General features: G+C 43.8%; 1 protein-coding gene and 1 non-coding gene across 8 annotated transcripts; both read left to right on the top strand.

Moving 5' to 3' along the window:
* The first annotated feature begins 60,376 nt into the window (after positions 1-60,376).
* Positions 60,377-60,479, top strand: LOC133762635 (U6 spliceosomal RNA). The gene has a single exon (XR_009866307.1). It is a non-coding gene; the product is annotated as a U6 spliceosomal RNA (small nuclear RNA).
* A 7,597-nt stretch (positions 60,480-68,076) lies between these two features.
* On the top strand, positions 68,077-246,104 carry KIF21A (kinesin family member 21A). 7 transcript variants are annotated; one of them, XM_062195065.1, is made up of 36 exons: positions 68,077-68,149; positions 166,561-166,783; positions 166,911-167,093; positions 169,419-169,568; positions 170,216-170,350; positions 170,873-171,040; positions 172,753-172,868; positions 177,811-178,006; positions 178,741-178,930; positions 179,286-179,349; positions 186,335-186,538; positions 197,023-197,113; positions 197,569-197,686; positions 198,453-198,641; positions 199,947-200,146; positions 201,905-202,012; positions 206,584-206,652; positions 206,765-206,979; positions 207,126-207,279; positions 207,468-207,662; positions 208,448-208,549; positions 209,992-210,157; positions 210,653-210,673; positions 215,563-215,623; positions 216,256-216,310; positions 218,800-219,014; positions 221,672-221,779; positions 223,128-223,256; positions 225,241-225,279; positions 229,582-229,718; positions 231,300-231,480; positions 236,012-236,176; positions 236,854-236,971; positions 239,112-239,282; positions 241,130-241,329; positions 244,825-246,104. In XM_062195065.1, exons 1-36 carry the CDS (start codon positions 68,106-68,108, stop codon positions 244,916-244,918), a joined length of 4,974 nt encoding a protein of 1,657 aa, XP_062051049.1. In that variant the 5' UTR covers positions 68,077-68,105; the 3' UTR covers positions 244,919-246,104. The 7 variants fall into 7 exon arrangements, with proteins under 7 accessions (XP_062051049.1, XP_062051050.1, XP_062051054.1 ...); XM_062195067.1 differs by lacking the exon at positions 68,077-68,149 and adding an exon at positions 150,241-150,266; XM_062195066.1 differs by lacking the exon at positions 210,653-210,673.
* The last annotated feature ends 42,254 nt before the right edge of the window (positions 246,105-288,358 follow it).

Here is a 288,358-nt window from a genome sequence, read left to right as displayed (position 1 = left end):
GAGCCTGGAACTCCATCCATGTCTCCCATATGGGAGGCAGGGGGCCTAGGGACTTGGGCCATCATCTGCTGCTTTTCCAGACACATTAGCAGGGAGTTGGATAGGCAGCGGAGCATCTGGGACTCAACTGGTTCTGCAGTATGGGATGCTGGAGTTTCACACAGCATCTTCATCCGCCGTGCCAGGATGCTGGCCATCAATTTTCAAAAACTCTTGGGCAAGAATGAACTCCTTAATGTGGCCTACAAGGTCCTTCCTAACGTGACTCCCTCGTGCCTGAGCATCTTCTCAATCCAGGCTTTCGCTGTCTCGGTCCTGACTCGGGAGCGCTCGCTGTTGGCCTCCAAGACTCGCTCAGAGTCTGCTCCACTCGCTCAGGTCCTGTCCTCTGCCCATGCCTGGCGTGGGCATTATTTCCTCAGCTCTGTGTTACATCCCACAGGGGAGTTTTCTTTAACCCTCTTCTCCAATTTAATTTTCTCAGTGTCACCTACTTCTCCTCATCGTTCATGTTGTAATTTTATTTTTCTTTGATTAACATTTATTTCCAATCTCCCATCCCACTCACACTAATCAGTTCAATGAGGACAGGAACAACGGATTTTGCTCCTCTTTGACTGATTTTAGATTTTTTTTTGACAGGCAGAGTTAGGGAGAGAGAGAGACAGAGAGAAAGGTCTTCCTTCCGTTGGTTCACCCCCCAAATGGCTGCTATGGCCAGCGCTGCGCTGATCCGGAGCCAGGAGCCAGGTGCTTCCTCCTGGTCTCCCATGCGGGTGCAGGGCACAAGGACCTGGGCCATCCTCCACTGCACTCCTGGGCCACAGCAGAGAGCTGCACTGGAAAAGAAGCAACCGGGACAGAATCCGGCACCCCAGCCGGGACTAGAACCCGGTGTGCCGGCACTGCAGGCGGAAGATTAGCCTAGTGAGCCGCAGCACTGGCCTGATTTTAGATTTTATCCAAGCCTTCTGCCTGGCTCCAGAAATACTTGTTTAATGATTGAATCAACTTATCATGCAATCATTCAAATTGCCAATCTTCACTAGGTGTAGGGACTATAAAAATTGAAATTAAGGATCAGAGAACTTAGGTTATAGTCATTAAAACTCTTTCTGAGAGGATCATTAAACAATAAAACTCGCCTTCCCATTTTTTCCAAGAGTTTGTTAACCGAGCTCACTCTAGCCTTAGTTGCAGTAAGAAATGGACTTGTAGAAATGCTATCTGAATTTTGCCCGTTGTCAATTGCATCTTGTGGCCAGATTTGTATCAGTCTTTTCTTAAGGCTGAACATAAGCATGAGATGCACCCAGCGCTCCCATGTTGGTGGCACGTTAGTGATGCGATTCCTGCTGGCTTGGTTGGCACTCTCCTCTCAAATCCAGGCACACACAGGCCTTCACGGCCACCAGAGCTTCTGTGGCAGGAAGCTCTGGAACCCGGACTGCCCTCTCCAAGGCGTCAGAGCAGTGTTCAGGATGAGAGAGCAACGTAAGGAACACATGACAGAGGGAGACGAAGCATGTTCCCTGGCACGAGCACTCTGGGTTTATGTGTGCACACAGTGCTCTTTCTGGAAGGGGGATTTCACATACATTTCTCTCAGCTACTTGTTTAACTGTTGACATTTTAACCTACACTTTTAATACCACAGGGAGCTCACCATGATACAGTCCCCGTTCATTTCCAGGTAGGTCTGAAACTTCTTTACACAGCTGACATATGCTTTTGAATGAATGAGTGTGAAATGGCTTGACAATCCAATTTCTGTTTGTTGAAAGATATACAAAAGAAGAATTGAGATCGACCTTAGGTATTTCAAATTTAGAAATAATATAGTTCAAATGAATAGGATTTATTTTATATTTTAAATTATTTGAGTTAAACATTCAACCAATTGACTGTTGTTAAAAGAGATTTATTTGCCCCCACATATGTGTTTTTTGTTGTTGTTGTGGTTCAGAAGGAAGACATTTTTCAAAAGCAAATACAATTTATGTTTGACTATAGATTTGTGGAGGGTGAGAGTGCTTCGCACAGCAGGACGATGACATGTTTGCATGTTTAAATCCCTAGGTCCCTCGTCTTCAAAACCTGCAGAGAGGCAGGCATTGGCTGCAGCCCTTGAGACGGCTCCCAAGACGCTGGCATCCCATACCACAGTCCCAGCTCCTCGCTTCCCGTCTAACTTTCTGCTAATGTACACCTTGGGAGGCAGCAGACGATGACCAAGTACTTGGGTCCCTGCAGCCAAACAGGAGACCAAGACTGAGTTCCACTCTCTTGGCTTTGGCCTAACCCTGTCTTGGCCATTATGGTCATTTGAAGAATGAACCACAATGGAAGATGGCTCTTGTCTCTGTTCTGTCACTCTGCCTTTCAAGTAAAATGAAAATAAATACAAATAAAATAAAATAAGGAGTAGAATCAGAAGGTTGCTAATGATTCTCCATCATTTTATAATTCCACCTTAATTTTTTTAAGGTTTATTTATTGGGGCTGGCATTGTGGTGTGGCAGGTGAAGCCACTGTCTGCAGTACCAACAGCCCATGTGGGTGCCAGTTCGACTCCCAGCTGCTCCACTTCTGATCCAGCTCTCTTCTGTGGCCTAGGATAGCAGTGGAAGATGGCCCAAGTCCTTGGGTCCCTGCACCCACGTGGGAGACTTGGAAGAAGCTCCTGGCTCCTGGCTTCAGAGTGGCTCTGCTCCAGCAGTTGTGGCCATCTGAGGAGTGAACCAGCAAATGGAAGATTTCTCTCTTTCTCTACCTCTGTATTTACCTCAAGTAAGTAAATAAATCTTTTAAGAAGCAGAGTTACAGACACAGAGATGGAGAGACAGAGAGAGAGAGGTCTTCCATCGACTGGTTCACTTCCCAAATGGACACAATGGTCGGAGCTGGGCGAATCTGAAGCCAGGCACTTCTGGGTTTCTCACGTGAGTGCAGGGGCCCAAGCACTTGGGTCATCTTCCACTGCCTCCCCAGACCATTTGCAGAGAGCTGGTTTGGAAGAGGAGCAGCCGGGACTTGAACTGGTGCCCATTTGGTATGCTGGCACTGCAGGCAGTGGCATCACCTGCTATGTCACAGTGCAAGCCCCCAACCTTGATCTTTTATTCCATCCTCTAATTTCCAAGCTTGGAAGGATGATGGAATTGTACCCTTTGATAGTCTTCTTGACTAACTCAAGTGTTCCAGGGGAAAAAAAGCCATTTAGAGAAACAAAAGTGCCAAGAAGGATGGGAAGTTAGTGACCCTGACAATGAGAGGAAAATTAAACAAGAAAGCAGGTCAGACCGTGTGAAGCAGGTGGATGAGAAGGAGTCAGTGTTTTCTGAAGAGGTTTTGTTCTGGAAATGCTGCATAGATTTTCCCACTTGAGCTTCGCAAAGCTCTAAGAAGGTGGTATGATCCCTATTTTTACAAGCAAAGAAATGGAGGAATGGAGAATAAAATAACATTTCAAATCACACCACTGGAGAGTATAGAGGCTGGGACTGATTCCAAAGTCAATGCCCCACAGTATCCTGTGACAAGAGAACTGGGAACAGTTCACATCTTGAGATGTGAAACAAGATGGAATGAAGTTGTTCTTTGTCCCTGATAGGCTTGTAACCTCCTGTTGGGTCAGCAGCTGGGCTAGCAGGGGCATGATGGATGGGACAGGGCCACCACCCTCCTGCACACCCCTCCACCTACTCACAGTTCCTGTGGAACTGGAAGTGAGGGGTGGAGTCCACTGCTGACTCCCGTGTGTAAAGCTCCTATCCTAGTCATTAGCACAAATGGGTGGAGGAAAAAAGAACAGAAGTACTGAGACAATTTGTATTAAAGGAGTGGTTTCTGTATTCCAATGATCCCCAAAGCACATCATTCAAATGCAGCAGTTTTTCTCCTGCTTGACTTAAGAAATATAGCAGCCTTAATCTCCCACACAGGTCTGTTGCTTTTGATTTTTCTTCATTGATTTGTCGGACATGTAATGGTGTATCTATCGCCAAAGCCTAGGGATGGGCTGGGTTTAATAAAACATTACACTGGTTCCAGGCAATATTTAGAGACACTATAAATAGTTTTAAGGATAATTCTCAGGCAATGAAACAAGACCTATGCCAACCAGTGCCTGTTAACTTCTAGAGTTCACCAATGTTTATGAGATGGAGGTTACCACTTTTTAAAAGTTATTTTTCGGGGCTGGTGCTGAGGCACAGAGGATAAAGCCACCACCTGCAGTGCCAGCATCCCATATGGACACCAGTTCGAGTCCCTGCTGCTCCACTTCCAATCCAGCTCTCTCCTATGGCCTGGGAAAGCAGTGGAAGATGACCCAAGTGCTTGGGGCCCTGCACCCATATGGGAGACCCAGAAGAAGCTTCTGGCTCCTGGCTTCAGATCAGCACAGCTCCAGTTGTTGTGGCCATCTGGGGAGTGAACCAGCAGATGGAAAATCTCTCTCTCTGCTTCTCCTTCTCTCTCTGCCTCTCCTCTCTCTGTGTAACTCTGACTTTAGAATAAATAAATAAATCTTTTAAGAAAAGTTATCTTTCAAAAATGTCTGAATGAATCCCTAACACATATAAAGAAGAAACTTTCCAGTGAGCTAGACCTCACAAGAGTAAAACCTATGCACAAACATTTGAACTAAAAATTCAGTCATTTTCTTTTTCTTAGAAATATAATTAGATAAGAGAAAACCTGCTGAGGCCCTTTGCTTAGACTAAGCCCTCAAAACATTATTTATTTTGCATCCCTTTTACGGCTCAACAATTGTCCGGCTTCTTGACTCTATTTGCATACTATTCCTATCCATTTATAAGATTGTGATTTCTTCTGCAGAAATGCACTGTTTTCTTATCATGACAGTTTTCTTTTTTTTTTCTTTTTTTTTTTTTTTGACAGGCAGAGTGGACAGTGAGAGAGAGAGACAGAGAGAAGGGTCTTCCTTTTGCCGTTGGTTCACCCTCCAATGGCCACCGCGGTAGCGCGCTGCGGCCGGCGCACCGCGCTGATCCGATGGCGGGAGCCAGGTGCTTCTCCTGGTCTCCCATGGGGTGCAGGGCCCAAGGACTTGGGCCATCCTCCACTGCACTCCCTGGCCACAGCAGAGAGCTGGCCTGGAAGAGGGGCAACCGGGACAGGATCGGTGCCCCGACCGGGACTAGAACCCGGTGTGCCGGCGCCGCAAGGCGGAGGATTAGCCTAGTGAGCCGCGGCGCGGGCCGACAGTTTTCTTCTTAATGGTAAAAGCAGTCATACCACAAAATCACTTGTAATTTCTCCTCTCTTCTATTCTATCCCACGTGGATACTCTTCCTTATTTATCTCCATTTTCCCACCAACATACACAGGATCTCTGATGCCGAACTTAGTGCGGACACCCGATCGGCGCGCCTGTAGTCCCAGCTACTCGGGAGGCTGAGGCCGGAGGATCGCTTGAGTCCAGGAGTTCTGGGCTGTTGTGCGCTACGCCGATCGGGTGTCCGCACTAAGTTCGGCATCAGATCTCCTTTTGTGTTTGCTCCACATCTAATCATGTAGCTTCAAAGAATATTTACTTCGTGCATTTTAGATATTTCCTCTTAAAGCATTTATTTTTAACTTGTTCCTTTTAGGAGGAAGACACCAGTCCATGCTGGGGGTGCACTTTCCCACTGTGACAATTTTCTTTATGATGAAAGAAAGGAATGGGGGAGTGCAAAAATTCATGGAGGCAGGACTAAAAACCCCTGCCTGAACCGTGTGAGGTTTACAACCACGGTTAGCAGCACCCAGCCATTGCGAAGCTTCCTCATGCTGGCCTTTCTGCTGTTGGCAAACTCTGACATCATCGGCCCTGCTGTCTGCCGCTGAGAAATTCTCCCTGAGCGTGAACACAGGAAACCCTTCACTTTGATTTTCCATAGAGTCGCTGAGACAGGTCACAATCTCTACAAGGAACGTCGTGAAATCTAGGATGAATTTTCAAGTGGCATACAATGCATAGATTTCAGATAACAATGTCACTATTCATTATGAATGTCCTCTTCGATGTCACACTCTGCCTGAAGAATGTAGTGTTAAGAAAATGTCTTTCCTTCTCCTTGGAAAAGGAGTAGGAGGGTTCACAGTTCTGTGGACAGTCACGGCAAATAAAGCATGTTAAGGAGGTTCTTAATCCTCATAAATAATGTATCTCCACCAGAAAAAAAGTACAGAAAAAAAGACCATAGAGAACTTCTGTATTTTTTTCTTCCTCCTAGTGTTGGGTAGAGCTCTCTTCCTTTCCACCTGTTACAGAAATGTAAAGTGCTTTCAATGCTAGCATAGTTCAGGTTCCATCTACCAAGACTGCAACCTTTTATCTGTGCATACGCCTTTACTCCCCCTGCTACATAGGAGACCACCCCTCACTTCCTGAAACTGAACTGTGATTTCACCTTCTGTGCCCTTAATCAGGTTGGTTTTGCCCCACTGTTCTATCAGCTAGCAAAAGGATTCATCATTCAAAATCCAACTCAACCATTACTTTACCCATAATGCTTTTCCTGAATAACTTCAATCAGAACTATTTAGCAAGTATTCATTTCTGTATTACTTTTCTTTTTTCTGTTTTTATTTGATTCTGTGTTTGCCTAATGGATTTATTATGTTATTGAAGTTTGCCTAATGCCTTTCTACCAGACAGCAAACTCCTAGGGAATAGGCGATGTCTTCCTCATCTTTGGCTCTGTGTCCCCTGGGCACAACACCACAGCTCGACTGCCTCTCTAACACATCGTCCCTTTATTTCTTCTGGAATCCCCTCGTCCTCTCCCCTGCAGGGGCTATCACACGCTGCGACGATTTTCCTTGCCTGCACCTGAGTCCTTCAACAGAATGCAAATCCCTGGAACACAGGTCTACCCTTGTTGTCACTGTGTCTCCCTCTGAAACATGGGCCGATTAGTAACTGCTTATTTTCACGTAAAGTCAGCCAACAGATTACCAACTCCTTGCCATTGTGGTTAGTGCACATTCATCTTTGTATTATTCTCTATAGTCTCAGAAAGTGCTCATTTGAAATACTATACACATTCTGTTAAAAATGTATAGACTTAATCAAAGGAAAAAGAGACAAAACCAAAATTAGGTCTTAGAACGGAAATGAAGAGATGCAGTTTCTTTTTCTCTCTTTGACTTAAAAAATTATGCTCAAATACACATAGCATAAAACTGACCACTTGGCTGTGTTTCAGTGCCCAGATGTGTGTACTAAACATATTCATAACACTGTACGGCCATCACTAGACCCAGCTCCACAGCTCCAACGTCCTGTAAAAGTGAACCTTCGGCCGGCACTGCAGCTCAACAGGCTAATCCTCCGCCTGCGGCGCCGGCACACCGGGTTCTAGTCCTGGTCAGGGCACTGGATTCTGTCCCGTTGCCCCTCTTCCAGGCCAGCTCTCTGCTGTGGCCCGGGAGTGCAGTGGAGGATGGCCCAAGTGCTTGGGCCCTGCACCCTCATGGGAGACCAGGAGGAAGCATCTGGCTCCTGACTTCAGATCGGCGCAGTGCACTGGCCACAGCAGGCCAGCTGCAGCGGCCATTGGAGGGTGAACTAACGGTAAAGGAAGATCTTTCTCTCTATCCTCTCTCTCTTTCACTGTCCACTCTGCCTGTCAAAAAAAAAAAAAAAAAAAAGAAGTGAACCTTCACACCAGTAAATGCTTTGACTCATCGTACTCCCTCTCCCCAGCCCTGACAACCACTATTCTCTGAGTCTGACAACTCTTAGTACCGAAAGTAAGTTAGTCACAAAGTATTGGTCTTTTTGTGAGTGGCTGATTTCACTTATGTTCTTAATTTTTATATGCATTGTAGCATTTGTCAGAATGTCCTTTTTAAAAACTTGATTAGCTGCTATGGTTTGGATGTGGTTTAAGGATATTCCCTGAAGATTCATGTGTTAGAAACTTGGTATCCAGAGTGGTGATGTTAGAGGTGGTGGATCCTTTAAGAGGTGGGGTCCATACCATACAACCCAGCCATCCCACTCCTTGGAATTTACCCAAAGGAAATTAATTTGGCAAATAAAAAAGCCATCTGCACATTAATGTTTATTGCAGCTCAATTCACAATAGCTAAGACGGAACCAACCCAAATGCCCATCAACAGTAAACTGGATAAAGAAATTATGGGACATGTACTCCATAGAATACTATACAGCAGTAAGAAACAAGGAAACCCGGACATTTGCAACAAGATGGAGGGATCTGGAAAGCATCATGCTAAGTGAATTAAGCCAGTCCCAAAGAGACAAATATCATTTGTTTTCCCTGAGCAGTGACAACTGAGCACCAAAGGGGAAACCTGTTAAGTGAAATGGACACTATAAGAAATAATGACCTGATCAGCTCTTGTCCTGACTCTAGATGTACAATGTAATACTTTATCCTTTTTAGTATTTGTTGTTGTTGTTTTTCTAGTACTAGTGGTTGAACTCTGTAATTAACACACAATTATTCTTAGGTGTTTAAATTTTAACTGAAAAGTGATCCCTGTTAAATTTAAGAGTGGAAAAAGAGAGGGAGGAGATGTACAATTTGGGACATGCTCAATCGGACTTGCCGCAAATGGTGGAGTTAGAAATGTGCCAGGGGATTCCAACACAATCCCATCAAGGTGGCATGTACCAATGCCATCTCACTAGTCCAAGTGATCAATTTCGGCCCACAATTGATGGCTCTGATAGGTCTAAGAGTCAAAGGGATCACACAAACAAGACAAGTGTCTGCTAATACTAACTGATAGAATCAAAAAGGGAGAGAAGGATCCAACATGGGAAGCAGGATACACAGCAGACTAATAGAATGGCAGATGTCCTAAACAACACTCTGGCCTCAGAATCAGCCCTTAAGGCATTCGGATCTGGCTGAAGAGCCCGTGAGAGTATTGTAGGCATGGAAAGCCAAGATATCATGGAAAAAAAAAATGACCTAAATGAAAGATCTCTGTGAGTGAGATCCCAATGGAAAGAACGGGGCCATCAAAGAAGGAGGTACCTTTCTCCGAAGGGAGGAGAGAACTTCCACTTTGACTATGACCCTATCAGAATAAGATCAAAGTCAGCGAACTCTAAAGGCTTCCATAGCCCTGGCAACTCATGACTAGAGCCTAGGGAGATTACTGACGCCATGAACAGGAGTGTCAAATTATTAAGTCAGCAACAGGAGTCACTGTGTACTTACACCCCATGTGGGATCTGTCCTTAATGTGTTGTCTAATGTGAAGTGATGCTATAACTAGTACTGTATTTTTATACTTTGTGTTTCTGTGTGGGTACAAACTGATGAGGTCTTTACTAATTATATACTGAATTGATCTTATGTATATAAAGAGAATTGGAAATGAAAAAAAACAACCTGGTGTTAAATTGGAAATGGCATAGAAAATTAATTAATTTTAAAAAAATATTATGTAGGATCTCTGTCTTTAATGTGCTGTACACTGTTATTTAATGCTATAACTAGTACTCCAATGGTAGTTTTTTCACTTTGTGCTGCTATATGGGGCAAACTGTTGAAATCTTTACCTAATATATACTAAACTGATCTTCTGTATATAAAGAGAATTGAAAATGAATCTTTATGTGAATGGAAGGGGAGAGGGAGCGGGAAAGGGGAGGGTTGCGGGCGGGAGGGAAGTTATGGGAGGCGGGAAGCCATTGTAACCCATAATTTATAATATAATTTTATAATATAAATTTCCATATTTTGGAAATTTATATTCATTAAATAAAAGTTTAATTAAAAAAAAAAGAGGTGGGGTCCAGTGGGTGGTGGTGGGGTCACTGTGGGTGTGTCCTCAGGAGGGATTAACAGTTCTCCTGAAACCTCCACCTCTCTCTGGCTCCTGATCTCCCCCTTCACACACCCTACTCCCATGATGCCACCTGCCATGATGTAATGTAACCATGGGTTTCTCCTCAGAACCACTGCTTTGTGGTTTGGACTATCAGCTTCCATAACAGTGAGCTAAATAAGTCTCTTTTCTTTCTAAGTACCCAGCCTCAGGTACTTCATTATAGCAATGGGGACAGGCCAACACAATAATGCTATACTGCATCATATCTATGTGCTACCTTTTGTGTGATCATTCATCCAGGTCTCCCACATGGGTGCAGGGGCCCAAATACAGGGCCATCTTCCACTGCTTTCCCAGGTGCATTAGCAGGGAGCTGGATCAGAAGTGAAGCAGCTGGGACTAGAACCGGTGCCCACATTGGATGCTGGCAGTGCAGACGATGCCTTAACCTGCTGTGCCACAGCACCAGCTCCAATTTTAGTTATTAGAGAGAATGATAGAGGGAGAAGGAGAAGGAATGGGAGAAGGAGAAGGGGAAGGAATGGGAGGGGCGGAAGGTAGAAGATTGGGGGGAGAGAGGGAGAGAGAGAGGGAGAGAGAGAGAGAGAGAGAATATCAATCTTCCATCTGCTGGTTTACTCCCCAGATGGCTACAATAGTGGAGGCTGGGCCAAGTCAAAGCCAGCAGCCTGGAACTCTACCTGGGTCTTCCACATAGGTACAGGAGCCCAAGTATTTGCACTGTTTTCTGCTGATTTTCCAGGCTCATTGGCCAGGAGCTTGACCAGAAGCAGGGTAGCTAGGACTTTTACTGGCGTTCTGATATGGCATGCAAGTATTGCTGCCAGTGGTTTAACCTGCTGCATCACAACACCAGCCCCATTTTCAAGATTTGTTTTCTTTTGTTGTTGCTATTTGGGATACCTTGAAATTCCATATGGATTCAATATGGATTCCATGTGGTTGGAATGTGTCTCCCAATTGAAGCTTAATTGCCAGTGTGACAGTTTTAAGAGGTGGATCTTCAGGAGATGAGATGGAGAGGGTTCCTCCACACATATGGTGTTCAGAACCTTATGAAAGAGACATAGACATCAAGCAGTGTTTGGCCAATTCTTGCCCTCTGTCTTCTTCCACGTGGGGACAGTGTCCTGTGTGGAGCATGCAGCAGGAAGGCTGCTTCCTTGAAGCAGAGAGAGAGCAGCCCTCAGCACAGGGAACCTGCTGCTGCCCTGATCTTGCACTTCCGAGTCTCCTGAACCATGGGAAATTAATCTGTTATTTATAATTACCCAGTCCATGGAAGTTCATTACAGCAGCACCAACAGACTAAGACAGCTGTCCATTCATCTAGGTTATCCAACTCCTTGCTGTACAACTGTTCAAAATACTCTCCTAAACTCTTTGGGTTTTATTTTTTTGTTTTTTGTGTTTTGTTTTGTTTTGTTTTGTTTTGACAGGCAGAGTGGACAGTGAGAGAGAGAGACAGAGAGAAAGGTCTTCCTTTTGCCGTTGGTTCACCCTCCAATGGCCGCCGTGGTAGCGCGCTGCGGCCGGCGCACCGCGCTGCTCCGATGGCAGGAGCCAGGTGCTTCTCCTGGTTTCCCATGGGGTGCAGGACCCAAGGACTTGGGCCATCCTCCACTGCACTCCCTAGCCACAGCAGAGAGCTGGCCTGGAAGAGGGGCAACCGGGACAGGATCGGTGCCCCGACCGGGACTAGAACCTGGTGTGCCGGCGCCGCAAGGCGGAGGATTAGCCTAGTGAGCCGTGGCGCCGGCTGTATTTTGTTTTGTTTTTTAAGAGGCAGAGAGAAAAAAAAAATAGATGGAGAGAGAAGGAGAGAAGGGGGGGGGGAGAGGGGGAAGGGGGGGGAGAGAGAGAGAGAGAGAGGGAGAGAAACAGAGGCAGACAGAGAGCTGGTTCACTCCCCAAATGTCCACAGTGTCCAGGATGGGGCTGCGGCTGGTGCCAGGAGCAGGAAAGTCCATTCAGGTCTCGCACACAGAGACTACTAAGCCATGACCCGCTGTAATACCTGAGTGTATTAGCAGGAAGCTGGAGTTAGGAGACGGAGCCAGCCACTGAGTGCATGCATGCTAGTGTGCAATGGGGCTCTCCTAACTGGTACTCACGGCTCCAGTTTCATTTCCGATTTTATGATTTTAGTCTTCTCAGTCCATCTTATGAAAGTTTAATCATTGTTGTTGACCATTTCGTAAAACCAACTTTTGTTTCATTTATTTTCCCTATTTTTCTCCATCATCTATTTCCTTGATATCTGCTGTATGTTTATTATGATGAAAATGAACTGTGATAAAACCAAGCAGATTTAGTATGATACTCTCCATTTTTCTCTTTCAACTAAAGGTGAATGTCTCTGCTGAGGAAGAGATTTTCCAACAAAATTTGTAAACTTTCTTTAGGAGTTTTTAAATGTCTGGCTTGTAATTAACTTTCTTATAGCAGATTTTATACTTAGGACATTTTCAGGCATGGATTTTTAAAGACACACCACGCTGGCGATGACAAAATGGATCCTTTACTAAGCTGGTCCATTGGAAATGCTGACAGGGGCCATGGGTTTCGGAAAGAGCTCCCAGTGGGGGTTCAGTGTCTCTGTTCTGTGACAGCCTGCCAGTACTCAAAGAAGGCAAACTGGAGAGACCATGCCGAGCGCTACCACTGAGCAGGTTTGGAGCGTGTGCTCTGTTGATGAGTGGTGGTGCTGTGAGTGGAGCCTGGGGTGGAGCCCAAGCAACTGCCTTCAAATGCCAGGTCCATGACTTAGGAGCCCTGTGACATCAGGCCTCACTCTCTTCATGCAAAAAACAAGCAAAGTAAGCATATTTACATTTAAAAATGATTGTGAAAATCTAGAAGCTAAATACAGGAAACGTGCTCAGAGCGAACCTGGCTCACAGCCATTGGCGTGAGTGCTTGACGTTATCACCACCTCAGTAGGGCTTGACATCTCTGCTTATTTGAAAAACGAAAGGAGAGGGAGTACCGTCCAGAGTTCAAGGCCCTCCTCCCACCGACAGGCGGAGGGCAGGAGCGGGGCTGTCCCAGGGAAGGCAGGGGCAGTGCAGGAGCAGTCAGGTGTGGTTTGCACGGAGCTGCTAGAGCTTTCAAACAAGGCATCTGGGACTTTCAATAATTAAATAAAACATAATTGAAAATGAATTTTGATGTGAGTGGAATGGGAGAGGGAGCGGGAGATGGGAGGGGTGTGGGTGGGAGGGAAGTTATGGGGGGGAAGCCATTGTAATCCATAAACTGTACTTTGGAAAATTATATCTACTAAATAAAAGTTTTAAAAAAAACAATTAAATAAAACAATTTGTATCCTGTATCTAGAAAATGCACAGTCCTACTAGGGGTTTAACGGATCCCAACGAAATGACATGCAAGTTTAGCGGAAATACATCTGCTCATCTCGGAACGCATCCGGCACTTTGGGATCTCCTGTCAGTTTCTAGTTGTTACCACCAACCTGACTTTGTATCTTTTTCAGCTTTGACTTGCTTTGTAGCAATTCACACTTGGTAATGAGAATTCTTTCCCTGTTTTTCCAAATGCCCATGCAGAACTACAGAGAATCCTTGTGTGCCATCCTGTTTGATCCTCATGCTTGATGATCAGGTAAGAGGGTAACTGCAGGTGAGAGAAAGGGTAGGGCTGGAACAAAGGACTGAGCCCCTCATCCCCAACATGTGCCATATGCGGGAACTTCAAAAAGTTGATAGAAAGTGGGATGAAAGTTTATTATGGTGCCATTTTTTTTTTTTTTTTTTTGGAATTCATGCGTAGTTCTTTATAACCCTCATTTCCATTAACTTTTTGAAGGTCCCTCTTAAATCACTAAAAATCCCACGTGAGGATTTTTAGTTGGATGTAGCTGGTTGTGGTTCCTCTACTACATTTCACATCTGATGAAGATGAGTGGATAGAGATTTCCACAGGGCTGCAGAGTGGAGCTTGGCCTTGAACAGCACCATTTCTTGGATAAATAAGGTGCTTTCCATGGTTAGGTATCATTACCAGACAGTTTGCTGGGGATGAAGGCATAAATCAATGGATTTGTGTTTTCTGTTGTATCTAGTTCAGGCTAAGACAACTGTTGGTCTTTGTCTAGTTGATTTCCACAAACATTTTTGAGCGCCTCCAATTCATTTCTTATGGTCCTTAGAGCAGACATGGGGTGTGGGGGTTCCATTCCCAGCTCTGGCTCCTGATTCCAGCTGCCTGCTAACGCAGGTCCCGAGAGGCAGTGAGGACAACTCAAGTAACTGGATTTCCTCCATCCACTTGGGATGCTTGGATTAACTTCCCTGCTGCCTTCTTTGGCCTGGCCCAGCCCTGACTTTTGTGGGCATCTGGGGAATGAACCAGAGGATAGAAGCAATTATCTACCTACCTATCTACTTCTCTAGCTTCAAATAAACTTAAAAATTTTAATGGTTATTAGTCCATTCTGAGAGACCTCATAGGTTACCTAGGGGATGCACATATATGTATAGGATATCTCACAATCTTAAATGAGTGAACACATGCGCACATAATCATAAATGCATATAGATCCTATAAAACAAGTCTACTTTTCTCCGTATCTCTCATCTTCTTTGTTCTCCTCCACCCCATCAGAAAGAGGACACGTGGCCACGGAATCACGAGTGAGAGTCTAGAAAACGCCCACCAAGTTCTGTCACCCAGCCAGAAGAAACGAGCCATGGATACAATAGGATGGCATGATTGAATGGAAAGGTGTAATCAGAAATGATAACAACTGGGAGCCACAGGGAACAATGTTTCCGCACGCAGTCTGGGAAAGACGAGCAGCAAGTTCCAGGAACAGCGGCATCAGAGCCGCGGCCTGATCTCAGCTCCCGGTGACTCACCGCATGACCCGGGGCATGGATGGCACCAGACAGCGGCAGCTCTGTCTCCTCAGAGGCAGAGCAAGGACGCGGTACCCCACCTGCTTCGCAGGGAAGGTGTTTGTCTAATTAATGACTGTGTGGTGCTGTTAAAACACACGGTCTAATTATCAAAGGGCCTGCAGCTCATCCTATGTAATTTAATGAGAAATGAATTATTACCTCTTGAATTATGGCTGCTGATTTTATACAAAGCTTCCCACTTCCTCTCATTCCTCGGGACAGAAACTTTAAATATGATCTTTGTGTAAACACACTGGCTGACGTTTTCAGAGAAGTGGGACTGAAGCCAATGATCTAAGCTTCTGCATGGCACTGAGCTCTCTCAGAGGATGTCCCCTCCTGCCCGAGGCCTCACAAATTCTCTCCTCCGAGGGCAGGCAGGTGGCACCCATGTTAAAATGCCCGCATCCTGGGGCCGGTGCTGTGGCATAGTGGGTAAAGCTGTCACCTGCAGTGCCGGCATCCCATATGGGTGCTGGTTCGAGTCCCGGCTGCTCCACTTCTGACCCAGATCTCTGCTGTGGCCTGGGAAAGCAGTAGAAGATGGCCCAAGTCCTTGGGCCCCTGCACTCGCATGGGAGACCTGGAAGAAGTTCCTGGCTCCTGGCTTTGGACTGGCGCAGCTCTGGTCATTGTGGCCAGTTGGGGAGTGAACCAGAGGATGGGAGGAGATCTTTGTTTGTCTCTCTTTGCCTTTCAAATAAAGTAAAACAAAACAAAACAAATACGCTCCTTGACCTAACTCAGTGAAGTCTGTAAAGGAACTGTCATTTTGGGGTCAACACCAGCAGGTGCAATGAGAGGCCACCATTGCAGCACAGCAGGTTAGGCCACCACCTTCAATGCCAGGATCCCAAACCAGAGTGCAAGTTTAAGTCCTGGGTACTCTGCTTCCAATTCAGTTCCCTGCGAATGTACCTGGGAAAGCAGAGGAGGACGATCCAAGTGCTTGGACCCCTGCACCCACATGGGAGACCAGGATGGAGTTACTGGTTCCAGGCTTTGATCTAGCTCAGTCTGGACCATTGTGGCATTTGGGGAGTGAAACAGCAAATGGAAGGTCTCTTTCTGTTTCTCCCCTCTTGCTCTCACTTTGTCTTTCAATGAAATAAGGAAAATAAATCTTAAAAAAATTTTATTGCCAGGATTTATAAAATGATGCAATGAACTAATATTTTTTACCTTATTAATTGTGGCCAGATCTCCTTTTATGGTGAAATTATTAACCTGGATGTCCCAGAAATCATTTACTGAACAGAGCTTGTAACTAGAAATCTACCTTCAGCACTTAGTGTCTGTATATTTTGGGCAAGTAACATTTTCCTTTTCTTTCTGATTTCAGAAATCAAACTGAATAAGGGTTCTCAAAACTAAAATGTGTGACACTTCCGAAGCCTCTGTGAACTGCGAAGTGTTGCCTTAAGTTCATGTTAAATTATTACTCTTACTATAGTTCCACTGATGCACTCTCAAAATTGCTAATGTTTTATTGTCTATTTCCCTCTGTCAGTGTCCCAGAGGACAAATGAATCCTCTTAAACTCCTGTGTCACATATTGAGCCACTGGGCCCTGAGTGATAAACTTGAGTGTGTCACAGCAGGTGACACTCCAGGATGGAGTAGGCACATCTCTGAGCTGGTGTGACTGACACTAATCCAAGAGAATACAAATTATTTCAAAAGTACTAAAATCTACGCATCATCAGGATTAAGGAAAGGCAACAAGTGCATGGGCTTCAGGACATCTCTGCAACCATTTCTTTTCTTTTCTTTTCTTTTTTTTAAGATTTATTTATTTGTTTGAAAGGAGAGGCAGAGAGAGAGAGAGAGAGAGAGAGAGAGAGAGAGAGAGAGAGAGAAAGAGAAAATCTTCCTTCCCAATTGGCCACAATGGCCACAGCTGTGCCAATCCGAAGCCAGGAGCCAGGACCTTCTTCCAGGTCTCCCACATGGGTGCAGGGGCCCAAGGACTTGGGCCATCTTCCACTGCTTTCCCAGGACATAACAGAGAGCTGGATGGGAAGTGGAGCAGCCAGGACTCAAACCAGCGCCCATATGGGATGCTGGCACTGCAGGCGGTGCCTTTACCTGCTACACCACAGCACTGGCCTCTGTAGCCAGTTCTTGTAAGGGAACAATGCCACTTGCTCTCTGTGCCTCACTGCTAGCTCAGAGCACAGGCTCACCCCGTTGAGCAGGCAGAGAGGTGTGCCTGAGTCCACAGGGTCAGGATTAGGGTGGCAGTCCTCTGCCTGTGTCCGGCTTTCTCTAATAGGCATGGGTGGTGTGAATGGGAAGATCAGAGCCAACAGGCACCCTCAGAGAGGTTGTTTATGGGTCAACACTGGCTCACTCACTTGCTTTCTCATTGTGTTTATGGATCCTACAGAGAACGCTAATGTCTGTTTGTTGATACACATATTTGGAGATTGAGGCTACTATTCAGACTAGCTTTGTATGTGGCTGGAGGGTAGGCTCCAGGTCCACAGGGAGAAAGAGGAGAGCTCCCTTGAAGACTGACTCACAGGTCTCAACTTGGTGACTCCGAGACAGGTGGGGATTGCAGCTTCCTTCACACAAGAAAAGCCAGTGGTGCTGTGGCCCTCTGCAAACCCAGCCATCAAACAGGCACCAGCGTCATTCCAAAGATATGGATTACTAGGTCCATGTCCTGGGGTCCTGCTTCAGTAGGTCCAGTGTGCAGCTTGAGGAACATGGAGCCAGAGGTCGAAGACGCTGCCTGTTCTCGCCTTGCCTTCCTCAAACTAACATCATTGTCTTCATCCTCACCTCTGTCCAATTCCAGCTGACTTTATGACAAAAATCATGCAAAGTACTTTACTTAGTACTTAAAGTACTGAAGGGTAGGTCTTTCGTTCAGCTAATAATAAAGTGAGTGAAGAACAGAGAGATCGAGTGTAGGAGGTGACTTAGGATTCCAATGTCCGTTAGTCCAACTGCGGAGCTCTGGCCTCCTGCTGCTTCATACGTGACGCTGGGCAGAAACTTGTCAGCTCAGCAGCCTCGCCCCCCAACTTCTCTCCCTTCCAGCTCCTTGATTAGGAAACACTGGCGTGCCTTCTCAAAGCAGTTTTGCAAACATTGCTCATTTGCTGAAACTAATCTTTATAACACCCTCTTCCTTTGAAAGTACTCACTGATGTTTCTTGAGTTTACAAAATATATTTAGGTTAGAGTTTTCATGTTTTTCTTTTAAATACTTAACTCATTTGACAGGTAGAATAACACACAGAGGAATACACACAAACACACACAGACCCACACATACACACACAGAGAGAGAAAGAGAGAGAGAGATCTTCCGTCTGCTGGTTCACTCTCTAAATGGCTGCAACATTTGGTGTCAATCAGGCCAAAGCCAAGAGCCTGGAACTGCATCTGGTATCCCACGTGGGGGCCAGGGGCCCAAGCACTTAGAGCATCTCTGGTTGCCTTCCAGGCGCATTAGCAGGGAACTGTATCAGAAGCAGAGCCGCTGAGGCGTGAACCAGCACTCATCAGGGAAGCTGGCACTGCAAGCACTTGTTTCCCTGACGACCCTTAGGTTAGAGTTTTCTTCACCCTCCCCTTCATTTTTTTATTTTTTTTCCCACAAAGAAACCTTTTATGTAAGAAACACAAATTTCACAAGTACAACTTTAGGAATCTAGTGATCCTTCTCTCCATACCCGCCCTCCCACCCGCACTCCTACCCCTCCTCCTCTTCCCTATCCCATTCCTAGTACCATGCTCCATTAAGATTGATTTTCAATTAACTTTATACACAGATGATCAACTAAAGATTTCAACACTTTGCACACACATGCACACACACAAACTGTTTGAGAACAAGTATTACAGCTAACTCTCATAATACAATTCACTGAGGACAGAGGTCCTGCATGGGAAGTTAGTGCACAGTGACTCCTGCTGTCGATTTAACAATTGACACTCTTATGTACGACGTCAGTGACCACCAAAGGCTCTTGACCTGAGCTGCAAAGGCTATGGAAGCCTTCTGAATGCACAGTCTCTGTCAGCACTTAGACAAGGCCATAAGCAAAGTAGAAGTTCTCTCCTCCCTTCAGAGGAAAGTACCTCCTTCTTTGATGGCCACTTCTTTCCGCTGGGGTCTCAGTAACAGAGATCCCCCATGTAGGACATTTTTTGGATCCCCTATATATAGAATCATATCACCTGTAAATAGGGATAGTTTGACTTCCTCCTCGCCAATTTGTATCCCTTTGATTTCTTTTTCTTGCCTAATGGCTCTGGCTAAGACTTCCAGCACTATGGTGAATAGCAATGGTGGGAGTGGGCATCCCTGTCTGGTACCAATCTCAGTGGGAATGCTTCCAACTTTTCTCCATTCAGTAGGATGTTGGCTGTGGGTTTGTCATAAATTGCCTTCATTGTGTTGAGGAATGTTCCTTCTATATCCAATTTGCTTAGATTTTTAACCATGAAAGGGTGTTCTTTTTTATCAAATACTTTCTCTGAATCTATTTAGATAATCATATGGTTTGTGTTTTTTTTCAGTTTGTTAATGTGATATATCAGATTGATTGATTTAAGAATGTAGAACCATCCCTGCCTACCAGGGATAAATCCCACTTGGCCTGGGTGGATGATCTTTCTGATGTGTTGTTGGATTTTATTGGCTAGACTTTTGTTGAGGATTTTTGTGTCTATGTTCATCAGGGAAATCGGCAAAAATGTATCTTAGTAGGGAATAGGACTGTGAATAGGAAAGGGAGGAGGTAGGGGTGGGAGGGCAGCTACAGTGCAAAGAATCAGTATATTCCTAAAATTATGAAATACACGAAGTCTGTATTCCTCAAATAAAATATGTCTTTCGAGAAAACATAGGGCCAGCCACCTGCCACACCGGCATCACATATGGCTGCAAAGTTGAATCCTGGTTTCTCCACTTCCAATCCAACTCCCTTCTAATGCACCTGGGAAAGAAGCAGAAGATGGCACTTGGGCCTCTGAACACACTTCGGAGACGGGATGGAGTTCCAGTCTCCTGACTTTGGCCAGGCCCAGCCCCAGCCATTGTGGCCATTTGGGAAGTAAATAAGCTGATGGAAGATGGATGGATCTCTGTCCATCAGTCTGTCTGTCTGTCTCTCTCTCTCTCTCTCTTATTCTTTCACATCTGTAAAAATGAAAAAGGAACACACACATGTACAGATACACCAATGCATAAGAAATTGGAATTTTTCCATTGTTTTGTCTGTGTAATGTTTTAATGACTGGGAAGTCTTTTTCTCACTGTGGTTCTTCCAATCTGTGAGTTCTCCAGGATTCTTCAAGTAATGGCAGAGCAACTCTGGCTGCTGAGATACTAAGCTCTGTTGTATCAATGGACATTTCTTTTAGAGAGAAACGATTTGTCCATTCTAGACTTCATGACCCTGAACTCTATAAACCATTGACTGGTTTAGTTTAAAGGTATTTACCGATCTCCCTAAATTCTGCTTTTGTGTTATTTACAAAATAAACTAGGTCAGTAACTAAGTAACACGGGGGCCAATTTTTGTAGTGCAGCAAGTTAAGCTGCTGCTTTTGACAACAGCGTCGGATGTCAGAGCACCGGCGGCACTCCACTTCAAATGCGGCTCCCTGCTTATGCACCTGGGCAGGCAGCAAACGATGCCCAAGTGCTGGGGACCTGCAAGCCATATGGGAGACACTGATGGAGTTCTTGGCTCCAGGCATTAGCCTGGTTCAGCTCTATCTGCTGTGGCCATTTGGAGAGTGAACCAGTGGCTGGAAGATCTCTGCCTGCCTGTTTGCCTCTCCCCATCTATCTGATGCACAGCAAAGCAAAACAACAACAACATAGGAACTGTCATCGTGGCATGCTGGGTAAATTCCATGTGGGTGCCAGTCTGTGTCCCAGCTGCTCCATTTCTGATCCAGCTCCCTGCTAATGGCCTGGCAGAAGCAGTGAAAGATGGCCCAAGGGACTAGACCTCTATCATCCATGGGGGAGACCCAAATGAAGCTCCCGACTTTGGCCTGGCCCGGCCCCCAGCACTGCAGCTATTTGGAGAATGAACCAGCAGATGTAAGATCTCTCTCCCTCTCTCTAACTCTGATTTTCAAATAAATTTTAAAATCTTTTTTTGAAAAAAGCAACATAGGGGCCAGTGCTGTGGTGTAAGGGGTAAAGCCACCACCTGCGGCGCCAGCATCCATATGGGTGCTAGTTCAAGTCTCAGCTGCTCCACTTCCAATCCAGCTCTCTGCTATGGCCTGGGAAAGCAGTAGAAGATGGCCCAAATCCCTGGGCCTCTGCACTCATGTTGGGGACTTGGAAGACGCTCCTGGCTCCAGATCGGCACAGCTCCAGCTGTTGTGGCCATTTGGTGAGTGAACCAGCGGATTGAAGACCTCTCTATCTTTCTCTCTATCTCTCTGTCTCTCCTCTCTCTGTGTAACTCTGACTTTCAAGTGAATAAATAAATCTTTGGGGAAAAAAAAGCAACAAAGCTTTTCATTTTAAAAAAATATTATTAATATTATTTAAAGTCTGTAACTAATGAACAAAGGGATATCATTGTATTTCTATGTATCCACTTTTTTCTACATAGTAACAAAATCCATTCGTTGGTGTAAATGCAATAGTAAAATTACATCTCAGTGGAACAAAGCATTGAAAAAGAGTTCATTTTAGCGAATAGCAAAGGCATCCATCTTAGCTTTCAATATTTTCATCTTTAAGCCCTCCACTCAGACATCACTTAAGTAACTGAAGATTAAGCACTGAGCTTCTATCAGAGATCGTCCGTCGTGGGTGGGCAGACTGAAGGCCTCCCTGGCATTACCCAGGAGACTGCCCCTTCGTCCACAGAGCACGAGCTGAAGGAACGAAGCAGCCTTTCTGTATCAACTGGAGCTCTTAGTCCCAAAGAGCAACACCCATTGTAATTTAAGCATCAAGAAATGCATTAACAACACTACAAAGGGCACAGAGTAACGACGATGGTCAGAGAACCAGGTCTGTAACCACAGCAGCCAAAGGAAAAACCCAAGTCACACTGAGGAACCAGCAAAATCCCACTGCTCCCCATCCAGGCACAGCCATCCCAGCTGTCACCACTGACCCTGGACCTTGCTGAAAGGCTTCAAGCCTCCACCACTGCTAACCTTGAAAACTGTAAGCCTCTGCCCCGAGGGTCTCCAGAAAATGTATTTTAGGTGCTACCTGCCTCTACAGGAGAGTATCACCTGCGTGCGCACGATTAGCAGAGCCAAGCTCACTTTGCTGTGGCCTCCGTGTCTGTCTTGGGGAAGGATGTCAGAGTGTCTCCCTGAGATCTCTTGCTGGCCTGTCTGTCAGAGACTGCACTCATTCCCCTGTGTTAAACAGTTTTGCTGACAGTACTAGGTCTTTGTTCAAATGCAAGTACTCACCGAAGAAGTAACAGAAGAAATCATGAACACATGAGTGTTCTGGGTGACGTGGAAACAGACGATGTCTCATGGAACAGGCCGGCCTGTGAACCAGTACAGAAAAGGAAATCATGATCAATTCTGATTTCCCAAGTTCTTTAGAATCGTGCACACTAGAAGGTCACGGAGGCACTACAACCTTCTTCTCCACGTCATTTGGAAATAAATCAATGTCCTTGGATGCTCAGTGGCTGTTAAAGCTTTTTCCAGTGGCTTACAAAGTTCAATGCCACATCTTACCGAAGAGAAAGTGACTGGATTTTATCTAGGAACAAACAGGCAGATCTTCAGGATCCAAGTGAGGCACGCTGGTCCTGGAGCCCTAAACTTCATTAACTACAGAAATTCTATCCATTAAAACTACAACTGCAGTAGTAGCACACTCTTGCTGTTTTCAAGAAATTGCTGGGGTTCTGGGTCAGAGGTTATCCAAGGGAGCCAAGCAGAGCCACAGAACAAACTTCGATGCTCTTACTTCCCAAATGCGACTTTTTAAAAGATTATTTGTTATTTGAAAGGTGGAATTACAGGGAGGGAGGGGGAGAGAGAAACACATACACACACACACACACACACAGAGAGAGAGAGAGAGAGAGAGAGAGAGAGAGAGAGAGAGACTCCCATCCATTAAATGGGCACTGTAGCCATTTGGGGAGGGATCAGTGGATAAAAGATCACTTTCTCTCTCTGTAACACTGCCTTTCAATTAAATAAATAAACCTTTAAAATATATAAAGTGAATTTGGCCCTCTCTTGCTTTCTCTCTTGCCTTCCCTGGCCCTTCTGCCTCCACCATGGAATGAGGGCCCTCACCAGACACAGCCCCTCGACCTTGCACTTCCCTGCTTGTAGAACCATAATTGCTACACATTTCCCATTTGGTAGTATTCTGTTACAGCAAAACAAAAGGGACTAAGGCCCATGGCACAATAAGAATTTATCATCCTGTGCTTAACCATTCCTATATATAACTTCAAGGTCAGCATGAGCCCATGTCTGAGTATTCCCCTGGGTCCAGGACTTGCACAGCTCAGTGACTGTAGCTATAGCCCTTGGGTCCATGGGGTCCATGACACAGAGAGCTCCGTAGCGGCTGGACCACCTTGAAGCAGGTTCAGATTCCAGAAAACCAGACTACTTGGGCATCTGAGATGTAATTAGTCACTAAAATGCAAAAGGCAAAGGGAAAAGCGAGAAGCCCCAACTGCTCCCTGAGCACCTGGGCTGGGTGTGTTGAAGTCTGACTGCTCAACTACTGTTCACACCCAGCTTGTTGCTGGGGCTGGGGTTGGGGCTGGAAAGGGAGGTGCTAGCTTTGTGGTTTGCTTCTAGAAGCTTCTGTCTATTTTAGCACCAGCCGCTCTCGTACCTCCTATTCTTCCAGCTCCTTCCCTCACTGACTTAAATTCCAGACTCCCCAACTTTGAAGGGTTCTCCTCCTTTCAGTACTCACGCCCTGGGGAATCTGTTACTAGGCTGCACCAGTTTTGCTTGCCAAGTGGAATTCTGACCATTGTCCCCAGTAAACACACAATAATTCATTGGCGTATGTCCCCAGGACCCTACGCTTTAAGGTAGGAGACCAGCATCTTCAGCAAGCCTTGCAATTTCCCCCAATCTTGGCTCATGGCAGAAAGGGGTGGCTTCTTTTGTGGAAAGGAGGAACAAAGGGAGCTACAGCCAGGGAAACAATTACCAGAAAGGAGAAAAATAGGCTTAATTAAAGTATAACATCAGTAGGATTATCCTCATACCGGAAGACTTCAGATCTTATTCATTCATTTCTTCACTCATTCAATGATTCACATTCATTAAGTAACCATAAAGAATCAGGCTGTTAGTCACTGGGAAGGCAAAGCAAACACAGTCATTGGACTTAGGAGCTGACAGTCTGAAAAGTGGGTATCTGGCTGTACCTGAACTTGGAAGGGAAGGGACAGGGACTGAGTGACCAACGTGCAGTTCAGTCTGGACTGGAGAGGAAGCATGACTGGTCAGGGCACATAGGGGAGCTGACTGTCATGTGGTGGTGCCTGTTAGGTGCCGTGGGCACTGGAGACACTGGAACCATATTCTGGAATTGCATTTAGGATACAGCCATCACCTGTGCACTCAAAGGTATGCCATGAGCTAAGTGCCAACAAGAAAGAAAAATTATGTCTTGACTTCATGAAGTTTATATGTAAATTATTTGGTTACTGGAGCAACCAAAGAGGGAGAAGTAATTTGTTTAATGTTTGGAAAATAAATTGTAAGTAAAGTGGATCCAAGATCTTTAGACAAAGATTATCAGAATGGATGAGGCCCAATTGGCTTTATTACAGAAGCCACCTATGGGGGCCAAGAAGGAGAGCTGCATGAGATCCGAAGTTAAGAGGCAGCTAACACGGGTCAGCAGCGAAGACTCCTCATGAGAAGCTGTAGCGCGTGGTGTGAGGACACCAAGGGCAGTGGTTCATCATCCTGGAAAGGTTGGCAGCGACAAGCCAAAGAAAAATGCAGCAGTGAGAGAGCATTGCAAAATTATGATAAGCAGCAGCTTACCCAATGGAGGTTGTGCCACCAAAACCAAGATACTGAAAAAAAAATCTAGTATCAGGGAAGTGTGTGAAGAAGCACAGTACAAAGCTGAACTTCTAAAAATTCAACTAAATATTTGTGATTCTCTTTAGCCATGATCCCACGCATAGTTTTGTGATAGCTGAAGTGTCTCCAGCTGTGTTAAAGGTGTTTTGAAAGTCTGTAGATAGAAACAGCTTACCAAAAGAAATAATTAGGAGAAGGAAAATATACTTGAGTGAAATTCGCAAGGCTTGAAGCCTGTTCTAGTTTGCGGGTAACTGGAATGAATTTGAGCAAAGGAATTCTGTTTCTGAACATAAACTTATTCACTGGGGAAAAAATATGTATTTGAAAGGCAGAGAGAGAGAGAGAGAGGAGAGAGAATCTCCCCTCCTCTGATTCACTTCCCAAATGTCCACCAAAGCCAGGAGTCAGGAAGTCGATTGGGTTTCCCATGTGGAGGGCAGGTACCAAGTACTTGAGCCATCAACTGCTTCCTCACAGGGTGTGCATTAACAGGAAGCTAGAATCAAATGTGAAGCCAGGACTCTAATCCAATACGTGTTGTGGGCATCCCACTGTGCCATATGCCCGCCCCAATTTCTTCTTCTTTAAGTTACGGGTCTGCTTGGGTTAAACCGTCTCATCTAATGGTATAATTTGGTCTTTTTGCACACTTCAGCTCTCACATAAATGTGAGCATGGGAGGTTAGTTTTGGTGACTTGGGAATCAGGATTGGGCTGCTCTCCAGTACAGGGAGCTCACTATAAGACCCTACACAAACTCACACATTCTTGGGCGGGAGAGGGAGAGAAACCGAGTCTTGCCGCCAGGGTGACCCCACAGTGCTCGAGAGCAGGGGGGGAGGGGGCAGGGTCATCTCTAGGAGTGTGCGGGGCAGTGCAGGCAGAGAAACCCGCACCAGGGCTGTCCCTGCCCTCCTCTGCTTCCTGGGAACCTCCGGGTTTGTTTTTTTAGTTTTTTCTATTTCTTTTCCCACTATTATTAGGCTTAAGAAAGTACCGGGATGTGCTTTTCCGGGACCTTGTGACCCACCGAGGCCCGCTGGCATTGCCCGACACTGGCGTGGGCAGAGCAGGTACCATACCTCTGCTTTTACAGGCTCACGGCCGAACAAAGCCCGCTGTGCTTCCCTGCTTGGTTCTGGACAGGGCCCAACAACTGTTGTTTTGTTTTTAACTTGAAGAAGTCATCCTGCGCTGCTGTCAACACCCATCGCAGGCATGCCGAGGCCTGCGCTGCAGAGGCAGGCGACGTGGGGGTCAGGCGTTAGCCATGGAGAGGCATTCCGATATTTCACCCACCGGATCGACTCTGCCGTGGTTATGAAATACTTCAGTACAGCACATTGCAGTACAAAGTGTGCAAGTGTTTAGGTTGCTACCACTTCCCATGGTTGCTGACAACACAAGCCAGGTGTGGCCCTTGTACCACGCAGGTCCTATCTTGCTGATTATTTATGGATCACACAGGAGTGAACACACAGTACAAGCTGGAAAAATAGAGACGGTGATAGCTGAGGGGTGGGGAGAGGAAGAGGCAGTGAATGACGAGGGTGTGGTATCTGCTCTACTTCTGCAGCCTTACAATCTGTCAGCCATGCGGTGCCGACCAAGGTTTCTTAGCATGAGCACTTCCGGCAATCCTGCTCACGCTGCTGTCCCTCGCTCTTGCCTCTGAAATGCACCTCAAGTATACATCAGCAAAGTAAATACACTGCTTTCCATCCCAAGTGTACTTCCTCTCATTCCAATCTTCCTGCGCTTTTCAGACACACTGGTGTCTATCATAACGTCCCACCACTATTTCCAGTGGGTTTGGGTTTTTTTGTTTTCTTTTTTTTGTTTTTGTTTTTGACAGGCAGAGTTAGACAGAGAGAGAGAGACAGAGAGACAGAGAGAAAGGTCTTCCTTCCGTTGGTTCACCCCCCAGTGGCCACTATGGCCGGTGCTGCGCTGATCCGAAGCCAGGAGCCAGGTGCTTCTCCTGGTCTCCCACGTGGGAGCAGGGGCCCAAGCACTTGGGCCATCCTCCACTGCCCTCCTGGGCCACAGCAGAGAGCTGGACTGGAAGAGGAGCAACCGGGACAGAATCCGGCGCCCCAGCCAGAACTAGAACCCGGGGCACGGCGCCACAGGCGGAGGATTAGCCTAGTGAGTCGCAGCACCGGCCTCCAGTGTTTTTATTTATTAGCCTTTTGCTATTCTGCTGAGCAGTTGTTTCCATAGCATCAGAAAATCTCTAAGCATGCGTTTCAAAAGGTTTCTTGGTTTAAAATATTTCAAAGCATTTCATTCACAGTGCCGATTCTTTTAAAACATGGGGAATATTATATATTCATACGTATTATATATTCACATAACTGTGTGTACTTTAGCATTAGTCTGTATTTGAGAAATTTGCTCAACTGTCCAAGCTTCAGTTTTCTCAGCAATAAAATGGGATTTGAATACCTCCTAAAGATTAGTGCTAGGATTAAATGAGAAAACGTAGACAATCACCTTTCACAGACCTCAACTGTGACAGTTAGCCCAGTTGATGAATTGACAAACAATTTACCATTCATAATCATTATTACATAGATATCAAATGGTGTCAGGATGATCCGTGGATACGAATTTAGAGATCTGTGAGACTTTCATTGCGTGTGAAGCTCCAAGCTCCTGGTTTTCATCTGGCCCAGCCATGGCTGTTGTGGAAGATCAATCACTCTCTCTCTGCCTCTTCCTCTCCGTAACTCTGTATTTCAAATAAATAAACAAACAAATCTTTAAACAAACGTATTGATGCCTCTGACCCAGGTTGGCCTGGGAAGAAGGATTTTTTTTTTCAAAGATGTTTTTAGACATAAACATCTATAGAATGTTTTCTTTTTTCTTTTTCTTTTTTTGACAGGCAGAGTGGACAGTGAGAGAGAGAGACAGAGAGAAAGGTCTTCCTTTGCCGTTGGTTCACCCTCCAATGGCCGCCGCGGTAGGCACGCTGCGGCCGGCGCACCGCGCTGATGCGATGGCAGGAGCCAGGTGCTTCTCCTGGTCCCCCATGGGGTGCAGGGCCCAAGCACTTGGGCCATCCTCCACTGCACTCCCGGGCCACAGCAGAGAGCTGGCCTGGAAGAGGGGCAACCGGGACAGGATCGGTGCCCCCACCGGGACTAGAAGACTAGAACCCGGTGTGCCGGCGCCGTAAGGCGGAGGATTAGCCTAGTGAGCCGTGGCGCCGGCCTTTTTTTTTTTTTTTTTTTTTTTAAAGATTTATTTATGTATTTGAAAGTCAGAGTTACACAGATAGAGAAGGAGAGGCAGAAAGAAACAGAGGTCCTCCATCTGCTGGTTCAATCCCTAGTTGGCTGCAATGGCCAGAGCTGAGTCCATCCGAAGCCAGGAGCCAGGAGCTTCCTCCAGGTCCTCCATGTGGGTGCAGAGGCCCATGGACATGGGCCATCTTCTACTGCTTTCCCAGGCCACAGCAGAGAGTTGGATCAGAAGTGGAGCAGCCAGGACTTGAACCGGTGCCCATATGGGATGCTGGCACTGCAGACTGGGGCTTTAAAGGGATATGCCACAGTGTTGGCCCCTAGGATGTTTTCTTGAAAACAAAGACATTAATGCCACAAAGTGAGGGAATCCATGATAATGATCACAACGTGGGCAAAGAAAGGTGTGTCATCATGTACATGGTATGACTCGGCAAAGCAATGTCTCTAATGATATTCCAAATGATATGACATCCTGCTGCAAATGTGAGAAAACATGTGCTAAGTGTCTTTCTGGAGTGTTGAAAGCTCCCCGGGTGATTCTAACACGCAGTCAGGGCTCAGAACCAGTGTTCCATAGCCAAGACATCAGGAAGCTGCAAGGAAATGCAGTGACAAGATAATGAGGGAGCAAGACAGCCAAGCTAAGACAGAAGCAGCAGGCAATCTATGACATGTTTTTCAGGATGTACAGAGCTACTCTGTTCTGATGTACACTAAGAACATGAGACTTTATTGCGGAGGAAGAAGAGGTCCAAGAGAAAATGTTTGGAAATTGCTTATCTCACACTGGCTGCAGCATCAAGAGCTGAGCAGAGGGAGCAGGACGAGAGGCAGGAGATGAGTTCGGCGAGTCTGAGGCTGTCATTGTCCAGATGGAAAAGACGGTGGCCTAAGCAGGGCAGGGGCTGTGTGATGGAGAGGAGTGACTTGAGCCGACTGATTTAGCACCTGCGTGGAGACAAAGGGTAGGGACAGACGTGGCAAGAGGTGCTGCTAACAGAGGTGATGCAGAAAAGGTAGAAGGCTTTGAGAAGCTTCACGTGATGTGGGGAATGCTGAGCTGAGGTGGCCGCTGGAGGTGTAGGGCAGGTGTTGGTACACAGCTGGGTGCGTGGGACCATGGACAGCCACGGGGGTGCAGCCACTGGGCACTGACTGCAAAGACCTGTGACCCAGACCCCATGCAGGTCTGCTTTCCTTCCTGTCACGACAAATAGTCTTCTAAGTTAGCAGGTGGTCATAGCAAAGGGACAAGGGGTGAGATGAGAGGACACTTTATTACCAACATATCTCTCAGGTACTCCATTGCAGCACTTTCTCTAGACACCGGGGAATACTACAGTGAAGTAACACATGGGTGTGGCACCCACTTCCATGCTGGGTCTGTGGCCACTTTGTTTTTACATTGTCTCCCTTCCCCATCAAATCTAACCAGACCAAGAGCAGCGCCTGACCCCAGTGGGACCAATCTAATACTCTACAAAAGTTAAATTGAAAGGCATATGTATGAAACATAGAACTCTGGAGGGAAAGTCAAAGGACTGCAGTTGTCCCATTGTTGCACCCATTCTTGCTGATGGTTCTTTTCTTTGCTATCTGTGTGATAACGTTAGGATAACATCCATAAATTCCCACTGAAAATGGAAAATGTCCATTCACAGAACATAACTGTTAGGAAATGAGTTAGAGTTCTACAGTATTCTTTAGTATGGTCTTGGAAAGTTGTAGAAATGAGAAAAGTTATTGGGAGAGAAATATAGGCGACGTCATCTCATGAAAAGAAAAATGTGTATATGTGTATAAAACCTGGAATGGTCCACAACCAAATTTTTAATTGTAGTTACCTCTAATGGATTTGGAATTGCACAATGAGAAATGTTTTTTTTAAGTTTTTTAATGTCCTTTTCTCTTAACCTAACTTCATTTGATTTTTAAAAATTTTATTTTTAATGGTTATTTGTTAATTTATTTGATAGGCAGAGAGAGAAAGAGAGAAACAGAAAGCTGCCATCTGTTGGTTTACTCCTCAAATGCCCACAATGGCCAAGGCTGGACCAGACAGGGCTGAAGCTGGGAACTAGAACTCGATCCATATCTCCCAGTCCTTGGTTGTACAGAGTATACATTAGCAAAAAGGTATTATCAACAAGGGAGCGAGAAGTTGAAACCAGGTACTCCAACATGGAATACAGGAGTTCCGATCAGTGTCCCAACTATTGGGCCAATGCCCAGCCTTGAATCTATCTTTTGAGATCTAGTAATCAAAAGAGTTTTTACCCAAGGGCTGAAGGCAAGGCAATGCGCCCCATTGAGCACTTCAGCATTCAATCCAGTCACTCAGCAGTGGAGGAGAACGGCAGGAGTCTCACTGGAAGGGCTCTGGAACCAGGCGGGTGTGGTCTGGCCAGGTTTTCATCCTTGCATCTAGCGACCTCAGGCTTGGGGAATAACTGAGCAAAAATCACTCTTCTTGCTGCACAAATGATTTGATGATAAAGGCTCCAAAGCCTTCCAATGAAAATAGCACAAGAGATTGTTTTGAATAGCTGAAGCATTTTCAACTAAAATTTTGAAAACTAGTCCACACTTAGTGCTGGTAGGAAAATGTTTGTGCTAACTTGTCCTTAATAACTGCTTCCAACTGATCGGTATCAACTCTAAATCTGCAAACACTGCCATTAATCTTTTCTTTGACATGACATCTAGAAGAAAATGACAGCACACTCAGCAAAGATATTTAAGGCATCTAAGCAATTATGGAATAAAAACATGTCAGCTGGTTTATGCCAACCCCCAGGCAACAAGAAACTGATCTTATTTTTGCTTAAGAAGTTTTTTTCAAGATCTACTGCCAACATTTTTGAATTAAGGATTTCCTCTCCTCCCTAGAAGGTAACATCCTAGTTTGCTCCCTAAAAGTCTGAATTCTCACACTGGGAATTCACACAATTAGGAACAATCCCTCAATACTGTCAATATTAAAATGATGGGACATTTTTCAAATAGGCGTATCCAACTCATTCTGACAATGGTCGTTACTGCAAAATAGAACGCATCCAAGAACATTTCAAGTCAAATGCAGCATAAAACGGACAATTACAAAGCAAACACTCAAGTTGCCACCAGTTAGGAAACAGAACATTGCTGGAAGCTGGGCCCCCTCCTCTGGGTGGGCTCCTCCCCTACTCTACAGCTCTTCCTCTCCCCAAACCCAGACAGTTAGGAGTTCAGGAGTATCACTCCCTTGATTCTGGAATACTTGTTTTTTTTCTTTTTTAATCATCTCTGCATAAATTGTTTTTGTGAACTTTACATAAGTGGACACATACAACAGTTTCTTGTGGGTTTTAGCTCTTTTGCTCAGGATTATGCTGGCACGGCTCATGCATGTTTATGTGTACCTCCAGCTCGTGCTCATTGCAGAGCAACACTCCAGGCTAAGACCACATCACTATTTTTTCCCCATTCTACTTTGGATAATCCTAACTCTGTAATTTACTTAGATATTGGAATCCCCCCTCCCCTCACTTCTAAGATTTATTTACTTGAGAGGCAGAGTTACAGAGGGAGGGAGAGACACAGAGAGAGAGATCTTCCATCTGCTGGTTTACTCCCCAAATAGCCACTAAGGCTGGAGCTGGGCTGATTTGAAGCCAGGAGCCTGGAGCTTCTTCCAGGTCTCCCACATGGGTACAAGGCCCCAAACACATGGGCCATCAGCAGAGAGCTGGATAGGAAGTGCCGCAGCTGGGACTCAAACCAAAGCCCATACGGGATGCTGGCACTTCAAGGGGAGGTTTAGCCAACTAGGCGACAGCACCGGCCCCTCTGTAAGGTTTTATAAGGTTTTCCTTTAGAAATCAGCTGCTCTTTATTACTTTTCGCAAATTAAGGAAGACGACAGGCAGAAGACAATCTCTCAGGAGATGTTCCTTGAATGTGTTGCTAGGCCTGATGCTCTGCAGAGCAAATTCTCGGAAATGGAAGGCATTTGCACATCCTGGGGCAGGAGGAACTGCTGAGCACCCCCTGTATGCTCCGTACCTGTTGAGCTTCACTACAGCTGTGCCACAGGTGCAGGGATTTCTTCCTGCCCTGCCATCAGCCGCCTCTCAGGAGCAGGTTCTGAGACGCAAACAAAACACTCCAGGAAGAACCCTGCCTCCTCCTCCCCGAGGTAACTCATCAGCCATGATTCCCTCCCAGAATGCATGCAGCAAAGAACACTGCCGTTTCCTAATTCTCCAGAGTTGGCGCTTGGGCAAACGTGAGTGCACAAGGCTATGAGAGAATTTGTGGATTAGAGAGAACCCGTCAGGGGTCAGCACTGCGGCACAGTGGGTTAAAGCCACAGTCTGCAGGGTCAGCATCCCATACTGGTGCCAGTGCGAGTCCTGGCTATCCAGCTCCCGGCTAATGTGCCTGGGAAAGAAGCAGAGAGAGGATGGCCCAAGTGCTAGGGTACCTGCACCCACGTGGGAGACCGAGAAGCTCCTGGCTCCTGGCTTTGGATCCTGTTGTAGCCATTTGGGGAGCGAACCAGTGGATCAAAGATCTTTCTCTCTGTAACTCTGCCTTTTAAATACAATAAATAAACATTTTACAAAAAATGGAGAGGAAGGGAGAGGTAGAGGGGAAGAGGGGGAGAAGAGGAGGGAGAGAGGGAGGGAGGGAGGAAGGGAGAAAAGGAGAGAGGAAGGGAGAGAGCTCATCAAAACCTGGGCAATGAAACTTTACACAGCTGGCAGCAAAGGCGTGAGACAAGTTTAACTATGGAAAAATACTGAATGTCATATTAATACAGGGTACAAATGAGACAACAGGTAACCTTGTATATGTATTACATGAGGAGGACATTTAAGTCAATTTATAAAAACAGTAACAAATGATTACACACAGTTCCTCCAAAATAGTAAATACTTCTGGTAAACAAATATCTCTTCTACACGGCCCCTCATTTTTAAATTAGAAAAATCTTGGGGAATGACTGTTGGTGTGGCTTGGCCCAGTTGCTGCAACTGGCTCTATCACTTGGCTGAGTAGTAATGTTGGAAGCCCCTGCAATAAGCCGGTGGTCAAGGGATAAGTCTTCTCCCCCAAAAAAGCTAGAGTTCAGTTTCCTGAGTAACAATGAAAATGGAAAGTGGAGTAGTATAAAGTTCGGGTCGCTTCTTTTATTTATAACAGCAGATCACAGAAAGTGTAACTGGGTGACCGGTCAACACAGGATTTCTAAGATTTTTTGTCTCTACTAAAGCAAGTTCCTGTAACCATAGAATCACATCTCACCTTCCTACAAGGGACTTGATGAGCTCGACAGCTGAGGTGCAAGTTGAAGTTCAAAATTCAGGTTTTGTTGGTGTGAAGTTAGGTTTGTTGGTAAGAAAAAAGTTTGTTAAAAACCCACAGCATATAAAACTGAACATTTTTAACTGCCTGGAAAAGATCCCAGATGACCTGGGTGTCTAGTGAGTCCTACAACGTGAACTTCAGTTGCACCGTGCAGCTTGGAAACCATTTTCACTGAGCTGGCGGGTTCCCCCAGAGAGGGTGAATAGAGCCATCTGGGCCCTGATTGAACATGGTGATTTCCAAAACAGGAAGCAATCTGAGCGGACAGATCAACAGCTGACACAGCAGCTTCCTCCCGGAACGCACGCGTCGGTACTGCATGGGGGGATATTTCTGAGCCTGTTTTACCAGCTGGAATTCCATGTTCTTTGGTAGCACTGGCGGTTAGCAAACTGCTGGAGGGAACTCTATTTCCACTCGGTCACTTCCCCTCATATTTATCCTTTTGAATCATCAGGAGAAATGATTACAGTATAATCGAGTTTCATCACCAAGAATAAACAGCCACAGCTATTCTGCAGGTGACTTGGCATCTACCTATAAGGTAAACTGAAGCCGTACCTTAGAGTAGCTAATTCAGAACTTCCAAACCACTGAGCATGAACTGTGTTACTTTTAGATTCAATTCTCTTTTTATTTAGAGTGAAGAGAAACACACTAGGGGGAGGGAGAGAGGAGGAGGGAGAGAGAGGTGGAGGGGGGAGGGGAGAGGAAGGGAGGGGGAGAGGAAGGGAGGGGGAGAGGAACAGAGGGGGAGAGGGAAGAGAAACGCACTAGGGGTTTGATGGGCAGAGCTGCTCACCAGGCTGAAGATGTAATGAATTCCAGCAAAACAGCACCACTGTGCCTCGTTCTGCTGTTCATTGCCTCCCTTAAACAAGCACTCTTACATATTTCACAGCAGCTGAGCGTCTGCCAGGAGGAAATATTTCTAATTTTTCAAGAGGAGAATTCAAAATGCCGAGAAAGTGGCATATAAACCTTCCATTCTCATAAGCAATCCACTCACAGCATTAGATTTCGTCTTAATTCAAAATTCACCTCCACGGTACACTTTACACATATGCCTAACAGTGGATATTAATATACACTATATGATGTGTGTGTTAAACTGCATTACTGAGAACTCTGAGTCAAATCAGGCACTCTGATAAATAGCCACCATCGGCTATTAAATTTGTAATTGCAGAGAGAGATTTATAAAGGGAAGATGCACACCAGGGTTTTTGTATTCTGAAAGTAAAACATGTAAGCACTGAGAATTAAAAGGCCGTCTTTTTCTCTCAGCCTCCGTGAGGAAACACACGCGGCCACCTCTGGGCTGAGGAATATGGAGACCAACGCGTTGAGCCTCAAGCCGGGGAGAAAAAACAAAAAACCACAGCCCAATCTGAGCTGTCTCCGCGGGAAGGTTTTACCTCGGTCCCTGGAGCTGCAGCCCGGCCGGCAGGGTCCTGCTGGGGTAAGCTTGGCCAAAGCGCACTTGTTCCTAGGCTGGACTGCCCTTCCTCAGGAGGAAGCCCCGCCTCCCTCGTGTCCAGCTGAGGTTGATGGAGACTTCCCTTCAAGGGAGTGCTTGTTCAGAACTCCAGGCAAAGTGCTCCTGTGTCTGGGCTCGCTCCCAGCGAACCTCTGTGGAAGTGAGTCCATGGCCGTGCTTGTCCAGTGTCACAGGGAGCCGGTCATCTCTGTTGGCTGCCCCCTTCTGCTTTGTGGCTGAGTCACTCTGTGATAACACCCTTAGCCCCTGTTCAGCAGTCCAAGGAAGTGTTTCGGCTCCAATGGCTGCAGCTCTCCTAGGTCTTAAGGAGTTCCAGGATCCCTGGCTGTGCGGTTCAGGCAGTGGAGGGCAGAATTACGGCTGTGGACAGCAGGAGGCTGGGAAAGATTTGGACAATGACCACAGAACACGACTGGCTGTGGGTCACTAACAAAAGTTAAAAAGGAAAGTCAGTTAGCCTGAGAAAATCCAACCACCCAGCCATCAGCTTGAGGTTGGGTCGTTTGAAATGGGAGGTCTTAGCTACAAGCACCTCAGGAATCAGCAGGTGTGGCCCATTGTTTGAAGGGAACTAATGTAAGTAGTACCATTTATTTGGAACCTACTATGTCTTAGGTGTTCTTTGAAGGCAATTTATACTTATGATTTTCATTATAATCACTACAACACCAGGGAAGTGCCAGAATTATTAACAGGTGAACAAACTGTGGCACTAAACGTTTTCTCCTTTCTTAACATGATACAACTATTCAATGGTAGAGTGAGCCTTTAAACCCAGGTGTATTCCGGTTCCAAACCCTGTTAGTTCACAGGTGAGTGAGGTAGACCGAGAGGAGGACTGGCCTGATACTGGCAAGGGCACAAATAAGTTTTTAAAATAGGAGTCTTTGCTCTACTCCTAAAACAACTAACTGATAATTCATTGGTTAATGTCAATTTCAGTTGGTTTTAATATTTTTTAAAACTTTAGACAAATTTTTGAGAACACTTACTTGAGAAATACATACTTTATTATGCCATACCTAGAACAGGAAAACATGAATGTAAGTAAGTCACTTATTTTTTCATTAAATGTTAATTAAGACTTGGTGTCAGCTAGTGGACAGAGCAGGAGGCCTGAGTTTTCGTTCCAATTCCTCTCCCAAATGGATCTTGGAGAAGTTGGGAAAACAAGGGAGTTGAGTCTAATGATTTCGAATGTCTTGTGAAGCTCAAAAACTTAATGCGTCGAGATCTCTTAAGAGCCAAGAGATAGCTCCCATGGTATTTTCTCAAGCAGGGGTGGGATCACTATGGTTTTGAGTCACCGGAACTCAGTGTTCACTGTTCACGTTCACTCACATGTTCACTGGACCTGCTGCCATCGAGGTCCCAATGAGCAACTTTTCCCTGGCTTGATGTGTAGAGATGATGTAATGTTTTAATAGGCCCCACCTTGTCTGGTGGAATCACTTTATCAGTTGAGCTCTGAGAGAGCACCCACAGTGGGCTGTCTGTGAGGTTTACTAGTCTTGCTATTATGCTTCCGAGACATTTGGAAGCATCAACAATCCCATGTATGAGAATGCAAAGTATGTGTCGCCGTCCACCTCCAAAGTGGCTCTTTCTGCAGCAGGGCACGTGCTGTGTGAAACCTGCAGAGGTGCAGAGAGAAAGCTCTCCTCGGGAGGAATTCACAGCCTACAAAGGGGGATGTCGCCCTGCTGATCAGTTACACAGGGATCTTCTCTGTGGCCGTCGTCTTGAAACTTCTTCCAAGTCATGGGGATCGGTTGGCCTTCAGCCATAGATGAGGAATCACCAAGATTTTCCACGTGGGTGAGGGAAATTGCATTGCTACTCAGATGATTGGAATAGTCCCCCCGTGGAACCCAGGGAAAGCAAGTTCACATTGCTCTGCCCCTCCTTCCCTGGTCATCTCTTCACCTGTGTTTTCTCTACCACCTCCCCCTCCACCAAAGGGCATTTACAGGGAAAAACAGATCACAGACTTCCAGCTGTACCTCCTTAGTTCTTGCTCAAACTTTATTTTTCTCACTTTGAAATTGTAAGCCCCTTTCCCCTCCTTTTAAAGATGTGAGCACTTGATGTTTCAACTGGAAATCTAGATAGGTAATCAGTGTTTATGCTTCTTAGGCCAAATATAATTATTTCTTTCCTAACACTCTGCTGCCCCATCAAGAAATCATGAAAAATCAGAGGTTTTCACCTTTGAGATAAATATCTATTGTTGTGATCTATCTGTAGATCACAAACACAGTTAAGTTCAACAAACATATACCAGATTCTTTGCTAGGTACTAGGGTACTAAGCTTAAAAGTCATTGCTGTTCTAATGGAGCTCATAGTTAAGTATAAATACAGTTACAGTAGAGACAGAAATAATGATGCCTAGCATTGATTGGGTTGGCTCAATGGCACCAGGTGGCACGAAGTGTTTTGGACGAAACATCTCTTTTAATCGTCCCTGCTTTCCTTGGGAGTGAAGGCCATTAGCCTCATTTTATAGATGAGGAAACTGAGCACTGTAGGATGTTGAGCATCTTCTCCAAGGTCACGCTTGCAACTAAAGGCAAAGCTGGATTCAAACTATTTTGTTTAAAATTTATATTATTTGTTTGAAAGGTAGAATTACATGAAAAGAAAGAGAGACAGAGATATGTATAGAGACAAACAAAGGGATCTTCCACCTGCTGATTTACTCCCCAAATGACCCCACTGGCTGTGGCTGGGGGTGAGCCAGGCCAAAGCCAGGATCCCAGAATTCCACCTGGACCTCTCATGTGGGTGGCAGGAGCCCAAGCACTCGGACTATCTTCTGCTGCTTTCCCAGGTGTGTTAGCAGGGAGCTAGATGGGACGTGGAGCAGCTGGGACTCAACCAGTGCTCTGACAGGGGATTCCAGTGCTGTGAACGGCAGCCTAACCCCCTGTGCAACAAGTCCAACCCCTACATGTTAATAGCCTGTTGACTGCAGGATTTTCAAGGTAGACCAAGAATTTACTCAAAATAATTTATTTCATGGGACACGCTAGACAGTAAGAAATCATATTTGTAAGACGAGACACTAATACGCCTGATAATCCAAGGAAAGATATTGAGAATTAAGGACACAAAATAAAGATTAAAAAAAAAAAAACTTGTGGAAACATTTTTTTGAAGTTATAGCAGAGTAGACACAGGCTCATTTTTGGTAATAACTTAATTTTATTGAGTGTTTTATAAAGGCTAGAGAAGAAAATTCTTCTAAACAAGTTCACTTGAGCAAGATTTAATATTTAGTGTGAATACAATTTGCTTTATTTTTAAGTATGTGCACAGGCAAATATGACAGATAAACTAGCCTTTATTACCATACACATCTCTGAGATGCGTAGTGAGAATATATATTCTTTGGGTTTTTTTTTAAAGGTTTATTTATTTTTATTTGAAAGTCAGAGTTACACAGAGAGAGGAGAGGTAGAGACTGAGAGAAGTCTTCCATTCACTGGTTCACTCCCCAGTTGGCCACGACAGCTGTAGCTGCACTGATCTGAAGCCAGGAGCCAGGAACTTCTTCTGGGTCTCCCACGTGGGTGCAGAGGCCCGAGGACTTAGGCCATCTTCCACTGCTTTCCCAGGCCACAGCAGAAAGCTGGATAGGAAGTGGAGCAACCGGGACTCAAACCTGCAGCCATATGGGATGCCAGCACTTCAGGCCATTAACCCGCTGCGCTGCTCAGCACAGGCTGAGAATATATATTCTTTTGAAAGTAACCAAAACTGAGGCATGGTTAGAAGGTTCATTTGTCTTCAACAACCGCATCAGAATGTAAACATTCAAATGCACATTATTTTCATTCACACAATCACTGTATATTATCAAGCCTAGCATCTTGATCTCTTGAGGTCATTGCTATGGATAATTTGAGAAAACCTGTAACTGAAATTCTGCATTACATTTTAAAAATGTTACTGCTTTTCAAAAACGTCCCTTTTGCAGGATAAGTTTACTTTGTGGGGTCATGCAGAAGCCTTTTAGCCAAGTGTCACAAACAAAAATTTCCTCATAATCTCAAATGAAGTGTTTCTTTAAGGCCGGAAGAGTATTTCTGACCAGTGGCTTATGGACTGTGGGGGAGTGTGATAGGAGAGACTTGTTGCAAGGATGACATACTTGACTGACGATCCTAAAGGGCCGATCAGCTGGGCTGCCAGCTCAGGGTATACGAGACGTGAGTAACCTGTTTGTGGTGAACTCAGCTGAACAAATGGGAGCCTCCACAGGCGAGCTTTTGTTTGGGGATGTGCTCACCAAGGTGGAGCCCGGACCTGCTTGTCTGGGCTGGACCATCTGAAATGTCAGCTATGAGAATGGGCCAAAGAGAGGAGAAGGACCCAAGAGAATGCGTGGCTCTGTGACGCTGGAGTTCACCCTGATGCAGCTGTGTCCTCCAAGCTGGCTCAGAGGTTGTGGAACGGAAAATCTCACAGGCAGAAGTAAAATGCTCACCTCACATTTAGCTAAATAATAGAGCAGGGGAAAGAGATGGAGTGAGTTACCACATCGGACAGGCTGCCAGTGGAGCGCCTCACTGCCTGCATTCTTTACCCCTTGTCTCTTTGCTGCCTTCATGCCCCCTTTGCTTTCTGGGTCTTGTTTTTCTCTTGAAGCTTAGTTGAACATATTTACAGCACACAAGGTAACATTTTCATGAATGTATACATTGTGTAATGAACAAATTAGAGTACTTAGTACATCTGTTACTTTACACTGTCGTCCATTGTTTGTGGTAAGAGCATTAAAGATCTTCCCTTCTAGCTCTTTTGAAATGTACATGGCTGTTAACGGTAGCTACCCTACCGTGCAATAGAGCAGGAGAATTGCTGCATTCGCTGTAGCTACAGCCTTGCACTCATTGACAAATCTCTCCCCATCCCTCATGTATTCTCTGCTGCTCTCATTGTCTATGGAGTCTACATTTTTTAAGAAAGATTTTTTTTTTAATTTATTTGAAAGTAGAAGTTACCAAGAGAGAGGGAAAAATAGAGAGACATATATTTTCTTTTTTCTTTTTTTATTTGACAGGTAGAGTTATAGACAGTGAGAGAGAGAGACAGAGAGAAAGGTCTTCCTTCTGTTGGTTCACTCCCCAAATGGCCGCTACAGCCGGCGCACTGCACCGATCCGAAGCTAGGAGCCAGGTGCTTCTTCCTGGTCTCCCTTGTGGGTGCAGGGCCCAAGCACTTGGGCCATCCTCCACTGCCCTCCTGGGCTACAGTAGAGAGCTGGACTGGAAGAGGAGCAACTGGGACTAGAACCCGGCGCCCATATGGGATACTGGCACCACAGGCAGAGGATTAACCAAATGAGCCACGGTGCCGGCCCTTGAGAGACATATATTTTCCATCCACTGCTTCATTCTCCAAATGGGTACAACAGCCAGAACTGCGCTAATCCGAAGTCAGGAGCCAGGAGTTTCTTCCAGGTCTCCCACATGGATGCAGGAGCCCAAGAACTTGAGCCATCTTCTGCTGCTTTCCCAGGCCTTAGAAGGAAGCTGTATCCAGAGTGGAGCAGCTCAGACTTGAACTGCGGCCCACATGTGATGCCAGCACTGCAGATGGTGGCTTTACTCAGTAACTATAGCACCGGCCCTGGGTCTACAGTTTTAGATTCCACATGTGAGTGATCATGAGGTGCTCATCTTTGTGTGCCTACTTTTTCTCACCTAACAATCTCCACTAGGTTTATTCATGCTGTCACAAATGACAGGATTTCAACCCTGAGTGACTGAATAGTATTCTGCCATATATTATGTGTAAACATACAGCATACTTTATATTTGTGTCACTCTTCATCTCTTGATGGCACTGAGGTATATTCCATATTTTGGCCACTGTGAAGAATGCTACAATAAACAATACACATGTTTATTGTATGGCAGCAGGGTGTCTCTTCAGCAGACTGATTTCATTTCCTTTGGATATCTATCCAGTGGTGGGAGGGCTGGATCATACTGTAGTTCTATTTTTAACTTTCTAAAGGGGTGTTATATAATTTTATGCCAAAATTTAAGCAACTTATGTGAAATACACATATTTCTTTAAAAACAAATTCAGAAAACTGACATGAAAAGAAAAGATATTTTAATTTTTATTTAGTTATTTCTAAGGCAGAGAGGGGAGAGAGACAGGCAGACACACACAGACCTTGCATCCAGTGGTTCCTTCCCCAAATGCCCACCACAGCTGGGGTTGTGCCAGTCCACAGCCAGCAGCCCAGTTCTGTTATGTGGTAGCAGGGATCAAAGTAGTTGAGCCATCGCTGCTGCCTGCTGGAATCTGGAATTGGAAGAGGAGCTGTGACTTGAACCCACTCTGATATGGGATGCAGGTATCCCAAGTGAAGCCCTGGTCACTGTTCCAAATGCCTGCCCAGAAAAAACTGTTCAGTTGCCCCTCATGTATTTAAGGAATTCAAATGATTTGTAATACCTTTCCATAGAAATGACTAAATGCTGAAATAATTTTACTAGTGAATTCTACTAAGTAGTTACAAATCATAGCACTATCATGTTCTTTCAGAAAACCGAGACAGATAAATGTTTTCCCTCTCATTTGAAGAGAACTATAAAACCTTGTTATCAAAATCTAATGACAGGCAGGCATTTGCCCCAGTAGTAAGGATGCTTGTTAAGATACCCATGACCCATATCAAAACACCTGGGTCTGTCTCCTGAGTCCAGGGTCCTGCTAATGTACACCTTGTGAAGCAATGATGATGGCTCAGGTAATTGGGTTGCTACCAACCCATGTGTGAGACCTGGATTGAGTTCTGGACTCCTGGCTTCAGTCTGTTCAGACCTGAATGTTATGGGCATTTGGGGAGTGAGCCAGCAGAGGGGAATATGTCTCTCTTTCTCTCTCTCCCCACTCTACTTCTCAAATGAAGTGTAAAAAAAAAACAAAAACAAAAAACAAAAAAACAACAAACTAATGAGTGCAAGAAAAAAAAAAAAAACATTGTAGACCACATTATTAAAGGTACAAAGAACACTTTAAATACATAGCCAATAAAATAGAGAAAACTTTGAAGTTAAAATATGAGTTTCTTGGGGCCAACGCCGTGGCTCATTTGGTTAATCCTCTGCCTGCAGTGCCCGCATCCCATATGGGCGCTGGTTCTAGTTCCAGTTGCTCCTCTTCCAGTCCAGCTCTCTGCTTTGGCCTGGGAGGGCAGTGAGGATGGCCCAAGTGCATAGGCCCCTGCACCTGCATGGGAAACCAGGAGGAAGCACCTGGCTCCTGGCTTCGGATTGGCCGTAGCGGCCATTAGGGGAGTGAACCAATGGAAGGAAGACCTTTCTCTTTGTCTCTCTCTCTCACTGTCTATAACTCTATCTGTCAAATAAAAAAAATTAGTTTCTCAATTGTCCCCTTCCTCTCTGGTGTATCAGCTCTAGTGTTGAGACTCCTACTTCTGCATGTTTTCATGGTAGTAGCTGTCATTCCTTCACCTCCTATGTAGGACTCCTTGAGCATTTCTTATAGGGGAGTCCACGGACAGTGAATTCCTTCAGCTTTTGTTTATCACTGAGTCTATTCCTCCTTCATCTCTGAGGCGTGGCTTTGCTCTACTTAGTATTCTTGCTCTGGCTGTTTTTTCGTTCAGTACTTTGAATATTTCATTACTTTCTCTCTTGGACTATATGTCAAAAAAATCTGCCATCAATCTAACAGGGATTCCTATCTGAGTGATTTGATATTTCCCTCTGTTGCTACCTCTGGAATTCTGTTTGTCTTGTATTTTTGGTTTTTTTGTCTTGTATATTTTGGTTGAATCTGTTAAGGGTCCTTTGGACTCTGTGGACTTCAGTATCCTTCCTCCCCCCTCCCACCCCTGCACCCAGATTTGCAAAGATTACAGCAATTTTTTCACTGAGTAGATTTTATTCCTTCCCCTTCTCTTCTTCTAGAAGATCTACAATGCAAAGGATTGCGTGTGTAAATCTCAAAGTCTTTCCTCATTCTTCAGAAATTTTTTTTTCCTTTTTCCTTTTGTTCGGATGCCCAAAATTAGTCTTCTTTCTGCTCTGTTCTTCTGCTGATATTCTCAACTGTATATTTTAATTTGGGAGACAAAGAAACAGAGGAAAAGAAAGAGAGAGAGAAAGATCTTACGTACTGGTTTACTTTCCTCAAGTGCCTGCAGTGGCCAGGACTTGGCCAGGCTGAAGGAGGAGCTAGGAACTCCATCCAGATCGTCCATGTGGGTGGCAGGGATCGAACCACTTCAGCCACGACCTGCTGCCTCCCAGAATGTATACCAGCACAGAGTTGGAATCAGGAGCCAGAGCCACGTGTTGACCTTGGGTACTCCAATACAGAACGCACTGTGTCAGCTGTAATCCCAACTGCTAGGCCAAATGCCTATCCCTCAGCTGTATTTTAATTTCATTCCCTGAGATCCTTAATTCTAATATTTCTAATCGTTTTTATCACCTCTGTCTCTACAAAATTTCTCATTTATAACAGGAATTGTCTTCCTGAGGCCACTGAATTGTCTTCTCTTGCATCTCTCTGTGTTTCTCTTAAACTGTTTTGTGTCGTTGATTTATGTTTGATATCTCTTGCTACAGAGTCACGTTCCTTTGGAGGTTTGTTACTGTGTTTTTGTGTGCTTCTTGTGCCCTGCACTGGATTTGTGTATCTGGTAGGGAAGTTGCTTCCGCCAGTTTCCTAGGGCGGCTTTCATAGTAGACCTCCTACAGTGATGTGTCCTAGGGTGCTGGTGGGATGCTGCTGCATCTGCTTCCATTCCGGGTGTTCAGCAGGGCGTTCACGCCACTTCTTCAGCTGTCAGCAGCGTTGGTGATGTCTACACGGCTCAGGGGCCTAGGCTGAGGAGGCTTAGAATTGCACTGCTTGGAGGATGGCCCAAGTGCTTGGGCGCCTGCACCCGTGTGGGAGGCCAGGAAGAAGCACCTGGCTCCTGGCTTCGGATCGGCGTAGCTCTGGCCGTAGCGGTCATTTGGGGGGTGAACCAATGGAAGGAAGACCTTTCTCTCTGGCTCTCTCTCTCACTGTCTAAATCTGTCAAAAAAAAAAAAAAAAAAAAAAAAAGAATTGCACTGCCAATTGGGATGGAGCAACCTTAGGCGGGGCTGTATTGTGTAGGGGGCCCTTGGTGCGTGAAGGCAGGCTGCACCAGTATGCCCAGTGTCCAAGGGACACATAAGTAACTTCCTGGGGCCAGTGTGAATTGACCTGATCAGGGAGGTCTGCCCAGCTAGCTCCCAAGAGCAAGGGTGAGTGGACGAGTCCAGGCCTCTGCTTCTCAAGGCATTCACTGGCTCGGTTTCTGAGAATAAGTTGTCCAACAGCTTCTTGAAACCACAGATGTGTGTGCCAGGCCACCCTGTTTTTTTTTTTTCCTAGGGACTTCATTGGGCACAGCCATTCAGAGAGGGCTGCCCAGCTGCCTCCTGCAGTTGTGGGTAGCTGGGGCTGATCATTTGCCTCCCTGGGCTGCTGTGGGCTGAGCTGCCTGAGGCTGGTTGTCCAGGGGCGGGAGTGTGGATGGGGTCAACCAGTTGCTCTCGGGACAGCAGGCAGGACGGGGCTGCCCAGCTGTGTTCTGGAGGCCTCTGCAGGTTGAGCCACTCAGGGTGTGCCATCCAGTTCTTCTAGGGCCATGGGAGGCTGGGTGGGGTCTCCTGGCTAGTGCACAGGGCTGGATCTGCAGAGCTGCTAGGAGCAGATGCTTCACAGGGCCCTGGGAGGCTGGGGTCTCTTGCCACGCCAGCCTGGATGGGGAGGCGCAAAGGGTGCCGGGCTTTTTCTCTGGGGCAATGCAGCAATGTGGCACCCCAGCATCGCCCAAACTGTCCTGAGGCCCCAAGGTTTTCCACTTGAGAATGGGGACTGCTGAGGGTCTCCTGCTTACCCTTTGCCACTGAGTGAAGTGTCCTTGGTTCAGGAAGGGCCTTAGACGCAAGAGCAGACACTGAGTGCTTCGCTCCCTTCTTCGCAAGGCCACCCTGTATCTGCAGCATCTCCTCCTGGGCGCGCTTTCCTGTCTCACACCTTGGCAGGTGGATTCTCCCTCCACATTCTGCCACTTGAGGCTGGAGGAGGGTGCTGAAGGCAGTGCCAGAGGCTTGGTCCAGGCGTCGTGGCCTGGGGAACGGTCCATAGCGCTCTGCCCCACAGTGTAGGCAGGCCTGAGACTTAGGCTTTAATTGTTCCTCTTCCCCAAGTGAGAGGCACCTCTCTCCACCTTGTGCTGCTTGAGGTGGAGAAGGAGCAGCACGAGCAGCTCTTTCCTTCTCGCCTTTTTTAACCCTTTTTTTTTTTAACCCTTTCTTATCACACTAAAACCAGGCACCACGGTCTCTGACCTGGCTTCCCTGGATTCACTGAGGTGGATTGGCGTGGGAAAGGGTGTTCAAATTGGTGTCTTCATCGGGGGGTGATCACTGAAGGGTCTTATTGGCCACCATGTTACTCTGCCCCCAGGCCTCCCAGATTTTGATGAGGTGTTTGAGAATCAAAAAACAAAGGTTTGAGGATGGACGTTGTGGTGCAGCAGGTTGAACCTCTGCTTGGAACATGGGCACCCTGTTTTGGAGTGCTGGTATGGTCCTGGCACCTCTGCTTCCAGTCAGGCTTGCTTAGGCAACGCAGGAGGCAACAGGTGATGGCTCCGGTGCTTGGCCATTATCACCCATGTGCGAGACTTGGATGGAGTTCTTGGTTCTTGGCTTTGACCTGGCCCTGCTCTAGCTGTCACAGGGATTTGGGGAGTGAACCAGTGGATAGAAGATCTCTCTCTCTCTCTCTCTGCCTTTCAAGTAGTTGAAAGCAAAGTTGTGTTTTTGTTTTTTTTTTTAAGAATTAAAGTTTGTATGAAAAAACCGTTAATGGAAGCAATCTGGAGCCAATGGGTGCACGTGTTCAGAAACAGAAGAGCAACCTCTCAGCATGACTAAAATCTAAAACACGGAGAGTAACAGATACTGGCCAGGATATGGACAGAGAGGAATAGTTAGACACTGCTGATGGGAATGTCAATCTGTGCAGCCACTGTGGAAAACAGTATGGAGATTTCTTTTTTTTTTTTTTACAGGCAGATGGACAGTGAGAGAGAGAGAGACAGGCAGAAAGGTCTTGCTTTTCCATTGGTTCACCCCCCAGTGACCACTGTGGCCGGCGCACTGCGGCCGACATACCGTGCTGATCTGATGGCAGGAGCCAGGTGCTTCTCCTGGTCTCCCATGCAGGTGCAGGGCCCAAGCACTTGGGCCATCCTCCACTGCCTTCCCGGGCCACAGCAGAGAGCTGGACTAGAAGAGGAGCAACTGGGACAGAATCTGGCACCCCAACTGGGACTAGAACCTGGGGTGCTGGCACCACAGGTGGAGGATTAGCCTATTGAGCCATGGCACCGGCTGTATGGAGATTTCTTAAAAAAACTAGAAATAGACTTGCTGTATGATCCAGCAATCCAGCTATTGAGTTTGTACCCAAAAGAGTTGAACACATTGTATCAAAGAGATACCAGCACCACATGTTTATAGCAGCACTGTTCATAACAGCCAATATTTGGAATCAACCAAGGTGTCCATCATTAGATGACTGTAGAAAGAAAATCTGGTATGTATGCACAGTGGAATATTATTCAGCTGTAAAAAAGAATGAAACTCTACCATTTGTAGCAAAATGGATGCAACTGGAGAACAACAGGTTAAGTGAAATTAGCCAGACCCAGAAAGACTGCATGTTCTTCCTTATATATATGTGGGAGCTAAAATGAAGGTGGGGGGGGGGAGGGAGAGAGGGAGAGAGAGAGAGAGAGAAAGAGAAAGAAAGAAAGAAAGAAAGAAAGAAAGAAAGAAAGAAAGAAAAAGAGAGAAAAGAAAGAAATGCATGTATGTATCAGTATGGCTGCAAATACAGTTTTGTAAAATTTGTTCTGTCAAACCAGTGATTAAGAATATTATGATATTATAGTTTTAATGATCTGTGACTATTTAAAATTTACTGTATGTAGGTGAAGTGGTAATTTTTCCATTCAGTTATTGGTATAGCCATTGTCTACATTCCCACTAAACTATGGTCTTCTTGGTTTTTACCTGTTAAACTCCTTATTTAGTGAAGCACTAAGCCTTTTTACTGTAATATAAATTTAAAATGTGTTCTTTCAAAAACTACAAAAAGAGAGAGAAAAGGAGCAGGAAGGAGGATAGAAGGCAAAGGGGAGGGAGGAAGGGAATATCATTGTTGCTAGACTTGTGTCTATGAACTATATTGAATCTGTTAAAAAATAGCTAAATTAAATTTTTAAAAAAACAGAGAGGCAAATCTAAGGGGACTGTAATAATTTGATGGAAAATGTCTACTATGAAAAAAATAATGGGTGAACTTAAAAACATTTTTACAAAAGTAAGCTTATGTCTTCATTCCATTTTCTTTTTTTTTTTTTTTAACATTTATTTTATTTATTTGAAAGAGTTACAGAGAGAGGTAGAGACAGAGGTCTTCCATCCACTGATTCACTCCCCAATTGGCCACAATGGCTGGAGCTGTGCCGATCCGAGGCCAGGAGCCAGGAGCTTCTTCTGGGTCTGTCATGTGGGTACAGGGGCCCAAGGACTTGGGCCGTCTTCTACTGCTTTCCCAGACAATAGCAGAGTGCTGGATTGGAAGAGGAGCAGCCAGGACTAGAACCGGCACCCATATGGGATGCTGGAGTTTCAGGTCAGGGCTTTAACCCGCTGTGCCATAGTGCCGACCCCTTAATTCCGTGTTCTACACACTCTTTAAAGTAGCTTACTGCTCTTAGGCCGAGCCACTTTTTATTGTGCTTTTTGTTGTGATTCTTGGGTTGAGAAGAGGTGGGCCCAGGATGGGATTACATTGTGTGTTATCTCAGCCCGGGGGCATCAGGAACTGATCTTTACCTGTCTTTCTAACTGTCAACAGCACCTTTTCCTATTGTATCTGCTGTGAATTCTGTCTTTGGCATATCTAGTAAGTTACTAATTTACTCCCTATATGTCATGCCTTCTCCTATGTCTTATGTGTTACTTGATCACTAATTATCCATACCCCGTGAGCTGTGCTTATGAATCATTAAGAGTTGCTTACTATGTATTTTACACTCTTTAGAATGTATCCTGTATAATTCATTTCCTTATTTTTTTTAAAAAAATAGCATAATGGAATATTTTAAAATAATGCCTGCCTTACAGTACTGGAAGAAGTAATGACAATTTTACAAACCTGAAGATCGGTAGGAAATCTTAAGACTCAGTCACAGATTACAGCCCACTGTGCGAAGTCGCCTGTAACATGGCATCAACTCGGGCTTTCATGATGAGGACCGCTGGTGCCACAGGCCTGGCAGGAGACAGCAGGTCCTACCTTTGGGGATTTCCTCTGCAGAACACAGGGACACAGCCTCCCTTTTCTCACTGAAGTGCTAGTGACTATTAGTACAGACCTCTTTCTGTTACTGGGGAAACAAAGGTCCTTATCTTCGTGCAAGAGAGAATTCAGGTGTGAGACAGAGAGCAGTGGAAAGCAAAGTAGCAAAGTGTATTAGGGCAGGGACATCCGTAAGAACGGATGGGCGCCTCTCCAGACAGGACCTGAGAGAGAGTGTGTGGTTTACATTTAGGCTGGGGTTTTTAAGGGGATGGGTCTTGCCTTCCCACCTCACCTCCTTCTCCTCCTCCTGAACAAAGGACCTGTTGGATGTAAATATGAAAAATTCCTTTCTGAGTTTTCCCCTGTAGTCATCAGACAGGGGAAGCCTGGCTGACGTCGCCCCGCCTAAGAGGAAGGATGGTTATCGGGTAGAAGGGGCAGGACGCCCTGGAAGATCAGGATCCGGGCAGGATGTTTGAAGTGCAGATACTGGGCTACACCTGGAGGGTTATCAGGATGACTTTGAGAAGCGGATGCTGGACCGCTGTAGATGTCAATTCCTTAGGCCTTTGTCACACACACATAAGCTCATTTCTGACTTCCTACCTAACATTTCTAGTGTATGACTTGCATTCAAAGCAAAATACAAATACAAACCTAAATGTCATGTGGTCTCTGAGTCTGAGCATCTCTGATGATAGGGGATTGCATCCACAGTAGATAACTACTGTCAGCATGTACAAGGTTGCAAAATGATGGGAGAGGAAATGCCGTCTTTAAGAGAACTCCAAACCTCTCCTAGGGGCATTCTCAGGTTGCATTTGATGGAAACGAGTTTGCAAGATGTTGGTTGAGGAGAAAGCCTGTTGTACAAGCAATGCTGGGAAGATGTGGAGGAATGGGGGACCACAGCGAGGACAGGGTCCCAGTCAAGTCGGGAATGGCGGCAGGGCAGGTTTTCTAAGATAACTTGTCCCCATAGCGTGGAGGGCTTTGTAGAATGCTGTTTAGTGGTTTGCATTTATCAACATACTGTGAGGAATCAGGAATCGTGAAAGAAGGTTAGGCTTGGGTGTGACATCGTTAGACTCCTTCATTGTGGTCAGATAGCTCAGATTCTGATCTCGGTTTCAACCTCAGGCTCTGGATAACCATTGTTTCCTGCCAGCTGCTCCTGCTCTGGCCAAAAACTAAGCACTCATGACCTGACATTGACATCCTTTTACATTTCTCAGCCAACATTCCTGCTCCTCCTCCAGACACACACAAAGATGCACACTTTGTTCTTCTTGGTTATGCTGCTGGCCAAAATTTTCCCTTGCGTTAATATGCGCAAATCTCAGCTATCCTGTTACGGAGTGAGTCTTATTCTTTCTCTAAAGTCCTCTTGAACTGAAAAACATTACAGCGCATCACTTAGCAATCATGTCGTTCAATCCGTGCTCTTTCTAAATTTCTGATTTCCTGTAACAATGTTGAAATGTTTTCTATCACTAAGTTCTTGCTCATGTATTCTTATATACAGTTCCCTCAAAGCTTCCTTTGTAACTGTTGTAGCCACGTTTTATAACTGTATGCCTTTGGTGTATTTATTGAATTTTATCAGTAAAACTCTAAGAAATAATGTCACTAACTTCCCATGTAGCTCAAAATATTATTATTGATTGTCAAAGTACACACTGGATTTTTATAAATGTAGCTACAGGAAATTGGATTTATAGTCATGAACACAGAAACGATGGCTGACCAGTTATTCTCATCACAGTGATTGCAGAATATGGCTTACAACGAGAAAAGAGAGAGCATGGCTCTGGTAACAGGTTAAATGAATCGAACTCTAAGTCCTTAGCCACCTCCGTTCATTTGTGAAAAGGCTCTCTGTTTACTGTTTTGCCTGAACACATTGAAACTCTCCTTTTGTTGTGAGTGACAAGTATCTGGGTGTCACTCAAGGTTGGGAAAACACCCTTGTGTCTGGTGCCTGGGAACCTTTAAGTCTCCTGCTCTGAAGAAAAGAATTTTCTGCAAATACAGAGGCTCAGATGTCTGTTGTTATCTTTAAACCCCCAGGAAGCAACCTGGTTCTACCCCTCATTGTCTTGGAAGTGAAATGGCAAAAAGTAAATAGAATTTGCTACACACACAGTTTCATTTTGCCTTGGCTTTGTTCACTTGTGGGATGTGCTAAAGTGATTTTTTTTTTACCTTTGAAGTTAGAAAAATTTATAGACAGGCCTGCACTGCATAATGGGTAAATTCACAGCCTGAGATGCCAGCATCCTGTTCTGGGAGGTGAAGTGAGTTTCTTGTAAGCAGTATATAGTTGGGTGTCTCTTAAAATAATCTACTTACTCGGTTACTCTATGCCTTTTTATTGGTGAATTTAATCTATTTACATTTAAGGTAATACTTGGATAATAAGTATTACCTTAAATAAATTATGACATTTTATAACTGTTTTCTAGTTTTATTGTAGTTTCTTTTTTTTTTTTTAAGATTTTTTTTTTTTTTTTGACAGGCAGAGTTAGACAGTGAGAGAGAGAGAGACAGAGAGAGAGGTCTTCCTTCTGTTGGTTCACCCCCCAGATGGCCGCCAAGGCCGGCGCACTGCGCTGATCCAAAGCCAGGAGCCAGGTGCTTCTCCTGGTCTCCCATGCGAGTGCAGGGCCCAAGCACTTGGGCCATCCTCCACTGCACTCCCGGGCCACAGCAGAGAGCTGGACTGGAAGAGGAGCAACCAGGACAGAACCGGCACCCCGAGCGGGACTAGAACCTGGTGTGCCAGCGCCACAGGTGGAGGATTAGCTTATTGAGCCACGGCGCCAGCCTGTAATTGGTGATTCTATTATACAATTTTGCTTTGGTTACCGTGAGGCTTACTGATAACATCAACAGGTTAAAAGAAGATATTTTGAAATGATAGCAACTTTATATTCATTTTATGGATAGACAGATAAAGAAACATAAATAAAGAGATGGGAAATACTAGCAATGACTCTGCACTTCTAGTCCTCCACATATTTTTAATTTTTATGTCCCATTTTACCTTTTTCTATATTGCTCTTTAACATATTCACATAGCTGTTATTATTCTCGACTGTTTTGTTTGTTAGGCTGCATGTTCACAGTGTTAGCATATTCTGAATTTATTCGCATAGTTACTTTCAACTATTAGCTTTCTTCTTCTGATTCTTTTTTTCTTTGTTCTCTTGTCCCTCACTCCCCAGGCCTCAGACACTTGATTTTTTTCTTACTCACTAGCATATCTTTCATTTTGAAGAACTCCCTTTAGCATTTTTTAGAAGACAGGTCTTATAGTGCTGAGTCAATTCAGTTTTCATTTTTCTGCGAGTATCATTATCTCTCCTTGTATCTAAAGGATGATTTTGCTGAGTTTGCTGAGTATTCTTGGATGGCAGGGTTTTTATTTTATTTTTTTAACTTCTGTATTGTGTAAGAGCCATCCCACTCCCTGCAGGACCTCAGGGTTTCTGCTGAGCACTCCAGGGGCAGGCCTGTTGCTCTGTGTTTGTTTTCTCTGGTAGCCTTGACAATCTTCTCTTTAACTTTGACTTGGGAGAACTTGGATGTAATATGTCTTGGGATAGATTGGGTTGAGCTGAATCTGACTGCTGATTTCTTTTTCTTTTAAAAAATAGTTATTTATTTATTTGAAAGGCAGAGTTACAGAGAGGCAGAGGCAGAAAGAGAGAGAGAAAGTCTTCCATTGCTGATTCACTCTTCAAATGGCCACAATGGTTGGAGCTGGGCCAATCCAAAGCCTGGAGCAAGGAGCTTCTTCCAGGTCTCCCATGCAGGTACAGGGGCCCAAGGATTTGGTTCATCTTCTACTGCTTTCCCAGGTCATAGCAGAGAGCTGGAAGTTTCTTAGGTTGTTTCATTTGGTTTCTTTCCTCTTTTTTTTTTTTGCCATGGATGTATTATTATTTAAAATGTCTTCTAAAAGATTGCAGTTTAAAAAATTAATGTTCACAGGTTGATGGGAAAAATTTAGGAGGGAAAGAAGCAAAAGAAGACTATTTTATACATGTTTTATTTATTAATGTGCATTTTATCAGACATCTACTGCTCACTCACTAGTGCGCTGTGCACTGAGAAATAAAAAAGAAACTCCCCAATGTTAACCTGAGATCCAGTAGAAGAAATAAACTTGCATACATAATTCAAAAAGAGTCAGCCACAGTGTTGCAAAGGGGGAAATCTGTGAGTGTGGCTGAGGTTCCAGATTAGCAAATAAGTTGGTTCTGCATTCTATTCCCGCGGTGAGCTTTCTGTATCATCAGGTTGTTGAAAGGCTTTTTCACAACAGAAGAGGAACTCTGCTAACAGCACGGATTTTCCATGATAGTAAGGTGGTCAAGCCTTCTGTCTCATCTGTGTGCCACGTGGATGTCAATGTTTGCTTTGTGTTCCACACTGAGTGATTTACTCAGTACTCCCCACATCAGTGGTTTTATTCAGCCACGTGTCACTGCTGTTCATTCATGATGACATTGTTATTAAGTGACCTGTGTCTTTGTTATTTATAAATAATACTTTCCTCTGTGGTTGAATGCCTTGGTAGCTAGTGTTATAGGCTTCTCAGCCAAGGTATAACATAAATATTTTGCTTAAAAAAGGCAACTCTAGGGCCGGTGCCATGGCTCACTTGGTTAATCCTCCGCCTGCGGCTCCCGCATCCCACGTGGGCGCTGGGTTCTAGTCCCGGTTGCTCCTCTTGCAGTCCAGCTCTCTGCTGTGGCCCAGGAGGGCAGTGGAGGATGGCCCAGGTGCTTGAGCCCCTGAACCCACATGGGAGACCAGGAGGAAACACCTGGCTCCTGGCTTCAGATCAGCGTAATTCCAGCCATAGTGGCCATTTTGGGGGGGTGAGCCAACGGAAGACCTTTCTCTCTCTCTCTCTCTCTCTCTCTCTCTCTCTAACTCTGCCTTTTCAATAAAAAAAAAAAAAAAAAAAAGACAACTCTGAAAAAGGCAACAAACTGGAGAAAGTTTGAAGACCTCTTCTTGGAGAACTGTGCCTCTTTTCACTCAAATAGCTCTGTCACCCACCCCGCCTTAGCCAACAAGTCTCATGTCCTTCCTTCATTTCATCCCATCTCTAGCCCCTTTACTATAAACTCCTTTCTGAGTGACAGCTCAGCCACACCTTTGGTATTCTCTGCAGACCATGCTTTCTCAATTTTTTTGCAACATGGATGGGCTAAGAATGTCCCAAGTCTCAAGTTCTGATTCTGTTTGGAATGAAAATTCATTCTTCAATTCATCTCCACCATTTTCATTTTAGTATAAGCAATCAGAAGGACAAAAACACTCTTTCAACACTTTGCTTATGAATCTACTTGGCTTAATAGCCAATTTTTGTTGCTGTCAATTTCTTCCTTCCACTAAACAGTAGAATGTTGCTGAGCCAAATTCTTTGCCACATAGTAATAAATGCTTCCTTTTCTTCAATTTTCAATAACATGGTACTCATTCATCCGAGACCCCTCCAGAGTTACCCTTAACATCCATATTTCTTTTTTTCTTTTAAGATTTACTTAACTATTTTAAAGACAGATTTATAGAGAGGGAGAAATAGACTTGTTCACTCTCCAAATGGTGCAAAAGCCAGGGTTGGGTCTCCCACATGGGTGGCAGAGGTCCAAGCACTTGGGCTATTTTCTGCTGCTACCCCAGGTGCATTAGTAGGGAGCTGGGTCAGAGGTAGAGCAGCCAGGACTTGAACTGGTACTGCCAAGGGATGCCAGAATTGCAGTTGGCACCTTAACCCACTGTGCCACAGCGCTGGTCCCAGCACCCATTTTTCTAATGTGTACCTACCCTCTACCCATTACCCAGTTCTAAAGCCATTTCCACATGATCTGTTATTTATTATAGCAGTGCCCCACATCTGGGTACCAAAACACAACTTAGTTTGGGCTCCCAAATAGCATAGTACAGGCAGCTTAAAGAGCAGAATTCCTTTCTTATAGTTCTAGAGGCTGGGAACTCCAAGATCAAGGTGTTGACTTACTTGGTTACTGGGGAAAGCTCTCTTCCTGGCATGCAGAAGTCACCCATTTTGCTGTGTCCTCACAAATTCTTACTCCAGCATGGGGGAAAGAGACAGCAGGGGAAAAGGAGGGTGCACTCTCTGGTATCTCCTTTTCCACATGCACAAATCCTGTTATGAATGCCACACTCTTAAGACCTCGTCTGATGCTAGTTACTGCCCAAAGGCCCCATCTCCAAGCACTGTCACATAGCGGGTTAGGGCTCAGGCTGGGGACCCAAACATTCAGTCCTTAATTGTCTTACAGGGCAGCAGATTGCAAGTTGATCATGGTTATCTGTCCCAGATAGTCTTTAGCACTCAGCTGAATTTCAAAATAGGGAACAAAAAAGAGGTGACTCTGGTAAGCCACCGGATCAGACCGGAGATGCTGTCACCTGCCGCCTTGCGGCTGGCCCACCAGAAAGAAGAGGCAGTGCCAACTTGAAGAGCCCACAGTGGTTGACCCAGTGTAGCCAGTAGCACTCAGGGGTCTGGGATACCACTTGACTCTACTTTCTAGAAGAATGGTGCGTGGCTGAATAGGTGGCTGGGATGGTAGGGAACTTTGTAGCCACTGGTATTCCCCTTTCACAGTTGGCTCCTCCCATACCAGATGCCCACTGGATACTGTGCACTAGAGGCAGAGCAGGGGCCTCACGCTTCACTGTCCTGCCCCTAGCCTCCACCTTGGACTTGGAATCCCAGCCTGTCAAGATGGGACTTTTTAAACCACCTCATTCGCCCTGCAGTAAAAACAAACCAAAACAATTTAGTGTTTAGATTAATTACGAAACTAATATACTTAGAAAATATTATTATCTATGCATAATATTGACAGGTAAAAGCATCATACAAGTATGTGCATGAATGAGGAATATAAGGAGCAGTAACATGCAATTAAAAGTGATACATCACTGTTCATATGTTAGCACTCTTTTCTAGGCAAACCCGTAGGGTGCATTTACATTAATTTTGTTCATATTTAGAATTGTTTATGTTATTTAGTATATTTACTTGCTTATATTATGATTTGCTCTTAGTCCAGAATATGACATCTATTTGGTGTGATGAATTTTCATCTTCTATGTCTGTGTGTGTGTGTGTGTGTGTATTATTCTGAGATGATTCACAAGTTTAAAACAAGTAAGATCAAAAGAAACCCATGGGCACATGTAATGTAGCTTAACAGATAAAGCTGTGGCCATGAAGAGAGTCAGGTATTTCGTTAGCAAACATTCATGGTAATGTGTGAGCTTGAAGAAGGTGTCATTCATTCTTCCTTTTATTCAGTGAATATTGATGGTGCACCTTCTTTGTGCCAATACACCATGGCAGGCACTGGGTACAAAGTATGGACAAATGGCCTATACCTTGCCAAAGGATATAGTTAGGTGAATGGAATTTACAACCCAATAGGAAAGGCAGACCACATTGTGTTGAGAAGATTAGGATTTGATAAAGGATAAAGGTTATAAAAGTGTCCAAGGTAGAAGAAGTAGGTGTGGACAGCATTCTTAAGCTGTATTGCAGATAGGGAAATTCTGAAAAGGACACAGTAGTTATAGGTATGGAGATGACAAGAAGGTGTCTTAGAAACAGAGGCAACAAATATTCCTTCACTTAACCTTTACACTCCAGAAGTCTGTGGAACCCTTTCGAGTTAAAAACCGATTTTTTTGGTGTGGAAGTTTCTTCGACAAATGAATATATAGCATATGATACAATGAGAGTTTTGATTTCACACATTCACTTAGTGAAGTTTTTTTTTTTTTTTACCAAATATTCAGATAAATGTTTCTAGACTCTTATTAATAGAAAGAAGATTTAATTGCTGTTCTGATGTGTGGGATGAATTGGAGAAAGTTCAGGCTGCAGGCAGGGACATTGCTTGGGAAGATAATGCATTAGTTTTGACAGTCGCTTGAGATTTGAATTCATACTTCTCTTTGATTTATGTATTAAAGTAGGAAATTTATTTGTCATTGTAAAAACAAAAATGTGTAGATTATTTTGAAATGATCCTACAGTTTTATGCTCTTTGTAAAATTTTAACTTATTTTTTTAGGTCAGATAATTCTGCAATGTAATTTTTCCAGTTTACAGTATTAGTCACAGTGACCTTTGGTTCATCTCAGTAATCCTGGGAGAGACCCACATCCCCACTCTTGCTCTCTCACCCTCCTTCTTTTCTGTCTTCTTTTTTTTTTCTAAGACTTAGAAGCAATAGCATAAAATCAGTATTCTTGAGTCCATATGGATATAAGTAGATATTGGAAGGAATAAATAAATAGAGAAAAGAGGTATTTGGACAATAATGTTCTAGTAGAAAATCACTTTTTATATAGAAAGAGTAATGAAATAGAACATCTTAGGAGACATTCCAGTAATAGTTGTTATTGGTGAGAAATCATCGACAGATGCTGAAATCAGTGGATAAGGAAATGGTAAAAAAAAAAAAAAAAGTGATTCGGGGTCAGCGTTGTTGTGTAGCAGGTTAAGCCTTTGCTGGCGATGCTGGTGTACCATATTGGAGTGCTGACTAGAGTTCTGCCTGTTCCTCTTCAGATCCCACTTCCTGCCCATGTGCCTGGGAAAGCAGTGGTGATGGCCAAAGCACTTGGGCCCTGCCACTCCTGTGGGAGACCAAGACAGTCCTGGCTTTACCCTGCTCCAGACCTGGCTGTCGCAGCCTTTTGGGCAGGTGGTGTCTTGTAGGCACTAGAATGCTACACTGACTGAGTGACCGATGTGCATATGGAAATGGAATGTATCGTGACCCCTTCTGTACCCCCATGAAAGAGTTTCTCCAAGGAGTGAAGCCTCTCTTTGCCTTAAGACTCCTGTCTCACGTTTCCGACTGCTGGGTTGGTCTGACAGAGTTCCTAGTGCCTTGATGACCATGTTCTCCCTTTGCTTTCCTCACACTGGGTCCACTCAGGCGCTGCTTCTGCTGAACAGGTGCTCCTTCCTCCTGCTTCTACCCGATGCGCTCGCCTTTCCTCCCACCCATCTTGCCTCTTTCTACTCACAACAAATTCCCGAGATTTAGGGCTGCTTTCCAAAACCACTCCAGAAACTCATATCTGTCCTTGGAAGACAGAAACACTCAGAGGCCCCTTGGTTCCCATTTCCCCCTCTTTCTTCCCAGCTGATGATTCCACTGGTTGGCGTTGTCTTCGCCAAATATCTTTCTAGCTGACTGGACATTAACAGTTCAGGAAGCTTAATACCTAATCCCTAGCATCTTCTCCTGTGCTCTTAAACACTATGAATTTTTCCTTAGAAGTATTTCTTTCCTTTAAAAGTATTGTCTCTGCATTTTCACCACAGTCTGTTAAGATGCCCAGTTCAAACCCTTCCCCTGGTATCATAAAGGAGGGTGGGAGCGTGATTTGTCTCCCACCTGGAGTCTTCTCAATCTGTCACACCTGATGGATTCATAATCTTTCTAAAATTTTATTTCACTTTCAATGTTTTAAGAAACTGCCTGGGGCTGGCACTGTAGCACAGTGGGTTAAAGCCCTGGCCTGAGACGCTGGCATCCCATATGGGTGCCAGGTTCTAGTCCCAGCTACTCCTCTTCTGACAGCTCTCTGCTATGGCCTGGGATAGCAGTAGAGGATGGCCCAAGTGCTTAGGCCCCTGCACCCACGTGGAGACCTGGAAGAAGCTCCTGGCTCTTGGCTTCGGATCAGTGCAGTTCCGGCTGTTGCGGCCATTTGGGGAGTGAACCATTGGATGAAAGACTCTCTCTCTCTCTCTGCCTCTCTTCTCTCTGTGTAACTCTGACTTACAAATAAATAAAAATAAATCTTTAAAAAAAAAAAAAGAAACTGCCTTTCTCTCTTCCACTCACAGCTTTTATGGGGTTTCCTATATTTTACTCTATCCGTTCAGACTCCTCTGCTTTCACGACTCTACTTGCTGTATTTCTCCTTGGCATGGAGACACCTGCACTGTGTGCACATGACCCACGCCTTTGGGCACTGCGTGATGTTGGCACTGGCATACTGTTCATCGACGTCTTGTGTCCACATCTATGACTTGAATAAGAAAAAAGTCCTTCAAATTAGAGCCATTTTGAGGAATATTCAGGCTAAAAAGATAGCATCGCAACAATTGTCCTATCAGGTTTTTTTTTCTCTCCATTGCACTCTGGCAAAAATTGGAACAGTAGCTTGCTATCAAAAAACAAATACAAGTGTCGCCAGTTTGCTCTGTCTGGGAGTCCTTTCTTGGAACATCTAGTGCCAAGTACCTGGTCTGTCAGGTCAAGGAGGAGAGTGCAGAGTTAGTTATACACTGATGTAGACGGCACATCTTGCCAGGGTGCTGTGCTGTCACTTACAAAGCCCATATGTTGGTCTACATAAAGAAAACTGAGGCATCTGGGTGTTAGGGCTTTAAATCTTCTTTGTTCTGCCAGCTTTTGTTAGTGGGGTGGTGGGAGAAGGGGAGGTAAGACAGTCTGTTCCTTGCAGAAGTTAGTGAACTGTATATATTGTATTATCTCTTGCTTTGATTGTCATATTGTCTCTGACTGCCATAGATTTTCTGAAATAGAATAAGGATGAACAAATTCAGAGTTTCATGAATCTACTCTTTAGAGTATCTAGAACCCTGAGAATCTGCAAAATCACCGTGTGGCTATAACAAGAAAAGAAAACTTTGGGGAAAAAGAAAATGAAGGCAGGAACTTCTGTCAACAGGCATGGGGGAAGAATGGTGGTCCCAAGGAATAAACAAAAGAATAGGGATGTAGTACGCGGTGGAATGTTCTTTACTACGAATGGCTGATAAAATCGTCTTTCAGTGATTCAGTTCTACAGTGTTCCGGAATAAAAGCATAAGGAGTGAGGTTGTAATGAATGGCTTTCCCAAACAGCCTGTCAAGTTCAGTCCTGTACAGTTAGAAAAAAAACACACTCCTCTTAGGAACTTGGCTCAGGATTTTGGCTCCAGACCAGCTTGACTTAATGGCTGTAATTTGCATCTGAATGCAGTTAACTGGGCCGGTTCTTTGGGGTAATCAAGCTGCATGCAATACACTTTTGCTGGAAACGCAACAAAAGTCCCAAGTGTTGGAGTCCCAGACATGACACTCAGGTCCAGGACTTTAAATGCAATTTCACATTTCCAGTTCCGATTTTAAGTGGGAATAATGAAATCTAACCTGTATCTATTTTTTTTTCTTAATAACGAGTTTAGCTGCTTGTCATTTTTTTCTTTAAAAGAATAATTTCACTGCTTTTGTAGAATTGATTTGTTGTTTTAAGACTTTCAGCAATATAAAAAGACACAGACAATGAAAAAAGAAAGAACTCTTTCAGATATTACATCCTGCTCAGAAATGATTCTCACAATATTCAAAATAAGAAATGAGAAAATGTGAAGAAAATATGGATATAATTAAAAGTTTGATTTTCTAAAAATATGAATCCTAAAAATTGACAAGATAGTAACAAACTACTTTTACTATGAATCACTGCTACATGATTTTAAGCTTGGCTCATTATTTTTCAGCATCTGTTCTTCATACAGAATGACTTCTAGTATTGGCTAAGATTTTCTAAATCCATGGAATAAAATGCATAGGCTCAGGAGCTGTTTCCTTAATTGTGATGCGAATGGGGTGAACCAGGACTGTGAAATGCCTTTCATCCTCAGAATTACTGGAGCCCTGCTTGTGTTCACGGGCTATGGCGCTGCGTGTGTCCTGGGTCCCTTCCTGAATGTTTGAATACCGCTTTTGAAAGACACTATCTCGTCAGGAAATGCTCTCCGAGAACTATGAGCGGCAAGTATCAGATCAGCTACAGTGAAAACTTGTTTGTGTTCACATCAAAGCATAGCATGCCCTTCTTCTGGTCACCACCGATTTATTTATTCAACAAATAAGTATTAGCCGCCCCCTTGGGATTTCACCAAATGCTACCCCTTTAGGAGTTTGCCCGGTATGTGAGGAGCTAGAAAGTGATTGTTACACGGTCATACACTAAAGTTGGAATGGTACACACAAGATTAGCATGGGCGCTGCACAAGGACCACATGCACATTCAAGAAGCATTCCATATTTTAAAAAAATGATCACTACTACAATTTTAAAGACTTAACTGGCAAAATGCAATGGAGATTTGGCAACAGGAGAAGTATCTGGTCTAGAGCTGGTGCTGTGGTGTATCGGGTAAAGCCACCGCCTGCAGTACCGGCATCCCATATGGGTACAGTTTAAGGCCCAACTGCTCCACTTCCTATCCAGAGCTCTGCGATGCCCTGGGGAAGCAGTGGAAGATGGCCCAAGTCCTTGGGCCCCTGAACCTACCTGGGAGACCTGGAAAAAGCTCCTGGCTCCTGGCTTTGGATTGGCTCCAGCTCTGGTCATTGCAGCCATCTGGGGAGTGAACCAGCAGATGGAAGACCTCTCTTCTCACTGACTCTGCCTCTCTGTTACTCTACCTTTCAAATAAGTAAATAAATCTTAAAAAAAAAAAAAAAAAAAAAAGAAGAAGAGGGGCCGGTGCCATGGCTCACTTGGCTAATCCTCCGCCTGCGGCACTGGCATCCTATATGGGCGCCGGGTTCTAGTCCCGGTGCTCCTCTTTCAGTTCAGCTCTCTGCTGTGGCCTGGGAAGGCAGTGGAGGATGGCCCAGGTGCCATGGGAGACCAGGAAGAGGCACCTGGCTCCTGGCTTCGGGCCCGCGCAACGCCGGCCGTGGCGGCCATTTGGGGAGTGAACCAACAGAAGGAAGACCTTTTTCTCTCTCTCTCTCACTGTCTGTAACTTAACCTGTCCAAAAAAAAAAAAAAAAAAAAAAAGAATCTGGTCTGTGGGAGAACTGAAAATCAGGAAAAGTTTGAAGGAGGAGATAGTCTTGGGTTAGGGGCTGACTGTAGGTAAGCTATTAATACACACTGTGGGGAAGGCTTCTGTTTCTTCATGTGGGAAATGGAGATAATAATTGTATCTGTCCTCAAGAGTTGTTGAGAGCATTCACTAAAGTGTGTGAGTCAGCTAGTCCAGAGCACCGGCATAGCAGAGGAGACACAGCAAAGCTTTCCGTGGTCAGTACTGGGGAAATGCATCAAACGAGAAGACTCGCTGAGGGAAAACTGACGTTGCTGACTGAGGCATTAAGGGTGCACTTCCCAAAGCTCCTTCTAAAAAGCCTTCCAAGGAGGTGGCTGTCCGGGCACGCTTTTCCAAAGCCAGTTGTTTGCATATGCGGTTGTCATCCAGACTTTTTCTTTGAATCTTTCTGCTAGCAGCAAAAAGGAAGAGTCAAATAACCTTTAATGATTAGAAGGTGGAAACCAGAAAAACACAAGGCAGATGGCCCCGGGGAAGCCGACTGTGAGGTCCTTGCCTGGACGCCTGCTCTGGCTCCTTTTTGGCTGCCAGGCAAGGGAGTGCCAGAATAAATCTTGCTTCCAAACGTACCTTAGACAGGTGCAGCGGCAGCATCAGTCCCTGCGTTTAAGAACACACTGTATTTACAAAAATATTTATAATAAAAATTAAGGATAGCAAACTTAGCTCATGGTTTAATTGTGCACTTACTGGGAACTACCAAAGTTAGCAAAGCTTTGTCAGCCCCCTAAAATCCACAAAGTGGGAGATGTATGACTTACATCTAGGGAGCTGAGCCTTGGCAAGGCCTCTGTCCTGTCACATAATCATAGAACCAATCTTTAATGACCCTACTAAGTGTCAGACACTCTTGGGGGAGCTACAGAAACATCAAGGAATAAAACGGAATTCAGGCCAGCGCCATGGCTCAATAGGCTAATCCTCCGCCTGCGGCGCTGGCACACCGGGTTCTAGTCCCAGTTGGGACACTGGTTCTGTCCTGGTTGCCCCTCTTCCAGGCCAGCTCTCTGCTGTGGCCCTGGAGTGCAGTGGAGGATGGCTCACGTCCTTGGGCCCTGCACCTGCATGGGAGACCAGGAGAAGCACCTGGCTCCTGGCTTCAGATCAGCGTGATGCACTGGCCGCAGTGGCCATTGAGGGGTGAACCAATGGCAAAAGGAAGACCTTTCTCTGTCTCTCTCTCACTGTCCACTCTGCCTGTCAAAAAAAAAAAAAAAAAAAGGAATTCACCCCCATCTTGGTGATCAAGGGAGGCTGATCACTGGGGGGCTGGGAAAAAAGAAAAGAAAAAGGAAATATCAGATCGTGATAAGGCCTATGAGGAAACAGGGATGCCACAGTGAGTGACAGGGTAGAGCATTGGCTTGTGGGCATGTAGTCAGAGAACTCTGCTCAGAAGGGCCTGACTCTTGGTTTGATGCTCCATAGTTACTGTCTTGAAATTCTTAATTTTGTCTTTGAGGTTTTTTTAATTAAAGATTTTTATTTATTTATTTGAGAGGTAGAGTTACAGACAGTGAGAGTGAGACACACAGAGAAAGGTCTTGCGTCCGCTGGTTCACCCCCTAAATGGCCGCAACGGCCAGAGCTGCACTGATCCGAAGCCAGGAGCCAGGAGCCTCCTCTGGGTCTCCCACACGGGTGTAGGGGCCCAAGGACTTAGGCCATCTTCTACTACTATCCCAGGCCAAGGGAAGAGGAGCAGCCAGGACTTGAACTGGTGCCCATATGGGATGCCAGTGCCATAGGTAGAGGATTAACCTTCTGCGCCACGGCACCGGCCCCTGAGTTTGTTTTTTGAAAGTGAGTTCTGAAAAGATTCTGGAGCATGTGAGTGAGCAGAAACATGTACAATACACACATTCCCTGTTCATTGTCTCCTCACCCTCATTGTAGCATCCACGATCCACCTTGAGCATAAAATTCTGACCTAGGGGCTGGTGTTGTGGAGTAGCAGGTAAAGCTCCCAGCTCATGTGCCAGAGAAAGCAGTGGAAGATGGCCCAAGTCCTTGGGCCCCTGCACCCACATAGGAAACCCAGATAAAGCTCCTGGCTCCTGACTTTGACCTGGCCCAGCCCTGGATGTTGGGGCCATTAGAGGAGTGAACCAGAGAGGATGGAACATCTCTCTCTCTCTCTCTCTCTCTCTCTCTCTTTCTTTCTCTCATTCTCCTTCTCTGTTAACTCTCACTTTCAAACAAATAAATAAATCTTAAAAAAAAAATCTGACTCCAGTTACGTGGGGAGTTCACTGGTATACAAAAGCCAGGAAGAGCACGTGGCAAACACATCCCCAGTCTTATCCTCTCTTATATGCACTAATTCCTGTAGCTGTCAATCACCAACTGTGAAATAGCAGAGAGAAAGACAAGGAAAGATAGTTTACCTTCCTTTCAGCCCCTCCTCAGTCACCTGTAAGCCAAAGGTTAGGAATTATTGGCAGCAGGTGCAGCAGAGGACTGGGCGTCCGGGCAGCAGTGGAGTCTGTTGGCATCCCATGTTGGAGTTCCTCTTTGAATCCTGGTTACTCTGGTACCTCTCCAGCTTCCTATTAATCAGCACTCTGGCTGGCAGCAGATGATGGCTTGAGCATTTGGGTCCCTTACATCCAAGTGGGAGAACTGAGTGGAGTTCTGGGCCCTGGCTTCATTCTGATCCATTCTCAGCTGTGGCAGATTTTGGGAGTGAAATAGTATGGAAGATCTCTCCCTGTCTTTGTCTCTCTGCCTTTCAAATAAAGAAACGAACTTAAAACAGAAGGAAATACAAAAGGTTGAGTTAGTTTTGTGCATCATTTCTATTATGAACAAAACACATATGCATGTATGAACTATGAAATAAGAATTAAATATTCTTCTGTTCCTATTTAAAACTTGAATTATACAACAGAAAGATGAATGGTAAAATTCATGAAAATAACCTGAAGGTTTTTTTTTTATTTTAAAGATTGATTTATTTATTTGAAAGTCAGTTATACAGAGAGAAGGAGAGGCAGAGAGAGAGAGAGAGAGAGAGGGAGGGAGAGAGAAATGTCTTCCATCCATTGGCTTACTCCCCAATTGGCTGCAACGTCCAGAGCTGCACCTATCTGAAGCCAGGAGCCAGGAGCTTCTTCTGGGTCTCCCACATGGGTGCAGGGGCCCAAGGACTTGGGCCATCTTCTATTGCTTTCCCAGGCCATAACAGAGAGCTGGATCAAAAGTGGAGAGCCGGGTCTCGAACTGGTGTCCATGTGGGATGCCAGCACTGCAGGCAGCGGCTTTACCCGCTACACCACAGCACCATTCCCCTAATGTTTTTTTTTTTTTTTTAAACTTTTTTATTTATTTGAAAGGCAGAGTTAGAGACAGGCAGAGGGAGAGACAGACAGGTCTTCCATCTGCAGATTCACTCCCCAGATGGCCGCAACATCTGGGGCTGCACTGGAGCTGCACTGATCCAAAGATAGGAGCCAGGAGCTTCTTCTGGGTCTCCCACATGGGTACAGGGACCCAAGGACTTAAGGCCATCTTCTACTATCCCAAGCCATAGTAGAGAGCTGGATCAGAAGTAGAGTTGCGGGGACTCAAACCGGTCCCTGTATGGGATGCTGGCACTGCAGGCAGTGGCTTTAATCGCTACGCCACAGTGTCAGCCCCAACACCTAAAGTTTTAACTTATTTACAGAGAATGATGTTCAGTCACTAACTGAAAATACCATGATGAGAGAGCTTAGAGGAAAGGAAGAGGGTGTGCAATTCTGTAGACTGATAGCATTTGTATCCCACTTTGATAAGATATCCCACATTTCATTTCGCACTAGCCCATGCCAATCATGTAATGGGCTTTGTGGGGGTGCCACTTTGGATGGGATGACCAGGAGAGAACTCTTTCAGGAAACACCATTTTGAGCTCTTCCCAGAGGAACCAACCATGGGAAGGTCTGGGGAAAGATAATCTCAGGTAAACAGAGTACTTAGTGCAAAGACCCTTGAGAAGAATGTTAGAAACAGAGGACAGAGGGGCCAGCACCGCGGCATAGTAGGTCAATCCTCTGCCTGTGGTGCAGGTATCCCAAATGGGCACCGGTTCAAGTCCTAGCTGCTCCTCTTCCAATCCAGTTCTCGGCTATGGCCTGGGAAAGCAGTAGAAGATGACCCATGGATCAGCACAGCTCTGGCTGTTGTGACCATTTGGGGAATGAACCAATGGAAGGAAGACCTTTCTATCTCTCCCTCTCACTGTCTGTAACTCTAACTCTCAAATAAATAAATAAAATCTTAAAAAAAATAAAAAAAAGAAACAGAGGACAGAAGATGAGGTCAGATTTGGGGAGGACCAGAACGTGAAAGGCCTGACTATGCAGAGGACTCCATGCTATTTGTGTGGCCACTGGGAGGCTTCAGGCAGAATGACACGAATGACTTAACCTTTCATAAGGTTACACTTCCTGGAGCTTGGGCGAAGCGTGGACTCATGGGGACCGTCTGAAGAGTTCATACTGCAAGACCCGTTGTCCCGCATCGTACCCCTTGTTGTGCCTACAGATTTTCACATTTCTCTCCCTGGACTAAGCTGTAAACCCCTCAAGCGTACTGACTCTGTCTGACTCCCTCTGTATTACAAATGTCCAGCATCCTTTGCACACAGCAGCCACTTACTCAATGTTTACTGAGTGAAAGTTTGGAATAGGATTTAAACTACTCTTGTAGTAAATACTCTGCCCTTGCAAATTTCTTCAAATTAAGATATTTAATTCATTAGAGGAGCCACAAGGAAAGGCGTTATGGCAGCTGGAAAGGAATCTGGAGTGAACACAAAATAGGTTGTTAATTTGACAACTTTTGAAATCTGGGGGACAATGACCGAGCCAGATGCCAAGGGAGATGCCTCTTCCTAAAACCATGTGCAACGTGAACTCAGAGCCACAGCTATGGCTGCAGAAGCTCCAGCCTGGTGACTTCAGAATGAAGTTGGCCTGAGACATAGTTTGATTGGTTGGCCTGGCATGCAAATATTGTGGTGAATTAGATGTTGATGTTTAAGGTGTTTTCATGTGAACATGTTTTTGTCTTGAGCAGCAACAAAGAGACAAGCAAGCAAAGAACAGCACTGTTTCGTGTTCCACAGGGCAGCTTGCCGTGGAGGAGGCCACAGCCTTTGCATGGGGCCAGTGTTCTCTGTCTTCTACTCTAACTACCTGCGGGGTGCCTGTGGCTTTTGGTGTTTGTGATGGCTCTTACGGAGACTTTTGTGTGCTAGTGCTATTAAAAATGAAAACTTTTTTTTTTGAAGGCCTTAAATTATACTAATCTCTCTTCAGTTTTCTTGATAAATGTGTGGCGTTATTCCTGCCTTCCTTGAAATCATTGTCAATTTAAGACACAAGGCAGGCAGCTGTGGGCCAGGGCAGGGTGCAGTGCAGCTCCCATTTGCTGATGGGTGAATATTTGGGCTGGGGAAAGCTCTCCAGGAGACCCTCGCCACCAGTTGGGTCTATAGGGGGCACCCACAGTCTCTGTCTTCTTTACCTCGGAAGCTGGGAAGATTTAGGTGTGATGACTTTAAGGGACTACCCACATCTGCTGGTTCACGTCCCAAAAGCGCAAGAGGGGAAGCTCACTCTAGGTCTCCCCTGTGGGTGGCAGGGACCCAGGTGCTTGGGCTGAGTGGAGATGGGCCGGAACCCAGCTACTCTGGTGTGCGATACAGGTGTTTTAGACTCTAGGCCCAATGTCGGTGTCTAAACTCTTCTTGCTTTCCTCACCTCACCGCCTCCTCTGAGCCCAGCACCCTTTCTGTGCTGACTCGGACCACTGGGGTGCGATTTTAGGCTGTGCGTACTCGGGACGAGGCCTTTATTTGGACAGCGCCATGGACTCCATTGTGCAGCTCCGTAGGAACCCCGCATGTTTATTTATAGGACTGTACGGGGCAGGCCACAAAAGAGTCTCTGTGGCCAAGCGGACACGGGTTGTCTCCCCAGCGCGCCCCAGCCCCGGGGACGCACAATAGCGACAGGCAGAAGCCACAATGGGCCAATGTCCGCGGCGTCTGTGTGGCCGGGGCCGCTTTCCCAAGGCCAGCAGGGACGCGGGCAGCACGGGAGGGTTTGGGCCCAGCGCTTCTTGGTGGGTATTCCGGTCCGCGGACACCTGGCAGTACCAGGGCGCGGGGCAGGGGAACAGAAGCGCATTCAGGAGTGTCGGGGAGAACTCACGCCCACACCCCCCAAGGCTGGCAGCGCTCAGACGCGAGGCCGTCCCGGCCGGGGAGGGGGCGCTGGGACAGGCGCCAGGGAAGGGAGGGGGTCAAAGTCCAGGCCCGGGAGCCCAGCAGCTGGGAAGAGGCCAAGGGCGGAGACCAGGCCGCGCCCGAGCGGCGAAGGGCCGCTGCTGCCAGGCCAGCGAATCCGGCTCTGCCTGGCTGGGGAAGCACGCAGGCTCCGGGCGAGCGCTGGCCGCTGCCTGCCGCCCAGGAGCGCGCAGGACGCCGGGCCCCGGGGCCGCCCCGACCAGCGCCCGCCGCGGCCGCTGACGCAGCGCGGGCCACCGAGCCCTGCGCGCCCTGCGCGCCCAGCGCCGCTGGGAGGCCGAGCCGGCCCGGAGGGGGAGGCGCTCCCTTTCCAGCGCCGGTCCCCGCCCCAGCTCGGGGGCCGAGCGGGCGAGAAGGGGCGGGCGCACGCGGGCCGTGGTCACCGCCCCCGCGCCGCCGCCACCTTTCCATTCAGTCGCCCAACATGGCTGGAGCGCGGCGGAGGTGAGCCGGCCGCCCCCTGCCGCCCAGCCGCCTGCGCCCGAGCGCCGCGGGGCGCCTCCGCCGAGGGGCCCAGGCCCGGCCGCGGCCGCCGCAGGCATGTGGGGCTCGGCGGACGAGAGCTCCGTGCGGGTGGCTGTCAGGTGAGGGGCTGCGCGGGCGGAGGGCGCGCGGCTGTGGAAACTGAGGCAGCGGGTGGCCCGCGTCCGCGGACCCCGCGCCGGCCGAGCGAGCGCAGGTGGCCGGCCCGGGCCGGGGTTGGGTGCGGGCGGCCGGCGCCCCCACGCCGGGTCCCGCGCCCGGGGACGGTCGCCGGTTCGGTTTGCCGGCTGCGGTGTCTCGCATTATTCTAGCGTCTGTCAGACGCGCACTGGCGGCGGCGCGCGGCCTCCCGAGGCCGAGACAAAGCCTGGGGCGCGCCGGTGCCCCCAGGCCAGGCATCGCGGGCACCGGGGCCGCCTGGGCGTGCAGGCTCCGAGCGCGGGTCCGGCCTGTGGGGTGTCGCGGTGGGAACGGTGTTTAGGGTCCGATCCTCAACGCCCCCTTCCCCCCAACCCCCGCCCCCTGTCTTTTGCAAGGCACAGAGCTCCCGTGCCATCCAGAGGCTGAGCGGGGTGCATACAGTCGGCGTATAATAGCAGTATGGCACCTGCTGGGCGTGGGTCTTGGGATGGCAGGGCTCATCGCCGTGGCGCTTGGTGCAGTGTTCAGTGCCTAGGGAGGCGACTCTTGACAGTTGCTGCTGCAAAACTGCACCATCATTGCGCGCTTTGCAAGGTGAATGGAGCCTGGTGCCGGGCCGGCCTGGGCCGGCGCTTACCGTTAATTCTCGTCTCTGCATGGACGAAGAGGAGCTTCCCTCCGGGAGATTCGGCCTTCCACTCTTGTCATCTTCCTGGGAAATTATTTTCAGAATTGCATCCTGTATGCGGGCCGGTGGTTATTGCTGTAAGGACGCATCTTGGTTAGGTGGGGAGAAGGCGGCTTTGTACACTTTGTATCTGTAAGCAATGGGTAGAGAATGAACTCGAAACATTGCGTTTCTTCTTCTGCAGAGGAGGAAATTGCCACCCTTGGAGGTGACAGTTTTATGGCCCTTTAAAATCACCTGCTCAAAAGCTGCAGCCTTCTTGGTTATCTCTGGCGACTTCTCCATTTGGTAGATTAATTTGTCCTGTTCCCTGCTGCTACCTCTCTTGTGGCCTTTTAATTCATATTAATGACCGACCAGAGCCCAGGAAGGGGAAAAAGCAGGAAACCCAGCCATGGGTTAGCTTCGCAGATCTGATCAAGGAGGGCGAAGACAGAGTGTGAAATATTAATGTGAGAATTCTCCGAGGTATCACAGGTTGCGTGAGTGCTGACCATTGTGTTAAACCCTGCGCTCCTCTTCCAGGGGAGCTGGGTGGAGTCGTGAAGGAGCCTTGGTGACAGTGAGCGTAGCTTCCTAACTTTGGAGGGTGACTTTAGTTCTGGAATGCATGTTAGCACTTCCTCCATTTTTTTTTTTAAGATTTTATTTATTTATTTGAAAGTCAGAGAGTTACACAGAGAGAAGAGAGGCAGAGAGAGAGAGAGGTCTTCCATCTGATGGTTCACACTCCAATTGGCTGCAACGGCCGGAGCTGCACTGATCCGAAGCCAGGAGCCAGAAGCCGGGAGCTTCTTCCGGATCTCCCATGTGGGTGCAGGGGTCCAAGGACCTGGGCCATCTTCTACTGCTTTCCCAGGCCACAGCAGAGAGCTGGATTGGAAGAGGAGCAGCCAGGACTAGAACTGGCGCTCATATGGGATGCCGGTGCTTCAGGCCAGGGCATTAACCCGCTGCACCACAGCGCCGGCCCCCCAGCACTTCCTTTAGGTGACTGAGTGTGGGTCTGCTCATGGGGAAAGCAATATAGAAGCTTTCACAGAATTTATTAAGCCACAGCTGGAACATCCGGTTTGGTGAAATTGAGGATTTTTAAACAAATATTTATTTATTTATTTGAAAGGCAGAGTTACAGAGAGGGAGAGACAGAGAGATCTTCCATCTGATGGTTCACTCCTCCAAAAGACCTCAAAGGCCAGAGGTGAGCCAATCCAAAGCCAGGAGTCAGGAGCCTCCTCTGGGCTTCCCATGTGGATGCAAGAGCCCAAGGACTTAGACCATCCCCTCTGCTTTCTCAGGCACATTGGCAGGGAGCCTGGTTGGAAGTAGAGCAGCCAGGACTCCAACCGCCGCCTATATGGGATGTTGGCACCTGGCTGCAGCTTTACCTGCTATGCCACAGCACCAGCCCGGGATTTTTTTCTTTAAACATAATTATTCTGTGAGCAGAGCTACTTTCTAAACTTTATATATAATAAAAATAGTTTATGTTTATGTAGCATTTACAAAGTTCTTGGACGTATCTTGTTCACTTAAAACATGTCTTTATTGAACATTTAACTGAACATTTATCTCATCTCTATGTCTTTGGTTTCTGACCAAAAATAGTGATAATTGTTGGCTATTGACAGTGTACCAGTGTCAGTGCTGTAAGTTGTTTTACAGCAGGTTAAAACCTCATTTATTCTTCGTAGCAACCAATGACCTAGAGCCAATGATCATTATGTCCATTTTACAAGTGAAGCACAGAAAGATTGAGTAAATTGCCTGAAGTTAAACTGGTTTCAAATGGTGGAACCAGCGTTCCAACCCAGGCAGCTGGGCCCTACAGCCCAATTCCTAGCCATTAACCTTGTTTAGGTGAGAGGCAAGAGCGTATCTTGCAGTGTTTTACTTAGCTTAAGGTCAGTTGCTTCTTCCTGTTTCAGTTGTAGTTCGATTACGAATGAATGGCTTTGGCAGCTTGTTCCTACCTTGACATTGCTAGAGAAGACAGAGCTCAGAAGCAGAGGGCCTGAGCTGAAAGGAACCAGAACATTTCCTCAGATTCTTCCGTCTTCCCGGCGTCCTCTGATCCTACCTTCCAGTTTGTGGCTGGCTGTCAGCAGGATAAATAAATCAACAAAAAATGTTGTATCTGTACACAAAATCAGCAGAGGCATTTGACCCACCTTTCCCCTTCAGTGAATAACGTAACAGCAGGTGGCGGACTCTTAACTTTGCTTGTGTGAATGCACACAGAGTCCTACTCTGTGTCTTACTAGGTAGAGGCTGGTGAGTGTGTTAAGGTCCATGACGCTGCTATGGGGTTCTCGGTATGACTGCATGGGTCACATAAGGCTTTGGGGCAGAGGCCAAACAGGGAGTTTCTCACCTAGGGAGGACAGTTTTATTCCATTTTAACAGTGCTTTTTGGCAGATTGTATTATAGGTGTTCTGTGGAGGTGTCTTTCATTGTAGGAAACATAGGTACAGATGAGAACCTGTTATCCAATCCTTTAAGGCTTTGTTTTTTTTAAAGATTTATTTATTTGAAAGGCAGAGTTACAGAGAGGCAGAGGGAGGGAGGGAGAGAGAAGAGAGAGAGAGAATGTCTTCCATCTACTGGTTCATTCCCAAAGAGAGGTCTTCCATCCACTGATTCACTCCCCAAATGGCCACAATGGCCAGAACTGGACCCCAAAGGCAGGAGCCAGGAGCTTCTTCTGGGTCTCCCATGTAGGTACAGGGGCCCAAGGAGTTGGGCCATCTTCCACTGCTTTCCCAGGCCACCAGCAAGGAGCTGGATTGGAAGTGGAACAGCCTGGACTCGAGACAGCACCCATATGGGATGCTGGCGCTGTAGGTCGCGGCTTTACCCACCATGCCACAGCGTCGTCCCACTTCTCCCCCGTATGGTTTTTGTGCCCTTGGATGTGATTAATACTTCTGAGGAACTAAACTGTAAATTTTATTAATTTTAATATATTTAAATTAAAAAACTGGCCCTTGATTCAGTTACTGGAAACTTTTAAGAATGTATGGAATAGCTTGGTCATGTGGATTTATTTTTTCAGCTGTGAGGTGTATGGAATCTAACTACTGATATAGTATTTCCTATGGAAATTTTGTTCTGAATTGACACCTGTTAACATAATTGACATGTGACAACATAAATACTGGATTTCAAAGACTTAGAAAAGACCTCAAATCTTCATATTGTTGAAGCAATGTTTTGATTGCATTGTTTTATATATATATATATATGTATATATATATATATTTTTTTTTTGACAGGCAGAGTGGACAGTGAGAGAGAGAGAGACAGAGAGAAAGGTCTTCCTTTTTGCCGCTGGTTCACCCTCCAGTGGCCGCTGCGGCAAGTGCATCTCACTGATCCGAAGCCAGGAGCCAGGTGCTTCTCCTGGTCTCCCATGCGGGTGCAGGGCCCAAGCACTTGGGCCATCCTCCACTGCTTTCCCGGGCCATAGCAGAGAGCTGGCCTGGAAGAGGGGCAACCGGGATAGAATCCGTTGCCCCGACCAGGACTAGAACCCGGTGTGCCGGTGCCGCAAGGTGGAGGATTAGCCTGTTAAGCCACGGCGCTGGCCACATTGTTATATTTTATTAAAATTCATTTCATTTATATTTTTGTTTTCTAAAATGTGGCACTGCTAGACATTTCAAAGGTACATATGTGGTTCACATTATATGTCTACTGAATTGTGTTGTTCTGTAATCTAAAGAATGTAGGAAAGAAGCACAAAATAAAACTATTAACAGCTGCCACGTCATTGACTAACTACACTCTTAGATCAAGAAAATGCCGACATATCACATGTCTGTTTTTAGAGTGGATGTACACACACACACACACACGTACATGTGTACGTGTGATTTACCCACAGTATTTCTTTTTTTTTTTTTTTTTTTGACAGGCAGAGTGGACAGTGAGAGAGAGAGAGAAAGGTCTTCCTTTTTGCCGTTGGTTCACCCTCCAATGGCTGCCGTGGTAGCGTGCTGTGGCCGGCGCACCGCGCTGATCCGATGGCGGGAGCCAGGTGCTTCTCCTGGTCTCCCATGGGGTGCAGGGCCCAAGCACTTGGGCCATCCTCCACTGCCCTCCCAGGCCACAGCAGAGAGCTGGCCTGGAAGAGGGGCAACCGGGACAGGATCGGTGCCCCGACCGGGACTAGAACCCGGTATGCCGGCGCTGCAAGGCGGAGGATTAGCCTAGTGAGCCGCGGCGCCGGCCACCCACAGTATTTCTCCCCACAGGGTGCATAGATGCAGAAAGGTATGGTGGTTGATTTTCTAGGAAGTGTAAGTCAAATGGGTGGCTTAGATGGAGGCGTCAACAGTGAACAATGGAGTATAGTGTATGTTTTATTCTTATCTGAGAATAAGGTGTTGAACTCTTCAGTTAACTCAAAGTGTTAAGGTGAATTAAACATTTTATATTTAAATGTAAGACATGAGATGAGGCGGCCTTTGTTCTTCTGTATCTTTGAATATTTTCACATCAAACTTGAAAATTTTTCCTTTTCAGGAACTTTAGCTTGCAAAATATGTCATGAGCTTGATGGGAATGGAGATACAGAGGGGACCTTTGTGTTTCTGTCATTGTGTTTGTGGTAACTGAACCTCCTTTGGCTTTGGCGGAGAACCGTACGGATTCTTGGCGTTGGGTTTGGATTAGCGTGTGGAGTGGTTTAATCTGTGTTTCAGTGTGGTGTGTCTTCACCATCCTCAGTGCGTCAGGGGTGCCGCTGCTCAGCACCCTTCAGGGCTGGTTGGATGATCTGAGGCTTGGTGTTGGGTCTGTTCTGGCACCCGTGTGCAGTGTGACCTACTTGAACTTTTGTTTTCCCCACACTGTGGTGGCCGCCAGGAGGTGTTGAGGGTTGCGAGAGTGCTTTGTGTGTAGTCTGAGGACAGGGATTGTTGTCAGACTGTTGTCATTGTGATACATGATACTGCTAGATCAACAGGGAGGAGCTCTTAACATTTCAAAGTTGGCTTTCTGAATAATGTATTTACTTTATGTACCCTTGTTACCAAAGAAGAAACATTTAGACTGGTATGGTTCCTTTGTCCCATTCTTATTATAAAAATGAATGATATTTGACTTAATTTACATTAAAATTCTAAGCAGTATCCTTGATAGATATTACCCCTGTTTTACAGAGGGAAAAATGTGTTTTCTCTTTCTTCCTCTCTTTCTTTCTTTCTTTCTTTCTTAAGATTTATTTATTTATTTATTTGAAAGTCGAAGTTACACAGAGAGAGGAGAGGCAGAAAGAGAGAGGTCTTGCATCCACTGGTTCACTCCCTAGTTGGCCACAGCAGCTGGAGCTGCACTGATTTGAAGCCAGGAGCTTCTTCCGAATCTCCTACACTGGTGCAGGGGCCCAAGGACTTGGGCCATCTTCTACTGCTTTCCATAGCAGAGAGCTGGATTGGAAGTGGAGCAGCAAAGACTCGAACCGGTGCTCATATGGGAAGCCAGCACTGCAGGCAGCGGCTTTACTCACTGTGCCATAGTGCCGGCCCCGGAAAAATGTATTTTAAAGATTGGTGACTTTTTCAAATTTTCTTTGCCACCGGGTGCCAGAACTGGAACGCAGACTCAGATTTCTGATATCTCTTAGTATATTCTTCAGCATGTTTTCAGAATTTTCCTTACTAATTTCAACGTAATAAGGACATTTCAAGTTGAAACACTACATACACATCTGACGTAAATGAAATGATTTAATATTTTAAAAATGTAGGAATAGATAATAAAGGCCTTTGGAAACATTTTTTAAAAAAGTTTACCTGTTTTGTTATTTTGTTAGAAGAGGGCAGGGAAAGAGAGGGAGGAGAGAGGAAGAATGAAAGAGACAGAGAGTTCTTCCAGCTGCTGGTTCACTCTTCAAGTGCCTGAAACATCTGGGACTGGGCCTGGCCACAGCTGAGAGCCAGGAACTCCCTCTGCGTCTCCCAGCTGGGCAGCAGTGAGTGATCCAAGCTCTTGAACCATTGCTTGCTGCCTCCCAGGTGCGTTGGTAGGAAGCTGGATCAGAAAGCAAGGTGGGTTTCCATCTCAGGCATTCTAATATGGGATGCAGGCATCCCAAAGGTGGTTTAGTCTGGAGTTTGAGCATGGAACAGATCTGTAATAAGCACTTTCCTACCACATCACAGAAGCCCCTGCCTTCATTGTGCTTAGACTGAGCGACGTGAGCCCCCTTTAAATGCCCAAAATATGTGGAACTCTCACTAGGCTAATCCTCCGCCTTGCGGCGCTGGCACACCGGGTTCTAGTCCCGGTCGGGGCACCGATCCTGTCCCGGTTGCCCCTCTTCCAGGCCAGCTCTCTGCTGTGGCTAGGGAGTGCAGTGGAGGATGGCCCAAGTGCTTGGGCCCTGCACCCCATGGGAGACCAGGAGAAGCACCTGGCTCCCGCCATCGGATCAGCGCGGTGCGCCAGCCGCAGCGCGCTACCGCGGCGGCCATTGGAGGGTGAACCAACGGCAAAAAGGAAGACCTTCCTCTCTGTCTCTCTCTCACTGTCCACTCTGCCTGTCAAAAAAAAAAAAAAAAAAAAAAGTGGAACTAACACAAGACAGAATCAACAACATAAGCTAGAAATGAAAAAGTGTTGCAATGGAGTTTTTATTTTTTATTTTTCTCAGTAGTGTTTTTTAGCTTGTACATTTCTTGAGAACAGTACTTTTTAAAAACAAGTTTGCCCCACTTCCAAACATATTTCATACAAAACTGAACTCCAAAACCTGTGCATTATAGGATATTATTTACATCATGTTCTACTTGTTGTAACACCCACGCCCTACTTGTATGTCTTTGTATTTGGATCAAGGTGTAGTGGAAATGATAGAGAGGAAACTAAAAAGCTAGCAGATGGTGTGAATTGAAAGTCAATGGAATTATTTTATTTATAAAATAAGAATTGACACTTTTTCTTCAGATATGTTTTATTAACTTGGCGTTTGTTATTTGGAACTTCATGAAATTTCAGGTTTCATGTTGGTTATTACTACCCCTTGAGCTGTTGCTGTCTTACTTGTTAATTGGCTAATATTTTGATGCTTAATTATGGGGTAGTGAGTGATGCGCTAGAAATTCCAGTTTAGTGAAGCCATGAAGACTGGAATTATCTTGGCAGTTAATACCATAGTCTGTCCAATCTTCCAATTCTCATCAATTCCTCCTCCAAGAAACTGACTTGGAATACTCATTATTACAGATGCTTTTCCCCCAAGATGTTATCACTCACCCGTAAGATTCTGGCTTATAACTGATTGTATTCTGTCAAAATCAGACATGACCTGACATCATCTGACTTTGAGACTAGAACAGGAAAGCACATTAATAAAAATAAATGCCAGACAACAGGCAACTTTTTTTTTTTAAGAAGATTTATTTATTTAGTTAAAAGGCAGAGCAACAGAGAGAGAGGGAGGAAGGGAGGGAGGGAGGGAGAGAGAAATCTTTTGTCCACTCATTCATACCCCAAATGCCTGCAACAGCCAGAGCTGGGCCAGGCCAAAGCTAGCAGCCAGAAATCCCATCTGGATCTCCCAACTGGGTGGCAGGGGCCCAAATACTTTGGCCATCATGCACTGCCTCCCCAGGCACATTAGCAAGATGCTGCGTTGGAAGCAGAGAGGTTGGGACTCAGCCTGACAATGTGATGCTAGCATTGGCATCATAGGCAGTGGGTTAACCTGCTGTACCACAACACTGGCCCCCAATAAACATTTGTACACTACATATTGTTGGAATCACTTTGTTCAAAATAAAACAAAGTTATTTCTTGTTACTTTCACTGCTTCCCTCTAGAAAGAGGCTTTGTGAATTCTGTCTTTTGTCTAGGTTTCCCAGTGGATTAACTATTTAATCTTCCATGGCTCAGGCTTTATTTATTTTTATAAATATTTCTTTATTTATTTCAAAGGCAGAATGATAGAGAAGTCAGGCAGAGAGTTGGTTCATGCCTAAAATGTGTGCTACAGCTTGGGCTGTACCAGGCCAAAGCCAGGATCCAGGAACTCCATCTGGGTCTTCAAATGTGTAATAGGGGCTTGAGTGCTTGGCAAGCGTGTGCTGCCTCCTCAGAGGCTTTAGCGAGAAGCTGGATAGGAAGCTTGGAGCAGCTGGGACTTAAAACAGGCTCTCTGAAATGGGCTGTGGAAGGCATACGTAGCCACTTACCCCGTGCACGACAATGCCTGCCTCCCTCAAGCTCTGTTTGAAGTAAATGATAGTTGAGTCAAAGGGATGATTTTCATGACACCCTGCAATTATTATGAGATCTTTCTGAATGCTGAAGAACTACATTTGCTCTTCTTTTGTCCTGTGTTTTTTGAAATTATTAAATATGTATACATTAAAGATAATTTTTAGTATACCTATGAAGACTGGCACAATGCACTGTGAGTGGCAGGACCTTGAAGGCACCTGCTGCTGGAGGCCCCTGCTTCAAGATAACAGAGGCAACAGAGAGTGTAACATTGGGGGGAATTGTTCAGCTTCACACCAACAGCTCAAGTCTTCTGCTGGCTACTACTGCGGAGTTCAGAACTTCATGGTTTTTATTTTTTTTTTGACAGGCAGAGTGGACAGTGAGAGAGACAGAGAGAAAGGCCTTCCTTTTTCCGTTGGTTCACCCTCCAATGGCCGCCAGGCATAGAATATCTTTATATTTAAAAAAAAGTACCAGAATTTGAATTCCTTAGGTAGTGATTCCAGAAGTCTGATTGAACATCAGCAAGTACCTACATGCTCAGTGGCTTTATGGGCATGTCAGTTCTAGGCACTGGACCAGCAAATCTAATATGTGCCTCTCAAGGGCAAAGAGAGGAACCCTAGGGGCAGAAACCAATGTCTAAATTCTGAGCTTTCTTGTGTATTAAAATATGAAGCATCAGAATTGTATTACAAAAATAATGTAGGCAGGGCCCAGCTGTGGCATAGCCGGTAAAGCTGCCGCGTGCAATGTGGCATCCCATATGGGTGCCGGATTGAATCTGGCTGTTCCTCTTCTGATCCAGCTCTCTGCGATGGCCTGGGAAAGCAGTAGAAGATGGCCCAAGTGCTTGGGCCCCTGCAACCGCAGGGAGACCCAGAAGAAGCTCCTGACTTCGGATCAGCGCAGCCCCAGCCATTGGGGCTATTTGGGGAGTGAACCAGCGGATGGAAGACTTCTCTGTCTCTCTTTCTCCGCTTCTGCCTCTCTGTAAATCCGCCTTTCAAATAAATAAATAAATAAATAAATACATCTTTAATAATGTAGGCTCTTCTCAACATTTGTGTGTACTACATTAATGCTGTCACAACAACCACAGGAATGAAATTGGCAGAGAGTCTAATTTGGAGGTAATTTTAAAAAAAGATTTGTTATGAAAGAATGTTATATACATATGTAGGTATGTAGAGAGAGAGCGATGTCTTCCACCTACTGGTTCACTCTCAAGTGATTGCAATGGATGGGGCCGAGACAGGGTGAAGCCAAATGCCGGGAGCTACATCCTTGTCTCCCACATGGGTGGCAGGGGCCCGAGCACCTGGGCCATCTCTGTTGCTTTTGGAGATGGAGCAGGACAGGAATCAGCTCCCATAATGGGATGCCAGGGGCAGCAGCTTTAAGTGCTATGGTAAAACACCCACCTCTGGAGATAATTTTAAATGTGTAAATGTAAGTGTTTTTCAAATTCTAGACCTGGGACATGTGTGGCTTGTCTCCCCTCTCCCCACCTTAATTCTTGACTAATTTTTTTTACTCCAAGATACCAAAGGATTAACCCACATTCCAGTGGTAACAGCCTTGCTGCAGGGAAGGTGGCATGGGGGGTGGGTAGGATAGAGTGAACTTTGCTGGAGTTGAGGATGGAGGTAGAAACCAGAGCGAATCAAAAGAATTTTGAGTGTGATTCACTAGATAAGTGGTTCTTTAGCGTTTAAATAACATCTCAACCCTTCCCATCCTTATTTGAGAAGAAAATAAGGAAAATACCTTTTGATTGTAATGGAGGCCTGTCACACAAAAGGCATCCTAAATCCTGCTCCTAGGCAAAACTTTTCCACACTGCCCCCAGGTAGAGACATTTCTGCCTTTTGTGATTCTTGTGTCTCTCTGAAATTCCAACTGGAGAGACATAAACAGAATTATGATTTTGATTGCTTGAAATGTTTCTAGAACTCAAAGAATTTTTTTTTAAGAATGTAGTAACATTTATGTTATTACAATAGAATGTTTGAAGGACGCTGAGTGATTTTGACAGGAAACAAATGAGTATCTCACTGTCCAGAAAGGATGAAGGTTGTCCTGAGATCGTTGGTTTTCAAGGTGGGTTTGATAATCTCAGCACTGGCGAGCTGCATCTGTCGCTGGCGTGGCAGTCGCAGTGATCTCTGGGTGTGATGATGACATTTGTTTTTCAGAGTACACATTCACATACTTTGACCCAGCCACAAAACCGGTTAGGAGTTGTCCTAAATAGGAGATTTTTCTTTTAGGAAACAGGAACAACAGACCTTGCAATTGATCATTATGATGTGGTAATTTAATGACTTGACATGCTGAAGAAGTACAAGGCATCGCTCACCTCAACTGTATACTTTTTAAAAAAACTTTATTATTGGCCGGTGCCACAGCTCAATAGGCTAATCCTCCACCTGCGGTGTGGGCACCCTGGGTTCTAGTCCCAGTCGAAGCGCCAGATTCTGTCCCGGTTGCTCCTCTTCCAGTCCAGCTCTCTGCTGTGGCCCGGGAGTGCAGTGGAGGATGGCCCAGGTCCTTGGGCCCTGCGCCCGCATGGGAGACCAAGAGAAGCACCTGGCTCCTGTCTTTGGATCAGTGTGGTGTGCTGGCTGCAGCGCGCCAGCCGCAGCGGCCATTGGGGGGTGAACCAACGGATAAAGGAAGACCTTTCTCTTTCTCTCTTTCTCTCTCTCTCTCACACTGTCCACTCTGCCTGTCAAAAAACACCCTTTATTATTTATTTTATTATTATATTTACTTATTATTTATTTTATTCTTTGAAATGCATAATTACAGAGAGGTAGAGGGGGAGAGAGAGATATATAGGTCTTCCATCCTCTGGTTCACTTCCCAGTTGGCCACAGCAGCCGGAGCTGAGCTGATCTGAAGCCAGGAGCCAGGAGCTTCTTCCGGGTCTCCCATGTGGGTACAGGGGCCCAAGCACTTAGGCCATCCTCTATTGCTTTCCCAGGCCATAGCAGAGAGCTGGATGGGAAGTGGAGCAGCCAGAACTGCAGGCATCTGGTTTACCTGCTACGCCACAATGCCGGCCCCTCAACTGTATACTTTTCACTCTCATTTTTTTGGGTCAAAATGCATCCAAATTACATAATTATTGAATTCCACTATGTATTGGACTCATTTGGCTAGAGGCATCAAAACCATTGAGAGCAATGTGATATAATAAAATGAGCCCTGAGTGGTCAGAAAGCTGTTTTAGTCTGGATTGTTACCTGTGATATATTTGAGTTTGGCGAGGTCACTCAAAAGGATCAGCAGAGGCAGCCCTGTGGAAGCAGTTGGAAAGTGGTTTGTATGTAAAAACAGGTATTATTATTACTACTAGAGATCCAGTTTTCATTATGTAAGTCAGATACTCTCCTGCTCTAACCTACCACATGCCTTCTTTTATACTTTGGTAGAATCTACGATTTTTATTCTGTTTTTTTTTTTTTAATAAAGATTTATTTATTTATTTGAAAGTCAGAGTTACACAGAGAGAGGAGAGGCAGAGAGAGAGGTCTTCCGTCCAATGGTTCACTCCCCAAATGGCCACAACGGCCAGAGCTGCGCCGATCCGAAGCCAGGAGCCAGGAGCCAGGAGCCAGGAGCCAGGAGCTTCCTCCAGGTCTCCCATGCAGGTGCAGGGGCCCAAGGACTTGGGCCATCTTCCACTGCTTTCCCAGGCCATAGCAGAGAGCTGGATTGGAAGAGGAGCAGCCAGGACTAGAATCGGTGCCCATATGGGATGGCGGCGCTTCAGGCCAGGGCATTAACCCGCTGTGCCACAGTGCCGGCCCCTATTCTGTTTTTTTCACACAGGCTTTCAACTGGTATCGTTTTTAGTATTTTGTAAAATTGTTACCATATACTTTGTGAGATTAACCACATTTTGAGTTATATTACTTGACACTAGATGTTTAGAAGAAGATGGTGGCTAAATTGGAAAAAAAATGTGACTTTGCTCGTGAATTGTCTGACCTGATTTTTGAAGCTGTTGTTAAGACTTTCCTGTTGCTCTATCACATCCACCCCAGCAATAAGCCATGTAACCAAACGATGGGTTGAAGAGTAGTACTCTAAGAGGTAAGCTAAGTACTTGCCCCAGACGTAATAATGGCAGAGGAGTATAACTTCTAATACTTTACTTTTTCTATTTTTTTCTGGTCCCTTGAGCCGATGGGGCTGTATGCCTGCCCTACTCATGGGTACAGCCGTGGGAAGACTCTTGAAAGAAGGCTGATTTTTGTGAGCAGAAAGCAGATCTTGCAGACCTAGTCTGATGATATTCAAAAACCCATCTTTTGATTTCATAAGGAAGTCGTTATTTAATTTTTTTCTATTAAGGAAATGATGTAATCACATTAGGAAAAGCATCAGGGAACAGATGGGAAAAAGCCACCAGTTAGAGTTCACCACTGTCCTGTGATTACTGTTAGTATTTTGGTACATTTCTTGTTAGCCTGTTTTCATATATATCTATACTTTTTGAAATTACTGTAATTGACCTGTGAATAGAGGTTGTTGCCTGGTATTTACCATGTTAGATTATAATACAAGGAGTTTTCCATGTCTTTCTATTAGGGAGAGCATTTAGAATAACACATGAAGTATTACACATCATGTGCTTTGTTTTAGTAATTCAGTTAAGTAAAAACTAAATTCAGTATGTCAAACAGTGGCCTGACAATATTTTATTGTTTAATAAGCACATTAATTTTGGTTTTCTGAGTTATAATGTCTCCTATGATTTTGGTAACGTTTTCATTTCTATCAATGAGCATGGATTCTACACATGACTATTTCCTGGAGTTGGAGGAGAGGGTGAGTGGCAGCTCATTTGGAATCCACGACAAAGATTTGTACTGTGGGCCGGCGCCGTGGCTCAACAGGCTAATCCTCCGCCTTGCGGCGCTGGCACACCGGGTTCTAGTCCCGGTCGGGGCACCGATCCTGTCCCGGTTGCCCCTCTTCCAGGCCAGCTCTCTGCTGTGGCCAGGGAGTGCAGTGGAGGATGGCCCAAGTGTTTGGGCTCTGCACCCCAGGGGAGACCAGGATAAGCACCTGGCTCCTGCCATCGGAACAGCGCGGTGCGCCGGCCGCAGCGCGCTACCGCGGCGGCCATTGGAGGGTGAACCAACGGCAAAAGGAAGACCTTTCTCTCTGTCTCTCTCTCACTGTCCACTCTGCCTGTCAAAAATAAAAAAAAAAAAAAAAAAAATAAAATAAAAAAAAAATATTCCTTAGTATATACCATAAAAAAAAAAAAAAAGATTTGTACTGTGGATGATTTTTAGGAAAAGATAGGTTGATACTTCATTTTAATTACTCATCTATATCCATATCAATGCATAATGTATTAGGATATAGCATAGGCCTATACACCACATAATATTATTCTAAGCCACTGGAGTGAACGAAACCATTCCACGTAGCTTGAACATCAGTGCGTTTCTAAGGCACTTATTTTGCTTGTTGTCACCTCGCTTGAACACAACGTGCTGTTGTTTGTGTGAGTAGCCTATTGGTTACCTAGTCTGCCTTGAAGAGGATTGTCACCTGCTGACCAGCCATGATATGAAGGCTTTCTTCCAGTGTCGCGGCGCACATGAGTGTTGTGGCACAGTGGATTGAGCCTCCACTCGGGACAGCTGCAGTCCATGTCAGTGTCGGTTCCAGTCCTGGCTGCTCTGTACTTCTGATCGGCTTTCAGCCAATGTGCCTGGGAGAGCTGCAGATAATGGCTCAAGTACTTGAGTTCCTGCCACCCATGTGGGAGCTGCAGACGGAGTTCTTGGCTCCTGGCTTCAGTCTGCTCCTACCCTGGTTGTCGTGGGCATATGGGGAATGAACCAACAGATGGAAGATCTCGCTTCCTCTCCTCTCGCTCTGTCTCTTAAATGAATAAATCTTTAAAACAATGTCAAATGGTGGAATACAGTGTGATGGTTTTGAATTTTAGTTTGTTGACTAGCCCTTAGACTGGTGACACATCCCATCTGCCTTTGCTTATATTCCTGTTTTATTATGTAGGTGTAACTGGTCCTCTGATAATCTTTGTTGAGTCTCTACTAACCTGTGGATCCAGGATCTCTTCTTTTCTTTTCTTTTCTTTTTCTCTCCCCTCCCCTCTCCCCTCCCCTCTCCCCTCTCCTCCCATCTCCACCCCTCCCGTCTCCTCCCCTTCTCTCCCCTCCTTTCTTCTTTCCCCAGTAACCTTTTATTTAAAGTATACAGACTTCATACATTTCCTTAACACAGCTTTAGGAACACAGTGATTCTTCCCACCCAACCTGCCCTCCCACCTGCGCTCCCACCCTTCTTCTTCCTCTCTCTCCTATTCCCAATCTTATTTTTCACTAAGATCTTTTTTCAATTAATTTTATACACATAAAATTAAGTCTATACTAAGTAAACTGTTCAACAAATAGCATGAAAAAAAAAAAAACCCAAAAAAACAAACCTGTTCCTTGACAGTCAAGACAAGGGCTATTCAAAGTCATCACATCTCAAAGTGTCTGTAGATTATTTTTTGGGTGCTCTTGTAGTTATCACAGATAAGAGAGAACATATGATATTTGTCCTTTTGGGAATGGCTTATTGTTCTAAGTGTGATGTTTTCCAATTGCATCCATTTTATTGCAAAGGACAACATTTTACAGGATTCATTTTTTTTTTAAATTGCTGTGTAGTATTCCATGGTGCACATATCCCATAATTTCTTTATCCAGTCTTTAGTTGATGGACATTTGGGGGGATTCCAAATCTTAGCTATTGTGAATTGAGCTGTAATACACATGGAGGTACAGATAATTCTTTCATATGTTGATTTCATTTCCCTTCGGTAAATTCCCAGGAGTGGGATGGCTATGTTATATTGTAGGTCTATATTCAGATCTCTGAGGTATCTCCATACTGTCTTCCACAGTGTCCATGACAGTTTACATTCCCACAAACAGTGGATTAGGGTACCTTTTTTCCTACATCCTCACCAGCATTTGTTGTTTGTTGATTTCTGTATGAAAGCCACTCTAACTGGGGGGAGGTGAAACCTCATTGTGGTTTTGATTTGCATTTCCCTGACGGCTAGGGAACCTGAGCATTTTTACATGTGTTTGTTGGCCATTTGTGTTTCCTCTTTTGAAAAATGTCCACTTATCCTTTGTCCATTTCTTAACTGGGCTGATTGTTTTGTTGGTGTTAAGTTTCTTGAGCTCTTTATGGATTCTGGATATTAATCCTTTATCAGTTGTGTAGTTTGCAAATAATCTCTCCCATTCTCTCGGTTACCTCTTCACTTTGCCGAGTGTTCCTTTTGCAGTGCAGAAGCTTTTCAACTTGATGTAATCCCATTTGTCAATTTTGGCTTTGATTGCCTGTGCCTCTGGGGTCTTTTCCAAGGAGTCTTTGGCTATGCCAACGTCTTGCAGGTTTCTCCAACAGTCTCTAATAATTTGATGGTATCAGGTCATTGATTTAGGTCATTGATCTACTTTTAGTGGACTTCTGTGTCAGGTGTAAGGTAAGGGTCTTGCTTCATACTTCTGCATGTGGAGATCCAGTTTTCCCAGCACCATTTGTTGAACAGACTGTCCTTGGTCCAGGGATTGGTTTTAGCTCCTTTGTCAGAGATAAGTTGGTTGTGGATGCATGGGTTGATTTCTGGAGTTTCTATTCAATATAAGATTTCTTGAGTTCACTGTGGTTCTTGATCTTGTATTAACTCAGTGTAATTCATCATAATTTGTTTCTCTTTTGTATATGTTCCTGACTACAGATCACAATATAGTGTAACTCAAGTACTTCTGATGATTTTGCTATTTTAAATTTGAATGCATTGTGGCTTCAATTTGTGGTATCATTTTGTATCTTTCATATATTAGGGTTCTGGCTCATTCTGTCAAAGAAGTGGTACAAGGAGATGATGTGTTGTTGAGTCCTGTTGGTAGTTGTGATTTGTAAGACCAGATGATTTTGTTGTGAGGCTGGTAAGGAGAGGGCTATGAGTTTGGTCCCTGGAGGCACATGTTACTTTTGCTCATTTTAGTGTAACTTTTACAATTACAATCAATCCTGCTGCTCAGTATTAGGGACTGGAGCTGAGTGAGAATGAGTGGTACACATCTGTGAACACTGGTGAAAAATATGTCCAACTCTGTTCCAAATGGGTATCCTTGTCAGTAGATCATTATCTATGAAAAGGTTCCTATATTCAATGTCTGTAGGAACTCAGTCTTCTTGCTATACCGGAATACTTAAAATGCTTCATGGAAAATGGATTTAAAAAGGAACACTTATTTTGATGCCAAACATATTGACATTTATCCATGAACACCCCAATTTTAAAAAACAATTATGTATTTGAGAGACAGAGTTACAGACAGAGGGAGAGACAGAGAGAAGATCTTCCATCTGCTGGTTCACTCCCCAAATGGCTGCAATGGCTGGAGCTGAGCAGATCTGAAGCCAGGAGCTTCTTCTAGGTCTCCCGTGTGAGTACAGGGACCCAAGCACTCGGGCCATCTGCTGCTTCTTTCCTAGGGGCATTAGCGGAGTGCTGGATTGGAAGTGGAGCAGCCAGGACTCTGACCTGTGCCCTATGGGATGCTGCAGGCTCGGGCTTTGATCTGCTGTATCACAGTGGCAGCCTCAGACATGCATAGTTTTCAAAAGAAAATTTCAACCAAAATAAATATTATATAAATCCATTTCACACTAACTTTTTGAAGTTCACATGGGCTGAATCAGTGAAAATAACACCTACTTTATTTCTTTTTTTTTTTTATTTAAGATTTATTTTATTTATTTGAAAGAGTTACAGAGAGAGGTAGAGACAGAGAGGTCTGTCTTTTTTTTTTTTTTTTTTTTTGGACAGGCAGAGTGGACAGTGAGAGAGAGAGAGACAGAGAGAAAGGTCTTCCTTTGCCGTTGTTCACCCTCCAATGGCTGCTGTGGCTGGCACACTGCGGCCGGCGCACCACGCTGATCCGATGGCAGGAGCCAGGTGCTTCTCCTGGTCTCCCATGGGGTGCAGGGCCCAAGCACTTGGGCCATCCTCCGCTGCCCTCCCGGGCCACAGCAGAGAGCTGGCCTGGAAGAGGGGCAACCGGGACAGAATCTGGTGCCCCCATCGGGACTAGAACCCGGTGTGCCGGCGCCGCAATGCGGAGGATTAGCCTACTGAGCTGGGGCGCTGGCCGAGAGAGAGGTCTTACATCAGCTGGTTCACTCCCCAGATGGCTGCAACGGCTGGAGCTGGGCCGATCTGAAACCAGGAGCTTCTTCCAGTTCTCCTATGTGTGTGCAGGGGCCCTAGCACTTGGGCCATCTTCCACTGCTTTCCCAGACCATAGCAGAGAGCTGGATTGAAAGAGGAGCAGCCAGGACTAGTACCAGCGCCCATATGGGATGCCAGTGTTTCAGGCCAGGGCTTTAACTTGCTGCACCACCGTGCCGTCCGTCTCCCCTCCCTCCCCCCATCTATTTCTTTTGAGAATGACATGAAATGTAAAATTCTTATCCTACTATTGGCAGTTATTTGTAAATAGGAGTTGCTGTTGTCATTTTTATTACCCTTTTTTGCTAGCAGAGTAGAAAAACCTGTCAAATTACCCAATTCTTTGTTCAGTGATCCTCAGCTCTGGGAAAGTAAGGAATCACAGTGATACATTTACAAGAAGTAACTGTCCTGAGGAGTCCGTCCCCTTCACATAGTGGGCATTTGAGTTAAGTGAAGCTAAGCTACAGCAGTGTTGACTAAGCCAGAGTCTCTGGGGGTGGAGGCTTTGATGCCCTGAGTTTCTGGGTCAGCCCTAAATGAAGCCACAGGAAAACCAGAGCAGTGGGTTTTGCCCTATCGACCTGTGAGTCTGAAGTTTGTTTTGCTGCTCCACGCTCGCTGTTGATTGTTCCGGTGCTTTTAGGGTCATAGCCTTCCCTCCACTCTCCTAGTTTATTGTCTAGACCTGGCTTCTGTTTCAGACTTTTTTCTCCTGATTTATATTCCTTTCCCCATCTGTTCAAACTAGACCCTTGCTTAGGTGAAGTTATTGAAAGTCTGAGGAGATAGGTACTTGTCTCCTTTTATTCAAACTGGGGTCTTCATCCACCGTGTGGCCCTCAGAACTGGAATCTGCCGCCAGAGTGGTTCTGCTTGTATACTGGCAGTGGCACTGACCTAGCCTTGGTCACTTCTGGACCTCACTGCACCTGGGACTGTGGCCAGGCTACTTGTCCAGCTTTTTCCTCTACCCCAGTATGTTTTGAGATGTTTAAGATAAAGAAGCTGTGATTTTAATAGGGGATTGATATGAAATACGTATCTGTATCAACACACACTAAGACATAAAATCCACTAAAGTATTGAATGAATCTGGCCAATATGGTATAATGTGTACTAACATTAGCAAACAAAACAATTGTATTCGTTTCTTAATATCAGTTGATGCAAAAGATTCTCAAGTTGTTTCTATGACATTTTGGTCAAAACATGTATGTGAGGTTGTCAAAAAAACTATGGAATGTTAAATCCTTGTTTACATTCCTTCTAGATTGTCATGTTGACATGGAAACGTTTTGGTCCTTTCTGAACTGTGCCTATCTATGCATTAATATGAAGATGGTTCTGTTGGCTCCCACTGTGGCCTCACAGTATATGCTTCTCAGAAAGCAGCCTGTGTACTGTGTGCTGGGTGAGGCCAGGCCGTGGTGCACAGGCTGCACGTTTGGCGCGGGCCTGACACCTGTAGGTGCGTCCCTCATTACCGTCTCAAAGCAGCATTGCTGACAGTGGGCTGGGATACAGACAAAGGGGGAAGAGGACTTTGTGAAGGGATTCTTGAAATCAAGTTCAGTTCTGTGCACCTGGCAGCCCTGCATTCCAGAGTGCAGCATCAAAGCTTTTGGCCATGAAGCTGTCTCCCCTCATGCATGTCTGGGCACTGCTGACACCGGCTTCATCTGCCTTCTGTCTCTCTCTGGCCTCTCATCACCTACTACCTTGTCTGTTCTCATCGCCACCTCTTCCTTTTTAATGTTACTCTGCAGCATGGCTGATTGAAGCCAGCCTGACCTTTAGAGTCACAATTTTCCATGGAGAATTTCAGGATAGCCACTGTACCTTTATGAGCTCAGTTTGCTCATCTATAAAATGGAGTTAATGCTTACCCAATAGGGTTGTTAAGGTTATAAGAATGTGGTAAATGTCTTGAATTTAGAAATGCTTGGGAGATGCTGGATTCCTTTCTGCTCTCTCTTTCCAGCCTTCTGTCCCTGTTTCTAAGTGTTTCCCCCTTTTCAGGTAATGTCAAGTGATGCCATACTTTCTTTTCTAATCACCTCAAGGTAGGGGTAATTTCTTTGCTGAGCCCTTGTGTTGGAAATTCCACTTTCATTTTGCTTTCTTCAACCATGAAGTGCAGAGCAGAGTACTAACACTAAGCAGTTACAGTTGGTTGTCATATTTATGAGAGATTCAGAACACTTGGCACACAGTAATCCTCAATCAATGTTAGCTGGGATTGATTTGCAAAAATCTATTTCTTTAACAGAGATTCTTTCAAGGCTTTACTTGGACTTTTTTTTTTTTTTTAATTTGTTATGTGTTTCTCTGAGGATGAAGAATCACCCACTGAAGCAATCAGAACTGCATTTACAAGACTGGATGATGTCTTGGTTTGTTCTTTAATGGATTTGTTGGGTTGTGAAAGTCAAGACTGAGGTGGTTGTACTTCCTGGCTAGGTTTGAGTAAAATGTTTTCCTAATCTTTGTCCTCTGATGGTGTGTATACTAATGGAATTGTATTTCTTTGTTGTTTGTCTTTAAGGACATAGGGGGTTACTTATTGATTTCCAACTGCTTACCTGGCAAGGTGAGCTGACTGGCATGTTAATCCTTAAACCTTTTAAATATATTGCTTAGTATGTCATTAACCTGGGCACACCTGTACTTATACCAACAAGACTTTTACTGAAACCCCAGAAGTTGTCACACACACACACACACACACACACTGTATATAACAATCTCTAAGGTAGTATTTCAGTATTTCCATGCAATATGGTTAATTTGAAGTGACTTCTGAAGATTGAAGTGGCAGAATTTCTTGTTAACATAAAACACAGATTTGGGGAGCAGAATTTCAGTCCAGCTATTCAAATGCCTGCATTCCTCCACCACATTACCTGGTTTCCACTCTGAGTTCGACCTTCAGGCTTCAGCTACCTGCTAACGTAGACCCTAGGAGGCAGTGATGATGGCTCAAGTGCTTGGATTTCTGTCACCCACCTGGGAGACCTGGAGTAATTCCCAGTGCCCAGTGCTGGCTCCCAGCCCAGTCCATGCAATTGCAGATGTTTGAGAATGAACCAGCTGATGGGCGCTCTTTGTCTATCTTTTCTCTCTGTCTCTGTGCTTCTCAAATAAGAAAAAAATATAGTGTACTAATTTTGCCTTTCTTCTGTGTCATTATGAGCTAAATTTATACTTTAATGTTAATTACCATGGTTAAAAAAGAAAAAAAACCAAGTATGTGTGACTTCTCAGAATCTTAATAATTAGATCTTGCTGTTTATACATTATTAACTGCTGAAGTCTTTGATGAGATGACTAGTTTTGTTTGTTTCTGAATGATAAAGTCTGACACTTAAGTGAACTTGAAAAAAAAAACTTTTTACGACAAACTTGTTCAGAAGACAAATTTGAACTGTGAAATACTTCTTTGTGTCTTCACAAGTTGGTTTACATACTCTGTGATGACAGATGAACCCAGAATATGAATGCTGGAAAGTGAAGTGGACTCTTGAAGATGACTCATAACGTCCTGTTTGCTGTCTTGACGGGCATCAGAATCATTCAGACATAAGCTATTGGGGTAATGAAGGCAGTGGTAGGAATACTCGTGTAACCAGGAATGAATAACCTTCAGAATCAACAGTTAAGTTCCTGATCCTCAGAATGTAAAACAGATGCTCTATGTTTGATTTGTTTTCTGCACATTCTGTTGAGAACCATGTTCTCTCTTTACCGTGAACAACAACAAAAAGATGCAATAACAGTAACTTCTCTTTACAAAATAAGTTATCTTTGTGCCTTTTTTTGGATTATCACATATGTTTATTTGCAGAGTACATGGTTTTCCTTTTATAATTCAGCCTTTAAACATGAACTTTGGTAATGAAGGTCATGCTGTTAGACTCTGGGTTCAGATCTCTTCTGTTCCACTGACTCACTGTTTCAAATATAATGCCTGGAAAAATAACGTGTCACCTCTGTGACTCAGGTCCTCTTATGTGGGGTAGATGTTGCAGGCTCTGTGTAAAGTGTAGCTAGAAAAGTGTTGGAAGAAAGCAGTCACTCCAAACTCACTGTCAGCATAACAGAGTTATTAAGTAGGTAGAGGATGAGAGTTAAACAAGTGAATTTGTTGAAGCCGGTGTTGTGGTGTAGCAGGTAAACTCTGTGATGTCAGCGTCCCATATTGGCAGCTGTTCAAGTGTCAGCTGCTCCACTTGTGATCCAGTTCCTTGCTGATGTGCCTGGGAAATCTGCAGGGGGTGGCCTGGGTGCTCTTACGTGGGAGACCTGCAGGAAGCTTTTGGCTCCTGGCCTTGGCCTGGCCAGGCCCCAGCTATCGCAACCATTTGTGGAGTGAACCAGAGGATGAAAAAGCTCTCCACCACCCCATCCCTCCACCCGCCCCCCACCCCGTCTCTGTAGCTTTGCCTTTCAAATAAATAAATCTTTTTTTAAAAAAGTGAATTTTGTAAGGATAATAAGTAGCTTCCATCTGGGACAATTTTAGTTTAGTTCTGCTCAGATCAACTCAGTGTATTTCAGTTCAGTTCAATTCAGCTTATTAGTTGCTGAGCCACATCAAGGTCAAGTGTACACAATAGGCTTTGCAAGGAGATGTAAAAGAATCAGCAGTGGATTTTGTTCTTGAAGAACTCAGTCCTGTTGAGAGAATCTTGCATGTCCATAGAAGACCTGATGGCATTCTTCATGTTCTGCCAGAAATGAAGTATGAACATGTCATTTGCAGTTATTGGAGTTGTCTGGCCCTACAACTAATGTTATCACACTAGGCAGAAAATTTGACTTCTTCTTTTTCCAAGTAGTAATGTAAATGTCTCTTAATCATTTAGGTCCTGTCACATGTGCAATCTCTTAATCTTTAACACAGCCGTCTGTGTTTATTTGATTTTTCTTTTCCTCTTCTGTACTTACCCATTTTAGTGCTTTTCTAATGTCCATGCCCATTCCATTTTTTAGATTTCTGTCCATGAGTTTCACTCTGTTTTCATCAGATGTGCACCTTCATGCTTATCCACCTGCCTTTCTCTCCCATAGTTGCTTAGTAACATTTATTCACAGTGGCCAGCTTGGTTCTGAGTGAGGTAAGAAGACTTTATGGAAATTTCCTATAAATTTTGAATATCATTTAAAACTTTTAAAACTGCACATGTCTTTTTCTTTTCCTTTTTTTTTTTTAAAAAAAAGATTTATTTATTTGAGAGTCAGAGTTACAGACAGAGGGAAGGAGAGACAGTCATTTTCTTTTCCTGTGAAGTTTTTTTTTTAATATTTATTTATTTATTTGAAAGGCAGAGTTGCAGAGAGGCAGAGAGAGAGGTCGGTCTTCCATGTGCAGGTTTACTCCCCAAATGGCTACAGTGGCCAGAGCTGGGCCTATCTGAAGCCGGGAGATGGAAGCTTCTTCCAAGTGTTACATGTGGATGTAGGGGCCCAAGTTCTTGGGGTATCTTCCACTGCTTTCCCAGGCCATTAGCAGGGAGCTGGATTGGAAGTGGAACATCCAGGACTCAAGCCGGTATCCATATGGTATTCCATATGGGAATTGGTTACCACAGAGGATCAACCTACTACACCACCTGTCTTTTACTTCTTCTTCTTCTATTTTTTTTTTTTATGATTTATTTATTTATTTGAAAGTCAGAGTTATACAGAGAGAGAAGGAGAGGCAGAGAGAGAGAGAAGTCTTCTATCTGCTGGTTCACTCCCCAAATGGCCGCAATGGCCGGAGCTGTGCTGATCCGAAGCCAGGAGCTTCTTCTGGGTCTCCTATGTGGGTGCAGGGGCCCAAGAACTTGGGCCATCTTCCACTGCCTTCCCAGGCCATAGCAGAGAGGTGGATTGGAAGTGGAGCAGCTGGGACTGGAACTGGCACTCATACGGGATGCTCGCACTGCAAGCGGTAGCTTTACCTGCCACGCCACAGCACCGGACCTCTGTCTTTTTCTTATATATACATTTCATCTGTCCCAGTGTCCTGTGGGTATCAGGCTATCCTTTTCTTAGTAGAGATAAAGAATCTGCTTTATCATTCAAAGGGACCCACGGTATGTGGAGCATTTACTGTGGGTGAAATTCTGCTGCAGATCTTGCACAGACCTCTGGATGTCCTTGGCAGTTCCATTTGTTACCTTCCACTCTGCTGGTACATGTTCCTTTCAGAGTAGCTGGCTGTTATTATAAAGTGGCATAAGCTTGATTTCCTAGAGGGAAAGTGGGCTTTGATATCATGACTGTCCAGTGATAACATTTGGTGAATTGCTAATAGTGCCCAAGCATCTGTTTCCTCAATCGTAAGAAGATATTGACAGTGTATACCTCACAGAATTATCCCCTCCTAGGGCTGTGTCTCCTGACTACCATATTCTCAATACTGTTGCCCTCTGCCCCGATATGTATGTTGTAATTTATATCATGTGATATTTTTTGCTTATTTGTAGATTGCTATCTAAACAGTTGTCTTTAGTGTGGTCTTTTTTTTTTTTTTTTCCTTTTCTTTCTCAAATGGAATGTGAATTATTCTAGAGCAAGGATAGGCTCTATTTTGTGTTTGTCCTTTGATGTCAGGTGCTTAATACATCAACAGCCACAACAGCTCTGGTCTTCAACACCAGAGGAAAAAATATAGCATACTTATTCTCATGGAGACTTTATGGTTGGTCTTTCGGAAAATATTTGACTGCCACTCGTGTGTCAGGAAGGGTGTCTTGGGTGTTGGGGATGTAGATGTGAGCAAAATAAGAGTTCCCATCCTCAGGGAGCAATCACTGAGTGAGCATAGAGAAACCAACATTAAAATAAATTAGGCATCGATATATATTATAGAGAGGGTGAAACAATCTACGTAATAGCAAGAGGCCTTGGTTGGGAGGGGACTTGTGAGTTGAGCCCTGAACGTTGACAAGTGAGCCTTTGGGAGATCTGAGAGCGGAGCATTCCAAGCCGAAGGTAGTGCTGAGTACCAGGAAAGAAGCTGGCCTGTTGGCAGCATGGTGGGAGAGCTTTAGGCAGATGCTGCAGTAGAGCAGTTTGGGGAGAGGGAAGGCCAGGTGAGTGGGCAGGAGCAGGCTCACTCAGGGCCCGGTGTTCAGAGTGGATGTTTTGTTGGGGCCTGGTGTTCAGAGTGGATATTTTGGACTTCATTTTAATTTTAGTGGAAAGGCTTTAGAACTTCAAATGGGGATGTGAAAGGGCCTGATTTACATTTTAGAAAGAATGCTGATTGCTATGTGCAAGATAGACTCTGCTATAAGATTAAACATGAGGATGGAGACTAGTGAGAAAGCTGATACTGTGTTCCTGGACAGAGATGGTGGTGGCTCGGGCTGAGAAACAGCAGTATAAATGGTGAAAATGGTAGATTTGTGGTGATAGAACTATTAGGCTTTATTGATAAAGGGTGTGATGAAACGAGAAGAATCAAGTAGATTTCTGGGATGGGGCTTTGAGGGGAAAATGCTTTTCTGAGGTGGGAGCTACAGCTGCGCTTCCCTGCTTGAGGGAAGAATCATAATGAAGATGTCAAGGGCTGTTGAATATGGGAGTTTGGATCTTAGGAAGGAGGTCTGGTCTGAAGCTGCACTTTTGAGAGCCAGCAGCATCTTACTGGACTGGGTGTGTTCACCCGTGTAGACAGAAAATTGCAGACTTGTGGGAAGGATCCTGGAGACACTGAAATGTAGAGGCTCAGAAGAGAATATGCTGCCTGGGAGACTAGACAGGGAGGTAAGAAAAGGCAGGGAAAGGAGGGGCCTCCGTGTTGGTTTCTCATGTAGACGAGGAGTCACGGAAGGTGTGGGCAAAGACTGACCATGGGCTTTGGAAAGAGTTGATGTCTTGATGACCCACATTTGCGCTATTTCTGTGACGTGCCTTAGTGGAGTGTCTTAAGGAGACAGTGCTGGGCAAGGAAGTAGCAACAGGGGGCAATAATACACGAATTTTGGTGTATCAGCCCCCTTTTTGTAAAAAGATGAGAATTAAACAATTAGTTTATTAATCTGAAAGAAAGATACATTTGCCCCCACAGAGGGAGAGAGAAAGGGAGGGACAGGGAGAGGGAGAGGGACAGCACACTGGCTCACATCTGCTGGTTCATTTCCCGAGAGCCTGCAGTGCAGCTGGGATCCAAGAGCTCAGTCTGGGTCCTCTCCATGGTTGGCACACTCAGTTAATTCAGTGCTGGCTGCTGCCTCCCAGGGTCTGTTCCTGCAGGAAGCTGGAACTGGGAGCTGGAGGTGGGTATTAAACCCAGATGTATTAATGCGGGACACAGGTCAGAAGTGGTGGCTTAGTCACCAGACCAGATGCCTGTCCCTTGAGAATGATTTTAAGGAGGTCAAGGAGCCATGGGCTTATGTTGTAGGATGTCTTAGCTGTGGGGACTTGAAGTTGCCAATGACACTGACAGGACTGTTGGTGAAGGGGAGACTGCAGACGGCAAGATCTGTGGATGAGATGGGGTGTGTAGGACAGAGCAGAGGGTGTTGAGGGCTAGTAAGTTCTGACCACATCCACTTCAGACAAGATGGGCTTTTTGGAGTAGGAAAGAGGAGAGGTGCAGTGGAAACTACACTAGGGAGGAAGAAGAAACAAAAAACTCCCGCCCAGACACTGAGTTACATTTGGTGTGGAGGAAAAAATAGCCTTCCTTGAGAGCACTTAAGTATAACCACGTCCTCAAGGGGTGGCCAGGTGAGTTCTTAGGTTATGGGTAGAGGTGAGTTGTGTTTGTGTATCCATGAAGGTCTTGCTGTGTGCCAGAAGCAACATTTTTTTTTTTTTTTTAAAGGTTGGTTTTGAAAGTGAGAATTACAGAGAGAGGGAGACACAGGTATTCCATCTGTTGATTCACTCCCCTGATGGCTGCAATGACCAGCACCGGGCCAGGCTGAAGCCAAGAGCCAGGAGTTTCATCCAGGTCTTCCATGCAGGTGGCAGGGGCCCAGGTACTTGGGCCATCTTCTGCTGCTTTTCACAGGCCCTTAGCAGAAGCTGGATTGAAGTGGAGCATCAGAGAGAGGAACCGGTGCCTGTAGGGGATGCCACTGTCAAAGGTGGCGGCTTTGGCCGAAATGCCATAATGCTGGCCTCTCGGAGCAAAATTTCATGATGGTAAATACACATCAACTTGAGTGATCCTCACAATAAGCCTATAATACAGATACTGTTATTAATCTCACTTTGTGAATGGGAATATTGAGAGGTTAGCAGCTTGTCCGTGTCACACAGTTGGGAATAACAGGGCTGGATTTGAACCTGGCTCCAAGGCTCATCCCTCTTCTCAGCTTTTGCTGAGGGATCATGATTTCTAGCACACAGTGTAGGTGTTTAGAAAGGAAATCAGAGATAGACAGTGGGGCCAGGAGAGCGGTACACAAAGCAGTATTCAATGGACATCTGTATGTTGAGGTTGATCTGGGAATCAAGGCCTCAGTGAGTAGTACTTCGATGAACCTTTTCTATATTTTGAAGCAAAAAGCAATTTGAAGATCTTAGATTCTGACTTTGCTAGGGGTTGGAGAGGCTTTGCTAACTGGAAAGATGAGCCTGATAAAAATTTTGAGGTGGGGCTGGTGTTGTGCCATAGCAGGTAAAGTCACTGCCTGCAACACCAGCATCCCATATAGGTGCCGGTTCAAGTCCTGGCTACTCCACTTCTGATCCAGCTCCCTGCTAATGGCCTGGGAAAGCAGCAGAAAATGGCCCAGGTGCTCTGCTCGGGCCTCTGTCTCCCATATCAGCAGCCTAGAGGAAGCTCCTCACTCCTTGCTTTGCCCTGGCCCAGCTCTGGCTGTTGTGGCCCTTTGGGGAGTGAACCAGTAGAAAGATGATCTCTTGCTCTCTTTCTCCCTCTCTTCTCTCTGTAATGCTGCCTTTCAAATAAATTAAATAAATCTTAAATTTTTTTTTTGAGGTGGCTCATGACACCACTGAAGGGAGGTAAAAGGGTAATTGATTTTATTTTGGTGGTAGTGGGCTACCATTTTATGATTGTATCCTATTTGGCAGTTGTGGGTGAACATTATATTGACTAGTTGAGTTTTCTTGCCATGAAATTCAAGAATTGTTCTAGTGCTCTTTTATCTGATATCATGAAGACACATGGTTTTTGCCGCAGAATTTCGGCTAATACTCATGACACTAAAAGGAAGCTGGACGTAATAGTAAACATTTTCATTTTCTTTCACAAGACCATTTCACACTGTTTTTTTTCTGATTGCTGAAGTGTTATCTGTTCATTTTGAAAGTATGTAAGGATTTTGCCACTCAATTAAATATAAAACATGTTATTTCTGCTTATTATATATATATGTTTCTAAAGATTTATTTTATTTATTTGAAAGACAGAGAGAGAGATAGACAAACACACACACACACACACACAGGTCTTCCATCCACTGGTTCACTCTCCAAATGGCTGCTATGGCTGGAACTGAGCCTGTCTGAATCTAGCAGCCGGGAGCTTCTTCTGGGTCTCCCACTTGGGTGCAGGGGCCCAAGGGCTTGCATTAGCAGGACCTGGATCAGAAGTGGAGCAGCCAGGACTTGATCTGGTGCCAATATGGAATGCTGGTACTGCAGGCCAGGGCTTTACCCTGCCTTGCCACAGAGCCAGCCCCTGCTTATTATATTTTAATGCAATGTAATGTTATTTAAGTCATGTAACAAAATTGGATCCCAGTATTTATGCAGTTTTCCTTCATGTTTTGTTTTCCACCTCGTAGTTTTTCTAAGAGCTGCTCACTAAGTCTTTAAGTTGTCCTCTCAAATCCGTCCTGTAGCCTTCACCAGTGGCTTGTTGAGTGGGCTGACTGTGATGGCCTGCAAGTATGAAACCTTGTTTTATGCTTCCATCAGGATCTGTCTGATCTCAGGACTTTCAGGTTGCTTTTACAGCCGCTTCTTTTCATCCAGCTCTGCCCTGACTGAAGACTTGACCTACGGTGGGAAAGAAGGGCCTCCCCTTGCTCTACTCGATTCGCTGCTCTGCTGTACTGTCCTTCCCCCTGTGCTCCCCATGGTGCTCTGGGCTTTCTGGAGAGGCAGTGTAGAGGCAGTGTAGAGAACTGCAAGCTTTGCTTTCTTTCTGTGCTCTTCGTTGTCTCCTGCAGCCCCTGCTCACTGGCTGCACCTCCTTGGGTTCTTCCCAGAGCCTCCCAGGTCAGCCTTCTTGCTGTGTCTGTGAGGAGAGCTGTACTCCACGCCTGACCTCTTGGGCGTCCCCTGGCTCCTGGTGCCTCCTTCTTCTCCTTCTGTACCCATAGCCCCTGACAACAAATGTCTATTTTCCCCCATAGTCTGCTTCCCTGGGCAAAATTCCAATGAATTGGCTTATTTTAAGCCACTTTCATTTTTGCCCCCTTGGACTTGAAGCAGTGTTATATAACTGTGACTTGTCCAGAGGCAGATGTGTGGCTGGCTTGGTTACCGCCCTCTCACTTTAGACTTTATCAGCTGAGGAGCAGATACCATTTCTCTGTGTGTACATAGCTGGAGGAGACACGTGAGAGTTTCCCAAGGTGAGTACTGTGACACAGGCCTGACCTCTGTGGGTGGGACGTTCTGAGACAGGACAGTCTTGGGTTCTGCAGGAGGCGAACGCGAGGTCCTCTTCTGTAGGTCTTCAACCTTTGTTGGTGAAGAAAACCTTGGGCCATCCCTTTGTCTGGCTTGCTCAGGGAGAGACATTCTACATTCTCATACTTTGGAGGGACAAGAGAAACGGTGTTCTCTACTCGCAGTGTCTCCACCAGGAAGCTTCAGCCTTGTCTTTCATGGCCTGAGGATGTGGGAGAAGGGTGGTGGTGGACGGGCCAGTTTGGTCGCCTTGTGTTGAGTCCTGTGGGGATATGCCTGGCAACTGGACCTGAGACAACAAGAAAACTCCCTTTCTTATCGTATGGTAACTGCTGGTATTTTATTGCGTGAATTGAGAATTTAAGTGATTTCATGGTAGACATTGCTGGGTTATATGGTTCCTTCGCATTGGAGTGCTAATCAGCTCTCTAGGGAGAGGCAGAAAGGGAATTGTTTACATTAGGGATGGAAAGTTGGAGCACCTGAGGCTTGCTTTAGGCCCATCGCATATTTTCTCTCCACTTTATCTAGAGGATCTTTTCCAAGACTCCCTCGGGCTCTAAAGTATATCATTGAGTTTCCAAGGCATCCTACACTGCTCTTGGAGCTGTGTGCAGTTTACCTACAACTTTCAGAATAGAGCTGGGGGTACACCGTACATTCCGTGTCATTCTGTTCCATTCGTTTCTTCATTGTTACCTCACATAACAAACGCTACTATATACAACTAGGTCTGTGCTTTCCTTTCTACAGAGGAGAAAAACCAGTTTGAGAAACTATAGTTGAGTAAATTGCAATTAAAATAGTGAATGTAGATTCTAAGTACTGTTGCTGATACAGAGTAGTTGCTAAACAAATGTTAATTTTGTCATTGAAGCAAAGGTCAGTCAAGCCATTTGAACATATCCTGAATGCTGCACTAATTGTGTCTTATTCATGCTGAATTATGTAACATCATTTATCATGGAAGGTTAGCACCTTGCTGTCGTAGCCAAGCCCAGCTTGCCTTTAGCTGATGAATGGCTAATTCTCACTGATGCTGCTGTAGATGCTTGAGTATTCACTGCTCATTGAGGAAAGTGCTGAATTAAGTGGCTTCAATTCTTAGTTTCTTTTGCTTCTGTAGTTGTCCAGTATTTCCCAGAAACCCTGAATCTTATGTGTCTAGCTGAGGTTTCATAATTGAGTATCAGATCAACAGGCAATAAATGCTTAGGGATTTCTGGGGAGCTTTCTATTGTTTTCATTAGTCAGTTATGCAAGTAAGAGAAGAGGCCTTTGTGGTCTTGGAGGAGATAGAACAACAGTATATTCTGTGTTTTTCATCACTCAGCATGTCACTTCAAACAAAGTAAAGAGGTAACTGGCAGGATGGGAGATAATCTTTGCAAATTATACATCTAATAAAGGATTAATATTCAAGATATACAAGGAACTCAAGAAACTCAAAACAACAACAAAACAAACCATCCAGTTACAAAATGGGCTAAGGATATGAACAGGTGTTTTTCAAAGGATGAAATGCAGATAGCCGACAGACACCTGAAAAGATGACCAGGATCACTGCCATCAAGGAAATGCAAATAAAAAGCACAATGAGGCTTCCATCTCCTTCCTTTCCCCATTAGAAATGGCTGTCATCCGAAAAAAAAAAAATGCTCATTTGGATATGGAGAAAATGGCGCTTTAGTGCATTGTTGGTGGGAATGTAAGCTAGTACAGCCATTATGGAAGACAGTATGGAGATTGTCAGAAATCCTGGGAATTCAACTGAAGGAGATGAAATTAGCACATAAAAGTTACCTGTACCTGTGTGTTTATAGTAGATCGATTTACAAAAGCTAAGATATGAAGTCAACTCAGATATATATAAACTGATGACTGGATAAATAAATTGTGGTATGTATACAGGATGGAATACTACTCATTTGTAAGAAAGAATTAAATCCGTTCTTTCACAACAAAATGGTTGCAATTAGAGACCATTATGCTTAGTGAAATAAGCCAGTCCTCAAAAGACAACTATCCTGTTTTCTGATTTGTGATAGCTAATATAGAGTACAAAAAGTATAAGTGAAATTAAAATTTTGAGATCTGATTACTGATTATTGTTTATAGCCCTTGTCTGTACTCATTGTTTTTCCTACTCACTACCTTTTGAATTCTTTATTTAGTGGAGGGTTAAGGTTGTGATTACAAAGTAAATTAAGGGGTTGGTGCTGTGGCATGATTGGTGAAGCCACCACCTGCAGTGCTGGCATCCCATATGGGCACTGGTTCGAGTCCCGGCTATTCCACTTCCTATCCTGCTCTCTGCTATGGCCTTGGAAAGCAGCAGCAGATGCCCAACTCCTTGGGCCCCTGAACCCATGTGGGAGACCCAGAAGAAGCTCCTGGCTCTTGGCTTTGGATTGGCACAGCTCCGGCTATTGTGGCCATCTGGGGAGTGAACCAACAGATGGAAGATCTCTCTCTCTCTGCTTCTGCCTCTCTGTAACTCTGCCTTTCAAATAAATAAATAAATTTAAAAAAATAAAATTATGTCATTGTAAAAATCACAGAATAAATAAAAATGGAAGGAAGAGGGAGGGTGGGAGAGAGAATAGGTAGGGTGTAAAGAATCATTATACTCTTAAAACTATGTATATGAAGTTTGTTCCCTTTATAGCAATAAAAAATTAAATTCACTTCATGTTTGTAGGTCATTGCTGTGGAGTTAGTAACTGGGCAGTCTGAAAAATGTGACTAATGATCTTTGTCCAGATACAGATTAGATCTTCCAAAACCAGTGCTTTCTGAATGCCTATCTGTCTCTAGGTATCCTTTGCTCATTCACATGACAAGTTGGGTTCCCACCCTATAATAAAGGAGGTGGAACTCGATGGTTTAGATGTGTTGTTACTGTTTTCCGTCTATAATTCTTTTTTCCATTCCTTTTGTTACTGCCTAGATCAATTTTTAAATTATTTATTTATTTATTTTTGACAGGCAGAGTGGATAGTGAGAGAGAGAGAGAGACAGAGAGAAAGGTCTTCCTTTGCCGTTGGTTCACCCTCTAATGGCCGCCGCGGTAGCGTGCTGCGGCCGGCGCACCGCGCTGTTCCGATGGCAGGAGCCAGGTGCTTATTCTGGTCTCCCATGGGGTGCAGAGCCCAAACACTTGGGCCATCCTCCACTGCCCTCCCTGGCCACAGCAGAGAGCTGGCCTGGAAGAGGGGCAACCGGGACAGGATCGGTGCCCCGACCGGGACTAGAACCCGGTGTGCCGGCGCCGCAAGGCGGAGGATTAGCCTGTTGAGCCACGGCGCCGGTTAATTTTTAAATTATTAATATTATTATTTAAAGATCTATTTATTTGAAAGGCGGGGTTATGGAGAGGGAGAGGGAGAGGGAGAGGGAGAGGTGGAGAGAGAGAGAGAGAGTAAGGTTTTCCATCCATTGGTTCACTCCCCAAATGGCCTTAATGGCTGGAGCTGGGCTGATCCAAAGCTAGGAGCCAGGAGCTTCTTCTAGGTGTCCCACGCAGGTATAGGGGCCCAAGGACTTGAGCCATTTTCTACTGTTTTCCCAGGCCACGGCAGAGAACTGAATCAGTAGAGCAGCTGGGTCTTGAACTGGTGCCCGTATGGGATGCCGACACTGCAGACGGCAGCTTTACCTACTACACCACAGTGCTGGCCCCAGTTTTTAAATTATTTAATACCTAATGACCATAATAGTGTCATTCATAAGGGTGAGTACAGGTAAGCTGTGGCCATTCCAATGAACAAAGAGCAAACTATGCTTCCAGGGTAATCTGCCAGTGAAATCCAGAATGAACAGGCATCTTCTGTTGGCCATGGCCTTTCTAGAACTTGCTGAGAAGACAAAGGAAAAAAACACCTTTTCCTTGTCTGCTGCATTTAAAAAGTAATACAAAGAAACCTCACACAACTGTTCCCTTCCTCCTCAATGTGTAGCCAGCTAATATATTGTCATTGCTTCTCTGTTTCAAAATGTCGATGGCAATTTAGTAAAATCTAAAAGCTACAGTTACCAGAATCTTTGGTATTAGAAAATATAATGACACTGAACAGAATTGTATCTCTTAGGAGACTGTTCTGTCCCTTTCCAAAGAATTTGCTATCATGAGATGCTAGGTTTATACATTTTCAAGGTTATATTTTCACAGTTTAGTACTGTAGTATATATTTTTGTAAAGATCTATTTTATTTATTTGAAAGGCAGAGTTGCAGAGAGAGAGAGAGAGAGAGAGAGAGAGAGAGAAGAGAAGAGACAGACAGACAAAGACAGTGAAATCTTCCATCTGCTGGTTCACTTCCCAGATGGCCATAATATTTGGGGCTGGGCCAGGCCAAGACCAGGAGCCAGGAGCTTCATGTAGGCCTCCCATGTGGGTGCAGAGTGTAATGTATTTCTATCACTCCCTTAACACTACATCTTCCGATATTTGTGTTTTGAAGGTTTTCTTCTCATGTACCCCTGGTAGCCACATCCAGCTGCTTCTTACTCACCCCTGTCTAGAAACAAGCATTTCCTGTTTTTTTTTCTTGCTCCACCACTGGCCGTTCACATTGCCTTCAGTCTAGCTCTGGTCCTCACCATTGAATTACTGGCTTCTTGCTGTCATGGGATCACTAACAACAGAAAGACTGATTTGTATGGCTTGGTGCAGATGAGGGAGTGAATCGTCAGGTTTTCTTATTTGAGCCTTCTGATCAGTTTATGTCGTTGCTAGATGACAACAGAGAAAGTGAGAGTGTTGGGAAAGAGCAGGGACCAGAACCCGGTCGACTGACTCCCAGTCACGTGTCCTTTCCACTTGCCCTCCTGCCTGGTCTTTTTGTCTCTCCAGTTCTCTGTTTCATTGCTATCAGATCTTGCTTTCCTGAAGTTTCACTGTGAACACATCTCTGCTGGTCCTTTTGTCTTCTTGTCCCTGTGTCTCTGTAACCTTTGAAGTGAGGCCACCTAACACTTGTGCATTGATCGTGACCCCAGACTCCAGGACAGAGCCTGTGCTCCAACCTGGGGCCAGACTGAGCTCCACAGGAGCTCAGCACTGTCTTGTCTTCTTAAAATTTTTTCATTCTAGTGCTTAGTAAAGGCATAACCTCTTTTTTTTTTAATTTTTTATTTTTATACACACAGAATGAATTAAACCTTTGTTACAGACCCATCCGTAGCTTAATTCCAGGAACTGAACTTTTGGCTCTGCCTTATATCATTATTCCGGTAATCTGCCCTCTGTATTGTTGCCCCTGTGCCTTAGTGACTGTCTTTGTTTACTGCTTAGTTCATTATTTAGCTTGCCATGATTTAGTTCATAGTTAGCTCAGACCCTTGCATTATAGTAAGCAATTTTTATTGTATTAACAACTTGATGCCCAGTGTCCAGAACAGTGATTAAGTCCTATTTAAATATTCATTGACTAAATGTAAATCTTTGTTCTGCATCAGTGTGGCTGAGTCTCTGGCACCTTTGGACATCTGCCCGGGGCTGACCGCGTCTGCTCAGGCTTCTGCTGGTGGACTTTGTGGTCTCCATGTTCTCTGCCCACCGTCAGACCCTCCTGTGCTCTCTTTCCTGTTGCCTGGTGTTGCTGGGAACATCTGCTCTCAAGGTTCTGAGCCTCAGTGTGGCCCTTAGGCCTTTTATGTGCTGGACCAGATATCTACAAAGCCTCTGTAGAATTATTTTATAAAGAATTTTTAGGCCGGCGCCATGGCTTAACAGGCTAATCCTCCACCTTGTGGCGCCGGCACACCGGGTTCTAGTCCCGGTTGGGGTGCCAGATTCTATCCTGGTTGCCCCTCTTCCAGGCCAGCTCTCTGCTATGGCCCAGGAAGGCAGTGGAGGATGGCCCAAGTCCTTGGGCCCTGCACCCCATGGGAGACCAGGAGAAGCACCTGGCTCCTGCCTTCGGATCAGCGCGGTGCACCGGCCACAGCGGCCATTGGAGGGTGAACCAACGGCAAAAAGGAAGACCTTTCTCTCTCTCTCTCTCTCACTATCCACTCTGCCTGTCAAAAAAAAAAAAAAAAAAAAAAAAGGAATTTTTATTTGTTTATTTTTTCATTTAATTTGAAAAGGAGAGATAGAAAGAGATCTTCCATCCACTGGTTTATTTCCCAAAATGCCCGTAATACCCCCAAATCCAAAACTCAATCCAGGTCTCCAACATGGGAGTCAGAGACCCGCATGCTTGAGTTATCGTCCGCTGCCTTCCTGGGGTGCATGTTAGCAGGAAGCTGGATTGGAGGAAGTACAGAGCCGGAGATGAACCAGGCACTCTGATCATGGGATGTGGGCATCCTAACCCCTGTGACAGCTGCATGGTTGCCTGCACCTTGTATGGAATTCTTTAAGAACAGCTTTAAAGTCTTTTTAATGTTTTTTTTTTTTTTTCTGAAAATGATTTTCCAACTACGTAATACATGGTTGCTAGCTGAATGTCAATGTGGTTTTTTGAAAATAAACTACCAGAGGCAGTGATGTCACAGAGTGAATGTTCTCATAGAGATCATTGTAGGTCTGCTTTCCTCGCTACTGAGCTTCTTCCAATTGATCATAGATGTTTCATTGAGTATAGGAACTACTACATATTGGAAAACCTCACAGAGCAAGTGACTAATTTTTATTTGACTTGATTTTGAAACAATATATTTTCTTAAATTGTAACATACATCAGGTTGGATTTATATGGTGTACACATGATGTGTTTTTAAAAGTAAAGATTTATATATTTATTTGACAGGCAAAAAGAGAGAGATAGAGCTAGAGGGAGAAAGAGATTGTCCATCCGCTGGTCTCCCCAGATGCCTGCCAGCTGGGCCTTGGTCTGGGCCTTGGTCTGGGCCTGGCCTGGTGGGAGTCAGAAACTCCACCCGTGCCTACCATCTGTACACAGGAACTGAAGTCCTGGGCCATCATCCCCTACCTCCTGGACGCATTAGCAGGAAGGTGGATTGGAAGTGCAGAGCAGCCAGGATGTGAACCAGCACTCTGATATGGGCTATAAGTGTCCCAAGTCGCTTCTTAGCCTGATGTAGCACAACACCTGGCTCCCCATGTGATGTCTGGATCAAGTTCACATTGTATCATGCTCAAGTCAGGGTAGATATATCTGTCTCCTCAAACACTTATTACCTTTGTATGGTAAAATCTCATCTTCTAGCTTTAAACAAATGTACGCTGTTGTTATCAGTAGTCACTCTGCTGTGCAACAGAATACCAGGGCTTCTTGCTTGTCTCTAATTATAGCTTAGTGCCTGTTAGTCATCCTCTCTCCCCGGTCACCACCATTCTACCATGAATGGGACCATAAGTACTTGTCTTTCTGTGCCCGGCTTATTGCCGTTAATGGAATCGTCTCCACATCTGTCCATGTTGTTGGAAACAACGGGATTTCATCCTTTTCATAACCAAGTAGTGTCCCCTTGCATGTAGGAATCACATTTTCTTTAGCCATTCATCAGTTGTTTTCATTTCTTGGCTATTGCAATTAGTGCTGCAATAAATAAAATATGGGAGTACAGAAATTTCTTTGACAGATTGATTTAATTTCCTGTGGGTATATACCTGGTAATGGCATTTTCAGGTCATATAGTAGTTGCAGTTTTAATTTTTTGAGGATGCTCTATACTGTTTTCCACAGTGGCTGTGCTAATTTACATTTCCACCAATTGTGTGCAAGGGTTTCCTTTTCTCCGTATCCTCACCTACATTTGTAATCTTTTGCATTTTCTATAATAGCTGCTCTAACTGGACTGAGGCCGTATCTCATTTGTGTTTAGACTTGCACTTCCCCGATGGTTAGTGATATTGAGGATTTTTCATGTGCTTGTCTGCCACTTTTACTCTGCCCTTTAAAAAATGTCTATTTATGTTTATTGCCCATTTTGCTACTGAGTGGAGTTCCTTCAGTTATCTGGTTATTGACCCCTTGTCAGAGGTATCAGTTGTAAATATTTTTTCCATTCCATAGACTGTCTTTTCACCTTATGGATTGTTTTTTAGGTGTACTTTTTTCATTGTATAAGCTTTGGAGAAAGAGTAAAAATAAGTTTTATGAAAGATAATCTTCAAGTTTTTGTCACTATCAGCAGGAAACATAATGAAGTATAAATTATTGATTGAAACGTATGAGGTATATAGAATGATTTTTTTAAAAGATTTATTTATTTATTTGGAAGTCAGTTACACACAGAGAGGAGAGGCAGAGAGAGAGAGAGAGAGAGGTCTTCCATCCACTGGTTCACTCCCCAACTGGCTGCAACAGCAGAAGCTGTGCCTAGCCAAAAGCCAGGAGCTTCTGCCCCTTCCCTCCAGTCTGTTGGGTTTCCCCCAATAAACTCTTTCCCTTTAAAAAAAAAAAAAAAGAGTGGAGCTGCCAGAAAACTAACCAGTGCCGGTACAGGAAGCTGGTGTCCAGGCAGCAGCTCTGCCCACTATGCCGCAGTGCTGGCCCCATACGGAATGATTTTGACTATGTCTGCTACTATATAGACAGTGAAAATATCTAGTCAAATTTCTATGCTTTTTATTTTGAGGAAAGTTGATCCATCCAAACTCTGTCTCTCTCTTATGGTATACGATAATAGATATTAACCTTTTAGTCAATTTTCCTTACATGACATGTTCATTTTCTTTTAAGTTTCTTATAGAGATTTATTTAAAACAGAATGCATCTCAACCCTTTCTGAAATCTAAACAAATTGTATGTTGCTGTTCATTTTGTGCATGTTGGTGTAAAACTATTATTAGCTTCAACAACTATGTTTATTATTTTTGTTTTATGGCATTTTGTTGATTGCATCTGTGAGGCCTTAAGTTCAAATACTGCATCTTCCAAAGAGAAAATAATTTTATGTGGTGAACATAAACACAACAGTAATTCCGTAAATATCATAGTTGATGGTCTTATCAATGTTGCAAAGAAGAAGACAGTGCCTGAATACATTTTCCTAAGCTATGATACATGTAGGGATTTTACTTTGTATTTCACAGTTTGTTTTGAAAATTTTGTTTTAGAAATTCCCGATAAGACTTCAACATCATTTTTTGTTGTAATTGATTTTGTACTTTTAGAACCAAGATATGAGATATGACAACAGGCGACCTCTCTTATGTATTCTGCCTGATCAGAAGGACTCGAGGATCAGGTGTTGAGTTTTGTTTAAGTAGTGTAACATTGACCAGGCAGGGGAAGAACCAGCCGATTGTTTTCAAAATGGGTTTAAGAAGCTGGGCATTCACTATAAAGAACTGTTTAAGCTGGAAACGAAGATTTTTAGATGTGGTAACATCAAACTAATGAAATTTTAAGTATTTTTTATGAACTCTCCCGAGTGTCATTTTAAAAAAGAAGCTCAGATAAAGCAGGGAGACAGAGACAGAGATGTTTCTCATCTGCTCGTTTACTCCCCGGTGTCTCCAACAGTAGGGGCTGGGTGAAGCTGGGAGGCAGGTACTTCCTCCTGATCTTCCATGTTGGAGGCAAGGATTCACCTGTTTGAGCTGTCACCTACTCTCTGTCGGGGTGCTAGCATCAGGAGTGGGGTCAGGACTCAGACCCAGACACTCCGATTGGGGGCATATGGCTCGGACATGTTCTGAATATGCTTGAAAAACATGTGTGTTTCCAACTGGTTGTGCTGAGTGTTTTGTAAATGTCACCTAGATCAGGATGGTTAATAGTGTAGTAGAAATCTGTGTCTGTTGGTTTTTTTTTTTTTTTTTTTAATGGCTGCTACGGCTGGCGCGCTATGCCAATCCAAAGCCAGGAGCCAGGTGCTTCCACCTGGTCTCCCATGCGGGTGCAGGGCCCAAACACCTGGGCCATCCTCCATTGCCCTCCCGGGCCACAGCAGAGAGCTGGACTGGAAGAGGAGCAACCGGGACAGAATCCGGGGTGCTGGCGCAACAGGAGGAGGATTCGCCAAGTGAGCCCTGGCGCCGGCCTGTGTCTATTGATTTTTTCCACCTACTTTCTTCATTAGTTACTGAGAGAAGTGAGTTAATATTCTGCAGCTGTGGTCATGGATTTGATGATTTCTCCTCTTGTTCCATCAAATTTTGCTTTTCACATTTAAGGCCATATTATTGGGTGGCTATAAATCCAAGATTTTCTTGTTTTGTCAATCCTTGTATTGGTTTCTTCCTGCTGGTATAACAAGCTGAGGTTTAAAACAATGCAAATTTATTATTCTTACAGAGATCCACAGTGAGTTACACCGGACCCAAACCAAGGTGCTCCTGGGAATCCGGGGGCTCCAGGGGAGACTCCTGTTCCTCTTCATTTTTTGCTGCTTGTTTGACGATCCTGCATGTCTATCTCATGGCCACTTCTCCCACCCTGAGAGCCAGTGGAGTGGCCTCTGTAATCTCTGTTTCTTTCTTTGGTCTTGGTTACTCTTGCACTTGAAGCAGGCCTGCGAGGGTAAAGCAGGATAATCTCTCCATCTCAGGTTATTTGAGGTGGTTGTATCTGCAAAATCTCCTTTGTCGAGTAAGGTAGCATAGGCACAGGCTTCAGGGTTTAGAGCATGGGAGTTTAGGGGGGATGGACTCTTATGAAATAGTCCTCTGTGTATTTAGTAGTATTTCTTGCCACACACTCACTTTTTGTGTAGGAGTCAATGAATTTCCTTTTTTTTTTTTTTTTTTTTTTTTGACAAGCAGAGTGGACAGTGAGAGAGAGAGACAGAGAGAAAGGTCTTCCTTTGCCATTGGTTCACCCTCCAATGGCCCCCGTGGCCTGCGCGCTGCAGCCGGCGCACCGCGCTGATCCGAAGCCAGGAGCCAGGTGCTTCTCCTGGTCTCCCATGGGGTGCAGGGCCCAAGCACTTGGGCCATCCTCCACTGCCTTCCCGGGCTATAGCAGAGAGCTGGCCTGGAAGAGGGGCAACCGGGACAGAATCTGGTGCCCCGACTGGGACTAGAACCCAGTGTGCCAGCACCGCAAGGCGGAGGATTAGCCTGTTGAGCCACGGCGCCGGCCCTTCAATGAATTTCTTACGTCTCTGAGTTTGTCTTCCATCAGTTGGAAGATTTGTTAGCCACTATCTTTTCAAAGACTGCTTCTGCTTTGGGACTCCAGTTACATAGATGTTGTATGTGGAAAGAGTCCCACACCTCCTATGTACTCTATTTCCTTCTCATTGATTTTTCTTGAGGTAACCAAACTTGTTCCTTCTCCAAATGCTATTCAACTCACTTTTGATTTCAGATACTGTGTTTTACCCTTCTAGAGTATTAATTATTTTTCTAGATTAAAATTACTTCTTCAGATTATTTTTTCAGCTTTTTTTTTTTTTTTTAATTTACTTGACAGGTAAAGTTACAGACAGTGAGAGAGAGAGAGAGAGACAGAGAGAGAAAGGTATTCCTTTCATTGGTTCACTCCCCAAATGGCCGCTGTGGCTGGCGCTGCACTGATATGAAGCCAAGAGCTAGATGCTTCTTCCTGGTCTCCCATGTGGTTGTAGGGCCCAAGCACTTGGGCCATCCTCCACTGCCCTCCTGGGCCACAGCACAGAGCTGGACTGGAAAAGGAGCAACCGGGACTAGAAGCCGGCGCCCATATGGGATGCCGGCGCTGCAGGCGGAGGATTAACCAAGTGAGCCACAGCGCCGGCCCCATTTTCAGCTATTTTGTAGATTTCTCTTTATTATATTTATAGCAGTTATTTAAAATCTCTTATTAGCAAACTACAATAGCTTGATCCCCTATGTATTTGTTTCTATCACCTGTTTTTTTTATTTTGATTATCGCTCACATATTCTTTAATCTTTTCATGTATTTCGATGGTTTAGATTTTATATTAGATTTGGTGTGTAAAAGCAGTGGGAGATCTTTTTCTTTTTTCAGAGTGGATCATGGATTAAGAGAGATGGATAATCACTGAATAGTATGGTAGGGACGTAAGGACACAGCTGCTTGTGAAGGGATTGAGCAAAGGAACATTTATGAAAATGATTGCTGGGGAGAGCTGAATTGTGGGATCTTTCTCTAGTACTTGCTGATAGACTGGGCGGCTCTGTGACGTTGAGTTGTTTTTTTTTTTAAACACTGGTATCTTTTTCTCTACAATGAGGATTAAATGGGTGTTTCTGCGAGGACTGAGAGTGGCTCATTGGATTTGGTTAGTGATGGTTGTTGATGTTTCTGGCAGTGAGTTTTAGGGATTGATAGAGGCAGATATCAGTGTGGAGGCTCAGCAGACAGTAAGCAATGGGAGATTAAAAAGAATCAGGCGTTGTCTTAAGATTACCATGGAAGAATTAGAGAAATGTGGCAATCAAAAGGAGATCTGCAGTTAAGGGATAGATTTAAAAAGCTACAAGGATAATTGTTATTCCTAATAATAATTATGATAATCTTCATAGAACTCTTTAGATAATACTGTGACCCCCACTGTAAAACTGGGCATAAGGGAGGCATGATTATGAGATGTTTGTATGGTGAAGGTGCTTTCATGCGAAGGGAATTGACAACCCAGGAGCTAGAAGATATAATTCCAGGAGCAAAGATTTCAGGTGGTGGAATGCAGCCCACAAGTGGAGTGATGGCCTTTTGATAGGCTCAGGGAGTGAGCTGGGAACATCACTGAAAACAGCATTTGTGAGTCAGTTTGGGAGTGAGAAGATGATGTTTTATTCTGATAGCTTGTACCTTCTCATTGACGTGAGAAGCAAGGAAAATAGCTGGGAGGTATTGGAGGTGGGACAGTGAATTGGTTATTTTGCAGAGTGTTGGGTGAGCTAATTTGGGATCTGAGTAGATTTTCTGGGAGTGTACATAAGCCAGGGGACTCTGTATCCTAACCATATCCTCTGCACGACAAGCTTTATTCCTTCAGAGGAGCGAGCCGATCCTCTGGACAACATGGGTGCTTTGGGTGGGACATGAGCAAGACTGGGTTCAGAGCAGGTGCAGATGCCAACAAGCTAGAGAATTATTGAGCATCTCCTTGGTTTTCAAAGTCGCTTTTTAAGTTCAGAGTCTTTGAATTCCTTGTCTGTTGATTCTGCTCCCTGTGGAGTTGGGCAGATGAAGATACTGATTTTTCCTTTTCACTCAGAATATAATGCAATGTTACAGTGACCCTAAGTGAGGTACAATCACATTGTGATGCCCTTAAATGCCTTCAATGTAATTGTATTTAATTAAAGAGTTTTGAGAGGGAGGAGGGAGAGAGAGGGACAAGGAGAGGGAGAGGAAGAGGGAGAGAGAGAGAGGGAGAGAGGTAGAGAGAGAGAGAGAGAGAGAGAATGAATGTATCACCTAACTGCAACAGCTGTGGCTGTGCCAAGCTGAAGCTGGGAGCCATGAACTCATTCCTTGTCTGCCATATGGGAGCAGGGACCCAAGTGCTTGAACTACTACCTGCTGCTTCCCAAGGTGCACATTAGCAGGAAGCTGGAATTGGGAGTCCAGCCAGGTCTTGAATCCTGGTACTAGACCTTAAAACTGAAAAAATCATTCTTTCGATTTTGGTGAGGAGGGTGTAGTTAGGGAGTAGAGTACTGCTTTTTTATTTATTTATTTTTTTACAGGCTATGTTCTGTGAATTGAAGTTTCTGTTGGAATTTTCAGAAATGCTTTGCGAATTCTGAGCTTTCTTTGACTTGAACATGTAGGGTGGCCAGGAAGGAAATGTGTAAAGACATTCTTTTTAAACTTTACGCATGAGCTAAAGTGGAGATTTTTTGTATACAGTGTAAAATGTCTCCCACATAATGATGGGTTTATAACTGTCCTGTTACTATTCTGTCCACTACTGAGTGAATTTATTATTTTCTTATTGCATATTTATTTTATTATGCCTAGTTAAGAATGACCAACTCTGTGTTTTCCATGATTTCGGGGAACAGGAGGCCTCTGTTTCAAACAGAGAAATGTCTGTTAGTAAGAAACATGCAACAATAATGTGAGGCTTTTTTTAGGAGTTTGTTTTGGAACTTTATATACACGTTTATAAAGCCGCGGCAAGAAAAAGTGTGTGTAGGTTTTTGTTTCTTAAATGTCAATGTAAGGAATATTTGAAGAGCTGTATGGAGCTTTGCAGTAGTGCTTTATGGGGCTATTTAAACATTTTTGCACTGTAGTGTTATTAAATGGCTGCAGTTTTACATAAGATCCTAGATTTGTTTCATATAAACAATCGGAAAAATCCAGAAAAATGTTGCAGCTATTTTGGTAAAAATACGTGTATTGAGAAATAAACTGTTTAACTTTTCTAATTAATCTTTTTTAAAAAGTAGCATTGATATATTATTAATTCAATTCTCAACTATAATTTTAGCTCATTAATAGTTTCAGTTTTTCTATTCTGTATTTTAATGGCTATCCATTATGTGTATTTTTAATTAAAAAAAAAACAACAAAAACCTTGGGGCTTGGTGTTTAGCATGGTGGCCACAATGCCCAGGCGCCATATGCGAGTACCTGTGGTAGCTCTGACTCCTGGCTCCAGCTCCCTATTACGCAGTGGGTGGGTGATGGCTCAAGTGTTTGGATTCCTGTCACCTGCCTGGAGACATGTATTACTCCAAGCTCTCCCTTTCAACTCAGCCCAGCTCAGCCCTTTGAGGGCATTTGGAACAAGAACCAGCAGGTGAAAGTGTTCTCTCTCTCTCTCTCTCTCTCTCTGCCCCTACCCACCCCCTGTCCAATATCTCTGTCTCTGAAACAAACAAACAAAAAAAGGCCTTGAGGGAAAAAAATCAAGCTTTTCGTAGTGGAAGACTTTTTTTTTTTTAAACACTATTCATTTGAAATTTGTATTGGGTTTTAAAGGAATGTATAATATTGGGAATAGTATAGATATTGCTAAAACAATTTGAAGGTAACATATGTAATTTGCAAGGAATGGGAAAACTCTTAAAATTTCATTTTCTTCATGTACTATTTATATAAAATTCAGCTAAAGGATATTTATGTAAGAAATCTCATTTACTGTTGTGGAAGGCATTCTTGCAGAAATGTTGGTTCTACATTTACCTCACTGACTGTCTATGAAACGCGGTGGTTGTATTACACTGTAAGGAGTAGCTGGCATTTATACTTAAGGGGAAGGAGAGTTTTGTAGTTAATTACCCAAATGCCTGTTGCACAATTCCCAACTCTTTTTGGGTGTGTTTTTTTAGTTATGAAAAAAAAAAAAACAGCTCAGATTATTTTTAGCACCACTTAATGTAGTGAAACTCATACCTAAAACATATTATCCTTTCTTAATTAAAAATACTTTAAAGGCAAGGCTCTGGAGAATGCACTAAGTTATTCCATGTGATTCCTTTCTAATTGAGTCACCATTTCTGTCTGATCTTACGAGGTCAGAGGGTATGGTGGTCTTTCAACACAGATTAAGTCTTTTCCAATTTCGTGTGGGTAACGATCTGCTGGGTACCTGATAAACATGTGGGTCTCTAATCCTAGCGCTCTAAAAGTTCACACTGGTGAATTAACAAGTTCCTAGCAGATTAGGATGCTTCTGACCCTTTCAGAAACTTTTGCGAAGTGGCAGTTCTCCAGTAATAACTTTATATTTCATTAATATGAACTCCAGGTTAGGTTCAACATTAACTTAATTTTCATTAAATCTTTGACACTAGTCTCAAAGGAAATGAGACTTTGCTTTTAAGCAGAGGTTGTTTTACTTAAAAACAGGAAACTTTTTACTTTTATTAGCTTTGAAGGTTAAAATAATGAGTTCTCATGTTTTCAGTTACATTATGTGCTTGTATAGAGTTCTCCAGTTTAATGACACTGTTATATCTATTGCTATTGTACCTGTATTGCAAGCCTGTGAGGTAGGCAAGACAGGTATTATTATCTTCATTTGTGCATTGGGAAACAGGCTAAGGAGTCTAAAGTAACCTGCCCTAGGTCACGTAGCTAATATGCAGCTAAGTTAGACTCATACAAAAGTTTTACACCCAAACCAATGCTTTTTCTATGATATCATACCATACAAGTTACCTAAAATTGAAGGGTTAAAAATGTGTGTTTGTGTGTGTGTGTATGTGTTTAGATATGTGTACCGGTATACATATTGCACTTATATATCATCAGACAAGGTAACATTTTTTTCTAATTTGAATAGTTAGTACGAGGGTTTAACTTTAGCATATTTTAAGACAGTTACTATGCCTTGTCTTACCAGCTCTAGATTGTGAGTTCTGTAAGAGCTTGGGCTGTGTAACCTATATCCTAGTAATCTCATTGCCTGGCCTGCTCTTTTGGGCAGAGTTCCTATAAATGTTCAATAAATGCTTGATGAGTGAATGCATGGGCAAACGAATGAGCTTCTGGTTCTTATATCAGAAAGGAGTGCTTGACCGTTTTGGTTGTATATTCTTGTCGAGGATGGAAAAGGTTCCTATCAGGCCCTGATTTTTAAGTGGAAATGACGTGCGTTGTTGAGTCACAAATGCTTGCCATGCCAGTTCTCACCAGGAGATGCCAAACTGTGATGCATGAAGAACATGGCAATCATGGCAATGGTTGTGTTTCCTTTCTTGCAGTGATTATAGAATATTTTGCAGTTTTTAGATCCTATCTAGGCTTTTTCCTCAGTAAATATAATGTATGCTACCAGAGTACGAGTAAATTCCAAGCAGAGGTGCAGTGTTTCTCTTTGAGAAATATGTCAGAGAACATCTAAAGAAAATGTTTCCAAGCTTAACACACCTTCAAGCTACCTTGATTACTTCTCATTGCCATTCTTTCAAAGAGAAACTTGCCTACCTCCTGTTCTACCCAAGCAGATTTGTACTTTAGAAAGGTTTTGGAAGTTCTATGTGTAGTAGAGATATTTTTGTATAATAATAGTTAAAATTTCTTTAATGATTTTTCTTAAGTGTACGCAGTCACTTTTCTTTTCTGGAACCAATTTGTTCCTTTGTCAGTTATCAGACTTGCCATATATATGCAGCTTTGATAAGCTACCAGTTTTGTTCTTTTTTTAATTCATACTTTTATTTTTTCTGCCAATGAAGAGTAGGAGTAATGAATGAAACAAAAGAACTCAGTCTTTCTCTGCATAATTGCAGCTCATAACTAGCTTGACAAGGAAGTATATTGAATGAAAGTTTCAAGTGAAATTTTGGATAAACTGTGGTTTTTATTTGTTTTGTAGTTTTCCTTTTTAAATATTACATATGATTATATATGTATTCACTAGTAAACCCCAAATCCCACTTCTGTAAGGTAAATGTCTACCAAAATACTTTTCCTTGAAAAAGATTTGAGAGAGGGAAACACTTCAGCCACTTCTCATGGAGACATGCCTTGGGTTTATATTCTGGGCACTGGTTTTGATCCAGTCTTTGGTGCTCGGCCAAGTGTCCCTCCCATGCACTCCAAGTTCTTTCTGGCCACAATCTGAGTTTGCCTCGGCAAGTATCTGTAGAATCATGGGAACTTGGCCTTTGCTGTGTTGATATCATTTTGTTGTGAACACCCTTTAATTGTTGCTATACTTAAATGTCATCTAAAACGTTTTTCGATCTAAGCAATGTTTTTGGAAACTTTTTTTTTTAAAGACAAGGCTGTTGGGTAAAGAATTTAGTTTGATGTTGAATTCTTTACTTAATATATACTAACTAAATTGATCTTCTGTATATAAAGATAATTGAAAATGAATCTTGATGTGAATGGGATGGGAGAGGGAGTGGGAAATGGGAGGGTTGTGGATGGGAGGGAATTTATGGGGGGAAAAGCCATAATCCAAAAGCTGTACTTTGGAAATTTATATTTATTAAATAAAAGTTGAAAAAAAAAGAATTTAGTTTGAAAATTTTGTGTCCTAGTACTCAGTTTCTCATATTTTTTTCCTATTACTTTTGTCCTGGCAGCAAAATATTTTTCCTGCTTCCTTCCATAATCACTTAGCTTTTCTGAAAATGCAACTTTCTATGGTAGCAACTATTCTTCATAAAAATGCTGCTTGTCCTTCCTTACTATACTCTGGATTTCTTCTGATTTCCTTTGGACAATTAGTAATTCCCTTTGGGGTCTTATGGCACTTTAGATTTCCTTTTATGGTGTCTCAACTGCTAGGCTAAATGCTTGTCCCTTACCTTATATGTTTTTAAAAATATTTTTAATATAAAGAGAACATATTTCATAGGTGCCATTCTTAGAAGATAACCACACTTCCCTTCCTCCCTAAAGAAGTGATCAAATCTCAAGATATCTGTTTCATTCTTACACTTTTTTGTGTGTTCTATATTAACTACTATATATTGGAGAAAATATATTTGTCTTTTTGGAATTTGTTTATTTCACTAGGCATAATGGTTTCCAGTTGCATCCATTTTGTTGTGAAAGACAGGATTTCATTGTTTTTTATTGGCTGAGAACTATTCCGTAGAGTATATATGCCACATTTTCTTTATCCAGTCATCACTTGATGGACATTTGGGCTGATTTCATATCTTAGCTGCTGTGAATTGAGCTGCTATAAATTTGGGGGTACAAATAACTGTTTCATATTCTGATTTCATTTCATTTGGGTAAATTCCCAGGAGTGGAATGGCTGGATCATATATGGTATACATTTATACCATATATAATACCAGGTCCATATTTAGATTTCTGAGGACTCTCCATACTGTTTTCTATAATGGTTGTACTAGTTTGCATTCCCACCAGCAGTGTATTGGGGTGCCTTTTCCCTCACATCCTTGCTAGCATTTATTATTTTTTGATTTTTTGGGTGATAGCCATTCTAACTGGGGTGAGGTGAAACTTTACTATGGTTTTTATTTGCATTTCCCTGATGGATAGTGATCCTGAACATTTTTTCATGTCTCTGTTGGCCATTTATATTTCATCCTTTGAAAAATGCTTGTTCATGACATTTGCCTATTTTTTAACTGGATTGTTTGTTTTGTTGTTTTGAGTTTCTTGAACTCTATAGATCCTAGATATTTTTTTATTTCACAGATAGAGTTAGACAGTGAGAGAGAGATAAAGGTCTTCCTTCCATAGGTTCACCCCCCAAATAACCGCTATGGCCGGAGCTACGCAGTTCTGAAGCTAGGAGCAAGGTACTTCCTCCTGGTCTCCCACATGGGTGTGGGAGCCCAAGCACCTGGGCCATCCTCTGCTGCCTACCTGGGCCACAGCAGAGAGCTGGACTGCAAGAGGAGCAACCAGGATTAGAACCTGGCGCCCATATGGGATGCAGATGCCACAGAGAGAGGATTAACCAATTGAGCCATGGCGCTGGACCCTAGATCCTAGATATTAATCCTTTATCAGGACAAGGAGATGTACAATTTGGGACATACTCAAGCTGACTTGCCCCAAATGGTGGAGTTAGAAATGTGCCAGGGGATTCCAATTCAATCCCATCAAGGTGGCATGTACCAATACCATCTCACTAGTCCAAGTGACCCATTTCAGTTCACGATTGATCATACTGATAGGTCTAAGAGTCAAAGGGATCACATAAACAAGACTAGTGTCTGCTAATACTAACTGATAGAATCAAAAAGGGAGAGAACGATCCAACATGGGAAGCGGGATACACAGCAGACTCATAGAGTGGCAGATGTCCTAAACAGCACTCTGGCCTCAGAATCAGCCCTTAAGGCATTCAGATCTGGCTAAAGACCCCATGAGAGTATTTTAGGCATGGAAAGCCAAGACACTCTGGTAAACAAACAAACAAAAAACAAAAAACAAAAAACAAAAACATAAAACACAACCAAATAAAAAAAAAACCCACCTAAATGAAAGATCTCTGTGAGTGAGATCCCAGTAGAAAGAATGGGCCATCAAAGAAGGAGGTACCTTTCTCTGAAGGGAGGATTGAACTTCCACTTTGACTATGACCTTGTCTAAATAAGATTGAAGTCGGTGAACCCAAAAGACTTCCATAGCCTTGGCAACTCATGACAAGAGCCTAGTGTGATTACTGCCGCTATAAACAAGAGTGTCAATTTGTTAAGTCAACAACAGGAGTCACTGTGTACTTACTCCTCATGTAGGATCTCTGTCCTTAATGTGTTGTTCAATGTGAATTAATGCTATAACTAGTACTCAAACTGTATTTTACACTTTATGTTCTGTGTGGGTGCAAACTGTTGAAAGATTTACTTAATATATGCTAAATTGCTCTTCTGTATATAAAGAGAATTGAAAATGAATCTTGATGTGAATGGAATGGGAAAGGGAGGGGGAGTTAGGGGGGTTGCAGGTGGGAGGGAAGTTATGGGGAGGAAAAAGCCATTGTAATCCATAAGCTGTACTTTGGACATTTATATTTACTAAATAAAAGTTAAAAAAAATAACAAAGTAAAAAAAATTGGACAAGAAAAAAAAATCCTTTATCAGTTGCATAGTTTGCAATATTTTCTTCCATTATGTCAGTTGCCTCTTCACTTTGTTGAGTGTCTTATTTGCAGTACAGAAGCTTCTTCACCTGATATAATCCCATTCGTCTATTTTTGCTTAATTCCTGTGCTTCTGGGGTGTTTTCCAAGACTCTTTGCCTGTGCCAATGTATTGCAGAGTTTCCCCAACACTTTCCTCTGGTAATTTGGTGGTATCAGGTTGTAGATTTAGATCCTTGATCCATTATGAATTGATTTTTGTATCAGGTAGAGGTCTTGTTTCATACTTCTGCATGCTTAAATCCAATTTTCCCAAAACCATTCATTGAAGAAGCTGTCCTTTTTCCAGGGATTGAGTTTAGCTCCTTTGTCAAAGATTAGTTGATTGTAGATGTGAGGATTAATTTATGAGGTTTCTGTTCTGTTCCTTTGGTCTACATGTCTATTTTTGTGCCAATACCAGGGTGTTTTGGTTGTAACTGCTCTATAGTATGCCTTGAAATTTGGTATTGTGATGACTCCAGATTTGTTTTTATTGTTTAAGAATGATTTGGCTATTTGGGGTCTCTTGTGTTTCCATATGAATCTTAGTATTGTTTCTTCTGGATCTGGAAAGAATATTCTTGGTATTTTGATTGGGGTCACATTGAATCTGTAAATTACTTCAGTGTGGACATTTTGATAATGTTAATTCTTCTAATCCATGAACATGGAAGATTCTTCCATTTTCTTTCCTTGCTTCTAATTTTTTAAAGATTTATTTGTTTGAAAAGCAGAGTTACAGAGAGGGAGAGGCAGAGGCACGCACGCGCACACACACACACACACACAGAGAGAGAGAGAGAGAGAGAGAGAGAGAGATCTTCTATCCGCTGGTTCATTTCCCAAATGGTTTCAATGGCCAGAGTTGGCAGAGCCTAAGCCAGAAACCAGCATCTTCTTCCAGTTCTCCTATGTGGATGCAGGGGGCCAAGCACTGGGCCACATTCTGCTGCTTTCCCAGGCCATAGTAGTGAGCTGGACTGTAAGAGGAGTAGCCGGGACATGAACTGGCGCCCATATTGGATGCTGGCACTGCAGGCACAATGCCAGCCTCTAATTTGATCATTTGATCTGGTTTCTACTAATAGAGTTCTCTAAAAACCAGTTGTCTCCAGGAACATTTGGAAACCCAAATCAGAAGATGGTTTTCTCCTTTGGTAGAATTGGCCTTTTTCAGCTACAATTTCCTTGCACTCCGAACTGTATGTCTGGGTGGTACCTTTCTCTATTTGTTTTGGTTAGGGTTTAATTAGTCTTTAGAGTTTCACCTAAATGATCTGTTCTGTATTTTTGAACCTGTTGATAGTTGTTGGCATTGTCAGCGTGCTGTGGGGATTAGCAAGGAAATATCCAGTAAAAACTCAGATCAAACCTTTCCCTTAGCATCTAAAGGTCTTTAGAGTTTTTTTAAAGATTTTTTTTCATTCATTTGAAAGAGTTACACAAAGAAGGAGAGGCAGAGAGAGAGAGAGAGAGAGAGAGAGGTCTTCCATCCACTGGTTCACTCCCTAATTGGCTGCAACTGCTGGAGCTGTGCCAATCCGAAGCCAGAAGCCAGGAGCTTCTTCCAGGTCTCCCACATGGGTGCAGGGGCCCAAGGACTTGAGCCATCTTCTACTGCTTCCCCAGGCCATAGCAGAGAGTGGAAGTGGAGCAGCTGGGACATGAACTGGCGCCTGTGTGGGATGCTGGCACTGCAGGTGGCGGCTTTAGCTGCTACACCACAGTGCCCCTCTAGAGTCTTGACCTGGTTCTCATCACCTAAATGGTTCCTAAGGGGAAAGTTGAGCAACGAAAATGGTGCACAGTGGACAGGCTGGGGTTTTCAGGAAGAGCATTTCTGTATCACCCTCCCTGTTTGTGTGCATTACTCTTTTCCCTTAGTAGCAGCAGAGCCGGATGCCACTGTTGTATGTGGAGAAACACATAGTAAATGCACTTGATGCATAATTGACCCATGAGACTTCATCTCCCTTCCTTGCTTTTGTTTCCAGTAAGATTTGGAATAAATTAGTTAGGATGGAGTCACATAAAATGTATTTATAGTTCTTTAGCATTTACTAACTAAAAGCTTTGTATCTCTACTTTTCAGAAATGTGGAATCCATCTTTTCAGAGGGGTCAGTTTTGAATTAAATTGTTGTTAAGAAGAACAGTTTGATTCTTCCTGCCTTTTATGTATCATGTTCAGCATATTGGTCTAATGTTTTCCTAATTGGAAATTTGACTTTTTATTGCCAACATTGTTGCCATTTTAAAGAAACTGTTGCTGTATCTCGGAGAACATCCTTTCTGGCTGTGTGACTGGGGATGCCGTACTCAGCACTTCGGGTTCTTACTTACCGGGCTGGCGATGCAGTTCTGCTCCTGACGGAACCTGCTTTTGCCAGCCGAGGTTAATATCCCAGCCTTCTGAGAGACCCCAGCAGACCTCCCCTAGGCACTGCTATGTCTTTTTTTTTTAGATTTATTTATTTACTTGAAAGGCAGAGTGACAGAGAGAAAAAGATGGAGAGACAGGAAGAGAGAGAAAGACGGATTTTCCATTTATTGGTTTACTCCCCAAATGGCTGCAATAGCCAGGGCTTTGCCTAACTGAAGCTAGGAGCCAGGAATTGCATCCGGGTCTTCCATGTAGGCGTCAGGGACCCGGGCACTTGGGCCATCCTCCACTACCTTCCCAGGTGTATTAGCAGGGAGCTGAGTCAGAGGTGGAGCAGCCTGTACTTGAACCCGTGTCCTGATAGGGGTCACTGGCATCCAAAGCAGTGGCCTAATCCACTGCACCGCAGGGATGTGCTCCACACTCCTATGTCTTAATCAGTCTGTGATTCAGTCCTGTCCTGTCCAGAGCGGGTTAGAGTGAAATCATCCTTGGACTACACGATCAGAAGTGTTCATCCTCAGTGCAGGCTCCCTTGGGACACACCCATGGCACCTTTGCTCTTTACCAGGACTTAGCCTGGCTGTCGCAGCTCTCTGCTGAACTGCTCCTGACCCAGGACCCTGGGTCCAAGCCTGTCTGAGGGTGAATATGCCCTGCAACCCATGCTCCTATCACACGCCGGAAGTCAATGGTCTTTTCCTTTTTTGGAGACAAGGAAATTGAGGCACTGGGATGTTCAGTTACTTACCCAAGTTTGTGGAACTACAGAGTGGCAGGGCCGAGATTTGAATCCTGATTGTGTAGTCCGACATCAAGATCCGTCTCCCCACTGCAGTTCTACAAGTGCACTGTCTTTGCCCAAAGCCTGGGGCTTCTTCATGTTGGTGAGTTGACTGTGCCTGTGTTTTCTGGGTTTATCATCACCTCCTTATGGGATAACTTCGTGCAGATCCGGACCTGAATTTTGACTGGTTGTCTACTGTTTCCCGGGCTGAGTCACCTGTTATTTTCTCAAAGAACAGCCTCTATGAATGTGGGCTGCTCCCTGCTCTGATCTCCAGGCCTGGTCTTTGTGACCTAACTTACTGAGTTAAGCCCAAGTTCCTATCATTTTTTTCCCTGAGAAACAATGAATAAATACACACACTGCAATTCTGTTTGTTTCTTGTATCTTTTGTTATACTTGCACATTATAGAACCTTAGGAAAATACAAGGGAGATGAACAATGTCTGTATTCCAGTCCAGAGAGTGCCACTTCTTGATGCGTGCTTGCTTCAAACTTTAGACACAATCTTGCATCCATGTTATAAGCATAGTTTCTGTTTTCTTATTTTAACTTAATTAAGACATTAGGCAGATACACTGCTTGTGCGGAGCCTGAGGTCCTCTTGTTGGAGAGTCTCCAAGTAAAATCCTGGCCGTCCACCACCAAGGTCCTGGGACAGAAAGACCATACCCCACAGCAAGATGCCCAAACCCATCGTTTAGTAAGTTGATTTAAAGTTCACCTTGAGGGGTCCGTGTTATGTTGCAGTGGGTTAAGCTGCTGCCTGTGGTGCAGGCATCCCATATGAGTGCCACTTCAAGTCCTGGTTTCTCCACTTCCCATCCAGCTCCCTTCTAATGTGCCTGAGAGAGCAGCAGAAGATGGTCAAAGTGCTTGGGCCCCTGCTACCCATGTGGGAAACCCAAATGGAGTTCTTGGCTTCTGGCATCAGCCTGGACCACGCCAGGCTGTTGTGGCCACTTGGGGAGTGTACTAGCAGATAGAAAAATACCTCTCTCTGTCTCCCCCTCACTTTCTGTAGCTATGCCTTTCAGATAAATAAGTAAATCTTAAAAAAAAAAAAAAAAAGTACTCCGTGAGAAGTTGGAGGAAATGAATTGGGATAAAGTCAGCACACTGAAGACCGAGCACATGTGAATGAAGGACCATGCTCCTGAACCTTGGCATATACAGCGCTCATGTGGCAGTTCTCACTCGGCCTTGGGAGGAAAGAGGGCCAGCACTGAAGAGAGTGAGGGGCCCAGTCGCATGGAACGTGCCTGAGTCTACAGAGCCAGTGACGTGTACTTGCTCTAATAGGGCGACGTGGGGGCCAGTCTGGCCCTTGCCAGTAAGCCTCCTGAGCAGCTGTGGCTTGGAGATGCTTCTTGGGCACAGAACATGTGGGCTATCCCAGTGAAGGCTGCCTACACAGAGAAAGCTTCCTCTGTCCCATGTTTATGTAGAGTATTGTGAGTATTTAATGCCCCAGGTGCCTCATTATACTCATAGCTTCATGAATCTTAGCTGCTTCTTGTATATAATGAATATAAGCCCCATGAACATAAGCCTCTCTTGGTTCTGCCATTCCTCTCTGTTTAGGGATACTTGCTCTACTCTTTCTACTCAGCATGACTTAGGAATTTTGCCCGTCTTGCAAGCTACTTAGTTACTGCTTTAGAAAAAAAGATGTTATTTGAAAGGCTGAGTCAGTCTCTCTCTCTTTCTCTCTCTGTCTCTTTCTCTCTAATATAAACACAGAGAATTGGTGAGAGGGAGAGATTTCAATCTTCCATGCTTGAGTTCACTCTCCAGATTGCTGCTGTAGCTACGTCTGGATCAGGAGGAAGCCAGGAGCCTGGAACTCTCTGTCTCCCATGTGGACCCAGAGGCCCAAGTGCTTGTGCTGTCTTTTGCTGCTCCTGGAAGCAGAGCAGCCAGGACTCGGATTGGCGTTTTGACATGGGATGCTGACATTGTAGGTGGTGGCTTAGCCCTGTGCCACATACCGGCCCCACTAACTACTTCTCCATTCTTAAAGCATTTTAAGAAGTTTTAGCTATGTTTCATGAGCTATACTCTTTTTTTTTTTTTTGACAGGCAGAGTGGACAGTGAGAGAGAGAGACAGAGAGAAAGGTCTTCCTTTTTCCGTTGGTTCACCCCCCAGTGGCCGCTGTGGCCGGCACATCTCGCTGATCCAAAGCCAGGAGCCAGGTGCTTCTCCTGGTCTCCCATGCGGGTGCAGGGCCCAAGCACTTGGGCCATCCTCCACTGCACTCCCTGGCCACAGCAGAGAGCCGGACTGGAAGAGGGGCAACTGGGACAGAATCCAGCGCCCCGACCGGGACTAGAACCCGGTGTGCCGGCGCCACAGGCAGAGGATTAGCCTAGTGAGCCGCGGCGCCGGCCATGAGCTATACTCTTATTCATCTTCTGCAGCAGAATTAAATATTCTCAGATGCAGATACAGATTCCAGGACCTTTGCATTCTCTGTTCCCGGTTTGTTTATCACACTCATCCGCCAGATATCTGCATGATTCCTCTCTCTTCAAGACGCTGCTCAGTTGTTCCCTCAAGTGTCACCTTCCTGACCGGGAGGCCTTCCCTGACTACCGTATGTGAAACAGCGCCTAACTGCCTTTTCACCCCGAAGCTCTGCTTCCATCTCTGCTTTGGCGTCGCTCAGCACATTTATCGCCATTCCCAGTCCAGAGATCACATGGTGGTGTTGCATGCTGAGTGCCCTGGGGGAGAGGCTGTAGCTCCAGCAAGAACACAAGGAAGGCATATAACTGGAGAACAGTGCTGTCGTGTAAGGGTGGTGATGGTGTTCTCCACTCATACAGACGCGACTGGGATGCTTTGGTTTTGTTGCCCTTCCTGATGTTGCTTGTTCAGATTTTAGTCTCTGTTTTACACCTCTGGTTCGCTTCACGCCGGCCTCTGTTTCTGCCATGTTGCATGCTATTGTGGTTATTTTCCATGCTTTGGTACCTTGCTAGTGCAGAATCATCTTATGCCCCAGGCATCCAGCGCAGGGCTCAGATGTAGCACAGGTCAATGAATGAATGAACTCCTAAGCTGTTTGGCTAGTGCAGGATACTTCTAAGTTGTTTTTCTTTAATTTAGCCCTCAGAATGCTCTAATACTCCAGTCCTAAACTGGGAAATGGTCAATGGCTGTTCAAAAAATATGTGAAGTGGTCAGAGTGATTGACACAAAATGATACTAAAAAGTTCCATCTTGGTAGTTTCTGTAAAGACATGATAGTTCATCAGTGCATTAATCCATTCGTCTCATTTTGGTTATTATAATAAAGTGTAACCATTCATATAGAGAGTGCTAAAGTGCGCAAAGCACAAGGTTAGATGTTTGAAAGTAATGGAATAAAAATAAGTCTCTTGTAGAGAGGAAAAAATGCTTTAGTATTTTGCCTTGGAATTCTGGTTCTATCAAAAATGTTTCTGTGATGATTCTTGTCCCATGGAGAACCCATAGTGATGCAACTATGGCAAAGACTTTTCAGTGCAAAAATTAGAAAGAGTTACCGACTATAGACCAGAGAAAGAAACATCAGAGAAACATGTAGGAAATGTATACTGTAAATACAAAATGTGTGTTTATACGAGCGCTTCAGGTTCCTTCTAATAATCTTATCCTTATTACGACCTAAGTAGATTAGGTCAAAGACTGCATATCTGTTTGGCAGGTGAGCAAGTGTGGTGGTGTTTCTCCTTGGCTATTGTTTATCTTCTTTTTAAGTATCTCTGTGTCTGACCTCTTGTAAAAGCATTTCCTTGTGAGTTGTCTTTTGATACTGATGGTGCCCACTTTGCCAGATTTAGTGCACTTTTCTCCCTGTGAAAGTTTTCAGAAATGTGGATTGTGATTTCCCAGAGAGTCTTAAGTACATATTGTGAATAGTGCGTACAGCATAGTTGGTACCATAAATAATACGGATGTGTCAGTTACTTTGTTTGCAGCTAAGCTTGTAGTTAGAAGAATCCTCTTGAGTTATTCATTTGTCTTGTGGTTGCATAAAAGCCTCTTGGCATATAATTTAAAAGTCTGGCTGAGAGTATTACCTCCAATCTGTGTGGGTGGCTGTGGTCGAGGCAGAACTTTGTATGTCAGACTTAAAAATCCAGGAATTTGCTCCTCACTTCATGTGACATTGCGTTAAGACTGTGGGTGCTGTACTCAGCTATTTATATCTCGTGGACGGCTCCTGACACTAGATTATTTTGGCCACCACTTGAGTTGTTATGGCCATGTGTGAAGAGCTGGACTTCCTGTGAGCCAGTGGATTCCAAATGTTCGTGTGCCATTATTTGGGGAGTGGTTGGGGAAGGTGCGGATTCCCTGTGCCTCGCTCTAAATGATCTGTTTGACCTCTTGCAGAGAGGCCCCAAAGCTAAATTTTATTCTCTTGGCAAATATTTGAGTATCTACGATATGTGCTTTTAACTGTGCTGGGTCATGGGACTTTCTCTCTTGGAACCAAGGTCCCTGAGAGTCTGAGTGTCGCTGCTGGGACAAAGGCAACAGAAGCATACGTAAGTTAATTATATGTTGTGTCCGAGACTGATAAATGCTATGGAAAAAGTAGAGTTTGTGAAAGTAAATGAGCAATGTGTGGGCTGAGGGATGGGAGGTGGAGGCTCCTGTGTGTGTTACCCAGCTCTCAGTATTATTCAGTTTGATGGCAGTTCAAGAGACACTGCTGTAGACGTTAAAATGATTTCCCAGGGCAGGCGCTGTGGTGTAGTGGGTAAAGCCGCCGTCTGCATCCCATATGGGCAGCAGTTTGTGCTCGGTTGTTCCACTTCAGATCCAGCTCTCTGATAATGTGCCTGAGAAAGCCCCGGTACCCATGTGGGAGACCCAGAAGAAGCTCCTGGCCCCTGGCTTCAGTCTGGCTGAGGCCTGGCGGTCAGAGCCATTGGGGAGTAAATCAATAGGTGGAAGACCTTTCTCTGTCCCTGTTTCTCCTGCCTCTCTGTAACTCTGCTTTTCAAATAAATAAATAAAATCTTTAAAAAATAAAGATTTCTCATCAGTGTGGTTCTTCAAATTAAAAAAAAATTGAGCACAAAGAGTAAGTGTGAATTATGAAGAACCAAAACATAAATTTTTAGTAGTGTTATTGGAGTATGATTTCTAAACCATGCAATGCACCCAATGTCAGTCTATGGCTTAATAATTTTTTAGTGAACTTATGCAGTTATGCTGTTGTTACCACCATCCGTTGCTTCCCAAGAAGTTCCTGGTGTTTCTTTGCATCAGTCATTCCTCTGACCCCTGACCCTATGTTGTCTCTTTAGTCTTATCTAGGACTAGACAGAATATTTCTAGATAATTTTGTGAATGGGCTCTTCGACTGTTAGTCTTCTGAATAAGATGTCTCATGCTTCTTATTACTTTTGGAGGCTTATGCAGGTTGTTGCATGGATCAGTGGCTTATTCTTTTGCTTGCATCATAGCATTGCATTGTGTGGCTGCACTGCCCCGGGTCTGTGCCCCCATTTGATAGTTACATTGTTACATTGTTCCTGGCATTTGGCTGTTTTGACCAACTCTGCTGTGAATATTTGCATACACACGTGCTTTCTTTTCTGTTGAATAGATAGGTAGGAGTGGAGTTCCAGGGTCTATAGTAAAGACATTAAGTTTTAAAGAAATTGCCTATTCTACCAAGTTGTTGTACCGTCTAATATCTTTACCAGTGGAAATTAGGATTCTGTTGACTCCAGTTCCCTACATAACCAGCAATTTGTTATACAGCTAACTTGTCCCTGGACTAGAGTACTGTGACAGAAACCAAAGGTGCCTTTTTCCTGCGCTCACACATCACCCAAGCCTTCCTGATGCCAGGTGCACGTGGCTGTTTACCAGCTCACCGTGCGGTTCTCTGCAGACACCAGTGGGGTGTCCTTCAGCGCACCTCTGATGCTCTCTACCTGGTGACAGACCAGAGCCTGCAGGTTCTTGTCCCCCAACCCCGTCAGATGCCAGGTGCAGGTAACAGGGTGTCGCCGATCCTTTTGGGCAACCAGCTGAACTTTGGGAGTTCCCATGCCTCTTGTTTCAGTTTTGATTAATTTGTTAGAGTGGCTTGTAGAATTCAGGGAAGCACTTTATTCTGTTTTCCCATTTATTATGAAGGGCAACACGAAGAATGCTGGATGGAGCAGATGTGTGGGGCAAGGCATTGGGAAGGCACACAGAGCTACCGTGCCCTCTCTGGGCACCACTGTCCAGGAACCTCCATGTGCTCATCTGTCTACAGGCCCTGAGAACCCAGCCTTCTGGGCTTCAGGATGCTGGTGTGGTGATCACTCCATGGGTGTTTGTGGTCAACACTGCCCTGCAGCTTCTCTCCCCTCCCAGGTGGCTGGAGGGTTGGGTAGCTCTGAAAGTCTCACCTCTTCGGTCTTCTGTGCCCAGCTCTCATTCTGAAGCTATCTGGAGACACTAGCCGTGAACCAGCTCTCAGGATACAAAAGACACTCACCACATTGAGATTTGAAAGATTTTAGGGTTTGTAGGCCAGAAATTGGACGTGAAGATCAAACTGACATTTTATATCACAGGTAGATTTCCAGTTTGGAGAACTTGAGCAAAGTCACTTACCCTCTCCTGTCTCAAGTTTTCTTTTCTTTCTTTCTTTTTTTTTTTTTTGGACAGGCAGAGTGGATAGTGAAAGAGACAGAGAGAAAGGTCTTCCTTTTTGCCGCTGGTTCACCCTCCAATGGCCGCCGCGGCCGGTGCGCTGCGGCAGGCGCACTGCACTGATCCAGTGGCAGGAGCCAGGTGCTTCTCCTGGTCTCCCATGCAGGTGCAGGGCCCAAGAACTTGGGCCATCCTCCACTGCACTCCCTGGCCACAGCAGAGAGCTGGCCTGGAAGAGGGGCAACCGGGACAGAATCCGGTGTGCCGGCACTGCAAGGCGGAGGATTAGCCTGTTGAGCCACGGCACCGGCAAGTTTTCTTTTCTATAAATAATTTTCCAAGTCTTCTTAAGTTCTGTTATAGTAAGTTCAATGTATATGAGTATGTTTGTGTATATCCCTGTAGCTGTTCCTTTACCTTTTACCTTAATAATTTGAGGAAAATGTTTTGTTTCCTGCTTAGGGATGTAAAAAATATGAAGCTTTGTTTGGCAAGATAAGTTACTGAGTTCATTTTGTTTTACTCCTGTTTATTGATTTTTGACTTTTGCTTTGTATGAAAGACAGAAGATGAAGACTGTACAACAACTTGCTCTTAGGGATCTCAGGGTATCACAGGAAAAAAAAAAAAAACATGTAGAAAGCTAGCTCCAGTTACAGTGCTGAACACAAAGTGCTATGTGTTTTAAACAAATGTAATTGATTTATTTATGATTTGGGAGTCAGAGAGCCAGAGAGAGAGAGAGAGAGAGAGGAGAGAGAGAGAGAGGGGAAGGATCCTGGAAGTCCATTGGAGTCTCTCAGGTGGGTAGCAGAGGCCCAAGTCCTTGAGCCACCGCCTGCTGCCTCTCGGGGTGTGCCTTAGTGGGAAGCTAGAATTGGGAGCCAGAGCTGGGACTGAAGCTCAGGTTCTCTGATATGAGACATAGGTGTCTTAACCAGCAGACTGACCACTTAACAAATGCCCACCCCAAAGGCTGCTATTGAAAAATGTTATGGGGCCGGCGCCGTGGCTTAACAGGCTAATCCCCCGCCTTGCGGCGCTGCCACACCAGGTTCTAGTCCGGTTGGGGCGCCGGATTCTATCCCGGTTGCCCCTCTTCCAGACCAGCTCTCTGCTGTGACCCAGGAAGGCAGTGGAGGATGGCCCAAGTGCTTGGGCCCTGCACCCCATGGGAGACCAGGAGAAGCACCTGGCTCCTGGCTTCAGATCAGCGCGATGCGCCGGCCGCAGCGGCCATTGGAGGGTGAACCAATGGCAAAAAGGGAGACCTTTCTCTCTGTGTCTCTCTCTCACTATCCACTCTGCCTGTAAAAATAATAATAATAATAATAATAATAATAATAATAAATTAAAAGAAAAAAAAAAGAAAAATGTGATGGAAGGGGACTTAACCCACAGGGGATCAAGGCTGGCCTCCTAAAGGAAATGGTGCAGTCAGGAAGGTGTAGGATAGAGTGAGAGTGAGATGGTGGGCTTGCGGGCCAACTCAGAATGTTTCTAGAGCTGTGGAGAGAGAAAGAGCCTGAAGGGCATGATGGGGTGCTACTAGGAGATGTTAGGTGGGAAGATTACCATTTTTGCTAAATTTGATGTTTTTGAGACATGGCTGTCCAGGTGTGTGGAAAATAGTTTAATGTGTATGTCAGATAGAAGACAGGGTTATGGGGAGCTAGGAGAGAGTGAGAGCAGTGTGAAGATTGTGGTTGTCGTCCAAATGGAAACTGACAGTAGTCTGAACGAGAGCAGGAGCAGTGGGGATGGGGAAGATGGTTTGAGAGGTTCTACACAAAGTGAGCAGACCCAGAGAATGGATTCCACAGGAGACAGGTGAGAGAGGCGTGTGGGGTGATAGTGGCACTGCCGGTTGTTGGTGCCAGAGCAGAACTGTGTGATAGCAACATAAAGTGTGTTTGGCATATTGAGTCAAGGTGCCTGTAGGATGTCTGGGTAATGATAAGGACTTAGATCTTCAGAAAGAGCTGCCAGTAGAGATGGAGGTGTACCTATATGTGTGATCAGTGTGGGCCTCTAAGGAAGTGCCACTTGACAGGGCCAAGCAGCTGTTTCCTGTCACCTGATGAGGAAGTGACTCTGTCAACCGAGATCTACTTAGTGAAGCATACTCATGACATTATCTTGGAGTGGATCTTTAAAAATTAAGAAAAAGCCACAACAATGCACGAGTTGTACTTTGTAAATTTACATTTATTAAATAAAAAAATTAATTAATTGAAAGTAAGAGTTGCAGAGAGAGAAAGATCTTCTATCTGCTGGTTCACTCTTCAGAGTACACAGTGGGCTGGGTCAGGGTTAAGTCAGGAGCCAGGAGCTCCTTCCGGGTCTCCCATGTGGCACAGGGTCCCAAGCACTTGGGCCACTTTCTGCTGCTTTCCCAGGTGCATAAGCACGGGACCGAATTGGAAGTACAACAGCTGGGCTTTGAACTGGCACTCATATAGGATTCTGATGTCATGGGCTGCAGTTTACCTGCTATGCCACAGTGCCGGTTCCCAGAGTGGGTTCAAGTAGTCATTGGTTGTTGAACTTCCAGAATCTTCAAGGTCTCTTCAAGGCTTGGAGTTGCATGAGCTAGGAATGAAAAGCACGTGAAGTAGTGACACTCCAGATATGTTATGTAAGTGTCCGAGATAGTTATACTAATCTATAGTCTGTCATTTCTGTTTATTTTGGATATCAATACACTTTAGGTGTAGCAATACTGTTAGTTTGTAAAATGCATGAAAAAATAGCAAAATTAATAAAAATACAAACCCACTGTTTTATCTACATCTGATTATGACGAGGGAGATTGCCTGCATCGAACAACATGGTAGTTTCTTTGAAGATCTGGTTAAAGAAAATGAAGTTGAAATTTATCAAAATCCAGCAAATTTTCTGCTAGAAAAAGGAGAATAGATGAAGGCGGTGATATTTTATATGAAGATGGTGTAGAAGTAGCATTCCCTGTGTGCCCCTGAGCTTTGGTTTACATCGGAATGGTGGAATGAAAAATAGATGAAACCAAGCATTCAAAACGAGGAGCACTAATGGATTTCCTGCAGATTGATTTGGTATTGTACATACTCCGGTTCTGGAACTGCCTGGACCGAAGAGGACAACTATAGTGCTGAGTGCGAGTGTTGCTTGGAATGCCGTGCTGAGCTCAGTGTTATCCTAGGGCAAAGCCTCGTCCCTTCTTGTATTTCCTTGTTCTTCATTGTGAGGATGACAGGACCTTACACGGAATGACATGAAACCCAGGACAGTGCAGGCGCAGTGTAAGTGTTCACCCCGTGTTAGTTCCCTCTCTCCCAACTCCACTGAAAGCACAATGGTACATAGTTCCATTTTTATTTCTTTGGGAAGAATATCAGTAAGACACCTCAGTTAATTGAATATTCTCTGGCTTAGCCTGGTTTTTAAAAACATCATCTATTTTTTTATTTTCATTTTTTTTGAAAGGGGGAGAGACAGACTTTGTAGCAGGTGCTTCACTCACCAGATGCCTGTCACCTTGGGGCTTGGCTAGGTGGAAGCCAGGAGAATGGAACTCAGTCTGGGTTTTCCGTGTGTGTAGCAGAGACCCACGTACTTGAACCATTATCTTGTGGCATCCACTGTGCTCCTTAGCAGGAAGGTGGATCAGAAGCTGAGGCGAGACTTGAACCCAGGCCCTCCACTGTAGAATGTGGCCATCCCCAGAGACAACTTAGTGCCTGCACCATGATGCCTGCCCCAGCTTGGAGTTTTTCAGACAACAGAGCCCAGGAGCCATTGCTCTACCAGGATTGCAAAAAGAAAAGAAACACACAAAAATGCAAGGGAGAAAGTGAAGCAAGGCAGAGAAGGTGGGTTGGCAAGTGTAAGGTGATGTGCTATTGAGTTGTGAACACAGCCTCATCACCGGGATGTCTCTGGACAAGCCAGGTGGAAGCCCTCATTTTAGAATTGTCCGTTGGCGGAAGGGAAGGGCACTGGTGGATCTGTTCCTTCTTCCTGTCTGTCATCTTCATTCATCAGCATTTGTTCATGGCCCTGCTGGGTTCTGCTGCTCAGTTCTCCGGGCGGCTGCTGGGAGGCCAAGTCCTGCAGTGAGGAGTCCAGCAGTGGTGGGAGGGGCCGGGGCCTCTGTGGGTCTTGTTGGACCAGGTCTGGTGCCAAACTTCTGTGGCTTTTTGTCATGCCAGGAGGTCAGCCCTCCCTGCAGGCAAGATCAAGACAGCTGACAGCAGGGGAAGGTGATGGAGGCAGTGCAGGAATGAAAAACTGGGTTCCATACATAGCAGGCTCTTGATGATGTTCTTTATTTCTGAATCACTTTCCATTAAAAATGTTGATTCTTGGAGCTTGCGCTGTGGTGCAGTGGGTTAAACTACATCCTGCAGCACTGGCATCCCCTATGGGTGCCTGCTCAAGTCGTGCAGGCTCCACTTTTGATACAGCTCCCTGCTAATGCAGCTGGGAACACAGTGGAAGATGGCTCAAGTAACTGGGCCCCTGAGCCCACTTGGGAGACCTGAAAGAAGCTCCTGGCTCCTGGTGTCAAATCTGCCCAGTTCCTGCTGTTGTGGCCATTTGGGGATGAACCAGCAGATGGAACACTTTCTCTCTCTCTCTCTAACTCTGCCTTTCAAATAAATAAATAAAATCTTTAAAAAAGTTGATTCTTATTTTTATAAACATCTATTATAGCCCCTTTACAGTAAGTGTTTTGCCAGTCGGAATTTCATTTCATTTTCTCTCAGGAGAGCTGAGGCAGCAGCTTGTGTGGAATTCTCCCAGAACCTTGGGCATGAGTGCACAAAGCTGCAAACGTTCTCAGCTGCTCAGAGCACCAGCAGGCTCCCTGTCCCAGGCTGCGGGAGTTCTGCCAACTGGCATGCACTTCACTTTGCCTTTCCACGGCCATTTGGGTCCTAGCAAACAGAAGTCATTGACAGAAAGTGTGCACATGCTGGATTCTGCAGAAAGGAACAAAGGAATAATCACTGGCTTGCGAAGTGTTCCCATGAGAGATCCTCAAGGAAATGAGGAGCAAACCCAGAACAACCTTTACGTGAGCAAAAAGGCATCTGACGCCTCCTTTCCTTGCAAGGTGCAGTTGAGGACGGGAGCTGGGCGGAGTGAGGGTCAAGGCACAGCGCAGGATGTAGGTTCCCCAGTGTTCTCACTCTTGCATGCGTACACTCTGCCAGTTCCCAGTTCTAACGACTGACCCTCCCCATTGCTGGAAATATCTTTTTTATCCCCAGGTCCTGGTGATTCTTCTTTAGGATCTATCACTTGGGCATTTGTGATTATTTCTGTCTTTCGCAATCCTTGCTTTTACAAATTATTGTACTTTGGAGCATCTGCTTGAGTCTTAATGCACTCTTAAAGGCTTAATATATTTATTAACTTACACACGGGTGGGCGGCAGACTGACTTTTCTACGTGGATTGCAGCTCCTTGGGACCCAAATGTCATGTTTTAAACCTTCTGTATATACTTGACTGAATTTAGTACAAGATTCATAGCGAGCCGGCTATAAAATCTTTTCAGATGATATCTCTTCCCCACTGAACTCTAGCTACCTGAACTCAGAGACTGAAAAACAATCTGATAATTTTTTAAATAAATCTCTCCATAGCCCAACTTCTGCTGTTTGCCTTTTAAAACTTAAGAACCTGATAGATTTGGGATTCTTTGCAGTCAGAACTTGCTGCAGGAACTGTCTCTTCAAGTTCAGGAAACAGTTTTAGATAGCTGTGTTTCAGTGATGGGGTCAGTGTGTGTCTCATTGAGGCTGCTGCTATGGCTGCTTCTGTCCAGATTCCAGTACAATAATTATTGGCAATGGTTATAATCATTTTTACCCAAGTGTAACAATTGTACTGTTAGCTCCATTGTGAGGGCCACACAGGCAGGGAGTGTGACATAGAGAATACTCAGAGCTTTTGGAATAAGCCAGGCATTGGCTTAAATTCTGACTTTCTCTGCCAATGTAATTGTCTATGTGTTGCTTTTCTCACCTATAAAATTGTAAAATAGGGTGCACTCCTGGGGATCTTTTGCATAATAAAAGTAACAAGTGTAAAATGACTGGCATATATCATCAGTACTTGGTGAATAGCACGTATTGTTTTCTCCATTATTGCAGTTCATTTCATTGAATCCTGCCAAATATTTGTCTTCTTTCTCTTTAAATATTTATTTGTTTTGGTCTGCTTGAAAGGCAGAGTCTCTCTCTCTCCCTCCCTCCCTCCCTCTCCCTCTCTCTCTCTCTCTCTCTCTCTCTCTCTCTCTCTCTCGCTCACACACATACACACACACACACACCCCGTATCACACACACACCATCCATCTATCCTTCCTTTGGTTTCCTCCACAAATGCCTGCAGTAGCCAAGGATGGGTCAGGCATAAGCTAAGAGCCTGGAACTCCCTCTGGATCTCCCATGTGGTTGGCAGGGGCCCAAGCACTTGAGCCGTCACCTGCTGCCTCTCAGGTGCACATTAGCAGGGAGCTGGATGGCAAACAGAGTAGAGGGATTCAAACTGTGTTCCGATGTGGGATGTAGCAATTTCAAGCTGCCACTTAACTCACTGCACTGTGATCCTGGCTGCTAGTTCCCTTCTTTAAAGCCACCAGTCAACTCATTTTTACTGAACAGTTTCTGTGTTAGACAGTAAGTGTTCTGACTTTGCACGTTATCTTCTTATTGGTACTCTTTGGATGTAACCTGGTAGCTTGGGATAACATGGAAGAAATTCATACCACAACTGCTGAAGTCAGTTTATTTCTTGGGTTTTCTTTGTTTAAATCAATTTTAATGTCTTCAATAAGGACTACCTTTAAGAAAAGGAAATCTAGGGGTTGGCTTGATGGTGCAGCTGGTTAAGCCACAGCCTGCGATGCTGGCATCCCATAGGGGCACCAGTTGGAGTCTTGGCTACTCTGCTTCTGACGTGTCTCCCAGCTAATGTGCCTGGGAAGGCAACCAAAGATGGCCCAAATCCTTGGGCCCTTGCCACCCATGTGGGAAACCGGACAGAATTTCTGGCTCCTGACTGTGATCTGGCCCAGACCTGGTTGTTGTGGCTGTTTGGGGAGTGACCCAGTGGACAGAACATCTCTGTCTCTGTCACTTTTTCAAATAAATAAACTCTTAAAGAAAAGAACATTTCCTATTCAGTAATCTTGCTTACTTACTTTTCCTCATCCTTGGGCCTTTCCCCTTTTTCTTGTTAGCTTAAATGGACAGGTATTGTTCTGGAGTAGCCGTTTCACTGTATATAAATAGTCTTTAAAATGTTCATGGAAAATGTTTGTTGTAAAAAATTTGTGTTTGGATTTTAGAATTTTTTACTTTAAAATAAATCTTTTGATTTAATTTTCCATGAGGTTTTCTTTTTTGAAGACTTTTTTATTTGAAAATTATAGCCAGAGAGAGAGAGAGAGAGAATGAATCTTGTACCCACTTGTACACTTTCCGAATGACCAGAACAGCCAGGGCTGGGCCAGGCTGAAACCAGGAGCCAAAGGCTTCATCCCGGTCTCCCCTGTGGGTTTAGAGATCCAAACACTTGGTCCATCTTCTGCTGCCTTTCCCAGGCCATTAGCAGGGTGCTTGAGCAGCCGGGACATGAGCTGGTGCCCATATGGAATGCCAGCATGACAGGGGATGACTCTGCTTGGGACACCATGGTGCCAGCCCCGTCCATGGACTTTGGAAGTATTCTCTTGTATATGTCTTACTACATCAGGTTATAAACCTTAAGTATACACAATGAAATTTACTTAGAACTTTTTAGTTAAGTCATTCACTTAGATGAAGGTGTATTAGGAATGATGTGAATACCTCTACTTGGTAAAGGTTGTACAGTACGTTGTACAGCTGGGAGACAGCCCATTGTTTTTTGTCATTTTAAGCAGTTTTTTGAAATCATTGTTTATTTTCATTTGGAAGGTAGAGAGACAGACGGAAAGATACAGGGAGATCTCCTGTACTTGTTTACTACTTGTTTACTCCTCAAATGCCCACAGGAGCTGGCGCTGGGTCAGGCCAAAACCAGGATCCAGGACCTCAGTCTGGGCATCCCATGTGGGCGGGAAGGACACATTGACTTGAGCCATTGTCTGCTACCTCCCTGGTGAGCTTCAGTAGGAAGCTGACATTGAACTCAGAGCCGGGCCTTGAACTCTTACTCCAGTTTGGAATAGTGACTTAACTGCTGCACCAAATGCCTGACTCCGATTTTCATAATCTTAGAACCTGCTGGGTGGAACACATGGTGCTGGGTAAGGAGGGTGGGTGATGGCAGAAGAGATACAAAGGCTTGCATCAGAGATGCATGTATAGTCCACTAAAACACGACTTGGTTGGAAGTGTGTGTGGGAGGGAGACTGAGATACCAAATGCAGGCTAGGTGTGTGCAGTGGGTGAGGGAGTATGTAGGAGAAGAGGAGGTTGCAAGTCCTCAAATCTCACATTGCATGGCATTCCGGGGTGGAGTGATTTCCTGAAGAGTGGAAACCACCCGTCGATTTTTTTTTTTTTTTTTTAGATTGACAGGTAGAGTTACAGATAGTGTGTGTGTGAGAGAGAGACAGAGAGAAAGATCTTCCTTCCATTGGTTCACTCCCCAAATGGCTGCTATGGCCAGCACTGTGCCGATCCGAAGCCAGGAGCCAGATACTTCTTCCTGGTCTCCCATGCGGGTGCAGGGGCCCAAGCACTTGAACCATCCTCCACTGCACTCCCGGGCCACAGCAGAGAGCTGGCCTGGAAGAGGAGCAACTGGGACTGGAACCCAGTGCCCACATGGCATGCAGGTGCTGCAGGTGGAGGATTAGCCTAGCGAGCCACGGTGCCACGGTGCCGGCCGCCTGTGGATTTTTAAGGTATGTACTCAGCAGGGAGAACAGAATTAATTTGTTTAAACTGATGTGAATTAAAACTTTAAAGAACTTCCACCTTTGTAACAATGGATACCTCAGATAAATAAATAAATAAAATCGTTTATTACAAAAGAGTAATAGGCAGGGTTGAACTGGGAATGCACTTCCCCTAGCCAGGGGCTTGCTTTCTTAGTTGGCCCCCGAACCTTGGCATACTCTGGAGGCTAACGGAAAAGACAGCTGCTGTTGGTAAATGGATCTTATCTCCTAGAATTCTCCCGTCTATGTTGCTTACAAATACTCTTTGGCTTTTGGGGACTCTGTACTGGCTGTGGCCAACAGCCCGAGTCCAGGTAGATCTATTGGGGGTCTGTGTGATGGTTGCCAGTTAGGGCATCCAGACAGTGCACCATGGGACACGTTGTTTGTCAGCCCATGTTATGTGTTGTTCTTTTTGAAGGCTGTGTTATGGGTGATACCGTATTTCCTTCATTGGTATCTAATTCTTGGATGGACAAAGCAGATTCCAATTTGTGAGAGATACATGGAAAGAGCTTTATGAACTGTGAGTCATTATGATATCAGAAATTACCCCCTAAAATATATATCAAAATGTGGCCCTGGCTGGTGCCGTGGCTCAACAGGCTAATCCTCCGCCTTGCGGCACCAGCACACCCGGTTCTAGTCCCGGTCGGGGCGCTGGATTCTGTCCCGGTGACCCCTCTTCCAGGCCAGCTCTCTGCTGTGGCCCGGGAAGGCAGTGGAGGATGGCCCAAGTACTTGGGCCCTGCACCCCATGGGAGACCAGGAGAAGCACCTGGCTCCTGCCTTCAGATCAGCGCGGTGCGCTGGCCACAGTGCGCGCCGGCGGCGGTGGCCATTGGAGGGTGAACCAATGGCAAAGGAAGACCTTTCTCTCTCTCTCTCTCTCTCTTTCACTATCCACTCTGCCTGTCAAAAAAAAAAAAAAAAAAAAAAAAGTGGCCCTTTAAGGTTCCCCACAAGTCCCATCTGGGGTGCCATATGATATCGGAGATGACTCCTAAAATCTATATGAAAATGTGGCCCCTTAAGGTTCCCCAGAAGCGCCATCTGGGATGCCACATATGTTACCGAAATTTGGGGTGCCATATGATATCACCATGTGCTTATTAATAAATATCCAATATTAATAAGCCCGAGAGGGTTCTTGCCCAATATTTAGAGAAGAATTCTAAATACCAGCATAAATAAACAAGGCAGCATGGTACATTTTAGGTTTTCATTTAGTGAGAAAGATGCACAGGAGAGTGAGAGCTTTATCTGAGAGGAGTAAATCTGGGTTCATACCGAGCACCAGGAACCAGCCACGTGGAGGAGCATCTAGGCCAGGAAGCCTAGGGCGGTGGCCCGAAGGTCACATGCCCTGGAGGCACGGGGCTGAAGCCAGCCCCCTTCTGGCTTCTTCTTCCGAAGAAAAGGGTGGACACTTTTGTGTCCCAGGCTTTTAACCCACTTCCAAAGGAGAGTGGTTAATTAACCTGATTGGCTGGTGGGCACCCAGGTGTGGCCAGGTAGGGGGATGAGGTCACACAGGGGCATGGTGAAGGTGTGGGTCTTCCAGCTCACAAACCTGATCAGTTGTAGCCTGTATGCCTGCCTACTTCAATTACACACACTTACATTATTGCTTTGTTAACTATTCTTCTCGGACTTTCAGGATACCTCAATACACAATATAGTTTTTATAAAAGATTTATTTAAATGAATACTAGAGTGATAGAGAATAAGAGAGAGAGAGAGAGAGAGAGAGAGATCTGCAAGACTAATTCCTGAATGTGTACAACACCCAGGGCTGGGTCAGATGAAGGCAGAAGCATGGAACTCCATCCTGGTCTCCCACGTGGGTGGTGGGGGCTCAGATGCTTGGCCCATCTTCTGCTGCCTTCCTGGGGTGCACATTAGCAGGAAGCAGGATCAGAAGCAGAGGATTGAAGACCGGAACTGGCACTCCAGTATAGGATGCAGGCTTCCTAAGCGGCAGCTTGACTGTCTTTGCACCAACGCCAATGTAAGTTTTGAGGCAGTATTAAGTAACTGAATATTGGGTAAATATTAATCTGCATGACAAATTCTTTCCCTCTGAACCTCTGAAACTGTTTTTTTTTTTAAGTTGAGGATAATGAGCTAATATAAAAAAAACTCATTTCAGCAAACTCTGAGGCAGTATATACTAATACAAAATTTACACATTAAGAAGTTCTACCTTAAAATTAGTTTAAAAACTAACATTTGTAATTCAGAGCATTTTAAATTGTGTTTAGGAATTTCTGTTACAGAATGCATTTCATTTCAGTGAGGTTTCAGTATGTTTAGAGTTTTCCTAATTTCTAAAATAAGTGGTAATTTAGCTCTTATTTGAAGCTCTATTATTATCTTCTACAAATTGTTTACAAAAACACAGAATAATCACAGTGAGTCACAATCTAAATTAGGCAGCACTTTAGTTAGAACCCTGTGTTAAGGCCTGTACACTAGGTTTAAAAATTCCTTGTTATGGTTTTATAAACATAAGTTAGGATATAGGTTAGCTGTATAAACGTGTGCTAGTTAGGATATAGGTTAGCTTAATAAATGTGTATAAGTTAGGATATAGGTTAGCTTTATAAACGTGTGCTAGTTAGGATATAGGTTACCTTAATAAATGTGTATAAGTTAGGATTTAGGTTAGCTTAATAAATGTGTATAAGTTAGGATATAGGTTAGTTTAATAAATGTATGTAAGTTAGGATTTAGGTTATCTGTATAAATGTGTATAAGTTAGGATATAGGTTAGCTTTATAAACATGTGTAAGTTAAGATATAGGTTATCTGTATAAATGTGTGTAAGTTAGGATGTAGGTTAGCTTTACAGACGTGTAAGTTAGGACATAGGTTAGCTGCTCTAATAGTGATGTACAATGACAGTTGCTTAAATAGAAGAAATTCTGATGCTAGTGCCAGGCCAGCAGGGTGTCTGCAGTGTGGGGTTCTCTGGCTGCTGTCCTAGCAGGTTGATCTCAGGTGCATGGATGGAGGCCGCCGTATTTACAGCCCAGCCGGCAGGGTCACTAGCAGGACACACTGCTTTCTTTCGAAGGACTGGCCTGCAAATAGCACAGTCCCTTTTCCTGCAGTTTTTTAGCCAGAACTCTGTCCTGCCATGCCATGTCATAGCAGAGCAGGTTAGGAAATACAGGGTGCTGGTGTTCCAGCTCCTGTGGAAGCAGAAGAGGCACCGGGGGAGCCAGCTAGCAGTTCCTGACATTTGTACTGTGGTGGCCATGCGTGCAGCATACCCACCCCTCGGCAAGTCTCATTCATCTCACGGTTCACTGCACCTGGACCATGGGAAGTCCATTCTGGCCCCAAGTCCTGAAGCGGCTTCTTGTGATTGACGTCTCCAATCTGAAACCAATTTGCCCGCCGTCTGCTAACCCGCAAGTCCCTATGCAGTGTACAGTGGTACAGTAGGGGCAGCACTGCACACGCAGGAGGCCGTGATGGAGAAGAAGCGGGGGAATCCAGCCCGGTTAGAAAAGGTGAAGACAGGAAGCCCGGCAGCCAGGGGTGCTGAGCGACTGTCGGGTCCTGTGTACAGGAATCACAAAGGTGTTTATCCTGGCTGTAGAAAAAGGTCTTTGTTAGCCCTCCTGGCGAGCCTGCCCCACTGCCCTTGGGGAGGAAGTCACTTGTTCTCCTTGGTTCCTGGCTTTATCCTTTGGGACAAATAATTGTCTGTTATACTCCACAGCCAGATCTAAAGTGGGCATTGGGAAGTATACTTGTTTCTTGGGGATAGATCACTTTCAGAGCTTACTTCCTGCTGCTGCAGGTCTCAGGGGCTGTGTTTGTGGTGAACAGTCACCAGCCTTCCCTGCTCAGGCCTGTGTGTGTGTGTGTGTGTGTTTTCCGGCTGCTCAACCATCGGGCTGCCTGTTAGAGCTGCTCAGCTCCAAGTGCAAGTGCAAACGTAACTCTTTATCCCGCTAATGACACTACATTTAATTGTTGGTTGTGTGCCCTGCAGATCTCCCACTTTCTTAATCCACAGTGGGTCCCTGGAGGCTCCTTTGAGAAGGGGGTACCTTTCACCTCGCAGTTCCTGGGCTGGCTCCCACTGGCTCTCTGGCATCTGTTGGAGTCCTAGGATTCAGTCTGTTCAGATTTTGTCTTCTGAAGCTCCCGTTTGAACTCTCTTTGGGTAGAATGTAGAGTAATCTATGTTTAAAGCCCTACAGACCTCCACGTTAACAGTCAACTCAGACTGCAGGCTGTGTGTGGCGTGAGCGCTCCTTGGTAGAGCTGAGTTCCCTTCTGCAACTGCTTGAGGTGGCCTTGTTTAGACTGAGTTCGTTCTCTCAGAGGACTCTGTTGAGAACCGCAGGAAGTAGCCAATGCAGGCTGATGTTTTTGCTTTCCTAATCAATGCGTGGTGGCTCAAGGCTTGGATAGCGTTTTCAGTGTCAGAGTTCATCTTGGCTTTGCCACATCAGAGCGGAGTCAGAAGCTTTGCACATTGCTGTTTCCTTACCACCTGCTGCACCGTCTTTAGGTCAGTGACACACATTCCAGCTTCTGACTGAGTGGCAGCTACTTCCTGCTGTCAAGTGCCATGTCTGTTAGGACAAAGGTTGTGCTGTGCCAGCAGAGATCCCAAATTACAAGGGCTCAGTCAGAATAGAAGTTTGGAGCAGTGTTCTGCTTGCTGGCTCGGATGTCGCTTGGGACACCTGCATCTCATATTGGAGTGTCCTGGCTCTGCACCTGACTCCGGCTTCCTACTGATGTCCATCCTGGGAAGCAGCAGGCCATGGCTCAAGCACGTGGGAGACCCTGATGGAATTCTCAGCTCCTTTTTTTATTTATTTGTTTGAAAGGCAGAGAAGGAGAGAGGGAGAAAAGGAGAGAAGGAGAGAGGGGGAGAGAGAGGGAGAGAGGGAGAGATTTTCCATCTGCTGGTTCACACTCCAAATGCCACAACAGCTGGGACTGGGCCAGGCTGAAGCCAGGAGCCTGAGCTCCATCCTTATCTCCCATATGGTGGCAGGGGCCCAACCACTGAAGTCACCTTCTGCTGCTTTCCCAGGAGCATTAACAAGGAGCTGGATTGGAAGTGGAGCAACGGGGACTTGAACCAGTGCTTAGTGGGATACTGGTGTCACAGGTGGCAGCTTAACCTGCTGGGCCATGATGCTGGACCTCTGGCTGCCTTCTTCAGGCTGGCCTAGCCCCACTGTTGTGGACATCTGGGGGAATGAACGTATAGATCAAAGATCTTTCTCACTCTCACTCTCTCTGTCTGCCTCTCAGAAAAATAAAGAAATAATTTAAGAGATAGGAGTTTGCCTCCTCTACATTATGAGCAGCCTAGAGCTGTTGAGTTCCGTTGTGTCGGGGTTCCTCCCGTGTTGTAGCTCTGCCATCTCTCAGGTGTTGCCCCTGCTCACATGGTCAGAATCCACCACTGCCATTGTACATCCTGGCCAGTGAGTGGAGAAGGCAAGAAGGACTCTGGGTAAGAATACTGTGCTGTTGTGGACAGAACGTGGCCATACGGCCACATCCAGCTGCCAGGAGGATGGGCTGTGCAGGGTGTTCAAGATGATTGATAGGAAAAACTAACACAGAGAAAGGAGAGAATGGGTTTTGTAGTACCATTAGTAATCTATGCCACAAAACATAGGCTTTATATTTTAAATAACAAGAACCAGAACAAAAGTAAGCCTGTATCTCCACATGGAAAATTAATGTGCAGTAGGATAATTGTATAGCACAGTATCCTAGGTATCAGTGGGTCTGCAGGTGTAGCTGCCATGAGAGCCATTGAGTCTGAGTTTGCCTTTCAGAATCCACAGTAAATATGCTCGTGTGCATCACATTTGAAACTGTGTTTAAAAATTTATTTCTTCCCTGTGAGGGCTTTTTCCTTCATTAATACTTCACGAGGTATGAAGTACAGAGGGGACCCAGAATAGCACTACATAAGCTTTCCCCTGGCTGCAGAGAGAGACAATGTCTATTGTATTCTGTACTGGACATTTAACATTTCCTCAAGTCTTATCTAAAAAATGAGTATAGATTTTGTATTCTCCATTTCATCTATGTACTCTATGGACACTGTTTAAAAAGATTTGTTTTATTTATTTGAAGGCAGAGACGGAGAGAGAGAGAGAGAGAGAGAGAGAGAGAGAGAGAGAGAGAGAGATATCTTCCATTTGCTGGTTTGCTCCCTGAATGACTGCAACAGCCGGATCCAGATAGGCTAAAGCCAGGAGCCTGTTGGGTTTTCTCTAAGTCTAGGTTCCTTGTTTTGGCCTGACCTAGGCCTGGCTGTTTTGGGCTTTTTGGGAATGAACCAGCAGTTTGAAGAATTCTTTCCTGTGCCTTTCAAATAAAATGAAAATAGTTAAGTAAAAATTTAAAATAGTTTTAGACTTGATGGAAATTACGTTGAGAAATCAAATTTATATTAAAACTTAAAACTGATGCTCTAGGAAGATGTGCAATATTTTTGTCTTTCTTTCCTATTGATGCATATATCTTTGAGCATGCATGAAATGATGGAGAAACTTGGATAATTGGGTTTATGAAACTTACGCTAGACATCTTCCTGGAATTCATTAGCACTCAGGCACGAAGTTCACAGGCGTGTGGTATGGCTACTGTTGGCAGGCATTTGGAGGCCTGCCACCCCTCCTCAGCCCACAGTCGGCCTTCCTGTAACCGATTCTCATTCTCAAGCCTCTTTTATTTTTTTTGACAGGCAGAGTGGACAGTGAGAGAGAGACACAGAGAGAAAGGTCTTCCTTTGCTGTTGGTTCACCCTCCAATGGCTGCTGTGGCTGGCGCACCGCGCTGATATGAAGGCAGGAGCCAGGTGCTTCTCCTGGTCTCCCATGGGGTGCAGGGCCCAAGCACTTGGGCCACCCTCCACTGCCTTCCCAGGCCACAGCAGAGAGCTGGACTGGAAGAGGACCAACCGGGACAGAATCTGGCACCCTGACTGGGGCTAGAACCCGGTGTGCCGGCGCCGCAAGGCGGAGGATCAGCCTAGTGAGCCGTGGCGCCGGCCCATTCTCAAGCCTCTAATCCCAAGTCGCATGTTCTGAGAAAGCCCTCTCTTGACTGTGGCAGATGGTTTCTTACTTCGTGTCACGTGGTTGGGTTCCGGTCAGTGGGTTATGGCCGAGGGAGTGGGATATCAGTACCCTGGCTGTGTTACGTGAGACAGGGTTTCGCAGTCTGCACCAGGAGACCTCCTGCTGGGTTTGGACTAGGAAGCCGCCACCCTGCGAGAAGGCCCCATGGCTATGACCTGCAGGCAGAGCCAAGGGCTGCGGGCAAGAAGACAGAAGGGACTTCAGTTGAGAAGTGCAAGCCAGTGAGTTCTGCCAGCAGCTGAGCAAGCTGGGAAAGAGCCCTCAGTTCCAGCGGAGTGTACCGCCCAGCTGGTGCTCTGGCTGCAGCCGAGCGAGATTCTGAGCAGAGGGTCCTCTGTGCTGTACGTGGACTTGGGTTTTACAGAAACCACGTTCATAACTGTGTGGTAATAAATGTGCGTTGTCTTGGGCCCCAGATTTATAGTAAATCTTGTTACACAGCAGTGGCAAATGGCTATAGATGTGAAGAAGCCTATGCTGCTTAAAAGAAAATCCCATGGGGCCGGCGCTGTGGCTCAGCGGGTTAACGCCCTGGCCTGAAGCGCCAGCATCCCTTATGGGCACCAGTTCTAGTCCCGGCTGCTCCTCTTCCGATCCAGCTCTCTGCTGTGGCCTTTGAAAGCAGTGGAAGATGGCCCGGAAGACGGAGACCCGGAAGAAGCTCGTGGTTCCTGGCTTCGGATCGGCACAGTTCTGACCGTTGCGGTCAATTGGGGAGTGAATCATTGGATGGAGGACCTTTCTCTCTCTGCCTTTCCTCTCTCTGTGTAACTCTTTCAAATAAATAAATAAAAAATAAATAAATAAAATGGGAAATGCTTATTTAAAAAAAAAAATGTTCCACATCTAACTCCCTTCTTCACCGTGTGGCTGCCCACATTTGGGACAGCATTGTCCTCGGGTGGTGGAGCCCGGGGTGGAATCCAGAATCAGGTCTGTCAGTTTCAGCTTCTTTTTTTAAACCTTCCTGTCTGAGCTCATCCTAAGAACCACTGATCTAAATACTAGCATAGTGGGAAGCTACTTGACCTTGCAATGTCTATAAACCTAAATTATTAGAAATGGCACTTCATAAAATTCTACTGTGTCTTTACAGGTAATGTGGGGGTAATTTAAAACAGTAGAGCTAATGGTCACTATGAGGATTTTCCTAAGTGGAAAACCCTGTTTTAAAAGGAAAAGCCATGAGGCCAGGGCTATGATGCAGCAGGTTAAAAGCCCTGGCCTGCAATATGAGTATCCCAAACGGACCCTGTTTTGAGTCCCAGATGCTCCACTTCTGATCCAGCCCTCTGCTATGGCCTGGGAAAACAGTAGAAGATGCCTCAAGTGCTTGGGCTTCTGCACTTGCATGGGAGACCTGGAAGAAGCTCCTGGCTCCTGGCTTTGGATTGGCGCAGCTCTGGCCGTTGCGGCCCACTGGGGAGTAAACCAGCAGATGGAAGACCCCTCTCTCTGTCTCTCCTTCTCTCTCTATGTAAGTCTTTCAAATAAATAAATAAATTTTTAAATAAAAAGAAAAGCCATGTTTCTTCAGTTGATTGATATTACCATTTTTTTCTTTTTTAAAGATTTATTAATTTTGAAAGAGTGACAGAGAGAGGGAGAGAGAGAGAGAGAGAGATCTTCCATCTGCTGGTTCACTTCCTAGTAGGCTACAACGACCAGGAGCCAGAAGCTCCTTCCAGATCCCCCATGTGAGTGGCAGGGTCCCAAACATGTGGGCCATCCTCTGTTGCTTTTTCCCAGGCCATTAGCCGGGAGCTGTATGCAAAGCAAAGCAGCCAGGACTCATACCAGTGCCCATATGGGATGCTTGTGTTGCAGATGGCTTTGCCCACTGTGTCACAACACCGGCCCCCGTTTTACTATTTCATTTTTTCTTCCTCCCAGGCTTACCTGTCCTGGAACTCTTTGAAATACCAGTCTTCCTCCCTGTCATCTAGACTGTTTTTTTCTTCTCTCTTTTAGCTTGGCTGATGTCTCCCATCTATTTTACTCTAAGGCTTTGAAATGCAGAGTGTGGCAAAAGCATGATCTTGTAGGTTGTTAGAAATACAAATTTTGGGGGCTGGCACTGTGGCACAGAAGTTTAGGCCACTGCCTATGGTGGCAGCATCCCATGTGAGCGTTGGTTTGAGTCCTGGCTGCTCCACTTCCAATCTGTCCCCCGCAAATGCATTTGGGAAAGTAGCAGAAGATGTCCCAAGTGCTTGGTCCCCTGCCACCCATGTGGAAGACCCTGATGCAGCTCCAACTGTTGTGTGGCCACTGGGGAGTGAAGCAGCAGATGGAAGATCTCCCTCCTCTCTCTCTTTATCCCCACCTCTCTATAACTCTGCCTTTCAAATAAATACATAAATCTTAAAAAGTTTTTGTTTTGAAATTTTAAAAAAAAGATTCTTATTTCCTACCCAGACCTTAATATCACCATGTTTATTTTAAAAAGAATTAACTTATGAGAGAGGCAGAGAGAGAGAGAGAGGGAGAGGGGGAGAGAGGGAGAGAGAAAGTGCCAACACTCCTGACCATTGGTTTACTCCAGATACCCACAGTGATTGGAACTGAAGCTGGGAGCCAGGAGCTCAATGTGGACCTCCCACATGGATGGCAGGAACCCAATAACGGAAGCCATCTCTGCTGCCTGCCAGGGTCGGCACTAGGAGGAAGCTGGAGGCAGGAGTAGAAGCCAAGCACTGAGCCCATGCACTCCCATTTAGCATGCGGCCTTCTTATATCGCACCTGGAGAGCTAGGGCAAAGCCTGCCCCCACAATGTGGACTTTTATAAGCTCCTCTTGTGATTCATGTGCAGGTATGCACCGAGGTTTGAGGAAGTGCTGCTCTGAACCTCTTGTATGTTTAATGGTATATCACGTTGCATTGCAGTTAATTTACAGTTTGCCTCATTTCCTGTATTGAGGATAAAATTATAAGTGTCAGGAACTTGCAGCATGTGGTCTAAGGACATGATAAATTATTTGTTAAATTGAATCAACTCTAGGAAGGTTTCCTCCCATTTTCTGGAAATTTTAATTCTTACAGTTAGCCTCAAACATCTGCTATTTAGGTCAGCATTTTGTTAATAAAGCAGGAACCTTCATCATCCACCTACAGAGATTAGACCTTTGCCAGGAAAGGGATGCTAATGGCTTGGGCAGCTCATTGTGGTTGAAAAATCTCTAATGACATTTCTGCTCAACCTGTAGGACTCAGATTGTTTTCTCAGAGTCCATGCTAATGGAAGGCATTTATCTGCTTCCTCTGACATTCAATTCAAGAAGAGGATTTAATGCATTCTGTCCTTTATCAAAGATACTTTTTGTTCTCTAACATTTCCCCAGTATATTCGTGTGCTAAAATGTCTGAGAGAGAAGCCAGCTCTCCTGGACACCTGCTCCTGTCCACTGGCCAGGGATCTTGCACTTCCGAACTCTGATCTTGTTGTAAAGGTGACTGACCAAATCAAACTGGCAGGAATTGTCTGGAAACCTGGGGCATAATATAAAACTCCTGGGACGATGCTTACCTGGGTTCTAGAAGGCCAATGGTTTGTACAAAGGGAGGCAAATATATGGAACTTTATTAGGAAGGTAATTTTATTCCTTGTGCTGTCCTAGGACCCGTGCGTGTTTAGAAAAATATAGTTTGTTCATTTTGGGTGGCTTCTGAAATTATTATTTTTAGGAACTATTGGTAGTCTGAGTCTTGAGGGATTCTTTCGTTGTCTGTTTGACTTGATAGCACTCAGCATGCGGGATGATGTGAGTGAGTCTATAGTATAAAAAATAATTTTAAAAACCCAAGTCTGTCAAATCTGTTAAAATACCCACTGGAATTAATTTTTTTTTTAAAAATTAAATATGTGGTGACCTGGGAAATTAAGAGACATGGGTAGTCTTGCTCTCTCAAATGTGATTCATGTATTTATTTCATTGGCAATCAGGTTACCCATAATTGTCCTTAGAATCACTGCAGTTTGAAATTTTTAGGATTTTAGAGCTGGTGCTAGGGGAACCTTTGGATCATCCACTGCCCCGGTCACCATATGCAGGCAAATCTTTCCTCTGTGATGATGGTTTTCAAGCTTTGTTTTTTTTTTTGGCCTTAAATTATACTTTCTCAAAATGAAATCTCGCAAGTGTAGTCTTTGGCTTAGTGGTTAAGATGCTGGTTTAGACTCCTGCACTCCTTAGCAGGTATGTGAAATTGAGTGTGGGCTCCAGCTCTCAGTTCTGGCTTCTTGCTAATGCATTCTCTAGAAGGCAGCATATGGTGGCTCAATTAGTTAGGTCCCTGCCACTCACCATGGAGACCTGGCTTTGACCTGTCCCAGATCTGGCCACTTCCACATTTGGGGACTGAACCAGTGGATGAGCAATCTCTCTCTCTCTCTCTGCCCCTCAAAAGAAAAATCTTACAAATAAGTAGAGCTGGATCTTCTGTGCATAGAATGATGAAAGGCAAGTAAGTCCTCCAGCTACCCCCAAATTGAGGCACTTTTAGGCCAGGGAAATGATTCTCAAAGAAAGGTAATGTTTTATGAAGTTAGATGAGAATTTAATATATGTTTTAAAAGATTTATTTATTTGAAAGTCAGAGTTACACAGAGAGAGGAGAGGCAGAGAGAAAGAGAGGTCTTCCATCCGATGGTTTACTCCCCAATTGGCTGCAATGGCCGGAACTGTGCCGATCCGAAGCCAGGAGCCAGGAGCTTCTTCCAGGTCTCTCATGTGGGTACAGGGGCCCAAGGACTTGGGCCATCTTCTGCTGCTTTCCCAGGCCATAGCAGAGAACTGGATTGGAAGTGGAGCAGCCGGGACTTGAACCGGCACCCATATGGGATGCTGGTGCTTCAGGCCAGGGTGTTAACCCGCGGTGCCACAGTGCCGGCCCCTAATATATTAATTTTTAATTGACACGATTTCCAAATGTGGCCTGCGTATCTTTATTGTGAAAAAATCTGAAATCTGAAACCCCAAATGCTCCAAAATCCAACACGTTCTGAGTGCCAGCCTAACGCCACAGTGGAAGGTGCTGCACCTGACCTCATGGCATGGCTGGCGGACTAAACCGAGGAGAATGAAATTACCTACGGGCCATGTGCATAAGACACATGTGCAATACAAGTGAATCTGGTGTTTAGGCTTTGGTTCTATCCCCACGATACCTCATGTTGCGTGTGTACATATTTCCAAATCTGAACATTTGTGAAACCCACAGCACTTCGGATCATGAACGTTTACGTAGGGATAATCAGCCATACGCGTTTTGTAAAGGGGACTGTAGCTGTGCATAGATAGAGCAAGCTGGGGACCCAATGCATCTGCTTACTTCTGATGAGGCTGGGTTTCCGTGGTCCATTCTGGGGGATTCTCAAGGGCTGCTGGGGTGGGGAGCCTGGTTGTGAGGAATCCCAGGGGCACCTCCCCTAGAAGTGACTCTGTGTTTTTGTATTTTTTACATGTTGGGCCTTAGGGCTAAGCTTGTGCTTGGGAGGAAATTAGATGGTTGGCATTATCACTTGTGTGTGTGTTCAGGACGACCCTAGAGTGTGAGGTCTACTTCCAAAGTGAAGTCTGAACACCACTGACCACCACTGATCACAGGTTTGGTGCTGGGCTGGCACAGCATTCAAACTGCTTGGAGAATGAATTCAAACCACGAAACCTGGGTTCCACCTTTCGAAATTCTGACTTAAGTGGTCCAAGATGAGGCCCAGAAATGGGAGTTAAAAGGATAAGGATGCAAAATAAACACGTTGCGCTTAGCAGGTGACTCTGCTGTGCAGCCAGGTTTGACAAACTATCTTTTCCTGATCTGTTATCAGAAGCTGCCAGGGATACTCCCTGGCACCCAAAGGCAGCCAGTCTGTGACTTTCGATGGATCCATTGTTAAGGAACTTTTCCTCCTGTGGAGCTGAGGTGGACACCTCTACCGATTGAACTCTCTGCTATGTGTGTGCCGTGAGTAGTCTGTTCCTACATCTCAGGTTACCTGGGAAGTTTCCAATTTGTGACTTGTCTGTGGAATGATTGTTAATGGGACCCCCTTTTGCTTTCAGAGGTGTCCTGACTGGGACAGTGGACAATGTGGTCACTCCAACCAGGATTGGTGTTTTTAGAACTAGGCTGTGTGTGTACCTGTTTCAGGACCAGGCTGTGTGTACCTGTTTTAGGACCAGGCTGTGTGTACCTGTTTTTAGAACTAGGCTGTGTGTGTACCAGTTTTTAAGGCCAGGGTGTGTATGTGAAGCACAGGGTAGGTATTAGTTTCCTGTTGCTGCTGTAACTTTAGTGGTTTAAAAATCACATAGAGATTTACTGTCTTATCTCTCTGGAGGTCACAAGTCCTGCAGTGATCTGGCCAGGCTGGCTGCGTTCCTGCTGGAGGCTCTGGGGAGAAGTTTTTTGCTCCTAGGAGCCACCTGCATTCTTTGACTTTTCCTCCGTCTTCAAAGCCATTCACAGCTGTCCAGTGCCTTCTCACGGGCAAACCTCCAGGCATTTCTCTTGAAACACACAGTGACTGCACTGAGCTGCCGGGGTAATCTCAGCTCCTTACACCTGCACTGCCCCCTTTTACAGCAAGAGGTGATATGCACAGGTTGTACGGCTCTGGGACCATCATTCAGCTGAACACCAGGCAGTCTATTTTATTCCTTTGTTGCCATGTTTTGTAGTCATAGGTGGCAATGACCACTTCCTGAAGAAAGGCGTCCCATCCTCCTAGCAGAGAATGTGGAGAGAAAGAGAAATGTGGGAATGCAGGTTAAATGATTGTCATAGAAGCTTAAAGAATATAGAAGTCTTTATTATAACTAGCGTCATGATGTAATTGCTTCCAAATGGAAGGATTGGAGGATAGTATTACACTTGGAAGAAAATCATGTTTCTAATTTCAGCTGTTTCTCTTTATGGTTATTAGCCTTTAATTTGGTTTCAGGACAGGTAGGACATACAGGCTGTTGTGAAACATTTGATTTTGTTTAATGTCAGAATCCAATGTCAAACAGTTCTGAAGTAAAAAAACAAAACAACAACAAAAACAAACAAGAAACACACAGAAAGGTTATTGGAGATTGTCACATAGAAATAGGAGGAAGACAGTTTCCCCCAAGAGCACAGATAGATTAAGGGTCAGGAATGGACCTTCTCTGACCTATTGGTTGCTGTCATTATAATAATGCCAGGTGTCACTCGGGTGACTGTTCTGCACTCAGAATTGCATGAGCAGTACTTTCAAAGATGATGGTCTTGAAGCAATAGGGTTTAGTGTAATAAAGATTGCATGGTGTCATTCTGTACTAGTTTTCTATTGCGAGGTCACAAATTTAGCAACTTAAACAGCCCATTTATTACATGTCAGTTTCCATGGGTCAAGAGTCCAGGCACAGCTCTGCTGAGTCCTCTGCTCAGATCTCATGAAGCTGGAACCCTAGGCTGTGGTTTTCGCCTGGGGCTGGCTGTCTTCTGGCTCAGATGGGCTGCTGGCAGAATGTGTGGTGGTTGTAGAACTGAGGTCCTTGCTTTCTTGCTAGCTGCTACCCGGGGTCCACTCTCAGCGGCTGGCGGCATCGTTTTTGTAAGACAGTTCCCTTTCTTCCTGCAGTCCAGCTGGGGTGTGTCTGGCACTTTACCTTCTTTCAAAGGCTCAGCTGGTGAATTATATCAGATCCAGCCCGGTGAAGTGAGCTGGTTGATGACTGCATTAGAAGTGGTATCTGGTCACATTTCACAGTCAGGGGCAGGGATGATGTGTGGTGTATGTGGGTGTGGTCAGCTGGAGAACAGCTAGAAATTCTGCCTACCACACTTGGGTGCAGAGATGTGTTTCTTTCTTTTTTTTTTTTTTAACTTTTATTTAATGAATATAAATTTCCCAAGTACAGCTTATGGATTACAGTGGCCTCCCCCCCCCCATAACTTCCCTCCCACCCGCAACCCTCCCCTCTCCCGCTCCCTCTCCCCTTCCATTCATATCAAGATTCATTTCAATTCTCTTTATATACAGAAGATCAATTTAGTATATATTAAGTAAAGATTTCAGCAGTTTGCACCCACACAGAAACACAAAGTGAAAAATACTGTTTGAGTACTAGTTATAGCATTAAATCACGATGTACAGCATATTAAGGACAGAGCTCCTACATGAGGAGTAAGTGCACAGTAACTGCTGTTGTTGACTTAACAAACAAAGATGTGTTTCTTAGAGTCTGCTGTCTTGTCTTTGAACACTGTCTTGTGGTTTATTGGGGGATGAGACAATTATGGCTTATTTTATTGTTTGTGGTGGTAGTTATTTTTCCTTGATGACAAAACTTGGTGATATTACCTTATTACCTTGATGATACTACCTTAGAACAAGAAAATTAATCTGTGTAATATCCATACATTTAAAAGGTAATTTCTATTCCTAGGAAGCAGAGAAGAAACGACAGGAGTTTTACCTTTCACAGAGCGATTGTAAACAGAAAATAATACACATCTGAGATCAAGAAGCCATTGCATGATTACAGAGAATCATAACTGTTTTTTAAAAAAAAGATTTATTTATTTGAAAGGCAGAGTTACAGAGAGAGAGAGGCAGAGACAGAGAGTGAAGTCTTCCATCTGCAGGTTCACTACCCAGATAGCTGCACTGATCCGAAGCCAGGAGCCAGGAGCTTCCTCTGGGTCTCCCACGTGGATGCAGGGGCCCCAGGAGTTGGGCTGTCCTCTGCTGCTTTCCCAGGCCCCGGCAGAGAGCTGGATGGGAAGCTGGGACTCTAACCAGCCCCCATGTGGGATGCCGGCACTGCAGGCAGCTGCTTTACCTGCTGTGTCACAGTGCTGGCCCCAAATCACAACAGTTTTCACAATGAAATAAGCGTACAGTCAGTGTGGCTGAAGACAGGGGCCCTTTCTAAGAAATGCGTCCTTCAGTGATTCCTTGTCGTGCAAACATCATGGAGTGTACCTACACAAACTAAGACCGCCACGGTGATGCTGGGCAGCATAGCTGGACGGGACCTCTGTTGTACGGGTGGTCTGGCGTACGTGTGGTCTGGTGTTGACTGAGACCTTGTTATGCCGTGCCTATCTGTTCTCCCATAATATTATTAGGCAACAGAATGAGACTCTCCTCCAGAGAATATGTAGTTTCATTTAAAAAGATAAGTTACAGGAAGGTTTTGGAAGATCCTGACTACAACTGGGATGGGAGGGAAAATAAAGGAGTGTAGTGGAAATGTATCGATCTCAGAATGGGAAGGGAAATTATATGTAGTTACTACAACTCTCATTCTGAGATGATTTTTCTCCCTTTTCTCCTCACCTCATGAATCTTTTAAGATAAACTAATATTAATTAAAATTATTTTAAGAATTTGTGTCCCTCTTGACCAGTGAAGATAATGCTTTTTAAACGTGGCCTCTTCAGCTGACTCTGCATTTGACGATGACATTCTTTATACGTGTATTCTGAACTGCAGCTCCACACAGCAAAGAGGATGTGTTCATGTCTTGGTTGTGGAGGGCTGGTGGCTCTGTATTCCGGGTCAGGGTTGGTCTGGGGATGGGCGTGGCATGGCGGCAGTGCTGAAAATGGGCTGTTACCGTGTTCTCAGGCCGACCCTGGTTCCGTGAGGTTGGTGGCAGGAGTGGGATGCGCTCAGTCCGGAGAGCTGAGGCGAGTTTGCCGTGGGGCGGGCAGCAGTAAGCAGTGACGCTGTGCTATCAGCAGCCAGCTGTGGTGTCTGAAGAGGCCGCCCTATCTGAGCCGTGGCCTTGGGTAGAGGGACACAGGACCTGGTCTGATGTGGCCGCCAATCTGAGCCGTGGCCTTGGGTAGAGGGACACAGGACCTGGTGGGAAGTGGCCACCAATCTGAGCTTTGGCCTTGGGTAGAGGGACACAGGACCTGGTCTGAAGTGGCTGCCCGATCAGAGCCGTGGCCTTGGGTAGAGGGACACAGGACCTGGTCTGAAGTGGCCGCCTGATCAGAGCCATAGCCTTGGGTAGAGGGACACAGGACCTGGTCTGAAGTGGCCGCCTGATCAGAGCCATAGCCTTGGGTAGAGGGACACAGGACCTGGTCTGAAGTGGCCATCCGATCAGAGCCGTGGCCTTGGGTAGAGGGACACAGGACCTGGTCTGAAGTGGCCGCCAATCTGAGCCGTGGCCTTGGGTAGAGGGACACAGGACCTGGTCTGAAGTGGCCGCCAATCTGAGCCGTGGCCTTGGGTAGAGGGACACAGGACCTGGTCTGAAGTGGCCGCCCGATCAGAGCTGTGGCCTTGGGTAGAGGGACACAGGACCTGGTGGGGAGGGAGCCAGGACAGGAAGCCTGGTGATCTGGCTCCTAGACTGTCCCATTGCTGATTGTCATTGGAAGCCAAGGGGAAGGGCACTTGTTGTTGGATCCCCTGACAGTCAGTCTCCCAGGGCCCAGGGCAGTCCTGACCCAGGATACGGAGCCACCAACGCTTCACAAGCGACTCACGGAGCCATTCTCTTTCCTGTGTAGAGCTGGAGGTTAGAATACACGTAGGAAGGTGAGTGGAGAGTCAGACCTCAGATGCTGGAGTGGCAAACCACAGACGATTTGGCAGAGATCTCTCGTCTGTCTTCTGGTGGCATCTTTCATCTTGCGGAGACAGTGTCCTGTGTGTGTCTTTTCTGGATCCTTCCCCGATCCCTCCTGGCAAATGTCACCTCCATTTCTCCTTTGTGTAAAATAATCCACTTAGCATGTATTCCAGCTCTTTTCTCCCATGCCTGCTTCCGTGGCTGTACTCCTCATGTTTTCTGTTTTAAACATCTGTGCCTCGGCCGGCGCCGTGGCTTAAAAGGCTAATCCTCTGCCTTGTGGCGCTGGCACACAGGGTTCTAGTCCCGGTTGGGGCGCCGGATTCTATCCCAGTTGCCCCTGTTCCAGGCCAGCTCTCTGCTATGGCCCGGGAAGCAGTGGAGGATGGCCCAAGTGCTTGGGCCCTGCACCCGCATGGGAGACCAGGAGAAGCACCTGGCTCCTGGCTTCGGATCAGCGCGATGCGCCGGCCGCAGCGGCCATTGGAGGGTGAACCAACGGCAAAAAGGAAGACCTTTCTCTCTGTCTCTCTCTCTCTCACTGTCCACTCTGCCTGTCAAAAAAAAAAATATTAAACATCTGTGCCATACACACTGTTCATAGATGCCTCACTGGGGTCTGTTGACCACGAGCAGTTTTCCAAGGGCCTTGGGTGGTAGCTTTGCCACTATGGATGTTTTCCAGTAGCAACAGAAATTTTTAAGTGCTTTGGAAAGCAGTCAGGTGGCTCATGCTGTCACTCAAAGCCCCCCTTGCCTCACCACCCTTTTTTGTTTTTTTTCAAGTATAAGTTTTTCTATTTCTGGGAGAAAGGCTGAAGAAAAAAGCCCCATAGTTTCCAAAAGGATTCATTACAGCCACACGGAGGATTGGACTTTTCCCCAAGTGCCGGAAACTGGCTAACTTCTTCTAAATTTACCAGTCTACGTGCACTTCTTCAGAGTATTTCTTTGCACATCTGGTATGCGGCAGAGGGAGGGGTCAGTGCCACTCCCCTTGAAGGGTACTTCAGAGAGAGCTGCTTGCTACGTGCAGTGTCCTTGGGTGAACCATGGGGAGATAAAGGCGGGCGACGCCGGAGTCAGAGGAAGGTGGCACCGTGTCCCGTCATGCTGTTTCTCTGGCTTCTCCCTAGTTAGCCACTGTGGAATTGCCTTCAGGAAAAGAGATCTTTTTTTTTTTTTCCAAGTTGTGTTGAAAACCATCATTTAGGATTGCAGCTTCACACGTGAGCTGGTATGCTGTGCATTACATGTTTGGTGGAAAACAGCTGTGTCTGGGAATGTCTTTTTATGTCCCTGGGGAAGAATAAGCTGGAGTCAGGTGGACCACACAGGGAAGAGGCAGAAGGATGTAAGGGTAATTATAGAGATTAGGACAGGATTGCTGGGTAGTGTTTAAAAGTGGCTCATCACTTATGGATTAGAAGAGAGACTATGTTCCCTCTCTGTCATTCACGCAGGTGTATTCTTCCCTGGCCCTGGAGCACACTGCTGCCCATTACTGTTCCTGCTTAAGCTTCTCACTGAATTAATAATCTCGTTAGTGGAATTACTGAGGTGTGTTCCTTTCTTGAATGTTGTGAAGAAATAAGAAATCCCACCAACCATCACTGTAACTAAAAGATCCAATTAGGAGAGAGGAATTTCCTTGTGTGGACCCAAATTCTTATTATTTATGCACTGCCTGATCTGCCAGGAAACAGTCCAGCGAGGTCACGAATGTCTTTCCTGTTCCTGTGATGTGTCGGAAGCTTCTGGAGCAGAAGGTGGGAGGTTAGAGTAGGGCAGCCGCTTCCTCGATGTTGTCAACTCACGGGAATGGAGCAGAGGAGGCTCAGAAGGGAATCCAGAAACCTCAGCAGCTCAGCTAGTGACCTAGCGATTGTCACCCTAACTCATTGGGGATGGGAGGGAGTTAGGAAGCTACATTAACCTTGAGAAATCAAAGTGAACATTAAGGAGTGGCACCCGACGTGGTAATAACCCCCAGCCTACCACAGGGGAGATTTCCTGGTGTTCTAGAGGAGCCCAGTGGGCTAGCCTACGTCCAAGAGCCACAGCGAGCAGGAAGCAGATCAGATATGGAGTAAACCCGAGATCTGCCACAGTCATGTGGGGATGAGATCAGAATACCTCAAGAAAAACAGAAGGGACAGTTTACAAAGACATGTAGGTGACGGAAAAATTTGTCACATCAGTGACACCGTAGATTAAGGACAACAGTATTTTCTAACAGGGCAAGAAACCAGCAGTGGCCAACTGCAAAAAGGAAGCCAATGGGTGTGTTCTGCTTCCATTCGTGGGGACATAACTTGATTGGTACATTTGTAAAAAAAAAAAAAAAAAAGCGTGGATTTTAACAAATGGGTTTGACTGCATCTTCGGCAGAGGTTATTGAGTGTTCTGAGTGCTGCTCTGTTTGAAAAAACAAGAAGGGCGCCTGCAGGAGTCGTGGAAAGCAATGAATTACAATGGCACAGGCTCACTTGTTTTCCTTACGTCAGCTTTCCTTCAGTACCTACAGTCATTGATTAGTCATTTGTCAACATTCTAGCCACTAGCATCTAATTCAGTTTAATTCAGTAGAAGAGCAAATTATACCATAACAATTTAATCCCCTCTTTTAAATAAACCTATTACTCAGAAACTTACACATCTCTCTGAATTCATTTTCCTTACTGGCAGTGTGGAGATAGAAAAATGATAATAATATTAGAAGAATAAAAAAATTCCCATCTTAGCTTCCGTTGTTCTCTATTCTGATATGGAGAGCATTGTAAGTGAGGCTTAATTATGTATGACGATGAAAGGCTAATGGTGGGATTATGACTTTTCTTTGCAAATGGAAGTATAAAAATACCCACCTTGTTTATCTTCGTGTGGCAATGTGAATATGTGTGTTTGTGTCTATATGTAGCCACACCTGTGGGTGATATTGTTTTTACTGTTCTTCTGAACCAGATGTTTTATTTTTTTAGACAGGCAGAGTGGACAGTGAGAGAGAGAGACAGAGAGAAAGGTCTTCCTTTTGCCGTTGGTTCACCCTCCAATGGCCGCCGCAGTAGGCGCGCTGCAGCTGGCGCACCGCGCCGATCCGATGGCAGGAGCCAGGTGCTTCTCCTGGTCTCCCATGGGGTGCAGGGCCCAAGCACTTGGGCCATCCTCCACTGCACTCCCTGGCCACAGCAGAGAGCTGGCCTGGAAGAGGGGCAACTGGAACAGAATCCAGAGCCCCGACCGGGACTAGAACCCGGTGTGCTGGCGCCGCAAGGCGGAGGATTAGCCTGTTAAGCCACGGCGTCGGCCCAGATGTTTGTTTTACATTAAGTTTTCCTAAAACTCAGGGCCTCTGAGGGGTGTTTTTTTTTTAAACATAACAGTAGTTTGGGGAGCCAAAGAGAAAACTGCAGTCTTAAATGTGTTGCTAGGCTCAGAATGGTATAACATATTCAGGAACCTTATGAAGGAACTGGCTGGGAGAATTTTCAAGTGGTATTGTAATACCACTCTATAGCTACAGAGACTTTGTCTTTTTTTCTAAAATTTTTAAAATTATTTTTTCAAATATGAAAGCCAGAGCTACAGAGAGGCAGAGAGAGAGAAAGAGAAGGAAAGAGAGATCTTTCGTCTGCTGGTTCACTCCCCAAATGGCTGCAACGGCCAGAGCTGGGCCAATCCACAGCCCAGAGCCATGAGCTTCTTCTGAGTCTCCCATGCGGATGCAGGGACCAAGAACTTGGGCCATCTTCTCCTGCTTTCCCCGGCCATGGCAAAGAGCTGGATTGAAAGTGGAGCACCCGGGACTCGAACTAGTGCCTATATGGGATGCCAGCATTGCAGGCAGTGGCTTTACCCGCTATGCCACAGTGCCAGCCCCTAGCTACAGAGATTTTCATTGCTGCATAGTATCTTGTCTGTTGAAGATGCTGTAGTGTGAATATGGTGGTAATAAAATTTTATAGATATTTTGTAGATGAAGAAATTGAGTTTGAGTGATTTGCCATAGGTCATCACAGGTAGTATGTGTTTAGACTCAGAGTGTGAGATTTTACTCTGCATATAGGCTTGCTGATTACTGCTCCATGCACAGTGGCGGAGACACAAAACTCCCGAGTTGTAGACTAAGGACTTTTATTCCTCACAGTACAGTAAGCTTTGCAGGCTCCATGTGGATTTGAGCTGGTTCTCGTTCCTTCCCAGTCCACTGGGGGCTGCACTGTGCTAACAGAGGGGCCCTGAGGAACGCCTCTGCAGTGAGCAGCAGCAAGCTAGCTTTGTTGGGAAGAAAACATTACTCATCCTTACAAGTTCTTGCTACAGACACAACCTCGAGGAATGACCCCTGAGAGGAGCAGGCAGGGCCTTGCCTTCTTGGCATCCCCAGCAAAAATGTGCTAGGATGCTCAGGTTAATTTCCTCTTAGCGACAGCACGTGGCAGAACTGAAGTACAAACTCACTTTTCTGTTCCGTTACCAAAACTCTAGCTCAAAATATACCAAATACAAGCCTTTTCCCAAAAATATATTTGTTTTTCTGTTCTATCCAGGACATCTTGAGAAACTAGTCCCATTGGCTGGTTTAATATATTGTTACTAAAGTTAGAGTTTTTTTTTTTCTTTGTTTAATTGATATTAGACTGGCCAAGAACAGAGGTGGGTGTCAATTTTAGTAAACTGAATGGATTTGGTCTCAGAATCTCCTTCAACAGCCACAGTGATGTTTTCAGAAATGAAGTCCCTGTGCCTATGGCTGCAGCAGCATTTGCCATAAAAGCTGAAGTCTACAATAGAACCATGAAGAAATAAGGAATGGGTGGTGTAATTAATGATGGACTGTGTGTGGCAGGGGAAAAAAACGTATTCTGCTACCTTTTAAATGCCAGAATAGAATGCTGATTCTGTGGCTTAGCTAGTTAAATTGCCTGTCTAATAAAAGCCAGAATAGGGAACCCTTGTTTTGTCTTCCTTGAAAGATCAATTAAAATAAAATTTAAACTTACAGAACCATAAAAGTATTAAATCCAAGCTCCTTCTGTACTAGCATATGGAGATCTAGGGTAGTTAAATGGTTGCTCCCAAACCAGTTTCTGCTGATAGTAAAGAGATATTCTATTGCTGTGTTTATTATATGCCCAGTATTGGAATGCTCCCCTCACCCAGTGTAGTGTATAGGAGTTGGCCAGTGAACATTGTTAATTTTTAATTTAAATTTATAAGAGAGAGAGAGATAGGGGAGAGAGTATGTGTGTGTGTCCCCCTCCAATGGTTCACTTCCAAAAGGCCTGCATTGGCCAGAGCTGGGTCCAAGCCTGAAGCCAGGAGCTGGGAACTGAGTCCAGGTCTCCTGTGTGTGTGGCAGGAAGGCAAGTACATGAGCCATCGCCTGATGCCTCTCAAAGTGTGCATTCGCAAGAAGCTGGGATCGTGAGTAGAGCTGGGGCTTGAACCTAGCACTGCCATATGGGATGTGGGCGGCTCAGGGGGCATCTTGACTGTCAGACCAAATGCCCTCCCCCCATAGCGTTGTTGAATTACTTTATGGGTAAATAAGATATATTCTCTGTGTACAAATTTTTTTTTTTTTTTGACAGGCAGAGTGGATAGTGAGAGAGAGAGAGACAGAGAGAAAGGTCTTCCTTTTTGCCGTTGGTTCACCCTCCAATGGCCGCCGCGGTAGGCGCGCTGCGGCCAGCGCACCGTACTGATCCGATGGCAGGAGCCAGGTGCTTCTCCTGGTCTCCCATGGGGTGCAGGGCCCAAGCACTTGGGCCATCCTGCACTGCACTCCCTGGCCACAGCAGAGAGCTGGCCTGGAAGAGGGGCAACCGGGACAGAATCCAGCGCCCCAACCGGGACTAGAACCCGGTGTGCCGGCGCTGCAAGGCGGAGGATTAGCCTAGTGAGCCGCGGCGCTGGCATACAAATATTGATTTACTAGTGGAGACAACAGAATGCACTTTGATATTCAGTATTCTAAAATCATGAACAAAATGCATAGAGAAGAAATAAGTAATTCCCCTTGGAGGTGAGGGGGGAGCAGGTGTTTGAACTGGGTCTTGAGGGATTTCAGATTTCTAGACCATAACAGAGGGATCTATGCCCAGTGGCACAGTGAATGACAGCACCCAAGTTGATTGATAAAGGATATAAATCACATGTAGCTGAGTATGAATTCGTTTGAGGACAGAAATAGAGGAGGACTCCAGATGAGGAAAGTTCTCTGACACTCAGCTAAGATGAACATTTTCTTTTTCTTTTTCTTTTTCTTTTCTTTCTTTCTTTTTTTTTTTTGACAGGCAGAGTTAGAGACAGGGAGAGAGAGACAGAGAGAAAGGTCTTCCTTCCATTGGTTCACCCCCCAAATGGCTGCTACAGCTGGTGCGTTGCACTGATCTGAAGCCAGGAGCCAGGTGCTTCCTCCTGGTCTCCCATGCAGGTGCAGGGCCACAGCAGAGAGCTGGACTGGAAGAGGAGCAACTGGGACAGAACCAGCACCCCAACTGGGACTAGAACCCGGGGTGCCAGTGCTGCAGGCGGAGGATTAGCCTGGTGAGCTGTGGTGCCGGCCAGAAGATGAACATTTTCCTGGGGAAACATGGACATTTCAAGCCAGGTAGATTTATGACGCATAAGGGCAATACTGGTTCAGCAGTCAGAATCGGTAAAAAGGGGGGTGTCCCAAAATCCGGCTGTGGATGAGGATTTGAGAAATAAGGGGTCAAAAATAGGATGAAATTCTACAGAGATCAGTAGGGTGAGGACTGGAAGTGGTCTAGTGAATTTGGAAATAGACAGCAATGGATGCCTTTGGTTAGAGCGATTTCAGCGGTGCACAGGAGCAGAGCTGACTGGGCTGTGTGCAGAGGTGAGAGGTGGAGACGGCATGTGTTGACCCCTGTGTTGACCCCTCTTCATGTGAAAGCTGACTGATGAACTCTTACTCTGCTCCAAGCTTTCAACCTTCACAAACTGGTTTCAACAAATCACAGCTTTTATAATCATGATCTATGTGTAATTAATTATAATGTATTATGAAAGGCCAACACTAATGTTTATGTATAATTATTATATATAGATAACCTAATTATAGATTATCTATCTGTAATTTTAATATTATAGCCTTTTGTAATATTATGTTGCCATGTAATAGTAGAATATCTTAACCTAAATATTTATGACACAATTTTTATGCATACTTGTTTCTCTTGACAAAGCAGTTTCAAATATTTCAAGTGGAATGATTACATATTTTTAGAAGCTTGCGAGGCTTTGTTATTTCTTAGTGTTATTGTTACCTTGTTAACCCAAATGTTAACATTGATGATTTCCCAGTGTTGCGATGAGATGAATTTGTGTAAGAGAGAAAGCACTTCAGGAATTTGCAGTCATACATGTCAGATTCTTTTGCCCAGAAGGAGTGGTATGTTTTGTCTATACATAATAACAAATGATAGTTTTCAAGTTGAAGTATAACTAGGTAGATTTCAAAGTCTATGTTTTTAAGCAGGTGAATTGGTTTGGGTTGTGACTTCATCTGAGAATTCTTGACTATAAATTTACGGATTTGAAGAATTTAAAATGCTAAGTTTTGAGGTGAAATGAAAAGGCATATATATCCCTAGCTTTTGAAGTATAGTCAGCTTCCAGTTATCTGCATGTGTGGGAGAACAGACTCTCCCAGGTGGGAATATTTCAGACCTCCTGGGAAATTGCTGCTGCCAGAATCCAGTAGAAAAGGACCCTGACTGTCTTGTAAGCATTGAAACCACATTGTATCCTCTACCTTTGCCAGTGGATGGAACTGGGGATCGTCTGTGTTTCAAAGGGAATCCTCCTTGCTGTTAGCATGGATAATGTTATCTCCTGGGGAGCGGTTACGAGATTTGAAGACATTCTAAGTGATACTGCTGTTGTAAAATTGGTTGTGAGATCTATACTTCTAGTTTTTCTTTGCTCCATTGAAATGAAATGAAAAGTATCTTAAGAGCCAAATACATTAGCCTATGGTTGTAGCCATTTACTTAAAATTAGCAAGACACTGCTTTCACACAGTAGCCAGTGCTTGTTTTCATTTAGACAGTTGTGTTTGCTTTTGTCTGTTTCACTCTGTGGAACATGTGGCTTCACACAGTCCTAAAGCCTCAGAGAACAGAGAGCTGGGGTTGATACGGCAGATTTCAGGAGAGAGAAGAGCATGAGCTCAGATACAGCTTTATTTGGGATGCGAAACTCATGGGAGCATCCAAAAGACATGAGATGTTGCGGCTGGGAAGGAGCTGGGAATTGAGAGGGTGGAGAAGAGTGGAGGGAGAGGAAGCAATGCTTTTGAAGGCACGGAAACAAGGGAGATTATAGCTCATTAGTGAAACTGATTAGAATGAATAAACCGTCTCCATGACCACCAAGCAAAACCCTTTAGTGCACAGATGGAGCTTGGCAAACGCATAGGGATTTAGGGACTCACTGACGGGTCCTAAGCAGAGTAATGTTCTGATGATCAACTTCATGTTTTCATGGATCACTGATATTACAGTGTGTGAGTCAAGGAGATGGTAAGGAGATTTCTGCAGTATTCTAAGAGACAGTGATGGCCTTGATTAGCTTGATGTTGATGGGGAAGGAAGGGGCTCACTAGGCTGAAGAGCTCTTTCAGAGATAACCCGAGCTCCTGGACACAGATTGTGTGGATGGAAAGAGGGGGGGAACTGATGGTTCTGCTTCTGCGCTTTCTGGGTTAGCAAGAATCAAGATGGTAGGGCCAGTGTTGTGGTGTAGCAGGTTGTACTGGCGCCTGCAGTGCTGGTTTGAGTCCAGGCTGTTCCGCTTCTAATCCAGCTCCCTACTAACGTGCCTGGAAAACAGTAGAAGATGCCCAAGTGCTTGTCCTCTATACCCACGTGGGGGGCCCAAAAGAAGCTCCTGGCTCCTGGCTTTGACCTGGCCTGTGCAGCCATTTGGGGAGTGAACCAGCAGATGGAAGATCTCTGTCTCTCCCTCTGTCTCTTGCCCTGTAACTCTGCTTTTCAAATGAATAAAATAAAAACATTTTTTAAGCATCAAGATGGCAATTCTCCCAAAGAGGACTGGGGTTCTGTGATGGTTTCCTCACCATAGCTGGACAGAGGGAAGAGGTGTTTGGAAAGAGGAGATTAATTTGAGAAACACCACTGTTTAAGAACATGTGGGACCAGAAACCTGAAGCTGGTTAGAACGTGGGCAGTTCTTGTAGACCATTGAAGTTGCTCTTACAAGGAACTCTTGGGGCTGGTGTTGTGGTGGAGCCAGTTAAGTCTCTGCCTGCGACACTGGCATCCCATCTGGGCACCATTTCAGTCCTGACTGCTCCACTTCCAATCTAGCTCACCACTAATGCACCTGGGAAAGCAGTGGAAGATAGCCCAAGTGCTTGGGTCCCTGTACCCACGTGGGGAGACCAGGATGAAGCTCCCAGTTCATGACTTTGGTTTGGCTCAGCCCTGCCTAGAGCATTGTGGCCATTTGGGGAGTAAATCCTGTTTACACTCTATGTGTGTGTGTTTGTCTCTCTGTAACTCTGCTTTTCAAATAAATAAAATAAAACTTAGGGAAAAGGAACTCTTTATTTGTTATATTTTATTTGTACAACAGTGCATAGTATTATTCTTTTTCTGTAATAGGGTAACTTTAGTTAGTGTTAGATCTATAAGGAATTTTGAAAATTATCTTTTCCCTCCATAGATGAAGAAGCTGGCGCTGTGAGAGGGGGTCATGGACATCTGTGGGTGCAGGAGTAGGAGGACCCATGTCCTCCGAGGGTGGCTCTGTTGCTCTTTGCCCACCACCTGGTCGCCTGCGTACTGATCATTCCTCCAGAGCAAACAAACATTGCTGAGGACTTATCCTTATCAAGAGAGTAACGTCACAGAGGAAATTATTGCATCAATATACCTATTTTTTAAAAAAGATTTATTTATTTATTTGAAAGGAAGAGTTACAAAGGCAGAGAAAGCGAGAGAGAGAAAGAGAGAGAGCTATCTCCTATCAGCTTCCTCCAGGTCTCACACGTGAGTGTGCGGGCCCAAGGACTTGAGCCATCTTTTACTGCATTCTGAGGCCAAAGCAGAGAGCTGGATTGAAAGTGGAGGAGCCAGGGGCTGGCGCTGTGGCTCACTTGACTAATCCTCCGCCTTGCGGCACCGGCATTCCATATTGGGCAACGGGTTGTAGTCCCGGTTGCTCCTCTTCCAGTCCAGCTCTCTGCTGTGGCCCAGGAGGGCAGTAGAGTATGGCCCAAGTGCTTGGGCACCTGCACCCACATGGGAGACCAGGAGGAAGTTCCTGGCTCCTAGCTTTAGATTGGCGCAGCGCCAGCCGTAGCAGCCATTTGAGGGGTGAACCAACGGAAGGAAGACCTTTCTCTCTGTCTCTCTCTCTCACTTTCTATCTCTATCTCTCAAAAAAAAAAAAAAAAAAAAATAAAGTGGAGAAGCCAGGACTCGAATTGGTGCCCCATACGCCATAGTGCCGGCCGCTCAACATACTCTTTAGTTATATTTTTTGGGAGTACAAAATCCCATTTTAGATAACTGGGGTTACAGAAATTCACTCCTTTCTGTTCTTCCTCCCATCCTGTGTTGACTTCCCATCCTGATGAGCTGTGAAGAGTAAAGTTGGAATTCTGGACCTAGGCTCAGCTTTATCTCTCATAAATAGGTGAACTCATTCTACCTCTGTAGATCTGCGTTTGACCTCACAAAATAAGGATGTGGGGCCAGATTCCTTTAAAATTTGTTTCTTCCTCTTTCTTGATCTGGTTGTTTTATCTTTTTTGTTAAACTACTCTTTCATGCAAGCAGAAATCTCATGAATGACCTAGTAAGTCACTGGTATTTATGTCTAGGATAATAGGGCCAGACTTTAGTTTGTTCTCTTGCAAACATTGTCAGTATATCTGCTGATTTGGAAATAAGCCTTGAAATAACGAAGAGAAGACAGAGCTGGAAGTTACTGGGGATGGGTGTGTGGCAGGTGTAGTGCTGGGGTCTTAATAGTAGAGGGAGGAGAACTCTAATAAACCACTGGGTTTTGGGAAAAAATATAATAACTTCTTTTTATGTTTATTTTTTATTTCTTTTTTTTTTTCCCCAAAACTTTCTTTCTGTATACCTCAATATAGGAGTGATCAGTAAAGTACCCGTGCAGAGCACCTATAAATGAATGGTGTACATGTGTATGGGAATATTCTTATAAATGTTCAGCTGCCAGTAGGTAATAGTCAAATAAGTTTAAATACCACTGATGCAGAGTTTGCAAAAAAAAAAAAAAAAAAAAGGAGGGAGGGAGTTGAGGGCATCAGGCCATCATGATGGATATTATATCCTTACATTTCCATTTTGTCCCTGGAAATGAAGAGAGGAAATTTACAGTGTGATGATGAGTGGCATCTTGGTAGCAGGATTCATTTGACTGAGTGTCTACTCCTCACAGAATTGAGGAAAATATTCATCTGCATAATGGTTTAAAAGCGAATTTTACTCTTGTTGATAATTTTTGGAGAATGCCAAGGAACTCCATGGGACTGTTAAGTAAATCATCTCACAAACTGAATTAATTGGGTGTGATTAGTGATTTTAAATGAGTTGGCCAACAATGTTTAACTCATCTTCCTTGCTTTTTAAACAACTTAAGTTATTTCTGATTATTTGTTGCAGAATAAGACCACAGCTTGCCAAAGAAAAGATCGAAGGATGCCACATTTGTACGTCTGTCACACCAGGAGAACCTCAGGTCTTCCTAGGGAAAGATAAGGCTTTCACTTTTGATTATGTGTTTGACATTGACTCCCAGCAACAGCAGATCTACACTCAGTGTATTGAAAAACTGATCGAAGGTTGTTTTGAAGGATACAATGCTACTGTGTTTGCTTATGGACAAGTAAGTACTGTGCCGTTTTCATGGGTATTGGAGCTTTTCAGAAGTGTCCATGTAGTTGTGCGTTTCATTTTTGTATCTTGAGGTTGTGCTAAGGTTGAACGTTCGTTCTCTCCGTTCTTCTGTTCAGACTGGAGCTGGGAAGACATACACAATGGGTACAGGATTTGATGTTAACATCGTGGAGGAGGAGCAGGGTATTATTTCTCGTGCTGTTAAACACCTTTTCAAGAGTATTGAAGAAAAGAAACACACAGCAATTAAGAATGGACTACCTCCTCCAGATTTTAAAGTGAATGCCCAGTTCTTAGAGGTAATCATCTAGATGTATCATTACTTAAGTGTTGACCTTAAGACCATAAGCCATTATGGTTTTTTATTCTTGGTCTCTAATTCAGCGCCTTGCCTATAGTAGTTAATAATTGCTGTTTGACTGAATTGACATTAGGTAACAGGTAGAACATGTTCTGTACTTGAAGCATGTAAGATTATAAACACCTTGGACAGGTGTTTGGCCCATGGTTAAGATGCCACACGGGGTTCCTCCATCCTATATCAGAAGTCCTGGGTTTGAGTCCTGGCTCTGCTCCTAATTCTAGTTTCCTGAAAATGTGCACCCTTAGAGGAAAGAGTTGATAGCTCATATACTTGAATTCCTGCCGCCCAATTAAGGAATCCAGACTGTTTTCAGATCCTGGCTTTGACGTGACCCAACACTAGCTACAGCTGTCATTTGGGGAGTGAACCAGCAGGTGGGAGATCTCCCTCTGTTTTTTTTGCCTCTATTTCTCTGCCTTTCAAATAAATAAATCATAGTAAGGGGCTGGTGCTATGGAGTAGTGGGCTAAGATTCCACCTGTGGTGCCAGCATCCCATAGGAATGCTGGTTCTAGTCCTGGCTGCTCCACTTCTGATCCAGCTCTCTGCTATGGCCTGGGAAAGCAGTAGAAGATGGCCTAAGTACTTGGGCTCCTGCACCCATGTGGGAGACCTGGAAGAAGCTTCTGGCTCCTGGCTTCTGACTGGCCTAGTTTTTGCCATTGCTGCCATTTGGGGAGTGAACCAGCAGATGGAAGACATTTCTCTCTGTATCTCCCTCTCTGTCTGTAACTCTACCTCTCAAATAAATTAATAAATAAATCTTTAAAAAATAGTAAAAGATTTAAACACTTGACTGGTATCCATAGAGTCAAAGAACAGCTAGTATTATTCATTTCAGAATCCCTCTTTATCAAGAACTAAAAGTAGTTTCCTGCTATGATTTACACAGACAAGTCTGGGAACTCAGTGATTAAGACAGAAAGGGAGGGGAGAATGTGAGAAGTAATAGGATTGAGGCTGTAGAGCTAATCTGCTTGCAGAAGCTGGTGTCCTGCAAGACAGCTTGGATGCAGTGTCCACTGGCTGGGGCTGTGTGTTCTGGTCGGGAGACAGGATGGTCGAGAGCAGGTGGGATGAGAGCCACCTTGCAGTTAGGTGACAGTGATGTCATGGTTCTGGGTTCTTGGTCCAAAGAGTGTTTCTAGTTTAGAGTACCTGATCCATGAGCTAATAATTTTGATCCTTGATGAAGTATTTTATTTTGCATTTAGCATGAAGAGAAAACTTCATAAAAATGAGTATCTTATCGCTGATTTTGCTGAAAATCTCATTTAGTAAAAACCAAGGAAAATGTGATTGAGTTTCTACCAAAGGGAAGATAAATCAAGGTGCAGGAAAGTAACAGTGTGCTTCCTTCTTCTCTGTTGCCCCCTTAATCCTTGTTTGGGCACCGTGACTTTAAAGCATACTGTCTGTGTATCCTCCTCCAAGAAGCAGGCTAGATCTAGTCTGCCATGCCTGATGCAAAAACATTAAAATTATTGCTGACATTGCACAGATACTCAGTATCCGTTAAGAAGATTTTTATACAATATGAAATGTATTTTTAAATCAAGTAGTAAAAATTTTATTTTTTAGAAAAGATTTATTTATTTGAAAGGCAGAGTTACAGAGAGGCAGAGGCAGAGAGGGAAAGGTCTTCCATCCGCTGGTTCACTCCCCAGGTAGCTTCAACAGCTGGAGCTGCGCCGATCCAAAGCCAGGAGCCAGGAGCTTCTTCCGGGTCTCCCACTTGGGTACAGGGGCGCAAGGACCTGGGCCATTTTCTACTGGTTTCCCAGGCCATAGCAGGGAGCTGGATCAGAAGTGGAGCAGCCAGGACTCAAACTGGCACCCATATGGGATGTCAGCACTGTAGGCAGTGGCTTTACCCCCTTGTGCCACAGTGCCAGACCCACAAAAATTCTTAAAATCTCTAAACTTCACACTTATCTTAATATATTTAGCAAACAGTTGTTGGAGCTTGCCATGTGTGTGAACTTTGCTTATCACCTGCAGCAGACTGGTCTATCATTGTAGGTAGTCCTCAACTCATTAGTCACAATTAAATCATTTACTGTTCTGACTCCTGTAAATAAACGTGGCATATACTTTTTATTTAATAATAATTTTGTTATTTGTTTTATGTGCTATTTTGAAAAAATACGTGCCATTAGAAAAAAAACTTTAAAATGTTTGAAACATAACATTTATCACATGTTTTATGACGGTCACCAGGCATTTCTGCTAAAATTAACCTAATATTTCTTTTTGGTAGCTCTATAATGAAGAGGTCCTTGACTTATTTGATACTACACGTGACATTGATTCAAAAAATAAAAAATCAAATATAAGGATTCATGAAGATTCAACCGGAGGAATTTATACTGTGGGCGTCACGACGCGTACTGTGAATACGGAATCAGAGGTGACGTTTATGTTGTGGTGAAAATAGAGCATGGTTGATGGTATCATAGGCTGCTAAAGGCTAAGATAAGAAATTTATATCCTAATCATCCATGGAGTTAAAATCTTGTCTTCCTTTTTCATGTTTTTTTTTTTAAATCGGGGCATTGTTTAAAAATGTCAGGGTTATAAGGAAGTCAGAACATTTATTATAACATCAAAATAATTGAAGGCAGTGTATGCATTTTTTTTCATAAGTACAGAAAGGGCATTAGATGATTGTCACCGAAGGTTCAGAAGGCAGTTGTTTTGTGCCTTTTGCTTCAACTTGTCTACGTAAGTTATGGCTCCTAATAAAGTTTCCACGGAAGTTAGAGAACAGAGTGATCAGCTCGTTGCAAAGTGTTCCCCTGCAGCAGAGTTGGAATGGAAGCTGCCCGTGTCAGCAAGTGGCCAACAATGAATGTCAGTGTTCTCTCCTACAGATAATACACTATTATACTGAGAAGTTCAGCTCAAAAGGTGCCTGGATCCAAAACAGTAATGTGAAAATCCAGCATCTTTTGAATCCCTTCGTATGCTGGGCTTTAACCATTGGCTCGTCCTATGGGTCCTATGCTATCGTAACAGTAGTGCTCAAGTGACGTCCTGGTCTCTTCTCTTCTCCAGATGATGCAGTGTCTGAAGCTTGGGGCTCTGTCCAGGACCACGGCCAGTACCCAGATGAATGTGCAGAGCTCTCGCTCTCATGCCATTTTCACCATTCACGTGTGTCAGACCAGAGTGTGTCCCCAGATGGACGCCGTAAGTCACTAGCGCTAATTGCTTAAGCAATCATTGTTTATCTCCCTGAAATCACGTGAACGCCAAGTGAGGGTATGAGTGTCTGGGCCACATTCAGTTTGTTGAATCTCTCCTTTTCCTCATTTTCTCTTCTGATCCTGTTTATGTTGAAGCTGGCCAGCCATGTAAGCTTTGGAAATAAAGAGTTGCCTATGTGTTTGCAATAACGAGAAAACGTGCTGTGGCTGTTGGTGAGGGCTGTAGTCCCCTGAGACCCTTAGCTGTTGAGGACCATGTGTGACAGGTTTCACTTCACCAACACAAGCAGAGTCTCCTTTGAGGTCTGCTGGGTTCTGATGTTCCAGCTTCTTTCTGAATTTAAGTGTTTACTTGCCAGCAAGTGTTCTGCATTTGTGTTGCTTTGTTTTTATGCCTACTTCTTTGGCTATGCCTGTGTATGTGCATGGGATGAGGGCAAGATGGGCTTGGAGGGTATGTATTGTTATGTTAACAAATATTTGTAATTATTTTCCTTAACTGCAGGAGAATGCAACTGATAACAAGATGATTTCTGAATCGTCACAGATGAATGAATTTGAAACCCTGACTGCAAAATTCCATTTTGTTGATCTGGCAGGATCAGAAAGGCTGAAGCGAACGGGAGCTACAGGCGAGAGAGCCAAAGAAGGCATTTCCATCAACTGTGGGCTTGTAAGACCAAGGCTTCGTGCTGGGAGTGTCAGGGCTTTTCTCTTTTCCTCTTCTCCCATGTAGCATACAGCACCCAGTGGAAAACCTTCATGCACTGAACTGGGAGTCAAAAATCCCAGTCAGCTTAGTAATAAGGCAGTGAATCTCTCATTTCACAGGGTAGACCTTTCTCTTTCCTCCACATTGCCCATTCTCTTCACATATGTGATTCACTTGGATGGCATTGTATGGTATGTGCAGAAAATCATACAGAAGTTATTTAAAAATTCTTTCCACATTAAAATTATTCAGCCGAAATTTATATTTAATATTAAGTATTTTCATGGGGCAAGACTTTCAAAGTAGTATTTTGCTCATATTTTATGACATTTATTTTGTTGACTTTGGGAATTAGAATGAAAAGTCTTTTAGTAATAATATTTGCAAAATAAAATTTTTTTCTAAGTATTAGGTATTAACTTTAATATCATGCCACCTAGTGGTATTTTGATTGGAAGACACCTTGCATTATAATATTAGACATCTGTTCCTGCAGGAAAGCAATGACATCCCTAGATCCCTGTGATGCTGACAGTTCAGGGTGGGTGCCTTTGCTTTCCTTCCTTCCCCTCATGGAATTAGGGCCTCCGAATACATGGTCTTTTTTTTTTTTTTTAAGTCATTGCTCAACATTTACTACTATATGACTGCAACCTGTCTGAGGGATTTATCTCATGAAGCTGAGTAGAGAGAGCAGACTTCCTTCCCAGCACCAAGACACATCTTTATGCTCCTGGTGTATGTCTGAATGATGTATAGTTGGGGGTGACCTGATACATGATTCTGTGCGCTGTTTTAAATGTTATTGTTTAGAGGTAAAATCACAGAGGCACTCTCAGGGAAGAAGAGCTGTTGTTTGGTTTTCCTGTCGAGGCTGTTGAAGCCTGTGAGACACAGCTGGTAGGGTTTCAGTACTCGGGACTGTTATTGGCTTCTCTGGAAATGGGGGGCCAGGATGCAGCGTGATCCCTGTGGGCCTCCCGGCACGACCCTGGCCCAGCAGAGCCGTGACCATACATGCTTGTGTGGCTGACGTGGAGCATGACCCAGGCTTTGCACAGTGCTGGTGCTGGAGGTGGCCGTTCCCTGACAGTGGGAAAGGCAGCAGGGGTGGCAGGAGGAGGGATGACCTCTGCGGTTGGATGTAGATGTGTGTGCTTAGCATACTTTGTGTTTCTTAGGACAGCTTTACTTACATGGAAATACCAGTTCAGAGGGATCATACCGATACTTATATAGTGTTTTCCCAAAAGGGATCCATATTGCAGCAAGAAAATTTCATGGAACTGTTCAGCTAACTATGTAGTTTTTCATTGAGTTGAGAAGAATTTGCAGCATGAATTGATCATTTTTTTAGGGATACAACCTGATGCTGTAGGGACGGTTAGCAGTCATCAATCTTCTCACATGTATATTACTAGAAGAAATCTTGGAATAGAAGTTTGGGAATGTGTGAATTAGTACATGGGGGGTGCTAAATTTTGAGTGGTGTCAGTTATTAATAGTTAAAACATAAAAAAGGATATAAAACTTCAAAGTTTACTTTATACTTCAAAATACAAATGTAGAACAAAGCCTAAACAAGTGTTCTCAGTTTTGTCATGTCTTTATTTTCTTTTGTCTAAGTTTTCTCTATTCAGAAGTGTGTGATTCGTTTCCCACCTCTCTTTCAGTTGGCACTTGGTAATGTCATAAGTGCCCTGGGAGACAAGAGCAAGAGGGCCACCCATGTCCCCTACAGAGATTCCAAGTTGACAAGACTCCTGCAGGATTCCCTCGGGGGCAACAGGTATGGATACGGGGTGACCATCCATATTCCTGTGTTTTGATTATTGATTATTTTTTAAGCAAGCATGTAAGGTGGGTCATAAGAGCTGGATCGGATGGGGAGCTGATAATTGTGTTATTACGGACTATAACGTGTGAGTCATGTTGTATGTTGTTATTTCATGTAGTCCTTTGACATACATTGAGGTGGGTGTTATTATTCTACTTTACAGATGAGAAAATTGGAATTCAGACAGGCTAAATAATTAGAGATCACGTAGCTTGTAAATGAAGTCCACAATATGTACTGTTTCTGCCATCTACCATTTCTGCTTTAAGTGCTTAGCAAACTCAGTAGATACTTCATAAAATTTTTTTTGGAAAAAGTAAATATTGTCTTCCAAGTAATCACAAACTAATTTAAATATTATTTATATCTTTTTGCAAGGTCTCCTAAAACTTAAAACTTTTCCTTATACGTGGAAAACTTGTCTTAAAATGTCAATGGGGCAGTTAAAATGTCTGTGGTTGTGGCGTAGAGGGTAAGGCCGCTGCCTGTGGCACTGGCATTATATACTGGCACTGGTTCGGGTCTCGGCTGCTCCACTTCTGATCCAGCTCTCTGCTATGGCCTGGGAAAGCAGTGGAGGATGGCCCAAGTCCTTGGGCCCCTGTACCCAAGTGGGAGACCTGGAAGAGGCTCCTGGCTCCTGGCTTCAGATTCACCCAGCTGCAGCCCTTGCAGCCATACAGGGAGTGAACCAGTGGATGCAAGACCTCTCTCTCTCTGCCTCTCTCTCTGTAATTCTGCCTTTCATATAAGTAAATAAATCATAGAAAAAAGTCAATGAGAGGAAAGATAGGGTGTTTTCTAGCTTATACGTTTGCCAGTATTGCTGAAATTTTTCTTTTCTAATACTTTGCATTGATCTGATGTGTTTCATCAACTAAACACATCCTTTTAGTAATGCATTCTGTTCCATAAATGTCACCATGTTGCCCTTGCAACTGGAAACATTTTTGTCATTTAAATGCCACTGTAACACAATTCAAGGAGTTACAGACATTCACATGAGTGTATTTTATGGTGTTTAACAGTCTAACAAATCATATTTACTGGAAAAATCGCAAGATGCTGTCTAATAGTCTAGTAATTGAACTTCAAACTTTTTTTTTTGGACAATTATTCCTCAAGAATTTTAGATAATGTTAAGTCTATTTGGGTTCTAAATCAGTTTGGTTTAGGAGTAAAGTTTTGTTTTATAGAATCCAGCAGCCTCATTTTTATATTTCTTCCTTTTATGTAATATTCATCTTCTCTCAACTTACATCTTTATCAATTCTATGTATAGATATAATTTATTTCCTTTGCTACATGTTTCTTTTATATTTTTGGTCTGAGCCTCAGTGTCCCTATGTGTCTTATTATAGCAGAACAAGAATTTCTATTTTTAAGCAAAATGTGTGTTTTTTCTAGTTTTCTAATTTGTAGCCCTTTCCTGTATTTATTTCTTAACTGTGAAACACAGCAGAGATGATACAGGTCCTCTCCTGAGACGCTGAAGCGCTTCTGATGCTTCACTACTTCTTCAAGTTTGCTTGTGCTGTCGGCAGTCTACAACAGTGTCACTGCAGGTGCTCAGTTTCTACAGAGTTTTATACAGCCTATGGCTAAATGGTCTCACACATTTCTCACCATTTCTGTCATTGGTGGTAACTCCTCAGGGGATATCACTCCTAATTCCACCCTTGGCATATCTCAATTTCTGCTTAAAATTTTACGGTTGAACTCCTAGTTCACAAGCATTATCTTTGTGTACCTTGGAAATCAAAATGTGTTCTTTTTTTAAAAAAATAATTTAAACTTAAGATAAAAATTCAATGTTTTTAAAAATAAGTTTCATATTTTTATGTGCATAATTTTATTTTTTGAAAAATACTTGCATTTATAAATTTATAATGTTTGATAAAACATCATAACAGGTTTCTAGCAGAAATTCTGGAAAATACAGAAGCACATGAAGCATGAATTAAGTCAATTCCATTCTATTACATAAATGTAATGACTGCTCATACTCTTATATATTTCTTTCCAATGCACAACTTAAAATATAAAATTTATGAGAGATACCATAATGTATTTAAGTGATAGAGCTTTTAAAAAACAAAATTGTGATTGTTATGTGAACTTTAAAAATAAACAGCTTTAATATTTTCTTTGAGTTTTTAATAAGTGGAATCATTCTTGTAATTATGGCTCTGAGGTTGGTTTACTGTGTGACCTTTTGGCTGTGTAGTTGATTGTGGTTGGCTCCTGTTGCCTTCACATTCGTCTTCAGCTCTTGATCTCAGTACTTGTTAAAATGTTTGTGAAGGGTGAGTGCCCCCTTTCCCAGTGGATTAATGATGTACACGCATGTACTGTTTGCCCCACTTGAGACTCACCCTGTGAGTTTGCAAACCCTTGAATGGGTCTGTCTTCTGTTCAATGAGATGAGTTCATTGATGATAGCAAATCCAAATGTGAAAGTCTCTAAAATGCTTACTCTCAAGTTCTGTACTCATTGTTGACAAGAATAAATGATTTGCAGAGTGGCATAGGGACCACACTTGGGGTTGCCCTGTTGTGATCAGTACACACAATCCTCATTCTTTTTTTTTTTTTTTGCCAGGCAGAGTTAGACAGTAAGAAAGGGAGAGAGACAGAGAGAGAGTTATACACAGTGAGAGACAGAGAGAAAGGTCTTCCTTTATTGGTTCACATCCCAAATGGCCACTACGGCTGGTGCACTGTGCCGATCCGAAGCCAGGAGCCAGGTGCTTCTCCTGGTCTCCCATACGGGTGCAGGGCCCAAGCACTTGGGTCATCCTCCACTGCCTTCCCAGGCCATAGCAGAGAGCTGGACTGGAACAAGAGCAACCGGAACAGAATCCAGCGTCCTGACTGGGACTAGAACCCAGGAGCCAGCACCGCAGGCGGAGGATTAGCCTAGTGAGCTGCAGCGCCAGCCACAATCCTCATTCTTAATAGATTACTTTATCTTCTTCATCAGAAGAGACAGCTAGGATGGTATGAATTATCCTCACTTGCTGATCCACAATAAATATTATGTACATATGGCATACAACACAAACAGTATCAAAGTACACTGATGATTATAACTCTGTGATCCCTCTTCTCCAGGGACTTAGGGCCTAAGAGTTGGGGGGTCTATAGAATGTCAAGGTGGCAACAACAGTGTAATGAATAATACAGGGATACACAAAAGCGTGTGAGGAGACAGAGAGAAAGGGTACTATCAAATTTTTAAAAAAGATTTATTTATTTATTTGAAAGAGTTACAGAGAGGGAGAGGTAGAGAGAGGAGGGGTGGTCTTCCATCTACTAGTTCACTCCCCAAATAGCTGCAACAGCCGGAGCTGGGCAAATCCGAAGCCAGGAGCCAGAGCTTCTTCCGGGTCTCCCACAGGGATACAGGAGGCCAAGCACTTGGGCTATCCTCCGCTGCTTTCCCAGGCACATCAACAGGAAGCTGGATCAGAAGTAGAGCATCTGAGACTTGAACTGGGCCCATATGGGATCTCACAGCACACCGTGGGCAGTAGCTTTACCCACTACACCACAGCGCCAGCTCTGGTACTGTCAAATTCAAAGTTATGATCTGTGATACATATATGCAGGTGATAGTTTAATTGAATGTTAAGAATATTAAGACTAATGGGGAGAGTGAGCTTGAGTTAGGGAAGGAGGAATATATAGAATGTGCCCCCTTTTAAATGGACAGGATGCTGTGTTGTGTCGATTGGGGAAGACGTGAGTGGAAGTTATAGCCAGTTTGGCAATCTTTGGATTAGGACTGATTTTCTGCTATTATTGGTAAATTAGCTCTTTCATTGTCATCCCAATTTAGTTTTATTTATTTATTTTTTAGATTGATGAATGCCCATTAGAATCTCCATGTATTTCCTTGACAGCCATAATAGCCAGGGCAAGTCATGCATTTCACTGTCCTGCTCTTTGGCTGGTGAAACAATTTGTCAAGACCATAAAGTAATGATTCTGAGGACGTGGCCATGAGAAACTCTGGACCTTTGATCATTCAGCCACAAGTGATGGTTTATATTGTGAAACATGAGGCTAGACCAAGCAATTCTTCTCACTTGAGTGTGATGGGATTTTGTGTGAAATTCTTTGTTGATATCAAGAGTCAGGGTACCAGTTATTAAATAAAGGGAACAAGTTCTTAGAATACTAAAATAAGTTAATAATGATCAGCTTTTGATTTATCATGGTAGTTTATTTTAGAGTTATTGAGTATACTGCTTCAAAAGTGCTTTGTAAAGTGGAAAGAAACATATATGCAGTTGTGCTTTCTCAAGATAGAGGGGGTCAAAGAAAGATAACGGAAGTTAATTTTCCTTGATATCACCCAAATAAACAAAATCGTTGTCTGTAAGATATTCTTAAAGCTTGAGGGCTTTTGACTTTGCTTTTCTTTTTAATAAGGATTTTTAAAATTTATTTGAAAGATATAGTTATGGGGGGCAGGGAGAGAGAGATATATATTCCATCTGCTGGTTCATTCCCCAGGTGATTGCAATGGCTGGGGCTGTGCTATGTTGAAGCCAGGAAAACCGAGCTTGTTCTGGATCTCTCCCGTGGGTGCAGAGACCCAAGGAATTGAGCCATCTTCTGTTTTCCCAGGCACATTAGCAGGGATCTGGATTGGAAGTGGAGCAGCCAGATCTCGACCTGGTGCCCATACAGGATGCTGGCGTTGCAGGGGCAGACTTCACCTGCTATGCCACAACAGCATCCCCAAGTTTGCTTTTATTTTTAAGTCAGTAGCATTAATTTTTTTTCTGCCTTGAAGAGAAATCCTATTTAATGGCAGTGATTTTTAAATTGTTATCTTAGTGTTTTATTTGCTTTTATTTGTAAACCTGCTATTTGTAACTTTCAGCCAAACAATCATGATAGCATGCGTCAGCCCTTCAGATAGAGATTTTATGGAAACACTAAACACCCTGAAGTATGCCAATCGAGCTAGAAATATCAAGAACAAGGTGATGGTGAATCAAGACAGAGCTAGTCAGCAAATCAACGCACTCCGTAGTGAGATCACACGGCTTCAGATGGAGCTCATGGAGTACAAAACAGTAAGTACATCCGTGTTTTGTGGCACTTCCAATGATTCGTTTCATGATGGTTTGTACATGTGTGTCTCCTTCCTTTTGGAGGTAGGGTTCTCTAGTCTGCCTTGTGGGTGGTCTTTAATGATGTTCAGTCTAACCTGACCAAACACCTGTTCAAAAGGCTTCTGACCCAATCAATTTTTAGTCAGTCATGTGCCACGGAGGGTTGTGATAAAGTGAAAAGGACCCCATGCCTTGGGATTGGTAAGAAAAAAGGGCTGAGGGTCATAGGATTTTATCATCCTGGGGTATCTTTTAATAAAACTCTGTGTGTTTGGCTGGCGCCGTGGCTTAACAGGCTAATCCTCTGCCCTGCAGTGCTGGCACACCGGGTTCTAGTTCCGATTGGGGCGCCGGATTCTATCCCGGTTGCCCCTCTTCCAGGCCAGCTCTCTGCTGTGGCCCGGTAGTGCAGTGGAGGATGGCCCAAGTCCTTGGGCCCTGCACCCACATGGGAGACCAGGAGAAGCACCTGGCTCCTGGCTTTGGATCAGCATGATGCGCTGGCTGCAGCGGCCATTGGAGGGTGAACCAACGGCAAAAAGGAAGACCTTTCTCTCTGTCTCTCTCTCTCTCACTATCCACTCTGCCTGTCAAAAAAGCAAAAAACAAAAAACAAACAAACAAACAAACAAAAAAAACCCAAAACTCTGTGTGTTTAAGGCTCCTCAACCACAAGACATACTTTCCCTCTCTAGGGTAAAAGAATAATTGATGAGGAAGGAGTGGAAAGCATCAATGACATGTTTCATGAGAATGCTATGCTACAGACTGAGAATAACAACCTGCGGGTGAGAATTAAAGCCATGCAGGAGACAGTGGATGCGCTGAGGTCCAGGATCACACAGCTTGTCAGTGACCAGGCCAACCAAGTCCTTGCCAGAGCAGGTATGGGTGCATGGCAGGGATGAGCGAGGGTCTCACATCTTGAGGACAGGGGATACTGTTTGTATTCATTAGTTATCTAGAAGAATTGAACTAGAAACGCCAAATTGTGTGTATTCTGTGTAATTTTAAGTTAAACACCTAATGTAAAAAGATATAAATTCTTGTGTAAACATAATATGTTCTTTACATCATATTAGCATACAATCTACTTCTGTTATGCAAGATAGAAAATTTGCTCTATAAGTTGTGTTTTAAAGGATTTCTGTTTTGTTTCCTTGTGTTTTTTTTTTTTTTTCTCTTGTTTTGTTGAAGTCTTAATTCAGAGAAGTTTTAACCTCATTATTTTATCTTTCAGGTGAAGGCAATGAGGAGATTAGTAATATGATTCACAGTTACATCAAAGAAATAGAAGATCTCAGGTATAGCTCACATGATGTACATGTTTACTTTGAGTTTTGCAATGTTGTGATAGTTCTATTCACCAGGCTACTGCTCAGGTTAACTTTAGGGAACTACATATTCACCTTTCTCATAATAAACTTTAGGGGACTACATACTTGCCTGTCTCATAATATTGTATTCTGAGCAACTTTCTTCTCCCTTTCTTCCCATATTATCCTCCTACTCCCTCCATAGATGTTTACCTAACTGTCACAGAGAACAGACAAAATCAGTGTTTACAAAGTTATCTTGTGTGCCTCTTTTCTCTCCGCCTCTTCCCCCACCATTTCAGAATAGATCAGTATTTGCAAACCATCACTAGTTGGTCTGAATCTCCCTTTATTCCTGTTCTCCAACTTCTTCAGCTAATCTAATGTATGAATCATCCATCCTTAATTTTCCTTCCTGTCTCTGGCACATCCATTCACATTTCATCTAAATACTGCAAATACTCACTAAGTGCCAAAACCACACCATGGATCAGTGGTAACCATGACATGAACTATGTTTGTAGTCTACATGGAGCAACATAAATAAGCTCACATGTATTAAATGGAATGGCAGAATGTAGTGAAGGGGGTACCTGTGTCTGATGTGGAGGCGTGAAGACCCCCAAAAACAGTCTTGGGGGGTGGAGTGAGAAGGAAGGTCAGGGGTGCTAATCATTTCTGGAACATTTTCCGGTTCTGTGGTTTGCCCTGATGGCTGTGCTGTCTTCTCTTGAAATAAGACTCCTGTCAGCTGTGTGCAGGAGCAGCTAAGCAATCCAGATATCACTGTGCCACGCATTCGCAGGAAATCTCCAAGTTGAGGAGTTTGTTCTTCACAGCTGCTCTGACTCCTAGTCACCTTGGGTTCTCTTTCCCCATCTCTTCGCTGACCATTCTGGAGGTTTTGAACCTGTGGCAAACGCTATCTCTTCTGTTTCTGATTCCCCAAGGCACTCTGGATGCCTTAAATGTTTCAAGAAGTGAAAGCCGATGAGAAGATACATTGAATGGCAACGGATAGTGTAACTCAAATAAATGTGGCTTTTTTTTTTTTTTTTTGTGGAAGAGTGCATCTGTCAATCTGTATGTAATTTTTCTGGCTTTTCTGTTTTGGCAGAGGAGTGAGAGGCATTGTGTCCTGCTTCTGCTCTCCTGGACTTGCAGTTGCTGTCTATGGTTGGCAGTGCACTCCCCTGGCTCCTGCTGAAACGTTTCTTCTTTGATCACCTTCTCCTTTATCTGTAGACCCATCCTTGCAATTCCTTGTGATACAACTGACATCTCTGATTTTTGGTTACTAAAGGTCCTCCTCCTGCTCCTCTTGGTCACATTGGTTTCCTTGGCACTGACCAGTTTTTAAGGCTGATCCTGTGTTGTGTTTGTTCTGACTGTTTTCTTCAGTGTAGTTAAGCTTGACTTCACTGTTGGACAAATGGCAGGACCAGTAGAATTCTTTCCTAGGAAACTTGCCTGAATCATGTCTGGTCCATCTGGTGGCTAAAAGCGGCATCTTCAAAGTCTTGAGTTAAGAGCATTTCTTAAGCCCTTCAGAGAACTGTTGACTCAGGGATCCTTAGTTCAGTCATTGATCTCTTGTTTCCTGGTAGAGATTATACCTTGCACCAGATGCCCAACTCTTCCTTGATGGTTTCTTAATTACTTGTGTCCCACCTCTGGGGAGCAGTCTGCTAGAATCTCAGGATTATAATTTGCAGCATAAAAATAATTTACCTATGAGATAAGCATAAATGAACCTAGAATTCAAGTGGGATTACCTGGATTGAAATTTAAGCTGGTATTTATTTATAAGGCGTGTGACCTTTGGCAGTTGACTTAACATCTTTGAACTTTAGTTTGTTCATCTGTAAGAATAATACTTGCTAGTTTCACAGTTATTAAGAGGCTTAAGTAAAAGTATAGGACATAATATTTCTTGAGATGAAAGGTACTGTAAAGATCTAAATTGTTATTACTATTTAGGTCCAAGTTCTAAAATTCTGTTTCTGCCAAATAAATACTACTTAATTAATATTTCTCTCAAAACTTAGTTTCAAAGATATTTATTCGTGGATCTTTAAATTTAATACAAATTTATATTTATATAATGTCATTTGGAAATAGTTCTATTTTAAGTGTCATTCTAATTATAAAATAATAGTAGTAGTTCCCTTAGTCACATTATTTGTGAAATAATAATAATCACTATTACTTCTTGTTTCTTTAGGGTGTTAAAATAAAAAAATTACATATTGAGAACAGATTTCATTTTTTATGGATATATTTCCCTCCTTCCCTCAAGCCCCCTTCCTTCCTGCTTTTTTTTTTTTTTTTTTGCTTGTTTAATTTTTATAGTGACATACTTTCAACTTACTTTATAATCACAGGCTTAGTGTATGGCTAAGCATAATGTTCAACAAGTAAAAAGTAGAAAGACCACTGTTCTAAAGGGTAATAAACTATAATCAAATCACAGGATGTCATTTTCACTTTTATATATTCAGTGTTTTTTTTTTTTTTTGGTCTTCTATATATTAGCTATCACTAATCAGAGAAAACATGTGATATTTGTCTTTTTAGATCTAGCTTATTTCACTAATCATAATGCTCTCTAGTTGCATCCATTTTGTTACAGAAGACAGGACTTACTCTCTTTATGGCTGAGCAATATTCCGTTATGTATATAAATCACATTTTCTTTTTTTAAAATTTATTTATTTGAGTGGTAGAGTTAGAGAGAGAGAGAGAGAAAGGTCTTAAATCTGCTGGTTCACTCCTTAGATGGCCGCAGTGGCTGGAGCTGGGCCTGTCCAAAGCCAGGAGCTTTTTCCAGGTCTCCCACATGGATGCAGGGGCCCAAGCACTTGGACTGTCTTCTACTGCTTTCCCAGGCCATAGCGGAGAGCTGGATCACAAGTGGAACAGCCAGGACTCGAATTGATGCCCATATGGAATGCCTGCAACTGCAGGCGGTGGCTTTACCTGCTACGCCACAGCAATGGCCACGTCACATTCTCTTTATCCAGTCATCAGTTGATGGACATCTGGATTGGTTCCATGTCTTTGTACTGTGAATTGAGCTGCTATAAACATAGGGGTACAGATAACTTTTCATATGCACATTTCATTTTCTTTGAGTGAATTCTGAGGAATGGGATGGCTTAGTCACCTGGTAGATCTATTTTCAGATTTCTGAGGAATCTCCAGACTGTCTTCCGTAATGATTGTACTAGCCTACATTCCCACTAACAGTGTATTAGGGCACCTTTTGCTCCATACCCTACCAGCATTTGTTGTTTTGGATTTTTGAATGAGAGCCATTCTAGTTGGGCAAGTTGAAACCTCATTGTGGTTTTTATTTTCATTTCCCTGATGGCTAGGGATCCTGAGCATTTATTCCTGTGTCTGTTGGCCATGTGTATTTCATTGCCTATACATGTCCTTTGTCCATTTCTTATCTGAATTATTTGTTTTGTTATTGACTTTGTTGAACTCCTGATATATTCTTGATATCAATCCTTTATCAGATGCATATTTTGCAAATATTTCTCCCTTTCTGTTGGTTGAGTGTTTCTTTTGCTGTGTTACAAGCTTCTTAGCTTGATGTAATCCCATTTGTCTATTTTTGCTTTCATTGCCTGTACTTCCAGGCTCTTCTCCAAGAGTTCTTTACCTATTCCAGTGTCTTGCATTGTTTCTCCTGTGTTTTCCACTAGTAATTTAAGAGTTTTGGGTCTTAGGTTTAGATCCTTGATTCATTGTGAGTTGTTTTTTGTATAGGATGTAAGGTGGGGGTCTTTTTTCATAGTTCTCACACAGAACTATGATTTTCCCAGCACCATTTGTTTAAGAGACTATCATGATTTTATTTCACTTGTCAAAGATTAGTTGGTTGTAGATATGTGGATTAATTTCTGGGGTTTCATTGGTCTTTGTATCTGTTTTTGTGTTGCTACCAAGCTGTTTTGATCATAACTTCCCTGTAACATGTCTTGAAATCTGGTATTGTGATGCTGTCATTTTTGTTTTTATTGTTTAAGATTGCTTTAGCTATTTGAAGTCTCTTGTGGTTACATATGGATTTTAGGATCATTCTTTCTAGATCTGAGAAGAATGTCCTTTATTATTTTGATTGGGATTGCATTGAACCTGTAAATTGCTTTGGGTAGAGTTTTGATGTTGCTAATCATTCCAATCCATAAATGTGGAAGATTTTTCCATTTTTTTGTGTCTTCTGTTTCATTCCTTAATGTTTTATAGTTTTCATTGTAGTGATCTTTCACGTTCTTTGTTAAATTTACCTCAAAGTGTTTAATTTTTTTCTAGCTATCCTGAATGGGACTGATCTTATAAGATCTTTCTTAGCCATGGTGTTGCCATATTGGATGGGCAAAAGTTGGAAGCCTTTCCACTAATATCTGAAATCAGACAAGGATGTGCACTCTCACCAGTACTTTTCAATATAGTTCTGGAAGTTTTAGCCAGAGCCATTAGGCAAGAAATAGAAATCAAAGGGACACAAATTGGAAAGTCAGATCATGTTTTCAGATGATATGATCCTATATATAGGGGAACCAAAACACTACTAACAGACTGTTGAAACTCATAGGAGAGTTTGGTAAAGTTGCAGGATATGAAATCAACATACAAAAATCAGTAACATTTGTATACACAAACAATGGCATGGTATGGCTGAGAAAAAACTTGTAAGATCAGGGAATTAAAATTTTTGTAGAACTTTTGCAAAATAGGGAAAATTCAAAGAGAGAAAATTTCAATAATCTGTATTTCCCACAATTCCAAAAACTGATGTTAACATTTTGGCGTACTTCAACAGAATAAACAGCAATGTGAATGTTGCTTTGTTATGTTTTTTGGAATTTGATGATAGACTCATAACCATTTTGCAATATTATTAAGTATTTTCCTGACATGATTTTTGTATGGCTCTGTGTGGTACTGTGCGGTTTCAATTGATTTATTTAATCCCTTACTGTAAGTTAATTATGTTGTTTCCAATTTTTGATAAAAATCATTGTTCAATGTCAAATTAGACAAGTTTTAAATTCTTTTCATTATTGATTCTCCTGACAATCGTACAAAAGTTTGTATTTTCTTCTGTATTTACTGAGGAAAGGGTGTGGCCTTTAGAGACTCAGAGCCCCAGTCCATACACTTTCCTGGGCTTCTCACTTCTTAGTCTCCTGAGAAATGAAGTGCAGGTGGCAACAAGAGTGTGGGTGGGAAGAGAGGTGGAGAAAGAGAGAACTCTCTTTACAGCATATGCAGAAAGCAGGTTCTGCCAATGTAGCCTAGGGTTTATGGAGGTGAGCCCTAGAGGTTTTAGCCTTAGCATCAGAATGAAAGAAGCCTTGAGTATGCTCTTGCCAAATGCCAGCTTTTAAAATCAGGTAAAAAAAAAAAAAAGTCGCCATTTACTATACAATTTTTAAAGAGCCAATTAAAATATAGGTTTATATAAATAAACCTATATATATAAATATATATATAAATAAATATAAATATAGCTGATTTATTATATCACATTCATCCTTTGCATTTTTCAATATATACTGAGGGTTTATACTAGAAATAGAAAATATAGAAAAGCATAAAATATTGTTTACATTTGTTTGTTATTTGAGACTCATGAATTCTGACCTTGAATTTTTAATAGTTCAGTTTTTGTGCTTTTGTTGCCTTCTTGGTTTACACAATGATATCATACTTAGAATTCCTTTAACTTTGAAGTCATTTAATTAATCTAAAAGCTCATACGTAGCTATTGAGCCATTTAAGCGTACTGTGGTTATTGTTCTCCTCATATGTGGTGTCAGATATATACTACAACAATCTCATTAAAGAATATTTGTGTTTATGGGTTTAGTACACCACGTCACTAGCTGATTTTAAGACTCATGTATAATTTTGGTAGCTAATGAGGAGTCACTGGGCTTAGTGGGTCTCCTAGAGCTTAGTGGGTGCAGATCATCTAGCGTCTTCCTGTGAAATACATGGACATATGGCAGAGGGCTTAGTAGTACAGTGTGGAGACAGACATGGGTAGTATTGTCTTCCAGGAGTCCTGTCTCAGCGACTCTGTGCCAGATTAGCTTTGGATGTCTATTATTTTAAGGGAGATAATTGGGTTCTTGGTAGTTTAAAGCCAATGTATGTAGAGGGAATGATGCAGAGGCTCTGCCTCCCCATTAGCCTCGAGTCTCAGGTACTTCCGGATCTCAACATTCCACGTTTTCACATGGGACTAACAGTAGGGACATTATTCTCTTGTCATGATTAGGACTGCTTGAGCAAACAAAAGAATGTTTTCGATTATAAAACTTAGGTTTCCTTGGAGATATCATCTTTTCCCATGGCATTTTCAGGAGCCAGACGTCTATCAGCCTGTGAGGGGCAAGTTTGGCTAGCTATTCCTTGCAAAGTTTTGGAAATGCTAATATTATCCAGTGCATGAGGAACTCAAACTGAGGGGACCATGCTGCTTGTATATTTTAAGTTTAAATAATGAGTTTTCAAAGCAAGAACAACTGTTGCCCACTGGCCAAAATTCAAGTTAACTAATTACTACTGCTGGCATCTGATGATACAGAGTTGTTTAGACCACTAAGGATGTGTTTTCAAATGTATAACTTTTCAGTCAGTGAATTAAAAAGTATCTTAAATGTCAGTATTTGCTAAGACATTTATGAAAAATACTGTACCTTGCAGCCATGTTGAAATACATTTTGGAAAATATTTTCAGCCTGCAGCACTACACATCTACCATGCTTCCTACTTATTCCCAAGGCAGTCAGATTTGCAGACGGGAAGGAATGGTTGCCAGCGAAGGAAAGGGAAGATTGCTGTTGTCTTGCCGAGCTGTCCATTCAGAAATGGCTGGGGTGGTAAATTTTATGTTTTTTTTTTTAATCACTATACAAATATTTTCCAATTTATGTATGTTTTTATTCACTAGGGCAAAATTACTAGAAAGTGAAGCCGTGAACGAGAACCTCCGGAAAAACTTGACGAGAGCCACAGCAAGATCACCATATTTCAGTGGATCGTCGACGTTCTCTCCTACTATATTATCCTCAGACAAAGAAACGATTGAAATCATAGATCTAGCCAAGAAAGACTTAGAGAAGCTGAAAAGGAAGGAAAGGAAGAAGAAAAGAAGGTAGTAATATAAAATGACCGCTATGTGAATCATGTTTTTTTTGTTGTTGTTGTTGGATTATTTAAATTTGCAGTTACAATGGGTATATGTAGTCTTATACGACATAAATCATTTAAGTTAGCTGACAATGACAAGTATATACTGTTTTATGCCCTATCTCAATATATATGTAAGAAAAATAAGTTGAGGATAAAAGTATGGTAATGAATTTTATTTAGGCTGTGACAGGTAAAATTATTATTAGAAGTTCTTTTATTTCTCCTAATACCTGCTTTTGCATTCCATTCATCTTGTGTGCAAAGCTTGCTGTGTCATTACAACTCAGTGTTTTGTTTTTTTTCCATTTCCTAAAGCAATTAACTGGTCTCATGGCTATTCTCATTCCATTGTAGATTAGTTTAACTAAAGGCTAAACTAATCCATCTGAATGTCATATAACGTCATTTGCTCTCTTTCGTACTTTCCGTAGGGCTTCTTATTTGATTACGCGAGAGCTGCCCAGGGTATTTTAAGCTTTCCGGATCTTCCAGCCAAGAGTCCCTCCGCTTTTCCCCACTTTTGGAGGCTTTTTCTTCCTTGCAACCTGATAATATCTCCCTCTGAAATCAGCTGGGTCAGCTGGGTGTAGAGAGCAGAAGATGAGAATCTGACCACTTGTAATGTGAGAGTGGTTAAATATTCATAATTTCAGCTGGCGTCGTGGCTTAACAGGCTAATCCTCTGCCTTGCGGTGCCCGCCGGCACACTGGATTCTAGTCCCGGGTGGGGCGCCAGATTCTATCCCGATTGCCCCTCTTCCAGGCCAGCTCTCTGCTATGGCCGGGGAGTGCAGTGGAGGATGGCCCAAGTCCTTGGGCCCTGCACCCGTATGGGAGACCAGGAGAAGCACCTGGCTTCTGGCTTCAGATCAGCGCGATGCGGCCATTGGAGGGTGAACCAACAACAAAAAGGAAGACCTTTCTCTCTGTCTCTCTCTCTCTCTCTTTCTCTCACTATCCACTCTGCCTGTCAAAAAAAAAAAAAAAAAGAAAAAAAATTCATAATTTCTTTACATGCTTATGCATTGATTCTGTAGTGCAGTCGTCATTTACTGAGCATATTTTGAACATGCCTGTCAAATTCAATTTAAGCATTTTTGGCTAGATATTCAAAAGGAGACGAAGCCCTCTTACTTGTCACATGGTTTGTTACAGAGGGAGTGCTTTATGGAGTTATTGTTGTCACTTATTGCCTGCTGCTTTGCTTCCCAGATGTAGAATTTTATTTAGGTAACCAGACATTTCATTCTTGAATAGTCCATAGATCAAAGTCAAGGGAAGCTTACATTCTTCAAATTGACTCTGCTTTGTGTCCTTGAGCAAAAATGAGTGATTGGCATAATTAAAACGAGGAGTTACACTCTTATGGTTAGGAGGCATTGCCATTGGAATTGCATTCTTGAGATATTCATGTCTTAATAGGAGTTTCTCATGGATGACTGACTGTGGTAGCATTATGAAATGTATAATGATTAGCTCTCCTCTTTTGGATGGCAATTAAGGCTGAAGTAATGATCCTAGGATTACTGAAACCAGTGTTTCCCAACATACTGCTGGAGTGACATGAGACTTTTGCACATGACTTACCATTGACTTGTAAAATCTGATTCTGTAGTTGATAAAAATGGCAAATGCAAGGGCTTGCTTGTAAGTGCTAGGTGGCTTGTGTTCCGGAATAATAAATGAATATAAGCAAGGTATATTTTTCAAGGTCTTGAACTGATTTTGCCCTTTGCTTTTGAGGTAAGTTTAGAGATACTGCCTTAATCATCTGTTGAGTTTGAGAAGTGGAAAATCGGTAGAAATGCTGCTTTGGTCAAACTTATGGTAGTGATAGGTATCCCAAATTTGGTTAAGGTTTTTTCTCTTTTTTTGTGACAAAGAATGCTAACAAACATTTTAAACTGATAAATAGTACTATGGAAATACACATAATTATTATGATGTGTCTTGGTGCCTTATTATCAAACTCCTATCCTTTGTAAGGTAAATATAATTTAAAAAGATAGTAGTTATATCAAAATGGAAAGTTTTGACTAATTCAGTGAGTATGATACATAGTAATTATTATGATAAAAATAATAGTAAATGCTAATAGAACTCACTAAGCAACTAGATTTAAATGTAAATTTAAGTATTTAAGTACAGTATTTTCTCAGAAAGAAAATAAGTTATTTCCTAACAAAAGGGTAAGGCCTAGAAGAAGTGACAGCTTAGACTGAGAAAAATTACCACTTTCCCCAAATTAGTACTCCAGAACGCTTTTGAAAATGATCTATCAGGCATTTTCAAACACATCATATAGTACATCTTTGAAAAACTGCCACCTATTTAATTTCTGAGCCTAAAAAATTTACCTTATATATTTTAAATATTATGTACAAACACTATGTTTTATAAAAGTATTGAGGGGGCAGTTTATGAATTCATATTACTATTTATAAAAATGCATAGAATTTAATGGAATTTGTCTTACCACACTAAACTGAAATGTTTTATATGAAAAATGAATATTATTTTACTGAGTTTGATAAAGCATTTAGCTCATCATATTTTGGTCCTAATAACTTTTGAAGCATGTCATGTAAGTTCCCATTTTAAAAATATGGACAAGCAATCGCTTCTTGGCCTTTTGGCTAAGAGCAAGTGTGTAAAAATATGGACAAACAATATAGTCAAACAGTAATAAAAACAAGCAGTAAGCCAAGAGCCCAGAAGTGTTTAGAATGACAGCAGCTTTACAGAGTGGGGGCTGAGCGTTCTGGGGGAGTTGCCTGGGTACGGTAGCTCCTGTCTGGAGGGGTAGATTTTGGTTGAGTTGCATTGCATGTCTCGTATGTATCTCTTTTATCAGGAGGACATTGCAAAGTTCCAAGTTTCAGTTCATTAAAAAATTAGTTGTTGAGGAGTTCAGACTAACTTTTCTCTAGAAAATGTTATAGATACGTGCCGTCTAGCTCACCAACACAAAGTGATTCTTGCACATTTTGTAGTGTGGTAACCGCCATTTAGCAGGGAGTAGGCAAGGTCAAATAGAATAAAGAAATCTTCCCTTTGGTGAGTGACAGCCAATCTCTGGGGAAACCAATTGTGAGTTTCTGCTTTAGTCTTTTGTTCTTGCTGATGTTCTGTGGCCAGTGCTGCCCTGACCTGTGCCTCCCTCCCGCTGTCCACTTCTCACCCAAGTCAGCCTCCACCCATTGTCCATTCCCCAGAGTGCTCCCGATTTCAGAGTTATCTACTTTTCTTCTTTATCTTCAGGAGCAAAGCCATCTGCGTGAAGGAAATTCACGCCGCTGGAAATGACTGATGGCTAATGAGTTTCCTTTCTAGGTTGTTTATAACTTTTGAAAGGATCCCTGAATCCACATGGTGAAATTTTGGGCAGTATAACTTAATGAAAGAAAAAAAAAAAAAGAATCAAACACAGTAGGGAAGATGTTTCCCCTTCTTTTGTCTTAGAGTTTCTAAACCTCATCTGGGACTTGACTTCAGGGCTGGGCTCTGGGAAGCTACTCTGACTTTTGTGGCTATGTCCCTGTTTGCTTCGGCTCCATGTTGTTTAGGGCATCCTTGTTATCTAATTTATTTTACTTTGTGTAGCTGGTCTCAGGACATCTGACAGTGGAGGAGTTGGTGGGAGGAGGAGCAGCTGGCTCATTGATGACAAAAATTGTGCTTGAGTTTCGGGAGCTTGCCCCCAGTCCTCTTTACCTCAGTTTCCTCATCTTCTGCCACTGTGTTTGTCAAAGGTGTAATTGGTAGCAAATAGATGAAGTTTTAAGGGTTGCACTTCTGCTTGTTTAGTGCTTGTTTTCTGTTGAGCTGTAAAATAAACCAAAAGTGTAGAGATAGGAAAACAAAGGTCCAGGGTTTAGCTAGGTTATTTACCTGTAATTAATTGAAGACACTATACTTATTGTTCAAGTACACAAATGTTAAGAGTGATTGGTGAGATTGGTCTCTGTCTCTCACCTGCTACAGAAGAGGGGCTAACAAAAAAACTGAGCTCCACTAAATTATGGAGAAGTGTCAGGGCATTAGATTATTTCTCTGCCCCTCAACTGTCTTTATGAACTGTTGATTGTATTTTTTAAAAGATTTATCTATGTATTTGAAAGGCAGTATTAGAGAGAGAGACAGAGAGAGAGAGAGAGAAAGAGAGATCGATCTTCCATTTGCTGATTCACTCCCCAATGGCTTCAGTGGCTGGAGATGAGTCAGGCTGAAGCCAGGAGCCTGGAGCTTCTTCTGGGTCTCCAATATGGGTGCAGGGACCCAAACATGTAGGCCATCTTCCACTGCATTGCTCGGTGCATTAGTAGAGAGCAGGATCAGAAGTCTTGAACCAATGCCTGTGTGGGATGCTGGCATCTTAGGCAGCAGCTTTATCCATTACACCACAATGCTGGCTCCAATTGTAATTTGTCTTTTTTTTTTTTTTTGAAGATTGATTTATTTATTTGAAAGAGTTACACAGAGAGAGATCTTCCATCCGATGGTTCACTCCCCAATTAGCCACAACGACTGGAGCTGGGTCGATCCAAAGCCAAGAGCCAGGAGCTTCTGCCTGGTCTCCCACGCTGGTGCAGGGGCCCAAGGAGTTGGGCCATCTTCTACTGCTTTTCCAGACGATAGCAGAGAGCTGGATCAGAAGTGGAGCAGTCGGGTCTCAAATTGGTGTTGATATGGATACCGGCGCTTCAGGCCAGGGCGTTAATCCACTGAGCCGCAGCACCAGCCCCGTAATTTGTCTTTAAAGATTTATGTAATTAAAAGCAGAGTTACAGATAGGCTGGGGATGAGGGGGGTTGAGAGAGAGAGAAAGAGAGACGTAGTCCATCCACTGGTTCACTCCCCAAAGGGCTGCAATGGCTGGAGCTGTGTCAGTCCAAAGCCAGGAGCCAGGAGCCTCTTCCAGGTTTCCCATGTGGGTACAGGCACCCAAGGACTTGAGCCATCTTCCACTGCTTTCCCAGGCACATTAGCAGAGAGCTGTATGGGAAGTGGAGCAGCCAGGACTCAAACCAGTGCCCATGTGGGATGCCAGCATCACAGGTGGCTGCTTTACCTGCTATGCCACAGTGCTGCCCTCAATTGTAATTTTTTTTTTAAAGAGGCAATCAGGAAGGCATTTAAAGCTCATTTATTAGCTCATGTCATTTATACATTTTGACATAGCTCTCTTGCGTAAGGTAAAAAAAATTTCTTTATGTCGAAAACAGAAAATTTCAGCTCTCCACCAGGGACCCCGATCTTTTGGGACTTGGTAAGCTTATTATTGTCAGTCTAAGCCTGCTTGCTCAATCTAAGCGCAGTTTAGATGTAAATATTGTTTCCTTTTTTGTGTGTGTTTGGACAAAGAAAATTTATCAGCTACACATTCAGTCCCTTATTTTGGATATCTAGCTTAAAATGACTTGGAACATGAAAGACTTCACTTGTCTATCAGACTGCACTCTGTTTGCATCGAGTGACCCTGGTTGAAACTGTAGAAACACACAGATTTCTCTCCTTTTCTAGTTTTAGGACTAGACCATTTGATCCTGGGTAGATGTCGGTCTGCATACTTACTTCTCAGAAAGATTGCTATCCTCGTATTTTCATCGCTCTTTAGAGGGTGACTATGAGAAATGGCCACAGACCCATGAATAAAAATCCTGTGTGAGCACACTTACAAAATCAGTATGAGAAAAATAGTCTTGATGAAATAATGCTTGTCTTGGCTCAGTCACTTCATTTCATAAATACTAGTGATTCCAACAACAGTTTTGGAATTCTAGTAGAAGGATGCTGTATCCATATTGATACATGATCATTGGAGCCTAGCACATCTATCTTTTTGTCTATACAACAAATCCTGGTATACAGTACGTTTCACTGATTGAAGATTCCCCATGCTTGTGTGTTGGATATTGATTAAATTATACTGCAAATTAACTGAATCTAAAGTCTTATACTTTTCTGATGCAAAAATCCCTTATTAGTGGAAAGTACTGCATTCCCCATTTTTTAAAACTTTGCCTTAGATATTTCCTTTTGGTAGGTTATTTATGACAATTAGTATAATAAAATCTTTAACCTTAATATTATGAGATTTTATTTCTAATTAATAAACCACAGTTTTTCATTGATTTCATAACAACCATACTCATTTGCCTGTCATACCATTTCATGTATAATTTTGAAATAGAATTTATTTTTTAGATTTAATGTTCACATGTAAATATTAAAATTGAAAATGCATTTTCAAAAGTAGAATCCTAGTATGTAGTATTAGTGATATTTTCATGTTATGGTATAAAGGCATTACTTTGTGAAATTGTTTTAATGATGATGTGAAAAGATCTTCTGTAAAGGTCTAAACAGAGGAGGACCTTATTGAAAGCAGGCTTTTTGAGAAGCTGACAAAAAATTCACTATAGAATAATAAGTTCAATGGCATCCCATGATCAGTGACCATGAGACTGCATTGTAATGTTGAACCAGTCAACTGAGAATCTGTATACTCTTCTTAGACACAATGCTGCATGATTTCCTACTTACTTTTTATTCATTCAGAATGTATTGCCTTTTTACTGTGTATTGTCCTTTGATGATATCTTTTAAAATTCATTTTGAAGTCTTCAAGCTCATGTATCATTTTTACCTCCTCACCACTCTCGCCTTTTACTGTCGGGTTTGTCCTTCATTGGCTTGGCCTTCCAATACTGTGCCCCGTGATTTTGAAGGCTACAGAAACTTGAGGAAAGCAGTCGAGAAGAAAGAAGGTTGGAATATTTCCCAGGTTTTTCATTAAAATGTCATTTGCATACTTAGTTGCCATTCACAAGAAGATGTGTTATAGAATTATAGATTGTTTCAGACTAGATAAACTGGGTGCTCCAAAAAGAAATGATGACTTTATAAAAATGACATGTCAAAACAAATTTTAACAATGTACTTTTAAGGAACAAAACCTTCACTAGTTATTTGAATCTAAATTCGGGCAATTTCATATGATTTCCAGATATCATAATTATGATAATGAATTACCTTTTCTACTCTAAAAATGACCAAGAATGCAATATAATTAATAAAAAATCAGTAATTATTTATTATTCAGAAACTTGTGAGCAGGGTGGACGTTATAACTGGGGTGGGAATTGATACTTTGCTTCTGTGTGTGCGGTCATGGGTGTGCCCCTCCCTCCTCTCTCCTTTACTTGGAGTAATCTTGTCAGAAAACAACATTAAAATGGCAACAAATCAAAAGGAAACTGTGGCCTTACTACAGTGAAAATTGCGAGGCATCCCTGAGGTTAAAATTTAAAAGCAGTTTCCGCATTTAAAATGTATTTGAAGTGGGCATCAAAATCAGGAGTGTCACTTTTTTTGTTTGCATCTTGGGCACATTCAGAAGCCAAATTCCTCTGTTCTGCATTTTTCTTTTTTTTGGTATTGTGATTGGTAAAGCAAATGTCAAGTAGTGTTTTATTTCTTAGCAGAACTTGTCCTCATAGATTTTTCTCAACTAAATTTTTCATCTATTTAAATAAGAATTTGAGAACTTTTGCTATACAGTTAAGTGAATATCTTTAAATATTTTAATGCTTAATGTTTTTATTTTCTGAAAATTACCTTATAATATACATTCCATAGTACAATTTCATAATTTCAGTAATATATATTTTTTCATGTACATACTTATATTCCTTAAGTCTATAACTTTTTAAAAGTTTTCTGCAACTTTGTAACTATCAGTAATACTATAACTCACTTAACCAATATATGCTTAGGAATACATATTTTCTGCTGGAATTAAATTAAGCATTATAGTTATGGAATTTCTTCTTAATGAAAAGTCGAAATGAGGTGCCCTGTTAGAGCTGTGTATGGACGCATTTTATTCCCCACAAGTCTCAGTCTTTTCAGTGTGCTGAGCGAGCAGAGCTCACGTGCGGCTCTACGTGACCCCTGAAGGAGAGAGAGGGCAGTTGGTGTTCCAGGGCAGCCCTTCTCCTGGGCGTTTGATCCTCTGAAGAGTCTGGCTCAGGAGGACCGTGCTGGAGCCTGGGGTTCTGCAGCTCCAGCAGCTCCTGGGTGTTGCAGGTGCTTCTCGCCTGTGACCTGAACTTTGAGCGCAAGATTCTGGTATACGGACCTGGGAGGAAGGACTCCTAGTGCGTCCCCTCTAGTGAATCAGCTGCCCCAGGCCGCAGTTTCTTTTTTGTTTGCTAAATGAAAGGGTTAATCGCCAATGTTCCTTCCAGCTCCCAAGATTCTGATTTTATATAAAGTGCAGATTTCAATATCTTCCTTTGCTGCTTAGTTAACTTAGGTACCAATTTGCCTCAGTTTATCAAGGAAAACTTGAATATTTGAGTTACAATGATTATAAGTGTCAATGTGTATTTTAAGAGTTTACACTTTAAGTGATTTGTTAAGATAAACGAAACTTGTAAAGTTATGACTGCTGATTCTTTCTGCATCAGAGTGGTGTGAACAGCGTATATGAGTTAAATCTACATGTAAGTGAAAATACTGTCATGTGTTCAGAATAAGGGGGCCATGTGGTTACAACCCCAGCGGAAGGGAATTTGGCAGGGACATAATGAAGGAATTGACAAGAACAGAAGCTGAGTGCTGCGGCAGTCGCAGGTGGGATAGGGCACTGCACAGGGGAGCAGGTAGCAGGCCCAGGGGCAAGTCTACCTGACACAGTCTCCTTCCCTTAGCCCTCAGCCTCAGACCTTAACCCTTAGTGTGCAGCGTGGCTGGGGTATGTGTTGTTGGCCTTCTACTTGGGTGACTGGATGAAGGGACGTTTTGCTATAGATTCTCAGCCTGAAATGCATGCTAGAATCTGCAGTCATGACATATTATAAGCAACCCTAGTGACATTGTGTATATCACATAACATTGTTTCCTGTCTGTCTTGAAGTCTTTTCCTACCTGGGTCTTGGTTTGCAAGTGTGTTTCTCTGTAGCTCCGGGAGTTAAGGGTAGTCATAGAGCCCTGTTACAATTTACCTGAGTGCTCCAGCTGAGTCTGTTTTTTCGCATTCCTGCTGGTATCTCCCCTTCAGTCCAGAGAGGTGCTGTATTCCGTGCGTCTTTATGCACCTTTCAGCTGTACTGTTGCGCTCCAGTATCAGCTAGTGCATGAAAAAACTGAAATGTTTGTGCATAGTTTACAGGGGTTGATTTAATTAACAGACACATTATTGGATGCCAGGCCCTCTCAGGGTTGTAGTGCTGAGCCAGACATGAATATCCCTGCCCCAGTGAGGCTTACAGTCTAGTGGAAAAGACAGAGAGTAAATACAACAAACTCCAAAGAATGCTTACAGGGAAAAATATTGAACCTCATGTTGCTCTGAGTACAAAAATATCTTAGAAAAGAAGGCTAGAATTAAACTTTAGAGTTATGGAATAATAACAGGGTATTAATGAGATTAATTTTTTTGCCTTGAAGCTAAATATAAATTCATAGTATTATTTAATATAACAGAATGAAATGATAGCTGCTATGAATCTATTCTGATAGGGGTTTCAAGTTCTTTCTAGAGGAATTTTATTTGGAGAATTATTGCCTTATTAGAGTATTCTTTTTTTTCTTAGTGATTTGAAAATGTAGCACAAAAACAAATCTTCCTCAGATAGATTCACTTGAAGTTCACTTTCTTGGTGTTATTTAGCTTGGTTAAATGTGGGAGTCTAGTGCCAGTCTGCCCCACTTCCGCTGCCTTCCCAGGCACATAAGCAGAGAGCTGGATTGGACATGGAGCAGCCGGTGTGCAAACTGCTGCCCATATGGGATGCTGGCATCCCAAGTGGCAGCTTATCCTGCTACACCACATTGCTAGCCCTCAAAGACCCACTCCGGAGAACATAGTGAGAAGCAGCCCCTCTGCTGTTGGGAATGACATAAGAATAAAGCGTTTATGCTGCTACTGGAAAGGGGGCACTCTGAGGGGGTCCAGCCAGTGTAGACAAACTTACTGAGAGCAGAACAATTTGGGGGCTTTAGATTTATCCTTAGTATTATTAGGGCATCAGTTGTTATATCTTTGTATTAATATAGGAGAAGTTTAAGGTATTCAGATGAGAAAACAAAAATGTTCGATTTGTTTTGCAGTTCGATTGCGTTGCACTGTGTTAGTTGGTTGTTGCTGTGGCTATTTCTTAGCTGTCTTACCAGATCTCATGCTTCAGGATGTCATCCATCTCTCAGTGTTTCTAGACAATTAGCCTTTCCCAGTGATACGAATCAGTGTACCGTTGGTTGAGCAAGTTTTCCATTTTTCTCTGAAGCATTAGATGGAATAGCTTTGTGCAGTCAACTGACCAACTTTAAATTTTTTTCACATGTAGTGAATAGTTTTTAAAAATTTGATAGAAAAAATAATTTTCCTCTCCACTTTAACACTATACCTTTCCATTCCTTTTTTTTTTTTTTTTTTAGTGTGGCTAATAAAGAGGATAATACAGATACTGACCAGGAGAAGAAGGAAGACAAAGGGGTTTCAGAGAGAGAGAGTAATGAGCTGGAAGTGGTAAGTGTGAAAGGGTGAATTTGTGTGTTTTAGTCACTGGGTCAGCTTGCTCCTGGTTGCTGATGACTGTACTGTATTGCATGTAGAGAAGGAAATGGTTTTCATGCATCTAGGTTGCACCACTTCCTTGAGGACTTCTTTCTTCAGAATGTGAACTGTAAAATATTGGCAGTTCTGCCTGGTGTATTAGGAAGGCCGTGTGTGTGTGTGTGTGTGAGAGAGAGAGAGAGAGAGAGAGAGAGAGAAAAAAAGAGAGAATGCCATGATGGATAAAATGGTCTTTGTTGCAAGATAAAATTATTAATAATAACATGAAATTCTTGGAATAATTTTTGAACTGATGAAAAGTAAAAGTTCTGTGTTTCTCTACTTTGTAGTTTGCATTCTCTTACTTAATGAGGTCACTAGTTTCTTTGCCAGTGTTGTGCTTTTAATGATTGCAAATCGCATTTTAGGAAGAGTGCCAAGAAGTGAGTGATCATGAGGAGGAGGAAGAAGAGGAGGAGGAGGAGGAAGATGACATGGAAGGGGGAGAAAGCTCTGATGATTCAGATTCCGAATCAGATGAAAAAGGTACTTGCACTTTCGCATAGGCCAGACTTCATTTGGTGAACTTGTTTTGGCTTTCACAGAAAGCTCTTTTTTTAATTTGCTTACAGTTTGAAGAATGATCTCTTTTTTAAAAAAAATTTATTGATTTATATAAAAGGACAGATTTCATTCACATATAAAGCTTTAAAAAGCATAGTGATGCTTCCCACCTTCCCCCCTCACTGTCACTACTCCCTTTCTTTATTTTTTTTCTTTTAATTTTTGCGATGACATAATTTCAGTTTACTTTATAATCACAAGCTTAACCCTCCACTAAATAAAGAATTCAACAAGTAGTCAGTAGAAAGACCACTGGTCCTCAAGAACACAGACAAGGGCTGTAAGCAATAATCGAATCTCGAGATGCTGATGTCACTCATCTACGTTACATTTTTCTTGTACTTTATTTATTAGTTGCCACAAAGAAAGCATCCATTTCACCTGTGATGAATACAGCTTTTATTCGTCCTGACTCACTTGCGCCCTCCAAGGCACCTAAGCTTCATCTGCTTGGGACAGGCGTTGTATTGTCTGCACGTTTGTTTGGTACACATAGCGTCTGTTGTCCCTGACTAATGAGAACACTTTCTGTTCACCTTTTTAGTTTTTCATTCTCCAGAAAATTTCCTAATCGCTACCAAGTGAATATCTGGATGTTGATGAGGACTCTTTATGTTGTGGTTTGAAAGCTGGAATTACGATAATTCGGCATATTCCTAGTATTTTTATTTTCTTCCTTTATAAATAGCCAACTACCAAGCAGACTTGGCGAACATTACTTGTGAAATTGCGATTAAGCAAAAGCTGATTGATGAGCTAGAAAACAGCCAGAAGAGGCTGCAGACACTGAAAAGGCAGTATGAGGAGAAGCTGATGATGCTGCAGCATAAGATCCGGGACACTCAGCTGGAGAGAGACCAGGTGCTTCAGAACCTGGGTAAGAATTCCATGGGATTCACGTAAAGGGTCAAGTGGAATCAGCAAGTGGGGTTTTGCCTTCTCTTCCTGTAGGAGAAAAGAGTTGGAGTCACATTATTATTATTTTTTGCAAAGCAAAGTATGAGTTTTTTTTGAAAAATTATGTATGTTGCTTTATGGTTCTCTAGCTGTATTAAATGTTAGTGTGCAAGTGGCCATGTGATGCACTGGTCAAGTCTCTGCTTGGGAGCCTGCATCCCATATTGGGTTCAGGCCATGGCTTCTTTCTCAGTTCCCGCTTTCTGTAATACATACTCTTGTCGGGAGGAGGAAGGAGGTGTCTCTGCCACTGATGTGGGAGACCTGGCTTGAATTCCTGACTCCTGGCTTTGCCCTGGCCCATCTCTGGCTCTTGTGGGCATTTGGGGAGTGAACCAATGGAAGGAAGACCTTTCTCTCTGTCTCTCTCTCTCACTCTCTATACTCTACCTGTCAAATAAATAAATAAATAAATAAATATTTAGTTATTATAGATTTGTCTCATTATGTTAAATATTATTGTTCTTTTTGTAGTGCTATATAGGTATTTAAGTATTTTCACCTAACTGTGTGTTTGTTTTTCTGTTTTACAATGGGGACATATTTATTTATTTATTATCAGTATAGAGTTAACTTTATTATTATTTGTACTTATTTGAGAGGCAGAGAAAGAGAGAACTCACTCTAATCTACTGGTTCACTCCCTAAATGCCCGCACAGCCTGGACTGTGCCAGGCCAAAGCGAGAAATTCAATCCATGAGGGACATAGAAATAAGAAGAACAAATTCCAATAATTGTGAAACAAGTTAAGAAAAGAAGAGAGGGGGTAATGGTGTGGTATAGCGGGTTAAACTGCCACCTGCAACGTGGGTACTAGTTTGTGTATTGGCTGCCCTACTTCTGATCCAGCTCCATGCTAATGGCCTGGGAAAAGCAGCAGAAGATGGCCCAAAGTCTTGGTCCCCTGCACCCACATGGGAGATTTGGAAGAAGTTCCCGGTTCCTCACTGTGGCTTGATCCAGTTGTGGCCATTGCAGCCATTTGGGAAGAGAGCCAACCATTGGAAATCTCTCTCTCTCTCTCTAAAACTTTGACTTTCAAGTAAATAAGTAAATCTTAAAAAAAAAAAAAAAAAGGATAAGAAAAGGATGGTGGAATAATCCCTGGCCTCCGGGGTGTGTGTATGAGGGAGCTTTTCTCCAAGGCCATAGGCTGTGAATCTGTGACGTGATAATCTGCGTCTCACAAAAACAAGTCAGTACAAGTATCCTTTGCTCACTTAGGTTCAGTAGAGTCTTACTCCGAAGAAAAGGCAAAAAAGGTTAAGTCCGAATATGAGAAGAAGCTGCAAGCCATGAACAAGGAATTGCAGAGGCTTCAGGCAGCTCAGAAGGAGCACGCCAGGCTGCTGAAAAATCAGTCTCAGTATGAAAAGCAGCTGAAGAAACTGCAGCAGGATGTGATGGAAATGAAAAAAACAAAGGTATGGATTACGTTTTCCCGTAAACTGGATGTTGAAGATGCTGGTGTCATTTGGGACAAAAATATCATTGTGGTTCCTTCCATATTCAGTGAAAAGTAACTAGTATGTAGGATCTCTGTCTTTAATGTGCTGTACATTGTTATTTAATGCTATAATTAGTAATCCAATGGTAGTTTTTTCACTTTATGTTGCTATATGGGCAAACTGTTGAAATCTTTACCTAATATGTACTAAACTGATCTTCTGTATATAAAGAGAATTGAAAATGAATCTTTATGTGAATGGAAGGGGAAAGGGATCGGGAAAGGGGGAGGGTTGCGGGTGGGAGGGAAGTTATGGGAGGGGGGAAGCCATTATAACCCATAAGCTGTACTTTGGAAATTTATATTCATTAAATAAAAGTTAAAAAAAAAAAAAAGAAATAGAAATGAAATTAAAAAAAAAAAAAAGTAACCCAGTTCTGCAAGTGATGTACTTACTTTGACATTAGAAGTTGTTTCCAAGGGCCAACGCTCAGCTGAGGGTCACACCCTCTCTAGTGTAGCTGACAATCATGCAGTCGGCAGGATGTCTTAGACCTTGAGAGATAGTCCTCCTCTGAAAACCTTTACACATCGTTAACAAAAGTGTAAAATATTTCACATTGCGGGGGAAGGGTGACAACACAATACATACTGTACCAACGGTCTAGTTTAAGGTGTTATAAGTAGACACTAAGATTTCTGTGTACCTCTTCCTGGTCCTATACCCATTCCCCAGGAGGTAAAAACTGTCTTGAATTTGGTGTTTATTTTTCATGAGCGTAGAAAAATACAAGTTTTCTTCCTCTGAGCAAAGAATATGTGGGCTTGATCTGTTACCTGTTTTTTTTTTTTTGACAGCCAGAGTAGACAGAGAGAGAGACAGGGAGAAAGGTCTTCCTTTACTGTTGGTTCACCCTCCAATGGCTGCCACAGCTGGCGCACCGCGCTGATCCGAATCCAGGAGCCAGGTACTTCTCCTGGTCTCCCATGCGGGTGCAGGGCCCAAGCACTTGGGCCATCCTCCACTGCACTCCCGGGCCATAGCAGAGAGCTGGCCTGGAAGAGGGGCAACCAGGACAGAATCTGGCGCCCCAGCCGGGACTAGAACCCCGTGTGCCAGCACCGCAAGGTGGAGGATTAGCCTATTGAGCTGCGGCGCCGGCCCTGTTACCTGTTTTTAAGAATGATTACTCTTAGGCATGAAAATCTGTGTAGTTTCCATAAAATAGCTGGCATAGGAATGCTTTAGGAAATAGTTAGGTTTTTCTGTAGTTGCTGATGACAACAATAACAATAGGTAAAATTTATTAGGCTATATCTATATGCCAGGCAGTGTTACAAGCATTGGACAGGTATTAACTGGTTGAATTCTCACAACAGTCCAGTGATATGGAAATATAATTTCCATTTCATAGATGAGAAAATCAAAGCCTAGAGAATTTAAGTAACTGGTTCACTGTCAAGCCATTGTTGGTAGTAAAAATCTCATTCTAGTTATCAAACAATTGAACACTGAATATTAGAAGCATAGACCACTAAGCAGGTCAGTGGAAATGTATTTGAAATAATGTTTTAATCCTGCAAAAGTGAGACTTGGCTATTTAAAGTGGACAGCAAAACTCTACATGTTTTCTTCTTAAGTGCTCAGATTTCTAAGTGTTTCCTTTCTTGTGTGCGGTTTGTGTGCTGAACATTCTGAGGAGCAATCCCAGTAGCTGTGTATGCCTAATTTTAGGTTCGTCTAATGAAGCAAATGAAAGAAGAGCAAGAGAAAGCCAGATTGACGGAGTCTAGAAGAAACAGAGAGATCGCACAGTTGAAAAAGGATCAGCGTAAAAGAGACGTGAGTGAACTTTAGCTCTTGTGTATATAAGAGCATTGTATATTGAACAAGGTTGTTTAGTAAACAGTGGAAACATTTCTTATAGAGCAACTCAAAAAAAATTAACTTGTTTGAGAGGCAGAGAGAAACAGAGAGAGAGAAAGAGCTCCCACCCACCTATTTACTCCCTATTCCCGCAGAGTGTCAGGGCAGGGCTGGGCTGGGCTGAAGCCAGGAGCCAGGAATTCAGTCCCAGCCTTCCATGTTGGTGGCAAGCACCCACTACTTGAATATTCACTGCTGCCTCTCAGGGACCCCATTAGCAAGAAGACAGAATTGGGCTCTGCAGCCGGAAACCTAACCCAGGCACTCAGATGGGGGCCCCAGCATCTGTATGAGCACCTGAACCACTGGGCCAAATGCCCCTCACACTACAACTGTTACATGCAGGTTGAGGAGGAAGAGGGGTGGGTGTGTGGGTGGGAGAGAAGATTCACTGTATTCCTAAAGTTGTATTTATGAAAAGCATGAGGTTTTTATTCCTTAAATAAAAGATTTCTGGGGGCAAAAATGAAGGGAAAAAAAAGGAGAATAAATAAACATTGACTTTATAAAATGCCATTTATGATGGTGTGTAGATTACAGTAATTCAACATAGAAATTTATGAAAAACACTGTAATATTATAAGTTTTGTTTGAGGTTTATTTCCTTGGTGACTGGTTATCTCAGGTGAGACTGAGGGGCTAAATGCAGAATTAAATGAAATAGCAATTTCAGGAGGCTTCCTGGACTAGAGGTTGTTGCCAATGTTCTTGGAACCGTAACCAGTCCTCACTGGAGGAGGCTTGTCTAAGAGCTGTGAATGTTCTCATCCCCTTTGTTTCAAGAAGTTTATGTCTATGAATCCAGACTAAGAACGTAATCTGAAGTAAGAATAACTGCTGTTTGTTAAAACCTTCACCTTTGGTTTGTTTGTAATTGTGAAAAAAGTAAGAGCAACCAAGTTGCTTCACATATGAGAAATGGTTAAGTCAATAATGGTCCATTTCACTTTGTGAGTTGTAGTCCCATGAAGAACAACTGATCTCACATTAATTGTAAAGTAGCATTTAATACCTGCATCTTGATTGTAACTGAAGGGTCCATACCAGTATGCCAACTATAGTTATGTTTGGGTTTTGGGCCACAATTGATTTTTTCCTTCTTATTCTTCACAATTTTTTGTAATATGATTATTTCTTTAAAATGAAGAAATTATATTTCTGAGTTTATTTTCTTTTTTCATTTATTTATTTGAGAGGTAGAGTTGCAAACAGTGAGAGGGAGAGACAGAGAGAGAGGTCTTCCATCTGCTGGTTCATTCCCCAAACGGCTGCAACAGCCAGAGTTGGGCTGATCCGAAGGCAGGAGCTTCCTCCGGGTCTCCCACACTGGTGCAGGGCCGCAAGCACTTGGGCCATCTTCTACTGCTTTCCCAGGCTACAGCAGAGAGCTGGATTGGGAGAGGAGCAGCCAGGAGTAGAATCGGTGCCCACACGGGATGCCAGTGCTACAGGCAGAGGCTTTAGCCCATCATGTCACAGCACCAGCCCCCTGAGTTTATTTATAAGTCTTCCCTTGAAAATTATGTGCATATTGTGTATTTTAGAAAAGGGAAATCGACACCGAAAATGAAAGGAGATAGGAGAGAGTAATAAGGTAGACAAGTAGATATTGTGGTCCAATAACCCCATATTTATGGCTGTATTTATTTTTTTCCATGTGTGCTGATGTATTTTGGTAATCAGCGTATTTGTCCCATTCAGTTCCTGAGCATTGTAGATTCTGTTTATGCATTATATTCCTACTGAAATCAAGAAATACTTTCTTTTCTTTCTTTAATGTTTATTTATTTTATTTGAAAGTCAGAGTTACAGAGAGGGAGAGGCAGAGAGAGAGAGAGAGAGAAAGAGAGAGGGAAGGAGAAAGGGAGGGAGGGAGGAAGGGAGGGAAGGAAGGAGACAAAGAAAGGTCTTCCATCTGCTGTATCACTCCCCAAATGGGCGCAATGGTCAGGGCTGGACCAGGCCAAGCCAGGAGCCAGGAGCTTCATCCAGGTCTCCCAGGTGGGTACAGGGCCCAAGGACTTGGGCCATCTTCTGCTTTCCCAGGCACATTAGCAGGGAGCTGGATGGGAAGTGGAGCAGCTGGGACTTGAACCTGCACCCATATGGGATGCCAGCACTACAGTCGGTTTTACCTGCTTTGCCACAGTGCTGGCCTACGAAGCACTTTCTAAAATTACTGATTTAAAAAAATCAGATATGATTCATATACCATGAAGTTCACAACTTTATAATTATACAGTTCAAGTTTTTTAATATATTCATAGTGTTTTCCAGTGGTCACCATTATCTAATTCCAGCACATTTTTCTTTTTGATGTTGAAATTGTAATAAATTTTTTAACCTAGAAACCTTTCATTTAAGGTATACAAACTTCATACATTTCATATATAAAAATTTAGGAACATAGTGATTTTCCCCCATCCTACCCTCTCTTGTGCCTGCACGCCCACCCTTGGCCTACTCCCTCTCTAATTCCCATTGTTATTTTTCACAAAGATCTATTTTCAATTAACTAGAAACCTCACACTCATTAGCATTTGTTCTCTGTTGCTGCTTGGCCTGAGACAGTTACTAATCTACCTTTTTGTACTTGTAGATTTGCCTTCTCTGGACGTTTAATATAAGTGTAATCGTCCCTTATTTTATCTTTCATCCCTGGCTTCTTTCGCTTAGCATGACGTTGGCAAGGTTTGCCCATGTTGCCCATGTTGCTTCCTTCCTTTCTAGCACTGGGTAGACGGAGCGCATTTTGTTTATTCATTCATCAACTCATGGACGTTTGTTGTATCTAGGTTTTGGAATTTATTTTCATGAAAACTTCTGAAAGGCAGGTCTAATTTCTTTATAATTTATGCTACCTATTACTTTATTACCAACTCTTTTAAGATACAAAGAGATCAACATTTAGTAACTAATTCCTGGTATTGGACTTTTAAATCTTATCTATAAAGTATGATGCCTGTATTCTACCACAAAGATGGAAGGCCAGGTAGCCACCCACAAAGCTAACGTTCAGACGTTCTCTCCCTTTTTTCGTTTCCTTGTGTGCATATTACTCTCCTTATAAAGCACTCCTTGTCATATTTATCTTTGAACGCTTAGAAAACCAAGTGTGATGTCTGTGTAGTGTATGGAAAAGATGAGTAAACTTGAGGAATTTTTTTTTTTTTTTTTTTTTTTTTGACAGGCAGAGTGGATAGTGAGAGAGAGAGACAGAGAGAAAGGTCTTCCTTTTTGCCATTGGTTCACCCTCCAATGGCCACTGCGGCCGGCGAATCGCGCTGTTCCGAAGCCAGGAGCCAGGTGCTTCTCCTGGTCTCCCGTGTGGGTGCAGGGCCCAAGCACTTGGGCCATCCTCCACTGCCTTCCCGGGCCATAGCAGAGAGCTGGCCTGGAAGAGGGGCAACCGGGGTAGAATCTGGCGCCCCGACCAGGACTAGAACCCGGTGTGCCGGCGCTGCAAGGCGGAGGATTAGCTTGTTAAGCCACGGCGCCAGCCGAGGAATGGTTTTTAATAGGAAGAAGTTAAAAGGAAAAAAAGTTTCAAACTATATGTTCATTTTAGTTTTTGGTAGTTCAGTCATTTAAAAACCATTTATTAACTTTGCTTGTATGTCAGTCAATGTGGTAGAAAATAATGTGGCAGTGATAAGGTAAAATTCTCTTCTCAAAGAATGCTCCTGTGATGAGACTATACATTAGTATGAAATGCATTATGTATTTGAATTTGGGATATAAATATTGGGGGATTATTTATTATATAACATAATTTAGTGCTAGGGATGTTTATAATGAAGTCTGATTCCAATCTTAACTAGGGTCACAAAGTTGAATAGTATCTATGTTCTTTTTTATAAATTTTTAAAAAGATTTATTTATTTATTTTAAAGAGCTATGTTCTTTTTAGCACAAAATTCTTTGCTAAATTATAAACATAAACAATGGCTGAAATTTGTACACCATTGGTGATCTTTATCTTCTAGAGAACCTGGTAGTCAATATGGACATGTTTTATTGTCCGTTTGCTTTATCCATCATGACGTTTCTAAAGTTGCTATAAAGTGCAGCTTAGTTAATACGCATAATTCCTGTACTTTAAAGTTTCTACCTGTGGCATATATTGTAAGGTAACACCATTAAAATTTTTCTTAGCTGTGTTTCCTTCTGTTTCTGTTTTAGCAATTAAAACATCTAACAAGAGTTAAATGAGATAGTATTTGTAAAACACAGAAAAGTACTTGCTTATAGTGAGCACTGTGTTCAGAAGGTATGGCACACTGATAACTTTTAATTTTTCACGTAAGGATGGCTATTTCAATATGTACTTGTGTTTGTAAGACTAAAATCCCTATATCTGTGGGCTACAAGATTGTAAACTCAGAATTTGTTAAGACTTCCTAGTTCCTGGGAGAAGGAGAAATACTGTAGGGGTAGAATCGTATCTTTCAGTTTACTATTTCAACTTGTTTGATTTTATTTTATAGCATCAACTTAGACTTCTAGAGGCCCAGAAAAGAAACCAAGAAGTGGTTCTTCGTCGCAAAACTGAAGAGGTACAGTAAGCAAGTTGACTGTGTGCAGGAAATGTTCTCAGTTGAAGATGAGAGATAAGTTGCTGAATGTCTATAGCCGGGAGACATGTGTCGGTCTCTGTTGGTATTTCAGGTCACAGCTCTTCGCCGGCAAGTCAGGCCCATGTCAGACAGAGTGGCTGGGAAGGTCACTCGCAAGCTGAGCTCGTCGGAGACTCCTGTTCAGGACACTGGCACCAGTGCCTCCGCAGTGGAAGCAGACGCATCTCGGGCAGGGGCCCAGCAGAAGCTGAGGATTCCTGTGGCAAGAGTCCAGGCCTTACCAACGCCCACAAGCAATGGAGCCAGGTCCACATGACCCTCTGCTCCTGGGGGCATGGTTTTTGTGGGCATTGATAATGACTGCTGTACCTCAGTGCAAGACTGGCGTGTTTGGCAGTGTGCCCCAAGAGGAGTGCATGGGTAATTATTTGTCTGTCTTTATCTGACTCTAGGAAAAAATACCAGAGGAAAGGACTGCCGGGCCGAGTATTCACTTCCAAAACAGCCCGCATGAAGTGGCAGCTGCTCGAGCGTAGAGTCACCGACATCATCATGCAGAAGATGACCATCTCCAACATGGAGGCCGACATGAACCGGCTGCTCACGGTAGGGCCAGCAGGAAGGAGACGGCTTCCCCCTTGGCCGATGGTTATTGTTCCAAATGTGTCCCCTGGATAAATGTAATGTTTACCCAGCTATTTATTTCTTAATTTTTTTTTTTTTTTTGGTTTTGATTATACCCCGTATGAGTAGATGAACACCATTTCTTAAAATCCAATCTGTTTGTTCCATAGCAACGAGAAGAACTCACAAGAAGACGAGAGAAGCTTTCAAAACGAAGGGAGAAGATGGTCAAGGAGAATGGAGAGGGAGATAAAAATGTGGCTAACATCAACGAGGAGATTGAGTCCCTGACAGCAAATATAGATTACATCAACGACAGTATTTCTGATTGTCAAGCCAACATCATGCAGATGGAAGAGGCAAAGGTTGTCATTTTTTTGTTTGTTTTTAAAGATTTATTTTATTTTTTGAAAGAGTTAACAGAGAGAGGAAGAGACAGAGAGAGAGCTTCCAGCCACTGGTTTACTCCCCAGATGGCCGCAAAGGCCGGAGCTGGGCCGATTGGAAGACAAGAGCCAGGAGCTTCTTCTGGGTCTCCTACACAGGTGCAAGGGCCCAAGGACTTGGGCCATCTTCTAGTGCTTTCCCAGGCCATAGCAGAGAGCTGGATAGGAAGAGGAGCAGCTGGGACTTGAACCGGCGCCGGGATGCTGGTGCTTTAGGCCAGGGCTTTAGCCCGCTGTGCCACAGTGACGGCCCCAAAAGTTGTCATCTTTAAAAAGGCCTAAAGGCTTATTGGAAAGTATTTTTGTATTGTTTGTCATTAAAAGCATTTTGAATATTTTATGGAGGAATTTTCTATTAATGGATTATCAATATTGGATCATCAGATTATCTGATTCTTAGGCTTTATGTGGAGATCCTTGTGTGATCTCTGGATTTTTCTGCTGACATTGTGATATTATTTTGTGTGTGTGTGTGTGTGTGAGGGGCATTGTTGATTACATCTTTCCTTGAGTTCCTTACTCTCAGGTGTGTTTTTCCTGCTAGACCATGTGTTTGTTAGGGTGGAGGCTATGTTTTCCACTTTCCTGTGCAGTCTCATTAGCTAACACAATACTGTTAAATAACTACATCAAGTAGGCTTTTGCCTTCTGCTCAGATACATCCAGTTCAAAGTATTGATAATGATCATTCTGGCTTGAGGCAGGAAGAAGGTGAGACACTGGATGTCACTGCAGTCATTAACGCTTGCACACTTACCGAAGCCCGGTACCTGCTAGATCACTTCCTGTCAATGGGCATCAATAAGGTGAGCTCTGACTGTGCTGTTGCTGAAAACCCAGGTTTTGCCTGTTTATTATAATTCCGTTTATTTTTACCCTGTAACCCTTCTCTGTGTAATAAGAAGGAAGATTCTTCTCAATTGCAAAGTATTCCTGTTACCTTTCTTAAGAATTTAGAAAAGCTAGCAAAATTTAGATTAGTTTTATTAGCCTGTCATTTACTATACTTGACATTAGAATAAATGCACAACTTAAGGAAGAAATAATTTCCTACCGCTGTAACAATGGAAAAATTTTTTTAAATTCTCTGAATGCAAACAAATTTGGTATTATAATTGGCATAATATTGATTTTTTTATATCTCAAAAGAAAGTCAGAAAGGAAAAAAGTCCTGTTGTACCACTCTCCTCTTTTGTCACCACTAAGCATCTATGCCCAAATGCTATTGGTAATCATGATTTCTTTTTTTGTTTTTTAAGATTTATTTATTAATTAAAGAGGCAGAGTTACAGATAGCAAGAGGAAGACAGAGAAAGAGGTCTTCGATTTGAAGCTTCACTCCCCAAGTGGCTGCAAAGGCCAGAGCTAGGTGAATCTGAAGCCGGGAGCCAGGGGCTTCCTCTGGGTCTCTCAGATCTGGATACAGGGGCCCACGCCCTTGGGCCATCCTACATTGCTTTCCCACACCATTAGCATGGAGCTAGATCAGAAGAGGAGCAGCTGGGACTCAAACCGGCCCCCACACAGGATGCCAGTGCCGTGGGCAGAGGCTTAACCTATTATTGCACAGTGCCGGCCCTGATAACGACTTCTAACTCACTCCGTTTGCTTGTTGGGACTGTGTGCGACCTATTATGGTATGTTCTGTCACTGAATCATTGTTATGTACACATATAATTTTGCAAGCGAGGAAACTGGAAACCAGGAGGATAACATCTTGGACAGGAGAACTTGTCTTTTTTTTTTTTTTTATTTTTTGACAGGCAGAGTGGACAGTGAGAGAGATTGACAGAGAAAAAAGTCTTCCTTTGCCATTGGTTCACCCTCCAATGGCTGCCGCGGCCGGTGCACTGCGGCTGGCGCACCGCTCTGATCTGCAGCCAGGAGCCAGGTGCTTCTCCTGGTCTCCCATGGGGTGCAGGGCCCAAGGACTTGGGCCATCCTCCACTGCACTCCTAGGCCACAGCAGAGAGCTGGACTGGAAGAGGGGCAACTGGGACAGAATCCGGAGCCCTGACCGGGACTAGAACCCGGTGTGCCAGCGCCGCAAGGCGGAGGATTAGCCTATTGAGCCGCGGCGTCAGCCAACTTGTCTTAAGATCACCAATCTAGTGAATGGTGGAGGTGTGACCAACCAAGGAGTATCTGATGTCAAGAGTCCATAGATCACGTGCCTTTGCTACTGGATACAGGTTTGGTGTGGTAGATTCTGTTTTATATGAACTAAGATAGTTTGTGCGTGTTCTAGGGTCTTCAGGCTGCCCAGAAAGAGGCTCAAATTAAAGTACTCGAAGGTCGACTTAAGCAAACGGAAATAACCAGTGCTACCCAAAACCAGCTCTTATTCCACATGTTGAAAGAGAAAGCAGAGTTAAATCCTGAGCTGGATGCTTTGCTAGGCCATGCTTTACAAGGTAACTTGGAATCAATCTTAGTACAATGAGCTGCATGGTTGCTTTGGTTTTTGAATATGCTCTAATTTACCTCTTTCCTTTATGGCTTGACTGAATAGATGCTATACTTACCTATGCTTTTAATAAGGATGCTTTCTTTCTTTCTTTAATGTGCATGTGTATGTAAATTTTGGGGGAAGTCATTATTGTTGTCCCAAGAAATGATGACCAACTAAAAAGTGTTTCCTAACTTTATTAGGCAATAAATTTTTGTGGGTAAATAAGATTAACCAATTTTCTTAGTTGGTTATTTAAATTTACTTATTAACCGAGTTTCATTACTGTACTCTGCATATCTAACTACCTTAAGAAAGCAATTTCTAAGTGTTTGCTATGGCATCTATTCTACGTATCTTGTAAATGGTACATAATCTTGTTTATGTGGAAGTTTTTAACATTGGATCTGTTTTGATTAGAGTATTGCTTTTTGTTTCCTTTTTTGCTGTATTTACACAGATCTAGATAGCGTACCATCAGGTAAGTATGTTTAGCTTTCTGTGTATCGTACAGCTGCATGAATCACTAATTGTTCATGTACACTAATTGTGGTACATCTTATTTTCAAGATTTTTTTTTTATTGGCAGCCAACTGGTATTTGCATGATCTTTTTTGAAATGTATCCATGGCCACAAACATACTAAGTCTTTTGTCTTTATTAAACATCCCCGGTTTAAAATTCTTAGATATTTAAAGAAGTATGCTTTAGTTAATTGCCTCCTTTATAATTTGAGTTCCAACTGTGGCTCCAGTTTTATAAACCCTCCACCCTCTTTCTCTTTCTTATAGGAACAAAGTGAATTATGTGCTCCTTTTTTAATTCTTCAATCTTTCTATTAACGTGCATCTGTTGTTTTAACCTCACGAGTAACTTTCTTTTGTATATGTCTTCCTCTGGTGTATATTTGTCATTGGTAAATATTTGCTGGATTCTCACCTATTCCTTAGTTTTTGTAAAATTAGGTACATGCTTTTCAATATTGTAAATTGAATTAACCTATCCCTAGGAATTTGAAGTTTGAGATCATATTTCTCGTCATACTGTTTTCAAGTGAGAAAGGGCTTTAGAATGTAGACATTCTCAGCCTTTTCCACCCACCTCTACAGCTCTCACAGCGACTCCACCAACTGCCTGCTCTTAGCAAGTGCTTGAGCTTGGAGAACCAGGAGTAGCAGGGACCTCTTGTAAATGGCTCAGTCCAAATGATTATTTTGGAGCAGTTTTCATTTCACTAAAATTTTTTCCAAATGTGATCATTTTTTCCCCCTAATCACACAGAAAGTCAAAAGTTTTCTAAGTGCTCATAAATGAAAGTAATTAAAAGATTAAGAGTAATTACCTTTTTGTCACTAAACTAGCCTATGACTTTGCATCTGTGATACTATTTTAACTATTATTTATTTATTTTTGAAAGGGAGAGGAGAGAGAAACAGAGATCTTCACTACCCAATGCCCACCTTAGCCAGTGCTGGGCCAGGCTGAGCTCAGAGGCACAGAACTGAATCCAGGTCTCCCACATGGGTGACAGGGAACTGGGTGCTCCAGTCACCACCTGCTGTCTCCCAGAGTGTGCACTGCCAGGAACTTGGATAGGGAGTGGAGATGGGGTTCAAACAGAGGCACTCTGACATGGGGTGCGGGTATCCCCAGCAGCTGTTAACTGCTGTGCCAAATGCACATCTCTGCATTTATTTCAAAAGATAAGATGTTACACAAATAAAACAAATGACTTTTTTTTTTTTGGTGTCTGCACTACATCTGAATATCAGAATAGAATTTCCTTGAGATCATCTACGTAGTGTAGATACGGAATGGCTGTTATTTAAGGTGCTCAAACCGGCCAAGAACAGGTAGAAAACCAGTTAGGAGCAAATAGAGTTGTTTAAAGGAAGCATGTTAGGCTGCTTGTACCTGGCATCATAGCCAACATATTTTCCAGTCCATGTGTTATCAAGATGATCTCCGCCCTTCCTCCTCCCTCTCCTGTTGCCCCCTCTTCTATCACCGCCTCCTCTCCTTCTCCCCCTCCTCTCTCTCCCTCTTCTCTCCCCCTCCTCTCCCTCTCCCCTCCTCTCCCTCTCACCTTTCTTCTCCCTCTCCCTTTCCACCTCCTCTCCCTCTCCCTCTCCCCTCCTCTCCCTCTCCCTTTCCACCTCCTCTCCCTCTCCCTCTCTACGTCCTCTCCCTCTCCCCCTCCCCCTCCCCTCCCTCTCCACTTCCTCTCCCTCTCCACGTCCTGTTCCTTTCCCTCTCCCTCTCCTCACCCTCTCCCCCTCCTTTCCCTCTACACCTCCTCTCCCTTTCTTCCTTTTCTTCCTCCTCCTCCCTTTTCTCTTTGTCTTCCTCTTTTTTTTTTTTTTTGTTCTTCTTAGTGGTCCAGTTGACAATAATAGGTGATCTCTTTTGGCTCAGAAGAAAAATCCTTTGACATCCTTAGGGAAGAAAAATAGCAAGTTGCTAATTTGATAAACAGTGCTCCTTTTTCACAACTTGAAATTATAGTTTGAAGAAGGTCAGAAGCAGAGTGGGAACCCGTTCAGCTGATGTAACCTGTGACTCATGGCAGAGAGGTTCCCTGGGGATTGGGGCTGTAATCCAGACCAGGGGGGCTGGAGAAGATGGAGGTTAAACCCACGAAGGCAGTCCAATCACAAACACACTACTTATTTTATCCCAAGCATTGGGCTGGGTGCTGGGTTCAGAGATGAGTAAGAAGCTAATCTTGGCCTCCTGGACTTCGTGTCCTGCTGAGGGTCACAGACTGTGAGCAGTGAGGCCAGGGACTAAGATGCCAGCAAGGAGTTGTGGGAGCACAGAGAGGACCAGGGCAGGAGGAGCTGATGAAGGCTCTCTGGAGGAGGTGGCCCTGGAGCTGAAACACAAAGGAAGAGGAAGTCAGCTAGGCAGGAGACAGTGTAGCAGGAGGCGAGAGACCAGTGTCTGCAGGCAGAGGGTGTCATGAGCCGTGTGGCCATGCGGCCACAGGGTTGTGTGCACAAAGCTGACCAACAAGCTGGAGCTGAGGAGCTACAAGTTCGTGATAGAGAAGGGTGGGACTCCAGGCGGAAGCACAGCCAGGGCCGACGCCTTACACCGCTGGTTTGTGCTTTTGTAATTTTTGTAGACATCTGTATTTTCTCCTTCTTTGTCCCTCCCCGTATTGGGGGTCCCAAAGGTCACCCCTGTCTTTGCAGACTTGCTAGAAGACCCACTGGGCTCAGTGTATAGTTGTTTTCATGGCTAGGGTGCATGATAGGAAGGTGGTAAAGACGCAGCTGGGGTGTGCAGGGATCCAGGCACAGGCTTCCTCCTTCCCCACTCCAGCCCCGAGAGCTCACCCGGGCTACGGGCTTCCCCCAGAGCAGAAGTGCGGCAGTGTGCGCACCGTGGCTCTGCCAGGCAGGTCTCCTCGATCCTCAGTGCTCACGGTCTGCTCTGGGGGTGGTCACAGAGGTACCCTCTGTCTAGCACTGTCACCCCTATTCTGTCACCTGCTCCAGACTTCCAGAAGGAAGCTGGTGTTCTGCATCAGCATCGTGTTTGCACAGCCTGTGTCAAGGGAGCAGCCTTCGGTAGTTAACACCGCCTGGGGACCCTCTGGGAGCCAGGTTTGCAGAAGTCAGCCAAAGTGTGGTTGTGCACGCAGGCTGGGGTCAGACTCACAAGGCTGCTGTGTGAAGTCTCTTCTATACCCTTTACTTTTTAGAGAAAAAAAAAAAAAGATTTATAAAAAGACCATAAAACTAGCCATTTAGTTAGCTTCCAGTAAAGTTACACTGTGAAACTTTGCACGGAGGTGGCTGGACGTTAGGAGCTGTGGGAGCTTTGTGTCTGCCTTCTTGCTAAGGCTGCTGTGACGAGGGAGGGAGCTGGCCCTGCACTGAGTTCTGTTGGCAGGGTTGAGAGTGCAGCAGGGAGGCGATGATGGGCCCTGGTCTGGATAAGTGTACTGCCTCACGCCCATCCCAGACCCGAGGGTGGTCTCGGCCGTGGCTGTGTGGGCGTGGGTGTGGGCTGTGTGCTCCGGCCCGGACGGTTATGTCAGGAAATAATTATCTAAATCAGGCACACTGCACACGCAGGGGTGAAGGGGTTTTTCCTGAGCAGTCACATGGTGCTCCACACTCTTTGGTCTTATCACTTGCTGCAAGAAAAGTGATAGCAAGTTGTAACCTGCTTCTGTACCAGGGAAGACAGAGGCTGCACTTAGCTCCTTGGAACCCAGTTCTCCTTACTACTGCCCGAGTCGCCCTAGCACTGACTTACCCTGTCTGTGAAACAGGCCCTGAGTCCCCCATAGGTAATGGGCTTGGAAATTCATGCTGCCTTCAATGAGAGTGACCGCCCCTTGTGGGGGTCCTAGGGTTGTCCATTTCCCACATTCTGTTACGGATCACCAGACTCCTGCCAAGATGTCTGCTGATTGTGAGGGGGGAAGGGTATGGCGGTGGGCAGACAGAAATTTGTTGTCTCATGTATGTGTCCCACTGGTGTAGTATAAAAATAAAACTTACAAGGGGATGAATCTTATATATTTTAGATTAACATGGTATTGTTTTCAGTTTTCTGGAATTTTTTTTTTTTTTTAATAAAATGTGTGTGTTTTAAAAGCACCTGTCAGGGGCTTGCTGTCATTTTGAATAATTTACTTTCCCTGGCTATTTTTTTTTAACCTATTTCTTACTAGTTTTATCTGTTGATCTCCCCCACCACCTAGTACCCCCTTGCTGCAGTTGTTTGGAATAGTGTGGTTTATCTGTGTTGGTTTCCAGCACCGTTGCATGCAAATCTTCTGTTCTTGTCTTCTGTGTACACGTGGATGAGCTGCATGCTGATATGTGACTGCTGATACCCTCACACGCACTCTCTCTTCCTACTTGAAGCCAAACATAAAAAATTAAACAAGCGAAGATGTTTCAGTACGTTGGCATAGCTGGTACGGTTGATTCACTCCGTTAATGGCGTTCATGTAGCACTTACCTTAACCTCGTGTTTTTGACCAAGGGATTTTGTGGGTTTAGATGGTAAGATGGTGCAGGACAAATACAAGACCCTGAGAAAATACACATATATAATTATATGTACTCCAGTAAATACATAGCCTCATTCCCATGCCATGAATGTATTTTTCTGTGTGTCACCATTCAAACTGACGAGTTGCCTATCTTGAACATAGTTTTCTTCAGCCCAGGAAAAATAATCTCAGGAGTTCACTAGAAATATTTTTCTGCAGTTCTGTTTTGGTCCAGCCACTGGCACCAAAATGCCCATATTGAGACAGGGAGCTGATGGTGACTGTAGCACAGGGGTTGGGGTCGCTGTGCCGTGTGGCTAACACCTGTATTTTGGATTTTTTTTCTTTTTTAGAGACTGTAGAGGATAGTACTGATGAGGATGCACCTTTAAACAGCCCAGGGTCAGAAGGAAGGTAAGCAGACCTTTAGGAAATGGCCAGATTCGACTTCTTTTTGTAGCATGTCTAATACTTCCTTTTTTAAAAGATTTATTTATGTATTTGAGAGTCAGATTTATACAGAGAGGGAGAGGTCTTCCCAAATGGCCGCAATGGCCAGAGCTAGGCTGATCCGAAGCCAGGAGCCAAGAGCTTCCTCCAGGTCTCCCACAAGCGTGCAGGGGCCCAAGCACTTGGGCCATCCTCTGCTGCTTCCCCAGGCCATAGCAGAGAGCTGGATCAGAAATGGAGCAGCCGGGAATTGAACTGGTGCCCATATGGGATGCTGGCACTGCAGGCGGCAGCTTTACCCACTGCATCACAGCACTGGCCTCTCCCATACTTTGGTATTGTCAGGTCCAACAGCTGCCACAAAGCAGCGCTAAGTGCTGAGAACAGTAATATAGAAACCAAACTCAGTCATGCTTAGACCTCAAAGATTTAAGATAAAAATACTAGAGTATTTAAGGAATAAAAAGGAATACTTGTGAATATTGTCTTTATGTGTTTTCCATAGAAATATAATATTTGTTTCATAATTGCAAACTTAGAGGACGGCCAGTCATAATCCTCATTTAATCTGTGGCTAATTCCGTCTTTGTGTCTAGCACACTGTCCTCCGACCTCATGAAGCTTTGTGGTGAAGTCAAGCCCAAGAGCAAGGTAAGCAGAACAAGCAAGACCGGGAAGCATTTCTCGGCCATGCTCTGTTTCCTGTCAGATGCGTGGCTCTTAATAGATTAGCCAGGAGGCTTGCGTGCACCAAAATTCGCCCATAAATAAGAAGCTTAGTTTTTGAAATCGTATTCCCCTTAAGTGACAAGAAAAAACATACATTAAAAGTTCCTCTGTGTTAGAATTTGGACTTTTCCCGCTGGATCCAGTGTGATTGTGGAGGTTGAGTCTCAAGCTGCTGGTTAGCCACCTTGTGGCCCCTGTGGTAGCCCAGAGTCTAAATCTTAGATTGGCAGCATGTCTTTGAACTCTTAGCGTTTATTTTCTTTCTCTAGTCTCCTGAGATGGTTTGAATAATAAGCTGATCCTTAATCATTGTGCATAAATGCGGGGTGTGTTCAGTGTCAGAGAAGCACATGATACATTTCAGATGGGACTTGGTTGTCTGTGATACCAGACCTTAAAATGCAGGAGCATCAGCAGCGTTTCTGGTGCTTTGCAAATCTTTGTTTTGTGAATAGTTAGAATCCGGACCTGGATGAATAGCACCCTTCAGTGGTCAGGACAGATTTAAGACCACTGTGGTTAGCCAGGGGAATTTGGTGGGATGTGTGATGGTGCCTGTGTGTGGGGAGATTGCTGTGGGCTCCTGGAGACATGTGCTCTATCTAAAGCAAATCGCCACCATCACGTCTTGGTCATTTTTGCCTGTAAGAATAGGGGCTAAGGGCTACCAGATCCTGTTTTTCAGGAAAATCTTAAATATGGATCTCCATGTAAATTTCCTTATCTTTAAAATACTATGAAAGACAATCATCTCTAGACATTTTTTAATTCTGCTACCATGTTTTGAAAAGAAAATTTTGTTAATTTATTTAAGAAGCAGAGAGACACAGAGACAGAGACGTCTCGAGCTTCTATTTGCTTGTTCCCTTCCCAAATGCCCGCAGTGGCCTGCAGCTGGGATTGAAGCGAGAAGCCGTGAGTGCAGTCCAGGTCCCCGGCTTCACACTGAGGGCAGGAACCTAATCCTGAGCCATCGCTGTTGCCTCCCAGGGTCTGTGTTAGCAGAAATCTAGGGTCAGGAGTGAAGCCAGGAATCACGCCCAAGCTCTCCAGTTATGGGACACAGGTGTCTTAACGGGAGTTTGATGCTAGGCTAAACATCAGCCCACCTCTAGCAGGTCACGTGTGACCCTTGAGTTGCTGGTTTGGCAACACGCAGTTTGTGTTTTATGATCCTGAGTGAGCGAGTAGAGGTTAGCAAGAAAACATCCTACTGTGTTCTGGATCTAGTCTCAGACAACCTTCCCCTCCCAGGTCCTGCCCTTCTGGGATGCCATAGGGTGGTGTGACGTGGGGGCCTACAGGCCATGCCCTGGAAGAACCACTGTGGATAGGAATTCCCAGGAAACGGTTCCTTGCTGCCCCAGGCCATGGGCAGTGGGGAAGATGACCGTCAGAAGTGGCTGCAGGGCTTCCTCTTGCCAGGGGTTTCCTCAAGTGCCTGCTACTCCTTCTGTGGACTGCGGAGAGGCCTGAAAAGGTCTCATGTTGTTTCTTTTCCACTCGTTGAAGACATGAAGTCGGTTTTACTCATATATGTTAAATGTGTATATATCAGTACTGAGTTAAGCGTAGGGGATATAAAATTGAATAAAACAGGGCACCCGTTCCCTAGAAGTTTATCATTGGCTAATCCCTTGATTCTCTGTCAGTGCCTTAGTGATATCAAGCAACCACCTCTGGGGAATGACAGTCTAGCTACTTGGTTTTCAAGAGTAAGGAAAGAACTGCGTATAGTGAGCTCAGATTCTAGGAAAGCAACTTTTTACCTGCCTCACTATACTGAATTCCCTCATGGGCACATAAAGCATTGTATTGAAGGCGTCAGGAGGGAAGGGCTATAGGAACTGAAAATAAAATTTAAAAATTATTGTTAAAGCATGAGAAAAAAATCAGAGCTTCCTTGAGCTTCCTGGTAATTATCTTGTGGTTTAATCCCTTCCTCCTTTCTTCTGGACTTTGTTTCTACCTACTTCCCTCCATCTCTGCTCCTCCCTCCCTCCCTTCCTCTAAAAAGTCCTCTGTCGGAGGCAGATTGCCTGGCTGTGAATCTGGCTTTGCCACTGGCTCGTTGTATGACCTTGGGCAAATTACTTCTCTTCTCTTCTCTGTGCCTGTTCCTCATTTGTGAGTCTGGATAATGACGTTACCTGTCGACATGCGCATGGATACAGAGTTCAAACAGTGCCAGGCGCATGAGTACCCTACACTGTTGGCCATTATTGTGCCCCAGAAGCTCTTCTCTGGCTACAGCTCTGTCTCGTCACTATGCACCTGCTCTCTTTGACACTTGCTTGAAAAAGACATGTTGAGTATTTTTATCTGTTTCAACTAATATAAATCTCCATTCCCTAATCAAGTTCTATGCAGAAGTTTGCTGCTCATTGCTTTTCCTTCCGTTCTCTGACTAGGCCCGAAGGAGGACCACCACTCAGATGGAACTGCTGTATGCAGATAGCAGTGAGCTAGCTTCAGACACTAGCACAGGAGGGGCCTCCTTGCCTGGCCCTCTCACGCCTGTTGCAGAAGGGCAAGAGATTGGAGTGAATACTGAGACCAGTGGTGCTTCTGCTGGGGAGAAAGAGCTTCCTCCCCCAGCGGGCTTGCCTTCTAAGATAGGCAGCATGTAAGTCTGGCCCAGCTACACTAACTTCCTTTCTTTTGCCTTGTTTTGTTTTTAATATGCATGTTGCTAATTTCTTATTTCTATTTTTTTTTTTAATTTGTGTAAATAAGACTTCTGGTTTTCAAAGTAATTTCTGTTAGGTGTTAACTCCCCTGATTTTTTTGAACATTTGAAATAATTTAAGATGAAGTTTTTCCATTATCTACCATTCATTAATCTTGGCTAAATTCCTCTGTCTTATCTCTAAGTTTTGGGATCATTCTTAGGGTTATTATTTCCAGGATGAAAAGGATTAATCGTGAACTATAAATAAAACTTGTTTAGGAACACTTAAAAGTTATACTTATAAAACCATTAAATATAAACGGAAGGTTCAAAGATTCTTAAATTTATTCTAAAATTAGCTGTGTATTTATGCTAAAAGCCTGGTCAGCATAGTAAATCTTTGCTAAGCCTTTTAAAGAAAAAAGAAATGCCAATCATAAACAATACATTTTGAACTTTCTTATTTCTTTACCTTGAAGCACGTTCCATGTCTGGGATGGGCATTCACATAAAGTTTTATTAGTATTACTGAACAGTTGAAGGAGGGAATATTCTCTCTTCTTTCTATGGTAATCTGAACAAAAAAGTCTTGATCAGAATTTTTCCATTACTATTTTGATGACAAGGAAATATTGCGCTGCACAAGTATATGTATATGCCTGTGTTTTAAACAATATCTGTCATTCACTGGCAAATATTTTTCATGAGATTTTTCAAACTAACCCTCTATACAACCTAGTGACTGATTTATGGAATGCTGTATCTCTACAATGAAGAATATTGCTCCTAAAAGCAGCAAATGCTATATGGCTCTGCAAATAATACGTGATAACAAGCCTTCTACTGTTGAACATCCGTTTCCCATACTAGCCTTTATTTTATGAAGTTACTGTCATTATCTGCCACTTAGTAATCCCATTTGCTACCTACAATTCCAAGTTTACTCTCATGATGACAGAACTTTCTTGCATGTGCTTGAGGTGGCTCTGCCGTTAACTCTTGGATTCGCTGCTGGAGATGGCTGAGCAGTGCTTCCGTGATGAGAGGGTGTAGAAGAAGTGCTTTGGGTGAAGGTAGTGACACAGAACAGGATAGATGTTAGGAACTTGCATGTGTGCTTAAGGTTTAGTCTGTCAGATGAGTAGGGACTTTTGGAACTTCAAGATTAAATCTATGGCCTGGAATCCAGAATCAGGTAATACCTTCTTTTTGCCTTTTTTTAATTAAAAAATGTATCCTTCATGACAGGTTGTAGAAAAAACCTTTTGTGTTTTGTCACTTCATATGATTTAAGTTTTCATAAATTCAGATACTATAATTCTTTAAAAACTGACAAATTGGTCATATTCTTGGTATGGTAACTTTTGAATCATTAATTGCATGAGTTTTATTTCATGAAGTAAAAATTTACTCAAGCAATAATTAGCTCAAGTAATCCTTATGAATTAAATGATGAAAAATTTTTAAAATATGGTTTCTTCTGATTAGAAAGATTAGAAACATAAAGCTTAACTATTTTTAGTTTTCTTTTTTTTTTTTTATTTGACAGATCGAGTTAGAGAGTGAGAGAGAGAGAGAGAGAGATGAGACAGTGAGAGAGAGAGACAGAGAGAAAGGTCTTCCTTCCATTGGTTCACCCCCCAGATGGCCGCTACAGCTAGCGCTGCGCAGATCCAAAGCCAGGAGCCAGGTGCCTCCTCCTGGTCTCTAACGCAGGTGTAGGCGCCCAAGCACCTGGGCCATCTTCCACTGCCTTCCCAGGCCACAGCAGAGAGCTGGACTGGAAGAGGAGCAACCAGGACTAGAACTGGCGCCCATATGGGATGTCGGCGCAGGCGGAAAATTAATGGCGCTGGCCCCTAGTTTTCATTTTGAAATAGAAATGATATAAACCCATTCTGAAAGACTCACTTTCTAGTGTCTTTGCATTTTTTTCTTGTATTAATATATTGTAAACTATGTAATAAAGATTCATTTTTTTCCATTAATATTGATTCTCATTATACACAAAAGTCATAGTCTTAAATTTTTAATTACATTACAAGGGATACATTTAAATACATTCAGCATTTAAAATTTATGAGGCAGGAATACTTTATTACAAAGGAATACATAGCTACTAATTATTATACAAATACTAAAAAAACTGATTTTTTGTGATTGGTTATAATATTGTTTTGTGAAGGTCTAAATGTTAATTCCTTGAATTTCATTGTTCCTTATATTTGCATTTCAAATATTCTAATATTTTGTTCTTATAAAACTATATAGATAATTTTCTTCAACTGAAATAATTCCCTGTGAAACTTAGGTATCTATATTTAAACTAAAATACTTATTATAAGTATCTGACAGTGTAGCATTGATGTTTACATTCAAAGATAATAAGATTTGCAGATATTTAATAACTGCCGATTTAAAAATTTATGTCTAACTTCCATCAACTAAAAATAACTCAGATAATTTCCAACCATAGTTTTATTTCTTTGCTCCCAAGTAATAATCCTCCTCAAGTTCCAAGTTATTAATCTATTAAAATTTTTAGATTGCTTATCTACCACAATTATATATATATTTAAAGTTATATAATTAAATTTTTTTTTCTGTTTTAGTTCCAGACAGTCATCTCTATCAGAAAAACGAATCCCAGAGCCTTCTCCTGTCACAAGGCGAAAGGCATATGACAAAGCAGAAAAACCAAAAGCTAAGGAACAAAAACAGTAAGTTGCTAATATAGATCTTCCTGTCTGTATAAAAAGTCTGCTGTACCTAGATGCTAAAGGCTCAGGGTACAATTATTTGCTAGGCTTAGGCTGGCTCTGTGGTTATGACTGATCTAACGTATCATGACAATCAAGTCAGCTGTTGGCTTGGCCATGTGATCTTCTAATTCCCTTGATCACTCAGAAATATAAAAATATTTGAACCCTTCTTAGCAATCCTATCCACTGACATTTTTCAATTCTGTGCATATAATTGAAAAAGTTAACATATAATTGAGGTGAGGCTTACTAAATAGATATTTCATATAGTCTTCAATAAAAATTTTGATTAATTTTGACTGTTATCTTGGAAGACTGACATTGAGTTCACTACCTAGGGTGGCTGATCAAAAGCTAGTTAGTAGTGTGTTAGTAGTGCCATCTTCTTGCTGCCTTTTTAAATTATTGCTGTTATCCTAAGCTGTGTCTTTCACATGTTTTGTGAGAGGCAGTTGGATGTACAGTACATAATGTAACCTGGAGATGCACTTACCTGGGTGCTTCACTTGCAACCCCACAGCAAGAAAGAGTCAAGTGGATTAGAGATCCTTGTTCGCTTATTTCTCCCCTACTCATGCACTTGGGACAGGTCCGTCTCGCGCCTGTCATGGAAGAACTTCTATATCAAGCCATATGCTAATACTAGGAAAGTGAGTTTCTTTAATTTTCTCAGCATAAGTATGAAAAGAAGTATCCATGCATTTTGTATATCAGAGTGGACCATCTTAGACCATCCCTTCCTTATGCCAGGATTCACGCCCTCGACTTTGACTGTGGGTTGAGCTGACTTGAATGTCATAGCAATGATCCTTCTTGGTGTCCTTGCTTCCTGGTTTTGGAGATGTAATTTGCCCATTTTTGTTCAATCTAATGTCTGGAGGGTAGTTGGAAAATAGAAGAATGAAGCCAAAAGATTTTTAGATACCAACTGAATCAACCCAATATGCAAATTGCTAAGCTCTCTGGATTTGTTTCTCCATCTGTACGGTGAGCATCTTGGCCTCAATTCTAACACTGTGTAGTTCAAGTTTGGCTTGCTTTAGTTATGCAGCCTGAGTTCAGTGCGCAGAATCCTTTCTTTAGTGCCATCTTGTGGCCAGTGTAACAAAAGCTAGTAGGGCAGATTGTTTATTTCAGTTGCTCAGAGAGCATTTGATCTTAGAAAACACAGAGAGGATGGAAGGAAGAAAAGAAGGAAGGAAGGATTTCTAGCGACAAGCTTTTTCAAAACGCATGTTTCTGATGACTTTCCTAACAAGCTGTAACCAATGAAAGCCACACACTTAATGTTCTTTTTTTCTTGTAGCTCAGATTCTGGAACCTCAGAGGCTAGTCTTTCACCTCCTTCCTCCCCACCAAGCCGGCCCCGTAATGAGCTGAATGTTTTTAACCGTCTTACTGTGTCTCAGGGAAACACATCAGTTCAGCAGGATAAGTAAGTCACTGTGGAACCAGCCTCCTACTTACCCCACATTCTGAACCTTCTGGGACTGTGGAGAACATGTAGCCACCTCCCACCTCTGTGTGGGAGATGAGGTCTGACTTCTCAACTCTTGCCATCTCTCATGTGTTTTTCTAATGGAAAGCAACCTTGGAGCCCAAATTAGAGAAAATTATTTTCCTGCTGAACGTTATTCCCTGTTGTAGATTTGCACCTGTCTTGCCTTTTCTCCTATATGCCTATTAGAGACCTCTTGAAGTATGAATTTCTGGGATGCTTCAGCCCCTCTGAGCCCTGCTGCCTGAGTTGAAAAGAGGCAAATTGTTATTCCTTTAGTGGATATAACAGCCCACGAGGATGATTGTTACATGTGTAACATGTTATTATCATTAGGTGTTTCTAGAGAAATTGACCATGGAACTATAGTAATTGTGTTCTTGTAATAAAAGAACACCTTTATGGATGGAAGAAGTGGGACCGGGAGTAGGTTGGAGGGGAACAGGGGTTGGAGGATGTGGAAAATGTAATTTTCATTGAATTTGAAGTGAAAAAGCATGCCCACATTGAGCCAGAATCTCTCTTGCAAGAATTCAGTACTAACAATTCTGCTGTAAGCTAATTTATTAACACAGAGTTGTCTGCTTGGGTTTTGAGCAGTAACGTCCTAGCTGAGCCTGCTGACATCCTCTTGTCCCTACCCCAATTGTTTTCTGTGCTGTTGTCTCCCTGCGTACTTTAGCCGTCTCTGAAATTTGCAGGATGCTGCTTAAGTTCTGTCTGACATGCTTCCATTCTGCTGTATGTCTATCAGCTTACAGAAACACGCCATGATTTTGAAAGAATGTAGAGTCTACATGATTTATGGATCCATTCTTCATCTATGATTCCTTATTAGGTTGTAGTATAGTTTAATCAGTAGAAGACACATCAGTTAACTTTCTCTAGAGAGGTAAATTTTTGTGTTATTAAACAAATACGGTATTAAATATTGTATTTCTGTTATTCATTGAGAAATGCAGCTCATTAAGAATGTCCTTGGGGAGTTCATTTTCACCAGTGACATAAAGAATTGCTGAATTCTGTCTACTTTGATTTTGTCTACTGACTGTTCTGTCAGTCTTGAGTACCTTGACATTCTACTTCCATATTCTTTCCTGAAATATTTTTTGAACTCCCAATAATTTGACTCCACTCATCTCTAATAAACTAAAACTTAGAGTTACTGGTTGCAGTGTGCACTTTCCAAACTTGCCCTATCATTCTTGGGGGCCCCATTTGGTGACCACCATGTTTCACTCACGAGATGTCACCACCACACTTTTGTTCTGGTCACATTCCAGGCCAGCACCCCCTATCCTTGTTCTCCACAAGATTTCATAGCAGCCATGTTCACTGCCATTGTTGGAGGCTTCAGGCCAAGGCCGGCAGAGTGGCTTACCTATTTTAAAATCTCACTAAAGTCCTCCAGTGGTGAGGGTATTTCAAAAAGTTCATGGAAAAATGGAATTAAAAGATAAGTTTATTTTAGTATGAAATTTTTTTGCAATCCATGTAAAGTTTTTTCTTAGTACAAAGAGTGCCACATTTTTGAGATAAGCAAAAATCCAGAGGTTATTAAAAATTTGAGTGGTTTTCTTTCCATGTAAATATATTGTTTGTACGGTGATGGGTTTCACGTGCTTGCTGGCGCCCTCTTCAGCTAACTTTTAGAAATGAAGATAGATTCTATGGTCACTGATAAAAAGTTCCCCCCACTAGAGTCTTAGTAGGAAATAGCAGAATACATTTTTTTTTTTTTTTAACCTGGCTTCCCTGTTCTTGAAACTTGCTGACACCCCGTGCAAACAGAACGGCAGGGCACTGTCAGGAAATGGTTGCTGTATTTTCTGTTACTCATGCTGTTGACTTGCAGTCCAGAGTGTCTTTACATGTTGACACTGTATTCTTTCTCCTCCTGATTCTAACTCTTTCACTGTAGGTCTGATGAGAGTGACTCTTCTCTGTCGGAAGTACACAGGTACTTTCTATCTTTCCTACATTCTGCCATTTCATTGATGTTCTAAAATACCTTCCTAGAAATTTTAAGCAAGTCTCGTTTTGTTGCATGCATGATTTGTTATAAACCATATAAATGTACTAATATTTAAAAACATTTTAATTTTAATATATTTTTCTGGTCATACCTTGCAGATTAAGCAATGGGAAAATTGTTTTGTATGATAACTTAAAAATTTTTGATATTTATTTTCTTTGTATGGTTTAGTATCTTCTTTCAAAGAAATTAAGTCTTACAAATATTGGTTCCAAGAAAATTTACTCCTCAATGATTAAATATTCACATTGCCTCAAAGTTTAGAAGGTAGATAAGGTATTTTTCTCTTGCTGGTTTAGTGATTTGAAATTTAAAAAATTATGTTATAAATAAGATGTGCTCAGAAACAAGGGTATTGTTGTAACCAATTATATAGACCAAGAAATAAAAAGTCAAGAAGCATTTAAAATTTTTAAAATATTTTTACTGATGGATGCAGTTTTAAAAATAGCACTGTTGCATTTTTTCAAGCCATAGATTTTGGGGGCGCTTAATTTCTTTCTCTCTCGTTCCCTCTCTCCACTTACCGTGTTGTCTCCCCCTCTCCTTGTATATCTCTCCCTTGTCTTGTGACCGCTTTGCTGAGCTCAGCAGATCCTCCAGAAGGTAGGCAGGGGAAGGGGAGGGAACTAATCTCAACCAGTCTTTGATACTTGACTGGCCTACCTGGAACAAAGATAAGTGTTAGTTCCCCATCCCATCAGACCTGTTATGCAAGAAATGATCTTAAAGTTTTTGTTTTGTTTTGTTTTTAAGGTATGAATAGATTAATTATACTAGAGAAAGAAATAAGAAATACTATCTTGTAGACTTCCAATTTCTATATTTTTCTATTGTCTTTGATATGGGGTAATCTATACAAAATAGTAACTACGGTATTATGAATATTTGAGAACATTTTAAGTATATAATTAATAAAATGTCCTATTTAATATTGAGTTTTTTTTTTTTTTCTTGAGAAAACTGGATAATCAAAGATGCTAAACACATAAGAATGAAAAAGAGCCATGCTACTGTCCACACAATAGCTGTGCCACCTATACGTCTCTGGAGGCAGATTGTTAGGGAACTTAATAATGTTGCGACCCTGGACATGAGTGAATTGTATTAGATCTTACGTTAACAGGAGAACATGTTTTAGAGTCTTAGGGTAAAGCTGGTAATCCAAAGGAAGGAAAGCTTTTAGAGAAACAGAATAATAGAATTATGGTCCTGAGAAGACTGGGCAGTTTTGATAGTGTTTTTTTTTTTTTTTTTTTTTTTTAGGATGATTTGTGTCTCTAAATGTACATCAAAAACAGCTTTTATGCTATTAAATTGAATTTTTTCCTAATAATCAGATTTTTGGGATATGCATGTGTATATACTTTCTGTTTGAACAACAGGTAGCACTACTGTTCATGAGAATCATACCTTTTCCTTCTAAAGCAGTATTTGAAATTTGATGGCTGCAGTCATAGATGTGGACCTTTTGTCTCCAAGATTTCAGAATGGCAGATTCAGATTTTAAGGATGGCATTGCTCTCATTATAGTTTGATTCTGGGTAAATTGTTAGGTTACAAACAACGTACTGAGCATAGCTGTCAGGAACCTCTAACTGACAGTGACGTACGGGTACTTAGCAGCATCCTGACATCCCCCGAGAAAACATTTTCTGTTATCCTTTGTATTGATGGGATACTCCCTTGACTGTTGGAATTTGTAAAACCAGACCCTAGATAAAAAGCTTTTTCTTTTCTTTCTGAACCTAAATTGACCTTTAAGTTTCTGTCCATTGGTCCTGCATTGGCTCTCTGCAAGTGTACTGCAACTGTGCCCTCCTATGTGTGTACTCTGACAGCCCTGTCACCGTGCTGAAGTCTCCTCTCCAGCGATTCTTTTAATCAGCTCAGTAGTTTCAGTTTGTCATCTTTTCCTTGTTGTGGTCTCCAGATCCTTCATTCTGCTTCTACTATTTTGGAATGACTTTAGTTTTTCAGTGTTCTTAAACTGTGGCATCTAGAAGTAAAATCCATTCCAAATGTGGCCTAGGCAGTCTGCTCCTGAAATATTGACTTCTGTTGACAGATCGTTGATAGTGTCAGTAGAGGAACCCGACTGTTCATCCGCTGATTTTATTTTCAGTAACACTGTCCTTTGGTTTCTTAAACTTGGGTTGTATTGAGCTTCTGTCCTACCTATAGCCTTCTGCTGTGGGGTTTGGCTTAAATGTTACATGCAAGTTTTATACAATGATTGTTTGTAGTAGTAAGTAGGAACATGAAATAAATGAGCTTTTCTAGGTAGTGCTATACAGTGTCCAGCTCAATAGCCATCAACTGAATAACCTTGCCACAACTGTCCTTAAGGATAGGAGAACAGTGACTGGATCCTAAGGTGTTTTTTTTTTTTAAAAAAGATTTATTTATTTGGAAGGCAGAGTTACAGAGAGGCAGAGGCCGAGAGAGAGAGAGAGAGAGAGAGGTCTTCTATCCACTGGTTCACTCCCCAAATGGCCTCAGTGGCTGGAGCTAAGAGGATCCAAAGCCAAGAGCCAGGAGCTTCTTCTGGATCTCCCATGTGGGTACAGGGGTTCAAGCACTTGGGCCATCTTCCGTGGCTTTCCCAGGCCGTAGCAGAGATCTGGATCGGAAGTGGAGCAGCCGGGTCTCGATCCAGCGCCCATATGGGATGCTGGCACTGCAGGTGGTGGCTTTACCCACTATGCCACAGCACCGGCCCCCTGGAGGTCTTCCTAATTGGCAGCGGCGTTGGTCCTTCAGCTATGACTCTTCAGCCAGCTATGGAACCATGTCAGTTCCTAGATGTCCCACTTTGTCCCTGAAGGTACATCTGAAAGCTTACCGTATGGACTTCAGTGGAATCCACATATACTGTGAATATGACATCCCCCTCATTTGCTGCCTGTTATCTGTATAGAGAATGTTCCCTGTGAGGTGGATAGTCCCACATTATTTCTTATGGATGATCATGTATTTTTAAGTGTTTATAATGATTTATTTAATCTTTCCATCTGTGGGACACAACAGGAAGTTGTACTCATCTGTAGTTTATGAAGCCCAGCTTTCTCCTGCTTTTTGGACAATCAGGTCTACATGTTCTCTGTCCTCTCTTGACCTTTGATTTCTGAGATTCTCTACAATGAATTTGCTTCCACTGTGGCACGCATTTTCAAAGCCTGATGATGTAATTATGTAAAGAGAGATACCTCAAATACTTGAGTTCGTGGAGCACATCTCCATGGTCAGCGCTAACTCAGCTGGGGCTCACATTTCTGTTTCATCATTGCTGCCCCTTGCCTGTGGAAGATGTTATCTTTCATCAAGAAGATGGAAACAAACCAATGTTGCACTATCCTTGTGTTTGCTATTGTATTATGCTATCTGCCTCCTATAATGGTCACATTTCAATATGCTTTTTATTCCTGCTTTGAGCAAAACATATATTTGGCCAATACCTTTATCACATCGTAATCCATTTTTATCTTTAGGCTTTCCAACAATTATTTCAATTTAGATCCTTTAGGACAGGAACAATACTTTCATAGTCTTTACATTTCCAAATTGCATAATTCAGTGGCATGAAGCAGAAACCCAAAATGCTAAATTTCTAAGACAGCTCTGTAAAGGGCTTCACTGTTATTTTAAATTCTCGTTGTTTTTGAAATCTTGGAGATTCTTAGTTTTTTTCTTTAAGTTTTTGACCTTCTTCAACAATTCCACCTTTAGAATTTCTGTCCACTCTATCATTTCTATCTTTTCTTTGCTTTTTGTTCAGAATATGCATTTGCAGTGTAGACAGTATACATTATACTTTCTCCAGCATGCTCCTTTTAACGTAGACTCATGCTTGGTGTGACGTGGAGTCATAGCCTGCATTCACTCATTGCCGCTTCTTTCCTGTTGTTAGAATTCAGGACACTCAAGCAGCTCCCAATGTCATTAAACTTTGCAGAACTGAAATTGTTGATAAGAAAGTAAGATATAGTTGAGGTTTTCCTCTCTGCACACTGCTGCTGCTAGCCGATGTCTAGTTTGTGCACTCCATCATCGTGGTTAGAATTTCACACTTTGTGCTTTTGCTTAAGCAAGAACGAAGGGGCTGAGTTTTATCTCTAGTTACTTAAAAAGACTTCTTAGAGTCAGGGTAAAGAACTAACCTGGTCTTATGACGTTGCTGTTGAAGTGAATCTTGATTTTTTTTTTTTTTCTCCTCCCTCACTTTAGGGGCATCATCAACCCATTTCCTGCTTCGAAAGGAATCAGGACGTCCCCACTTCAGTGTGTCCACATAGCTGAAGGGCACACAAAAGCTGTGCTGTGTGTGGATGCTACTGACGATCTCCTGTTCACTGGATCCAAAGGTGCTAGTTGTTACCTAATGCAGATATTGAGCAGGTTTTATGATGATGTTTTTAACAGGCTGTAAAAAACAAAAATCCATAGTGTTTAATTCCTGTAAGATGTGATCATCTTGTTCAACCCCTGTATTATTTAAAATTTAAAATTGTTGTACAGTTAGAAAGTAAAACCTCCTTTGATGTTTTGTGGATACAATGGTAAGAGAATATACCTCCCCTCACTATTTGGACACCCACGGGGTGCAAGGTTCTGGATTGTGTCCTACAGGTTATATGAATATACACATTTATTAAAGGCCATTAGAATGAACAATGTGGTAAAGAGAATGAAATGGATAATTACCACTGTTTCATGAATATTTGCTGTATATCATGATCTGTGCTAAGCACAGATCTATCTCATTTAATTCTCACAATAATGCCAGTGAACTGCATGTTACATCCTCATCGTACAGGTGAACAAACTCAAGATTGAAGACATGCCATTTTCCCTGGTAAATTTAGCTAGTAAACATGAAAACTAGGACTAGAAACCCAAGTCTCCTCATCTCCAGTCCTACACTCTTTATCTCTTTAGTACAACTGCAAGCAACTGGAAATAAACTCCAATTGCTTTGAAGAGTTATAGGTTAAGAGTTACGGGGCTCTAGAAAAGGGAGAAATATGCCCAGCTAGGAGAAACTGTGAGGAGAAGGCATTTGGAGTGAACCTTAGAGGATGGTTTGGATATTGACAAATAAGGATTGATAGTCAAGATGACAGAATAACACGGAGGTGAAGCAGGGTGTGTTTGGAAAGTGAGTCCAGTTGGGTTCAAAGTAGAATGTATGTGAGAAAAGTAGTGGACGGTGAGGCTAGAAAAGATAAAAAGGCAGCCTATAGAGGACTTTGGGGAACAAGAGAGAGTCTTTACTTTTAGGGTACTCCAAGATTCAATTTAACGAGCAAGTGTTTATTGTTCACCATCTACAAGGGCAGTATAAGAATCTAGCTGGGTTTTTTGAGTTGAGAATAATGGCAAGCATTTCTCCAGTTTAAAAAATCTACCTCAAACTTTTCTTACAATTGAGATTAAGTTTATCTCTCTAGAATAGATATTCAATATATCAGATATACATAATAGAATAGTTTTGTGATTATGTTATTGGCCTTAAAACATACAATCCATCCATCAGTGAACCTGGAAAAGAACAGTGTGTGAGTGTGGAGAGTGTTGTGAGGTGGGAGAGGCTAAAGCCAAGTGGTTTCCAGAAGCTGACGTGAGGTGGCCACCTGAGGGTCTGGGGCAGTTTGAGTCGAGCCTATGAGAACATTTCATCTAATTTTTTTCCTACCACATAATGCATCTACCAGGCATCCCTGACTTTCTTCCCATCTGATAGATGTACCTTGCCCTTGAACCTGTTATAGGGATCAAGGATGGAGTTGGGGGTGCCTGTTGTTGGTTAAATGAATCCTAACTATTTTCATCTCTCATTTCTATTGTCTTCCCCAGGAAGATACATTGTTTAAATAATTTTTATTGTTAAAACAACCTAAAATAGTTCACTTTGACAGTGTTTCCTCTGTTCTTGTTTGTTTCAGATCGGACTTGTAAAGTGTGGAATCTAGTGACTGGGCAGGAGATAATGTCGCTGGGAGGCCACCCCAACAATGTCATTTCTGTAAAGTACTGTAATTATACCAGTCTGGTCTTCACTGTGTCAACATCTTATATTAAGGTGTGGGATATCAGAGACTCCGCAAAGTGCATCCGGACACTGACGTAAGTAACTCAAAGAAACACAGCACAATGAGCAAATATTTACTTTTTACAAAATGTAAGAAAATATAGGACCATAAATGCATTTTAATTTTTGTACACCTGTTTACTCCCCAGAGTATGTTCAAGTATTCACAATAAAAGCACAGATAACAACAGGGGCTGAACACAAGAACTATTGACAAGATAAAATAAAGAGCTGGTATTAAATGGGCAGAGATAAAGCTTGTTTGGTCTGTGACTAAGTAGACATTTTGTATTTTAAGGTACTGCATTTTCATACAGTTTAGTACTTGCTGGAGTGAAATGATTTACATTACCTACCTCAAATGAATACCACTCCTTGGAAAATGGCTGAAATCATGTGTAGACTGTGAAGTGGTCCAACATTGAATAACTGAGAGTGTCTTTTAGGGGTGTGTCTGCTTTGGTGTTAGTACAAACTTCACAACTGCAGGTTATGCTGGATAATTTCTGTCTTTCATAAATGTCTGTAAAAACTTAGAACAATTATAATTTTTGCCATGACATGTATGAACTTTTATATAATCACAGTCGAGGTGAACTCTGTTCAGTGAAGGGAAGCGAGTATTGTAAAAGATGATTTTTATTGATTCGTAGAGATAGTAGAGATTTTCTTCCCCCAGAAACATTTTATTTAAGGAATACAGTTTCATGCATTTCGTAAATACAACTTTAGGATCACACTGATTCTTCCCACTGTACCCACCCCTCTTCATCCTCCCTCTCCTATTCTCCTTCTTGTTTTTTACTAAGATATATTTTCAATTAACTTTATATACATACAATTAACTCTATAAAAAGTAGAGTTCAACAAATTGTATGAAAGAAAAAAACTTTCAGCAGTCGAGACAAGAGTTGTTCGAAGTCATTGCATTTCGAAGTGTCAATTTCACTTCTACAGATTACTTTTTAGGTGTTCTATTTGTTATCACAGGTGAAGGAGAACATATGGCATCTGTCCTTTTGGGACTGGCTTATTTCACTAAGTATGATGTTTTCAAGTTATGTCCATTTTGTTGCATACGACAGGATTTAATATTTTTTTTTACCTCTGTGTAGTATTCCATGGTGTACATATCCCATAATTTCTTTACCCAGTCTTCAGTTGACAGACATTTGAGTGGATTCCGTATCTTAGCTATTGTGAATTGAGCTGCAGTAAACTTGGGGGTGCAGAAAACTCTTTCATATTCTGATTTCATTTCCCTTGGGTAAATTCTCAGGGGTGGGAGTACCTCAGATTTCTGAGGTATTTCCATACTGTCTTCCACATTGGCTATGCCAGTTTACATTCCCATCAACAGTGGATTAAGGTACCTTTTTCCCCACATCCTCACCAGGATTTGTTGTTTGTTGATTTCTGTGTGAGAGCCATTCTAACAGGGGTGAGGTAAACCTCATTGTGGTTTTGATGTGCATTTCCCTGACAGCCAGGGATCCTGAGCATTTTTACATCTGTCTGTTGGCCATTTGGATTTCCTCTTGCAAAATGCCTGTTTAAGTCATTTGTCCATTTCTTAACTGGGTTGTTTGTTTTGTTGTTGTTGAGTTTCTTGATCTCTTTACGTATTCTGGTTATTAATCCTTTATCAGTTGCTTAGTTTGCAAATAATTTCTCCCATTCTGTCAGTTGCCTCTTCTCTTTGCTGAGTGTTTCTTTTGCAGTGCAAAAGCTTCTTATTTAGATGCAATCCAATTTGTCAATTTGGGGCATGATTATATGTGCCTCTGAGATATTTTCCAAGAACTCCTTGGCTACGCCAATGTCCTGCAGGGTTTCCTCAATGTTCTCTAATAATTTGATAGTATTGGGTCATAGATTTATGTCTTTAATCCATTTTGAGTGGGTTTTTGTGTAAAATGTAAGGTAGGAGTCTCACTTCATATCTCTGCATATGGAGATCAGTTTTCCCAGCACCATTTGTTGAAAAGATTGTCCTTGCAGCCGGCGCTGTGGCTTAACAGGCTAATCCTCTGCCTTGCGGCGCCGGCACACCGGGTTCTAGTCCCGATCGGGGCACTGATCCTGTCCCGGTTGCCCCTCTTCCAGGCCAGCTCTCTGCTGTGGCCAGGGAGTGCAGTGGAGGATGGCCCAAGTGCTTGGGCCCTGCACCCCATGGGAGACCAGGAGAAGCACCTGGCTCCTGCCATCGGAATAGCGCGGTGCGCCGGCCGCAGCGTGCCTACCGCGGCGGCCATTGGAGGGTGAACCAACGGCAAAGGAAGACCTTTCTCTCTGTCTCTCTCTCTACTGTCCACTCTGCCTGTCAAAAATTAAAAAGAAAAGAAAAGAAAAGAAAAGATTGTTCTTGCTCTGGGGATTGATTTTAGCTCCTTTGTCAAAGATAAGTTGGTTATAGATGCATGGGTTGATTTATGGCATTTTTATTCTCTCCCATTGATCTATCCATCTGTTGTTAAACAATACCAGGCTGTTTTGATTTTAACTGCTCTGCACTATGTCTTGAAATCTGGTATTGTGATGCATCCAGCTTTGTTTTTGTTGTATAGGATTCCTTTAGCTAGTCAGGGTTTCCTGTGTTCCCATGTGAATTTCAGCATCATTTGTTCTGTATCTCCAAAGAATGTCCTTGGTATTTTGATTGGTATCACAAATGAATTTGTAAACTGCTTTTGGTTGTATGGACATTTTGATGATATTGATTCTTCCAATCCATGAACATGGAAGAATTTTCCTTTTTTTTTTTTTTTTTGTGTGTGTCTTCTCCTGTTTTTTCTTTAATGTTTTGTGATGATCATCATAGAGACCTTTGTCTGATGGAATTCAGCAATTCAACAGTGAAGCCATCTGATCCTGGGCTTTTCTCTGCTAGGAGGGTCTTTATTATTGATTCTATTTCCATCTTGGTTTCTGATCCGTTTAGACTTTCTGTGTCTTCATGGCTCAATTTAGATAGGTTGTATGTGTCCAGGAATCTATCCATTTCTTTTGGGTTTCCCAATTTGTTGCCATACAGCTCTTTGTAGTATTTCTGATGAATCTTTTATTTCTGTGGTGTATGTTGTTACATTTCCTTTTTCATCTCTAATTTTATTGGTTCGGTTCTTCTCCCTTTTTTTTTTTTTTTGGCTAGTTGGGCCAATGGTGTGTCAATTTTGTTTATTTTTTCAAAAAACCAGCTCTTTGTTTTGCTTATCTTTTATTTATTTATTTTTTGGTTTCAATTTTGTTCATTTCTGCTCTAATTTTATTTATTTTCTCCTACTAGTTTTGGGTTTGATTTACTGTTGTTTTTCTAGGTCCTTGAGATACATTGATAGTTTGCTTATTTGGTGCCTTTCCAATTTCTTGATGTAAGCATCAATTGCTATAAACTTTTTTCCTAACACTGTTTTTTGCTGTGTCCTATACATTTTGATATGTTGTATTGTCATCTTCATTCATTTTCAGAAATTTTTTGATTTCTCTTTTGATTTCTTCAATGACCCAAGATAGTAGAAATTATTAACATTTCAGTGCTAATATGTATTTTGGGAACTATTAATTATTTCCTATACTGACTATAAGTCTCTTGAGGGAAATTTTCTAGGAAAACAACACTGTATCTTAAGTTAGAAAGTCTTTAGTCTTGTTGAATTATTAAAGTCAAATTTGAAAAGAATGACTTAATATTTCAGAAATTAATTGAGAAAATGTCTGAAAAATCAATATTTACTTTGTTGAATTTACTGAGGAAATGAAATATATACTCCATCTGGGTTAAAGTAAACAAAAACTGCAAGTAATTAAAATGGTCCCCAATGCCTTTAATCAGAAAAGTGGTTCTTATGCACTGGGGGTGGGCGTGTGGCCTGGCAGTCAGGACACCTGCGTCCCCTCTGGAGTACCTGGATTTGAGCTGCAGTGTGCGCCTGACTCCAGCTTCCTGCTAATGCACACCCTCCGAGCTAGCCGTGATGGATCAGGTAGTTGGTTTCCTGCCTCCCGTATGGGAAACCTTGATCAAGTTCCTGACCCCAGCTTCCGTCTGGCCCAGCCATGGGTGTTGCAGGCATTTGGGTAATGAACCAGCAGATCGGGGCTCTCTCTTTGTCTCACTTTCAAATAAATAAATGACTTTGTAATAGCAGTTATTAATCACAGAAGGAATTCTGGTAAGGCTGACTGTGGGGCTTTGGAGCTGCAGGAAAACAAATGACCTCTGTGACATTGTGTCATTGGTTGAGTGTTTGTGACTCTGCATCTTTTCTGAATGATGTTGTAGTCACCCCTAGCTCAGAGCCTGGGATTTCTAGCATTGCAGTGGATGTACACATTAAGAGTTTTAAGGCATACCATCTGTTTTATCCATTCATAAATTCACTTACTCACCAGACATGTATTTGTATGTGCCACCTCTGTGTTGGTTACTGTGCACTGCGCCTACAGGGACAGAAAGACGTGGTTCTGGTTGTTGCCCACAGCTGGTTCCCTGGGAATTCAGGGAATTCTGTGCTGAGCTCCTGCCTGGCAATGTGACCTGTGTCGCTGTGTCCTGTGTCTCTGCAGGTCTTCTGGTCAAGTTACCCTTGGGGATGCTTGTTCTGCAAGCACCAGCCGGACAGTCACGATCCCTTCTGGAGAGAACCAAATCAACCAGATTGCACTGAACCCCACTGGCACTTTCCTCTACGCGGCCTCTGGAAACGCCGTCAGAATGTGGGATCTTAAAAGGTAGAGCTTTTAAGAAAATGTACCACTTTCATACAGCTAATATGATTATATTCTTAACAACATAATGGTGCATGAGAAATTGAACTTAACCCCAGAAGTTAATAGAAAATCATATCTTTGTTCTAACCTATAGAATGGAGCAGTTCTTTCCTAATGTGCACATGACCACATACGTATGTGCACCCTGGAGTATTTATGTGCACATGTGGATATGTGATATATGCATGTGTGTATAACAAAATAATCTTACTTTCTTCATGGCTTTATTGATATTGTAGTTAAATCAGTGATATAGTTGTTTAACTCAGATTCCAAGTTGAGCCTGATATGATCAGTCATATGTCTGTTATGTGTCCAGACATTTTTATTCAAATTTCCCTAGACTCAGGGTGGAGTTAAAATTAGCCTTTATCAATTTTTCAGTCTTTTGTTGTTGTTTTGTTTATCACCTAAATGACATTAGTCAGCTTTTGAATCATTTGCTGAGAATTGCCCCCAGCTTTCGTCACAGAATGTGTTAGGTAGGCCGTTTTTGGGATTTAATTTGAATGGAGTGGTACAGCTCAAATAAACAAAAAATTAAGTTTTTTATAAGGAATGTAGGTGATTTATGTTGAGGGTTCATTTGTTATGCTAAGAAATATTTTCAAATGAGTCATTTTTCCTCCTGTGTGAAGGTTTCAGTCCACAGGAAAGTTAACGGGACACCTGGGCCCTGTGATGTGCCTGACTGTGGATCAGATCTCCAGTGGACAGGACCTCATTGTCACTGGATCCAAGGACCATTACATCAAAGTATGTAGAACAGGGTGTTCCCTTCTGTTTGCCTGCTGAGTGGTGGGTTTGCCGGGGTCGGCTGATCAGGGACCTGTTTCTCTTTATCTATGTTGTGTTTTATGTTGTCTGTCCTTTGCTTGTTCTCCCTGATCTTTTCCTCATTCATAGTTGCTGGTTTTACTGTCGTGTTGTTCACTCATGTGTTGTAATTTTTCCTGGAAGACAGGTCAGGAGGGATTTTAAAGATCTTTTGGCTCCATCTTCCAGCCAGTGCTCTGTCTCATCACTGTCTTGTATAGTGAAGTGTTATGGTCTTCAGAATTTTGTGGGATTAGCAGCTAAGGTGAGGAAAGATGCGTAGTTCTAAAAATGTTAAATTTGATTTACTAACAAAGAATATCCTCCTGTAGACCAGCAGGCCATTAGAAATGCAAATCCAGATCTCTAGAGAAGTTGTGATGGAGTTGCAGGCATTGGAATAGAAGCAGGTGTTTGGGGAAGTAGTGTTAAGACTTGGCCAAGGGGTAGAGAGGTGCACTGAGGACAACTCTGGGGAACACCTTTAAGAACCTATCAGAATTTAAAAAGAGAAGTAGGAAAAGTGTAAATACTGTTTCTAGAAACTTTGATTAAGAGGTGAGAGATGGATTAGTGGCTTTCACATAAAGTGGTTAAGAGGGATGGCTGTTATGTAGCAGCAACTTGGAGGTAGGTATCTGCACAGGAGACGGTCTCAGTGGAAAGGGAGAGAGTACGGAGTGGCATGGGGACAGCTCAGGTCACAGGTGTGAACCTGGCAAAGACAACAGCCTCATTTAACCTCTGAGAACGGGAGGGTGAGAGGATGTTTGATGATAAAATGAAACTTTTAGAGAGGAGGAGAGAGTCGAAAAATTTTATTTATTTATTTAGTTTTAACGCACATTAGCATTTTCAGAAAAGCACTAAGCCATTAGCTGAGAGAGATGAGGACAACTGAGAACGTGAAGAGGGTTCGAACAGCAGCTTTGGAGAGTTAGAGGTGACCGCCCGCCCAGCTGCAGAGCCACTTAATATTAATTACATTACAGTCAAATCATTTACTTGCATTTCAGCTGATTGATGTGTAGCATTGTTCTCATGGAGCATAGCAATTGTGCACTCACGCATTAAGAAACCTGGCTGCCTTTCTTAGAAGCCCGCAGGGATGCAAGCATGTGACCTGCAAGTCCAGCTAGTGTGGACTGGAGCTCAGGTTCACCCCAAGTGTTGTCCACGCCGGGTTAACTTAATGGACTTAGAAAAATGTCGTGGCCGGCGCCGCGGCTCAGTAGGCTAATCCTCCACCTAGTGGCGCCGGCACACCGGGTTCTAGTCCCGGTCTGGATACCGATCCTGTCCCGGTTGCCCCTCTTCCAGGCCAGCTCTCTGCTGTGGCCCGGGAGTGCAGTGGAGGATGGCCCAAGTGCTTGGGCCCTGCACCCCATGGGAGACCAGGAGAAGCACCTGGCTCCTGCCATTGGAACAGCGCGGTGCGCCGGCCGCAGCGTGCTACCGCGGCGGCCATTGGAGGGTGAACCAATGGCAAAGGAAGACCTTTCTCTCTGTCTCCCTCTACTGTCCACTCTGCCTGTCAAAAATAAAAAAATAAAATAAATAAAAATAAATAAAAATAAAATAAAAAAAATAGAAAAACGTCGTGACAAGTCATGTCGGGGGCTGGTGTTCTGGTACAGCATGTGAAGCTGCCACTGGAGACACTGCTGTCCCGTCTTAGAGCGCATGTTCCAGATCCCAGCTGCGTAGATGCTGCTCCACCTCCCCATGAATGCACCTTGGAAGGCGGTGGAACATGGCCCAAGGGCTTGTGCCCCTGCCACTCATGTGGGAGACACTGGGAGTTACTGGCTCCTGGTTCCTGGCTTCATTCTGGCCCAGCCCCGCTTTTGCAGTCACTGGGGAGTGAACCGGTGGATAGAACATCTTTTTCTCTCTCTGTCCCCTTCTCTCTCTTTCATTCTGTCTGTCAAATAAATGAAATAAATTGTAAAAAGAATACTTACTATAAAAACCAAAATCTGATCTGATTCACGTATGTGTGTGTTTGTGTTGTCTGAACGTACACCTGTAGGTGCCTATCTGTAAGCTACGTGACAACTGTGTTCTTCCTGATTTTCAGTTGTTTGACGTAACTGAAGGCGCTCTTGGAACTGTGAGTCCCACCCACAATTTTGAGCCTCCTCATTATGACGGCATAGAAGCACTGACCATTCAAGGGGACAACCTCTTCAGTGGGTCCAGAGACAATGGGATCAAGAAATGGGACTTGGCGCAGAAAGACCTGCTTCAGGTACTGCACACCTTTTCCTGGTATGCAGCAGGCGTTTCAAAACCACTCAGTACTGTCCATACCAGGACTGGAAGGGCTTCCTTGTAGATACTGTTGCTGAGAGATAATATTAACCAGGGCTTCCTCTTAAGGAATGTTTTGTTATCAACTGCCCATTGCTAACTAGGCAAATGGAAGCAGTCAACATTTAATAATCATACCCTCCGCTCAGGGCAGAATAGACACTAAGAACTGAAAGATCAGAATTCCTCCTAGGTGTGCTGATCAAATAAAATCAGCCATGGTGCATAGAAAAGATGCAGTTTCTCATTTTTGTTTTTCTTTATATATACGGATTGTAAAGTGTACCAAGTTTGGCTAAGGTAGGAGTAATATGAGAGTTCTCATGTACGAGAGTGGAGGTTCTTCGTGTCCTGCAGAAGGAAGTTGGGTTGAAGTGTTTTGTCTGTAAATTCAAATACGTCTTCTAACTCCCAGGGGAAGAGTTTGTTGACAGATGAAAATGTTCTTAATTCTAAGCTTCCCCATACATACATATATATATATATATATATATATATATATATATATATATATTTTTTTTTTTTTTGACAGGCAGAGTGGACAGTGAGAGAGAGAGAGAGAGACAGAGAGAAAGGTCTTCCTTTGCCGTTGGTTCACCCTCCAATGGCCACCGCGGCCGGCACGCTGGTGTGCTGGCGCCGCTAGGCGGAGGATTAGCCTGTTGAGCCATGGCACCGGCCTTCCCCATACATATATATACCTGTTGCATACATCTGTATGCATCATAGCTGTAACACGTCTCCTGTGTGCAACCAGCAAATGAAAACCCAGTGAATAAGTAGCATGAATATTCATAGAAAAATCTTGGCAACAGATGCATGTACTACATTCAGAAACTTTTTTTATAGGCATATATTCATGATTGTGGTTTTGAGCACTTAAATGTATTCCTCAAATATAGTCCGTATTCTCATCTTCTAATTATTATGAAATGTAAAGATCACCTCTGGTCTTCTGCAAAAAGCTGCAGGCCTCCATGAAGCTTCAAGTCAGGAGTTGACGTCAGTGATTGTATGAGGCAGGCCTTTGTAGTCTTCTTCCCAGTTGTAGTTCTCAGATTTGTTTTATTAAATATATTTTGGCCAAAGGAGAGATTTTGGGAAATGGTAAGATATTGACTGCCAGTGATGAGGATGTGACATTTGAAAATTCTGTAAAATTTGTGGATCTGTTAAATTCTGTACATCATTAACTTCACAGGCCTTTAATACGGAGAACAATAATGAAAGTAGATAAATTGGGGAGCAAAGTATATATATATATATGTATATATATATACATATATATTTCTTTTAGAGAGTCATTTAGTTATTTATTTATTTGAGAGGCATAGTTATAGACCACGCAAGGGAGAGACAGAGAGAGAGGCCTTCCATTCACTGGTTCACTCTCCAAATGGCTGCAATGGCTGGAGCTGAGTGGATCCATAGCCAGGAACCGGGAACTTCTTCTGGGTCTCCCACACAGGTGCAGGGGCCCAAGCACTTGGGCCATCTTCTGCTGCTTCCCCAGGCCACAGCAGAGAGCTGGATTAGAAGTGGAACAGCCGGTACACGAACCAGCGCCCATATGGGATGCTGGCACCACAGGTGAATGCTAACCTACCACGCTACAGTGCTGCTTGCTAGATTTCTTTCTTTAAAGTCACTGAGTGATTGCATAGAGAATGATGTCTCACGGTTCTTAGGCCGTCCATTTTTTACAGGTTTGAGCCTTCTCCATAGAAGTTTTGTAACTTATTTCGGTATGACGATTTCAGCTGTGGTTTCTCTCTCTTCCCTCAGCAAGTTCCGAACGCACATAAGGACTGGGTCTGTGCCCTGGGAGTGGTGCCGGGCCACCCGGTTTTGCTCAGCGGCTGCAGAGGGGGCGTTTTGAAACTCTGGAACGTGGACACCTTTGCTCCCGTCGGCGAGATGAAGGGGCACGATAGTCCCATCAACGCCATTTGTGTGAATTCCACCCACAGTTTTACCGCAGCTGAGTACGTTTTTTCTATGTGAATTTTCTCTGTGTTGGTTACTCGTGTGCAGATTTAACAAGTGTTGTACTTTGCCGATATTTAGAAGCCTTGCACGCAGGAGCGTCTTCTTGCTGTCCTCTAGTGTCTGTTTCAGTTGTTCGGTTTGTGTTTTGTGGTGCACACCGTGGGCACTGGCTTCAGGTCCCCAGGTTACGTGACGAGGGTGATGCTCCTGTGTTAGTACATGCTTTGTCATGGGAAGTCTGATGTCAAGTCTTCTGCTAGTGATTTTAATTTTTTTTTTTTTTTTTTGACAGGCAGAGTGGACAGTGAGAGAGAGAGAGAGACAGAGAGAAAGGTCTTCCTTTGCCGTTGGTTCACCCTCCAATGGCTGCCGCGGCCGGTGCACCGCGACCAGCGCACCGCGCTGATCCGCAGCCAGGAGCCAGGTGCTTCTCCTGGTCTCCCCTGGGGTGCAGGGCCCAAGCACTTGGGCCATCCTCCACTGCACTCCCTGGCCACAGCAGAGAGCTGGCCGAAGAGGGGCAACCGGGACAGAATCCGGCGCCCCGACTGGGACTAGAACCCGGTGTGCCGGAGCCACAAGGTGGAGGATTAGCCTAGTGAGCCGCGGCGCCGGCCAATTTTAATTTTTAAAACATGATTCATAGGTGACTAATTTCTAAAGATATTTGTTTTTAGAAAGGTAACAAATTTGCCTTTGTTTCATAAACAAAAAACAAACTTGGGGCCGGGTGCTGTAGTGCGATGGGTTAAGCCACCGTTTATGATGCCAGCATCCAAAATCAGAGTGCAGAATTCCAGTGTGAGTCCCGGCTGCTCCATTTCTTCTTCTTCTTTTTTTTTTTTAAAGATTTATTTTATTTATTTGAAAGATAGAGTTACAGAAAGAGGTAGAGATAGAGAGAGGTCTTCCATCCACTGGTTCACTCCCCAGATGGCTGCAATGGCTGGATCTGCACCTATCCAAAGCCAGGAGCCAGGAGCTTCTTCCAAGTCTTCCATGTGGGTGCAGGGGCCCAAGCACTTGGGCCATTTTCTACTGCTTTCCCAGGCCATAGCAGAGAGATGAGGAGCAGCTGGGACTAGAACCAGTGTCCGTATGGGATGCTGACACTTCAGGCGAGAACGTTAACCCACTGTTCCACTTTATTTTTTTTTTTAACTTTTATTTGATGAATATAAATTTCCAAAGTACAGCTTATGGATTACAATGGCTTTTTCCCCCCCATAACTTCCCTCCCATCCATAACCCTCCCCTCTCCCGCTCCCTCTCCCCTTCCATTCACATTAAGATTCATTTTTAATTCTCTTTATATATAGAACAATTTAGCACATATTAAGTAAAGCTTTCAGCAGTTTGCACCCACACTGAAACACAACGTAAAAAATACTGTTTGAGTACTAGTTATAGCATTAAATCACGATGTACAGCACATTAAAGATAGAGATCCTACATGAGGAGTAAGTGCACAGTGACTCCTGTTGTTAACAAATTGACACTCTTGTTTATGGCATCAGTAATCACCCTAGGCTCCACTTCTAATCCAGCTCCCTGCTAATGTGTCTGGGAAAGCAGCAGGTGAACGATCAAGGACTTGGGCACCTGCTACCCATGTAGGAGACCCAGATACAGTTCCTGGCTCCTGGCTTCAGCCCCGCCCAGTCCTGGGTGTTGCAGCCATTTGGGGAATGAACCAGAAGGTAGAAGATGTCTCTTTCTCTCTCAATCTCACCCTCTCTCCTTCTTTCTTCCTTCCATCCCTCCCTCCTTCCCTCTGTTTCTCCCTCTCTTTGACGTCTAAGTACCTACCCATGACGTCTGCTCCTCCCTGTCCTGGGTGCATTGGTTGTTCGTTTAGTCACGGTAGATCTTCCGTGCTCCCAGCACCATTCCGTACTCTTGAGAATAGAGCAGTAAACCAAACCCCAGTCTGCATTCTGATCAGAGGAGACATTGTAAATGAGTTCAGAACGTTAGGCAGTAGCAAGTGTGATGGGGAGAAATGAGGTGTGGGGGGTGTTTCACGAGGCAGGGATTACACCACAGGCTGGCCAGGCAAGGCCTCTGTGGGAAAGGGACGTTACAGAAGGGGCTTGAGGGGGCTCGAAAGTGCTGACCATGGGAATGACATCCACGTAAGTACTTTGGAAAGGAAAGCACATCTATTATAATGTGAAGCTTTGGTCTCATTCAAATGAAATGCGAATTCCTCCGGAGTGTGTATCTCATCTCCCTGTTTCATTGGTGCACATGCTATGTTATTTTAGCTCGAGCACCACTGTGATTCCATCCATCTCAAATGCGTGAATATCCTGATTTACTCTGTGCCTGTATCACTTCTTTTATTTGTGCTGTTTCCTTTGAATGCTTCTTTTCATTAGATGGACGTACATTTCTTGGGTACATCAAAGCTAGTTTATTTTGTTTTTCTGAGGTGCTTACCTTCAGTGCTTCATTGATAATATTTTTATGAAAGATGTATTTATGTTATTTGAAACAGTTGCAGAGAGACAGAGAGAGCAATATCTTACGTCTGCTGGTTCAGTCTCCACATGGCCACAATGGCCTTTGCTGGCCCGGGCTGGAGCTGGGAGCCAGGAGCTTCTTCCTGGTGTCCCCTGTGGGAGCAGAGGCCCAGGTACTTGGGTCATGTGCTGCCAGTTTCTGAAGCTCATTAGCAGGGAGCTGGATCATAAGTGGAGCAGTCAGGACTTGAACTGGGTCCCACACGGGATGCTGGAGTTGCAGGTGGCTTTACCCGCTTTGCCACAGCACCAACCCAATTATGCTGTTTTCAAGGTGCACTGCTTTCCCGAAACATCGCCGCTTTCATGTATTTCCTTGGAAATTGCTGTTTCCTGGGCAGTTCAGTGCAAGTAATGCCACTGGAAGGTGTGAACCTCAGAAACCCTTCTGTCATTTTTAATGTGATGCTTTATTTTAGATTGACAAATTGTAACTGTGCATTTGTGGGATATCAGGAATGCTTTTAAGCATGTGTGGTCTATGCTAGATGGCATTTCTCTGCAGCCTGCTGCTTTTTCTGTGGGTTTTCACGCCAAGATAGTGCTTCTGACCATTTCCAGTTTCCCCCTGCCCCAGCCTCACCTCGTCCAGCCCTGGGTCCGTGCGCATCTTCCTGCGTTCACATCTCCTGTCAGTCACTGGCTCTCTGATGTGGGCCTCACTTTGCTCGTCAGTGAGAAGGGGAACCTCGCTGTACCCAGGTCTAGCGGTGGTTAAGGGGGTGTGAGGTGTTCGTGTGTGTGGGGAGCACAGACATTGTTATGTCTGCACCTCCGGGCCCTGATACTGAGGGCCGCCATCGCTGTTACAGTGAGTGTTTGCTCTACCTAGGACGCCTGTGTATTTGTACTTGCGCTGATTAAAGATGTGTTTGAAAATGTTTCCATGATATGTTATTCTGAGAGTAATCTCTTTACCTTTCTGCTTCTGTTCATTTATCCTTTTTTTAATTTTCTGCTTTCTAGTGATCGAACTGTGAGGATCTGGAAGGCTCGCAATTTGCAAGATGGTCAGATTTCTGACACGGGAGATCTGGGAGAAGATATTGCCAGTAATTAAACATGAATGAAGCTAAGTCATGAACTAAATACTGTGATACACTATATGTTCTTTGTGGAAAATTCTGTCTTGCATTTATTAGGTAAAACCCACGAATGGGATAAACTGGAAAATATATCTGAATCCAGCTACTGAATAGACGTGGTATTCTAATAAAACTGTACTATCCTGTGTACTCAATTTCAATATTGCCCAACACATACATATCCTACAATTGATGTTTTGCTTGATTTGCACTTCTTTATTGGCTGGATTTTTTGTGCCTAGCTATTAAAAAAAAAACTTCAAATTATTTGAATTATAAGAAGTCTGCCTCCGTGACAGTCAGAAATACACCTGGAATACAGCCCACCTCCCTGGTAACTCGTTCGTGCAGTCTGTGCACACAGTTGACGTGTCAAACACACTGGAGATATTAGCCACTTTGCCATCTGCTTGTCTGGCATTGGTATCAGTTGTTAGAAGGTTCCCAGATTTGAAAGCTGTTCCATGTCATGGAGAATAATAAGAGAGCAAGATAAGATCAGTGATCTTTCACTGTGTGGCATTGGCCTTAGACTACTAACAAAGACTCTCACAGTTGTGTTCGGTGCCGGCATTTCCTTGTATTGACCAAAGCTTTGCATCTGTGCTATCTATCCTCTGTGCTCAGGACTAAAATGCTATCACATGGTTGTTTTGTTAGTGCTGTGCATACGTTCTGTGATGGGAAACATTTGATGTCCTAACAGAAAAATATTTTGATCTATTTTCCTATGGAGTTGTTTCTATTATTGCCTTTTAATTTCTTTTTTATTTAATGGTAGTATCGCCTTCCCCTTTTACCTAATTTTTTATATGCTGCTAAATATATTTTAAACACACTAGGTTTGCAAACCTTGGTAGCTGTGACGAGAAGTATTATCACGAGTGGTGGGAGAAGCTATGTACATAGGTAGATTGTAAAGAGAGACTATGTTGTGTTGTATCTGTATGAATTTTTTAATGCTGTAGATTGGATTTTGCAAAAGGATGTATAATGATCTGTCTTCTCAGAATATTAATTTGTAAATTCTGCGAGTTTAATTTTTATGTAGAATGTGTAACATTTGAAAATATTGTCTTATGTGATTTTTACCCCTGCAAATATTTGCTTGTAAATGAAGGCTTAGCTTGTGCTTAAATAAACATATTGCTATGAATTATTTCCATGCTGCTGTTCTTTTTCTAACTGTACAAAAATGGCCAGTGTCTGGGTGACTTTGATTTGTCTGTGTGTGATACAGGTAAGGGAAGGCATTGTTTGGGGAGCTGCCAAGTACCTTCTTTGCTCACTAGCCATGAAATGTTCTGAAATATGAACCATGGGATATTACTACTGAAAGGAATTAAATCAAACTCTGTAATGTAGGGATCTGAACATAGATGACAAAACAAATAATAAGTGATTCCCATAAATGTGAGGACAGTGGTGACCTCGGTTGCCTGGAGGAGCGAGGTCATGGGGACTAGCAGGTTCACCTGAGCTGAGCTAAGAGGGTGGGGTCTGGGAGGCCCTGGGCCCTACCTGTTAGCAAAGGGTTCGCTTTATCTGTGCATGTCCTGCTGTACCCGTATTTCTCCACTCTATTTTGTGGATGGGTGCTAGTTTTCACAGCAAAACATTTTTGTAATTTTATTTATCTATTTGAAAGGTGGGGGGAAGAGAGAGAGAGAATCTTCCAGCTGCTGGTTCCCTCCCCAAGTACCTGCAACAGCATGGCTAGACCAGTGTGAAACCGGGAGCCCGGCGCTCCATCCATGCTCTCACGCAGGTGGCAGTTACCCACGTACTTGCACTGTCACCTGCTGCCTCTCGCGTCAACAAAATAGTTTTTTAAAACATTTGTTTCAGAAATTTCCTATAAAGATAAAACTCAGCTACTCGATAGTTTCACTTCCTTCCTCAGAGAGGGTCCTCACTACAAGAGGCCGGAGAAGAGACTGAGAGATTTCAGAGCTCAGGCCTCATGCTGGCTGCTCGTTTCGTGGGACTGCTTTGGCAGCTCATTCCAGTGAGGTGCACTGGGCACGGGGGACGAAGAGCCAGCAGGCTGCAGGTGACGCCGGCCCTCCCCCGTGGAGAGAGAGCAAACGCAGCTCTCGCACGAAGCCAAGGACGGGCCCCTCCCCACCTATCAGAGGCCGCCAGTCCTGTGAGTCCACTGGGGGTCAGTGCTCTGCGCTTGTGTAAAATACAAACCCCAGTCCCCATTTTGTCTTTTATATTTTTATAAAAGATGTATTTATTGAAAGAAAATTATAGAGAGAGGGGGAGATAGAGAGAGAAAGAGAGACCTTCCATCTGCTGGTTCACTCCCCAGATGGCTGAGCCAGCCGGAAGCCAGGAGGCAGGAGCTCATCCAGGTCTCCCATGTGAGTGGCAGGGGCCCAGACATGGGCTGAAGGCTCAGTAAGGTGAATCTAATTTAAGTGATTAAAAAATAAACATGAGAAAGAGTCAGAATTCTTTAAGACTCACAGTTTGAAATGTAATGTTAACGTATAAAAATTTATCCAGAAAGGTTAAAAAATATTTTGAAACAGTTAAAATAGTGCCTCTAAAACTTAGACACATTGCTCCCAACTGTTTATTAAATGTATCCCTGATGCCCGCCCCTGAACATAGCCTCTGCTGTTTTTTTTGTTTTTTGTTTTTTTTTGGAAGGGATATTTCTCCTTTCAAATACGAATCTTACATTTTAGCTTAAGAATAATGGTAAATGCTAAGCCTCACGTGACCATGTTTGTTTAATTCCCAGCAGATATGGGGTCTTTCATAAAAAAATTATTTATTTGAAAGAGTTACAGGGAGAGAGCGAGACAATCTTTGCAACTGCTGGTTCAATCCCCAAATGGCTGTATAGGTCAGGGCGGGGCCAGGCTGAAGCCAGGAGCCAGGAGATTCATCCGGGTCTCCCACATGGGCCCAAGCACGTGGGCCATCTTCTGCTGTTTTCCCAGGCTGTTAGCAGAGAGCTGGATTGGAAGTGGAGCAGCCGGCATGAACTGGTGCCTGTACAGGATGCCAGTGTTGCAGGTGGTCGGTTAACGCACTAGACCACCACATGAGCCCCCATAAAAAATGGTGACCTTTGTTCCTGGCTGTGTATCCCCCACACCTCATTCTCCAGTCACTCTGGAATTGCACACCTCCCCTGCGTGTAGATTGCTTCCCTGACAGATGGCGCGCAGTTAGTTGCTGTTGTTTGTTTCTAAGACAAATGACGGAGATGGACTGGGAAGGGTCTCCGTGCTCTGGCCGTGACCCGTGTGTCAGCCATACAGAGCCAATGACAGCAGCTCATTCTCCTGTTCCCAACACATGCGCTTTCAACATCTCCCAGGATTAAAGAAGTCGTATCTATTTCACATTCAGAAAAAAAGGGTCTGAGATTCCAGATCCTTCCATGATAAAGAGGTTCTACATCGTCGATTGCTAATACTCTGTGCTAGGCTTATGAAGGCCCTCGGGCCATTTCCTTGTTGACTTGCTGTTTGGCCCTGGAAGAACTGCACCAGCAGCACTATGCTGAGTCCCTTGATTTAGTCGCCATTGTTCTTTGCTGCTCTGATCCTCGGCTTCCATAAATGGGTTGAGAAAAACGTGTCCTTTTGCCTCCCAAATAAGGCCCATGTGTAACCGGAGTTCTGTTGGTGCTTACCCGTTCTGCCTTCGAGAAAGCACTGTGTGGAAGGGAGCCCTGCCTGGGTTGTGGGAACACGGCCTGGTGGCCCTGCGGAGGCTGCTGGCCGGGCGGCAGGGGGAAACCGCCAGCTGCCTCCGTCACTGCTGAGTTAGAGTCCCACCTTCAGGCAGAAGACTGGAGAAAACGTGAGTATGAATTCGAGAAACTGTTGGGCATGGTATTTCATAGCGAACGATAGGCATCTGCCAATGCTGAGCTGGTCTCTCGCACTTGGTATCCTGGAAAATTTCTTGTTGAAGCACAGCGTTACAGTGTGGCCTCACCTAGAAAGAGGAGGTCGTCTCAAATTGGGCAGAGCCTAAGGTACACATGCGAACTGCAGTGAGGAGGGCGTCCTGCTCTCCGGAGTCAGCAAGCTTCAGAACGGGCTTTCGGAGCAGGGCTGGCCCGTGGCTCTCGCATGGGCACGCCTCAGTTGGAATCACCTGGAGGGCGTGTTAGAGCCCAGAGCGCCTGCTGCTTCCCCTGGTGTTTCTGATTCACAGGGATTTGCCTTCCTGAGTTCCCGGATGACGGTGAAGCTGCTGTGAGCACCCGTGGTCTGAGCTGATTCTGTTCCCCTCCGATTGTTCCGGAGCCTTGTCCGGAACAGAGATGGTTATGGAACCCCTCACTAGTCCTTGGGCTGTGCGTGGGAAGCCCCTTGCACACCCCTGTGTGGCTGGATCAGCAAGCGTGCAGCCCCTGCTGGGACCACAGAGGGAGGCATCCAGCTTGGGAACGCAGCGCTGATGGACATGTCGGGTCGGAGCACATTGGCCCCAAGCCTGCCACAGCTTGGCATTCCCCAGGGTGTGCGATGTTCTGTGCTCTTATTGCTATAGTTGGCCATGCTGGGGTTTCTTTCCCAACCCTTGAAGTCTCTGTTGCTGACTCCGTGTTACCCAGCAGACCGTGGCCGTCTGTGTAGTGCAGAAGAAGCTGTCGGGAGCCATCTAAGGAGCCTGGTAGGTAGCTGCTCTCTTGAAAGTACAGGGGATGGAAATCAAGGGCTGGCTTGTACCTGCATTAAAGGCAGGCGAACAGAAGCTAAAGGTGTTCGTGCTCTCTGATGGCTGCTTGCATTTCAGGATAAGAGGGTGGGAGTCACTAAAGAGGACTGTGGCCAGGGCTAGTGAGTAACAGCCATGTTTGCTGACTTGAGGGGACTGAGCTTTGGTTCACTCTGGGTAGGCCAAGAGAGACGGCCACATACACCAGGAACAGACGACTCTGGGGGTAAAGGGTTGAAGGAACTGGGAAAACTGTGACAATGCTGGAATAACCCAGGTGGGTGATGCAAGGTGTGAAACAGACCAGCAGCCCTGAAAGTCCGAGGGAAGCCTCTGGCTAAGAGAGGTGGGCCCCGTGGGCCTGGTGTTGGGGCATGCAGAGTCAGGATGGGTACGAGGGTGGAGGTCAAAGAGCAGAAGTCTTCTTTGCCACCTCTGTCGTGTGCCAGGCTCAGATCTGGACGAAGATAAAGGGGGACTCTGCGTGGCGAGGCCGTCGTGTGCTTGTTTGGCCCTCCACAGCGTCTGTGCATTTGTTCCGTCTTGCACACGTTCCATTCATGTGTAACATCTCGCTTCACACATGAATTTGCTAGGAGTCCTGATGCCCCACTACAGAGCAACTTCCTCTGCAACAGACAGCCGGGTCCCTCGTCTCCCCATAAGGATGTCAGTTTGTGATTAGTGTTTGATGTTCGTGCCGTCCGTCTTGACCTCCAACTTCCCGAGAGAAAAATCTGTCTGGTTTTGTTCACCCTGTATCCTCAGCGTTAGACACAGAATGGGAGCTCAGGGAGTATTTGCAGGATGAGAGAACGGATTTGTGTTAGGGCCAAGTTTTCTTCTGGGTGGGGCAGCAGATGCGTTGTCCTCGAGCCAGTTTTGCGAGACGAAAGGTCAAAAGGTAAAACTGAAGGCCGAGGTTGACAATCTTCAGCTGAGTATTTGCTGTTGGGCTTCACGGCTCTGCCCACACATCAGTGGCTGCCAGTGTCAGCTTAATCTGCCAAGATGTTTTATTTTAAACGGAAGCAGTGAAAGTGTCAGGACTGCAAGAAACATGCTTATAGGGTGGCGGAATTCCCTACTTCGGAAGTTTTAAGGGGAAGTATGGCCACTGCAACGCTGTCACTAAACTCAGAAGGGAAGAGTTGTGTTTTACGAGTTGCCCACTTGATTGCAAATCGTGACAAACTCTAAGGAAACACAGTAACTGTTCGTCCTGTACTAGAAGTTGCCAATGAAAGATGAGAACTTCTATGAATGAATTTCTTCTCTTCCGTTAAGTTATGATACACTTAGGAGAAGAATCACTGTGTTCCTGAATCTGTATATAGGAAATTCATGAAATCTGTATACCTTAAATAAATTTTTTTAAGAAATGGAAAGACAACCCCCCCCCATACAAAATTAGATGACAAAAATGTTAAAAAAAAAAAAATCATGAAAACGATCGTGGCAAGCTAGGAGCATTGTCGAGAGAATGCTTTCCTGTCCATGTCTATAAGTCACAGAAAGCAGAGACGTCCTCCAAATAGGCGAACCAGGACAGTACAACAGGAGGTAGTGTGGGCTACGTATGTATCTTACAATTTCCCACCTTCAAAGAGAAACCCTATTGGGGTGAGCACCTGGTCTTGCAGTTAAGCCCTCTGCAGTGCATACTGGAGTTTCTGGGCTCAGCTCCTGGGAGGCAGAGGTGGGGGTGCAGGGAATTGGGTTCCTAACACCCCTGTGGGAAACCTAGACTAAATTCCCAGCTCTTGGCCTCTGCCTCCCTGGCTATTGCATGTATTTGGAGAGTGAACCAGTAGGTGGGAGATATCTTTGTCTCTCGCCCCATCTCTCAAATATTTTTTTAAAGAAATATTAACCATATGAGGAGTCTTCAGATTCATGGAAATGCATATTATGAAGAAGCTATGCATTGATTATTTTTATTATTTTTTGCTTTTTTAAAACTTTTATTTAATAAATATAAATTTCCAAAGTACAACTTTTGGATTATAGTGGCTTTTTCCCCCCATAACCTCTCTCCCATCCACAACCATCCCATCTCCCACTCCCTCTCCTATCCAATTCTTCTTCAAGATTCATTTTCAATTATCTTTATATACAGAAGATCAATTTAGTATATACTAAGTAAAGATTTCAACAGTTTGCACCCACACAGAAACACAAAGTGTAAAGTACTGTTTGAGTACTAGTTATACCGTTAATTCACATAGTACAGCACATTAAGGACAGAGATTCTACATGAGGAGTAAGTACACAGTGACTCCCGTTGTTGATTTAACAATTGACACTCTTGTTTATGGGATCAGTAATCACCCGAGGCTCTTGTCATGAGCTGCCAAGGCTTTGGAAGCCTCTTGAGTTTGCCAACTCTGATCTTATTTAGACAAGGCCATAGTCAAAGTTATATATTGATTTCTAAATTTGTTGGCACCAAAACAAGCTAATAGTTTAATTCAATTTTTTTCCCATAAACTCTTTGAAGTCCCCTTGCATAGGGAAGAATTGAGGAAAAAACTGAAAACCCCACAGCAGTTGGTGTGGAATTTGCCAGTGAAGCCATTGGAGCCTGATGTTTTCTGCTTTGGAAGGTGGTTTGCTAGACCTCGTTCACTCGGTTCCCCTGATAGATGTTTGCCTGGTTGGATTGCCATGTTCTCGTGTGGATTTCTGTAGATGTCTTTGCAGCCCTGTGTTCGCAGCTCTGGAGGGTAGAGCTGGTGAGCTGGTGATAGTTTCTTCTGTTATCCGTCTGATGTCCGTGGGATCTTTGGTGACGTCCCTGTTTCATTTCTGATGTCAGTAATTTCTATCTTCCCCCTTGTTTTGCTTAGCCTGGCTAGAAGCCTATTGATTTTGCTGAATGATTTCAAAGGAACAGGCCTTTGTCATTTCTCTGTTTTGCTCTACTGATTTCAGCTTCACTGACCCCTGCTCTAACTTTTATTATTTCTTTTGTTTTGCTTCCCTTGGATTTAGTTTGGTCTTTTTCAAGTTTCCTAAATTAGAAGTTTAGGTTACTGATTTTAGATTCTTTCTTATTTTTTTTTTTTAATTTATTTTTTGACAGGCAGAGTGGACAGTGAGAGAGAGACAGAGAGAAAGGTCTTCCTTTTGCCGTTGGTTCACCCTCCAATGGCCGCCGCGGTAGGCGCACCGCGCTGATGCGATGGCAGGAGCCAGGTGCTTCTCCTGGTCTCCCATGTGGTGCAGGGCCCAAGCAGTTGGGCCATCCTCCACTGCACTCCCTGGCCACAGCAGAGAGCTGGCCTGGAAGAGGGGCAACCGGGGCAGGATCGGTGCCCCGACCGGGACTAGAACCCAGTGTGCTGGCGCCACAAGGCGGAGGATTAGCCTACTGAGCCGCGGCGCCGGCCTCTTTCTTATTTTCTAATATGTGCATTCAATGCTGTACATTTCCTTCTCAGTACTACTTTGTGCCACATCCCACACTTCTGATGAGCTGTACTTTCATTCTGAATTAAGTACAAACTTAAAACACTGGGCTTTCATCTTTGAGCCATCTATTACCTAGAAGTGTGTTGTTTCATCTCCAGGTATTTGAGGATTTTTCAACTATCCATCTGTTATTGATTTGAATTTAGTGTAATTCCACTGTACCTTGAGAGAAGACACTGTATGATTTCTATTCTTTTGAAATGGTTAAAATGTATTTTATGGCCCAGAATGTGCACTCTCTTGACAGAATGCGTGGTCTGCCCTTGGTGGGCGCAGTGGTCTGAGGATGCCGACTGCGCCATTGGATTGGTGCCAGTTACACTCGGTGCTGCTGTCTCCGACTTTGTCCTGATTCCCAGCCTGCTGCCTCCTGTCCATTCCTGATAAAACAGTGTGCGAGAACGTCTTTGTTTCACTTCGGAAGTGCAATTTCAAAGGATATACAATTTTGGGTTGGTTGTTTACTTCCTTCTCAGTATGTAAAATATTTCACTGAACTCTTTGTGTTTGCATGGTTTCAGAAGAGAAATCAGACTTCATTCTTACCTTTGTTCCTGCACAAACGAGTCCCTGCCCCCACCCCAGTGCCTTCTTTCCGGACTTTTGTTCATTTTTTATTTTGTGTAGTTTGAATATGATGTGCTTATGTATAGGTTTTTGGGGACTTTTTTTCTCCTTGGTTTGCTGTTTGGTATCTGATACTTATTTTGGGAAAATTCTCAGGCATTAGTATTTCAAATATTTTTCTTTCTCTCTTCCCTTCCAGTATTCCCGTTACATGGAAGTTATGCCTTTTTCAGTTGTCCCGCAGTTTTTGTCTGTTTTTTTTTTTTCCTGCTTTGTTTATCACTTTTAGGGGTTTTTATTGCAGTGTTGTCAAGCTCAGAGGTTCTTTCCTGAGCCGCATCCACTTGGATGGACTGGTGAGTCCATCAAAGGCACTGTTTGTTTCTGTTACAATGTTTTTGATCTCTAGCATTGCTGTTTGCTTTTTTCTTAAAACTTCAGTCTCCTCATTTCCTGCAGTCATTTGTTTTTTCCTGTTGTCTTTTTTTTCCATTACAATCCTTAGCATATCAGTCGTGACTTTAAAAATTACCGTTTTGGTTAAATTCTTCACTGCTGCTTCTGATACTCGTTCACTTTTTTTCAAACTGTGCTTTCCGCCTTGTCGTGTGCGTGGTCGTTTTTCTTGGGGCTGGACGTGTTGCCCTGGGGAAAGGGATCTGCAGTCAACAGAAGTGTGCACTCGAATCCCAGGATTAGGGCTCCGTCTTGTGGTCCAGCTGCTGGGCTTGCAACTGCTTGGTCTCCCCCATCCCTTAGCAGAGGCAGGATAGCTTTAGGGGGCTGGAGTTGGCTTTGGTGCAGCCCCAGAAGTTAGGGCAGGACTTGAAGAACCTCCCTGTGTATCAAAAGGGCCAATTATCCATTCCTCCCTGGCCCCCAAGTCTGAGGAGATTTTTGTTTCTCACTGTGGGAACCTGACAGAGCGCCAGAGAGGTACACTCACAGCAGTGTGCGTCCTGGGGAGTTTTAGCTCTTGGGTTTGCCCTACAGCAACTCCTGGATCCTGGTTCAGGTTTTCCTGCCAGCGCAGGTTCCCAAGAGGACTGCCGCCCTGATCAGGGGGATTCTCTGTGTCCTGTTTCTGTCATTTCTGGCGACAGCAGATCTCCCTGTGACCTTCTTTTTGGACAGATCTAAGTAGAGTTGTGGGCTTTTCAGTGTGTTCAGCTTCTAGCTTGGTGGGATGGGATCATGTGCTGGACTGGAAACCAGAAGCCCATATTATTATTAAAAATGCATGGGATATCAAGAACGTATATAGAAAATATCAGAGCATTGTTTTAATTTAGAGGAATTTTTTAATGAAGCAATGTTTGGCTTCGTGTGTGTTCGTGTGTGGGGTTAGTTATGTATAGAGTGTGTGTCTTCGGGGCAGGCATTTGGCTTAGTGGTTAAGATGCCTACATCCTACCCTGGAGTACCTGGTCTGACTCCTGGCGCCAGCTCCGGACTTCAGTTTGCTGGTAAAGCAGGTCATGGGAGGCAGCAGTGATGGTTCCTGTGATTGGTTTCTTGCCACCCACACTGAAGACCTGGGTTCTGTTCTCAGCTCCTTGCTTGGACACTGGCCCAGCCCTGCACTTTGTTGAACCCTGGGCTGGAGGACACTGTGATTAGAACCAAGCACAGATGGTCAGACTACCTGCAGCAAGAAGCAGTCCCATCTGAGAGATGACCAACGATGTCCCTGAAGAAATGAGGCCCCTTGGCTGTCTGGCTTGGAGCCTCAGAAGACCAGGCTCAGGCCATGCAAACCTGAGGGCCCTGAGCTAATCCCACGGTCTCTCCTGGATTTCCTGTTGGAAGGCAGACTAGGAAGGGTAAGAATACCAAGTGATACAGCACCATACTACTGACCATGAATGAGAACCCCTGCCCCCATTAAACTCCAGTTACAAACTGCTTTGTTATTTTACAGCCTCAGACAACAAAGAGTCTACATGGATGTAAGGCAATAAAACCTGGATATAGTAAGTCATTAAAATGGGCCAGTATTGTGATGCGGTGGGTTTAGCCGCCACTTGTGACATTATATCCTGCATCTGAGCCCTGGTTCAAGTCCTAGCTGCTCTACTTCCAGTCTAGCTCTCTGCTAGTGTGCCTGGGACAGCAGTGGAAATGGCCAGTTCTTGAGTCCCTGGCACTGATACGGGAGACCTGCTTGGAGATCCCATCCCCTGGCTTTGGCCTGGCCCACTCTAGGCCGTTTGGGGAGCAAACCAGCAGGTGGAAGATCTCTCTCTGTTTCTCCCCCTTGCAAATAAATCAGTTCATTACAAAAAATCATCACAGTTTTCAGTGCCACCCTGCAATGACTTTTTAGTTGCATAATTTGACTAAAATTGCCCAGATAATATGCTTGACAGCATGTGCAGAATTTGATACTTTTGAGAGTTGTGCAGCACTAAAAGGAAGAATATATCCCTATAAATTCTTCTCACCAAAACCAAAACAGTCCCATAGGAAAATCTACCGTCTATGTCTATTTTATAATCTTTTTGTTTTTAAAGAAAAGTGAAGAATGCTAGGGTATTGCTATGTAGAAAGCATCACGCTGCAGAATTGCAAGAGTGATAAAGCAGCCAATCTGGAATTAGGACAAACTTAATAATTTTTAGTTTTTCAAGTCTGAGCTCCAAACTCACAAACATTTTTTGCACCATTCCTTCAGAAACTAACCTAAGAATGGGAGATCAAACTTGCTCCTATGTCTAAGCGAGGAAAACAGTGGAGTGGGGGGAGAGAGCTCTGACCAAGGCCATTGGGACATTGGCCAACAGATCTGTGAAGGCCCCGCCCCTTCCTCTCCCCGCCCTCCCCACCACGTGGTTTTGCAGATTGACAGGAGAGGCGCTCAGTAAGAGGCAGCTTACCTTTTTTTTTTTTTTTTTTTTGATAGTGTTGCCCCAATTTATGGAAAATACTCAGGTGGCCCCAGCGTGGGTTTGGAACTCGGCAGCGGGCAGGTGGGACAGAGGCCGCAGCACCGCCCTGGCGTCGGGGTCCGCCTCACTGAGCCCGGGCCTGCTGGAGAGACGCGGGGAGCAGGACGTGAGGCTTCATCCCTCTCCGCACGCAGCTCGCCGGACACGCGTCTCCAGCGCTCTCCACGCCCGGTGCGCACTGGAGCCTGCTGTCTGCCTAGGGAGCGGACCCGACGCCAGGGCGGTGTTCTTCCTGGGAGGAACCGGAGGGTCAGGAAAGGGCCTTATGAATGCGGAAATGTGGGAATCTTGACGCACGTGTGCGCGCCCCGCAGAGGAGTGTAGGGACCAGGGAAAAGCAGTCAGAGCAGGACGTCAAGACCGAGACGGTTGAGATCAGGTGCTGTGTTCGGGGCAGCTGTGTTAGTCATGGTTGACGCATGGCTCCTGACTGTCGTTCTGAGGAACAGAAGTTTCTGATGTGCCTAACAGAGAGCCTGGGAGGGGTCTTAATACACCCTTTGACGTGTACACCTGCCGCTCTGGTAGGGTGGAGGGTGCCTGGGAAGGCACCTCCTGTGTTCCTGTGATACAGGACCCCGCAGTTTACACAGGAATGGGTCAGGACGTTCTGTGGGTACCACATTCTGAAAACGTGCAAGTCTGGTTTATAACACGGTGTGATATTTCCATGAAACCTAAGCGCTATATGCCTAGAATAACCACTGGGTTACTTCTAACACTTAGTGTCAGTGCTGTGTGAGTGGTTGTTCCACTGTGTGATTTAGGGAATTGCAAGACAAAAGCTCATCCATGTTGAGTAGACAGCATTTATTTTTTTGAATATTTTCCATCTGCAGCTGGGTGAGCCTACAGATGTGGAGCCCCTGGATAAGAAGAGCAACTTGTGTATTGTGCCCTCTACAGTAGTGTAGGGAAGATGGTGGTGCTGTGATGAGAACTGTGGCAACCAGGACAGAGAGGGGCCAATGCACGCTGATGAAGTCAGTTGGGTTCCTGGGGCCGCGCTCATGAAAACATTGTCTGCTGGCCTGCTTCAGCCAGTTTCTAGGAATCTGAACTAAACAGCAGCAATAACAATGTAAAAAAATAACAAAGTAACTGCAGACGTTCCGGATGATTCTACGGAGTCCTTAGGGTGTGTATTCTCAAGCTTAGAAACTCGCAGCTCTCGGGAAGCATCAGAGTCACTGGAGGTGGTGTTTGGTTTTGCTTTGTTTTATTGGCAGCTCTGACACTTTGTGTGTATGTCTTACCCTGTGGGGAGGGAGAGGGGAGCTACAAGGCCCCCAAGTTCACCCTCCATAGTCATTCAGCTTTTTCAACGTAAAAAAGGCCTGGGGGATCCTAAGAATGGAAAAGGATTCCAGAGGTGAATTGCAGATGTTCTGGGTTTGCCCAGAAGCCGGGCCTTCGGTACTTGCATGAACCAGAGCTCTCCACGAAGTCCAGTGAGTTAGGAATTCTAATTTATAAACACACCTCCTGTGTGTCTCAAGGAGCTCCCTGGCGTCTATGCACACGACGCACTGAGCAATAGACGATGCACTGGGCAGTTTCAGCTTTCCAGGGCTCCATCCTGCAGACCAGCTGCCCAGGAGTTGTAGGCGAGCCAGAGATTGGAGCGAGGCTGGGAGATTAGCGGGGAGAAAATGAAGTCGGACCCCACACCTTGCGGTCTGTGGGACGGGAAGAAGATGTGAGCTCTATTTCTGGCTTAGCTGCAGGATACTCTCACCTGTGCAGATTTTCATCTTGCTGGGCACATGCTTTGGTACAGTTTTTAGCATTTCCACCAGGGGGCAGTGTTGTCCTCTCTAAGGTTGTTGATTGCAGGCAGCAAAAAATGTACCGTTCTTTTTTTGGGCTTGAAGTGGGTGTGGGTGTGGAGCACTGATTAGTTCTCTGCTGATGACATCGGAGGATTTGGAGCCAAAGTCCAGCAGAACACAGGATGGTAAAATAACATCTGGAGAGCTCCAGCGGCCTGAACCAGAGGAGCTTTTTTTTTTTTTTTTAAAGATTTATTTATTTATTATTCAGAAGGCAGAGTTAAAGAGAAAGGGAGAGACAGAGAGTGAGAGAGAGATAGAGAGGGAGAGAGGGAGAGAGAGACAGGGAGAGAGAAAGAGACCGAGGGGGGGGGGGGGAGAGAGAGATCTTCTATCTTGTATCTGCTAGTTGGTCCCCTCCTCAAATGGCTGCAGAGGCTAGGACTGGGCAGGGCCGAAGCCAAGAGCCAGGAGCTCAACGTGGGTGCAGGAACCCAAGCCCTTGGGCCATTCTCCTCTGCTTTCCCAGGCTGTTAGCAGGGAGCTGGATCGGAAGTGGAGCAGCTGGGCTCAGACTGCTGCCTGGGTGGGAGGCCAGTACTGCACAGGGCATTTGAACCTGCCAGGCCACAGTGCTGCCCGCAGAGTGCCTTGTTCATTAAACCTGTGGCTACAGCTGGTTATGTGGAGTAGCTATTGGGGGACTGTGAAAATCCGTGACTCTGCGGGCTGTTTTACAGCAGCCTTAGGAAGCTGAAAGACTTGGATCTGGGAAGAAGTATGGGTCCCACGGGAGCACAGGAGCAAATCCTGCCGAACGGAACTCGGACTCAGGAGTTCAGCCCTGTCTTTTCCTCACACTCCCACCTAAGCTTGTCAGCAGACAGAGGGTGCTGGAAGAACGAAGCTGGGTTTCGATGGATGAGGTCAGCGGGCAGGGTCCTGGGCGAGAGCGCAGGCGCCCTCAGGAAGGAAGCGCCCGGCAGTCGGGGACGCCATGTCAGCCTCGGGGGTGCCCGTACCTGGCTGGGGGGCCATGGCTTGCTTCCTCGGGCGTGGACCAAGATCCCAGAATCTGGGTTGTTATCCTGGCTCTGCCCTCCGATGCTGTGCGATTTTCATTAAGTCACGCAGCCCCTCTGGTCTTCACAGCCCTTGTCTGGGAAAGGAGTCCGTTCAGGTGAGTTTGGGATCCATCAGAACCCTAAACTTCTAAATTTCATGAAGACTCGAATCCATTAGCACTTGGCCGCCCTCTCATAATTGCGGAGTAGCCTGTGGGAGAAGGGTTTCTTCAGTGTGAACAACTTTACCTGTGAGCAACGAGTGTGAACCTGCTTATTCAGGAGGGTTTGCTCACAGGGAAGAGCTTGGGAAGGGAATCGGGAGTCTCACAGAGAAGGCATAGCCTCACTATTTCCACCTCACGGCTTTACAAACAAGAGGGGGAGAGGTGTCAAGACTTACTCCTCTAGCCGGTATTCTGGTGGTAACGCCGAAGCCAAATCGAGTCCCTGCTCTGCCGTGCTACTGTTCTGTCCATCGTAATAATCCCAAGAGGGAAGTGTGGTAAGGGGAGGGAGTCTCGGGCTCCACTTCATTTAGATTCTTGAGGGCTGAACTCTCAATCAGAGACAGCGGACAGAGTCCTCGGAGAAAGAGGGAGCCAGGCGGACACCTGGGCTAGATGGTTTTGGGTGTGGAGAGCAGCAGGTGCCAAGGCTTGGGGCAACCCGGGAACAGCAGGCAGAGCCAGGCTTTGCGCACTCCAGCAAACACCTGGGCGTGGTCTGTAGGGCGCTGTGGGCTGCTCTGGCCATAGGATCGGAAAGCTGTTGAAATCCAAAACGTTTGTTTTCAGCCACTTCAGACATCTCCTCCCTAGGGCAGGGCCCTTGTGCTGAGCGCTCCAACTTTGCAAGCCTTGCTCTGGGCACTTTGTAGACCTCACTGTTCAAAATCATTCTATGAGACGGCTTCCTAGAGAATTCAAACAGCTACTGAGAGATGCAGAAAAGAGAAACGTGGTGTTACGGATGTCAGAGTGAGGGAGGCTTGGGCAGAATCAAAGGCGTTGTAGCAGGGGCCGTGGATACACAGTCCTAGTGCTGTACAGAGCAGCTATTAAAAGGGTTTACTGGGACTGGCAGGCGATTCTGGAAACAATGCACAGACTTGATCGCAGGAGCTTTGGAGCTTCCGCAGTGAAATAGCAGCAGGGGCACAGAGCAAGGGCGGCCGGGATAAAGCTGGGGGCGGGGAGCATTTAGGAGAAGAACCGCAGGGCTGGTTGCCCAGGGAGCCATGGATGCTGAAGAGAGAGCAGGAGGGGATGCGCTTTCATATCTGGTTTGGATCCGCAAATGCTCTTTGCAGCCCCTGAAGTAGGACGTGAGGAGGCAACGCGGACTTGCAAAGCGGTGTCCGGAGTTCGGTCTTCATAAACAGGTCAAGCGTGCCTGGTCCAGGAGTCCAAAAGCCACAACGCTCCGGAAGTTATTTTGAGTTCTGCCATGATGCTCAAGGAATGTCAGCGTCTGGAGCATTTTGGATTTGGGATTTTCACATTAGGAAACTGTAGCCAGTAGTCTGTGCAGGTAGTCTAAACTATGAGAAAATCCCAAATGCGGAACGTTTCATTCCCAGGCATTTCGGATGAGGGATGCCCCAGCCTGCAGTGAGTGAGAGACGCCGTGGGACATCCGGAGGAAACCTCGGAGCCGATTTGGTGAATGTGGGGTCTTGGGCAAGATTGCAGCCTGGGACTCCATATTGAAATCTTTCAACAGCGGTGTTTTCTTCCAGCCGGTGGGCACTGTGCTCATGGCAGGTGGCCCCTGAACTCCCAAAACTTGCAGTGTAGGGAAGCAGGAGAGAATAAGCAAGAAGGCATCTGAGGTCAGTAACGCCAAATTGTGATAAACGCGACGGAAGAGATGCTGTTCACAGGAAGACCCGAGAAATACGGAAAAGACCACAGCTCACACGGGTCACCTCAAGCCTGCGGCTGGGAGGAAACTAGAGTGAAGGGGGAGGGAGGCTGTCTCTGGTCCAGAGGTGCCGGAGTCTTGGTGAGAGAACGGGCAAGGAAACCGCGGGACTGAGCTCAGCTGGGCAGGAGTGCGGTGCTGCGGGCGCTGGAGTGCCCTGGAGCCCGGACCTTGCAGCTCGGCTACCTTCTGCCACCTTCTACCTTCTCTGATTGTCTGGTTCAGAGCCCGGGTGCCGCAGCCGTCTTAGGATTTCCTCCTGGAGTTTCAGGAGTCCCCAGATTTCTTAGTTTCCAGACCAGGAAATCCCGACTGCACGTCTAGAATCTGCTTCTTACCGCCATCACTGATGACAGCTGGGGCCGAGCCACTGATCTGCTCATCCACAGTATTGCAGTGGCTCCCAGAGTGGTCCTTGCGCATCCGTGCAGGCATTCCCGCATTTCATTCCCATGGAGTGCTCCGAGTGCTTTCATTTATTTATTTATTTATTTATTGACAGGCAGAGTGGACAGTGAAAGAGAGAGACAGAGAGAAAGGTCTTCCTTTGCCATTGGTTCACCCTCCAATGGCTGCTGTGGCTGGCGCACCGTGCTGTTCTGAAGGCAGGAGCCAGGTGCTTCTCCTGGTCTCCCATCGGGTGCAGGGCCCAAGCACTTGGGCCATCCTCCACTGCATTCCCGGGCCACAGCAGAGAGCTGGCCTGGAAGAGGGGCAACCGGGACAGAATCTGGCACCCCAAGCGGGACTAGAACCCGGGGTGCTGGAGTCACAGGTGGAGGATTAGCCTAGTGAGCCGCGGCACCGGCCCTGAGTGCTTTTATTACAAAAAATCTGATTGCCTCCCTTCTGTGCTAAAATCTCCCAGTGGTTCTCAGCTGAGTTGGAGTAAACATGGAGCTGCTTGCAGTGGCCGTACAGGGTCCCACGTGGCCCTTCTTCCAATACTGCTCTTCCCTCAGTGACGCTGTCACCCATGCTTGCCTGGTTCCAGCCACACCGGTCTTCTTGATGTCACTGCAGAGTGCCTTGCACATGCCTGCCTCAGGGCCTTTGCACTTCCTGTCTGTGCTGGCTGGACTGATCTCCCTGCAGGCTCCACATGGTTTCCTCTCATTTCCTTCAGATTTCTATTCAGTATCCAGCACTACCTTTTCTGAATGCCTTACTTGAGTTACAACCTCAAACTTCTTAAACACCTTAGCAGACCTCTCTCACTTGGTTAGGTCATTTTCTTTTTTTTTTTTTTTTTTATTCTTGACAGGCAGAGTGGACAGTGAAAGAGAGAGAGACAGAGAGAAAGGTCTTCCTTTTGCCGTTGGTTCACCCTCCAATGCCCGCCGTGGTAGCGCGCTGCGGCCGGCGCACCGCGCTTTTCCGATGGCAGGAGCCAGGTGCTTCTCCTGGTCTCCCATGGGGTGCAGGGCCCAAGGACTTGGGCCATCCTCCACTGCACTCCCTGGCCACAGCAGAGAGCTGGCCTGGAAGAGGGGCAACCAGGACAGGATCGGTGCCCCAACCGGGACTAGAACCCGGTGTGCCAGCGCCGCAAGGCGGAGGATTAGCCTGTTGAGCCACGGCGCCGGCAGGTCATTTTCTTTTTAGCAGGTGCCATTTTGTAGTACGTAGAATATTTTGCTTATTTCTCTGTGTGTCCCTTTATAATGCAAATTCTGCAAGATCAAGGATTTCGTTTCATTGTTTTGATATTCACAGGGCCTGTAAGAGTTTCTGGTACACAGTATGCCCTCAAAAACCATTTTTTTAAATGAGTGAACAGACAGAGGGCCGTGAAAAGGAAACTGTTTCAAGGGAAAGGTAATTTTAAGGACAATGCATCTGATAGTCTCAAATGACAGCTCCAGAAAGAGGGTGGCGACATGGATGTGAGGTTCAGCCAGCCAGAGCTTCAGCAGCCTTTGTGAGAGAGGCGAGGGTGGAGGTGGCTGAACCATGGGAAGAGAGAGGGAGAGAGGGAGAGAGGGAGAGAGGGAGAGAAGGGGAGAGGGAGAGAGGGAGAGAGGGAGACAAGGCGTGAATCGCGCCGGGGGTTCAGGGCTGGAGAACTTCTGAGTGGAACAAGTCACGAGAGGCTTGGGCGGGTCTGACTGTTGCTTGCCCACTGTTGAGATGTGGGCTCCATGCGGGTTGTGCTGGATTTTGCGTTCTGCAGCTTTGACCTGTGCGCTGTCGCAGGGGCTCGCTCAGGCGGAGGGCTCCGGAGATAGGCTCACACGTCTGAGGTGTGTGAGGCTTGGTCGTGTTCGGCTGAGTGTCTCAGCCTTGACTGGCCTGCAGCTTTGTCAGCATTTGGCTCTCATCTTCTCAACCACGCTGCTTCTCCAAATCTCACTGAATCCATTCACAAATAATTAAAAATTAAAATAAAAATTATAAAAACTATACAGTGCATTCAGTGCTATTAAAATATTTCAGTTAAATCTTCCTTCCTTCCTTCCTTCCTTCCTTCCTTCCTTCCTTCCTTCCTTCCTTCCTTCCGTTAGCCCTCAGACTCTTCCTCATGGTCCTTTGCTGTTTTCCTGGCTCAAGACTTCAGTGAATTTTTTTCTTTGTTTAATTGAAGGATTTGACTTTGGTTGATTAAAAACAAAATTAAAAAAAAATCCATTACTTGCAATTTCTCTTTTCAGTCTCTTGTGCTAAAGAATACGTCTTTTTTTTTTTTTTTTTGCCTAGCTTGGTCACTAAAAGTCACTTTTTAAACTCTGACATATCAAAGTGCACACTAAAATATGGTCATACTGCTTTTGGCACCTGTAATATTTTCATTGCAGAGTTTAATTGACTTTGGTCTTTTCGGCATGTTCTTGCAGCTTTTGTGTGTCTAATAGCCCATCGGTGTGTGTGGTGCCGTCCTGGTGATAATGTGGCTGTGGATACTGGAAGTCCACTACAGCCCTCCAGGGAACCAGGAAAACTGCTCTGCAGGGGTGGAGGGCAGCAGGAGCAGGAGTTCAGCCTCTGGCTGTGAATCAGCCTGTGCCGTTTTCCTTAAGAAAAGGTAAACAGCAGGTGGGGGAGTGGCCCTGGGGTGCACGTTGTGAGCTGCAGTGGAAGGGCTGTCAGCCATGGTACACAGGGCTCCCGCCTTCCAGCTAGACCAGGCATACGTCTTCATTCCTAAACATCTTTCAGGGGAAGCGCCATTTCTAGCAATCATTAGAATCGCAGGATGCGCATCCCCTGTGTCCTCCACCCCACCGGCAGTGTGTTTGCTCTTGGTTTGCTCTTTCATTTCCACCATTCATTTTCTTGTCTCTTCTTCTTCTAATGAATTTAAAATTCAAAAAATTGTGGTTCTTTATTCAGTTCCTTAGATCATGAAAAGCAGTGAACTTGGGTTTGGCCCTGCTGGTTCTCCGGGCATACACCTTAGAAACGAACTCTTGATAATTTCTGTTTTCATCTCCTGGTGCTTACCTGTGCTAAGCTAAAGCCAGGAGCCTGGGACCCAGTCTGCACCTTTCAAGTTGGGGACCATCAGCTGCTGCCTGCCAGGGTGCCCACTATAGGGTGCCTATAGGATGCTCCACAGGACGCTGGAGTCAGAGGCTGAAGCCGGAGTGAAACCTGGGCACTCCCGCTCCCATGTGGATTGTGAGTGTCTTGTCTGCTGGGCGAAACACCTAACTCTCTGCAGCCTTTTTTTTTTTTTTTTTTTTTTTTTAAGAGCAAACCCACTCACAATCCAGAGGAAAACAGTAGAGATTAGTTGAGTGCCTGGATCTTTACTGGGCGGAAGCTGGGTGGATTGTTGAATATTTGAAGCCAAAGGCAGAGGATGTTAACCATCCTCTTGACCTGCTGACTTCTCTTTGATGGTTTTAGTATTTTGTTTTGTTGTATTTTAAACTCTCCAACTCAAAATAGATTCCAAAGAGAGACTAAACGTGCGGAAAATTTAGACATATCTGGCCACTTTATTCCACTCCTATTTTCCTTACTGTTTTGTACATACAACTGATGCTTAACAAAATAGACATGGTTAAATGTCAGAGAATTAGAAAAAGTTATCGGAGGTAATATTATTATTTTGGTGCAAAAATGTTTTGAGACCCACGCATAGTTTTCTCATAATAGACATTTTCCATGAAAGCTTTGCAGACCCTCGGTGTGTGCATGCGTGTGTGTGAGACGCTTGGTTATCTGGTCCGCTGTCGGTGACATTCAGTTTGTTCCTGTGTCTTAGCTCTGAATGTTGCTGCAGTGAGCGTGGAAGTGCAGGTGTCTCCATGAGGTGTCAAATCCGTTGACTTGGGGTATATACCCAGAAGGAGGACTTCTTGAGCGTGTGGTAGTGCTACTTTTAGAATTTTCAGGTAACTCCACATGGCATTTCTTTATATAAACTGTACCAGTTTACATCCCAGCCAATGGAGTGAGGGCTCCCCCTTCTCTGTTCTCACTGATACTTGTTGTCTCTTGACCTTTTGATAATTGCCATCCTAACAGGTGAGGTGCTAGCTCACTGTATTTTTGGTTGGCATTTCCATCGATGATGAGTGGTGCTGAGTAGCTTTCTACTCACCTGTTACTACTTACATGTCTTCTTTTTTTGTTTGTTTGTTTGTTTTTTGTTTTTTGACAGGCAGAGTGGACACAGAGAGAGAAACAGAGAAAGGTCTTCCTTTTCTGTTGGTTCACCCCCCAATGGCTGCTGTGGCCGGCGCGCTGTGGCCGGTGCACTGTGCTGATCTGAAGCCAGGCCAGGTGCTTCTCCTGGTTTCCCATGTGGGTGCAGGGCCAAAGCACTTGGGCCATCCTCCACTGCACTCCCGGGCCACAGCAGAGAGCTGGCCTGGAAGAGGGGCAACCGGGACAGAATCCGGTGCCTCGACCAGGGCTAGAACCCAGTGTTGGCGTTGCAGGTGGAGGATTAGCCTAGTGAGCCGCAGCGCCGGCCACATGTCTTCTTTGGAAGAATGCCTCTTCAGGTACCTTGCCCCTTTTTAAATTGGGTCATTTCCTTTTATTGCTATTGACTTCCTTATACATTCTGTGTATTAACTTCGTATCAGGTGTAGAGAGATTATACAATCTGGTTTTGCATATCTACAACTTCATGAAAATGATTTTGAGTGTTTTACTTTAAAACTAGACATACCTTCAAGATGAGAGTAAATCAGAACCTCCATGGATAGGACCCGGATACTAGTAGTTTGTGAAGCTTCCAGATGGTTCTTGTGTGCAGCCGACATTGAGCAGTGGTGGGCTAGCCCCAGACACATGTGCAGTCCCTGACCCTGGCCGTGTAAGGTTGACTACGTAAAACTTTTCCCCTAGAGCTCTTCTGATGTCTTTTTGGATCTGAGAAAATATGCCTTGATTTTAGAAAGTTTTTTTAGCTTCCATTGTGTCTGAGGTTTGACTGGTGGGTCTGGTTAGAGCTTTGATGATAAGGGTCTGTAATGGAAAATATGGGATCAAAGAGCAGTCAGGTTAGTAATGGAGGAAGGGGAAAAATAGTGCTAAATTTTCCCCAGAGATTCAGTAAAACTATAATTTATATTTTTGCTTTGGAGAGTAAAATGGAAGAAAATTTACCAAGGCAGCTGCACAGGGGTGTTATTCAGAAGCGCTATTGAAAGCAACATTGGTGAGTTAGGCGAAGAGGTGTTATCATTGCCTTGAAAGCATTCAGACCGTGCCCCATGTCTCCCATCCATTTCAGAATTACTGCACAGCCCCAGAAGTGGCCTAGCAACATGTATCTGTCCCTTTTTTTTTTTAATCTTTTTTTTTGTTTCTGTTTCTTTTAAGAAAAGAAATTTATTTTGGCTCACAATGCTGGAACTGGGGAAGTCTGCGTCTGGTAAGGGTCTCGTTGCTGCTTCCTCCTGTGACACAAGGTGGAATGGTAGGGGAGCACACACACTCAACCAAAGAGAAGGCCAGTGGGAGGAGGCTGCCTCATCCTTGGATGAGAGAGTCATCCCCACGGTGACGGGCCCATTCCTGAGACCACTGTAGCCACCCATCCATGAGGGCAGAGCCAGCTAACCTTATCACCTCCTAGAGGTCCCACCTCCTAGCAGAGTTGTACTAGGGATTCAGTTGCTAACATAGGAACTTTAGGAGAGACATTCAGACCATAGCACTGGTCATGGCTTCTTGGGACCTAAACCACATGCAGAAAATCTCAAGTTGCAACAGTTCAACTTAAAATATTTCGGTTTTATGGTGGTATAAAAGTGAGACACATTCAGTTGAAACTGTACTTGTAATTGGAATTTTGACCTCTCTCCAGGCTAGTGGTAGGTGGTATGATACATACAATACTGGGTGGCAGTAGTTCCTAGTGAGTCCCATGACCACAAAGGGAAACAGCCTACACCCTAGCATACTGCACTGCTAGGCTGTGATGTTCAGAAGGTGAGCTGTAGTACCTCCATGTCCAGGTAACCGTCTTTTCGACTTAGGTAGGTTTACTGGGGTGTAACCCTGTCCTCAGTGAGGAGCACCTGCACTAGGGGTAGAGAGGCAGGTCAGGTCCCTGCTAGACTGGGTTAGGGAGGCAGGGTAGGTCCCTGCTAGACTGGGTTAGGGAGGCAGGTCAGGCTGGACTGGGAAAAGGGAGACTCGCAGTGCTGGCTTCTCCCCAGTAGCTGCCCCCAGAAAGACAAAATACCTACCCCCTCCTTTGAGTTTGTAGTCTTACTGTGAGAATAGAAAGATGAAGCCATGCCTTTTTTAGGCATGTTGGCCATGCTTTTCTGATTATGGTTTGCTTTTGCTAATTTTGAAGCTGTCTTTTGGAGAGATTAAGTTATGAAGAGTCTTTCTAGCTGTCTTTGTAGTTCCCCTTCCCAGGTTCTTCATCCACGGAGTAGGCCTGAATTTTGTGTTGTCTTTCTCTTCTGCCACAGGGACTCACAACTTGAGTATGTGATGAGTGCAGGCCTACAGTGAGTTCCCTTGGCTTCTGCCATCTGGAAAAGGCTTCACTTCACCCCTACTTTTGAGAAATATTGTTGCAGAATAAAGAATTCTAGGTTGAGTTTTTCTTCTTCCTTCCATTATTTTGAAAGAGGAAGGTCATCTCCAGTGTGATAATGGGTTGCCTGGTTTCCAGCTAGAAATTTGCTGTCATTCTCACCTTGGATCCTCCTCTAAGGCATCTTTTTCCCTCTTGGAGTTACTGAAGTTTTTTCTTCATCACTGCTTTTCAGTGACTAACTGTGATATGATTTTAAGTGGTTTTCCTTAGTTGTTTTGTTTGTCTTTTTGACTTTGTGGAAACCGGTAGATTTTCCTTTCAGCAATTTACCAGGCACCACGCCCACGTTTTAGCTCCTGAAGAAATGTACGGAGTAGAAGACTGGCCTGGCTGATGCTGGCCAGCAGGTCTTGGGGCTTCTTTCTCACCAATGGCTCAAAAGGCTGCCCTGGACCGTCCACCACAGGGGCTGCCGAGGGAGAGAAATCGTTTCCCGACTTGGCATGAACAGTCTTTTCCTCAGATCATTTGATTCAGTTTCAGTGTTGTATTAACTGCCATTTTAACCTCTTATTTCCTAAGAACTTACTTCTCACGGGGACAGAAAGCAAAGGTGGAGAAAATTTTCTTCTCCATACTGTCATCTTTGTGTCGTAACCCTACATCGGGACTCAGCAGCTGAATAGGACGCTCACTATAACTTTATTTTCTCCATCAGTTGTAAGGTTCCCTGCCGGATACCCTGATAGAACTCATTATTTTGTATCATGAGGTGTTTCAATGCAAACCAGTAATCAGCACAAATCTTAGAGGAAAATATTTTCTGAATTATTATTAAAATTCAGCTGGTTAAAGAAAATGTCTTGATTTTTGTGCAACAGTGCAATTCCATTAAAAACAATACTTGCACAGAGAAATTAATGAAGTAGTTTCGTGATTACTGACAACACAATTGATTTTATATATTCATTGTATATATTATGTTTTATTTATGCATAAAAGAATTCTTTGGAAAATAATACAGAAAGCTGGAAACTCAAATATATCTCCTTTCTCAGCAGTAACACCAGGAAGCATACCTTGATCTCAGAAAGAATTTTACTGTGGAGTAACAGACATTAATCAAATATTGACCATATGCTTGTAAGTTATCTAGGAAAGCAATTCATTCTTCCATAAAGTTCAAGTGAGGGGCTGGCATTGTGGCGCAGTGGGTTAAGCTGTTGCCTGTGACACCAGCATCCTTATGAGCACCTGCTGCGTTCTAGCTGTGCCACTTCCAATCCTCCTCTCTGCTAGTATGTGTAGGAAAGCAGGGAGAGATGGCCCAAGTACTGGTGGCCCTGCTACCCACGTGGTCCAGCCCTGGCCATCACAGCCATCCGGGGAGTGAACCAGCAGACAGAAGATCTATCTTTCCCTGTCTCTCCCCTTCCCTCTCTGCCTTTCAAATAAATCAATAAATAAAGAAAGCAAACCCGTAAAGTTTAAGTGAAGGTTAGGATCATAAATTAGACATCACATAGTGTTTATATTCACTTTGTACCCAGCTAGATTTGGGTGCTTTTTCCAGTTTTTATTAGGAGTCCTTTACACATAGTAACACACAGACAATTCAGTGTACAGTTTTGTGAGTCTTGACCACGCATACGGTCTTGTAACTATCACAACAATCAATATATAATCATTGAACACCCACTTTCCCCATACATTTTAAAATTGACCCTTACTCCCATCCTCAGGCTCTGGCCGTCACTGGGTTATTTTTCTCCCCAAAGGGTTGAGTTTTCTACAATGTCACATGGGTGGAAGTGAACAGTGCTGTGGGTCTTGCTCCTCTCATTCAGTATCACATGTTTGAGACTCAGCTGTGTTCTTGGATGCAGAAGTGGTTCTTTGTATCACTCGTTCCTTACTTACTCCTGCTGAATTGTCTTCTGCTTATGGGTCTCCTATGGTTTGTTGATAGATTACAATTTTGTCTGACATTAAAATAGGTAGTCTAGCACTCTTTTCATTAGAGTTTGGGTAAGTGTGTACTGTTCATCCATTTACTTGTCTCTCATCCAGATAGTGCATTTAAAATGAGTCTCTTGTAAGAAACTTCACTGAATTTTTCTTGTTTTATCTTTTTTATAAAAAGATTTATTCATTTATGTGTTTGAAAGGCAAAGCTATAGAGAGAGGGAGTGACAGAGAGATCTCACTCCACAAATGGCCATGATAGCCAGGTCTGGGCCAGGGTGAAGTCAGGATCCAGGAACTCCATCCACATTTCTTACAAGGGTAGCAGGGGTTCCAAGCAGTTGGTCTATCTTCTGCTGCCTTTCTAGGCATAGTAGCGGGGAGCTAGATTAGAAGGGTATCTGGGACTGGAATTGGTGCTCCAATATGGGATGCTATTGTTTAAGTCAGCTTAGCCTGCTGTGCCACAATGCTGGCACCTACTTTTTTTCAGTAAAAAAAATTACTTTTTACTTATTTGAAAGGCAGATTTACAGAGAGGAGAAGGAGGAGAGAAGAAGAAGAGGAAGAGAGAGAGAGAGAGAGAGAGAGAATATGAATGAATGAATGAATGAGAGAGAATGAGAAAGAATGAATGAATATGAATCTTCCATCCACTGGTTTACTCCCCAAATAGCTGCAACACTTGGGGCTGATCCAGGCAAGAGCTAGGAGTTCAGAGCTTCTTCCTGGTTGCCCTTGTGGTACAGGGACCCAAGAACTTGGGCCATCTTCCGCTGCCTTCCTAGGGGCATTAGCAGGGAGCTGGATGGGAAGTGGAGCAGCCAGGACTCAAACCAGTACCCAAATGAGATGCTGGCATCACAGGTGGAGGCTTAAGATGCTACACCACAGCGCCAACCCCAGCCCCTGCTTCTTTTATCTTATTGGACTATCACTGTAATTTAATTGACATATTGAGATTCTTCACACTTAATATTATTATTGGTATAATTTGATGTGAAATACATCATCTTGCTAGATGTTTGCTATTTATTTTGGGTATTGTTTATTTCACCCCTTTTGTGCTTTTTTTCATTGCATTATTTTGTATCCTTTCCAATTAATTATTTCTTGGGATTCCCTTCTCTGTTCTCTCAGAGCCTATTATTTATATTTTAAAGAATTAGTGGTTTCCTTAAAACTGATAATAAATAACATTAATTAAATTGTTTACCTCCATATCAATTTAGAGTTTCATATACATTACTGTATACTGTATGCAATTCCAGTTTCTTCTTCCCATTTCTTGTGAAATGGATTCATTATTGTGCATCGTGATGGAAGTGTTTCCATCTTTGGAACTAAGGCACCTGCACCAGCAAAGCATGAAGTGATGGTCATAGGAAGCAAAATTTTCATCAAGGGTCATTAGGGGATGGACAATACCACTCCCATTTATATCCCTTGGTTCCCAGATTCCTAAACTCTGACTAGGGGAGAAAGATGTTGTATACTGGATGATGATCCAGAGCATATACAGCCTTCCTGTGAACCTTGCCCCTGTTCTACACGGTATTACCACCTAGATGGCACTGTAATCAAGTCTTCAAAGGCCATTGTACTGTTCTGTCAAGCCAGCTGCTTCAGGAGACTATTGTAAAAGTGGTGAATTCCATGCACATCTGCCAATTATAGCAAAGTGGTTTCTATGACCAGAAGCAATGCTATGTGGAATACTGTGACAGTAGACAAGGCATTCTACAAGTTCATGGACAGTAATTTTGGCAGAAACAATTACATGTAAAGCAGGCAAATCCATGTCTACAGTAAGTGCTGTTCCAGTAAGAACACTACCCCAATGTGACCAGCTTGCCACTGGTGAGCATGTTGATGACCACAGGAAACCCTGTGATTCCGGAGACTCAACCAATGTTGGTCTCTGGTGTTGGTAGACTGAGCCCTCAGCAGTAACGTATCCAGGTAAGAATTGGTGAGCAGGAATTCGTATTGCTGAAGTCTTGCATAACATTTCTGACACCATCGCCCCTTTGTTCCTGAGTCCATTGGTCTGACCCACAGAGTCGGTCATCCTAACCACTTGATTATTGAAGTCCCCTTTGCTGGTGCCACTCTTTGGTGAGCATTCACGTGGGACACAAATACCTGCAATGCCTGCACTTATTTTGCCCTTCAGAGGGGTCAGTCCACTACGTCTTCCCCAGGCTACTTGTCACCAATCCTTGAATCATGTTCCTTCCACGTCTCTGACTCGACCAGCTGAAACCTTCTTCACAACCCATAAGTGAGTTTTATAATTGCAGATTGGGTTGTTTTTCTTCCAAGCAGTGTGAACAGCCAAGTACAGTGCTTGAAGTTCTGCCCAATGGAAGGATTTCTCTTTACTGCTGCTTATTCCAAAATGACCCAGAAAGGAACTGAAGTGCTCAGCTGTCCTCTCTCAGGTGGTGCCTACCTGTGACGCAGATGCACCTGTGTATCAGGCTTGCATCTTCTCTTCTGTCATCTTAGGGAACACCCCAGGAGGGCACAGGTGCAGGCTGGGTGAGAGAAAGTGGTGTAGCAGGGTGGGGACCTTAGGAATTTGGGACATTTCCTTCTGTGATGGATTTGTGTCTTCGGGGCCATGGTATGCCTGATCTTGTACATCAGCCCTTGTTTGATGATGGAACATGTTGTGCACACCTGACTTTTCGGTTTGGTGGGTGGGATAACAGTGGGTAATGATAAACAGCTCAGGTCTCAAAGTAACTTGATGGCCCATGGTTAAGTACTCATCTCTATTAAGGCCTGGATGCAGAGTAAAAGATACTTCTCAAAAGGAGAGTAGCTATCATTGGCAAGAATTGGCTCCCAGATCATAAGGCTCTGCACTGTTATTGGTCTGTAGACACCTGCTGCTGGCTCCAAACAGCGTCACTATCTGCCAGGGCCAGTTCAGGTGCCCTGGGCTCTGTGGGTCAAACGGTCCCACTGGAGCAGTGACTTTGCCAGCAGCCTGCAGTCGTTGCAGAGCCTTTTCTGCTTCTGGGACCCACTCAAAGGTAGACACTTTTTTTTTTAAGATTGCTTGATTGATTTGAAAGACAGAGTTACAGAGGGAAGGTGGGAGGGGGAGAGAGAGACAAAGAGAGATCCTCCATCTGCTGGTTCACTCCCCAAATGGCCACAACTGCCAGGACTGGGCCGATCTGAAGCCAGGAGACAGGAACATCTTCCAGGTCTCCCCCATGGGTGCAGAGGCCCAAGGACTTGGGCCATCTTCCACTGATTTCCCAGGCCATAGCAGAGAGCTGGATCTGAAGTGGACCTGCTGGGGCTCAAACTGGCACTCATATGGGATGCCAGCACTGCAGGCGGTGGCTTTGCCTGCTACACCACAGTGCCGACCCCAAAGGTAGCAGCTTTTAAGGTCGGTTGGTAAATAGGTAAAGAAACCTATCCAAATCAGGAATATCCTTCCTGTAAAGTCCAGCAGCCCACCCGCATTGTGGATGGCAACTTGCTTTACTCAGAGTCTACTTCTTTAAATCTTAATATCATCAAGCACCTTCACAGAACCATCAGAATGATATTTGACTAAGTATGCCGGCATGGTGGCCCAGCCAGGTTGATACACGGGTTTAACCGTCACATGTGCCCAAACCTCACTGAAGAGTAGAGAGTTTAGGTAGACCCTGAGGAGCGGACAGGAGCTGCGTTAGACCTAGAATGTGAATGTTCTGACAGTCAGAGGCACAACCAGGAAACTGGCATCAAGTGGGAAGCTGTGTGTCATTCATGTATCCCAGAGTTTTGAGTTTAACACTTTCATTGGTTTTACTGCTACTTGCTTTGCCAACAGCACAAAATGTTGGCAGTTATCTTGGGTTGGGTTGTACCTACAGCCAGGGTCAGACTTCAGTCATGATCTGGAGCAAATCCAGATGTGGGTGTGGTCCCTGGCAGAGGAGGTGGTAGCGTAACCAGCTGGGGGACTGCATGATTTTCTCTGACAAACTTCCGGGGATGGAAGTTACATGAGGCTCTTCCAGACGCCGCTCCACGGCAACTGTATGGGTTGTGATTTTCACTTTCCTTTGTTCTCCTATACCCAGTTAAGTGGTAATTTTCCTCAATACACAACTGTTTGAATCCAAATGCCTTGTAGTAAGAATAACTGCATTGTAAAATACAGTATTTAGAGAGTGTTTTTCAACATAGAGAATAAAACTATAAAATGTGACACTATAACCTTTCAAATCCCTAACTGAAACGCAAAAAATTAGCTCAAGGACATATTATGATATAAAAATGGGTATAATGAATGGTCATGATAATTTTCATAAGTGCAATGCTTATTAATGGCAAAGTTCAATTTTCATAGCATGTATTGGCTAAACACCTGTTAATATCTTGTTTTAGAGTTAAGTACAATGCTCTACTTTCACTGAACAGCAAATTGAGAGTCTTATCACATCAGTGAATGTGGCATACTCCTCTCTTACTTTGGATTTGTCTTCTAGTATCAGTGACTTGAAAATTCATCTGAATTTCAGGCGCAGTTGCTGATCCCATCTATGGCAGTGAGCTTTTGAAAAAATTGTTTGGAGGTAGTTCTTGATTTACCTGTAATCATAAGAACTAATCCAGAAAAAGACTGTAAACTGTAAGTGTCCACAATAGCCAGAGTTGGGCCAGGTCAAAGTGAGGAGCCTGGAACTCAACCCGAGTCTCCCATGTTGGTGGAAGGGGCCCCGCTACTTGAGCTACGCCTGCTGCCTCTCTGAGTGTGCATTAGCAGGACACTGGAATCAACAGTGGCTCTGGGAGTCTGATGTGTAATGCAAACATCCAAGTGGTGTCTCAACAGCTATGTCCACAAGATAGGGAGGTGCAGTGCACATTCTACCAATTGTGTAAAAGAACTCAAATGGCTCCCTTTCCCCCACATCCTCACCAGTACCTACTTCGTTTTTTTGAAGTAGCCATTTGGAGATGTGTGCCATGATCTTAAACTTTTTATTTGCATTTCTCTCATGCATTGTGGTGTGGAACACTTTTCCACATACACTTTGGCCTTTTATATGTTTTTGGAGAAATATCTTTTCAGATCCCTGTCCCATTTTTTCAAATTGGGTCATTGGTTCTCTCCCATTGAGTTGTAGGAGATTCTTACATATTTGACATTAGTATCTTTTTTTTTATTAAACTTTTATTTAATGAATATAAATTTCCAAAGTATAGCTTATGGGTTACAATGGCTTCCCCCCTCCCATAACTTCCCTCCCACCCGCAACCCTCCCCTTTCCCGCTCCCTCTCCCCTTCCATTCATGTAAAGATTCATTTTCAATTCTCTTTATATACAGAAGATCAGTTTAGTATATATTAGGTAAAGATTTCAACATTTTGCCCACATAGCAACGTAAAGTGAATAAACTACCATTGGATTACTAATTATAGCATTAAATAGCAATGTACAGCACATTAAAGACAGAGGTCCTACATAATTTTTTTTTCAAATTAATTTATTTTCTATGCCATTTCCATTTTAACACCAGGTTTTTTTTTTTTTTTCATTTCCAATTCTCTTTATGTACAGAAGATCAATTCGGTATATAATTAGTAAAGACCTCATCAGTTTGTGCCCACACAGAAACACAAAGTATAAAAATACTGTTTCAGTACTAGTTATAGCATCACTTCGCTTTAGATGACACATTAGGGACAGATCCCACATGGGGTGTAAGTACACAGTGACTCCTGTTGCTGATTTAACAATTTGACACTCCTGTTCATGGCATCAGTAATTTCCCTAGGCTCTAGTCATGAGTTGCCAGGGCTATGGAAGCCTTTAGGGTTCGCTGACTTTGATCTTATTCCGATAGGGTCATAGTCAAAGTGGAGGTTCCCTCCTCCCTTCGGAGAAGGGTACCTCCTTCTTTGATGGCCCCGTTCTTTCCACTGGGATCTCACTCACAGAGATATTTCATTTAGGTCTTTTTTTTTTTTTTCCATGATATCTTGGCTTTCCATGCCTGCTATACTCTCATGGGCTCTTCCGCCAGATCCGAATGCCTTGAGGGCTGATTCTGAGGCCAGAGTGTTGTCCATCAACAGTAGACTGGATAAAGAAATTATGGGACATGTACTCCATAGAATACTATACAGCAGTAAGAAACAACGAAACCCAGTCATTTGCAACAAGATGGAGCAATCTGGAAGACATCATGCTGAGTGAATTAAGCCAGTCCCAAAGAGACAAATATCATTTGTTTTCCCTGATCGGTGACAACTGAGCGCCAAAGGGGAAACCTGTTAAGTGAAATGGACACTATAAGCAACAAGGAACTGATCAGCTCCTGTCCTGACTTTAGATGTACAATGTAATACTTTATCCTTTTTAGTATTTGTTGTTGTTGTTGTTGTTCTAGTACTATTGGTTGAACTCAGTAATTAACACACAATTATCCTTAGGTGTTTAAATTTTAACAGAAAAGTGATCCCTGTTAAATCTAAGAGTGGAAAAAGAGAAGGAGGAGATGAACAATTTGGAACATGCTCAATCGGACTGGCCGCAAATGGTGTAGTCAGAAATGTGCCAGGGGATTCCAACACAATCCCACCCAGGTGGCATGTACCAATGCCATCGCACTAGTCCAAGTGATCAATATCAGCTCACAATTGATAGCTCTGATAGGTCTAAGAGTCAAAGAGATCACACAAACAAGACAAGTATCTGCTAATACTAACTGATAGAATCAAAAAGGGAGAGAAAGATCCAACATGGGAACCGGGATACACTGCAGACTCATAGAATGGCAGATGCCCTAAACAACACTCTGACATTAGTATCTTACAGGATACATGGTCTGCAGATGTTTGTGCCATCCCATAGGCTGCCTTTTCACCTTACTCATTGCTGCTTTTGCTATGTGAAAGCTTTTCACCTTGATAGAATCCCACTTGCCCCCATGGCCATGGTTGCATACTAAGTGACATCAGGTCAAATACAACTGCATGTTAAAGAATGACACACCATGGCCAAGTAGCATGTGTCCCTGGGATGTAAACATGGTTCAACATACCACATCCATCATGGTGATGCACCACACTAAGAGATAAGAGAATAAAAATCACAGAATCAACTTAATAGTCGAGAAAAGGCATTTGACAAAATTCAATGCCCTGAGAAAACAAAAGCTCTTGTTAGACTATATGTGGGAGGAACTTACCTTGACAGAGTTTTAAAATAGGAATGTGGAAGTTCAAGTGTTGGAGCTTTAATCTCCTGTGCAGAGGAATTGGGAGGTGACGTGTCATGGGAGATGTGTGGGTCATGGTGGCATCACACTCGTCAGTGGATTAATGCGAGTACCCAGGAATGAGTTCATTATAAAAAGAGTTCTGCCCCCACCCTCTGTCTTTCTCTTCTGGCCCTTCTGCAATACACAGCACAGCAAGGAGGTCGTCCCCTGATGCCGCTCCCTCCCCAGCACTTAGAACCATGTGCCAACAGATTCCTTCGTATATCGGTTATCCTCTGTGTTGTTCTGCTGTAGCGGCACAAAGGTGAACTAAGGCACACGTTGTGTAAAGTCCACCGCTAACATCGTACTCAGTGATGAAAAGCTGAATTGCTCCCCTCTAAGACCTGGACTAATGCTAGGATGCCCATGGTTGTCTTGCCTGTTCAAATTAGCACTATAATTAGCCAGAGGAATTAGGCATGAAAATAAATAAAAGACATCCAAGTAAACAAGAAAAATCAACTCTGTAGATGACATGACAGAACATCTTAAAGACACCATGAGAAATTGCCCTGTTAAATAAGTGAATTAAGTAAATCTGCAGAATATAAAAACAGCATACAAAAATCAGTAGCGTTTTTATACGGTAACCATTACCTGTCCAACAGAAGATATTAAGGAAATACTTGTATATAAAATATCATCAAAAAGAATAAATACTTAGGAATAAATTCAACCAAGGAGGTGAAAATTTGTGCACTGAAAGCTGTAGAGCATTGATGAAAGAAATCAAAGACACAAATAGGTGTATGGACAGCTTGTGTTCATGGGTTAGAAGAGGGAATATTATTAAAATGTGCATATTTCTCAAAATTTTCTGTAGGTTCAATGTAATCCCTATCACAATCCCAATGGGATTGTTTATAGAAGTAGAAAAATTCCTGAAATTAAATTAAAACTGTGAAAGTCATTGAATAGTCTAAACAATTTTGATCAAGATATTGAAGCTGGAGACATTAAACTCTTTGACTTAAAAACATATTTCAGAGGCTGGCGTGGTGGCACACTAAGTCCTCCGCCTGTGGCACCAGCCTCCCATATGGGTACCGGGTTCTAGTCCTGGTTGCTCCTCTTCCAGTCCAGCTCTCTGCTGTGATCTGGGAGTGCAATGGAGGATGGCCCAAGTGCTTGGGCCCTACACCCACATGGGAGACCAGGAGGAAACACGTGGCTCCTGGTTTCAGATTGGCACAGCGCCGGCTGTGGCGGCCATTTGGGGAGTAAACCAATGGAGGGAAGACCTTTCTCTCTCTCTCTCGCAGTGTCTGTAACTATACCTATCAAATAAATAAATAAAAATATTAAAAAAACCCTATTACAAAAACACAGTAACCAAAATACTATGGTACTGGCATCAAAACAGACAAATAGATCGGGGCGGGGGGCATCCTAGGGTCCAGAAATAAATCCATGGTCAACTGACCTTTGAAAATTGTGCCTAAATACACAGTGGGAAAAGGTCGTTTGCTTCAGTGCATGGTGTTGGTGACGCTCGATATTCACAAGCAAAAGAATTATTTTCTTATGTAACACCGTATACAAAATTCAACCTAAACTAGATGAAATGCTTAGGAAAAAAAATAGAGAAAAACCTTCTAGACACTGAGTTTTGCAATGGTTTCTTAGCTGTGACAACCAAAACACAGAAAACAGACAGTGGTTTCTGTTTATTAAAGATTTTTTAAAAATTTAGTTACCTCTTTACAGGTTCAATATAGTTCATAGATAAATTCTAAGAATATAGCAATATTCTGTTCTTCCTTCCCTCCTCTCCCTTCCTTCCTTCATTTCTTTTTGGTTTTGAGAAAACGTACTTTAAATTTACATTACAGTAAAAAGGCTTAGTTCTTCACTAAACAGTTTAACAAGTAAAAAACAAAAAGATCTTAATTTGGAAGGAATATAGGCAAGAGCTATGAGCAATAATTGAATGGAAAAATGGCCACTTCAACCATATACAGTGAATTTTAAAGCAATCACAGGTTATTATTACTATCATAGTGCAACATTCTTAACCATTGATTTCATAAAGGTATAAAACAAGGTTTTATAAAACTATATTTGCAGAAGTATTGATATATGTAGACATTTCTCTTTTTTTTTTGATTTTTGATCTGTTCCTGTTAAATTTTAGCTCCCACATATAAGGGAGAACATGTGGTATTTATTTTTCTGGGTCCAGTTCATTTCAGTCAACATCATGTCCTTTAGTTGTGTCCATTTTGATGCATGTGTTAGGATGTCACTCTTTTTTGATATCTGAATAATATTTCATTGTGTTTATATACCACTTTTTAAAAAATCTATTCATCTAATTATAAACACCTTGGTTGTTTCCATATGTTGGCTTTTGTGAACAGTGCTGTAAAAACATAGTGGTGCAGGTATCTGTTTCATGCATTGTGTTCATTTGGTTATATACCCAGTAGTGGGGTGGCTGGATCATGTGGCAAGTGTACTTCTGGTTTTCTAAGACATGTCCATACTGTTTTCCACAGTGGCTGCGCTACTTCACATTCTCATGAGCAGTGTTTAAGTGCTTCCCTTTCTCCACATCCTTGCCTGCATCTGTTACTCTCTGTGTTTTGGATTTTAACCATTCTTACAGGGATGAAGTGAGAGCTCATTGTAGTTTGATGTGTATTTCCCCAATGGCTAGTGATGTGGAACAGGTTTTCATATATTTGTTGACCATCTGTATTTCTTCTTTTGAGACGTGTCTGTTGAGGCCTTTTGTCCATTTCTTAACTGGATTGGTCGTATTTTTGTTGTTCAGTTTTTAAGTTGCTGCTGTTTTCTGGATATTAATCCCATGTCAGATAGGCAGCTTGCAAATATTTTTCCCATTCTGTTGGATGTCTCTTCATTCTGTTGGTTGTTTCCTTCACTGTGCAGAAGCTTCTGAGTTTGTTACAATCCCGTTTGTTAAGTTTTGCTTTTGTTGCCTGTGCTTTGGGGGTCCTGTTCAAGAACTCATCCTTTAGACCATGTCTCAAGTGTCTTAAACTTGGATCTTAAATTTAGGTCTTGGATGCATCTTGAGTTGATTTTTGTATATGGTGAGAGGTATGGATCTAATTTTGTTCTTTGAAATAAATACATTCAGTTTTGTCAGCACCATTTATTGAAGAGATTATCCTTACTCCAGTGTATGGTCTGAGCACTTCTGTCAAAAATCATATACCTGTATCTACTTGGATTAACATCTGCACTATCTCTTTTGTTCCATTGAGCTATATATGAATTTTTATGCCAGTATCATACTTTTTTGGGTAAGGTTTATTATTTATTCAAAAGGCAAAATTATGGGGGTTGGTGGTAGGGGAGACACAGATCTTCCATCTTCTGGTTCACTCTTCATATGGCCGTAACAGCCATGGCTGGGACAGCCTGAACCTAGGAGCCAGGAGTTTCTTCCAAGTTTCTACCCAGGTGGTAGGAGCCCAAGCACTTGGTCCCCTTCCCATTCCTTTCCCAGAGGAATTAGCAGGGAGCTGGTTTGGAAGTGGAGCAACTGGGACATGCACTGACACCCGTAATGATGCAAGCACCATAGGAAGTGGTTGAAGCCACTAAGCCACAGTGCCGGTCCCCATGCTGTTTTAATTACTGTAACTTTGCAGGATGCTTTGAAATGAGGTATTGTGATGCCTCCAACTTGATGTTTTTGCTCAGGATCATCTTGGCTATTCTGGGTCTTTTGTGATTCCGTGTGAATTTTAGGAGGATTTTGCGAAAAATGTCATTGGTATTTTGGTAGAGATTGCTTTGAGATTTTAGCTTTCTTTAGGTAGTATATATATTTTAATGGTATTGATTCTTCCAACCCATGAGCAAATAATGTTTCCATTTTTTTGTGTCCTTGTCATCAGTATTTGATAATTTTCCTTGTAGTTATCTTTTGCTTCTTTGGTTAAATTTATTCCTGAATATTTGATTATTTTTTTGCTATTGTGAATGGGATTTCTATATAGATTTCTCTTTCTGTGAATTCATCATTAACATGTAAAAAGCTGCTTTTTAATGTTGGTTTTGTAGCTTGCATCCTGTAACCTGTTTTTCCATATACAACATCATGTCATTTGCAAACATGGATAGTTTGACTTCCTCTTTTCCCATTTATTGAGTTCTCTTCCCTTGATGCTCTTGCTAAAGCTTCTAGTACTATATTGAATAAAAGGGGTAAATTTGAACATCCCTGTTTTTTTATTCTTGGATTTATTTTATTTATTTCAAAGGCAGAGAGAGAATGAATTTTCATATGCTGGCTCACTTCCCAAATGAACACCATGATCGTGTCGGGCCAGGCCCAAGCCAGGAGCCAGAAACTTCATGTGGGTCTGCTTCTTTGGAGCAGGGGCCCAAGGACTTGCTTTATCTTCTTCTGTTTTCTCAGGTGCATTAGCAGGGAGCTGGATTGGAAGTGGAGAGCCACCGCCTTCTGGGATGCTTTCTTTGCAGGCAGTGACTTAACATGTTACGACACATTGCCAGCCCTAGACATCCTTTTCTTGATCTGGATCTGGGTGGAAATGCTTTCAGCTTTTCCCCATTCAGAATGATATTGGCTATTTACTTGTCATATATAGCCTTCATAATTTGAGGTATGTTCCTTGTATACCTAATTTGTGGGGGTAGTTTTATCATGAAAGGATATTGAATCCTATATGCTTTCTCCACATCTGTTGAGATGGCCATACGGTTTTTGTTCTTCATTCTGTAGATGTGATTCATGACATTTATTGATTTGTGAATGTTGAACCACCCTTGTATAGCTGGTATAAATCCCACTTGGTCATGATGTGTAATCTTTTTGATGTGGTTTTGGATTCGCTTTGCTAGTGTTTGGTGACAATATTTTCATTATGTTCATGATGGATATAAGTCTGCAGTTTCCATGTTGTGTCTGTTCAGTTCTGGTATCAGAGTGATGCTGAGCTTATAGAGGGTTTTGCAGAGTTCCAGCCTCTTCAATATTCTGGAATAGTTTGAAAAGTACTACAGTTAGTTCCTCATTAAGTGTTTTGTAGAACTCAGTAATAAAGCCATCAGCTCCTGGACTTTTCCTTGATGGACAACTTGATTACTACTTCAGTCTCAATGCTTGTTATGGATCTGTTTAGGTTGTCTATATCTTACTGATCTAACCTTAGTAGATTAGATTTATATGTATCCAAGAATTTATCCATTTCTTTGAGGTTTTCCTGTTTATTAGCATATAGCTTTTTCTGTTGTTTTTTTTTTTTAATTATTTATTCATTTTGAAAGAGCTACACAGGGGGAGACAGACAGACACACACACACACACACACACACAGAGGGAGAGGGAGGAGGGAGAGATTTTTATTCTCCTGGTTCACATCCCAGATGGACACAATAGCCAGCTCTGGGCCAGGCTGAAGCCAGGGGCCAGGAGCCTTGAGCCTCATCCAGGCTTCCCATATGGGTGGCAGGGGCTCAAACATGTGGGCTATATTCTGCTGCTTTCCCCTGGCCATTAGGAGGGAGCTGGAGTGGAAGTGGAACAGCTGGGACATGAACTGGTGCCCATACAGGATGTGGGTTTTGCAGGCATTGGCTTTACCAGCTACACCACAACGCCAGCCCCAGAGTAAAGCTTTTCGTATTAGTTTCTTATGATCCATTGTCTCCTTTTTCATCTCCAATTTTCTTTATTTGAGAAGTTTTCTTTTTTCTTTTCTTAATCTGGCTAGAGATCTATCTATTTTGTTTATTTTCTCAAAATGCCAACTTTTTATTTTGTTGATCTTTTGTATTGTTTTTAGTTTCAATTTCATTTATTTTGGCTATACTCTTTTTTTTTTAAAGATTTATTTATTTACTTGAAAGTCAGAGTTACACAGAGATAGAAGGCGAGGTAGAGAGAAAGAGGTCTTCCATCCACTGGTTCATTCCCCACTTGGCCACAATGGCTGGAGCTGCGCTGATCCAAAGCCAGGAGCCAGGAGCTTCTTCTGGGTCTCCCATGTGGGTGCAGGGGCCCAAGGACTTGGACCATCCTCCACTGCTTTCCCAGGCCATAGCAGAGAGCTGGATCAGAAGTGCAGCAGCTGGGTCTCGAACAAGTGCCCATATGGGATGCTGGCACTGCAGGCCAGGAGTGTAGTCTCTGAGTGATTTCTCTTGTCTTAATCGTCAGTTGTATGTGTAAGTGACACAGTGGTGTAGTCTGCAGTTCATAGGGACAGAAATGTGACTTTGAGATGAACATGGGCTTCCTAGGGTGTGCATCTTTGGTCCACAGAGAGTTCGTGTCAGTCTCCCTGGGGATTGTGATAGCCAGTGTCTTGTTTGTGGTGCTGAGGGAGACAAAGGTGGATGTCTCCTTGTCCCGCTTGCAAGCCTGAGTGACACTGGGGTTGTGGTAGCAATTTCTGTGACTACAGAACTGTGTGATGTGAATGGACCCCTCCTCAGGTCCTGCGAGGAGAATTAAAATGCAAATGGATTATCACATCAGTAGCCCTCGTCCTGGCTCTAGGGCATGTGAACCGGACCATGTACCGGTCACATAAAGTGACTCCAAGGTACACAGGACACTTTACTCTAGTCAGTATAAGCCCAGAGAAGTGGAATGCAGGTAGGTTGTTCCCTAGGTCCAGTGGGTAGAACTGAGAAATTTTGAACCAAATGTTACAGTCCTGGCATTTCAGGATGTAGTGGGATCATTCCGCGCCTCCAGGGTTGAAGCAGATATTTTCATGGAATACTAGCCCCTAGAAGCTACGGAGAATCCTCCTGGCTCACATGGAGAGAGTGAGCCTATCTGTGGGGCGAACGCCCAGAACCCCCGCAGTTGCAGGGTGCAGGGAATCTGTGCTTGGCCCCACAGTTTGCCTTGACTCTGAGTCTGATTCATTCTGGGAGGAGGGGAAACGAGGCTGCTGCCCGGCACTCTGCGGGGTTGGGGAGGGACGGGAGGCAGTGCAGCGTCCCTTCTCCAAGCCCGGCATTGCTCCTATCCCAGTCAGCTCTGCAGGCTGAAGTCGGAGCCTCAGCTCCAGCTCCGAGGGGCGGAGGGCTCTGTGGCTTCTTCCTGCCTTGATGTGGTGAGATGGCGGCTCAGAGTCGGGGTGGACTCACCGTGTAGCCAGCCACAGCGGGGTCTCTGTCTTCTCCCCCACAGAGGCTGCCTTGTTCTGTCACTTCTCTGCTGGAAATTTCCATCAGTCAGACCCCTGGACGTGGGGCCCTTCCATTGCTCCTTTTGTGCCCTAGAGCCGCCAACGTCAGCCTGGGTGCACCCTGTTCTGCCATCTTGGATCCTCTCTCAGTGATTGCTCAAATGGATTATTCTATAAAATGAGAATAGCATGCTGTAACTTCAGACTCATTTAGGGAATTTAAATTATTCTTCCTTTTTTTTTTTTTTTGACAGGCAGAGTGGACAGTGAGAGAGAGAGACAGAGAGAAAGGTCTTCCTTTTCCGTTGGTTCACCCCCCAATGGCTGCTGTGGCTGATGTGCTGTGGTAGCCTGGCACGCTGGTCCGAAGGCAGGAGCCAGGTGCTTCTCCTGGTCTCCCATCGGGTGCAGGGCCCAAGCACTTGGGCCATCCTCCACTGCACTCCCAGGCCACAGCAGAGAGCTGGCCTGGAAGAGGGGCAACCGGGATAGAATCCGTCGCCCCGACCAGGACTAGAACCTGGGATGCCGGCGCCGCAGGCGGAGGATTAGCCTAGTGAGCTGCGGCGCCAGCCTATTCTTCCCTTCTTTAAAATACCTGCATTATCATGTTCTTGATTTGATCCCTGGATTTATCCTATGTCTAAGGAAAATATTTAATCAGAAAAACAGAATCATTACAGTTTAGACTTTCAGGGCCAGTGTTTAGCCTGGTGGTTGAGCTGCCCACTTCCCACATCAGAGGGATTCTGGTTGCAGCTCCTGACTCCAGCTCTGCTGATGCAGACCCTGGGAGGCAGGGGAGATGGCTCAAGGAGTTGGGTCTGCCATCCACATGGGAGACCTGGGTTGTGTTCCTGCCTCCTGACTTTGTCTTGGCCAATACCCAGCTGTAATGGGCATTAGGGAAGTGAACCAGCAACTGGGAGCAGTTTCTCTCTCAACCTCTTAAATGCATAAATAAAATTCTTAAAACTGTTCTTTATTTTTCAGCTATGTTAAATTAGGTGAACATTTTAAAGTAGCTTTGTACATGTGTACAATTTGGGTTAAGGCAATGTTTCTTTGCAAAATTCTAGTTAAAATGAGTATGTTAATGTTTTCATTTAAATTTGAGATACTTATGTGGATTTTTTTCCATATTTCCTAAATATGCTAACACTCAAAAGGTATCATAATGACATGACTAGTGTTTTGTAAAGATTTATGTATTTAAAAGGTAGAGTACAGAGAGAAAGAGAGATCTCACATCCTCTGGTTTGCTTCCTAATGGCTGCATTGGCCAGTGCAGGGCAGAGCCAAAGCCAGGAGTCATGTGATAATGGCTAGTGCCACGCAGGACCAAAGCTGGGAGTCGAGGGTTTCCCACTTGGGTAGCATCTTCCACTGCTTTTCCAAGGACATTATCAGGGAGCTGCATCAGAAGTGGAGCATCCAGAACACCAGCTCGCACCCTGGTGAGATGCTGGCATTGCAGGTGGTAGCTTTATCCACTATGCCACAACGCTGGCCCTGTCATGACTAATATCAAAATGGCTAAAATAGGATTGTTCATTCTGTAGGGTTTTGTAATGTATCATTCACTCATTTTTATCCTTCCACGAACCTTTTATTTCCTGTCTGCTTTAATATTGAGCAGGAGCCAAGGAAAATCTGTTTTGAAAGAGAGCTGATGTCATTTCCCACACTTCAGTCAGTCCTAGGCTTGCCGGGTAAAAATATAAGATGCCAGCTAAATTTGAATTTCAGGTAACAACAGATCATTTTTAGTATTATCATTTCCCAAATATCACATGGGACATACTTTTTATAAAAATGTTTTCTTAATCTGAAGTCCAAATGTAACTTTGCATTGTGTATTTTATTTGCCAAATCCATTTGTCCAATGGTCTGGGTCATTGGCAGCTTTGAGGGAAGATTTTTATTTGGAAGGTCCAGTGATTTAGAGTTTAGTTAAAACTGATGTGGATTTCAGTAATGGAATTTTTAGTTATGTGACCTTGATAGGAGTTACTTTCCTAGTGTCTAATATACAAATAAAAATTTCTTCATGAGCTTGTTTAATGATAGAATGAGATGATTTATATAAGGTGCTTGTCATAGGGACTGCGTTCAGTGGTAGTGTGGTGATTATTTTAGGTTTATGCTTTGATTCTACCAAAACATATGCACAGATAAGTTAAAAAAAAAAACCAGCAATGTTGACTTCCCTGTTTGTCTTTTTGTTTGATTCACTCATTGTTCCTTCTCTTTGCTTCCACTCTCACTTCTAGACAGTTTACTTCCCAAAACTCTGTCTTACTTATGCTCCAACTTAACCATGTTAGTTCAGTAATATTCAACTCTGTTAGATGTCCTGCAGAATTTTTAAAGCAAGTATTTTTTAAAAAAACATTTATTTCAAAATAATTTTAAATTGACAAAACAAAAATTATGATGTAGTGATACAGAAAGCTCCGGCATACTGCCCACCCCTCCTTCCCCTATTATTAATATCCCACATTAGTGTATTTGTCACAGTTAATGAACCATACCCAGCCTCCCTTCTTTTTTAAATCCAAACTCCTTTTATCCTTCCCTCCCCTCCCAGCCTCTAGTAATCAACATTGATTTTAGATTTTCTTTTAGCTCCTACAGATGAAGGAGCACAAATAGTATTTGTCTTTCTGTGTCTGGATTACTTCAGTCAACATGATGTGCTCCAGTTAGAGCTATTTTGCTGCAAATGACAGGATTTCACTCTTTTTTATGACTGAATAGTATTCCATTGTATACATATATCACATTTTCTTTATCCATTCATCTTATGATGGACACCCTGGTTTATTCCATATTTTGGCTATTAGGGACAGTGCTGTCATGAACATGTTGGAGCAGGTATCTCTCTGATAGAATGAGTTCATGACTTTTGGCTAGAAACCCAGGAGTGGGATTACTGGATTATATGGTAGTTTCACCTCTAGTTTTTAAAGAAATCTTCACACTGTTTTCCACACTGGCTGTGCATACTTAAACAAGGATTGTGGACTTGTCTTATGTACTGTAATTTCTCCTAAGAACCTACTCTTATAAGATTAAGATTAGTCCCATGTCACTTCTTTTACTCCACTGAAACTGACCCATCCACAAGGCACGTTCCATCCTTTCAGACTTGTTCCAGCTTTGAGATCCACACGAGTGCCACCCTTCCCGTCACGTGTCTCCCCATCTGCCCACCTGGAGGTTACCTCTGCCACCCTGGAACTCACAAGGGCTCTGCCTCCGTCGTCCTCGTAGCTCGTCATGTTGTGTTTGTTTATTGAGAAGTTTGTGTCTGTATCCAGACTACTAGCTCACGAATGGGGCAGGATCTGTACTTAATCCTTTCATCCACAAAGAAACTCGCAGAGTGTACTGTGTATTTTACGTCTTCCGTTGCTTAATCAACCTGCACTGATTGCCAGGTAGTCATAAGGGATGTTGAGTGACAACAGACTTGTAATCAAGATGCGAGATTTGCGAACTCCATGTTGGGGTTAAAGCTGAAGGTTCTAGGGGAGTGTCAGTCTGAATTCTCTCTGGCTTGCCATCTCTTTCCTCCCTGCCCTTGGGTTGAGTCAGCAAAGCTGCCG

This window comes from Lepus europaeus, chromosome 6 (assembly GCF_033115175.1).
Source record: "Lepus europaeus isolate LE1 chromosome 6, mLepTim1.pri, whole genome shotgun sequence".
Classification (NCBI taxonomy): Eukaryota; Metazoa; Chordata; class Mammalia; order Lagomorpha; family Leporidae; genus Lepus; species Lepus europaeus.
The sequence above is the reverse complement of the archived record's forward strand: the minus strand, read 5'-3'. Positions and strand labels throughout refer to the sequence as shown.

Coding starts and splice junctions, on each gene's coding strand:
- KIF21A (XM_062195065.1), top strand. CDS start 68,106: ATGTGGGGCTCGGCGGACGAGAGCTCCGTGCGGGTGGCTGTCAG. Junction 223,257..225,240: donor ACATCAGTTCAGCAGGATAA/GTAAGTCACTGT, acceptor CTTTCACTGTAG/GTCTGATGAGAGTGACTCTT. Junction 236,972..239,111: donor CCAAGGACCATTACATCAAA/GTATGTAGAACA, acceptor CCTGATTTTCAG/TTGTTTGACGTAACTGAAGG.